Source organism: Bubalus kerabau, chromosome 9 (genome assembly GCF_029407905.1).
Source record: "Bubalus kerabau isolate K-KA32 ecotype Philippines breed swamp buffalo chromosome 9, PCC_UOA_SB_1v2, whole genome shotgun sequence".
NCBI lineage: Eukaryota > Metazoa > Chordata > Mammalia > Artiodactyla > Bovidae > Bubalus > Bubalus kerabau.
Genome location: NC_073632.1, coordinates 33,236,696 through 33,525,053, shown reverse-complemented (window position 1 = coordinate 33,525,053; position 288,358 = coordinate 33,236,696). Strand labels below are relative to the sequence as shown.

Sequence of the window (288,358 nt, the reverse complement as noted above, 5' to 3'; positions counted from 1 at the left end):
GGTATTGCAAGTTGTTAACAGATAATCAGTGTACCATTCTTTCAACTCTTCTGTGCATTTGAAATATTTCAAAGTAATATACATTGTTTGTTTTTTTTTTTTTTGCTAAGTCACTTCAGTCGTGTCTGACTGTGTGTGACCCCATAGACGGCAGCCCACCAGGCTTCCCCATCCCTGGGATTCTCCAGGCAAGAACACTGGAGTGGGTTGCCATTTCCTTCTCCAATGCATGAAAGTGAAAAGTGAAAGTGAAGTCGCTCAGTCATGTTCGACCCTCAGTGACCCCATGGACTGCAGCCTTCCAGGCTCCTCCATCTATGGGATTTTCCAGGCAATAGTACTGGAGTGGGGTGCCATTATTTACCTTTATATATAAATATATAAAAACATATCTCTATCCCATCATAATTGGAGAAGGAAATTGCAACCCACTCCAGTATTCTTGCCTGGAGAATCCCAGGGATGGGGGAGCCTGTTGGGCTGCCGTCTATGGGATCGCACAGAGTCAGACAGGACTGAAGTGACTTAACAGCAACAGCAACAGCATCCCATCATATTTAATGACCAAATGTGATTCTGTTATGTGGATTCACAATAATCTAACAAATTCTTGATTGTCAATACTTCATTTATTTTCATTTTTAGCTAAAGAGAAGTTTCAAAGAATCCTTGTAGTAAATTGTTTGCACATATTTTTAACCATTTAGGATAAATTCCTAGAAACAATTGCTCAACCAAGTCCAAGGACATTTTTAAGTTTTTGGCACTGCAACCTACAACACAATTATTTGACTCAGTCCTGAATATTTTCGGTGGCCCTCAATTCCCAGGACCTAATAATTCTCCTTAAAATGGTTAAATTTGTCAAATGGTAAGACTTCTAATGCTGAAATCCTATTTTCTGGGTTATTTAGTAAAATCAGAGCTCTCAGTTCTTGACAACACCTAGTAACTTATGTGCATAACCATGGACATTTCAATTGCTACCAAAAACTGCTTTGTTGTAACCTCAAGTCTCCCTGTAGAACTTAGGAATTGTCAGTCACCTTTCTTGTACTGTCCATCTGTTCTAAAAAATGTCTGTCTTAATTATTGGCAGCAACGTATCTTTGGACACTATCCCAACAAAGGTGGCACTACCCTGATCCTACGGAAGATTAGACCAAGCAGTGTGCCAGAGCCACTGGCACTCTATGAGACATCTCTGAAGACAGAGTCTGAATCCTGTCGCAGCCTCAACCACTGCTTCCAAGGATACGTCTCCCAACACTCACTATGTGATCCACACATCATGAAAATAACACTTACTCGGCAGCCCGAATCAAACCTTAGCCAGTCTCAGCGCTGTTCCTAACAGGTTTGGTCTATTGAACAAGCCATGCTTACTGTTATAATTCATTCAGATGCAGCGAATTCATTTGAGTGTGCACTCTGTCTCTCTCACAAACACATGCACACACACATTTTCCCCACACTTGAGCATGTGGGAAATATTTTCCAAGACCTCACTTTGGCTAAGTGACCAAAAAGGAAAGTTTGAAAAAAATAGACACAATCCTTTTAAGTAGTATATTTCTGCCACTAGAAGTGAAATTGTTGACCCAAGAATCCAGGCAAATTCTGTTTTAGCTGGATCCCTTTCAAATAACAGTAGTCAAGAAGCCTTCAAATAACTAGAATCAAAGTCGCCATTTATGGAAGCACTGAGATAAACCCATGCCTGCTTCATGCTTCTCACAAGCTGTAGGATCAATATTTTTTTGTTACTGGTTCTAATGTGGTACCCAAGCCCAGGTCACATTGACTAATAATGAAGTTTATCCAAAGAAAACAGATAACATGTTCTATTGAAACTCTTAATGCCTTTCCAAAGCAACTATTTTTCCTAAGAACTCATGGTAGATCCAAGTTCCAGTGCCTCTTTGCAGTGGTTTGGCTGCACGTCTTGCATTGAAAGTACATTGGCCCTGGTTCTTTCATTGACTTATATGGTACAACATATAACTTCCTAGATACTAAGGAGCCATGGTGGAACGTTCCTTAGGGTTAGGCAACGTATAAGGAGCACACAGGATATTCATATCCCAGAAAGGGATACGTGAGGCCTGGATCACCTGCACGAACTATGTAACCTCAGGTAAATCTCATGACTTCTCAAAACCATAGATTCCACATTTATGTTCTGGCCACCATTTACTCATACCCACAAAGTTACTGTGTGGAGAGGGTGGAAAACTCTCAACTACAATAGTTCAATGTTTATTGTGTTTATTATTCATTATGATTATACAGTGGAAGTGAGAAATAGATTTAAGGGACTAGATCTCATAGACAGAGTGCCTGATGAACTATAGACAGAGGTTTGTGACATTGTACAGGAGACAGGGATCAAGACCATCCCCAAGAAAAAGAAATGCAAAAAAGCAAAATGGCTGTCTGAGGAGGCCTTACAAATAGCTGTGAAAAGAAGAGAAACGAAAAGCAAGGGAGAAAAGGAAGGATATAAGCATCTGAATGAAGAGTTCCAAAGAATAGCAAGGAGAGATAAGAAACCCTTCCTCAAAGATCAATGCAATGAAATAGAGGAAAACAATAGAATGGGAAAGACTAGAGATCTCTTCAAGAAAATTAAAGATACCAAGGGAACATTTCATGCAAAGATAGGCTCAATAAAGGACAGAAATGGTAGGGACCTAACAGAAGCAGAAGATATTAAGAAGAGGTGGCAAGAATACACAGAAGAACTGTACAAAAAAGATCTTCATGACCCAGATGATCACAGTGGTGTGATCACTCACCTAGAGCCAGACATCTTGGAATGTGAAGCCAAGTGGCCCTTAGGAAGCATCACTACGAACAAGCTAGTGGAGGTGATGGAATTCCAGTTGAGCTATTTCAAATCCTAAAAGATGATGCTGTGAAAGTGCTGCACTCAATATACCAGCAAATTTGGAAGACTCAGCAGTGGCCACAGGACTGGAAAAGGTCAGTTTTTATTCCAATCCCAAAGAAAGGCAATGCCAAAGAATGCTCAAACTACCACACAATTGCACTCATCTCACACGCTAGTGAAGTAATGCTCAAAATTCTCCAAGCCAGGCTTCAGCAATACATGAACCATGAACTTCCAGATGTTCAAGCTGGTTTTAGAAAAGGCAGAGAAACCAGAGACCAAATTGCCAACATCTGCTGGATCATGGAAAAAGCAAGAGAATTCCAGAAAAACATCTATTTCTGCTTTATTGACTATGCCAAAACCTTTGACTGTGTGGGTCACAATAAACTGTGGACAATTCTGAAAGAGATGGAAATACCAGACCACCTGACCTGCCTCTTGAGAAACCTATATGCAGGTCAGGAAGCAACAGTTAGAACTGGACATGGAACAACAGACTGGTTCCAAATAAGAAAAAGAGTACGTCAAGGCTGTATATTGTCACCCTGCTTATGTAACTTCTATGCAGAGTACATCATGAGAAACGCTGGGCTGGAGGAAGCACAAGCTGGAATCAAGATTGCCAGGAGAAATACCAATAACCTCAGATATGCAGATGACACCACCCTTATGGCAGAAAGTGAAGAAGAACTAAAGAGCCTCTTGATGGGAGTGAAAGTGGAGAGTGAAAAAGTTGGCTTAAATCTCAACATTCAGAAAACTAAGGTCATGGCATCTGGTCCCATCACTTCATGGGAAATAAATGGGGAAACAGTGGAAACAGTGGCTGACTTCATTTCTGGGGCTCCAAAATCACTGCGGATAGTGACTGCAGCCATGAGATTAAAAGACACTTACTCCTTGGAAGGAAAGTTATGACCAACCTAGACTAACTAGCATATTAAAAAGCACAGAGATTGCTTTGTCAACAAAGGTCCGTCTAATGAAGGCTATGGTTTTTCCAGTAGTCATGTATGGATGTGAAAGTTGGACTATAAAGAAAGCTGAGTGCCAAAGAATTGATGCTTTTGAACTGTGGTGTTGGAGAAGACTCTTAAGAGTCCCTTGGACTCCAAGGAGATCCAACCAGTCCATCCTAAAGGAGATCAGTCCTGAGTGTTCATTAGAAGGACTGATGTTGAAGCTGAAACTCCAGTACTTTGGCTACCTGATGAGAAGAGCTGACTCATTTGACAAGACCCTGATGCTGGCAAAGATTGAGGGCAGGAGGAGAAGGGGATGACAGAGGATAAGATGGTTGGATGGCATCACCGACTCAACAGACATGAGTTTGGGTAAACTCTGGGAGTTGGTGATGGACAGGGAGGCCTGGCATGCTGCGATTCATGGGGTCTCAAAGAGTCAGACATGACTGAGTGACTGAACTGAACTGAACTAATGAAATACCTTAATTCAAGTGAGAGTATTTAGTGTAAACATTGAGACGATTTTCTGATCTATTTTTAAGAGAAGACCAACTGACATAAGACCTAAAAGAAGAGTCTTATGTGAAGTTACTTTTAAACCATAAGTTATAAAGGAAAACTTCAGTGGCAAAGAAGTTGTTTTGAAAATTTTATCAATGAAAGATGATTTTTAATAAAGTATGTGCTATTACCTATATTATACAAAAAAAATGCATATCAGATAACTTTAAAGAAAATCAGAGGCACATTTATTTTACTTCTTTTTTTAATATAAACTTATTTATTTTAATTGAAGGCTAATTACTTTACAATATTGTATTGGTTTTGCTATACATCAACATGAATCCACCATGGGTGTACACGTGTTCCCCATCCTAACCCCCCTCCCACCTCCCTCCCCATACCATCCCTCTGGGTCATCCCAGTGCGCCAGCCCCAAGCATCCTGTATCCTGCATCGAACCTGGACTGGCGATTCGTTTTATATATGATATTATACATGTTTCAATGCCATTCTCCCAAATCATCCCACCCTTGCCCTCTCCCACAGAGTCCAAAAGACTGTTCTATACATCTGTGTTTCTTTTGCTGTCTCGCATACAGGGTTATCGTTACCATCTTTCTAAATTCCATATATATGAGTTAGTATACTGTATTGGTGTTTTTCTTTCTGGCTTACTTCACTCTGTATAATAGGCTCCAGTTTCATCCACCTCATTAGAACTGATTCAAATGTACTCTTTTTAAAGGCTGACTAATACTCCATTGTGTATATGTACCACAGCTTGCTTACCTTCGTCTGCTGATGGACATCTAGGTTGCTTCCATGTTCTGGCTATTGTAAACAGTGCTGTGATGAACATTGGGGTACACGTGTCTCTTTCAATTCTGGTTTCCTCGGTATGTATGCCCAGCAGGGGGATTGCTGGGTCATATGGCAGTTCTATTTAGAATTTTTTAAGGAATCTCCACACTGTTCTCCATAGTGGCTGTACTAGTTTGCATTCCCACCAACAGTGTAAGAGGGTTCCCTTTTCTCCACACCCTCTCCAGCATTTATTGCTTGTAGACTTTTGGATAGCAGCCATTCTGACTGGAGTGAAATGGTACCTCATAGTGGTTTTGATTTGCATTTCTCTGATAATGAGTGATGTTGAGCATCTTTTCATGTGTTTGTTAGCCATCTGTATGTCTTAGGTTGGGCCAATGGGAGACCTTATTCCATCCTCTTCCACCAGGGTTGATTGTATTATCTGGCTGTGACCATGGGTCTAGAGTTCAGTGGCAGCAGGACCAGACCCCAGCTATTCCACTTAGAAATTGTGTAACTTTTGGCACTTACTTTAACACTCTGAATCTCTTTACCTGCATAATAGGGATAAAAAATCCTTTGTGCATCCTGCGACTGATTTTTATTCAGAACTGACATCCAGGCCCCCATTTGGAATAACTCTCAAGTATTACTCCAGCTGTAGAACTCCCAGTAGGAGGAGCCGAGGCCTTTATTGCAAAAGCATTGTAATTCAGCTTCTTCTCTGCCTAAGCCTGCTTTCCTCACCTCTCAAAGGCATTGTTGCCAAGAGCACTTCCCAACACATTTACTGTTTATAAATCTCAGAACTTGTATTAGGAGAACCCAAACTATGACACATCTCTTCCATAAACATGGAGGAAACATCTGTGTCATAGGGATTTGTGATGCTAAGTATACCTACCAGAATACATCGAAACCAGAATAAACAACAAGAAAACCTTGGTGATCTGGTTTCTAGCTTCTTCAGCAACTTCTGCTATAGGATCTTAACAAACAACAACTTAACGAGATATGAGAGCATCTGCTATCAACTGGAAGTCCCCACTCCCAGAAGCAATTTCAGTGTTACTTGTTTCTCTAGATTTGCTTCCTTTTCCCATATCATTTATTCTTGCTTTATCTTCCAAATATACAGACTATGTCTGTGGTGGGATTTTGGTATAGCCTCAAAATCGACTCACTGTCCATCTTCTACAATCACACACTTGGTTCTGGCAACACTTGTTCTGGTTTTTTTTCTCCCTCAAAGCTCTGTATGCTACATTTAATCCAATCTCATCACTGTCTGTATCCTCAACCAAAGATCAGAACCTAACACAGAGGATGGGAAGACTTCAAGGCTGATTTCAACTGGCTTAGGGAACAAGTGCCTCAGAACACTGAGAACGCCAAAAAACTCCCAAGTGGCATATAAAACCCTCTGTTTAGAAATAGAGCCTTTAGGACTATATTTAGCCCAGGACATTATCTCCTCCCATTTTACTGTTAGTTTTCTTCTGTTCTCTCTGGAATCTGGTTCTATCAGCTATCCAAGAAAATGATGGAACTGTCTCAAAGCTTTTGCTGATATCCACCTTCCCCAGTGTTTCCACATTCCTCAAGTTCCAAGTGCTTCAGTCAATTAGGTGACAACAGACAGTGACCATCCAGACACCTTCTGCCCCAGCTGCTGAGCCATCCGTGCTTTTCCAGATGAAAAGTGTAAAGTTGAAGAGTGCCCCCTTGACTGCACTCACCTTGGCAGAAAAAGGCCTTTTAGAAGCCCAGGTGTTGCCTGGCTCTCAAATTGTGGGGTCCAATAACAGTCCAGACAAACCACTAGTAGATTCAACATGTTTTTAAAAGGGTTTAGAACATATAAACTTTTAAATAAATGCCTCTGTGGTATGATCTTCATTTTTGAAGTGCCTTTGTGAACACTGGCTTCTTTTCCCTTCTGTTCTGGCCACACCAAAAGGGAGGTGTCCTGTGAACTCACTTCAGGACTGAGTCAGATCCATCCCTGAAGCAAAGTTTTGAACAATGTAGTGGTGGTTATAAATGTCTTATTGTGTATTTTTGCTCACAACTTTAAACAAAGAAATTCACATGTTTCTAGCTTGTTTTTCTTTTTTAAAATTTAAATTAGTGTCTCTCTCAACAAAATTTCTAGGAGGTCAAGGTTTTTCATTATCTCCAGTAAGTAGCAAAAAAAAAAAAAAAGAAAGAAAGAAAAACCCAACAATCTTTAGGTGAATGCAATATTAATTTTTCATGAGATATTAATATTTCATGCAATATTAATTTTCCATGAGAAACACTGGGCTGGACAAAGCACAAGCTGGAATCAAGATTGCCAGGAGAAATATCAATAACCTCAGATATGCAGATGACACCATCTTTATGGCAGAAAGTGAAAAAGAACTAAAGAGCCTCTTGATGAAAGTGAAAGAGGAGAGTGAAAATGTTGGCTTAAAGCTCAACACTCAGAAAACGAAGATCATGGCATCTGGTCCCATCACTTCATGGCAAATAGATGGGGAAACAGTGGCTGGCTCTATTTTTGGGGGCTCCAAAATCACTGCAGATGGTGACCGCAGCCATGAGATTCAAAGACACTTACTCCTTGGAAGGAAAGTTATGACCAACCTAGACAGCATATTCAAAAGCAGAGACATTACTTTGCCAACAAAGGTCCATCTAGTCAAGACTATGGTTTTTCCAGTGGTCATGTATGGATGTGAGAGTTGGACAATAAAGAAAGCTGAGTGCCAAAGAATTGATGCTTTTGAACTGTGGTGTTGGAGAAGACTCTTGAGAGTCTCTTAGACTGCAAGGAGATCCAACCAGTCCATCCTAAAGGAAATCAGTCCTGAATATTCATTGGAAGGACTCATGCTGAAGCTGAAACTCCAATATTTTGGCCACCTGATGCAAAGATCTGACTCATTTGAAAAGGCCCTGATGCTGAGAAAGATTGAAGGTGGGAAGAGAAGGGGACGACAGAGGATGAGATGGTTGGATGGCATCACTGACTCAATGGACATGAGTTTGAGTAAACTCTGGGAATTATGGACAGGGAGGCCTGGTGTGCTACAGACCATGGGGTCACAAAGAGTAGGACACAACTGAGTGACTGAACTGAACTGAACATTAATTTTTATGATGCGTACAGGTCATGACACCTCTTCAGTTAAATACTTTCTGCATCTTCATATGGATTATTTTTCTAATTTGCCAGTAATATTAAGTCATTAAGCAGAAACAGTTGCTTGAATGTAGCTTGACTAGGACTAAGGAGGCATTACTACCTGTGTTTAAAATCACCTCATGACTAAAAATCAAAACTGGCATAAGATTCATTGAGCTGAAAGAGGTTTAGCAAGATGAATTTTTATCAGGGATGATCCCTGATAAAACTGTAAACTATATCTGGCATGTAAACTATATCTGGCTCTTCTAAATGTAGATGGAACTTAACTGAAAAATTAACATTTCTGAATGTCACAAAACATTTTGCTTCCATTTTGGCCAGAAAGAAGTCTAAAACATTTCCCTGCCTCTTTTCCAAATCCTCTGTATGTAATTTATAAAGTATTAAAAATTAAATAAATAGTGTATAGTCCTGGCTCTGATAAATGTGAATTGATTGCATTTACAAGATTTACATTTCCTAATCCTGCTAATATCTTTTGATGTTACATCGATATTTTTCAATAATAAACATTGCATCATTGAATGGGACTTTGTGCCCTTAAGAAGAAATGAGAGGGAAAAAAGTTTGAGATTATCCTCCCAACCACTCCTATAATTGCATGTTTATAATTATAGGAAAATATTCTTAGAAACCAACTTGGGTAAATCTTGGGGAGTTCTATAAACCTTTCACAACTTTTTGAAATGGAAACAATAATTAATTTACAGTAAATGTTTATTTCTTCATGCTTGTATTTAAAGTATTTCTCTGAGGGTAGAGCTATAGAAAAAAAGAAATGGGTTAAGAAAGTTTAAAATCACTCATAGAGGTAATTTTAAAACCTTTTAAAAATATTACTTGTAGCTAGAATTCAGTGTCATTTAATTCTTCATTTAGGGTGTAAGTTACAATAGTTGTGCTTAAGAGATGCAGTGAGTTATATCACAAAAAAACAATAGAACAGGAGTCAGTAATATGTGGGCAGGACAAGGGACCTTACCATGAGCAAGTTATGAAAGCCAGCTAAGTCCCCGGGGTCTTGATTTCCCATCATCACCAAGGTCTCCTCCTGCTCCAACATTCTGCAGTTCCTTATCCACTCGACAAGCCTGGCGTGCGTGTGTGCATGCTCAGTATACTCAAGACCCAGAGGACTTAGCTGGCTTTCATAACTTGTTCATGGCACTTGTCATGCCCCCATTTCCTGACTCCTGTTCTATTGCTTTTTCTGATATAACTCATTGCATCTCTTGGGCACCAAGAGTTTATTAAATGCCAATTTGCTTTGAAAAGATAATTTGTTACATTGCCCTTGTTTAATATAGAGCCAGTACACTACTGGTAATGAGCCTGCCTGCCAAAGCAGGAAATGTCAGAGACTCAGGTTCAATCCCTCGGATGGAAAGACTCCCTCCGGTGGGAAATGGCAACTCACTCCAGTATTCTTGCCTGGAGAATCCCATGGAAGAGGGGCCTGACAGGCTACAGTCGATGGGGTCCCAACGAGTCAGACACGACTGAGCACTCATGCATAATGCCAAATATTACATCCTATATAACACTTCATTTTTCACCTCATCTCCTTAGAACCCTATTCAGATAGATCAAGCATCACCAAGCCCATTTTTGGATGAGTAAATCTGAGCCACACAACAACTAAGTGACTCGTCCAGCACCAGTACACCTGGCAACAGAATTAGTTCAAGAATTCAGGTCTCCAGAGTCCAATAAAATAACCTCTCTATTTGAGCACTCTTCGCACAAATTAAAGAGTGTACCTGGCCATATTACTGCTCCTTTGTTTCTTTCCCACAAGGATATCTTGCATCAGCATTTTAGGAAGGAAATGGCAACCCACTCCAATATTCTTGCCTGGAGAATCCCAGGGAGGGGGGAGCCTTGTGGGCTGCCGTCTATGGGGTTGCACAGAGTTGGACACGACTGAAGTGACTTAGCAGCAGCAGCAGCAGCAGACGTATTTATACAGAATTTGAGATCAGGGCTGTGGCTTGGTCCCAACCTCTCCTCCAACATCCTGGATGACCTTGGACTAGTGATCCACCCATGGAATAAAGATCTACACCCATGAGGATACTCTTGGCGTTAGGTTATGTTACTGCCTGGGTATGCTGTGGGAGCAAATGTCCATGGAGTCCTTGAATAAAAGCAATAAACTTTATAAATAGACTTCTATCAAAGTTTCTTTCAATAGAAAAACTGAGGTTTCCAATCGTTGCTTTCTCAAAGCCATTTTTGACTCACATCTCTTGGTTACCAAGGACACAATAAGGTCATGAAGACTGTTATCATGGTTAGTTCCATGCTCCATTCCCCAAAAGGCAGAGCTGGTGCCAGATTCCTGGAGATGTGGGGAGGGGAAGAACAGGAGACTCACAAATGCTTATGGAGGCACTAAAATATTTTGTGTGCTTTTCATATGTTGAAAAGTTCAAAACAAATCACACTTTTTCTGTAGCAAAAGATTTCAACAGAGAAATTCTCTAGACTCTACATTCAAGCTAAGATTTATTCCCCATAACTTGGCTCATACTTTCAAGCCTATTTTGAGCATATTCTTTTTTGTGCCCCCTTCTTCAGCCCCGAGTGGGGAAACTGATCAAACACATTCTGTACATACCTCTGAGCCCACAGACTCAGCCTCCCAGCTGCAGCATTAACCTCACAACTTCAGAGACCATCTCCCATTTTCAAAAGTGCAGTGGCGTTCTTGACTTGAGAAACATCCCCCAGACACACCCACTACTCTCAGCTTGCCTGACTTTGGCATCTCTGCCTCATTATCACTGACACCATGTTCCTGTCCAATCAGGCCATTGGATAAAAAGTGGATTTCTCTTTAATATTAATAGAACTTTCCTTTAATACTCTTGACCTCTCTCCCCACGTCACAATTTCATCTTCATATTCAATCCTTACAACGGTTGCCTTATTTCCCTGTCAAGGTCCTGACAGTGATGAGGTGTCAGGACATCATCATGTTTTAAGTTGGAAAAAAAAAAATTGGCTTTATGTAGTCTGTATGTGAAGAGTTTGGCAGATGAAAATTCAGAAAAGCTGCCAATGGGGCAAATGTTTAATCTTGGAGAAAGCCCTTCACACGAATGCAGCTGACATAGAGGAAGGGAAACCACAAAAACAACAGGGTAATAATATTGAAGACTGGTTTCCATACACCAAAAGAAAAGGAGTCTCAGAGCTGACTTCCATATCCCGTCTTATAATTCATCACAGCAGGATGAAATATGCAGATGACGTTTCCTCTATGAAACTGGAAAAAGAGCACAAATTTCAAAATCAGATGAGCAAAATGTAGCAAAATGTCAAAATGGCAAAATGTCTGGCTATTCTTTGCACTTTCATGGTTACCATCCACTTAAGGTTCTCATAACACTTTGTAATAATGAGTCTACACATATTATAGCTGAGAAAAGTGAGATCCAGGCCAGTAAAGTCATTCCTTCAAACATACAGAAAAGCAAAGCCACAAATTGAGTTGCACCTCCTTTTCTCACACCTGCTATAAAAGTAACCCTTGGTAGAATGCTTTTCTCCAAAAGAAACTGGCTTTCACTCAAAAGCATTTAAAACCATTCTATCAGTCAAACAAATATACTATAAGATCATTGTAACAAGGACTCTGAATATATGTTTTAAACCAAATTTTAATTCATTTGTAATAATTTGAAAATTATTGATAGGTCTTCCCAAACTCATCTTCTAGTTTCAATGATTCAATAAATTTTCATGGCATAATCATGTCTAATTATTCTGAGAAAAAAGTTTTTATACTTCTTAATACTGAGACATAAAAATCATAAAACATAGGCCTAAATCCCTAAAACAGGGAAACAAATATTTCAGGTAAAATGTATATCAACTTAAACAAGGTTTTGTGTATATATATCAGTTCAGTTCAGTTCAGTCGCTCGGTGGTGTCCGACTTTTTGCGACCCCATGAATCACAGCACGCCAGGCCTCCCTGTCCATCACCAACTCCCGGAGTTCACTCAAACTCACGTCCATCGAGTCAGTGATACCATCCAGCCATTTCATCCTCTGTCGTCCCCTTCTCCTCCTGCCCCCAATCCCTCCCAGCATCAGAGTCTTTTCCAATGAGTCAACTCTTCGCATGAGGTGGCCAAAGTACTGGAGTTTCAGCCTCAGCATCATTCCTTCCAAAGAAATCCCAGGGCTGATCTCCTTCAGAATGGACTGGTTGGATCTCCTTGCAGTCCAAGGGACTCTCAGGAGTCTTCTCCAACACCACAGTTCAAAAGCATCAATTCTTCGGCGCTCAGCCTTCTTCACAGTCGAACTCTCACATCCATACATGACCACAGGAAAAACCATAGCCTTGACTAGAAAAACCTTTGTTGGCAAAGTAATGTCTCTGCTTTTGAATATGCTATCTAGGTTGGTCATAACTTTCCTTTCAAAGAGTAAGCGTCTTTTAATTTCATGGCTGAAGTCACCATCTGCAATGATTTTGAAGCCCCAAAGAATAAAGTCTGACACTGTTTCCACTGTTTCCCCATCTATTTCCCATGAAGTGATGGGACCGGATGCCATGATCTTTGTTTTCTGAATGTTGAGCTTTAAGCCAACTTTTTCACTCTCCTCTTTCACTTTCATCAAGAGGCTTTTGAGTTCCTCTTCACTTTCTGCCATAAGGGTGGTGTCATCTGCATATCTGAGGTTATTGATATTTCTCCCGGCAATCTTGATTCCAGCTTGTGTTTCTTCCTGTCCGGCGTTTCTCATGATGTACTCTGCATATAAGTTAAATAAGCAGGGTGACAATATACAGCCTTGACATACTCCTTTCTCGATTTGGAACCAGTCTGTTGTTCCATGTCTAGTTCTAACTGTTGCTTCCTGACCTGCATACAGATTTCTCAAGAGGCAGGTCAGGTGGTCTGGTATTCCCATCTCTTTCAGAATTGTCCACAGTTTATTGTGATCCACACAGTCAAAGGCTTTGGCATAGTCAATAAAGCAGAAATAGATGTTTTTCTGGAACTCTCTTGATTTTTTGATGATCCAGCGGATGTTGGCAATTTGATCTCTGGTTCCTCTGTCGTTTCTAAAACCAGCTTGAACATCAGGAAGTTCACGGTTCACGTACTGCTGAAATATATATATATATATATATATATATATATATATATATATATATGTTGGGAGTTTCATTTGGTTTGTTCTATGTTTAAATTTTTACCTTGATAAATTGTGAGAGAACTTCTCCAATACACTCCAAGTTCCTCTCTGTTCCTTTTTTAATTAAATGTGTCATCAACCAGAATCTGAATGTTTTGAACCAACTTACCAAGTCAGCACCAAAGAATTGATGCTTTTGAACTGTGGTGTTGGATAAGACTCTTGAGAGTCCCTTGGACTGCAAGAAGATCCAACCAGTTCATCCTAAAGGAGATCAGTCCTGAATGTTCATTGGAAGGACTGATGCTGAAGCTAAAACTCCAATCTTTTGGCCATCTGATTCGAAGAACTGACTCATTTGAAAAGACCTTGATGCTGGGAAAGATTGAAGGAGGGAGGAGAAGGGGATGATAGAGGATGCGATGGGTGGATGGCATCACCACCTCAAAGGACATGAGTTTAAGTAAACGCTGGGAGTTGGTAATGGACAGGGGCCCTGGCGTGCTGCCGTCTATGGGGTCGCAAAGGGTCAGATATGACTGAACTGAACTGAACCAAAAAATCATTCCCATAAAAATTGTTCTGAGGTCAGAGCTTCCATGATCCAAGTCTAACTTGGAGAGATTTCTCCAGAGTGGCTAGATGCAGCAGATCTGGAAGAGAATTTGGGTGACTGTCAAGCAGGGAGCCAAGAGTGTAGCCAAGAAATTGTGCCAAGCCTGTTCTGAAGAAGCAGAGCAAGATTACTGAAGAAGAGAATGTGAAGTGAGGTCAAAAGTTAACAGGGAGAGAAGGACATGAAAGTCTAGAAGATCAGTAGGTAGACCCTCTATATGGAACAGGGAAAGTCAGTGAAGAAGAGAGAATGAGGGTAGAAATGATGAAAAGTTGCTGAAGTCCCCATTTCAGGAGAGCCAGGTGGCTGAATGTGGCACAAAAGAGCCAGTCATGTAGGGCCAAATAGGTCCAAATAAATAACGCTGAAAAAAAGAAAGCCGGGTGAAGGTCAATAAATGTTCACATGAAACACTGCTGATTTTCAATGCAGAATAAAGATAAAGACATTTTTAAAATAGGAAGAACTCCAAAAGAACTCACCACTAGCAGACATGCATCAAAGGAATTCCAAAGGCTGTTCTTCAGACAAAAGGAAAATGGTCCCAGATGGAAAAATAAAGATATAAGAAGGAATAAAGAGCATCCAAAAAATGGTATGTTGGTTAACCTAAATGATAATGAAAGAATATAACAATGGTAGAGTTAAGCTCAAAGCTCACAAAACATAGGATGCAGGGAACAGGATAAAATTGAAGGGATTCCAAGAAGGTGAGTGAAGGGATATCCCAGGATGATAAGCTATACTGGAAGGAGAGGGCAATTAGCTAACACTGGAACAATGTGACTCAAGATCTTTTCTTCACGAGCTGAGAATGTCTGAGTGATTCCAACAAAATGATTATCTGTACTTGGCTTCCTCTGACTACATGCTGAGTAAGTTACTGCTGTCCACCCGATGCCTTGCAGCCTATATGAGCTGAAGACACTCAGTTCATTCCAGGGAAGTGTTCTGCTTTGACCTGCTCTCAAGCTGCTGCTGCTGCTAAGTCGCTTCAGTCGTGTCCGACTCTGTGCGACCCCATAGACGGCAGCCCACCAGGCTCCCCCGTCCCTGGGATTCTCCAGGCAAGAACACTGGAGTGGGTTGCCATTTCCTTCTCCAATGCATGAAAGTGAAAAGTGAAAGTGAAGTCACTCCGTCGTGTCTGACTCTTCGCAACCCCTGGACTGCAGCCTACCAGGCTCCTCTGTCCATGGGATTTTCCAGGCAAGAGTATTGGATTGGGGTGCTATTGCCTTCTCCGCTGCTCTCAAGAGCTGGAGGTAAACTTAGAAACTGAGCAGCAGTGATTAGCTGAGAAGCAAAAAAATAAAAAGCAACTCCCTTTACTATGATTTTCCTGCTAGACATCTAGAACCCAGCCCCCAACACAGTTCTGGTTGCTGCTGGCCCAACTCCAGTAGGCCAGCCCAGTGTTTCCCAGTAGTCAGGCAAGACCTTCAGGCTGGGAGTTCTTACCATATGCAGCCAAGGCCTGAAATGACCTGGTTGTTACCTCTCTGCTTTCACCTGCTGGTTTACCTCTTCTATCTCTAGCTACATGGGGCACCTTGTTACTCCTTGAATTTACCCAGCAAACTCCTACCCCAAAGGCTTGCTTTTTCATCTCAAGATAGTCATATAGCTCACTTTTCACTTTATTCTGATTTCAAATCAATGACTTCTAATCAGAAAGGCCTTCCCTAAATAAACATTCTGTTTAAATATTATTCCCCTGACCTGCTTTATTTTTCTTTTTAGAACTTATTAACACCAGACACATATATTTATTTGCTTATTTCTTTACTTGTATTACCTTTTTCCCATAACTAGAATGTAAGTTCCATAAGGCCAGGAACTTGGTCAATTTTGTGAACTGTTGAGCAGTGCCTGGCAACATAGTAGGAGTTCTTTTAATGTCTGTTAAACAAATGAAGGGTAACCCTTTTTTACACACCTTCAATCTTAGCCAAATTTCCCCCGAAGTCCTAAGCTTACTGGACTTTCATGTTGTATACTCAGGTTCTTATAAACGATAACTGGAGTGGGAGTTTGATGTATGATGCAGGGAACGCAAAGCAGGTGCTCTGTGACGACCCGGAGGCATGAGGTGGGGAGGGAGGGGTCACATTGTATGCCTATGACTGATTCATGTTGATGTATGGCAGAGGCCATCACAATGTTGTAATTATCCTCCAATTAAAATTAATTAATTAATTTTAAAAAATGATATCTGGAAGAATGATAGTATGTCAAATAAGTCACGTGGGGGGAAAAATGATAGTTCACAAAAGCATAGGAATATAAAGATATTGGTGAACTCTGAAAAACTCAAAACTCAAATATTAGCATGAAAATGAATAAAATATAAAACTGAAAAATCTGAATTATGTGTTTAAGACTAAAAAAAAAAAGAGTATAAAATATAATTAAAGAAAATAAAAACAACTATAAGCCATGCATGAAATGTGTGACTGACTTTAGTTTAAGTCTACATCTCTAGGAAAAGAGGCTGTTTGGCTTACAGAATAGAAAAAGACACAACTTCAGCTATGCCAGGCCAATAACTATACTTAAGTGACTATGAAAATAAACAGTGAAAAGATATTTGAGATTTAAATCACTCTAGATTTTAATGTATTTAATTGAAATCATAGACTACTAAAAAAATAAAGTTAACTTTAAGAGAAAGATTCATAGACATCTTGGGAACACAAACACACACAAAAAAACAACATACCAAAATGCATGAGATGCGATGAAAGCATTGCCAGAGTAAAATGTATAAGAGAAACTAGAAAAGAGCAAATTGAACCCAGGGTGAGAAAAATGAAAGAAACATTAGCATGAAAATGAATACAATAGAGAATTGAAAAATAGAGGAAATCAACAGAACCAAAAGTTATTTGAAAAGATCAACAAGATCGACAAACCTTGAGGTAAAGTGACGAGAAAAAAGAGAAAAGACTCAAATTACTGAATCAGGAATAAAAATGGGGGTATTATTTAGTCTTACAGAAAAAAAAAAAAACTAAAAGGAAATACCATGAACAATTACATGCTAAAGATTAATAACTAGATGAAATGGACAAAGTCCTAAGAAGACACAATCTAACTAAACTGAATCAAGCAGAAATACAAAATGTAAACAGGCCTATAATAAATTAAGAAATTGAATTAATAGCTAAAAACTTCCCACAAAGAAAAGCCCAGAAACAAATGGCTTCACTGGTGAATTCTACCAAATTTTAAAGAAGAGAATTAACATGAATCCTTCACAAAGTCCTCCAAAAAATACAAGGAAGAGAACACTTTCTAAATTACTCTAAATTTAGGCAAAGACATCACAAGAAAGAAAACTATAAACTAATATCTCATTCACAAATACAGAGACTGGGAATTCTAACCAGGGCAATCAGACAAGAAAAAGAAATATGATGCCTTGAGATTGAAAAGGAAGAAATAAAATTGTGTGTATTTGTAGATTACATGCTCCTGTATATAGAAAATCCTAAGAAATCCACACACAACCTTGAGTTCAGCAAGGTTTCAAGGTATAAAATCAATACACAAAAAGCAACTGTATTTCTATACACTTTAAATAAGCAATCTAAAAATAAAATTAAAAAAACAATTTTATTTATAATGGTGTCAAAGAATAAAATACTTAAGGAATTATCTTAACAAAAAAAAGTGTAAGAGGTACACACTGAAAAAATATAAAATATCACTGAAAAAAATTAAAGAATACCTAAATAAATAAAAAGATATTGCATGTTCATGAATTGGAAGACTTGATATTGTTAAGATAGCAATACTTCCCAAATTAATTCAATACTATCCTTATCAAAATCTCAGCTATCTTTTTAAAAATTTTATTTATTTTCATTGGAGAATAATTACTTTACAATATCTTGACATGAATCGGCCATAGGTGTACATGTTGCCCTCCATCTTGAATCCCACCTCCCTCCTCCCTTCCCACTCTGTCCTTCCAGGTTGTCACAGAACACCTCAGCTAGCTTTCTTGCAGAAGCCAACAAGCTGAACCCCAAATCTGTATGGAAATACTCATAACAGCTAAAACATTTTGAAAAAGTGTAACAAAGTTGGAGGACTCATACTTTCCAATTTCAAAGCTACAGTGCTTACCACAAAGCTATAGCAATGAAGACTGCATGTTACTGGTATAAGGATAAACAGATCAAAGAAATAGAATAAAGAACCCAGAAATAAACCTAAACAATCATGAATAGTTGATTTTGACAAGAGTGCCAATCATTCATGGGGGAGAGGGGGCGGAGGGAGAAAATAAGCTTTTCAACAAACTGTGCTGAAACAGTTGGATATACGCATTCAAAAGAATGGAGTTGGACCCCTATCTCATACTATATGCAAAAATTAATTTCAAATGAGTCAAAGATCTAAATGTAAGAGCTAAACTATCAAATGCCTAGAAGAAAATATGAGACTAAACTTCATGATCTTGAAGTAACAGTTTCCTAGATGTGACACCAGAAGTACAAGCAACTAAAGAAAAAAATAGGTAAATTGGAATTCATAAAAATTAAAATATTTTTTCATCAAAGGACATTATCAAGAAATGAAAAGGCAAACCACAAGATGGGAGAAAATATTTACAAACTATATATCTGCAAAGGATCTAGTTTCCAAAATACATAAAGAACTCTTACAATAGACAATAAAAGACAATCTAATTAATAAATGAACAAAGAATTTGAATAGACATTTCTTCAAAAAACATATGCAAATGACCAATAAGTTCATGAAACAATGCTCAATATCTTTAGTCGTTATAGAGATACAAATCAAAACCACAAGATACCACTTCATAATCATTCAGTTCAGTTCACTCACTCAGTCGTGTCCAACTCTTTGCAACCCCATGAATCGCAGCATGCCAGGCCTCCCTGTCCATCACTAACTCCCGGAGTTCACTCAGACTCGCGTCCATTGAGTCGGTGATGCCATCCAGCCATCTCATCCTCTGTCGTCCCCTTCTCCTCCTGCCCTCAATCCCTCCCAGCATCAGAGTCTTTTCCAATGAGTTAACTCTTCGCATGAGGTGGCCAAAATATTGGAGTTTCAGCTTCAGCATCAGTCCCTCCAATGAACACCCAGGACTGATCTCCTTTAGGATGGACTGGTTGGATCTCCTTGCAGTCCAAGGGACTCTCAAGAGTCTTCTCCAACACCACAGTTCAAAGCATCAATTCTTCAGCACTCAGCTTTCTTCACAGTCCAACTCTCACCTCCATACATGACCACTGGAAAAAACATAGCCTTGACTAGAGGAACCTTTGTTGGCAAAGTAATGTCTCTGCTTTTGAATATGCTATCTAGGTTGGTCATAACTTTCCTTCCAAGGAGTAAGCATCTTATAATTTCATGGCTGCAATCACCATCTGCAGTGATTTTGGAGCCCCCCAAAATAAAATCTGACACTGTTTCCACTGTTTCCCCGTCTATCTGCCATGAAGTGATGGGACCAGATGCCATGATCTTCGTTTTCTGAATGTTGAGCTTTAAGCCAACTCTTTCACTCTCCTCTTTCACTCTCATCAAGAGGCTTTTTAGTTCCTCTTCATTTTCTGCCATAAGGGTGGTGTCATCTGCCTGTCTGAGGTTATTGATATTTCTCCTGGCAATCTTGATTCCAGCTTGTGCTTCTTCCAGCCCAGCGTTTCTCATGATTTACCCTGCATAGAAGTTAAATAAGCAGGGTGACAATATACAGCCTTGATGTACTCTTTTTCCTATTTGGAACCAGTCTGTTGTTCCATGTCCAGTTCTAACTGTTGCTGCCTGACCTGCATATAGGTTTCTCAAGAGGCAGGTCAGGTGGTCTGGTGTTCCCATCTCTTTCAGAATTGTCCACAGTTTATTGTGGTCCACACAATCAAAGGCTTTGGCATAGTCACTGAAGCAGAAATATATGGTTTTCATAATCACTAGATGGTTATAATTAAAAAGACACACAATAACAAGTGTTGCTGAGGATGTGGAAAAATTGGAACATTCATACTTTGCTGCTGGGAGTATAAATGGTACAGCCACTCTAGAAAATAATTCAGCAGTTCCTCAAAAAGTTAAACATAGAGTCACCATATGACCCTGCAATTCCACCCCTAGGCATATATACCCAAGAGAACTGAAAATATATGTTTGCACAAAAACCTGTATGTAAACGTTCAGAACAGAATTATTTATAACAACCAAAAAGTAGAAACAACACAGATGTCCACCAACTGATGAAAGGTTAAACAAAGTGTGATCTATAATAGATTATTATTCAATCATAAAAAGGAATGAAGTACTGATACATTTATACAACATAAATGAAACTTGAAAGTCAGTCACCAAAGGTCACAGATTGTATTCCATTTATATGAAATGTCCAGAACAGGCAAATCCAAAGTGAAAAAGGTCAATTAGTGGTTGCTTAGAGGAGGAGAAGTGGTTGCTTGGAGAAGGATATGGCAACCCACTCCAGCGTTCTTGCCTGGAGAATCCCAGGGACGGGGGATCCTGGTGGGCTACCATCTATGGGGTCGCACAGAGTCGGGCATGACTGAAGTGACTTAGCAGCAGCAGAAGAGAGGAGATCAGAAGTAACTGCTAGAACGGTAGGGGGTTTCTTTTGGGGATAATGAAAAAATTCTGGAATTAGCAATGATGGTTGGATAACCTTCTGAATATATCAGAAGACAATCAATTGTATTGGTTAAATACAATTTAAAAAACGAATTTCATGATATGTGATATGTGAATTAAACCTCAAGTTAAAAAAAATCTGAATCTAGCGTGTAGCAATTTGTATCCAATGGACTGTATATTCTGGAGTATATCTGCTGTATTACATGCACATAGTGAGGATAAGGTGGAAGAAGACAGATAGAAGTTTCTTACTTTAAAAATGAACAAAATTAATAATTTCCACCCCCCCACCTCAGGCAGAAAATTTCTTAGGCACCCATGACAAAAAGGTTAGTGACTATTTCCAGACCTGACGTAGACGTTTTGAAAAATGAAATTACCAGTGCTTAGATAGGCCACTGGTGGTTTTAAGACTAAAACTGCAAGGTGATTTGATACCTAGATCACACTTTTTTATTAAGCAAGCAAAAGTCAGGGCACAGTTATGTTTAATTTTAAATCTGTACCCCTCCCCGGTCAGGCCCTTTAGCCAAAGAGGTGCTGTGACGTTTTCCATTGCCCTAGTTAGCATGGTCTTCAGAGCTGAGAGAAAAAAATCATGTCACCAAAAAAAAAAAAAAAAGAGAGAGAGAGAAAGTTAAAAAAAGACTTTGTATTTAAAAAGTCTCTACTTTTATTAAAAAAAATTTTTTTTAATAGTTTTGTGCTTTGACTATAGAGAAAATAGATACCATTTAAGGATAGCAGTTACGTCCAGAGAGGAAGAGAAGGAAAAACAATGGGACCAGAGAAGTAGATGGTGGAGGCTTCTAATTTTAACATTATGTTTTTATAAGGATATAGAGAAAGCAGCAGCATCTCTATTTAGTGACTGATATACATGCATCTGTTATTTTAATTTCTGAATTTTTCAATTCTTGAAATGTTTCAAAATTTAAAAAGTATTTTTACGTGATTTGATATTAAAACATGACATATGTATCACTGTAATATTTTCTCAACCTGAACACATTTTATACTTAATTTTATTTTTAAAAAAATTTCTGGTTGTAGTTAATAATAGCTAAGTTCTGCTATCAGCTAGCAGAAAGTCCTTAGAAATACATTCAGTCAGTCATGAAATATTTATTCAGGACCCACATGGCACCAGGCGCCAAGTGCTATAAAAGTTGCTCACAAGACAAAGTTAATAAGACACAGTCTCTGTTCTCAAAAAGCTCTCATCCTAGTGGATAATTCAGATAGATGAATGCATCATTCCAATACAATTTAGAAAGCGCTACGAGAGATATATGCGTGGGAGGCATGGATTCAGAGAAGGAAGTGGAAAAGCAAAATCCATCATATACACTCCCAATTCTCCCCAGTGAGTTAAGCACCAGATACATCAACCCTGGGTGAGGGAGAGGGTGTAGGGAGACAACAAAAAACTGTTTATTCTACCTAACATAATTACACAGGTGGAGCAAGCTGCAAAGAATCTGCCTGCCAGTGCAGGAGATGCAAGAGGCGTGGACTCAATCCCTCAGTTGGGAAGATTCCCCTGGAGAAGAAAGTGGCAACCCACTCAAGTATTTCTTGCCTGGAAAATTCTGTGGGCAGTGGAGCTTGGAGGGCTATAGTCCATGGGGTCACAAAGAGTCAGACACGATTGAGCACACATATGCTACACTACCAACAAAAACACAGCATAATGACACAACCCACTGAATGTGGGCTACAACTATAATTTTCCCCCCTGTAATTTTTTAAAGCTTTAATTTTATATGTTTACTTTAATCAAATGCTATTTAGCCAGCTGTAAAATTTCTGCATACTTATACCAAGGAAATGTTTGCAGCTAACATGTATTTTTCACTACATAGAAAGCATTGTAAATGGATTATTTCATTAAATCATCATAACATATCTGGGAGACAGGTGCTATCAATATGCCCATTTTACAGATGAGAAGACTGAGCCTCAGAGAAACTAGAAAACATGTCCAAGTTTGCAGTTCCACTTATACAGAGCCCTGAACCATCTGTCCATGCTATATCAATGTTATTTACATAAGGGAGAAATCAAAGATCTATGGACCCCACTATTGCATAGAGAATATTTTCATCATGATGCTTGGATTTCCATCCAAATTTTAAAATGGAAAAAAAAAAAAACCCTTGAAATTTTTTGTCTTCTTATATCTTAGAAATAGAGTGCTTATATATTTAATCTTTAGCTCTGTAAGTGTGCAAAGGGAAACCAACCTAAAAGCATTCATTTTTTGTCATCATTAACTGGATTCGGTTCTGGTCAATTAGAATGATCTGCCCAGGGGAATTCCCTGGTGGTCCATTGGTCAAGACTTGGGCTTTCACTGCTGTGGACTCAGGTTCCACCCTGGTCAGGGAACTAAGGTCACATAAGCCATGCAGTGCAGCCAAACACACACACACACATACACACATCAGGGGTGAGTTGTTGTGATTCAGTCATGTCCAACTCTTTGAGACACCATGAACTGCAGCACTCCAGGTTTTCCTGTCCTTCACTATCTCTCTAGTTTGCTCAAACTCATGTCCACTGAGTCAGTGATGCCATCCAACTATCTCATCCTCTGCTACCCGCTTCTCCTCTTGCCCTCAATCCGGGGGGAGGGATGGGATGAATTGGAAAACTGGGATTGACATAGATACACTATTGATACTATGTATAGAGTACTAATAAGAACCTACTGTATAGCTCAGGGAATCCCTACTCAGTGTTCTCTGGTGACCTAAATATGAAGGAAATCCAAAAAAAAGAAGGGATATATGTATATGTATAGCTTACTCACTGTAAAAGTCCCTTATGCTGGAAAACATTGAGGGCAGAAGAAAAAGAGGGCATCAGAGGACAAGATGGCTGGATGGCATCACTGATGCAGTAGACATGAACTTGGGCAAAACTTGGGAGATGGTGAAGGATAGGGAGACCTGGCGTGGCTGCAGTCCATGGGGTTCGCAAAGAGTCAGACACGACTGGGCGACTGAACAACAACAACATAGCTGATTCACCTTGCTGTCCTGCAGAAACTAACACAAGCTTCTAAAGAAACTATCCTTCAATAAGAATTAAATTTTTAAAAATTGATCTGTACAGGCTTCTCAGCAGGCTGGTAGTTGATGTTAAGAAAGAGTCCTTACTGAGACCTACAGACTGCTTTCTAAAGAAAACTCACAAGGACATCATTCCTCAGTGGTGTTTGGACTAGGGGGACACAGTGACATTGACAACCAGCAGGGTGCTAGAAACAAACAAAAAGAAAAGCCTGCTGCTGCTGCTAAGTCGCTTCAGTCGTGTCCGACTCTGTGCGACCCCATAGACGGCAGCCCACCAGGCTCCCCTGTCCCTGGGATTCTCCAGGCAAGAACACTGGAGGGGGTTGTCATTTCCTTCTCCAATGCGTGAAAGTGAAAAGTGAAAGTGAAGTCACTCAGTCATGTCTAACTCTTGGCAACCCCATGGACTGCAGGCTACCAGGCTACTCATTCCATGGGATTTTCCAGGTAAGAGTACTGGAGTGGGCTGCCATTGCCTTCTCCGAAAAGAAAGGCATGTGTAGTTTAATAGAGATCTTTCTAATGAAGACTCTTATCAGAACCTCTATGTTCCCAAGGCTGGGAGGATTTTCAGCAGACTCACCAAACAATAAGAACACAAGCACATCAAACAGAAGAAAAACACACCAGAAGCCACCCAGGAGGCCAGGGAGGTAACCACCTCCGAGTTGGAATGCAGAAGATGATGGTCCCAACTGCTCTCGAACTTTGGGGGATGCCAGACTCCTGGGACCACAGGGACTGAAGCCTTGGGGCTGGCAAGAAATGCAGCAGTGTAGACATTTAGATGAAGCCTGAAAGGAAGAGCCAAGCTGCTATATTTTTTAATTATTGTAATGGGTTTTAGTTCATGTCTGGGCCAAGTGGGCTTCTATGTTTATTGGTGACCCAGCCACCTTCAGGCTACACACCCACAAGATCCCTTCCTATCTCGCCAAGTGTGGGAACAAATTCGGTTGATTCTCCTCCAGAGAGATCTTGGTGATCACACAACAGGTGGTGCCTCTCACACAAAGGCACTTCCTTGTATTCCAGTGAACTTTGCTTCTACCCTTTGCTTCCCACCTCTGCATGCCTCATGGAAAAAGCAAGAGAGTTCCAGAAAAGCATCTATTTCTGCTTTATTGAGTATGCCAAAGCCTTTGACTGTGTGGATCACAATAAACCATGGAAAATTCTGAAAGAGATAGGAATACCAGACCACCTGATCTGCCTCTTGAGAAATTTGTATGCAGGTCAGGAAGCAACAGTTAGAACTGGACATGGAACAACAGACTGGTTCCAAATAGGAAAAGGAGTTCGTCATTTTATTTAACTTATATGCAGAGGACATCATGAGAAACGCTGGATTGGAAGAAACACAAGCTGGAATCAAGATTGCCAGGAGAAATATCAATAACCTCAGATAGGCAGATGACACCACCCTTATGGCAGAAAGTGAAGAGGAACTCAAAAGCCTCTTGATGAAAGTGAAAGTGGAGAGTGAAAAAGTTGGCTTAAAGCTCAACATTCAGAAAACGAAGATCATGGCATCTGGTCCCATTACTTCTTGGCAGATAGATGGGGAAACAGTGGAAACAGTGTCAGACTTTGTTTTTCTGGGCTCCAAAATCAGTGGATGGTGACTGCAGCCATGAAATTAAAAGACGCTTACTCCTTGGAAGGAAAGTTATGACCAACCTAGATAGCATATTCAAAAGCAGAGACATTACTTTGCCAACAAAGGTCCATCTAGTCAAGGCTATGGTTTTTCCTGTGGTCATGTATGGATGTGAGAGTTCGACTGTGAAGAAGGCTGAGTGCTGAAGAATTGATGCTTTTGAACTGTGGTGTTGGAGAAGACTCTTGAGAGTCCCTTGGACTGCAAGGAGATCCAACCAGTCCATTCTGAAGGAGATCAGCCCTGGGATTTCTTTGGAAGGAATGATGCTGAGGCTGAAACTCCAGTACTTTGGCCACTTCATGTGAAGAGTTGACTCATTGGAAAAGACTCTGATGCTGGGAGGGATTGGGGGCAAGAGGAGAAGGGGACAACAGAGGATGAGATGGCTGGATGGCATCAACGACTCGATGGACGTGAGTCTGGGTGAACTCCAGGAGTTGGTGATGGACAGGGAGGCCTGGCGTGCTGTGATTCATGGGGTCGCAAAGAGTCGGACACGACTGAATGACTGATCTCATCTGATCTGATCTGCCTGCCTCCCTCAGACACTCAGCTACATATAACATTGCTTTGTGGGCTCTCGCGACTTCTCCCATTCTCTAATAAAGAAGCTTTGACTGAGGCTGTGGGTCACAATGATGACAGAGACTGTCCTTAAGGAGGCCAGGCCAAAGATGAGGGGGCATCCAACTTCTTGACAATTCATTTCATTGGAAATGATGCATAAAGCAGGAATTCTAAGGGGGTGTCCTGAATTTGAAAACTTTGCTTTCCTCCCTTCCCTTTATTAAAAAAAGATCAAAAAAAGGCTAAATTTTTCTAAAGTTTCAGAAAGCAACACTTCAAAGGTGAATTACCTAAGCAAAGTGACATGTTTATTCACAGGGACAACTATGGAACTACAAAAAGGAAATCCAAAACAAACAAACAAACAAAAAAGGGATATATGTATACGTATAGCTTACTCACTGGAAAAGTCCCTGATGCTGGGAAAGATTGAGGGCAGAAGGAGAGGAGGGCATCAGAGGTTGAAATGACTAGATGGCATAAAAGCACTCTGTGTGAAAATGCATATAGCACTGGAAATTAAGAATGGAACTAAATATTTAGTTTACATTCACTATTTAAAATGCTGAAACCTACCAGGGATAACTAAGATCAGAGTCTAATCATAGTTTGTTTGTCCGATAAGAATGCAATTCAGAAAATGATACTGTGTGTGTTGAACAATCTCAGAGAAAATAGGGCTCCCGGTTTGGAGTTTCTTAGAGAGAGAGCTCTTCTATAATGGCTTAGGAGTCCCCGTGGTTGTGATATTTCCAGAATGAAGGACTAAGTCAATCCTGATGAAACTTTGAAAGATGCCACCAAGTCTAAATATTTCAAAGCCAACACTTGAACTGCTAAATCATTCCCTCTGTTTTAAAGGAGTGATTATTTGATTGACAATGGGGATGGAGAGAAATCCTTCAACAGTAATGCATATGGGCACATCATCTCCCTGATTACATATGAAAGAGGATGGGATGTGGGGGAAACCTCCTGATTCATTCAGACACACAAATCATCCAGAGGAGGGGCGTACCCCATTTTCTCTTGAACTCTAGTAGGAAATTTCCCATGCCATAATTGTATTTGTTATACTGCAGTGATCAAAGTCCATAAATTCCTCCATCTATCCTCATTCAGAGAAACCATATGGCATTACTAGGAGAGTCACATGTAAGGCTGGTTTGTTGTATACATGATTAAATATCCATGTGGGAAAGGAACACTGGGGAGAGCAAAAACATTTAAAAGAAGAGGCTAAAAGCAGGAACTCTAAGAGATACGTGGATATATATTCTACTCCTGTAGGATCTAAAGTGTTAGGGGTATACAGAAAACATAACAGCAGTATGATCATGAAGGGGAAGGAGGAGGGATTTCTGAAAACAAGTGGTTTCTCTCAGCAGCTGTGCACATAAAGCATGTGTGGCTTAGTTGCTCAGCCATGTCTGACTCTTTGCCACTCCATAGACTGTAGACCACCAGGCTCTTCTGTCCATGGGATTCTTCATGCAAGAATACTGGAGTGGGTTGCCATTTCCTCCTCCAGGGGATCTTCCTGACCCAGGGATTGAACCTGCGTCTTCAGTGTCTCCGGCATTGGCAGGTGGGTTCTTTACTACTGAGCCACTGCAGAAGCCTCACATAGGTCTTCATCAAAAACTCTAGAAGGCAAATATGGTCATTCAGAAGTCTATGGATTATCAGACAGTCCTATGATCTTGTGCTCTGTTTGGTAGCAAGGAAAACGATAACTATTTAGTGAAAAGCAAGGAGGTAGATTTCTTTTTTCTATCAGATTAGTGAAGATAAAAAAGTTTGATAATGCCCAAAATCTGTGTGGATACAAAGAAATAGATACTTTTGGAGTAAGTAATTTTTTGAAAATGCTATTCAACCATATCGTGAACCGTGAACTTCCAGATGTTCAAGCTGGTTTTAGAAAAGGCAGAGGAGCCAGAGATCAAATTGCCAATATCTGCTGGATCATCGGGGAGAAGGCAATGGCACCCCACTCCAGTACTCTTGCCTGGAAAATCCCATGGATGGAGGAGCCTGGTAGGCTGCAGTCCATGGGGTCGCTAAGAGTCGAACACGACTGAGCAACTTCACTTTCACTTTTCACTTTCATGCATTGGAGGAAGAAATGGCAACCCACTGCAGTGTTCTTGCCTGGAGAATCCCAGGGACGGCGGAGCCTGGTGGGCTGCCGTCTATGGGGTCGCACAGAGTCGAACACGACTGAAGAGACTTAGCAGCAGCAGCAGCAGCTGGATCATCGAAAAAGCAAGAGAGTTCCAGAAAAACATCTATTTCTGCTTTATTGACTATGCCAAAGCCTTTGACTGTGTGGATCACAATAAACTATGGACAATTCTGAAAGAGATGGGAATACCAGACCACCTGACCTACCTCTTGAGAAACCTATATGCTGGCTAGGAAGCAACAGTTAGAACTGGACATGGAACAACAGACTGGTTCCAAATAGGAAAAGGAGTACGTCAAGGCAGTATATTGTCACCCTGCTTATTTAACTTCTATGCAGAGTACATCATGAGAAACGCTGGGCTGGAAGAAACACAAGCTGGAATCAAGATTGCTGGGAGAAATATCAATAACCTCAGATATGCAGATGACACCACCCTTATGGCAGAAAGTGAAGAAGAACTAAAGAGCCTCTTGATGAGAGTGAAAGAGGAGAGTGAAAAAGTTGGCTTAAAGCTCAACATTCAGAAAACGAGGATCATGGCATCTGGTCCCATCACTTCATGGCAGATAGATGGGGAAACAGTGGAAACAGTATCAGACTTTATTTTTGGGGGCTCCAAAATCACTGCAAATGGTGACCACAACCATAAAATTAAAAAACTCTTACTCCTTGGAAGAAAAGTTATGACCAACCTAGATAGCATATTGAAAAGCAGAGATATTACTTTGCCAACAAAGGTCCATCTAGTCAAGGCTATGGTTTTTCCAGTGGTCATGTATGGATGTGAGAGTTGGACTGTGAAGAAAGCTGAGTGCTGAAGGACTGATATTTTTGAACTGTGGTATTGGAGAAGGCTCGAGAGTCCCTTGGACTGTAAGGAGATCCAACCAGTCCATCCTAAAGGAGATCAGCCCTGGGATTTCTTTGGAAGGAATGATGCTAAAGCTGAAACTCCAGTATTTTGGCCACCTCACTCAAAGAGTTGACTCATTGGAAAAGACTCTGATGCTGGGAGGGATTGGGGACAGGAAGAGAAGGGGACGACAGAGGATGAGATGGCCAGATGGCATCACCGAGTTGATGGACATGAGTTTGAGTGAACTCCGGGAGTTAGTGGTGGACAGGGAGGCCTGGAGTGTTGCAATTCATGGGGTCACTAAGAGTCGGACACGACTGAGCGACTGAACTAAACTGAACTGATTCAACCATATTCATGAAATTTTAAAATTTGCATAAACAATGGCCCCCCCCATGGTTAGGCACAAGATATAAGAATATATATACACCTATGAGCAGTCATTGTAGCATTTTTTATTCTAGCAAAACATGGAGTAAATCTGAATATGTAATAGAGGAATGACTAAATGTATTAGAATAATCCATTCAATAGAAGTATATGCAGCAAGTAAGAAAAAGGTAAATCTACCTAACTCTGTGTCCAAAAATTTTTGAAGTCATAAAATAAGAGTCATCTTGTGAAAGTGAGGAAGGTGGGAAGGAAGAAGTTAAGAGAGGGAAAGTAGGAGGGGAAAAGAAAGAAAAAATTTAAAGCATAGAGCACCTCTGATAAATGTTTGTTTATAACAAACAATAGAAATAATGTAAAAAATTTCTGAAAATTTTCTTAAATTGTTTTTAGCAAAATGCCCAAGAAGTGGTATTTGAAGAGAAAAAGATTTTTGCTTTACATTTTATACCCTTCTATTCCATTTTTCTTTTAAATAAACATGTAAACATATAATTTTTAAAAGCTAACTTATAAAAAATCATCTATAGCCTAAATTTTTCTTTCTCCTATGAAATATTTATTGAAGTACAACTTATATACAATAACATTCATTGTTTCTAGATGAAAAATTCAATGATTTATGACAAATGTATACAGTCATAGAACCACCATCATAACAATGATGTAGAATAACTCCATCACCTTTAAATTTTGCTCTTACCCCTTTGCTACCAATCCCATAACTGGATCCCTTTCTCTCAGGGATTACTGTCCTGAGCTGCCTTTGACTGTTGTCCAAAAACTATTGCTTCATATGTTTTCTCTGGTTCTCTAGTTGTTTAAGGTGGACTGTATATCCAGCCCTTTACTCTATAATGACCTATACAAAGATTTATAATTTTTAAATAAGAGGAATACAGATAACACCAAAACTATCTGAGTAAATTACTTTTCATGAGACCTCAAAATCTTAGATAGCCTTCTGGTTATATTTCTAACAACCAGTTATCATGCATTGTAATTCCACAGGATCATATTGAATATATATAAAACTCTGAAAGTGAAAGTTGCTTAGTCATGTCCAACTCCTTGCGACTGCATGGACAATCCATGGAATTCTCCAGGCCAGAATACTGGAGTGGGTTGTATTTCCCTTCTCCAAGGGATTCTCCCAACCCAGGGATTGAACCCAGGTCTCCTGCATTGCAAGAAGATTCTTTAGCAGCTGAGTCACAAGCAAAGCCCAAGAATACTGGAGTAGGTAGCCTATCTGTTCTCCAGCGGACCTGCCCAACCCACAAATCAAACCGGGTCTCCTCTGGGAGAGACTATTACATGCTTCTCCACCATCTCACTGTCATCCCAGGTGAAGCCAATATCTACAGACAGTTGCTGAAACTCTGTTTTCACAACACTTTAAAGTGTTGTTTATTTTCTGAGTACCTATCAGATCCACCTTCTGAGCTTCTCTGCTTTCTGCCTCCTGTACAGATTTAACCAACAGGAGGCCTTGGCAGGATATCCAAGAGTAGAAGAAGACAGTGATCCCATCCTCACACATTCTTTTCTAACCAAGATTTTGCCAATAGTTGCATTCATCTGGTTATGGCCAGAGTTCTTAGGAACAGTACCTCTCCCATGGCTGTACCACCAGCCAAACATCACTCCTCCTTGATTTTTCAGGCCTAGGGATGAAAATGGCTTGGTTTTCTGTCTCTTTTGTGTGTGTGTCAGTTGCTTAATCGTGTCTGACTCTTTGTGACTCCATGGACAATAGCCCGCCAGTCTCCTCTGTCCATGGAATTCTCCAGGCAAGAGTACTGGAGTGGGCAGCCATTCCCTTCTCCAAGACATCTTCCTGACCCGGCAATTGAACCTGGCTCTGCTCATTGCTAAATACATCACCATCCTTTGTTGCTTGTTTTTTGTTTGTTTGTTTGTTTTACCAGCTCACACCTCTGCAAACACTCCTTTTATTAAACTGTCTCTGGTTAATCCTTAGTGGTTTATTCCCTGCTGCAGCTTCCACAACCCCAGGCCATACTATTTATGCTTCACCTTTGTCATCATAGTTTCACTGAGTTAGAAAAAGCTGTGGTCCATGTGATCAGATTGGTTAGTTTTCTGTGATTGTGGTTTTCAGTCTGTCTGCCCTCTGATGGAGAAGGATAAGAGGCTTATGGAAGCTTCCTGATGACAGAGACTGACTGAGGGGGAAACTGGGTCTTGTTCTGATAGGTGGGGCCATGGTCAGTAAATCTTTAATCCAATTTTCTGCTGAAGGGCAGGGCTGTGTTCCCTCTCTGTTATTTGACCTGAAGCCAAACTATGGTGGAGGTAGTGAAGATAATGGCGATCTCCTTCAAAAGGTCCCATGCCTGTACTGCTACACTCAGTGCCCCCAACCCTGCAGCAGGCCACCGCCGACTCACGCCTCCACCAGACTCCTGGACACTCCCAGGCAAGTCTGGGTCAGTCTCTTGTGGGGTCAGTGCTCCTTTCTCCTGGATCCTGGTGCACACAAGGTTCTGTTTGTGCCCGCCAAGAGTCTGTTTCCCTAGTCCTGTGTAAGTTCTGAAGGCTCTATGGTGGGGTTAATGGTGACCTCCTAGGCTTTTGCCATACCCAGGTCTGCTGCCCCCAGAGCCCCTGCCCCCGTGGCAGTCCACTGCCGACCCGTACCTCCACAGGAGACATTCAAAAACAGTTCTGTCTCAGTCTCTGTGGGGTCTCTGGGTTGTGGTGCACACAAGGTTTGTTTGAGCCCTCTGAGCATCTCTGGCAGGAATGGGGTTTGATTGTAAATGTGAATTCTCCCCTCTAACTGTCTTGCTGGGGCTTTTCCTTTGCCCTTGGATGTAGGGTATCTCCTCATAGCTGCTCCAGAACCGTGCAGCTGCTGCTCCGGGCAAAGGCTAATAGAGTTTTGTCAAGAGAACATACTGGTCATAGGAAACACCCTCTTCCAAGAGAAGACTCTACATATGGACATCACCAGATGGTCAACACTGAAATCAGATTAATTATATTCTTTGTAGCCAAAGATAGAGAAGCTCAATACAGTCAGCAAAAACAAGACCAGGAGCTGACTATGGCTCAGATCATGACTCCTTATTGCCAAATTCAGATTAAAATTGAAGAAAGCAGGGAAAGCCACTAGACCATTCAGGTATGACCTAAATCAAATCCCTTACAATTATACAGTGGAAGTGAGAAATAGATTCAAGGGGTTAAATATGATAGACAGAGTGCCTGAAGAACTATGGATGAAGGTTCATGACATTGTACAGGAGACAGGGATCAAGACCAGCCCCAAGAAAAAGAAATGCAAAAAAGCAAAATGGCTGTCTGAGGAAGCCTTACAGATAGCTATGAAAAGAAGAGAACAAAAAGCAAGGGAGAAAAGGAAAGAAGTACCCATTTGAATGCAGAGTTTCAATGAATAGCAAGGAGAGATAAGAAATCTTTCCTCAGTGATCAGTGCAAAGAAATATAGGAAAACAATAGAATGGGAAAGACTAGAGATCTCTTCAAGAAAATTAGAGATACCAAGGGAACATTTCACTCAAAACTGGGCACAATAAAGGACAGAAATGGTATGGATTTAACAGAAGCAGAAGATATTAAGAAGAGGTGGCAAGAATACACAGAAGAAGTATAAAAAAGATCTTCACCACCAAGATAATCACAATGGTATGATCACTCACCTAGAGCCAGACATCCTGGAATGTGAAGTCAAGTGGGCCTTAAGCTAGTGGAGGTGGTGGAATTCCAGTTGAGCTATTTCAAATCCTAAAAGATGATGCTGTGAAAGTGCTGCACTCAATATGCCAACAAATTTGGAAAACTCAGCAGTGGCCACAGGACTGGAAAAGGTGTTTTCATTCTGGTCCTAAAGAAAGACAATGCCAAATAATGTTCAAACTACTGCACAATTGCACTCATCTCACATGCTAGCAAAGTAGTGCTCAAAATTCTCCAAGCCAGGCTTCAACAGTACGTGAACCGTGAACTTCCTGATGTTCAAGCTGGTTTTCGAAAAGGCAGAGGAGCCAGAGATCAAATTGCCAACATCCGCTGGATCATCAAAAAAGCAAGAGAGTTCCAGAAAAACATCTATTTCTGCTTTATTGATTATGCCAAAGCCTTTGACTGTGTGGATCACAACAAACTGTGTAAGAGATAGGAATACCAGACCACCTGACCTGCCTCTTGAGAAATCGGTAAGCAGGTCAGGAAGCAACTGTTAGAACTGGTCATGGAACAATAGACTGGTTCCAAATCGGGAAAGGAGTACATCAAGGCTGTATATTGTCACCCTGCTTATTTAACTTATATGCAGAGTACATCATAAGAAATGCTGGGCTGGATTAATCACACACTGGAATCAAGATTGCCAGGAGAAATATCAATAACCTCAGAGATGCAGATGACACCACCCTTATGGCAGAAAGTGAAGAAGAACTAAAGAGCCTCTTGATGAAAGTGAAAGAGAAGAGTGAAAAAGTTGGCTTAAAACTCAACATTTAGAAAACTAAGATCATGGCATCTGGTCCCATTGCTTCATGCCAAATAGATGGGGAAACAATGGAAACAGTGAGAGACTTTATTTTTTTGGACTCCAAAATCATTGCAGATGGTGACTGCAGCCATGAAATGAAAAGATGCTTGCTCCTTGGAAGAAAAGTTATGACAAATATGGAGAGGATATTAAAAAGCAGAGACTTTCCTTTGCAGACAAAGGTCCATCTAGTCAAAGCTATGGTTTTTCCAGTAGTCATTTATGAATGTGAGATTTGGACTATAAAGAAAGCTGAGTGCAGAAGAATTGATGCTTTTGAACTGTGGTGTTGGAGAAGACTCTTGAGAGTCCCTTGGACTCCAAGGAGATCAAACCAGTCCATCTTAAAGGAGATCAGTCCTGAATATTCATTGAAAGGACTGATGTTGTAGCTGAAACTCCAATACTTTGGCCATTTGATGCGAAGAACTGACTCATTTGTAAAGACCCTGATGCTGGGAAAGATTGAAAGCAGGAGGAGAAGGGGACAACAGAGGATGAGATGATTGGATGGCCATCACGGGCTCAATGAACATGAGTTTGAGCAAACTCTGGGAGTTGGCGATGGACAGGGAGGCCTGACCTGTTCCCGTCCATAGGGTCACAGAGTCGAACACAACTGAGCGACTGAACTGAACTGACCTGACCTGATATTTGCCATCAGAAACTCACTATCTCCGTCTTTGCCCACAACTTCCTGTCCTTTCGGTTCTCTGTTTCCGTGACTGTCTGTCTTTTCTTTCTTCATTCCTGCTCCCGATCCCTCCCTCTCCTGCTTTTGCCCATCTTTCAGCCTCTTTCTGGATTTACTTTCTTCCCAATTCAGCCTAGACTCAATAGTCCTTCATTTCACTCACCCTTATGTTCCCCCTCGTATAATGCCGCTGCTGCTGCTAAGTCGCTTCAGTTGTGTCCGACTCTGTGCAACCCCATAGACGGCAGCCCACCAGGCTCCCCCATCCCTGGGATTCTCCAGGCAAGAACACTAGTGGGTTGCCATTTCTTTCTCCAATGCATGAAAGTGAAAAGTGAAAGTGAAATCGCTCAGTTGTGTCCGACTCTTAGCAACCCCATGGACTGCAGCCTACCAGGCTCCTCCATCCATGGGATTTTCAGAAAAGAGTACTGGAGTGGGTTGCCATTACCAATAGTGAAAAAAAAAAGTGAAGTCGCTCAGTTGTGTCCAACTCTTAGCGACCCCATGGACTGCAGTCTACCAGGCTCTTCCGTCCATGGGATTTTCCAGGCAAGAGTACTGGAGTGGGGTGCCATTGCCTTCTCCAGGTTTAGTTCTTAGGGAAATCGGTCAACTTCCTACAGGAATTCCTTACCTAATCCTACCCTGCTACTGTTGTAAAGTACACAGGTTACTCATAGGACTCAGAACTCCTCTTTTTCAATAAGTCTCTGGGAATTCCCTGGCAATTCAGCAGTATGACTCCTCCTTTACACTGCCTAGGGCCTGGGTTTGACCCCTGGACGGGGATCCAAGATCCCACAGGCCTCAGGGAGAGGCCAAATAAAAAAATGTCTATAATGCTAGAATACTTTAAAAGTACATTCAATATTATGGGGGGGGGGGGAGTCTCATCACTATGAATAGAATTTTAGTTTCTTACCAAAAAAATATTAAAATATATGCCTATTGAAGGGAGTCAAGTATCATCCTTACACACAAACTCTCAGTTATTTATTTCCATGATTATGTTTTGTTTTGGCCAAGACACAGTTTTGTTTCCTGTGTTAGTTGTTCAACTATATATCAAGATTAGTAATTTAAATTTAGAACTGAAACATAAATAAGACAGATTCCTCACACAAAAAGCATTTCGTTCAAACACTGGCTGTTTATATTAAGAATGGCTTAATTACCAATGGCAACCCTCATATAATAGTTCTCTTCATTTCCAAGACTGCTGACTCCTCAGCTTAATGTTCAAGTTTCTTAAATACCATGGGTCTTTCTTTATCTACAAATCAAGAGTTGGATAACATAATCCATAATAAGTAGGATAATCTAAGTAGGGCTTCCCTGGTGGTTCAGATGGTAAAGAATCCACCTGCAATGCAGGAGTCCCAGGTTTGAGCCCTGGGTCGAGAAGATCCCCTGGAGAAGGGAATGGCTACCCACTCCAATATTCTTGCCTGGAGAATGCCATGGACAGAGGAGCCTGCAGGCTACAGTCCATGGAGTTACAAAGAATCAGACATGATTGAGCAAATAACAAATAGGATAATCTCTGCCCCCATCAAGGTTGCTTTTGAGGATGAAAAGGGGGAGTTATTCATTATTGCATCAGGACACAGCTGAGCACATGACCATCTACCACTATAGCCTCTTTCTGCTCCAGAATATATGATTATATTACATACATTAAAACCAGAATATAGATCTCCATTTCTTCTGAAGTCATGAGCTTGACGTTTAGAATATGTTCTGTTTAGTGAATACCACAAAACATTTGGAAAAAATAAAGATAAGAAAAAGAAATCAAAGGCCGAGAGGTAAGTGTTGTGAAGTGTGAAGACAGTGCAAGAAGAAAAGACCCACAAAAACATGTCTCCTTTCAGATCTCAGGCTCACCAGACAGTTAGCCTCAAGGAAAAGCCCTGCTTTTTCGAATAAGCAAGTGGAAGTGAGTGCACAGAATAACCTACACATTTGGGTGGAAATCGGATGCCTTCTTGCCTACTTGTCTCTTCTCTTCCATTTTCAGTTTTCTGTTTCAAACCACACAGAAGCTGATGCTCTGCCCTGTGGGCTGCCTCCCATCCCACAACACAAAGGCTCTTCCAACTGAATAGCCATGGTCGTCATGGCAGCTGGGGGTCATAAACTCCTGAGCTGTGGGTCTTGGCACAGTTCCATGCATTATCTGCATCCTGGTGCAGATTAGTCTCTTTATCTAATTAGTAGCCTTACAAATAGCCACCTGCCCCAGAGCTTAACCATTAAAGATGCAATGTTGCTGAATAGCTGCAGACAAGGAGTGAGGATAAGAGAAAACTGAAAGCTGATCTTAGAGAAGTCCTTCTCTCCTGGCTACAGACACCTGAAGCCCTGGCCCACCCACATAGCAGAAGTTCAAACACAGGCAGAGAACAAATCACTCCTGTGTTCTTTTCACTGCTCACCTTGAGTGTCTCTTGATCCACCAGCCTCCCAGAAACTGCCTATAGCACATGCTTGACCATTCCTGCTCAGAGGCCCAGCCATCCCCTGCCTCAGAGCGTTCTACCTGAAGCATCCAGGCTGGTCTCTATTTCTAGAACTTGAGCAATTGCCCTGGCCTGATGTATCCAAACCCTGGTCTGGATACTTCAGAACTATCTCCCGATTCATCTGAAAGGCTGTATCCTTTCTCATTTGTTTAAGTGCTAAAACGTCCTTGTGCTAATGAAACATACTCCAGACGCATATTATCCAGGTGTTTGTCAGGTTCATCTTTTTCCCACCCAGTAAAAACAAAATTCTTTTTTTGTTATTTACTATATAGAAGTAAATATCTACAAAATAATAAATATAGAAGCAAACTTATTTGCTTCTATATTTACTATTAGAAGCAAATATCTTCCTACATTCATTCTATAAATAATAATAAATCTAAACTGCTATAAAAAAAATTGAGACCAATGCATTCTGAAAGTGTATAATGCAGTCAATCTAACATTTGCATCCTGGGCTGAATTTCAGAAATGCTATCAAGTCCTTGGGATGGACAGGGGTAGAGAGAAGACAAAGGAGTCCAGCTACCAGTTTATAGTTGATGCCGTGGTGTCACATTTGAGTGTTTCTATCTATGACAAAGGAAAAGAGAATTCTAATCAGTATACCCACCATGAGCTTCTGGAATTAAAACAGACTTAAAGCTCACCCAATAGTTTCTTTTATTCTGGGGAATATTTATTCCAGATGTGCAGAGCAAGAACATGCCTCACTGTACTTTTATTGTCATGTAATGATTTCAAACTTTCTTGCTTTTTATTACTGTGCTATGTGTTTATGAGAATATATATCCCATAAAAACCTATTAAACTAGGAAATGATTATTATGCGAGCAATGGTCAATCAAATATGAAAACTATAGCAGAAAACTTACAGTAGAAAATCTTTACCAAGTCTTTTTATCTATTCTTTTGTTGATATAAGCTATCGTTTCTTTTGTTTTACTATCAGATAAGTCACTCCAGTTTGAAATGATATCAAGCAACAGGGTTTCTTATACTTCCTGAGACATGCTATTCCAGAGCCTAGCAGATCTGACTGATATCTTGACATTCAGGCACAGGCTCCTTTCTTGCAGTTTCCATTGTTGCTATTTATTAATTTATATTTCTAAATAAAATACCTTCAGGGTCTCTGAAAAGAAGTCAGTGTTTTGAATCTGTGCAAGCAAAAATGAAGTCAGGCCCACACTCCTTCCGTGCCCACTATGACCACCCCCTAGGCCATTCCAGGAACAACCAATTTAAATAGCTATGCCCCGAACCAAAGCCAAAAGGCCATTATTTAGGTTTCTTCTGAGAAAGGGAGAAACTACACGCTTAAAAATAAAGCTATCTTTGTAAAAGCTTTTCACTTCTCCAATCTTCTTAAGTAAGGGTTGCCAAGCAATCACCACTGTACTCAATACAGATTGAAATATTCTTATGTGCATTTATCTCTTTGGCCACTTCTAATCACTATCTTATTAAAGAACAGCATTCAGTACTTATGGAGGTGATGTCTTCCTGGTACATAAATGCCTATTCAAGGTCTGATTTCTCTCCAGACTTTAAACTCCATGGGGGCAGAAACAGTTCATTCCTTAGTCACCATTCCATCCCTGTGAAAAGATGTTTATAACAAGAGGAAAGTGTGCCATGCTGCTAAGTCACTTCAGTCGTGTCTGACTTTGTGCGACCCCATAGACGGCAGCCCACCAGGCTCCCCCGTCCCTGGGATTCTCCAGGCAAGAACACTGGAGTGGGTTGCCATTTCCTTCTCCAATGCGTGAAAGTGAAAAGTGAAAGTGAAATCGCTCAGTCGTGTCCGACTCTTAGCGACCCCATGGACTGCAGCCTATCAGGCTCCTCCGCCCAGGGGATTTTCCAGGCAAGAGGACTGGAGTGGGGTGCCATTGCCTTCTCCAAGTGTGCCATGATCTCTTTATTATATTTAGGAACTATGAAGAAGAGTGAGCTAAAATTCTTTGGCTTTTGAGAATTACAAAGTATCATTCATATTCTTAGTAACTTGTTAATAATATAAACCAATTTATCATCAATTAATGACCAAAAGCAATGTCTGGGTTTCAAACAATGGAAAAGATATGTTTGCAGAACCTATGACTTCAAAAATTAAAAAAAAAAAAAAAATCCCGAACAACCATTGTGTTGAAAGGATTCCCCATTTAAAATCTGTTGAGTTACCTGCTCAATGTTATGTGGCAGCCTAGGGGAGTTTGTGGGGAGAATGGATACAGCAAAGGGGTGAGTCCCTTTGCTGTCCACCTGAAACCATCACAACATTGTTAATCTGTTATATTCCAATTTAAAATACAAAGATTAAAAAAAATAAAATCTGTTGAGTTATTCAAAGAAAGCTATGTAAGCCTAAACTACATCTTTCAGAAACACCTGAGATAATCTGTAATTTCTCACATACATGGTTTCTGGGATCTAACTTTTGACTTATACTTCCCAACTTGACAAATTTATAATTATAATTAATGAATACCAAATCTTTTTTTTTTTTTCTCCAGACCATCTTGTCCTCCTCTACAAAGCCCACAGAGGAAATAGTAGAGAGGGCAGGAATGCAAAGAGGCCTGTGGTTTGGAACTGGCCCAAGCCAAACTGAATTTTTCCTAATATACATTAAACTGTCAGTAAAGAGCACCACGACTCAGAACTTGAACCAAGGGAAAACCCCACAGCCCTCTGAAGTCACTAGTTCTGTGAGTTGTTTTAGAGAGAGGGCACACAACGAGGGATTATTCACGTATTTTAAATGTGTCCTTCCAAGTGCCAACGGAACCTCCTCAGGAGAACACTGAAATGAGTTCCCTTTACCTAACCCAGGTTAAGTGGGCATTCCTCTGAGCAGCACATCTTTGAGAGCACTTGCTGGGTCTGTGGCTTCCCAGGTGGCACTAGTGGTAAAGAATCCGCCTGTCAATGAAGGAAGACGTAAGAGATGCGGGTTTGATCCCTAGGTCGGGAAGATCCTCTAGAGGAGGAAATGGCAGTCCACTCCAGTATTCTTGCCTGGGAAGTCCCACAGATAGGTGAGCCTGGTGGACTACAGTTCATGGGGTTGCAAGGAGCTGGACATGACTGAAGCGACTTAGCACACACACAGGCATGCTGGGTCTGTAGATTCTCATATCTGCTCTGAGACTTGCAGGATAGGGCCCCACCTTCACTTTAAAAGAAGGTCTCAGGAAATTGATATCTGAGATCTGGAATTGCAGGATGGCACTCCACTCCAGTACTCTTGCCTGGAAAATCCCATGGATGGAGGAGCCTGATAGGCTGCAGTCCATGGGGTCGCTAAGAGTTGGACACGACTGAGCGACTTGACTTTCACTTTTCCCCTTCGTGCATTGGAAAAGGAAATGGCAACCCACTCCACTGTTCTTGCCTGGAGAATCCCAGGGACGGGGGAGCCTGGTGGGCTGCCGTCTATGGGGTCACACAGAGTCGGACACGACTGAAGCAACTTAGCTGTAGCAGCAGCAGAACCTGAAGGTAAACAAAGGACCCCAAGTTTTCCTGAAACATCCCCTCTCAGAGACAGCCTAGCTAGTTGTGGAGGTCCCTGGCAGAGGTGTACAGAGATGAGAGAAAGGAGAATGGAGACAAAAACAGCTTCCAGCTCAAGACTGGCCCATCTCCCCTCATTCTGGGATGACTAATTGGGAAAACAAAGGGCAAGTGAGAACCATCTCCACTCATGTGTTTGTTAAACTCTTAAAGAGTAATTCTCTGTTGACTACATTGGTTTATTTACTTATATCTTATGAATGCAAACTTAAGATGGCATCATTGACACAGATAATAAGGAACAGACAGAAACACAGAGTTAACTTTAATCATCAGAATTCTTGTTTTGCTTAAGTCGCTGTGTGAATATGAGCAACTTAACTTCCCTAGGAACCATTTCTCCGTCTTCTGAATAAGACAGACGAAGCCAAAAGTTTCTGAGATTACTTTCTGCTTTGCCCTGGTAATAAATTTTTATGAATGTTGCCTGTAATCCAAGTAGAAAACATATGCAGTAAGTAATAGTTGGTAACAGTGCAAGGGGGAATCATGTGGGAGGTGTGTCAGTGAGATTTGCTGCTCTTTTCTCGTCATCCCAGGGAAATCTATGGAAAAAAACAATGTTCTAATGCATAAGAATGTCTGCTGAACTGAATGAAGTGTACAAGCTTCACAGACATGAGTTGTAGCCAAGGGGATAAAACTTAAGGATGGAGTAGAAGTGTTAAGGAATTTTCTTCTAGAAAACAGCAAGGGTAGGGGAAATAGACATTAGTAAACTCACAAGAATCAGAGAACTAAGGTGCTTTGAAATAGGATATGAAGGCCCAGACATATTTGAGAAGATATGTTATAATCAAAATGAAGGAAGGGAAAGGTGACTTGAGTTCATCATGATGGATTTATAGAGAAGGCTTATGGTGGTGGCCATTAATCCAATGATGATGAGGAAGGTAGTAATAATAGCTACCATTTATTGAATACTTAATAAGTATTAGAACTTTTTGCTAGGAAATTTATAAAGACCTTGTCTAATTTCTAGAACTCTAAAAGGTATTGTGATATTCAACATGTAGATAAATAAATGAAGGCTCAGGAAAAGTGACTTCTCCAAGAGTAAACTCTGGTTTATCCATGCTATTTTCAATACATCATTACTTTTTGCCCATGAATAGGAAAGCCCTTCATCCAGGGCTTTGGGAAATTAAGAATTATTAAGAAAAAAGTTAACCATTGATGGATCAATTGATGGAACTGTTTCTTCTTGAGCAAAGGGACTGTGTCTTCCTCACCCACTTGTTTCCTCCACTTTGCCCAGAGTCTGGCCCAGAGATGCCCTTTCAGTGACAGACTTACTGCCCAGCTGCTGGGACTGGGGTCTCCTTCCAGCTGTCACCTCCATCCAGAATATTTCTTTAAGATGAAATGAAAATGGCATGTCCACTTTCATATACATTGATTTGCAATCTCAACCTCTCTTTGGTCAACTGAAGGAAAATATCTTCTACAACTGAATAGCTAAATGACGTTAAGTTACTTCAAGATACTTTCCATCATTTCTTATAAAGACCTTGATCTATAGAAGATTGTCAACGTTTCTCCTCTAAGGACAGCCTTAAAATCTGAAATAGTTTTGTAAAATACAATGAATTTGTTTCTATTCAGAAAATGTTACAGGTTTTACCTTAGTTTGTTTTATCCAAAGTAGTTTTTTAAAAATATATGTATACACAAAGTAGTTGGAATTGGAAGAAGGCAAAATCACTCTAAGGACTTTGTGCACCCTCATATCTGCTTTGTTCTCCCTGTTGAAGCAGTGGCTGGTGATGCTTTTACCATTTTTTCTTTCTTTCAGCATGTGGGATCTTAGTTCTCTGGCCAGGGATCAAACCTGCATTGGAAACACAGAATTTTAACCACTGGACTGCCCGGGAAGTTCTGATGCTTTTGTCATCTTATTCATCCTTAAAATTCTGTCCAACTCTCCCTACCACAACCACACTATCACCCCCTGCCATGCTCTATCTGTTCAATATTCCTTTTCACCAATGGGCGTTTTGCTCCTGTCTCTGATACCAGGCTTTGAAAGAAGAAAAAAATTATTTATTTCTTTAACTCTCTATTCTCATTTAAAATCTCTCCCCTCTTCCTCTTGTTCTCACCCACTCACCACATCTCCAGCTCACCTCTGACCCCTACACCTCCCCAAGCCATTTCATCACTAACTTGGCCTGAGTCAGAGGAATGATTCATGGAATCATAAAACTTAGGGTGGAAGAGACCTTAAAGGTCAGCTAATTCAACCACCCAAGTAAGTGGAAAAACCAGCTCTTATTTTCATTCTTTTTCTCCTGACTTCCCAAACTCAATTGCAAACATCAGAACAATGTCTCTAGTTGTTATGGAACTTCTGCTTTGGATATCCTTTTAATGAAGGATTCCCCTCTCTCTGAGAAAGCTTAGGTAGAGGCTTGTCAATGGTACACAATGGATTACAGAGGTGGAAACCTACAATCCTCTGAATATAGAGTTCGTCACTCTCTCAAAAAAGTGTTCAAAAATGAGCATGTTTATTTCACTTACTTCATTTACTCCATGGGACAACTGAATATTGGCCCCAGAAAATATAAATAGATTACTTGATGAAAGGAGATATACAAATGGCCCATGAAAATATTAAAATATGATCAACCCATTTCATGGTAAAATAAATAAATGTCAATTAAAATTACAATGAGATTTTATTTCTCATCTATCATATGCAAAGATATAAAGCAGGCACACTCATATATTGCTAATGGGTATGTACAAAAGCTGCCTGGACAGAGATTTGCAATATCTAACAAAACTATATGTGTATCTACCTTATGACCCTGCAATACCACTTCTAGGAATTTACCCTGAAAATACACCTCCAAAAATATAAAAATATATTTGTAAAATATTATTCAGATTATTCATTGAAGTATTGTTTATAATGTTTAAATATTGGAAACAGCTTAAATGCCCATTTATAGGAAAGCAGTTGAATAAACAATGGAGCATCCACACAATGAAGAAGTAGGCAGCTATAAGAAAGAATGGGAGAAGGCAATGGCACCCCACTCCAGTACTGTTGCCTGGAAAAATCCCATGGATGGAGAAGCCTGGTGGGCTGCAGTCCATGGGGTCGCATAGAGTCGGACATGACTGAAGCGACTTAGCAGCATAAGGAAGAATGAATAAGATCCTTATGGAAACAATACGGAGTGCCCTCCACGATACACTGTTAAGTGAAAAAAGAAAAGCATGTCTATAGTAAATTATTTTTCTGTAAGAAAGAAGAGAAATTTAGAAAATATACATATATCTGGTCTATATGGGAAAAGAGCCTAAAAAGAGTGGATATGTATATATGTATTAAAGATTCACTCTGCTGTGTATCTACTGACACATCATTGTAAATCAACTATACCTCAATAAACTCTTTAGAAAAAGAAAAGATGTATATATATATAGGCTCTTCACAGCTAAGTCACTATGCATACTCAGACATATAAGGAAATAAATAGATCAAATGTAAAAAAAGACAGAGAGAGCTCCTATATTATTTTCATCTTCTCCAACAATGCTTATGAACCACAATTTTAAAATGGTAAACATAAACAGGTAAATATATATGAATTCAGAAAAGAAAAAAAAAAGAAAATATACATATATCTACTCATCTGTATGTAAACACAGGATAAACTAGAAATCAATGATACTGGTGGAAATAATAAAAGGAATGGTAGGAAATTACACCACTTTTTATATAATCCCAGAGAAGGCAATGGCACCCCACTCCAGTACTCTTGCCTGGAAAATCCCATGGATGGAGGAGCCTGGTAGGCTGCAGTCCATGGGGTCGCTAAGAGTCAGACACGACTGAGCGACTTCACTTTCACTTTTCCCTTTCATGTATTGGAGAAGGAAATGGCAACCCACTCCAGTGTTCTTGCCTGGAGAATCCCAGGGACGGGGAGCCCGGTGGGCTGCTGTCTATGGGATCACACAGAGTCAAACACGACTGAAGAGACTTAGCATAGCATAGCATTATATAATCCTGACTTTCGGAATCATGTGAATGCTTCACACATTCAAGAAAACAAGATGAAGGAAAAACTAAAATGGAATACAAACAGAAACAAACAAATGAACCAAACTGGCGGACAGGGGAGAACAGTAACTTAAGAAGCTTTTAAGTGGAATAGCTGGACTAATACCTTCAGGCCAAAGACAAAAAATGTTAACAATTATTGAAGTCCAATTAGCAGGGGTTTCTTGTTATCACTGAAATATAGGTATGGAACTATTTTCTTTATATATATACATTTTTTTTTAAATATTTAAACATTTGTTTATCTATTTATTTAGCTGCTTTGGGTCTTAGTTGCAGCATATGGGATCTAGTTCCCTTGACCAGGGATCAAACCTTAGCCCGCAGCATTGGGAGCACGAAGTCTTAGCCACTGGACCACCAGGGGAGTCCCTGAAACTATTTTTTGTATATTCTAGGATCTTGCAAAAAAAGTAAATCTATGGTGGTCAGTGGAAGCCTGATTTCTCACTGATAATGAAAAGTTACGTTATGTGGAAAGAAGGAAGGTCTAAATGATCCCTGTGGCTTTCTCCAGCTCTGTCTACTGAGAGGGCCAAAAGGCAATACTTACTCTCCACTTGCAAAACAAAACTAGTCTGGGGCAGGGAAAGTACAACTTGAAACTGGAAGATCTTTTTGTGGCAGAAAATAAGGAAGTGCTCAAAGAATGGTGGGAGTATACCAGAAGGACAAAGAAGTTAGCTTGAAGAACTTCCAAGGAGTCAAACTCTGAAAATCTGAGCATCAAATAATAACAGTAACTTATTATAACCTATTGAATAAAATAAAAATCTGTGAGTCTATACTGTTATTTACACATACGTACATATAAGGAGAAAGATCTTCTCTACAGTAGAAAATCAACTAATAAATTTAGAAGAAATAGTGGACTTGGAAAGTCACTATCAGCAACCATCATTGAAATAATTAATTCAGGCCAGAATCATTAACAGGTGCTAAAGTAGTGTGCGTGAATTTAATGAGTAGCAAGAGTGTTTGAAAGAATGTGAAAGTGTTAGTCGTTCAGTCAGATCCAACTCTTTGAGACCCCATGGACTGTAGCTCACCATGCTCTTCTGTCCATGGAATTCTCCAGGCAAGAAAGTGGAGTGGGTAGCCATTCCCTTCTCCAGGGTATCTTCCCAACCCAGGGATCGAACCCAGGTCTCAAACCCAGGTCTCCTGCATTGCAGGCAGATTCTTCACTATCTGTGCCACCAGGGAAGACCAGTAAGAGTGTTTACATGGTCTTAAGTTTCTCCTGTAAGTTTCTTCATTAACTACAATGAAAAAAGTAGCAACTTTTTGGTAAAAAAAATCTGGCAGACACCACTTAACCAAATGATCAGACATTATCATTTATGGGGCATATCCATATCACATGCCTCCTGGTATGATACCCTGGAAAGGAAACAGCATGACTACTGAGGAATGCCTGTTGAAAGTGCATACCCCAAATCTAATCATGAGAAAACATCAGCAAACTCAAAGTGAGGAACATTCTAAAATGTAACTAGCCACACGTTTCAAAAATGTCAGTGTCGTAAAATAAAAAGCAGTATTGAAGAACTATTCTAGGAAAAAGGAGACTAAACTGTATGCAGTGTGAGATTCAGCAGGGTTTTTTGTTTGTTTGTTCTGCTGCTACTGTGTTTTTGCTAGTTTATTTTCTATAAAGGCAATTACTTGGGCAATTTGAAAAATCTGTCGGTATCTTAAATAAGAGTTATGTATCAATGTTAACTTCCTGATTTTGATCATTACGCTTAGTTATGTAAAAGAATGTCCCTGGGACTTCCCTGGTGGTCAGGAGGCTAAGACTCTGTGCTCCCACGGCAGGAGGTGCAGGTTCGATCTCTTGTCAGGGAACTAATATCCTATAAGCCGCAATTAAGCCTCAGCGCAGCCAAATAAATAAATATTTTAAAAATGTCCTTGATTTTAGGATACACAAATAATTAGAGGTAAGTGACCTCATGTCTGCAAGTTTCAGTTTTTATCTTTTTGAGATTCTAAGTGAAGGATATAAGAGAATCCTTTGAAATCATCTTGCAACTTTTCTGTAAGTTTGAAATTTACGTGAAAATAAAAATATATAAGAAGTAAACAATCATCTTCTTGAGGTTGATCCCCCCATTACTTACAGAGCACTTATCACATGCTCTCTGCTCTACTTTATTTTGTGTTGCATTCTATGGGATCCACCCAGACATCCCAGTAACAAAATTGGGCGGATGGGCAGCCTTTTGATTCTCCTAACTCTCAGATGTAAAAAGCAGACATAGCCCCATTTTTATTTAACATGTACCAAATCCATCCTCCACACACAGTAGTAGTTGTTACGGGTACATATGCTTCTCTCATTATGTCTTCTACCAAAGGTGGCTGCAAGAATATGATGTGAGACATTTGGGCCAATTCCAGTCCTTTTCTATAAATCCATTCTAAAGCAGGAACCCTTAGACACCTATATGGTCGGTCTAAAGACAACTAAGGGAGACTAAAATAGGAACATTTGTACTTTTTTAAAAGTATGTATACACTTGAAGAAGAGCTTGTCCACACTGTATTTAAGGCATTGTGAAAATGTGTATGACTCATTCATTCATTCAGAAGGCCTTCATGGAAAAACTAGTACTCACCAAGTTTTACGGGTAAGTTCTACAGGTTTTAAAGCTAAAGCCAAATGTCTCTTCTGGAACAGTATTTTCTGGAAAGAACAACATGGTAAGTGCTAAAACTGAATTATATACTAAGTATTATGGAAACACAAAGGAGAGCATGATTAACCTCACAACAGTTGATATTAAATCACAGAAGCAAGAGTCAAAGAAACTATAAAAGACGCCTAAGCTACCTACCTTTTCCAGATCAATGTCCTAAATCTTGTCTGTGGTATTCCTGACCCCTGAACATGAAAAGGGATGAAGTATCACGCCCACACCTTGAAAATGACATGGAAAGGGATGAGGTATCACACCTACACCTTGAAACTGACTCAGAGGCAGAGGAAGGGAGAAGATGGTGCACTGGTAGAGAGCTGACCAGAGTAGACCATCTCCTAGCCTTCTAGCTCCATCCATGCAGAGGGCCTCCATCTCATAGCTTTAAGATATACACTTGCCACTAAATAATATTTCACTTGATAAAATGATTTTAAAACTTGATCTAAACATGAATTTTAGCACATGATTTCTCACACAGATATGAATGTGTGTTTGTATGTACACTGCCAGATGGAATGTGTGTGCATGCTTCCAGCTCTCAATATCTGGCATCTAGGTACACAAAAAAATTGGAAGAGGCTGTGCTATTAATAACAATAGTTAGTTTATGTTAAAGGATAAATATTGATGCAATGTTTATAAGAATTAAATGCTGATACCACAACTTAAACATCCAGCAAATGGTTAGATAAATGCTACACTGAGCCATATTTTGAAGGGATATTTCTAAGAAGCTTGACTCATATGTGTTCGTCAAAAAGATTATTTCGAGTATGTTGTGAAATATACATACAATGTTATTATCATTACAATGCTAAAGAAGTATGAATTTCGATTTACAAATTGAGATATGCAGGAAGTGTCATTTTTTAAAAAATAATGAACTTATTTTCTGTTTTAGCCTTATTTTTATATGGTCATATAAAATTAATTCCTGATATTTCAGTGTGCTCCAGAAAGGCTTATTTAGGGTCAAAATATGGGTGAAGAGACATCTTGTCCTTGATTTTGTCCTCTATCAAGTACTGGTATCTTGGGGACTTCCCTATAGCTCAGATGGTGAAGAATCTGCCTACAATGCAGGAGACCTGGGTTCAATCCCTGGGTCAGGAAGATCTCCTGAGAGGGAAATGGCAACCCACTGCAGTATTCTTGCCTGGAGAATCCCAGGGACAGAGGAGCCTGAAGGGTTACAGTCCATGGGGTCACAAAGAGTCAGACACGACTAAGTGATAACACACACACACTGGTATCCAGGGATCCATTCTTACCCTGTCCAGTCACCCATGATAGGATCGTGCCAGTCACTTCTGCCTCCTCCCCTTCCCGAGTCTGGCTTTCCCAGCTACTTCCATGCCTTTCCCAAGGATCATTCCATTCATACTACACTGTAGGAAATTCTGAGAGAACGTCTGAAGTCCAGTGGGTCTAGACATATTCCACCGGCATTTCCTGGGGCCTTGACACCAGCCCTGCCTGAGGGACTACCAGGACAGCAGGCACGGCCTCTCCACCTTCAGATCTGCTAAACCTGCTTGAGCCCTGCCTCTCCACCACCAACTTCATCTGCCTTGAGAAGTCAGGGCAGAGGACCTTCTTTCCCAGGAACCCTTAAGAAAAGATGCTGCAATACAGTTGTGTGAGATGAACACCACACAAAAGCACTTGCTTGAGTACGAGTAGGGATGAAATCTACAAAGTCAATGGCATGGGGCCAAGTTTGCTGGAAGAAGGAGGGGCTTGTGTCTTTATATGAAGGTGTTGTCAGCCACCTAAGCCACTGCCCCTGGGAAGGATCTGCTCAACAAGGTACCTTATTATAATTCATTCACCAAAATGTGGTCTTTTTCTAATTTTCAGAATGAAGCTGTATAAGCTGCTAGGGATCCTTTTTTCCTCTCTAAATCACTCTCTTCTTCCAAGAATTGATAGCTTTTTTATCTAGTCTTGAAAGCTCTAAGGCTTCTTTGGACTTATTACATATTCTCCCAAATCTCTTTTTATTCCGTTTCTTTTTCTATTCCTACAAGGGCTCAAAATGTTGAGATTCAAAAGTTGTTGACTTCCTTTTTAAAATGCATTCAGTTGGGTCATCTTTTCCCTGAAGCAGTGAATACAAAATGTTCTAGTTTATGGAGTAGATGAAAGGCCAGGACCACCAGGAAATACAGTGGGGAAAAAAATCCTCAGTTAATATCTAAAAATGTCATCTTACCATTGCATACACCAGTTCTGGAAGGCTGCACTTGTCTAAACTATGAGCAGTAATTCTCCTCAGGAGTGAAATTTGGGGATGAGAGCTTTTTTTTTGCTATATAAAATTCTGCATTTGAATTGTTTTTATAAGAAGTTTGTATGAATTTTGCAGATTTTTTCCAAAGGCCAACTTTTTTAAAACTGGGGGAAAAAAAATTCCAGTGTGCTTTTAGTGACAGTATGCAGAATGATAGCCTGCTTGTTCTCCCTTTTCATAAGTTCTTTGTGCTATATACCTACTTCTCTATAGTTAAGTTAAACTATTTTCAAGTTCTGGATCTTTGCATAAATGGTGACATCAGTGTAAGTTACAGAAATGGCGCTGTTAACTGATAGAAACCATTCAGATTAAAATGTACATAACTGACATAATTTAATATGATATACCTTCCAGGTAGGGCCACAAAGGGTTGCATGACTGGAATTCTGATTTTGCACTTCCTTTTGCATATGAGAAAGGGCCAACACTTAACAGATAACAAGAGTAATTCCCAAAAGATGGCCCATAGGTACAGAGTTGGGAGAGCCGGGACAAAGCTCCTGGCTCACTTTGGGCTACTTCTTTTCTTTAGTGAATATAGAGAGACTGGTGAGTAGAAGTGAATAACGTTCAAGCTTCAAATACCTAATTTGCATGGGCCCTTTCTAAGGCCCTGAGAGGGCCAAAGCATTGAGTTCACATGAGTACATGACTTTTTAAAATGTTCAAAGTAATATGTATATATTTTTTAACAGCAAGAGGTTCAGGCCACTGTCTCTTTCCACTCCAACTTTCCCTCCTATTAGGTAACACTGGATGGCCATGTGCCTTTGGAGGATATGATTAAGGGATGGTTGATTCAGTTAGGGATACATACAGTTTCAGTACATTATCATATGCACATGGTTCACAGATACTTCTACGAAAGTCACCAGCGCCGTACAGGTATAGATTCTAAGAATCCTCTTACAACCCATTGTGTCACCTCTCCTGGCCTCCTGACATAGAGATACAGGACCAGAGGTGGATTCCTTCATAGCTCAGGTCTGATGGCATGTGATGGTGGATGATGAGGTTGAAATGTATGGAGCCAGAAGCTAATCTGTAGAAATTTCTTCAAATATCAAGTGTCTAATATTTTAACAGAGGATTTGGTTCTCATTAAAATCTAATCAAAAAGATGTTTTCTCTTATCAGGAATACATTTTAAGAAGCATTTAAATACAATTATTTTATTTTCCTGGGCTTCAAATTCACTGTGGATGGTGACTGCAGCCATGAACTTAAATGATGCTTGCTCCTTGGAAGAAAAGCTATGACTAACCTAGACCACATAGAAAAAGCAGAGACACCACTCTGCTGACAAAGGTCCATATAGTCAAAGCTATGGTTTTTCCAGTAGTCACGAACAGATGTGAAAGTCGGACCATAAAGAAAGCTGAGCACCAAAGAATTGATGATTTTGAACTGTGGTGCTGGAGAAGACTCTTCAGAGTTCCTTGGATTGCAAGGAGATCCAACCAGTCAAACCTAAAGGGAGGCAAACCTGAATATTCATTCAAAGGACTGGGGCTAAAACTGAAGCTCCAATACTTTGGCCACCTGATGTGAAAAGCTGACTCATTGGAAAAGACCCTGATGCTGGGAAAGATTGAAGGCAGGAGGAGAAGGGGGCAACAAAGGATAAGGTGACTGGATGGCATCACTGAGTCAATGGACATAAGTCTGAGCAAACGCTGGGAGATACTGAAGGACAGGAAAGTTTGGTGTGCTGAAGTTCATGGGATCACAAAGAGTAAGACACGACTTAGAGACTGAAAAACAACACACAATTATAAAAGGTCCATATTTCTCACAGTTTATGATAACAATGTGAGATAGAATTTATCAGAATTCTAGCTTTAAACAAATCCTTAACTATATTAAAAATAGAGAGCGGGGTTGTCACAGTTCAACAGTATGACAAAACGTTTTCCCAGTTTGATGACAGTTGTAAAAAATTATGACATTACTAACAATGATGGTGCTAAAATTTAAACTAAGCAATAATTTTTTAAACTATTCAATCAAGACTAAAATATCTTTATTATCTCCCTACAGAACATAAAATTGATACTTAATCAAGAAGCAAAGAGCATGGAGAAGGAAATGGCAACCCACTCCAGTACTCTTGCCTGGGAAATCCCATGGACAGAGGAGCCTGGTGGGCAAAGAGTCAGACACGACTGAGGGAGGGGCAGGCGCTCCCTGGAGGCCCCAGAGCTTTTGATGGCAGAGCCAGCTCTGTGGCTGAGGACTCCCGGCTCCCAGGCCTCTCTCACCAGATAGGAGCCTGGAAAACTAGTCTAAAATACGCCTGAGGGCTTTCCTGGTGGCTCAGTGGTAAAGAATCGCCCCCTGCCAAAGCAGGGGATGCGAGTTCCACCCCTGGTCTGGGAAGACCACACGCGGCAGAGCAGCTGAGCCCATGCATCAGAGCTGCTGGGCCAGGGCTCTCGAGCCTGGGAGCCACAGAACTGAGGTCTGTGGGCACCAGAGCCCATGCTCCACAACAAGAGGAGCCACCACGGTGAGAAGCCCACACGCAGCCACCGCCCGCCCCCCGACTACTGGAGAGCAGCCCCTGCTCGCCGCAGCCAGAGAAAAGCCCACGCAGCATGAAGAGCCTGCACAGCCATAAATAAAATCATTAAAAAAAAAAAAGCAAAGAGCATAGAGACAAAACAGTATTTTTTTAAAAAGTAGTATAGAGGAGTGCATACAGTTAATTTAAAACTTGCCCTTTCTATAGCTAAGGAAGCAGTTACAACAGTTCCACATCAAGATGATGGCTATGGGAGGTTTCCAGCCCATCCTGACTTAAAACAAGGTCCTTAAAACAAGGACCAATTATATCCTGCCCCTGGGGTCCCTAGATCAGGCATTCAGAGATTTTTACTCCCTGACAGGCAGGGTCAACATCCCTACTTGGCCTTGAAGCAATTACAGAAGATGGACCATCACCTCTCTGCATCCCATAAGAATATGGGAGTAAAACTTCTGAGGGGGGAATGAAACAGGAGGGAACGGGGCAGGGCAAAACCTTTGAAAGAATGAGATAAACTGAGGACACAACATGAACTCATCAGAACCAAATAAGTCTAAGATGGCAAGGAGTTGACTTCCACTAGACCTTGAACCTCAGTATAACACATCAGAGAGCTACATGGCACACCCACAGGCACCATGACAGTTCCAAGGCTACCATCAAAGACTGAAAAAGGGGCAGTAACCCAATTCCTGGAACTCTCCACCCATTCCCCAGAATAGTTGGAATAATCCTTCCACTCATTAGCCTATGAAATTACTTGACATTTCAAGGCCTTCTGAGATGGCCTGTGGAGTGTGTTTCTCTCTACATACATCCACTTATTACTTACAAAAAAAAAAAAACAAATTTGCTGTTTCTAGATTCTTTTTCTTTCCTTTTTGGTATTGGTGGCTTCATAGGCTTTAATAAGTTTGGAATTTGCGTGTGTTTTTAGAGATATTGGGTTGTTTATGCTTTGGAAAGCCATTAAACCCAGCTTCACCCTGACAGGGAACACAATTTTAGATTTACTTTTGATGCTTGCCTCTAAAATTTGTTAATTCCTGCCTTTTCCTGATTTCCCATCCCACTTCCCCCTACTTCTTCAATCCCTCATTCCTCATTCTTGAAGGTAGCAGGCACAGAAGTCTTCCCTAGATACCTAATCAACATTAATGGTTCTTTTCTGCAGTTTTCACAGCAGCCAATACTTGCCTCTTCCATCATACTTATCAGAATCTGCCCCAGAATATTTTATATGTCACATATATATTGAGGACCAATTGTATACTGAGTTCTGTGCTGGGGCTTAGTACCTCCCTTGGCCTAGGTCTTGCCCAGGGCCCTGAATCCTAGAAGGCCCTCCAGCCACAACCCTCCACGTGGGCTGGAGTCTGTGGGCCCAGCTGGGCATGTTCACCACAGCCCCAGTTTACTTTCCTAAACCACATACGTGGGACTCCAGAATTCTTCACTTAAATCTACACTGAATCTGCTTTTGCATGGGCCTCTTACCCATGCAAAAGCATATTCTCTGGTTCTTCCTCCAAAGAGTTAATCTGCCTTTGGTATGCTCACTCCCAACAGCTCCTCTGTTGTAATGGGAAAAGACAGGAAGAAGCTAAGAGCTTCATTTCTATCAAACCTCAGACCCTACAAATGTCAGTTATGGGCCTGCTAAGACTGCAGTTGGATGTCTATGTCTTATTTTTATCCAGGAGGTTCCTCGACTTTTCTGCCTCTGTAATCTTTTAGTGTCTTTATAATTTTTTTCATGGCATAACTGGGGCAAAAGAAACGTCTAATGGTTCTATTCACTTGAGTAGGAACTTCTTTGGAAAAGATAGTGTTTCATTCATTATGGCAAATTTTATTTTCCAAAAATGACCACAATCCAGTTCCACATACCTTTTTAGAAACTTAGCACTCTCAGTGAGATACGAAGTCTAATATCCTTCTCCTTGAATTTGAAGGGACTGATGACACTCTTGCAATCAATGAAATGCAGCAGCAATGATACTGCATGACTTTGAAGGCTAATCATGAAAGGTGATACAGTGTCTATCTTGTTACCTTAAACTCTTGCTCTGAGCTGTCATGCAAGCAATCCAACTGCCTTGATGTGTCCATGCTGTAAGGAAGTCCAACCTATCCCACTCAAAGAGACCACACTGACAGGCCCTAAAGCCCTTTGAAGGAAAACAGAGGCCTTAACTCCTCTAGCTCTCTTTCTCTTCCCACTCCAACCACTATCTGAGTGCAGCCATATGAGACACCCAATGCTGAAACAACCCATCTAAGCCCCTTCCTGAATTCCTGCCCAAAGAACCTGTGGTCATAAAAAAATGACTTCTGTTATTTTAAGCCATAAGTTTTGGAGTGATTTCTTAAATGACAGTGGTGACTGGAAAACTCTTTTGTTTTTAATCACCTTGACAGCATAGTAGTTTGAATATTTTGGAAAGTTAATAAATGTTCATCAAATTGCATGGAAAAATGGAAAATCTCAAAGTACTAGTGATTAATCCAAATGTCAATAATGATGGATAAGGACAAAATTACACATATATATGCTGAAAATATAGAACTTAGGTTATATGTATTCTGATTTCATAGCAAATATAAGACACTAGGATTTGATTTTTTTAGACTTTTAATAAATCGCTTAAATGAGTTAATTTCCTTGCCTTTTGTTTTCATGTCCTCACAACAAAGAGTAGGGAAATAATTCTAGATACTCATTAGCAAGTTCACTATATCTTGAGGTCACTGTAGGGGTCATGTATACTGAATTATCAATTCCAGTTAATTGAGGATTTTAATTAGTCAATTCAGATTAAGCAAGGTACTACCATAATTGGTGGGTTCCACAGGCAGCCATCTGTTCCCTTTGTATTAATATTATGTCCTATAGAGTCCATCAAGGAGAAGAATTTGTCAAGTAGAAATCTTCTTAACATGAGCAAAAGGCGAATGCTTAGGAAATGAAAGGGAAGAACTGGAGAGAAAATAGACTCAAGACAAGACACGAAAGAAAAGAAAAAGCTTAGGAAGAAAGGAAACAGTCCAATTATTTTCTATGTGAAGAGAATCAAACTGAATTTAACCTTAGACATCTGTTTCTGCCTGATATTTCCACCCCCCCCCCCACTGGAGTGGAGGGAGGTAATTAACATGCCATGTAGCTGCTTGCCTTGTATGCATTTCTCAGCATAATTCAGACTCTTATGAATCTGCCCTCTCAAAGAAATAGTTGATTATAGAAACAGAACAAAACCTCTTTGATCCCTCTTGTGATACAACTAGGTCATAAGAAGCAGAATTCCAAATGTATTCTGTTTTGGATGATTCCTCATGAAAAGTCTGGCTTGGGGAAATTTTGAAATGAACAGTGATGGAAACCAAGGCAGAATATAAAGCAAAAGACTTGTTGACATGAAAAAAAACACCAACTCTGCAAAGGTTACCTAAATGGACTTACTGTTGACATGCCTTTTCTTTTTCTAGCCTCCTTCATAATAGGGTTTTTAACCCCTAACAGACAATGCCTAAAAGGTGCAGTGTAAATATCAGGTGCATGTAATGATAGATGAATTGTGCCATGCGAAAATCCCATAATATCTCGGGTACTTGTTGGGGGAAAAGGACAACATTTAGGAGTTTCTCATAAACTTCAGCCTGTTTTTCTAGCGGTTTTGTTACCTAAAATACACAAAAGTATCTTTGTCTTCTAGTCAGAGGAAAATTATTGTGCCTCTATAAAAGCACAAAGTTAAACTATTTTGCAGAGAAACTAGTATTCTTTAACATTTCCCTGTAAAATAATATAATTAAGATAAGGCTATATATATCAATTAAGGTGGTTTTTCTCCCTTACAAAGAACAGACAACCTCTAATAAACTAGTTTAAAAACCAAAAGGGACTCACATAACAGTAAAGGTCAGAGTTAGGGCTGGCTTCAGGTGTAGCTCTGTCAGGAACATGATTCTTGTTTTTCTACAGTTTTCTTGGTTTTGCCCTTCTCCATAATGTCAAGTTCAGCCTTCCCCCATGACTCCAAAACAAGTCTCCCAGAAAGGTTGTTTCACATGCTCTCACTCACATCTCTCAATCAGCTTGAGACTGAGTTTCTGGTGCACGGATAACAGTGACCTGGGGACTGCTGCACATGCATATATAAGCCGACAGCAAGCAACAGTCAGGGGGGTTCTGATTGGTCTATACCAATTCAGGTCCAACCCCTGTACTGCAGGCAATTCAATCCCATCCAACTAAGGGCTACTACACAATGAGGAGGGGTGGCTCTTCCTAGGAAAACCTGAGTACTGCAAGGAAGGAGAGAAAGGGGGTGGATAACTGATGTTCACTCACTGCAGGTAGTTCGTATGAACCGTCACAGCAGCTCTTACACTTTCTGGGCAAACATAATTATGGTAAAGTATAAGATTTTCACCAGAAAAAAAAAATGATCCTTCTATTCTAAATTATGTTTTTTTAAATATGCAGAACCAGTGGGCTTATCAGAAATCAAAGAATCAAATTAGCAAGGATTTCAACTATGGAAAATGATTAATGTCAGTAGCTCTGATTCATTTAGCAAATATTAAGTATTCAGGTACTGTGCTAGGTTCTAGACACCAAGGATATCTTGATAATTTTTCTACACTGATTCCACACTGCAAAAAAAATTACCTATCAAATAAACTACAAAAGCATTAACTTGCTTTCTCATTTCAAAGATGAACCAGACACATCAGTTATAAGAAATCCTAAAAGGTGAAAAAAAAAAAAAAAAGAAAATGATACAATTTTAGATTTAGAGAATGAAGTTATGTTTCCCAGCAAGGAAGGGTGGGGAGTAGGGATAGATTGGGAGTTTATGACTGATACATACAAACTGCTATATTTAAAACAGATAACCAACAAGGATCTGCTGCTGCTGCTGCTAAGTCGCTTCAGTCGTGTCCAGTCGTGTCCGACTCTGTGCGACCCCATAGACAGCAGCCCACCAGGCTCCCCCGTCCCTGGGATTCTCCAGGCAAGAACACTGGAGTGGGTTGCCATTTCCTTCTCCAATGCATGAAAGTGAAAAAAAGAAAGTGAAGTCGCTCAGTCATGTCCAACTGTTCGCAACCCCGTGAACTGCAGCCTACCAGGCTCCCCCATCCATGGGATTTTCCAGGCAAGAGTACTGGAGTAGGGTGCCATTGCCTTCTCCGAACAAGGACCTAGTGTAAAAAAAATTTGTTTAAGTCCTAAATGGTAAACAATGACCAGTGCTGAAACACTGAAGACAGTTGATATTTTTATCAGTCTATTCTGTATTATTGTGATACAATAGATAATATAATTTCTGTTACCCTAAAAAGCATTATTAAAGTTTAAATAAATAACATATAGGATTTCTCTTAGGCTTTTAGAAATAGTTTCTCCACCTCCCCCAAAAATATTCATGATTAGGGGCAATAATCAAAATAAAACAATCAAAAAGGGTAGATACTAATAAATATGCATAAACCATATACATCCTATAGTTGCCATGGTTTAGTTGCTAAGTTGTGTCTAACTCTTGCGACCCCGTGGACTGTAGCCCACCAAACTCCTCTGTCCATGGGATTTTCCAGGCAAGAATACTGGAGTGGATTGCCATTTTCTTCCCCAGAGGATCTTCCTGATCCAGGGATCAAACCGGCATCTCGAACTCACAGCCCCTGCATTGCAAGCAGATTCTTTACCATTGAGCCACCAGGGAAGCCCATAAATCCTATACACTCTTGGTATTAACTTTTAAAGTTCAACCCTCCACTAAATCATTCTCTAGCAGGAAGTTATACTCTGACAAAGGGCTTCCAAATTTCTTATCTACCATTTACTTCCCTACAGGAGTCAGAATGAGCCACCTGGACTCAATCTGAGTTCAACCTGGAGTTGTTTCTTCATGCTATGACATGGGACAACTCAACCCCAGACCTCAGGGTGCCATTGAGTACACAGTATGCAGAATTAACCCTAAGAATTAATATCTTTAATATGTAAGTAGCTCGTGTGCTGTGCTTAGTCACTTTAGTCGTGTCTGACTCTTTGCAACCCCATGGACTGTTGTCTGCCAGGCTCCTCTGTTCATGGGGATTCTCCAGGCAAGAATACTGGAGTGAGTAGCCTATCCCTTCTCCAGGGGATCTTCCCAACCCAGGAATCGAACTGGGGTCTCCTGCATTGCAGGCAGATTCTTTACCAGCTGAGCTACCAGGGAAGACCTAAGTAGCTCATACCACTCACAAATTTCTCTCTCACAAAGAATAGCCTGAATTTTATGTATTACTCAAAATCCTAGCAGAAGTGTTCACAGCATCAGCCTAGCAGGCAGCTGACTTTGTATTAGCAATGAATGCTCTCTGAGCACTCACATCCCACTTTCCAAATTTCTGTCCCGCCCCCACACAGCCATCCTCTGTTCATATGATCATTTTTACTAAACACTTCACCTCCCACAAAGCAATAGTGTATAAGATTTACATAATTAATGTTTGTAAGGGACTGCTAGAGCCTGGTCTGAAAGATGCCTTTGAAGAGGAAAAGATTGTTGATGCTATGATGTCCTGGGTTTTTTATCTTTATCAAGACTGCTTCTATGAGGAAAAGCTACAGAAATGATAGATGGGACCATTTTTATTTAGCACAGTTACAGGTGGCAAAACAGTACTGTAGGACTCGGGCAGGAATATGTCCCTAGGCGACAGCAACTGTATAAACATGTATCCTGTCAATCACTAAGAACGCAGGTCCGATACTTTATAGACCAGGGATAATGTTAATTCCATCCTGCTTACAGTATTCTTTGTACTGGAAAAGCTCAAGGCGCTTTGCAAGCACCATAATTTAGTGAAGCATAAAATGAAAGCTACACATAGGAAAGTTGAGGCATTTTGAAAAATTAAGACATTATCTTTATTCAGCCATTAGCCAAGAAGAGTTGAATTTTCAGTACTACAAATGGTTCCCATATACAGACTATTTTTGCATGCGAAGAGTTGACTCATTGGAAAAGACTCTGATGCTGGGAGGGGTTGGGGGCAGGAGGAAAAGGGGACGACAGAGGATGAGATGGCAGGATGGGATCACCGACTCAATGGACGTGAGTTTGAGTGAACTCCAGGAGTTGGTGATGGACAGGGAGGCCTGGTGTGCTGCGATTCATGGGGTCACAAAGAGTCAGACATGACTGAGCGACTGTACTGAACTGACTTAGGAAAGGAAGGGAGAAGGAAATGGCAACCCACTCCAGTATTCTTGCCTGGAAAACTCCATGGACAGAGGAACCTGGTGGGCTACAGTTCATGGGGTCTCAAAGAGTTGGCCATGACTGAGACATCATCACAGGGAAGGAAGGAAAAGGAGACGGATCTTCACTGAGTGTTTACAATGGACTACATGTTGCTAGGAGGTCTCACACTATTTATCTTGTTTGAGCTTTAAAACAGCTGAGTGAAGTATATTTTATAGTTGAGGAAACTAAGGCTTAAAGGAAACATTAATTTGACTGAGATAACATAGGCTACCAAGTGACAGAACCAAGAACTTAAGCCATTTATACACAATTCCAAAGCCACTGATCTTTCCACTACACATGCAACAGTGGACTAATAAACATCATCAGTCTAATAGGTTCTTTCTCCTAGAAGTTTGTCCTTACCTTTGCAAAGACCAGAAGAAACGTATCTTTTTCAAATAAACTCTTCTTGAAATACCCATGAAGCTGTCCCATACCATGCTGCTGCTAAGTCACTTCAGTCGTGTCCGACTCTGTGTGACCCCATAGACGTCAGTCCACCAGGCTCTCCTGCCCCTGGGATTCTCCAGGCAAGAACACTGGAGTGGGTTGCCATTTCCTTCCCCAATGCATGAAAGTGAAAAAGTGAAAGAGAAGTCACTCAGTCGTGTCCGACTCTTAGTGACCCCATGGACTGCAGCCCACCAGGCTCCTCCGTCCATGGGATTTTCCAGGCAAGAGTACTAGAGTGGGGTGCCATTGCCTTCTCCAGTCCCATACCATGCCAGCCCTCATTTCTCTTTTCCTTCCCTGAACTACATGCCAGAATACACAGTTTAGTGTTAGATTGTTAACAAGATATCTCTGTTTTAAAATAGTACCTGATTTATATCGACTCACTGCCAATCAGACACACAAACTACATCCAACACATCTACTGTCACTGGAGTCAATAATGGTCCTTACTATAGGAGGAAGTCCAACAGAAAATTGAGTTCATATTTCACACAGAAAACAGCTGACAAAACTGGGATGCCTTAACATACTGTGGATGGGCAGGCAGACTTAAGGAGCTGTCATCTCAGAAATAAGCTACCCTCCTGTAGACTAAAATTTTAAAAGATATTTTGCTATGTTATTAGAATTTTTTTTTTAAAAAAAGCAAATCATTTAAATTCACAAATACCCTTTCCCTAAAATACACATTCCACCAAGAGGCATCTAATTTTCACAGCTAAGGGATAACTCAGATTCTTTTCCCAATACCTCTATGAGATTAATTGCAAATAAGAAATTGTCCATGTTTATTGGAGAATGAAGATGTAACTAGTTAACTGTGAAGCATGAGGCAGCTTGAGGGAACTTCAAGGATCAAGGTAGAGTGCTGGCTTGGGCCAGTATGAAGGCATTCTGTACTAGTAAACTGGGAAGACAGGCTTAATAGAACAAAAGGTAGATAGAAAGGGATATTAAAGAATGTTAAGAAGACATTAGAGGAGTTTGGGAGAGGAGTTTGACAAAATGATTCCAAAGCTCTTCCAGAAGTTTAATACAAGGGACACCACCACTGAATGGATATATGCAAAGTGTTATATTACCTACACTGGAATATTGTCTAGCTATAGAAAGAAATCAGAGAAGGCAATGGCAACCCACTCCAGTACTCTTGCCTGGAAAATCCCATGGACGGAGGAGCCTGGAAGGTTGCAGTCCATGAGGTCACTAAGAGTTGGACACAACTGAGCGACTTCACTTTCACTTTTCACTTTCATGCATTGGAGAAGGAAATGGCAGCCCACTCCAGTGTTCTTGCCTGGAGAATCCCAGGGACGGGGGAGCCTGGTGGGCTGTTGTCTATGGGGTCACACAGAGTCGGACATGACTGAAGCGACTTAGCAGCAGCACAGAAAGAAATCAGGCTCTGATATGTGCTACAACACGAATGAACCTTAAAAACATGCTAAGTGAAATAAGCCAGACATAAAAGGACAAATATTTTTATTTCACTTATATAAAACCCCTGGAGAAGGGAACGGTAACCCACTCCAGTATTCTTGCCTGGAGAATTCCATGGATAGAGGAACATGGTGGGCTGCAGTTATGGGGTCGCAAAGAGCTGGACACAAATGAGCAACTAACACTTTCACTTCACTTTCATATAAAATATCTAGAATGGCAAATTTATTGAAAAAGAAAGTAGATTAGCAGATGATACCACTCTTATGGCAGAAATGAAGAAGAACTAAAGAGCCTCTTGATGAAAGTGAAAGAGGAGAGAGAAAAAGTTGGCTTAAAGGTCAACATTCAGAAAACAAAGGTCATGGCATCCGGTCCCATCACTTCTTGGCAAATACATGGGGAAACAGTGGAAACAGTGGCTGACTTTATTTTTGGGGGCTCCAAAATCACTGCAGATGATGACTGCAGCCATGAAATTAAAAGACACATACTCCTTGGAAGGAAAGTTATGACCAACCTAGACAGCATATTAAAAACCAGAGACATTACTTTGCCAACAGAGGTCCATCTAGTCAAGGCTATGGTTTTTCCAGTGGTCATGTATGGATGTGAGAGTTGGACTATAAAGAAAGCTGAGCGCTGAAGAATTGATGCTTTTGAACTGTGGTGTTGGAGAAGACTCTTGAGAGTCCCTTGGACTGCAAGGAGATCCAACCAGTCCATCCTAAAGGAGATCGGTCCTGGGTGTTCATTGGAGGGACTGATGTTGAAGCTGAAACTCCAATACTTTGGCCACCTGATGCGAAAAGCAGACTCATTTGAAAAGACCCTGATGCTGGGAAAGATTGAGGGCAGGAGAAGAAGGGGATGACAGAGGATGGGATGGTTGGATGGCATCACCAACTCAATGCACATGAGTTTGGGTAAACTCCGGGAGCTGGTGATGGACAGGGAGGTCTAGCATGCTGTGGTCCATGGGGTCGCAAAGAGTCAGACACAGCTAAGCAGCTGAACTGAACTGAACTGAGAGTCTGGGGAAAGGGGATTATAGGAAGTCATTGCTTAATGGACACAAAATTTCTGTTTGAGGTGATGAAAAGTTTTAGAAATAGATAGTGGTGGTGATATCACAATACAGTGAATATAATTAATGTCATTAAATCATACACTTCAAAATTGTTAAAATGGAAGATTTTATGTTATATATGTTGTGACACAAGAAAAAAATTTAAAAAATGAATAGAAGAGACAAGTCAAGAAAAAATTTAAAGAACAAAGCAAGAGGAATGAAATTAGTTCTTGCCTTGCTATTTACTAAAATGCATTGTTTTAAGATTATGATCATTAAAACAGTGAGATACTGGCACAGAAACAAAGAAACAAATAAACGGTATCAAATAGAGAGTCTACAGGCAGACCTGACTATACATATGTGTTTGGTGTGTAATGAAGGAGGAATTTAAGTCAGTGAGAGGAAAGTAATGTACAAACATAACTCATGAGCCACTTGAAGGAGGAGCTCCTCCTGTGGGCAGGAATTCTGCCTGCCTTATACACCAATTGCTGCCCAAGCAAAATCATACCTGGTACACTGTAGGCATGTATTATTAGTTAATGTTTGTTGAATGAATTAAAATCATTTTTCTATAATAAAATATACTAAAATAAATTCTCGATTGAATACAATTTTAATGGGAAAATTTAAATGAAATTTTAATTTCATTTTAAAGACATCAAATTTCATGAAAAAACATCAAATAGTGATAAACTTGAAAAAGTAAAAACCTCTACACATACATATCAAAAGGTGCATAAATAAGATTGAAGAGAAAATGAGAAATTTAAATAACTATTTATGTACACTTGTGATATATGAGACAAACATTGTACCTTGATTTATAATTAGCACTTTTAACTCAATAATGAAAGGACAACTATCTCAAGAGAAAAAGAAAGTGTATCAAGTCATAAAAACTACTAATAGCCAAAAAGACTATGAAAAAAATCTTACATCATTGATAACCAAAGAAACTAAAATTAAAATGATAGATACTGTTTCACCTATCAGGTTGGCGACTATCATACTATCTAGTGTTGGTGATGATTCAAAGAAATGAATATTCTCACACATTGCTGGAAAGGATATAAATCGATACAACAGTTATGTAAAGTGATTTATCAGGAAATACCAAAAGTGTTTAAAATGTGAATACCATTTGGTCACCTGATTCTATTTCTAATGATTTAAGCTAAAAATAATTTAAAACAAATATACATTTTTTACCTACAAGGCTGTTTATTTCAGCATTGTTCATAATAGAAAAAAAGGTTGTAAACATTTAAATGTCCAGAGATAATGAATGGTTAAGTGAAGTTATGCTACATCCATAACAAAGAATTCTATACTATCAGGAAAAAAATGTTATAGACTAATGGAATGAGGGAAATTCTCATTATATTTTTAAGTTTAAAAGCAGATTATTAAATATTATGAGGCAAAATGATTCCATGTTTTGTGAAAAGGAAAAAATACCAAAACTGAAAGAATAATTATCTAAATATCAATGGTGATTGTCTCTGATTGTCAGTTTAAATGGCAATTTAAATGTAATTATTACTAATAAAATCTACTAATTTTTCTGCAATGAATATATACTGCTACTATAACATAAAAGCAATGAAAGATGTCCTTAATTTTAATAAAGAAATAAAATAACGAAGTTGGTCCCCTGTTCTCAGAACCCATGCTGAGTGAGTGAGTGAAGTCGCTCAGTCATGTCCGACTCTTTGCGACCCCATGGACAGTAGCCTACCAGGCTCCGCGATCTATGGGATTTTCCAGGCAAGAATACTGGAGTGGGCTGCCATTTCCTTCTCCACAGAACCCTGCTAATCTGCTTTAAAACCTGTCTCTTTCTCTGTGTCAAGCACATTACTAAGCACTTGGCACTCTTATTTTATTTGATCCTACTCTTTTATTAGGTATCATTAACCCCGTGAATGAGGTCCTGGGTTTAGAAAAAGGAGTGTGTTCAAGGCCATGCAACCAGCGGCAGAGGCCGGAATTCCCCCCTGTTGTCTGATGCCAAGGCTTATGTTCTTACCCACAAACTTTCCTGGGTCTGTTAGGAAGTAGTTAGGCTTTTTGAGAGTAGACTCAAAAAACTAACCACTGGATATCATAGTTTCCGTAAAAAAGAAAAAAAGTTTGGCATTCTAAACAACACACTTACAAACTGCCTTTGGGAAACAATTTTTTTTGTTTGTTTTATTTTATTTTTTAAATTTCATTGGAGTATAGTTGCTTAACAAATTGTGTCAGTTAACAATTTTTTCTTCAAGTGTGCATCACTTCTACTGAGTTGCACAATCTGTGTCTGTGTCATGTAAATTCTTCTCAGAGGTAATGTCCGGTAACGGGTAAGAACACTGGCCTAGAATAGGCTTTCCTGGGTTAAACCTGGCTTGACCGGTCCCTTAATATCCATAAAATCTTGGGCAGTTATTTAACATCACTGGGTCTGATTTCTCACCAATAAGATAAAGACAATGAAACATCTAGTTACAGGATAAGTACTAGGGATGTGATATATGACATGGTAAATATAACTAATACTGCTGTATATTATACATGAAAGTTGTTAAGAGAATAATTTCTAACAATCTCCATCACAAGGAAACAGATCTTCTCCTATTTCTTTAATTTTGTATCTATATGAGATAATAGAAATTCACTTAACTTATTGTGGCAATAATTCCAAAGTATATGTAAATTGAACCATTATGCTATGTACCTTAAACTTTTACAGTGCTCTATGTCACTTATATCTCAATAAAACTGGAAGAAAAAGTATAAATAGATAAATCTAAACTCACAAGCATGCAGGCAAACATACATACATAAAATGATAGTCTTACCTCAAGGAGTTTTGATGAGGATTAAATAATCTAATCCACATAGGACTTTGATAGCTAAATATCTGAAATAAAGCAAGCATTTGATAAACGGCAGTTATTCACATCATTAATGTATTCTCTAGCTAGTAAACTCTCCAAGGGAAAAAAATCACATGTTAAATTGCTTTTGAATTTCCTAATGAGTACACTAGATGTTTGTTCAGTGGACTGAAGCTGAATGTGAAGTATTATCTGAAGAGAAGTCTCTGCACTTCAAGTTCTCTGCTCTGATTCAATTTCAAAGAGAATCCTACCTTGCTAACCTTTGTCCACTAATAGGAACTTTGTTTTATTCTCATCTGTAATGCAGCGACTAAAAGAAAATCACAACCTTAAGACTCTCTTGCATTTCTTAAACAAAAATTATTGCTGTTTACTGATAACATATCCAATATTTAAATACAAGTTACTTTCATTTCAACAAGGCTTCTCAGGGAAGGATGGAATTTTACTAGTCTAAAAAATTGTTAATCAAAACTCAAGTTGTAACATCCTTGAATATTTGTTTCTGACATCCTCTAGAAATGTAACTACAACCTATTTCTCTCCTTCAGCAAGAAAGTAACAGGAAAGAATCTGGCTCAATCTTTCCCTGAAAGTATTCAATCTGTATAAATCTAAAATAGCTAGCAACTTTCATGTGATCTGTTGCTTTGAAGTCAATGAAGCTGAAACCTCACTTTAGAAAGTTCTCTTAATCCTTGAGAGTATAACAGTGTGCTATTTTAATTATGACATGACAGACTGTAAAACAAATGTATAAATATTGATGTGCAAGTCCTGGCATAATTCTGTGAATACTCCGCAAAACAGGTAGTGAACATGTTCTTTCATCTAAATCAGGACATATTAAATAAACCCAAAGAACCCAATTAAAAGCACTGAGTTTCCCAAGGACTGAGTTAACAGTCCTACCTGACATTGCTCTTTGGTGGCTAAATGACTTGCACTGAGAAACAAAGAGGAAGAATTCCATTTATGAGGACAAACCACCCTGGAGTTTTTCTTCTATTATAATGTTTTCAATTCAAATTAGTGACAACTAAACCAAGGAACAGACTTCACTGGATCAACCTAATGAATTATATAGCTCTAAACATGTCGCTTCTCTTAAAATCCTCCGGTGCCTCTCAAATGACTTCAGGACACCCATTTGGCATGCAAGCTGCACCATGATTTGGCTACAGCCTAATTCATTTCCCCAAACAACTCTTTCCCTTCCACCCACTTTCCTCCTTATTTCTCACGTCAGCAGAGAATCATGTATATTCCCCTAAGACTCTAATCGCTTGCATTCTTCAGGTGTCTTGGCGATTCTGATCCCTCTCCTTGAGACTGTATTTGAGACTGTAGCTAATGCGCACACCCCTCAAGGCTCTTTTCATTTTCTCACTTAATCTCATGATTGCACCAAAGGATAGATGAGAGCTTAGAAACCTCTGCTTCTCATAATGTTTAACAGCTATGCAAAAACATCTCAATAAATACAATATGTAACTAAGAAGAGTGTGATGGTCACATAAATGGAAATTGAACACCAAAGTCCTTGGGCCACTTCCACGCTTCCAATGGGGTTGCTGCCTTTAATCTTATAAAAAAATTTGGCACTGCCACTGATTCGATCTCCCTTTAAAAAGGAATCTTCTTTCACTTTGTGCCCATAGCATGCGGTTTTCCTTTTCCTTTGGCCTTGACTGCATCCCATCTTGGTAAGAGTTGTTTGTGTTTAGACGCCTGCGTTATTTCCCTTGCTCTTCCCTGAGAACAGGACTGGAGGCTTATTCACCAGGTATCACCCACACTGCTTAACAGAGAGCATCACTCGAAGTGGGTGTTCAACATTTAGTGGCCTGGAAATGAGAACAAATTATGAGACCAATTATGAGAGGCACAGTCTGAAAAATCAGGCCATGATTAATGAGTTAGCCTTATTAGTTTCAAGTACACACACTCATAGTCCCGTCAGCGATCTCTGTCTGTAATCTCTTTGGCTTTACTTTCAGATTATTTCCTCCCACACTTCTGTTTATTTAGTCCCCACTGTGATGTTCCTAATGTACTGGTTCTCAGACTAGAGTTTCTTTGTTAAAATTAAAGTATGGATAAGCTTTTCTCAATTCACATAGACACACACAAATAAGTTTATGGTTAGTATGTTTCCATTTTAAATCTTGCTCAAATCTTTAATCTCTTAACTAGAAGCTATGCATGCAAATATAGTTATTTATCAATATTTCATGGGTTCATGTAAAGAGAACATGGTTCTTCAGTTGTTCACCTGAACACCAGAAAGAATCACTCTCCCAACCGTTTAACATAACAAAACCCTTTAACATAACCTTGCACCAAGAGGCTCAACAACCAGTCTACTTTTCTAAGGATCTACATTTTTTAAATTACATAATGAAGGGCTTCACTGGTGGCTCAGTAGTAAAGAATCTGCCTGCTAATGCAGGAAACACGAGTTTGATCCTTGGCCCAGACTTCCCTGGTGGCTCAGAAGGTAAAGCATCCACCTGCAATGTTGGAGACCTGGGTTCAATCCCTGGGTTGGGGAGATGCCCTGGAGGAGGGCATGGCAACCCACTCCAGTATTCTTGCCTGGAGAATCCCCATGGACAGAGGAGCCTGGTGGGCTGCAGTCCCTGGGGTCACAAAGAGTCGGACACGACTGAGCAACTAAGCACACATGCCGGGAAGACCCCATGTGCCACAGAGCAACTAAACGTGTGTGCCACAACTATTGAGAGTGCTCGAGAGCCTGGGAACCACAGCTACTGAGGCCCTCTCATCCTGGAGCCTCTGCTCTGCAACAAGAAAAACCACTGCAGTGAGAAGCCCACGCACTGAGACTGGAGAGCGACTCCTGCTCACAACTAAAGAAAAGCCTGTACAGCGATGACGATCCACCCCAGCCAAAAGTAAATAAATTATAAATTACATAAGGAAACACTTGAAATGTAGACAATAAAAAAATTCAATATCTAAAATATCAACTGGAATACAGCGAATGTAATTTTTTAAAGTGCAGAAAATACACACAAAAATACATAGTTTGTAAATTTCATGTTACAAATCGTGGTTTAATTACAACATGCAACATTTTCCTGTGATGTGAGCTACTGGTCATTGCCGGATTATTACCCTAGACATTTATACATTAACAATGAAATCATGTCAATTAAAAAAAAAGTTTATTTTGTGCCTTTTATATCTATATATAGAGAGAGACAATATTTACTGGAGTATAATTGGTCTACAATGTTGTGTTCATTTCTGCTGTACAATGAAATGAATCAGTTGTAAGTATACACATATCCCCTCCCTCTTGAAACTCCCTCCTACCCTACCCCTCATCCCACCCCTCTAGATCACTGCAAAGCACTAAACTGAGCTCCCTGTTTTATACCACAGTCTCACCAGCTATCTATTTTACAAATAGAAGACCAAGTTATGGATAGAAAACAGAAAATCAATATAAACAAAGTATGTAGGAGTATATGTATCTGTCTATTTATATACAAATGGGTAGATAGAAGAATCTCTGCATAATATAGAGATACTTAGAAGAATGTGTAATACAGAGATACTTAGAAGAATGTGTAATTCAGAGATACTTAGAAGAATCTCTGTATAATATAGAGATACTTCTATCTATCCATTTGTATGTAGATAGATAGATAGATATACTCCCACATACATCCTTTGCGTTGGTTTTCTGTTTTCTATCCATAACTATTTTCAGACTCTATGTATGTTCCTATTGAGACTCTTATTCTAGTGAAATCCTGATAGCCGGCCTTGACAAGTGTTGCAGTGCTGTAAGTTTAGATTCATGATTCAATAAAGCCCTAGGATTCTCAGATTAAAAGTGCTATGGAAATGTACATTCTGTGCACTTGTCTTACATATTCAAGGCAGGGTACACAGTCCTTCTTCACGCTGCAGTTGAGCAAGGTTGCTCTCTACTAAGCACCATGGCTTTTACTTCCAAACAGATTGCATTGCCCTAATGAATACTGCAGTTGCTCACAGAACTGTTATTTTCTTTATTCATTTCCTGGGAATAGAATGAGCTATTACTTAAAACCAAAATCTACTTCTAAAAAATTTTAGTCATATGTTACCAATACATTATAGCATTATTAAATTATTTTAAAGGCTAAAGTCAGAAACGGAGAAAGCAATGGCACCTGCCTCCAGTACTCTTGCCTGGAAAATCCCATAGATGGAGGAGCCTGGTGGGCTGCAGTCCATGGGGTCACTAAGAATCGAACACAACTGAGCGACTTCACTTTCACTTTTCACTTTCATGCACTGGAGAAGGAAATGGCAACCCACTCCAGTGTTCTTGCCTGGAGAATCCCAGGGACGGGGGAGCCTGGTGGGCTGCCGTCTGTGGGGTTGCACAGAGTCGGACACGACTGATGTGACTTAGCAAAGTCAGAAAAAGAAGAAAAAACTTTGGTGTTGTCCCCTCAACCAAAAGACGCCAAAACTTGCTATTTTCTATGTTTCTTGTAAAGTACTACTTCAATAGGCTTACAAAGCATGAAGGTCCAAAAATAGCCTGTATTTTTCCATAATAAATCTAAAATTAGCAACTTCTTATTTCAATCTATGAGGGTTTTCCCCCATAAATTCTCTATCAATTTAAAAATAAACAGATAAGGGCCTAAATGTGTGCACATCTAATTAAAGTATTCTAATAAAAGTGTGAAGAAAAATATACGTGGTCTGCATTCTAGTGGGAAATGCTTTTAGTCCTAAAGTTTTCCATAGGGCTTGCTATTTCAGAAATCTGTAGAATCTCTTTCACTTTTATCAAGTAATGCCAACCAACCAGATCCAGGAATCTTTGATTTAATTTTTTCTAAAACTGAAAGAAATTTTCCTATGGAGAATCCACATTTTCTTAACTTTGTGAGGCACTTGTCCTATTAATGTGACTTTATTAACCTTGAGAGCATAGAAAATGACTTATTCAGCTAGTAGGAGATAAATTATTATCTTCATTTATACATCATATGAATGTTCATGTAATAATTAATGTAGATACTGGGGGAAGAATTTTAGATAAAGAAACTAATTGTTCTCAACAAAATTAAATCTTAAAACCTGAGAACAAGGCAATCATGTAGTTGTTTTAGAATTTAGCAGTTGGATATAGTTTTCTTAGACACATAATATGCTTTCTCTTCTCTGATTATAAGAATTAGAAAACTCACTACGTTTCCCTTTCTGACTTGGCTGCCAGGAAGCTCAGGGGTGAACTAATGGCCCATCATAATAAATGTTTTCCTGCTCATATTTAAATATATTCTCATCATTTTTTTTCATGATTTTTCACTTCACAGTTGTTTATTTCCATTTTATTATTCTGATATATCTAATAGACTATATATATATATATATATATATAAGCAAAGAATTCATTCATTTCAATTAGAAATTCATTCCAAACCATTTATTGTATATCCATTAGGTGTCAGGCACTGTTCTAGTCTAGAGGATGGAGATGCAGTTGGTTAAAAAATGATGTCCATGAGAGGAGTGAATATTTTTACTGTATTCATAAGAGAGAGGAAAAATTTATCAGTCAAACCAACTTCAATAAAATGAAAATTTTAAAGAATTTTCTTACAAGAAAAGCCTGCCAACCTCAAGTTAGCCCTCACAAAGAGGAAGTTAATATAGTCAGTATCATTATCTTTTGATTGTTGCTTTCAGGGATATGGAAAACTGATTACTTAATTATACAACCCTCTTTTCAAGGGTCCTGGAATAAAACCAGCCTTTATACTTGGACATGTGCTAAGTACTAATAATATCACTCATGAAATAAAAGTTTTTAAATAAATTGCCCCTTAATAACAGATCAACTTAAACATTCTAACTCCCAAGAAAGGGGGTTTTGGGTCTTAAGACTCCCTACCTTAAAGCTTCTGATGTAACAAATAAGCAGTACCTACTGGGTCACACCAAGGAATACAATGCACTTTGTGTGGCTAACCAGGCAAGTACCATTGTTAACTGGTAAAGCAGTTCCCTTTCAGAGATGACTTCAAGGTTGGTGGGCCTAAATTTGCCCTTGCTTCCAGCTTTGTTTTGCGCTACCGGCTTGCAAATACATAACAGTCGCACACTGACCCTAGGGTGGCCTGCCTGCTGCTGGCCTGATGTTGGAAAAGCTATTGAAATTTACAAGGATCTTGCCCTTGGCCTTCACTCTCAGGGTGCAGCATTCTCACACACTATAAAGTGTTGCCAATTCACAATAACCTTGTAGTCAGAGAAGCCAGCCCAGCAAGGCTGCCTGGAGATGTGGGTCACCTGCTCCAACAATTGCAAATACACTAGCAGGCACATCTAGATGACCTGCTTGTCTTCCATTTGCAAGAGAAAGCTGTGTAAATAACTATATTTCCAAAAAGGCAAAATACTAGATTTCTCAATTTGAACTATGTACACTTAGCCTTCTCAGACTAACACAAGGGTCTTTAAATGACAGAGTTGCTTGTATTTCACTAAGAAGTTAAACTAAAACATTTTTTAAAGTGTGTCATGCCTTAGTGACTTTCTAGTGAACCCAAACACTGGAGTGGCTGACACTTTTTAAGTAACTGTAAGCAGCATCTCAAAGGATTCAGAGAAGCAATAAATAAGGAAGTATGATCACTGATCTTGAAAAATCTGAGGGCTCTAAAGAGGAAAAAAGCAGACCAAGAATAAAAAAAGATCCCAGATCCCTTCCAAAAAATGCTGCAAGAAGAATTTAGAATGCTGCAAAGTAATCACTTCATTAATTTATGCAACGACTCAAATTTTGTGGGACAAGAAATAACAGGGTCAAGGTGGCCAGGCGTATATAGGTGCAAAAACTGCAACTTTATATTAAATGGTTGAGGGAAGACTTGGGGAGGATGGGTACCACTGAGTCTGATGTTTCCAGATGTCGGCATTGGACATCTCACTCATGTCATTAAGTGAGCTAAATCACAGAAAGACAAAAAGAGACGAGAGGACCAATTTCGAGAAGGCAGCTGTCTCCCCTCCTCCGTTTCGTTCAGATTTGTCTTTCTGGCCTTTCTTTCCTAATGGCATTTCTTTTGTAGGGAAGTTCCTCACATCTTTCGGTCTAATTATCTCATTGTACAAATCTTTGAAAGGGAACGAACTGCGGTTTGCTCTGCGCGCGGACATCTTTTCTTCTGCCGGGGTTCTTAACTAAAAGCCTTCAACCAACTTTCGCTGAAAAGGATGTCGCTGAGGAGCGATGAGGCTTGAAATCCCGCGGTTTTCTCATTCTTTTTTCTTTCTCTCGGAAGACGCCACCCCTACACCTCGGCCCGCTCCCCACCACCTCCCGACTCGCAACAATTCACCAGCGTTTTTAAGTGTTTTAAGGCATCTCCTCTGTCTCTTCCCCTGACCCGAGAAGCTCTTTCAGTGTTAGGGCGCCTAACCAGGGGATAGGCAAATAGGATACTTAAGGGGAATAAAAGACCTAATTGAAAAATCTCGTGCTGCCTAATTACGATTAAGTATGTTGCAGATAAGTGAGCATATTATTAATTTGATCATGTGCAAAACGCCGAGGTCTTTTGCCTTAAGCATTCATGTTTATTTAACAGACGTATACAGCGCGTACCATATACCAGACACTGTTCCAAATGCTTTTAAAACACGACTCTCTTTGGTTTTAAAAGTATTTCTAAGTGACATTAAATCCGCGTGTACATTTCGAACGTCCTTGCCATAGTTTTCTTTATAACATGGGTAAAGTGGTTAAGTCTTCAAAGACAAATACGGGAAAACTTTAACCAGTTGCAACTTTATTGCAAGCCAGTCATTTCCCTCTTTGCAATTTTTCGCAATTATTATAATTAAATGCAGCCGTATAGTGAGAAAGAACTTTTTTTTTTCAATGACGATTTTGCACCCCGGGCGTTTGGAAGCGCCCGCTAATTTGATCGCGTGGCCAAGGTTAATGGCACCTGTAGGCATTCACTTTCAGAAAAATGCGCAGCCTTCGCTGAAGGTTGTGAAGGCTGAGATCGCAGGTCAGAGGCGATGTGTCCCCCGGTGGCCTGTACAGACTGGACTCGGGCACACCCGCCGGGGAGGAGCGATTGGCCACCTGCGCACACCCGCTCATCCTAGAGGGGCTTAGAGGATCGGGAGCCGAGTGGCGTCGGGGGAGGTCCGAGCCGCAGGTACGCGAGTCCGCTCGGCTCCCTGCAGCGGGCTCGGGCAGCCTAGCTCCAGCTCGGCCGAGAGACCCGCACAGAACAGAAGCCTACAGCCAAGCTGGGGGGTCACCGTCCTCCGCGGCCCCGAGCTGACCCGGTCCAGCCCCATCAGGCCCCGCCCGGCCTGCTCCCCCCGCGCAACCGCCCCGAGACTGTGCTTTGCCGGGTGTTAAGTTTCAGAAGTCAGGATGGAACGTTTCGGGTTTCTGTTCACACGGTTATTGCAGGCGCCGCGGTGGAGACCGCACAAAAGAGACGAGGGCTTGTGGGGAAGGGGTTTTGTGGTTTAACGCGGGCTTAACCTGCGGACTGCAGGTCCTTCTCGCTCCCCGCCTGCCCAGCTCCCGCCAGGGCTCGGCCTTCTCAAGTCGCGTCCCTTCCTTTTCTCCTCCCCGCCCCGCGCCGGTCTTGTGTGAAGAGAAAGAATGCAGTGTGAGAGGGACACCCTAAGCAGATCCCCAGAAAAATAAGAATCCGTCCGTGGCGCAGGCTTCTGGCGATTGATTGACGCCTCTTTCTCAGAGGCTTTTCCGCACTTAGCACAGAGCTGCCGGGACGCGATGACTGCAGTCTCGGCTTGACCCGGACCGACCCGGCGCCCGCCTCCCGGTACCGCGGCCCCCAGGCGGGCAAACCGACTCCAGCTGCCCTCGCAGACACATCCGCGTAGCCGCCGGTTCCAAAGATACTACTTCAGATCATGGAGAGAAAGAGCAGCTTGAAAACGTGTTTTGAGGGCACATTTTAAATGGTATACACCCACGCTGTCCAATGCACAAAAAACTGGACACGAATTTCGTCTTTTAGAAAACAAGTTTCCAAGCCCGATTTTTGTTCTTTTCTTTCACGTAGGGATTCTAATTAGCTCTACCGCTGTGACTACCCAAACCAGAGACTGTGGAGAATTGCAATTATCTGGATCATCCAAGCCCGAAAAACTCGAACTTGAAAAAACTACTAAACTTGTGTCCTAAAATACCCGCACCATTGATTTGTCCTTCCTGTCACTAGAGTAGACACAACTCCGACCCAAGGTCTACTCAGCGGGATCTATTATCTACAGCCTACAGCCCGGGTGGCCAAATGGAAAGAACTGATTCAGAGCAAATCGAAAATCGTTTGGTGGCCTGTCTCTCAGACCCTCCGACCGCCAGCGGTTTTAAGTACCTGGTCGGGGAAACTCGCGTCCTTATCTGTTCTCGGCCCAGAGGCCGCGGAAGCAGCCGTGCGAGTTGCCAGGGAGAAAAGCAACTTTGATTTAGGGTTTCCAAAAACCCCAGAGGGCAAATATGACCGCCAGGGTCAATCAGTCAGCAGTTTTGGTCCAGACAAGGGACAGTCGAGTGGGGCGGTTCGGTTAAGCCACGGCGCCTCCCGACGTCACACACGTTCGCTCACACTCAGCCACGCGCTTGGGGTTATTCTTTAAACACAGGGCTGAAACTTCACGGGCAGACGGCGGGGTGCGGAGGAGCGCCAAAACCCGAGGTCCAGAGCCCGCCCCTCTCCGGCCCGCCCCCGCCGCGCCCGCGCCGGCGCCCGTGCCCACGTCCGCGCGCCTCCCTATCTAGGGTTAGCAACTTCGCGCTCCCGCTCACCGCGGCGCCTCCCCACCCGCGCTCAGCTCCAGGGCCGCCGAGGCGCGGCCGCGTTCCCACGCCTCAAGCCCGAGCTCCGCGGCCCGCATTGGCCAGCGCGGCCCCGCCCCCCCGCCTCAGCCAATCCCAGGCCACGCTAGCCCCCGGGGAGGCGGTGCCCGGCGGAGCGGGCGGGGGCCTGCGCGCGGGTGGCGGGCGAGGGGGCCCCGCCCGCGCGGGGAGGGAGGCGTGGCCGGCGCCGGCTCTTGCGGCCGAGCTGGGCTGCGGCGTGGGAAAGAGCCGCGAGGAGTTGACCGCGCCGCCGCCGGAGCCGCGCCTGCCGGGGCCCAGGGAGGGCGGGCGGGAGGAGGAAGGCAGGGAGGGCGCTGCGTCCCGCTCGGCGTCCGTGGCTCCGGCCCGGCTGCGCCCCGCGCGGTCTTCTCCGCGATGAAGCGCCCTTGCGAGGAGACGACCTCTGAGAGCGACATGGACGAGACCATCGACGTGGGGAGCGAGAACAATTACTCGGGGTGAGCGCGGGCTCGGCGGGAGCTGTCCGGAGCCCGAGGCATCGGGGAGCTTTGTGTACCAACGGCTCGTTGGACATCCCGAGGTTCTTCGCCGCCGCCTTCTAACCGAGCGGGGGAAAGTTTTGCCTGGAATACATTTGAGTGGTGGGCGCTCGCGGAGCGCGTGTTGGGGTGGGGCGAGGCGTGTGGGTTTGCACTCGAGGGGTGGGGCGAGAAGACGGGGGACGCGGCTGAAAGTGTGCAGGGGCTGGCGAAGGAGGGTCCCCTGGCTGTCAGCGTTGGACACGCGGACTGGCACGTCCGGGCGACCCCGCGACGCACCCGCCACCGAAATTGTGTTGGGGAGCACTTTCAAAATGGGCCAGGCGAAGGCGGGGGGGAGATTGTTTTAATTTTTAAAGATGCTAAAAGATGACTTGCTTTTTGGAGAAATTAAAGCAGTTTGCGATGACAAGGCTAAGTAGTTTGAGATTTCCAGGTTGGTCGAGTGTAATTTGGTTGACGGAGGTGTGAGTGACAAGTCTTTCTGGCGTCCTCTCTCTTACTGCTTGTTCCTAAGTCTGGAAAAGATCAGGGTCGTGATCACAGAAGCCAGCCCTCCACTCTGCAGTGACAGAGGGAGGTTATGGAGGCGTTTTAGTGCCAAGGCGGGTCAAATGATAATTGCTTCTAATTGGCATCCCCAGAAGCACCTTAATTATTTATCTGCAGCTGTCACTCAAGAGTAAAATTCTTTCTGCCTTTGGAAAACTGGTTTTCTTTCAATATTAGTCTAATATGTACAGACCTTAGCTAGCCTGGAATCAGCAGAAGCAACGATATTTACTTGAAATATTGTTTCCAAAGTATCTTATAATTATTAAAGTGTTGTGTCATCTTTAAAAAAATGAGATCTGAAAAACAAAAGATGTGTGAAAGGTGAAACCAGTTGAGAAGGGGTGGGAATGAGGGGAACAGTTAATTCAGAAATAAGATCCAGAAGTGAGAAGGTGAGGTAATAAGAACCTGGTGTGCACAACATTTCTAAAATGAAAGAACAAATAACAGGAACCTGGAGAATTTGAGAACATGAAAAAGAGTATCCATGAATTATGAAGAGAAACAGATACCAACTAGAATGTATCATAAAAAATTATGTGACAGTGCAGTGATTTGATTGAACTTTTGATACAAAATATTTTTTTATTAGCAAACTCAAGATGGGTTACAACTCAGAGTTTTAAGCTTAGATTGAAGGCTGAGAGATAGTCACCTAGAGTTTTATTTTCAAAGTAAAATATTTACCTAATAGTTGATCTAATTTTAATTTTTCTGTTAGTGGCATATTTAATTTGGGGTCATTCTTTTGGAAAATTGACACAGAAAGCATTGAATTTGTCTTTTTTTTCTTTCTGTATGACTAATTGGAGTTTTGAAATAGATAACTTGTGTTTATCTTAAAGACTGCATCTAGGGACGGCAGTTTGACATACAGTGACTGTATATCTGTTTGATAATACTGCTAAACATGGCCTTTATTTTACAATAGCATTGCTTTGTTTAGTGGGTCTGTCCTCAGGGAGAAGGAGGGATGCTATTAGAGATTAGCTGACTTTTAAGAAACATTTATGAGTGGAACTAGGAAGTACTAATATCTAACTTCTCACCCTTACTGCCCATAAGTATTTCATTGGGAGACCAATAAAAGTTTAGAGATGTTTTCTGCCAGTAGATTTGGCATCTGGATTACTCATTAAAAGAAAAAAATGGCATGATTCTTTCCTGAAAAGATATGAAAGGGCTGAAAGCAAAGTTTGTTAAGAATAAGAATTAAGAATAAAATAACACTGATCTAAACTATGCTCTTTCTCTGAATTATTTCGTGGGTGCCTTCAAGCACCCAGAAGAAACAACTGTTATGTTCATACAGCACCTGACAAACTCTTCTTATCTCATAGGCAAAGTACTAGCTCTGTGATTAGGTCGAATTCGCCAACAACAACATCTCAGATTATGGCAAGAAAAAAAAGGAGAGGGGTATGTGATTCTTTTTTTCTTTTTGTTTCCTGTAATCCTGCCTAACGTGTAGCGGTTGTATTTTTCCATTATGAATCATTTTATCATCTGTGTATTCATACATTTTTGTTGTTCTTTTGCTTTTTTGGGGATAGATAATAGAGAAAAGGCGTCGAGATCGGATAAATAACAGTTTATCTGAGTTGAGACGACTGGTGCCAACCGCTTTTGAAAAACAAGTAAGCTGCCCCCACCCCTGACCATCCCACCAAAGAGCTCAAAAAATCTAATTCTCTCATCTGGGAATGTGGGTTCTTGTTAAAGCTCATTAAAATAATGGTGTATGTGCCCTGATCTGGCACACAGCAGCTATTTCAATAAAATGCTTTGTTGTGGCAAAACTATTAAAAACATAATCCATCATGAAGTTTAAAAACATTTCCATTCTCTAGCTTATTTTCCCCTTCAGGGTAACATGTTCATGCTTTCTCTGTTCTTTCTATGAATACCAGTAGTGGTTTAAAACTCTGCTGTATGTAGTAGTCTTCTTAAAAAAAAAAAAGATATCTACGTGAAGTTTCATTTTTTGTCTCAAACTATTTTTTTAAGTAAGCTTTTTATTTAAAACAAACAAACAAACAAACAAAAACCAGCCAAAGCCAAGGAAGTAACATCTCTTATTCTATTTCCTAAATAATAGTACTAACAAAATTTATTTACCAAACCACTTGGTTTCATTTTTAATCCCTGGGTTAATAGAATCATGTTTATTTTGAGGCATATTTGTGAAAGTTTGGTAAAAATCAAACTAGCCATAAATTCCCCCTTTCAGAATTCAAGTGTTTGTTTACAAAAAAAAGAAAAAGGAAAAAATATTTTTGCACACTTGATAAAGTAGGAAGCCAAATGTTTAAATCTTCCTCTGTCATTTTGGAAAAGTTGTGGTTTTCCCTCGGCCTCCATGGTTGACGGTCAGAGTTCTAACAGCATCTTTCAAACAGCATGGCATCATACCCTTGTTGAAGATGTTATATTTTCAATTAACTTCAAACAGGATATAAGACATCCATTGTTTGTTTATTCCACTTTGTTGTTTCTTGAACCACAAACATTATAAAGCAAGCCCCACAAAGTCCTTGGAAATTATCCAGAAACTGCAGTTTTGTTATTAGTCACTTTCACTGAAACTCCTGTTCATCTTCATGGAAAAATTGAACATGAACAGAAGTACAAGGTGTCATATGTTATTGATTATACATTTTTATTTTTTTTTTTTTTTTTTTTTTTTTTTTTTTTTTTTTTTTTTTTTTTTCTTTTTTCTTTTTTTTTTTTTTTTTTTACTTTTTAATTCTTTTTTTTTTTTTTTTAATTTTATTTTATTTTTAAACTTTACATAACTGTATTAGATTTGCCAAATATCAAAATGAATCCGCCACAGGTATACATGTGTTCCCCATCCTGAACCCTCCTCCCTCCTCCCTCCCCATTCCATCCCTCTGGGTCGTCCCAGTGCACCAGCCCCAAGCATCCAGTATCGTGCATCGAACCTGGACTGGCAACTCATTTCATACATGATATTTACATGTTTCAATGCCATTCTCCCAAATCTTCCCACCCTCTCCCTCTCCCACAGAGTCCATAAGACTGTTCTATACATCAGTGTCTCTTTTGCTGTCTCGTACACAGGGTTATTGTTACCATCTTTCTAAATTCCATATATATGCGTTAGTATACTGTATTGGTGTTTTTCTTTCTGGCTTACTTCACTCTGTATAATAGGCTCCAGTTTCATCCACCTCATTAGAACTGATTCAAATGTATTCTTTTTAATGGCTGAATAATACTCCATTGTGTATATGTACCACAGCTTTCTTATCCATTCATCTGCTGATGGACATCTAGGTTGCTTCCATGTCCTGGCTATTATAAACAGTGCTGCGATGAACATTGGGGTACTCGTGTCTCTTTCCCTTCTGGTTTTCTCAGTGTGTATGCCCAGCAGTGGGATTGCTGGATCATAAGGCATGTCTATTTCCAGTTTTTTAAGGAATCTCCACACTGTTCTCCATAGTGGCTGCACTAGTTTGCATTCCCACCAACAGTGTAAGAGGGTTCCCTTTTCTCCACACCCTCTCCAGCATTTATTACTTGTAGACTTTTGGATTGCAGCCATTCTGACTGGTGTGAAATGGTACCTCATAGTGGTTTTGATTTGCATTTCTCTGATAATGAGTGATGTTGAGCATCTTTTCATGTGTTTGTTAGCCATCTTTATGTCTTCTTTGGAGAAATGTCTATTTAGTTCTTTGGCCCATTTTTTGATTGGGTCATTTATTTTTCTGGAGTTGAGCTGTAGGAGTTGCTTGTATATTCTCGAGATTAGTTGTTTGTCAGTTGCTTCATTTGCTATTATCTTCTCCCATTCTGAAGGCTGTCTTTTCACCTTGCTAATAGTTTCCTTTGATGTGCAGAAGCTTTTAAGGTTAATTAGGTCCCATTTGTTTATTTTTGCTTTTATTTCCAATATTCTGGGAGGTGGGTCATAGAGGATCCTGCTGTGATGTATGTCAGAGAGTGTTTTGCCTATGTTCTCCTCTAGGAGTTTTATAGTTTCTGGTCTTACGTTTAGATCTTTAATCCATTTTGAGTTTATTTTTGTGTATGGTGTTAGAAAGTGTTCTAGTTTCATTCTTTTACAAGTGGTTGACCAGAGTTCCCAGCACCACTTGTTAAAGAGATTGTCTTTAATCCATTGTATATTCTTGCCTCCTTTGTCAAAGATAAGGTGTCCATATGTGCGTGGATTTATCTCTGGGCTTTCTATTTTGTTCCATTGATCTATATTTCTGTCTTTGTGCCAGTACCATACTGTCTTGATGACTGTGGCTTTGTAGTAGAGCCTGAAGTCAGGTAGGTTGATTCCTCCAGTTCCATTCTTCTTTCTCAAGATCGCTTTGGCTATTCGAGGTTTTTTGTTTTTCCATACAAATTGTGAAATTATTTGTTCTAGCTCTGTGAAGAATGCTGTTGGTAGCTTGATAGGGATTGCATTGAATCTATAGATTGCTTTGGGTAGTATACTCATTTTCACTACATTGATTCTTCCAATCCATGAACATGGTATATTTCTCCATCTGTTAGTGTCCTCTTTGATTTCTTTCACCAGTGTTTTATAGTTTTCTATATATAGGTCTTTAGATTCTTTAGGTAGATATATTCCTAAGTATTTTATTCTTTCCGTTGCAATGGTGAATGGAATTGTTTCCTTAATTTCTCTTTCTGTTTTCTCATTATTAGTGTATAGGAATGCAAGGGATTTCTGTGTGTTGATTTTATATCCTGCAACTTTACTATAGTCATTGATTAGTTCTAGTAATTTTCTGGTGGAGTCTTTAGGGTTTTCTATGTAGAGGATCATGTCATCTGCAAACAGTGAGAGCTTTACTTCTTCTTTTCCAATTTGGATTCCTTTTATTTCTTTTTCTGCTCTGATTGCTGTGGCCAAAACTTCCAAAACTATGTTGAATAGTAATGGTGAAAGTGGGCACCCTTGTCTTGTTCCTGACTTTAGAGGAAATGCTTTCAATTTTTCACCATTGAGGATAATGTTTGCTGTGGGTTTGTCATATATAGCTTTGATTATGTTGAGGTAGGTTCCTTCTATTCCTGCTTTCTGGAGAGTTTTGATCATAAATGGATGTTGAATTTTGTCAAAGGCTTTCTCTGCATCTATTGAGATAATCATATGGTTTTTATTTTTCAATTTGTTAATGTGGTGTATTACATTGATTGATTTGCGGATATTGAAGAATCCTTGCATCCCTGGGATAAAGCCCACTTGGTCATGGTGTATGATCTTTTTAATGTGTTGTTGGATTCTGATTGCTAGAATTTTGTTAAGGATTTTTGCATCTATGTTCATCAGTGATATTGGCCTGTAGTTTTCTTTTTTTGTGGGATCTTTGTCAGGTTTTGGTATTAGGGTGATGGTGGCCTCATAGAATGAGTTTGGAAGTTTACCATCCTCTGCAATTTTCTGGAAGAGTTTGAGCAGGATAGGTGTTAGCTCTTCTCTAAATTTTTGGTAGAATTCAGCTGTGAAGCCGTCTGGACCTGGGCTTTTGTTTGCTGGAAGATTTTTGATTACAGTTTCAATTTCCGTGCTTGTGATGGGTCTGTTAAGATTTTCTATTTCTTCCTGATCGAGTTTTGGAAAGTTGTACTTTTCTAAGAATTTGTCCATTTCTTCCACGTTGTCCATTTTATTGGCATATAATTGTTGATAGTAGTCTCTTATGATCCTTTGTATTTCTGTGTTGTCTGTTGTGATCTCTCCATTTTCATTTCTAATTTTATTGATTTGATTTTTCTCCCTTTGTTTCTTGATGAGTCTGGCTAATGGTTTGTCAATTTTATTTATCCTTTCAAAGAACCAGCTTTTGGTTTTGTTGATTTTTGCTATGGTCTCTTTTGTTTCTTTTGCATTTATTTCTGCTCTAATTTTTAAGATTTCTTTCCTTCTACTAACCCTGGGGTTCTTCATTTCTTCCTTTTCTAGTTGCTTTAGGTGTAGAGTTAGGTTATTTATTTGACTTTTTTCTTGTTTCTTGAGGTGTGCCTGTATTGCTATGAACTTTCCCCTTAGGACTGCTTTTACCGTGTCCCACAGGTTTTGGGTTGTTGTGTTTTCATTTTCATTCGTTTCTATGCAAATTTTGATTTCTTTTTTGATTTCTTCTGTGATTTGTTGGTTATTCAGCAGCGTGTTGTTCAGCCTCCATATGTTGGATTTTTTAATAGTTTTTCTCCTGTAATTGAGATCTAATCTTACTGCATTGTGGTCAGAAAAGATGCTTGGAATGATTTCTATTTTTTTGAATTTACCAAGGCTAGCTTTATGGCCCAGGATGTGATCTATCCTGGAGAAGGTTCCATGTGCGCTTGAGAAGAAGGTGAAATTCATTGTTTTGGGATGAAATGTCCTATAGATATCAATTAGGTCTAACTGGTCTATTGTATCGTTTAAAGTTTGTGTTTCCTTGTTAATTTTCTGTTTAGTTGATCTATCCATAGGTGTGAGTGGGGTATTAAAGTCTCCCACTATTATTGTGTTATTGTTAATTTCTTCTTTCATACTTGTTAGCATTTGTCTTACATACTGCGGTGCTCCCGTGTTGGGTGCATATATATTTATAATTGTTATATCTTCTTCTTGGATTGATCCTTTGATCATTATGTAGTGACCATCTTTGTCTCTTTTCACAGTCTTTGTTTTAAAGTCTATGTTATCTGATATGAGTATTGCTACTCCTGCTTTCTTTTGGTCCCTATTCGCATGGAAAATCTTTTTCCAGCCCTTCACTTTCAGTCTGTATGTGTCCCCTGTTTTGAGGTGGGTCTCTTGTAGACAACATATGCAGGGGTCTTGTTTTTGTATCCATTCAGCCAGTCTTTGTCTTTTGGTTGGGGCATTCAACCCATTTACGTTTAAGGTAATTACTGATAAGTATGACCCCGTTGCCATTTACTTTATTGTTTTGGGTTCGAATTTATACACAATTTTTGTGTTTCCTGTCTAGAGAATATCCTTTAGTATTTGTTGGAGAGCTGGTTTGGTGGTGCAGAATTCTCTCAGCTTTTGCTTGTCTGAAAAGCTTTTGATTTCTCCTTCATACTTGAATGAGATCCTTGCTGGGTACAATAATCTGGGCTGTAGATTATTTTCTTTCATCATTTTAAGTATGTCTTGCCATTCCCTCCTGGCTTGAAGAGTTTCTATTGAAAGATCAGCTGTTATCCTTATGGGAATTCCCTTGTGTGTTATTTGTTGTTTTTCCCTTGCTGCTTTTAATATTTGTTCTTTGTGTTTGATCTTTGTTAATTTGATTACTATGTGTCTTGGGGTGTTTCGCCTTGGGTTTATCCTATTTGGGACTCTCTGGGTTTCTTGGACTTGGGTGATTATTTCCTTCCCCATTTTAGGGAAGTTTTCAACTATTATCTCCTCAAGTATTTTCTCATGGTCTTTCTTTTTGTCTTCTTCTTCTGGGACCCCTATGATTCGAATGTTGTAGCGTTTAATATTGTCCTGGAGGTCTCTGAGATTGTCCTCATTTCTTTTAATTCGTTTTTCTTTTATCCTCTCTGATTCATTTATTTCTACCATTCTATCTTCTAATTCACTAATCCTATCTTCTGCCTCTGTTATTCTACTATTTGTTGCCTCCAGAGTGTTTTTAATTTCACTTATTGCATTATTCATTATATATTGACTCTTTTTTATTTCTTCTAAGTCCTTGTTAAACCTTTCTTGCATCTTCTCAATCCTTGCCTCCAGGCTATTTATCTGTGATTCCATTTTAATTTCAAGATTTTGGATCAATTTCACTATCATTATTCGGAATTCTTTATCAGGTAGATTCCCTATCTCTTCCTCTTTGGTTTGGTTTGGTGGGCATTTATCCTGTTCCTTTATCTGCTGGGTATTCCTCTGTCTCTTCATCTTGTTTAAATTGCTGAGTTTGGGGTGTCCTTTCTGTATTCTGGCAGTTTGTGGAGTTCTCTTTATTGTGGCGTTTCCTCGCTGTGTGTGGGTTTGTACAGGTGGCTTGTCAAGGTTTCCTGGTTAGGGAAGCTTGTGTCGATGTTCTGGTGGATGGAGCTGTATTTCTTCTCTCTGGAGTGTAATGAAATGTCCAGTAATGAGTTATGAGATGTCTATGGTTTTGGGGTGACTTTGGGCAGCCTGTATCTTGAAGCTCAGGGCTGTGTTCCTTTGTTGCTGGAGAATTTGCTTGTTATGTCTTTCCCTGGAACTTGTTGGCCCTTGTGTGGTGCTTGGTTTCAGTGTCGGTATGGAGGCGTTTGATGAGCTCCTGTCAATTAATGTTCCTTGGAGTCAGGAGTTCCCTGGAGTCAGGGATTGGACTTAAGCCTCCTACTTCCAGTTATCGGTCTTAATTTTACAGTAGTTTCAAAACTTCTCCTTCTATCCAGCACCACTGATAAAACATCTACGTTAAAGATGAAAAGTTTCTCTACTGTGAGGGTCACTCAGAGAGGTTCACAGCGTTACATGGAGAAGAGAAGAGGGAGGAGGGAGTTAGAGGTGACCCAAATGAGATGAGGTGGAATCAATAGTGGAGAGAGTGGGCTAGCCAGTAGTCACTTCCTTATGTGCACTCCACAACTGGACCACTCAGAGATGTTCACGGAGTTATACAGGGAAGAGAAGAAGGAGGCAGGAGACAGAGGTGGCCAGAAGGATAAAAGGGGGAAATGAAAAGGCGGGAGACAGATCCAGCCAGTAATCAGTTCCTTAAGTGTTCTCCACCGTCTGGAACACACAGAAATTCACAGAGTTGGGTAGAGTAGAGAGGGGTTAGGGAGGAGATACAGGTGACCTGGTGGAGAAAATGGAGAGTCCAAAGGGAGAGAGAGCAGTCAAGCCAGTAATCTCGTACACTAGTGAAAAATGGGTCCTGAAGATTGGGTTCTTAAAGGTACAAAATTGGTAACAAATACATAAAAACAAAAATTAGAAATTAGAGTAGAGTTTGGAATTTCAAAAATGCGATGTTAATGAAAAGGAGAAGGAAAAGAAAGAGAGAAAAAACGAACAAAGAAAAACAAACAAGGTCGTGAAAGTAATAAAGAAACTACAGGTACAAAATTGATAACTAATACCAAACAGCAAAAATTAAAAATCCAGAGTAGAGTTTGGAATTTCAAAAATACAACGTTAAAAAAAAAAAAAAAAAAAAAAGAAGAAGAAGAAAAATAAAGAGAGAAAACAAACAAACCAACAAAAACAATGTCGCAAAAATTATAAAGAAAATACAGGTACAAAATTGATATCAAATACCAAAAAGCATAAATTAAAAATCTTGAGTAGAGTTTGGAATTGCAGATATACGATGTTATATAAAAGAAGAAGAGAAAGAAACAGAGGAAAAAAAAAAAAGTCACAGCAATTATGAAAAAAACTATAGGTACAAAATTGATAACATATATCAAAAGGCTAAAATTAAAAATCTAGAGTAGAGTTTGGAATTTCAAAAATGCAATGTTAAAGAAAAGAAGAAAAAGAAAAAAGAAAAAAAAAAAAAAAACCACGGTCAAAAAATTATAAAATATATATATGAAGTTTGCTGAAGAAGAAAAAAAAAAAAAATAGGGTCTTTTTTTTTTTTTTGCAAAGTAATAGTTATAAAAGTGAAAATTAAAGGACAATAGAGGACTTAAAAAAATTTTTTTTTAATTAAAAAAAAAAAGAAAGAAAGAAAGATTGATCGTAAAAATAGTAAAAATATATCTAGGTCTTTCTCTGGTTTTGTTGTGAGTATTGTGGGTTCAGTTCATTTTTGGCAGTTCCTTAGTCCGACTTATATTTCTCAAGATCTATAGGCCCCTTCCTATGTAATCCGTAGTAACCACAGGGTTTTAATCTATGGCCTGTAGCTTCCAAGGCGTTTCCCTCTGTTAGAGCTTCTTCTGTTTGCTGGTCTCTTCAGTGTCTGGTTCCCGCCCTGACACAAAGGGGACGGTGGAGGACCCTATTTTTTTTTTTTTTTTTTTTTTTTAATTTAGGCTCACTTGTTCAGCCACGCTGTGGGGAGGGAGGGAGGGATGCTGCAAACAGATAACACTGGCGTGCGCTCGAAGTGCCTCGGCCACACTGGGTCTGCCCCCGCTCACGGCGCGTGTAACCTCCCTGCCCACACTGCTTGGGCTCTAGGTTGTTCCGCCGGGAACAATCAGAGGCCGGCCCTGGACTGAGCTCCCAGGTCCAAGCCGCTCAGGTTCAGGCACTCGGGTAGTCCTCAGAGGCGCAGACTCGGTTGGGCCTGCGTTTTGTGTTCTTCCCAGGTCGAGCAGCTCAGGCGATGAGGTGCTTGGCGGGCGCCAATGCTGCGACTTATCGCCTCCCCGCCACTTGGTTATCTGGGTGTAAAACCGGCGCACCTTCTCAGGCAGATGTTGACCGTCCAGACCCCCAAGAAGTTTTAGTTAGCAAAGAAGCCTGCTTACAGTTTTATAGATAGAGTCTCTCTGGGGCTGCGATTGCCCCCTTCCGGCTCTGGTTGCCTGTCACCGGAGGGGGAGGTCTGCAGCCGGCTATCTCTGTTCAGTCCTTTGTTCTGTGCGCGGGCCTGGCGGTGTCTTAGGTTAGGGCTGGCTTTTCGCGTGGTAGATATCCCACAGTCTGGTTTGCTAGCCCAAATTATTTCGCTCAGATAGCGCTTAGGACATTCGGCCCGATTCTTACTCTAAGGGACACAGCCCGTGCCGCACTTCCCTGCCCAGCCCCCGCTTGCTAATGCCGTGTGCAGGCGTCTGCGCTGCTTCTCCGCTGGGGGAGTTCCCGTAGGGCTCACAATCCGCGATTTTTAATTGTTTATTTTTTTTTTTCCCCTCCCTTTTATGTTGCCCTCTGTGCTTCCAAAGCTCAGCACAGATTCGGCAGTGAGAGGGTTTCCTGGTGTTTGGAAACTTCTCTCTTTTTAAGACTCCCTTCCCGGGACGGAACTCCGTCCCTCCCTCTTTTGTCTCTTTTTTTGTCTTTTATATTTTTTCCTACCTCCTTTCGAAGAGTTGGGCTGCTTTTCTGGGTGCCTGATGTCCTCTGCCGGCATTCGGAAGTTGTTTTGTGGAATTTACTCGATGTTTAAATGCTCTTTTGATGAATTTGTGGGGGAGAAAGTGTTCTCCCCGTCCTACTCCTCCGCCATCTTGGCTCCTCCTCCTGATTATACATTTTTAAAAGAAAAAAGACACCCACTCTGTATGCTAAAACTGATAAGCTAAATATAATGGGCAAGTTGTAGTTTTGATTAGTAGCATTTCCCACAACATGCTGAAATATCAGTAATCAATGACATTTTTTACTTTCAATACTGAAATGTCTACAGTTATGAGGAACAGTTCGGTGATTTTTGGGGAAGGAGGGAGGGTTGTTAGATTTTTTTTTTTTCCCCTTAACTGTCGACTTAAAACAAACCTTAAAAGCAGACCTCAGTAGTTTGGCAGTTAGTTACCGTAAACACAGGCTTTCCCATTTGCTGAGCTTGGCGACCAACCCTGGTGAGCTGGCTGTGGCACAATATGATTAGAAGAGTGTTCTTTTGAGCAGTTTAAATAACTCTGGCACTCTCACCATGTACTGGGTGCTGACAATTTTCACAAAACAAGTAAAGCATAGGAACCTGAAATAAACTTCAGTTTCCTTTTCAAGAAAACATACTGATTTAATTATTTCGCTCTTCCAAGAAATTAGAAGCCACCCACGGCCCTCTGAGACAGCTTGAAGTGGCATATTCCAGTTGGTTTCCAGAGGTGCCTGAAAATGGGGGACTGGGCATAAAGTATATTTCCAAGACAGTTTTATTAAGAGCCATGTTAAAGCGTTCAGATATCCTTAAGCATTTTTGATGCTTACTAGATAAAGAGGTAGATTATGCCTTCTTGTTTATGATCTTGGAATTTACAGTGACACCTGCTGGTAGTTATTGGGGAAAAAAACTTTGAAAGTCTCCCTTTTGCACTTTTGGTACTTCTTACAGAAGTAGTGTAGTAAGAATTACCTTAAAGGCATCTTAGAATTCTAGTTTTGAAAAATATGCTTTTGACAATAATTTGCTGAGATCCTATCTCCTTTTCCTCCAGAGTTGGATTCAACTGATCCAGACTTTTAAGTGTCAGTTGCCCTATAGTGTTAGTTGCTCAGTCGTGTCCAACTCTGTGACCCCATCAACTGTAGCTCGCCAGGCTCCTCTGTCCATGGAATTCTCCAGGCAAAAATACTGGAGTGGGTCCCATGCCCTCCTCCAGGGGATCTTCCCCACCCAGGAATCGAACCCGGGTCTCCCACATTGCAGGTGGATTCTTTACCGTCTGAGCCACCAGGGAAGACTATTATATATCGTCTAATAAAGTGTATTATTAACCAGGGCAGAGATTGATGCAAAGTTTGAGAATTTTGCAGTTGGAATAGTTTGGGTGGAGTGATCTTAGTGTAATTGTTTTTATGATTAAAAATTACTTATCATGCCTTATATTCTTTAAGAGTTAAAATGGCAAATATCTGTCACTAGGTGTGACATAATTAGTGTCTTCATGTGAAATTTGGAAGGAGTTCAGATTTTTTTTTTCTGTGAAAAAATTAAACTGAGAATTTCTTAGTGGGAGGGAAAATGAACATTCAGGATAAATTGTTCCAAATTTGTTTCCATAGGATTTATGAGACTTCATTATTTGTTTATTCAGGGATCTGCAAAGTTAGAAAAAGCTGAAATACTTCAAATGACAGTAGATCACTTAAAGATGCTGCAGGCAACTGGGGGTAAAGGTAAGTCGGTGACTTCATTCCTCCCCTCCTTTCTGCCTTTCTCTTTTCATTTTTTTCTCCTTAAGATTGTAAGGAAGTCATAGTTGAACAGCTCTTTAACAAGCTGAGATAGGAGGTCCCAGATTAAAGCCGTGGAAATCAATGCTAATGGCAGGATTGAACTCGTGGGAAAGAACTTCTGGAACAAAAGCAGCACTTGACCCTGGGCTTGTGTTTGCTTTCATAGTACTGTGGGAGTAAGGCTTCATTCACAGCAGCCTGGTCAGAGATTTGTTTGGGACTTTCAGAAGTGCATGCTGGAATTTGTACCAAAGACAAAACAAACACACAAACATCCAAACATAAACAGGAGGTTAGAGGCAATCTTTTTTATCTTCTTCTTTCCCTCCCCCACTGCCCTCCCCTCCACCCATTAAATCAAGGTTAGGACTCAGTATCATGCAGCTATTCCAAAAGAAGTGAATTTTCATTGTTGTTTTCAGAGTCTGATTGGTCTTGGATTTAGACCACACAGAGCATTTGAAGTGCAGGTAGTGAATCTCTGTCCTGGAAACCACTGATGGAACAGTCATTCCCTCAGAGAGCAAACAGGAGCAGGTGCCCTGGCCCAGTGCCATGGAGAGATGTGTTCTGTACCAGATAGTGATTTAGGGAAGAATAGTCCAGGGGTCTCGGGGACAGACCCTCACTTCATGGTATAAATGGACTTGAGATCCTGAACGCTGATTCATTCAGATTTCATTATCGTACTTCTCACATATCACTCAGACTTCATTTTGCCCATTGTATCTTCTTAACCTTCAAGAAGGCCTTCGGTATTCGTCTTACCCAAGGGTGCTAGTCCATATATTTGATAACTGGCTGAGGAGAGGGTACCATAAAGACGAAGCCCTGCAGCTACACCCTAGAGGCTTCTCTCTGTTCAGCATTAGCCTTTTAGTGCAGAGCACCAGAGTTTTCCCTAGATCAGGGCAGAAGCAGGGCACTGGAGAGAAATAGCTGTTTACCAATTGGTGTCCAAGTATTTCAATATTTAACTCCAGCTGAGAACCTGTAGAACATCAGCTCTGAGCATCACCATCTTTCTACCTGTGTCAGGTGGAGGGTGATCATGGTAAAGGGATGCCCTCAGCCTAGTGTGACTTACCCTCCGTTGTCCCTGGTCAAGGAACCGTCCTGCATGAATAAACATACTGAATGGGTATGGAATTATGATTTCTTCTCATTAAAATGTAACCCTCTGCAAAGCATGCAAATATTCTTACATAATAGAGAACTGGATAAAATTGTAGATGCCAGTGATCCTGCCCAGCTTAGCCACTGCCCCTACCTTTAAACCGAGACAGAGGTGCTGAGCTACATGGGGAGGCCTGTACCAGCAGCACTGAATTCTCAAGGGTCCCCGCAGCCCCATGATTCTGTCTCTACATGAGCTACCTCAAGATATTAGGAGATTGACAGAGTTAGAGATGCTGCAGGGGAAAGCTGTTTGATTGCTTTACCTCTCTTGGCACTGTTAGCTGTAAAGCTAAGGATTTTGATCAGTGTTTCAAATAGTTGGCATGGCTATACTTCTAAAGAGTAATATTGTTCTTATGCCTTAGTATAAAAACGAAGTTCCATCTTGGTTGCTATTCTCGGCTACCTGAACAGTCCTAAAATCCGTCCCAAAATAGTCTGTGAACAGACATTTGCGAGCAAGTTCCACACAAGTCGCCTGACTGCCCGGTCATTAGAGAGGTCACCTCACCAGAGAATGTGTGGGCCTTGGGGGGAGGAGGGGCTGGTGGTGTGGGCGCAAGTTGTTAGACTCACAGCAACTATGGGGCCTCAGAATGTACTGGCGAAGGGCAGAGACTCTGCGGTTAGATTGCCTGGTTTCAAATCCTGGCTCTGCTATTTTTTTTTTCTTTTTTTTTAAGCTCTGTGACCCTGGATAAGTTACTAACCTTCTCTGAAGCCCAGTTTCTTCATCTATAAAATGAGGACAGAGAGAGTGTTTACTTCACAATGTTGTTGTGAGTTTAGTCACTTAAAGCCCTTAGAGCAGTGATGGAAAGTGGCGTGGACCCCTCTGCTATTATTATTGGCCCAAGATCCAGTCACAGGAAACAGCTGCTCATCGTGGTTTCCCTCTGCATTCAGCGGTAGAATAGGAATTATATAATTTATATGCCTTAAGATACAACAGAGAACTCAGCCATGTTGAACAATATATAGCCAGCAAATCACCAATTTCAATTACTTTGTGCCTAGTCATGAAAATTCTTGGAAGCTCTTGGGGTTCAATTCTTTTGATCTATTCTTTAGTCTGTTTTGCTAAGGCAGTAATTTCTAGAGAAGATTTAGAGTAACCTAAATTTCTAGATCCCTCTGGGTTTCTGGGCTCTGTCTACTCTGATGATAACCTCCATTCTCTCATGGAAGTCAGAAGTCTGCAAAGCCTTACAGAGAACCCTAAGGACACTTAATGTGAAATCTTTCTTTGGAGGCATCTTCTTCAGAAAGAACTTTACCTCCTAAATGTCAAGGGCTTTATTGCTAACTGTGCTGAAGGCCTGGGATGATAACGATTTTTGTTGCTTATCTTCCACATTTCATGATATTCTCTTATGTCAGCTTTGTGCTGTTACTATCTTAATGTATATATTTTCCCCCAAATTTCTTTTTTGGGACGTCCAAGTTTCTCTTGGAATTCTAGCTCTTGAACTTTGAATACTGTGACAACTATTTTTCCAAAGTCAAACTATAGAATAAGTTTAAATGTTAATAGATGATAAATGAAACAGGTAATACTTTGATCTACAAAAACAAAAAAGATAATACAGTAAATGCCTTAGATGAAAATAACCTTGTTTGAATGTGATATTTGTCATTTATATATACACACATCCCCAAAGTGAGTAGTCTAAATTTTAATTTGAAAATTGTTTTTAAAAAAACTTGCAGATGAGAAAAAAAATCGGAGAAGGATGTGTTTGTACATACTAGAGGTCACTAATTCCAAGTGGTGACATTTCCCCAAATCTCTGATTATTATCAGTACCCTAAATTGGCACTGATACTAGTCAGATATTATTATTTTCTATTCTAATGTATTATCTTTGGATAAAAAGAGATTCTCATAAATGTGATGGACTTGAGCCATTTTTATGATAATAACCTTATGTGTAGGAGTACATGCATACACAAGGACATAATTAACATACATTTATTTTCTTGAATAAATGCCAGAAAAAACTTAAACTAAGACAACCAATGAAATAAATTTATATTTGAACTTCAGGAAAGCTAAGAGTTATAGTAACCTCATGGCAGCCAAAGAGCCTCATATTACCTGATAGAAAAATCCGATCTTCAAATTAGTAACCACATTTTTAAAAATCATTTTTCTTTCTTTAAATTTTTTTCATACAAAGAATGGCGTTTTCATTTTGTCAATTAAAAAAAAAACCACCACGAGTCACGAAGCATGTATGACTTTATTAAGCAGTTCTAGCACATTTCTAACAAAGTCCTCAATCTGGTTGTATGCTTTTCACATCTCTGCTACAAATGCCAAGGGAGTGAGGATGTTTCCGATAAACCCTTTAATCTCTAACTCATGTGACAGAGACAGAGAGACTGGTCCTCTGTAATACCCGTGCAAAAGTTTACTAGAGAATTTCACTGTCCCACCATACAAAAGAGACACCATTTTTTTTTTTTTTTCTGGAAGTGTTTGAAACACAGATGTTCTTAATTTTTTCCCCCCACTGTAATATTTGGTTGCAAGAACAGCTGTAGTGTATAGCACTACCAGAATTGTCACACATGTGAATTGTAAAGTATACTTTCTTAACGTCTGCAAAAATTACGGCCATAAATAGCTGGCAGCATCTTCAGAAAGGATCGCTAGTTGTACTTAAATTAAATCTCTGAAGGAGAGGGTGGAACGTAGTCGGTGGTTACTTTTCATAACGGTTATCATTCTCTCTCCCTCGCTGTCTCTTTTGGCCCGCACTGTGCTCGAACCCCCTTTTAGGCTACTTTGATGCACATGCCCTTGCCATGGACTTCATGAGCATTGGATTCCGGGAGTGCTTAACAGAAGTGGCGAGGTACCTGAGCTCCGTGGAAGGCCTGGACTCCTCCGACCCGCTGCGCGTGCGCCTGGTCTCGCATCTCAGCTCGTGCGCCTCGCAGCGGGAGGCGGCGGCCATGACCTCCTCCCTGGCCCACCACCATCACCCCCTGCATCCGCACCACTGGGCGGCAGCCTTCCACCACCTCCCGGCAGCCCTGCTCCAACCCAACGGACTCCACGCCTCGGAGTCCACGCCCTGTCGCCTTTCCACCACTTCGGAAGTGCCTCCTGCCCACGGCTCCGCCCTCCTCACCGCCACGTTTGCCCACGCGGATTCCGCCCTGCGGATGCCCTCGACGGGCAGCGTCGCCCCCTGTGTGCCGCCTCTCTCCACCTCTCTGCTGTCCCTCTCTGCCACTGTCCACGCGGCCGCGGCAGCGGCCACCGCAGCTGCACACAGCTTCCCTCTGTCCTTTGCTGGGGCATTCCCCATGCTCCCCCCAAACGCAGCTGCCGCCGTGGCAGCTGCAACAGCCATCAGCCCGCCCTTGTCGGTATCAGCCACGTCCAGCCCTCAGCAGACAGGCAGTGGAACAAACAGTAAACCTTATCGACCCTGGGGCACAGAAGTAGGAGCTTTTTAAGTTTTCACGGAACTCCTCGCAGTAGCAACTGAATGTCCTTCATTTCCGAGTCAGCTTAAAACCTCTGCAACCCTGGAAGTAGCCATAGAGATGTCTGCAGACCCCCAAAGGAACAGTAAAGCTGTTTGAGACACAAATCTCACAAGTGGAAATGTGGTATTATCTTTTTTTTTCTCTGTTTTGGTTTAAAGCGATTTGTAACTTGACATCAGCAACTTTTGAAAACTTCACACTTGTTTCCATTTAGAAGTTTCCTGGAAAATATATGGACCATACCATCCAGCAGTGCATCAGGATGTCTGAATTGGGGAAGAAAAATGACCTGACTCAATTCTCTTGAAACTAGATGGAAAAAAATATTTGTGTTTCATAAGTGCCTGAGCTAGTAAAGTTTTCTTTTGAACATACAACATTGCACAAATAAAGAAGAGTGTAGAGGTTGGGTTAAGAAAGGATAAGGGACAGAAGTCCTGCATTAGGCTGCAGATACTTTAGTACAATACAAGAGAAGAGCACTCTGTTGAAACCAGCAGGTTTTTATTGGCCAAAAGGATTGCTGAAAATAATTTTCAAGTTGAAAGTCCTAGTTTTATCTTAGTTTGCTTTCTTTGTACAGACTTGCCAAGTGGTGACATTTAGCAATGCATTTGTGTAAGCAATTATTACATCAGTGCTCAGATTAACAAGCATTTCTGCCCTGCCTGCAAACCCCCAGGCATTTTCTTTCATGGCTCAAAACGTGGTGCTTCTTTATATAAACCATGCATTTATAGAGTGCACCTAGAAGCAGTTGCTTACTATGTGCCCACCAGAGGCTATCTGACTCATGCCAACTTGAAAACTCTCCAGTTGTAAAAGTTTAATTTATTCTGTATCATTTGGACAATTTTTACATATTTATCTTCTTGATTTCATCCCAATAACATGTAAAATCTATTGTCACCTTTTGGAGAGAAGTTGCATTTCTGGAAGTGATGAGGCAGGGAGAGAACAATGGTAAGAGAAAAGCCACAATTTTTAAATGTCCTTTGTCAAGCTTGTGATTGCATTTGATCCCAAATCAAGATGAATGTATTCAATGGGATGTACATAAATTATTTTTGTCCATGCCTAGACTAGTGCTACATAATGTGTTTTTGTTTTGTTTTTGTTTTGTTTAACGACAAAATAATCTCTTAATACTTTGAAATTGAGCACATGAGATTTTATGTTTGAAAGACAAAGACACAGCATGTATTATTATGCACTTCATTTCTCTGCTGTGTGGAGAAAGCAATAAACATTATGAGAATGTTAAACATTATGCAAAATTATACTTTTAAATATTTGTTTTAAAAATTACTGTACCTAGTCTTCTATGCATTACTTTGTAACCTTTTTCTATGCAAAAGTCTACATATCACTAATTAAATGAAGTCCTTTTTGACCATTTTAATGTGGATGAGTTGCTTTGCAGAATGAAAGTTTACAGGAATTTCAAGAAAGGCCTTGTTTCACTAACAAATTAAGCCTTGGCTTTTCTTTTTCGAAGTCATTTGGTATAATTCACAGCCTTGAAAATACCAGGTATTTGAGTTTGTAAATCAATCAAGTATAGGTGAGTATGACACCATTTGGAGGCAAGAAGTGATTGGTTTCCTCTGCCTTTTATTTTTAGCATAGTTCTTGGAAAAGAGCAAATAGCAGAATGTCAAATAATAGTATACTGAACGTAGGGTAATGAGTTTGTGTCATATGTTTTGTAACTCAAATATTTATAGAGTGTTTTTAAAACATCACATGCTCTGTACCTACCTCAAGATTCTTTTGATGCTGTAGAAACTATGCAGGGATCCCTTCTTCAGTGAAGCCTAAAATAGATTCTCTCAGAGTTTCTGAAACTATTGGGCCAAACATAGGAGAAGATTTTTTTAATGTTCTTATTATGCTTATCAATTATGCTTAGAGTTAAAGGAAAACGTGGGAGACCTCTTAAATAATTTTAATTTTGAAAAATCAAGCATATAGTTTATTTTTTCTTTCTGTAAGTGGGTGAAAAAAATGAGCCAAAACAGATCATCTTTGTTCCTTGTCTGTAAGCTCTGTGGTTATTTTATGTCAGTTAACTCTGATGGGATTAGGTAACAAATAACAAAATGGGTTTAGTGGTATTTGGAGTTTGTTTCTTAGTCATGATTTGTGGATAACAGGCATAGAAATAATTTTGATTTAGGATCTAATAGTTGATTCTGTGCCTGTTGTAATGACAGCATTCAAATAACTTTTTGTAGATTGTAAACTTTTAGTGATCAGGATTTTTTTTAATTTGAATTAAATATTGAAAGTAAATCCCCTCTTCCTTCTTTCTTTCATCTTTTTCTTTTCCTGTTTCAGTTAGATATTGGTTATTATTTTTCAATTTAGTTGATTAAAATATTTGCCAGCCAACATGTTACATAATTGCTAAGGATTGTCAGTATTCCTAAAGATAATCGTCAGTAATTTCAATCGTTTAAATTTCATTGGTTCTTGATCAATGTTTTACATCTTCAATTTTTAACATCGTATTTCATTCTATTAACTTTATCATTGAGTTTTCCCTCTCTGATTCAATGTTCTGTGAAAGCAGTGTTCTGCATTTAAGGGTGGGAATTTTCAGCATTCACTACCAAAATAGTTTAAAAAAAAATTGTAGTTTAAGGGAAAAAGAACTTTTAGGGTTTGATTTATTGGTGGCTTTTAGTTGGGTAAAAGTTGGTCCCAAAGTTAACTCCAAGGATTGTTGATGCCGGGGGGGTGGGGACGGAGAACAATTTTAGAAATTTAGTTTTCCCCAGATGATGAAAGCTATACGTGTGATTAATTAGAACCCAGTTTTGTATTTCACATCAGTAAACCAGAAAGTATTTATTGAATAGCTCCCGTGTGCCCAGCATTGTGCTGTGTACACTCACTTTCCAATGCTGTGTGATCTTGCAGCCTGACAGTGTTGGGTACGACTGCCACCCTAGCTATTCACAGGGACCCTCAAAATAAACAGGTGCCCTGAAAATGAGGAAAGGGGTTTCTAGAAACTAGCTAGGGAGGCTCTTTCTGTCCTTGGGATCTTTTGCAATTACAAATACGACATTTCCTATCATATTTGGAGAAATCTAAGGGACTTTTAAAGTAATGGTTAAACATAGAGTCCAAATTTAACCAGACTGTTTGCTTATAATCCACATGTACAAATGTATCCTCAGTCTTAAAGATGCCTTTTAAATTATCTTTCTTATTATATATTTAACTTGTCCCTTTTACCAATAATTAATGCAAGGTAAGAGTAATCACAAAGCAAGATGATTTTAGAATTTCATATCTCTGTAAGTCTAAGACTCGATCAATTACAAAGTACACTAAGTTTTTAAGGAAAAGTACCACCACAACATAATTTTACATATCCCAATTTCCAAAGTGTGAAACTTTTTTAAAAATTGCATCTTGCATTTGAGGTGATACAATAATAATATATTCAAATGTGATTTTAAAAATCCATGGCTAGAAATGTACATAGATTAAAACGTGGGGGACTTAGCTTTCTTTAAAAATATCAGCAAGAGTCTTAGTCAAATCAAAGAATCTGGATTGACCTTGTAATGGTTTAATGATCTAAAGATAGATGTATTTTTTTAAGCTTTTCATGTTTTTATTGCCCAATGGGACTATTCCTAGTTCTGCATTTTACTGAAGAAAGGAGTTTGACTTCCCCTTGTAATTCTTTTAAGATCTAAGCAATAACGGAGGTTGTGAATATTTTAGCAACAAAAACAAAGCATTACAGCACATACGACATCATAAACTGTGACTATAGCTTGTGTTCTTTGGAGTGAAGGATAAGTCTTTGAACTTGAATGAGATATCTTTAAAAGAAAAGTCCCTTAGCTTCCATAGACAGTCTTGTACAAGAGGCCAGAGGCAGATGGGAAATGGCTTTTCAGGTACCAGGTGGCACTTTCTCCCCCTCTTCTAACTTTAGAACAGACTGGAATGGGGTTGGTTGGTCAGGGAGTCAGGTCCTCTTTTAAGACTGACAGAATCAACAACACACTGTAAGTCACGAGTCTAGAAACAAATATGTCATAATACTATTAACACTGTTCATTTTCTGTGCTAAGCTCCATGTCAAGTGCTTGACATCTGTTACCTCACTGAAGCCTGGTTAAGTGTCCTATAGAGGAGATAGTCTTATTATCGTTACATGTTAGGAATGGAGAAGAGGTTGATTTCCAAGGTCAAACCTAGCAATTTGAGCTATGAGTCAGCCCAGGCCTCTCTGATTCTTAAGCCCATACCTTTGACCTCTAGGCAGTAGCTTCTGGCAGAACTTTTGGACTCACTCATTCAGACTAACCAAAAGTTTCAACCTGCCTGAGATCGCTTTGAGCTAAAGACAAGAATAAATTAGCATAAAAATCACTATCATCTCTCCCATTTAGTATATGAAAGGATAAAAAATAATAACGACACTTTATAATAATGCAACATAAAAGGAAATTATTTTGACAGTTCCCTGGTTTTAACTTTCAACTGTCAAGCAGTTGAGAGTTAAAGTTTTAAACTGCTTATCTTAATCAGTGAAGTTACCCTCTGTAAAAGCTATCAAAAAATATTCTATGATCTCAGTCAAGGTAGCTGACAAAAGTGAGGCAAAATAGTGGCTAGATAGCTGAGAGAATTGAATTTGAGAAAAATTCCTGTCTTCCATTAGATATAAAAGTTAAGGGATTTTTTTTTAGGGGTAAATGATGGATTATTCTGAATGTTTATACATTCCAGGTCCATCATGTCATAAAACAACACTCTTCGTTTGGCCTATGAAGACCTGCTCAGTACTCCACTCACTTTAACAAGTCTTGTTATCAGGAAGGGCTCTTTAACTAACCTAAAATTTTCCACCTGCTGTTAAGCATGCTTTCTGTAACAGTTAACAGTTTATGTGTGTATAATTTTTCAAAAATCTTATATCCAGAGACATTTTTATATGCCTCTAAATTCTCAGTCTTCTGAGAACTGAATATTCTGTATCCTTGACCTCTGTTGTCGTTCTATTAGTCTGTGGGAATGAAGAGATTTATGCATATGAAATGAAATATGCATGTAACAGAATGCCTCATAAGCTTTTTTTTTTAAGGGACCCAAAGAGGCAAGTTAACTCTAAAGTTTCTTGCTTAAGCTTGCATTGCAGTCATTTTGTGTTTTCATTGCAGTGAAAACAAAGTCAAATTTTCTCATGTGGAAGAAAAGCTATTTTGCAAAGAATGGCTATTATTCATAATGTTTTACTGGTGTAAGTGGGATGATAAATTTTATATTTCTCACAAATTCCTAAAACAACTGAGTATTTTGAGTTAATCCCGCCTGTTCTGATTATAAGTTGTTGAGCTGAATATTATTTACATTATAAAACTAAAACTCTGCCTGCTTTCTACGTCTTTCATTGCTTTTTTTTTTTTTTTTTTGCCTTTTCCCTTAAGTGCAGAGAACCAAAGACTTGTTTTTTTTCCCCCAGCAAAACAACATGACCAGAGCTTTATGTAGCTGCTTGTGTAGACTTTCTCCTGGGCCAGCAAAGTCTGTCGTCTTCCCATATCCTAGCCAGTCTGTCCCAGCACAGCTGCTTTAAATAGGCTTCCCGTGAGACGTGGCCACAGTCAGGAGGGCAAAACACAGAGGTACAGAAACCATACATCACCATCGTCATAACACATTTCTCAGTCGCAGTCAACAGCCACCTTCCAAACAGGAACTAAGCCAGTCGCTTTTCTGTCTCACAGGCAGCCACTGTCAAATTTATTTTGTTATTTTGACATATTTCTGACAGCCGAAAGATAAGCATAGCATAGTGCAAATGGTGGAGTGTGGTAACGTCAAAACCCACATACAGCCTGGTGACCTCGGATAAGGGTACTATCATCTCCTGAGGATACTATCAAGCTCATCGGGCAGGCATTGTCTCTGGTGACAACATCCTTTATCGCTACAATAAAGAGGCTTGATGGGACACTGCATTCCCTTTCAAGGTACAGAAAACCCCCCAAAAGATGTCCGTGAGTCCACAATTGCTGAGGCATTAAGCAGGCTTAAGGCATATGTGTTACACCAAGAGAGCATACCTAAACACCAAGTACTACCTGACCATGACTATAGGAGAACAGGCCTCAGCAATAAACCCATGAATTATCTGGCTCATGCTGACCAGGTCTCACAACACAGTCTACCGACTTTGATGTGACCATCAAACCCCAAGTGTGCCCAGCAGCGGGAGCTGCAGACAGAACAACACAGGAGCAATAACTGTGTTTTAAGTGCCTTTAGTCAGTTCCCAAGACACTGACGTCTGGCAGCCAGCCTTCTTGCTTTGGGTATCAGGAGCTTAAGACAGAAGGATAAACAAAATTCAGTACTGTTTATTTTGAAGATATGACAAGCCAGAGAAGTATAAAAGTTACTCATTTAATGTTCCCTTTAAATGTATGCCTGCTGCCTGCTATGTTGTTTCAGTTGTGCCCAACTCTGTGTGATCCTACAGACTGCAGCCCGCCAGGCTCCTCTGTCCCTGGGATTCTCCAGGCAAGAATACTGGAGTGGGTTGCCATGCCCTCCTCCAGGAGATCTTCCTGACCCAGGGATTGAACCTGTGTCTCTTACATCTACCTGCATTGGCAGGTGGCTTCTTTACCACAGGGCCACCTGGGAAGTTTAAATGTATAGCATAGGGGTTTAGTTCTGTAGGCATATCCCCTATTGATACAGGAAAGATAAATTAACATATATGCTAAGTGACAGTGCCACTCCACAACACTATCCAGTTTACCATATGTTTAACTAGTTAAATCAAGCCAGGTAAGCAGTTTTAAGATGTGGTGGCTTATTAAAAATGTTGGTACTTAACTCAGATCACTTATACATAACTTAAAATCCATATTTATAAGTCTAGTCAGTTTCTCTCTATTCTACTGGACATTGGTAAGTCATTGATAAAATCTCACCTCTTCAGTGAGTAGAATACATAGTGTAGTGACTAAAAGGACAAGTTCGGAAGTCAGATCTTGAGATGTATTGCCGGTGTGACTTTGGACAAATGAGCGTATCTGTGTCAGCTTTTTCTCATCAGTAAAATAAGATTTAAAAAGCAGCACCTGGGGCTTCCCTGGCAGTCCAGTGGTTAAAACTTGGTAATTCCACTCCAGGGAGTGGGTTCAGTCCCTGGTGGGGAAGCTAAGATCCTGTATGCTGTGTGCAAAGCCCCCCCACCAAGAAAGAAACACCTCTCTCTCAAGGATTTTCTGAGGATTAAATGAGATAATGTTCAAAAGACCTGGCACATGGTATGCTATCAATAAACAGTAGTGTTGCTCGTTCAAATTTAGTTTGTTGAAAGTGTCTTAAGATCCAGAGTAAGTCTCAGTTGGTCCCATTCACACAACTTTATTCAAATATGTGCCCAGGTAGGCCAGCAAGACCTATTCTTTTTACATTAAATTAGTGGCATGTACATATTTCTTTTTGAATGTATTTACAGGTAGACAGAATCTCAGACTTAGAAGAACATAATTTAGACCAGTGCTTCATTTACCAGGTGAAAAATACAGAGACTCAGCCAAGTTAGAGAATTTTTCCCACAGTCACGTAACCCAGGTCTCCTGATTTCTAACACATGATCATAAACTAAACCTTTTCTTTCATACCTTTTATATTTTAGGTGCCAAAGGTTTTTATTCTGTTGTGGATGTGCAAAATAGGCCTATTTATTTGTTAAGAAGTACACCTTACATTTCCTGTCTTCAAAAGCAATGGTTTCTAGTTTGATTCAAAACAAATATGATGGAGTCATGTTTCTTTAAAAGAAAAATCTGAAATCTAACACAGCTGAGACTGAAATCGTATTACTGTTTTTTAATGAGGGGACTTCCCTGGCAGTTCAGTGGTTAAGACTCCATGCGCCCAATGCAGGGGGCACAGGTTCGATCCCTGGTTGGGTAACTAAGATCTCACATGCTGCATGGCCTAAAAGTAAATAAATAACATCCTTCATTATAGAAAAACTAATCACGCGTAGGTGACAGAGTCGTGCTGCCATCTAGCACTTAAGGCAGACTCTGTCAGACACACTGATGAAGCTGTCTCACTAGTAACTGGGCAGGGGCTTTGAGGGGCTCGCACCCTCTTTTCTGTGCCTCCCTGTTGCTCTTAGAATGAAGACAAAATCCTTAATCTCAGGCCGGGAGGCCATGTAAGATCCGACCCCAGCCTACTTTTTAAACCTCTCCTTACCTCTCTCTGGAGCAGGGCATGGCAACCCACTCCAGTATTCTTGCCTGGAGAATCCCATGGGCAGAGGAGCCTGGCGAGTTACGGTCCATAGGGTCGAAAAGAGTTGGACGTGACTGGCACAACTTAGCAAACACACACACACCCTATCTCTGCTACTTCTGACTCACCAACCACCCAGCCATCTGCCTTTTTTCCAGCCCTTTTCTCATTGCTCTCCCCTGCTACAAGGTCTTGTACATATTCCTTCTACTCTGAATGTTCTTTTCTCTCCTTCTTACCAAAGTAACTTATCTTACTTTTCAAACCTTGAGAGATGGATCACTCCTCTAACATCTCCAATTGGTTCAAAACTATATTGTGGAATGGCTTGAACCACATACTTTTCCTTCACTGAATGTATGAGTTGCAATTTAAATTTGTTACTATATGATTACTCTATCTCTACCACTACACGGAAAGCAAACAGTAGTGACTATGTTCCCAGGTAGCACAGTAAAGAATCCACCTGCCAATGCAGAAGATACAAGAGATGCTGGTTCGATCCCTGGATCAGGAAGATCCCCTGGAGAAGGGAATGGTAACCCACCCCACTATTCTTGCATGGTAAGTCCCATGGAGAGAGGAGCCTGGTGGGCTACATACATGGGGTCAAAAAGAGTCGGACATGACTAAACAACTGAGCACAAACATGTTTTGTTCACCATTAAGTTTCCAGGGCCTCTTTGTCCTGTGTCTAGTGCAGAAGAGAAGCTCAAAAAATACGTGTAACAGTGGATGAATGACTGAATACACAAATGCGTGACTGACGGAATGAAGAATAAGTGAATAAATGTCATACTCTAGACCTCCATTCTTGTTGCATTGAGTTTATCTGAATTGCTTTCCCCAAACTTTAATCTGATAGCGCAATATATATGCAGGTAAAATCACACATACTTGACGAAATGAGATTAAAGACGCTAAAAGAAAAAGAACTTTCTATTGCTCCTTATGAATACAATAAACTCTAAATTTTGACCAGGTCCAGCATTCTCAACTGGTTCCAAATAGGGAAAGGAGTACGTCAAGGGTATATTTTGTTACCCTGCTTATTTAATTTATATGCAGAGTACATCATGAGAAATGCTGGACTGGAGGAAGCACAGGCTGGAATCAAGATTGCCGGGAGAAATATCAATAACCTCAGATATGCAGATAACACCACCCTTAAGGCAGAAAGCGAAGAGGAACTAAAGATCCTCTTGATGAAAGTGAAAGTGGAGAGTGGAAAAGTTGGCTTAAAGCTCAACATTCAGAAAACAAAGATCATGGCATCTGGTCCCATCACTTCGTGGCAAATAGATGGGGAAACAGTGGAAACAGTGACAGACTTTATCTTCTTGGGCTCCAAAATCACTGCAGATGGTGACTGCAGCCATGAAATTAAAAGACGCTTACTCCTTGGAAGGAAAGTTATGACGAACCTAGACAGCATATTAAAAAACAGAGACATTACTTTGCCAACAAAGGTCTGTCTAGTCAAGGCTATGGTTTTTCCAGTAGTCATGTATGGATGTGAGAGTTGGACTATAAAGAAAGCTGAGCGCCAAAGAATTGATGCTTTTGAACTGTGGTGTTGGAGAAGACTCTTGAGAGTCCCTTGGACTGCAAGGAGATCCAACCAGTCCATCCTAAAGGAAATCAGTCCTGGGTGTTCATTGGAAGGACTGATGTTGAAGCTGAAACTCCAATACTTTGGCCAGCTGATGTGAAGAGCTGACTCGTTTGAAAAGACCCTGATGCTGGGAAAGATTGAAGGTGGAAGAAGAAGGGGACAACAGAGGATAAGATGGTTGGATGGCATCACCGACTCAATGGACATGAGTTTGACTGAACTCTGGGAGTTGGTGATGGACAGGGATGCCTGGTGTGCTGCAGTCCATGGGGTCGCAAAGAGTCGGACACAACCGAGCGACTGAACTGAACATTCTCAAGGTAACTATGGGGTGTGTGTGTGTGTGTGCTAGCTGCTCAGTCATGTCCGACTTTTGTGTCTGACTCTTTTGCGACCTCATGGACTATAGCTACCAGGCTCCTCCCACAATGCAGGCAGATTCTTTACCACCTGAGCCAAGTATGGGTTCAGTCTAGTTCAGTTCAGTTCAGTCACTTGGTCGTGTCCGACTCTTTGCGACCCCATGAACCACAGCACGCCAGGCCTCCCTGTCCATCGCCCCGGACTTCACTCAAACTCATGTCCGTCAACTCAGTGATGCCATCCAGCCATCTCATCCTCTGTCATCCCCTTCTCCTCCTGCCCCCAATCCCTCCCAGCATCAGAGTCTTTTCCAATGAGTCAACTCTTCGCATCAGGTGGCCCAAGTATTGGAGTTTCAGCTTCAACGTCAGTTACATGGAGTAAATGTGTCTGAATGAAACACATGAGGCTAGGGCGCCACCTTGTGGTTTATTTTCACATTTATAATTTTCAATCTTGGCCAGAACTTTTCTGTTAATACTTGACCAAAAAAACCCATTAAAACTACAGCAGCAGAGAGGAGTGGAATTTTTGGTCAAATAAATATTGCTTGCATATCATTATCCCAAAGACTTTATTCTAATATTATCATCCATTCATTTTTATTTTAATTAAATATTGAACTGATAGAAAAAAGTATAACATATGTATGTTATAAATAATCAAATGAGAATTAATACTTGTGTACTCATCACCCAGATCAGCACTGCCAGTACTTAGAAAGACTCCTGTGTGCCTGTGTGCCTCTCACTTAATCCCTTCTCTGTTTTCTCCATTAACCAGGCATACCCACTACCTTGTTTTTATGTATAGTTTACCGTCCATGTACCTATCAATAGGGCTTCCCTGGTGGCCCAGATGGTAAAGAGTCTGCTGCAAGGCAGGAGACCTGGGTTTGAACCCTGGGTGGGGAAGATCTCCAGGAAAAGGAAATGGCGCCCACTATAGTATTTTTGCCTGGAAAATCCCATGGACAGAGGAGCCTGCTGGGCTACAGTCCATGGGGTCAGGAAGAGTCGGACTCAACTGGATGACTAAGCACACATGTATATACATATCATTAAGCAATAGTTTGCATTTAGCATTTAAAACTTCATATGAAATGATATCATTCTGTATTGGATTTGGGTTTGGAATTATACAGTATTTTTCTGCAATTCATCATGTTGATAAGAGAGGCTGTGACTCATTTGTTTTCACTATTCTATAGTATTTTGTTGAATGACTATGCCACAATATATCCAGATGTTGTACTCTTTTTTTTATTATTTTATTTTCTACTGGAGTATAGCAACTAACAATATTGTTACAGTTTCTGTTGGAGCATAGCCGATTAACAATGTTGTGATAGTTTCAGGTATGTATGCCAAAGGAATTCAGCCATACATATACATGTATCCATTCTCCCCCAAACTCCTCTCTCATCCATGCTGCTGCATAACTAGTTCTTCTACTCTTGATGGATATTTAACTTGCTTCCAGTTTGGGTCTATTATGATGGTGCTACTGTGAACATTCTAGTATGTGTCCTCTGGTGCTCACATGAAGATTTCTCCCAGGGGTTTCAATTGCTAGGTATAAGAACATCCGACTTTACTAGATAATAAATTATTTTTCACTCCTTTTATTGCACCAATTTATACTCCTACCACTAGTGTATACACATTTCAGTTCAACATCTTTAAAAGCACTTAATATTATTAGGCTTTTCTCCAGTTTTTATACTTTATGGGTATAAACTGAATCTCTTTTGTTTTAATTTTCATTTCTTGATGACACAAGAAGTCCATCCTCTTTTCAAATGTTTATTGATGACCCATGTTTCTTCTGAAAAGTGCCAGTTCTGATTTTTTGCCTCATTCTTTAATTTATCCACTCAAGAATCATTTTAATTGCTGCTGTGTGCCAAGTACTGTCACTGTTTAGAGGACACAAAGATGACTATGATAATCCAAGTCTATGCCCCAACCAGTAATGCTGAAGAAGCTGAAGTTGAACAGTTCTGTGAAGACCTACAAAACCTTCTAGAACTAATACCCAAAAAAGATGTCCTCTTCGTTGTAGGGAACTGGAATGCGAAAGTAGGAAGTCAAGAGATACCTCGAATAACAGGCAAATTTGGCCTCGGAGTACAAAACGAAGCAGGGCAAAGGCTAATAGAGTTTTGCTAAGAGAATGCACTGGTCATAGCAAACACCCTCTTCCAACAACAGAGGAGAAGACTCTACACATGGACTCTACACATATACCAGATGGTCAATACCGAAATCAGATTGATTATATTCTTTGCAACCAAAGATGGACAATCTCAATACAGTCAGCAAAAACAATACCAGGAGCTGACTGTGGCTCAGATCATGAAATCCTTATTGCCAAATTCAGACTTAAGTTGAATAAAGCACGGAAAACCACTAGACCATTCAGATATGACCTAAATCAAATCCCTTAACAATTATACAGTGGAAATGACAAATAGATTCAAGGCATTAGATCTGATAGAGTGCCTGAAGAACTATGGATGAAGGTTCGTGACATTGTACAAGAGGCAGTGATCAGACCATCCCCAAGAAAAAGAAATGCAAAAAGGCAAAATGGCTGTCTGAGGAGGCCTTACAAATACCTGAGAAAAGAAGAGAAGCTAAAGGCAAAGGAGAAAAGGAAAGATATAAGCATCTGAATGCAGAGTTCCAAAGAATAGCAAGGAGAGATAAGAAAGCCTTCTTCAGTGATCAGTGCAAAAAAATAGAGGAAAACAACAGAATGGGAAAGACTAGAGATCTCTTCAAGAAAATTAGAGATACCAAGGGAACGTTTCATGCAAAGATGGGCTAGATAAAGGACAGATATGGTATGGACCTAACAGAAGCAGAAGATATTAAGAAGAGGTGGCAAGAATACACAGAAGAACTATATAAAAAAGATCTTCACAACCCAGATAACCATGATGGTGTGATCACTCATCTAGAGCCAGACATCCTTGAATGCAAAGTCAAATGGGCCTTAGGAAGCATCACTATGAACAAAGCTAGTGGAGGTGATGGAATTCCAGTTGAGCTATTTCAAATCCTAAAAGATGATGCTGTGAAAGTGTTGCACTCAATATGCCAGCAAATTTGGAAAACTCAGCAGTGGCCACAGGACTGGAAAAGATCAGTTTTCATTCTGATCCCCAAAAAAGGTAATACCAAAGAATGTTCAAACCACCGCACAATTGCACTCACCTCACATGCTAGCAAAGTAGTGCTCAAAATTCTCCAAGCCAGGCTTCAACAGTACGTGAACCATGAACTTCCAGATATTCAAGCTGGATTTAGAAAAGGCAGAGGAGCCAGAGATCAAATTGCCAACATTTGCTGGATCATGGAAAAAGCAAGAGAGTTCCAGAAAAGCATATATTTCTGCTTTATTGACTATGCCAAAGCCTTTGTGTGGATCACAACAAATGGTGGAAAATTCTGAAAGAGATGGGAATACCAGACCACCTGACCTGCCTCTTGAGAAATTTGTATGCAGGTCAGGAAGCAACAGTTAGAACTGGTCATGGAACAACAGACTGGTTCCAAATAGGAAAAGGAGTACGTCAAGGCTGTATATTGTCACCCTGCTTATTTAACTTCTATGCAGAGTACATCATGAGAAACGCTGGGCTGGAAGAAGCACAAGCTGGAATCAAGATTGCTGGGAGAAATAGTAACCTCAGAGATGCAGATGACACCACCCTTATGGCAGAAGGCGAAGAAGAACTGAAGAGCCTCTTGATGAAAGTGAAAGAGGAGAGTGAAAAAATTGGCTTTACACTCAAAATTCAGAAAACTAAGATCATGGCATCTGGTCCCATCACTTCATGGCAAATAAATGGGGAAACAATGGAAACAGTGACAGACTTTATTTTGGGGGGCTCCAAAATGACTGCAGATGGTGAGTGAAGCCTTAAAATTAAAAGACACTTGCTCCTTGGAAGAAAAACTATGACCAACCTAGAGAGCATATTATGAAGCAGAGACATTACTTTGTCAACAAAGGTCCATCTAGTCAAAGCTATGGTTTTTCCAGTAGTCATGTATGGATATGAGAGTTGGACTATAAAGAAAGCTGAGTGCCGAAGTTCAAAAAGTTCAAAAAGCTGATGCTTTTGAACTGTAGTGTTGCTGATGACTCTTGAGAGTCCCTTGGACAGCAAGAGATCCAATCAGTCAGTTTTAAAGGAAATCAGTCCTGAATATACATTGGAAGGACTGATGCTGAAGCTGAAACTCCAGTACTTCGGCCACCTGAGGCGAAGAAGCGATTCATTGGAAAAGACCCTGATGCTGGTTAAGGTGAAAGGCAGGAGGAAAAGTGGATGACAGAGGATGAGATGGTTGGATTGCATTACCTACTCAATGGACGTGAGTTTGAGTAGGCTCTGGGGGTTGTTGATGGACAGGGAAGCCTTGCGTGCTGCAGTTCATGGGGTCGCAAAGAGTCGGACACGACTGAGCAACTGAACTGAACTGATGACATAGAGCCTGTCCTCATGAAGCGCCTGACTTTCTATCACTTCATTGCCTTCAGGGATCTAACTAATTATCAAGACCAAGAAAACAACAATAATTTGAAGCACAATTCTGTGATTATCACTTTAGTAGACAGAAGAAGTATGTTTTATGAACTCTGATTTCAAGGAATTTACAAAGTCATAACTTACACAGAACAAAAGCAAATTATTGGAAGTACTATATATTATTGTTATATATTATAAAAATTGAGAGAATGTAATGAGCAGAAAAAATAATTGATCAAGTGTGTCCATAGTTGAAACAAATTGCTTTCATTTTATGTAACTAATGTAAAAACATTTTTTTCTATAGCCTACTCATTAAAGGAGGAAAATGAAAAAAAAAGAACCATTTTTATTTAAGTCAATAATAGTGATCTTCATGGAGATGTGGCAAAGATTAGTTTTAATTAAATAAAAATTAAACTGAAGAAAAAAGCACTTTCACAAATCAACATGTTTATTCAAAAACTCAAGTATGCTGTGTTTTCTATTAAACTTATTTCTTGATAAGATTTCCCCAAGTTTTTAGGGAATTTGGTAGCTTCCAGTAAGCAGCTGCTGGGGTTGACTCTAACTAAAGTTGTAATATGTAGAGTTCAATTATACATTTGAAAGAGAACCTTAAATGTCAAACACTTTCTTTTTCTTTCTATGGAACACCCCCCATGAACCACCCGATTTGTAAAGACTGCTCTAAAGAACACTCCATAGTATGACCAGAAAATCGGTTGTCACTAGAGAATCTTAAAGAATACATGACTTAGGCTGGGCAAATCCAGGTTGGAATCCTGGTTGCCTGACATAATTGTGGATTTTAAGTTACAAACTTTCTAAATTTCCTAAACTACAAACCAAGGATAATTATAAGAATTGATTCTAATGTTGTGGATAAAGTGCTTAGTTCAGCGTTCAAAACCATAACTTACACAAAATAATAGCAAATTATTAAATGCACTATTGTGTTAAATATGTCATATAAATTCATAGAAATAATTTAGAAATCATCTGAAAGAACCCAGTAGCGATAGCCATTATTCAGGACAACTCAGTTGAATTCTTTTTCTACTTTCTGCTCTCAGTGGAAATATAAAGGTGTGATTGATAAAAAAAAAAACCGTATTATAAGGGGTTAGGTTTTAAGTGAAGACCCTGCAACCTACTTCTTGGCTCAACTGATTAATTAATTCATTTACCACCAACCATATGTCAGGCACTGTACTAGATGCTGTTGGAAGTCCCCCAGCCCTGCCCCGCACCCTTGGTTACTTTCAGACATCCTTATAATTTTAGAATTTGTCAGCCCGAGCCAAAGTCCATCTTTGGGTGAATGATGATTATTTAAAGAAAGCAATTTGACAGAAATACATCGTTTGGTATACAGCAAATAACCCTTGCTATAGTTTGTGCACATTAACTAATTTATATTCCTTTACCCTTAAGAAACCTCTTCATATGTGGAGTATTTCTGCAGACAGTCCTTCAGCTTTTCCCCACTCTTCAAAAAGCAAGAAATGGAGTAAACCATCTCTGCAAAGCAGCAATGTTGTGCTCTGTGTAGATTGTGTGTTTTTTATTTTTTAATTGGTGGAAAATTGCTTTACAATGTTGTGTTGATTTCTGGCATATTACAGTGTGAATCAGTCATAATTATATATGTATCCCCTTCCTCCTGAGCCTCCCTTCCCTCCCTACATCCCATCCCTCAAGTTCATCACAGAGCACCAAGCATGCTCCTTGTATTAATACGGCAACTTTCCACTATTTTACACCTGGCAGTATATATATGTCGATACTACTTTCTCAATTCTCGCCACCCTCACCTTCCCCTGCTGTGTCCACAAGTCTTTTCTCTACTAGGTTCATCAGTATCATTTTTCCAGATCCATATATATGTGTTAATATCTGATACTTGTTTTACTCTTTCTGACTTACTTCACTCTGTATACGAGGCTTCAGGTTCATCCACCTCACTACAACTGACTGAAATTTTTTTCCTTTTTATGGCTGAGTAATACTCCATTGTATATAAGTACCATATCTTCTTTATCCATTCATCTGTAAGTGAACATCTAGGCTGCTTCCATATCCTGGCAATTGCAAATATGTGATATTTTTGTGTATAAATCACAATATCATGTATAAAAACTGACAAAAATAGCAATAAAATAGATAAAATGCAATTAAAATGATTCTAACCATAATCAAAGAAAATAAAATTCCATTAAAAAATAAACCAAGCAAGAGAAATGTGCTGTTGCTATCAGTGACTACCCTACAATCTCCAGGGTCTTTCTTCTTTGACTTCCTTGATCCTAACTTATCCTGACTCTGCTCCTTCAGACTTTCCTCCTTTATTCTCCCCTAGCTAGTCCTGCGAACCTCAGCTCTTCTTTTTTGCTGCATTCAGTCTCTTGGTGTGCATCTCCATTCTTGAGTGTTCCGTTCTCACTTCAAAGCTGAGTCTCCTCTGAATCTATCATTAGTCAAAAAAATGTCAACCTACGTTCAGGACAGCTTCACTTGAAGACTTCTCTTTAGTCCAAACCCAAAGGCAACTTGAGTTCCTGCTGTGCCTCGATCGGAATTAGCACCCTTTCATAGGCCATATCAAAACCTTAGTCACTTTCTCCTTTGATTCCTACTCAACTGTGTTAGACAGTCTTATTGCCCTTTCTTATCTGTGCCTAGATCAGTGACTGACACGGAATGAAAATTCTATAAGTGCCTGCTAAACCAGTGAATGAATGGATGACAACAACTCTGTGAAGCATGCATGGGAGCTAGTAGCAACTCCGTTGTGCAGGTCAAGATCCAGAGGCTCAGAGAAGCTGAGTCACTCTCCCAAGGTAGAGTGAGTGAGTGAGTGAGTGAAGTCGCTCAGTCGTGTCCAACTCTTTGCAACCCCATGGGCTGTAGCCCACCAGGTTCCTCCGTCCATGGAATTTTCCAGACAAGAATACTGGAGTGGGTTGCCATTTCCTTCTCCAGGGGATCATCCGGACCCAGATATCGAACCTGGGTCTCCTGCATTGCAGGGATGCTTTACCATCTGAGCCACCAGGGAATAATCAAGATAACTCAGCTGCTATTGACAGACAAGATTAATTCAGTCTCTGGCTCCTGAACAAGAGTGTTTTCTGTGCTTTCCTAAGACGTCCCTGTCTTCTCGGTATTTGCTCTTCTGATAGGTTTGCTGTCTCTTTCTAACACTAGTTCAGACCTTCAGCATGTAGTGCATGTGTGTGCTAGTCGCTTCAGTCGTGTCCGACTCTTTGCGACCCTATGGACTGTAGCCCACCAGCTTCCTCTGTCCATGGGATTCTCCAGACAAGAATAACGGAGTGGATTGCCCCGCCCTTCTCCAAAGGATCTTCCCAACCCAGGGATCGAATTTGTGTCTCTTAGTTTCCACATTGCCAGGCAGGTTCTTTACGACTCGTGTCACCTGGAAAGCCCCATTTAAAGCTATGGCCTCCTAGATAGACTTACTTCCTGTGGTCTGGCTTCCATTGGTCTATGCAGCACCCAAAAGCCATGTCTCACCACCCGTCTTTGCTTAATTTCCTTGATAATTCTCCTTGATGTTTCCAACCTTTCTGCAATATCCTATTCTCTTCATTGCTACTTCCTTCTTAAATTTCTCTGATCTGCTTATAAACTCTTACTGCCCCTTTGGTGTTTCCTTCATAGTTATTCTACTTCTTCCCATTCTCCTATAATATATTTTCACTTGGTTCATTCCTTGGTCTTCTGTCCTTTTTATAGATTCTCTTTTTGAAAGAGAGCCCACATCTTCTCTAACTTCTAAGCTGCTGCTGCTGCTAAGTCGCTTCAGTCGTGTCCGACTCTGTGCGACCCCATAGACGGCAGCCCACCAGGCTTCCCCATCCCTGGGATTCTCCACGCAAGAACACTGGAGTGGGTTGCCATTTCCTTCTCCAATGCATGAAAGTGAAAAGTGAAAGTGAAGTCGCTCAGTCGTGTCCAACTCTAGCGACCCCATGGACTGCAGCCTACCAGGCTCCTCCGTCCATGGGATTTTCTAGGCAAAGGTACTGGAGTGGGGTGCCATTGCCTTCTCCAAACTTCTAAGCTAATAGCTCCAAAATCCCTTACCTTCCTAAGTGCCATCCTGTTTTTCCAACCACCATTTAGCTGTGCTGCCTCTATTGGGATCAAACTGGACTTCTCTCCTGAGTCTGTTTCCCCACCTCAACCTCCTAATCACATTTCAGGCCACTCCAACTTTATTAACCACACAGAACACAACTTCCAGAGCCATTACTGCTTCTTCCCTATTATTCTTAAGCTTTTCTGTCCTATCAAATACCTAGGCTTGTTGCATTTCCTTTGTGACTCTGTAGTTTGTCTTCAGGTCCTCCATAATGTGGTTACACTAACCTGCCTGACCTGGACCTGTACTGTTCCCTGGCACAGGTGCCCTGCGATGGCCAGCCTGGTGCAGCCACCCTTGGTGTAGATGCCAGGCTTTGGAGCTCCTAAGGTTAAACGCTCCCTTTCTCAGGCTTTCCAGATCCTCTAGGTTATTTGGTTAACCAGTGTTCAGTTCTGTTTTCATTGTCGTATCCACTTCCTTCTCCTTTTCCTCACCACGTACTTCAATTATTTGAAGTACCTTTGTTGTTGTTTAGTCACTAAGTCCTGTCCCACTCTTTTGCGACCCCATGAACTATAGTCCGCCAGGCTCCTCTATCCATGAGATTTCCCAGGCAAGAATACTGGAGTGTGTTGCCATTTCCTTGTCCAGGCAATCTTCCCTGCCCGGGGGGTGGAACCTGTGTCTTCTGCATTGGAAGCTGGGTTCTTCACCACTGAGCCACACCACATAGCAAACTGTTGAGAAACAGTGCCTTTTTTGTTGTTGTTGTTAATGGCAACAATAATAACAAATATATTTGTGTCTTAAATCCTTCATGAAACACTCCTTAAAGCCGCCTGCTTTTTCCAACCCCTGGGCCAAACATTTTCGTCTTCCAAACCAGTCTCAGCACAGATTAAAGGTAAGTAAGACAAAGCTATGAAACTCCAGTACTTTGGCCATCTCATGCGAAGAGTTGACTCATTGGAAAAGACTCTGATGCTGGGAGGGATTGGGGGCAGGAGGAGAAGGGGACGACAGAGGATGAGATGGCTGGATGGCATCCCTGACTCGATGGACGTGAGTTTGGGTAATCTCCGAGAGTTGGTGATGGACAGGGAGGCCTGGTGTGCTGCGATTCATGGGGTCGCAAAGAGTCAGACACGACTGAGCGACTGAACTGAACTGGACTGAAGACAAAGCCATAGGAGCTGTAATCAAGCTCTTAGTTTATGTCTATGCTACTGTGAAATTTCAGGCTTAACATGAAATGGTTAAAAAAACACAGTAGCTTAAAAAATAGCAAAGGTTAGAATGATTTTGAAATTTCTAGATTAAAAAAATGTAATGTCTATATATTAATAGCACCATTTTATCTTCTTTTTGATGCCAATGTTTCCATATTTTCTTTTGAGGAGCCCCAAGAGTCTTTCTTTGCCTATATGAGAAATCTATAGGGAACTGACACACTGGAGGCAAGAAATTTGTCATATTTGTGTGAATGTCTTTGAGAAAAGTTAAAATAAAACAGGTAAAATAATTAACCATAATGGTTAGGTAGAAGAGTGGTAAGAGGAAATATAAAACAATTACTTGGTAATTAACCAACAACATCCCTCAAAAAAGATCTTAAAGGAGAACAGGATAAGAACAGTTCAACTATATGCAATCTACAAAACACATAATCCAAATATATGAAACGTGACTCTTAGTATGATGTATAACAGAGAGAATCCCTCCTAAAATTATTTTCCTCCTCTTCTTAGTCAAAGGAAACTCCAAATGAACAAGGCTCAATAAATTAGTGTTTTGTATACACATCCAAATTATCTTCCAAAGCTGGAAAATGCAATTTTATAAGTGGCTTAAGTTGTCTTTAGAGTATTTTAGAATCAGAGATCACTTTGTTGTTTGATTGCGATTATCTGCTAAAAGGTATGGTGTATTTTAAGTCTTAGGCTTAGTAATATTAAAAAAGAAACGGATTCAATTTTTATAGTGGAAAAAAAATCGGTAACAACTATAGTGGGAGAGAAATCAGTAACTCGAAACAGCAATAACGGGGGGAAAAAAAAAATTCAGTAACTCGACTGCAAATAAGAAAACGCGTATTTCCCTGACCGGGAATCGAACCCGGGCCGCGGCGGTGAGAGCGCCGAATCCTAACCACTAGACCACCAGGGAACCTGAGTTGGTTTTCACTCTGGGCGTATTTGGTTCTTTAAAAGTCTCTACGTAAACTGGACCAATGGCGGGAAAGATTGTTGATTTTAAACCCTGCCTACTTCTTTCTCGTTTCGGATTTCAGATTCTGAAACTCCGGCAAACTCTCAGCGCTCTTAGGCTAGCTCCGCGACGGCTCCCAAGGCTGGAGACTCCAAATCGAATCCTCTTCGGACTGCCACGCTGCAAAAGACGTCCTGTCCTGGGATTGTATTCCAATTACGTGACGTGTAAATATCTATACCTGGACAATGTTAAAAGAACTGTCCAGAACCTTGTATTTGCTTTATTATTTTCGAAGTCATTTAGCTCCTCCTTCTAAATCTAATCTCTTTTGGTATATGTCTTTCTGTCTCCTTCTCACGCAGTTGTTAAAATCCCACTACATTTTTTACGAAATGGAACGTTTGATTGCCGCGGGCGGAGAGCGTTTGCCGGTATAGAGCTCGGTGCGACCCTGCACACGACCTTGGCACAGAGCACATGCGGGGTAAACGTGGACGATGAAGGGCTTCGTGGCCTTTTAGGACGCGACTGTGTTATTTATTGGGGAGTCAGATTAACGAAGCTAGGGCGGCTGCGGTTGTCTTGCTTAGTGAAGAACCCGGGCCTGTACACTCGGGTCCAAGTAAACCGTTTTGCACTGTGCTTCCATTGCCTCCTATTTTTCAAACTGTTATTATCTGGGCAGTTGCTTCACTTCTTGTTATGTCGAGAAAAGGCCAGGGAATGATGCAATTACCAAAAGAATCAAGAAACCTTCCAGCCCAGCCTCAGTTCAGAATCCCTCATGAAATAGGAGCAGAAGGCCAATCGCATGTAACTCAGCTTTGAAAGTGCCAACCGTTCAGTTGGACTGATGTAACCCTAGAGACCCCGCTCCGCTGCAAGATGGAAGGAGGCTTAAGTAAAACAGATATAAATTTGTAATGAACTTGCTCGCAACATCCGGCGCCGCTGTGAATTACAGCCTTCGTCCATCACCGTAGACTTCAGGATTTGTTCTTGTTTTCAGCAATTCAGAAATGGAGTTTACATTCTTGATAAAATTTGTCAAAAATTATTTAATAATACGCAAACAGGAAGATTAAAATGACTTAATAAATAAAGATGGAAGCATCACCAGAAGAAATTTCTAAACGTAATCACTATATTTTAGATGGGACCCACACTCCTTTCCTGTATCAAGGAATTTTTCAGAAATCGGGCGCTGTAGGTGGAGCCCTTAGTCTCAATTGGGGATTTTCAGAGCTTACAATGTTAAGTATCTGGTTTTGGATAAAAAGATAAAGCAGATATTACTTTTAGAATAATTTTAAGTTGTAATAGGTTTGGTGACAATATTGTACAAAGCAGTAGAAAGAGTACAAGAAACATCATCCCTCTTTCATCTTGTAATCACTCCACGTTTTCTGTCCAGAGCTGACCATTGTTAACAGTTTCTTCTGTATCCTCCTGGAAATCGTCTGTGCTATTTTAAATTGTTTTTATTTTCGATTTCCTAGAAATATCTATTTCTTTTTCCTCAAACTTTTTATCTTGAAACATTCCAAACTTACAGAAAATTGCAAGTATAGAACAATGAACACACATATATCCCTTCATCCATCTTGTGCTAATTTAGTGGTACCAGCATCCACTGTGTGACTTGTGCACTGAAATGTGACCAGTAAGAGTTGAGGTGTTCTATAGTTGTTGAATGAATACTGGATTTTTAAGCCTTTGTATGGAAAAAAATGTAAACACTCATTAATAGTTGAGTACATTTTAAATGCTAATTGAATATATGAATTAAAATATTATTAAAACTTAAATTATTAATATTAATTTCTCTTTATTTTTTGTTTTTAATGTAGCTGATGGAATATTTAAAATTATACTTATAGCTTGCATTATATTCTAATTTATAGTACTAATCTAGATTCAACAGTTGTCAACATTTTGCCCAAGAAAGCAATGGCACCCCACTCCAGGACTCTTGCCTGGAAAATCCCATGGACGGAGGAGCCTGGTGGGCTGCAGTCCATGGGGTCGCTCAGAGTCAGGCATGACTGAGTGACTTCACTTTCCCTTTTCCCTTTCATGCATTGGAGAAAGAAATGGCAACCCACTCCAGTGTTCTTGCCTGGAGAATCCCAGGGACGGGGAAGCCTGGTGGGCTGCTGTCTATGGGGTCGCACAGAGTCAGACACGACTGAAGCGACTTAGCAGCAGCAGCAATATTTTGTCATGTTTACTTTCTGTTGATCTTTTTTCTGAACCATTTGAGGGTAGTTGCAGACACCGTGATACTTTACTTTGAAATACTATACCTAAGAACAAGCAATACACTTATCACACTTGGGGAATTTGAATTTTATACAATACTATTTATTATACAGTTCATAGTGAAATCTTCCAATTATCTGACACCTTTTATATTTTTTTGTTTTTATCCAGGATCCACTCAAGGACTATACTTTGTATTTGTCTTGTTTCTGTAGTCTTCTTCCTTTAATCTGAAACAATTTCCCAATTTTTTTTTTTTTACAGCACTGAATGCTGCTACTAAGTCACTTCAGTCGTGTCCGACTCCGTTCAACCCCATAGACGGCAGCCCACCAGGCTCCCCCGTCCCTGGGATTCTCCAGGCAAGAACACTGGAGTGGGTTGCCATTTCCTTCTCCAATGCATGAAAGTGAAAAGTGAAAGTGAAGTCTCTCAGTCATGTCCAACTGTTAGCGACCCCATGGACTGCAGCCTACCAGGCTCCTCTGTCCATGGGATTTGCCAGGCAAGAGTACTGGAGTGGGGTGCCATCGACAGCACTGAATAGTGGAGGACAATTGCTTCAGAAAGTCCTTCAGTTTAGACAAGTATTTCTTTTGTCAGGCAACTACCTTAAGTGATGTGTTATTCTCAGTACGTTACATCATAATTCAAATAATGCTGATGTGTTATCTCTAATGGTAATTGTGGTAGGCAGGATAATGAACCCCACGGAGATGTCCCTGTCCTAAGCTCCAGAACACATGGATATTACTTCATGTAACAGTAGGAATTTTGCAGGTGTGATTAAATTAAGGAATTTGGGAGAGAGGAGATTATTCTGGATTTTACCTGGGTGGGCCCAGAGTCATGACAGGGGTCCTTTTAAATCCAGAAGGACTTTTAAATTCCAGGGATGTGATCCCAAGAAGACTCAACCAGACTTTTCTGGCTTTGAAAGTGGAGGAAGAGGTCCATGAGCTAAGGAATGCAAGGGGCCTCTAGAAGCTGAAGAAGGCAAGGGAAAGGTTCTCCCCCAGAGCTTCCGGAAAGAAAACAGCTTTGCCAACAAACACCTGGATTTTAGCCTAGTGAGACCCATGTCAGAATTCCAGACTCCAGAACCGTAAGATAATAAATTTGTGGTGTTGTAAGCCAGGAAGTTTGTGGTGATTTTTTTCATAGCACCAGTAGGAAACAAACACAGTAGTAAGCTGGATCATTTGGTGAAAGTATGTGCTGTATTTCTCCATTGTAAAGTTACCCTTTACACTTGTAAAAAAAAAAAAAAAAAGCAAACATCACCCATGGGAGTAATACTTTGAAAATGTATGAATTTTCTCTTCCCCTGCAAAATCTCACCCAATGGCTTTAGCATCCACTGATGATCCTTGCATGAATCAGTTACTACCGTGGTGACTGCAAAACGGTGTTATTTTATCATTCTTATGTAAAGAACTTCGCTTTCTGTCCTCCGTTATTTATAAAATAAGTTTGGACTCACATTCTTTTTTTTATTTTTGTGTTTTTAGTCAATGTGTTATAATCTACTGCTGTCGTTATGCACTTAATAATTAAATTGTCCCAAATATGGCCACAATGAGTCCCTTTAAGCTTTCTCCTGTATTCTTTCAACATGTTCCTGTAAATTTCTTAGCATTTATTTGCTTTCTGATGTAAGGTAGTCCAGGCACACCCAATACTTTGTAAATAATTTGGAATATTAACATCTTTAATGCTTATATCTTTTTAAATTTCCTTGTTTAAATTGTTACATAAGAATGGGCATCCTCCACATACTTTTCTGTAACCTTTTTATTAATTTCTTTTGAAAGGTGTCCATTCTTTACATAGTTTTTTGATTATTTTATTAACTGAATTGTATTCCATTGTATAGATATTTTATCAAAGCAGTTTTATATCATTGGCCATTTAGATTATTTTCAATTTTTGCTGTTAAAGTACTACGGCAAATAACCTTGGCCTGACATAATTTGGCATTTATTTTTTATTGATTAATTGACCCACAAATGACTTACCTTATAGAGTGCCAATTTCTAGCTGGAAAATGTTATATATTGGAAAAAAAATCATGGTATCCAGCTCAAATTCAGTTCTAGTTATAATTTATGGATAACTCAGTTTTTCCCTTTGATTTCAAACTGATTCAGCTATTCTTTTTCTGTTCATTAATTTGTTGATTTGCTGAACAAATATTTACTGATGGTCTAATATATGTTAGTCACTGTGTTAGGCACAGGATGCCTGATCTTGAAGTTTAGTCTGTCAGGGTTCAAGTAAACAAGCAATTACAGTTAGTAGAGTAGTGGGTAATATTGATAAAAGAAGCATTTGACTGTACTTCAATTTAATAAGTTCATTTAATAGATCATCAATGTACCATTTATCACACATATTTTGCTGATAGGAATGTAAAATGGTACAACCACTTTGGAAAATAGCTTGGCAGTTTCTTGTAAAACTAAGTATGCACATAATATAATGACCCAGTCAGTTGTACCCTTAGGCACTTACACCAGAAAAGTGAAACCTTATGTTCACATAAAATCTGCACACAAGTGTTTATAGCAGCTTTGTTCATAATAACCTAAAACTGGAAGCAACTGAAACATCCTTCAGTGGATGAATGGTTAAACTGTGGTACACCCACACAGTGAAATATTTATTTAAAAAAAGAAAAACTATTGATACCTGTAACAACTTGGATAGATCTCAAGGGAATTATGCTGAATGGTGGAAAAAAAAAAAGAATATAAAAGGTTATATACTATAGATTCCATTTATATATCATTTTTTTGAAAGTATATAGATGGGAACAGATTAGTGATTTACAGGAATTAGATGTGGTGGGAAGATGGAGGTGATGGTAAAGGGCAGGTGTGGTACCTTTGTGGGAATGATAGACTGGTCCTATATCTTATTGTGTGGTAGAAGGATCTGTACCGATGATAAAATTGTATAGAAATCACACACACATACATAAACACACAGAGGCAATGAGCTCTAAAGATTAAACCAGCACCATTTTCTGGTTTTCATAGAGTACTGTAGTTACACAAGATGTTATCTTTGGGGGATAAATAGGGGAAAACCCGGGCCTTCCCTGTACATTTTTTGCAACTTTTTATGAATCTCTAATTATTTCCTTTGAAAAACTCCCTTTTCAGCTTGAAAAAAGTGAAAGTGTTAGTTGCTTAGTCGTGGCTGACTCTTTATGACCCCATGGACTAGAGCCTGCCAGGCTCCTCTTTGTCCAAGGAATTCTCCAGGCAAGAATACTAGGGTGGGTGGCCATTCCATTCTCCAGGGTATCTTCCCAATGCAGGGATGGAACCCGGGTCTCCTGCATTGCAGGAAGATTCTTTAGCATCTGAGCCACCAGGGAAGTCCCCTTTTTAGCTTACCGCACTGTAAATTTCTTTGACTCAAATAATTTCAAACAACAATCACCACTTAACATCACTTTGAGTTTAGGGATTCATTTCAGAATTTTAAATTATATCTTAAATAATTATCTTAGCATTATGTTATTTAAATTAGTTTTTCAGAAATTAAACTGAAAAATGAATTCTTATATTTGGGTTTATTCTAAATAATCAGCCATACGTTCTGCTCGCTAACAGGCACCCAGACAGCAATTCATTGCTATATATGTCAGTATTTCTTTCTCAGTGTGCTCTGGCAGGCTCTTCCTCTTTTAAAATGACAAGAAAATTTCCCCCTCCTCTTTAGACACGATTTCTACCTCCTCTTTATAACAGGCTGCGAAAAGCCCTGAACCTAGGTGGACCCACAAAAGAAGCTGTTTGCATTCTCCTCAAAACTCAAGATAGTTATCTATAATATTCTGGACCAATGACCCCAGTTGTGAAAAAGACCCTCTGCCTTCAACACTGTTAAACAGTGAACTCTAATCTGCATCTTTAGGCGCAAGTTAACTTTCCAACAGACCTCCCAGAGGTAGTATTTCCCTCCTATGGAACTCCTGTGTCTCAACCAGCCTAAGGCAGATGTGTGAAAGCAGATATGTTTTTCTCTTTGTGCTAGAAAAAGCAGGATTGGTTTTACCACTAGAGAATGAACTGTCTTAGTGCTGGTAGATTAAATTTACTACCCAGTAAAAAAATCCCCTCAACTCCTTTCCAGAGAATACTCCCAAAGAAGTTTCAGGTCTTTGTGTGGTTGTGAGCTCATTCCTTACCAGGGGGGTTTTCATTTTGACAAAGGCTGCAGCAGTATTTGCCTCTGTTTCTGGAATTCCCGTTTCATGAGAGGTTACTAGTATTGTGGTTAGAAGCAGATGCACTGGTCATACTTCATTACAAAACTATTCTTGGATAGCTATGTAAGAAAAATACAGAACACATTTGCAGTAATGGTTGCTATTATTTGCTGATGTTCCCTTAGCTGTGGAATTCCTACTCACTCCTCTGAAAAGTCCCTTGGGAGAACACCTGATGCCTGAACTCCGGGATAGGGGTCCCACTATCCCATTCCTACCCTGAGGGGTAAAAAAGAGGCTGGCAAGCAACTCTTTTCTTCCTTTAAGGGCTGAAAAAAATCTCTGCTTCTATTTGCTCCAAAGTCTCATCATACAGGGTTCTTTACCCCAGGAAAAACGACATGACAGTTCTACCTAAATTGTTCTAGAATGGCCTCTACCCTGCAATAGAGATGGGAAAGTCTGTTTTCATATTTAATCGAGGCCCTCAAAGACATAAAATCAGTGTTGCCTTATAATTTCTCATCATCTCAGTGTTTACCAAGCACTTTCTATTACCCAAGTACAGTGAGGAGTGCTAAGGGTATAATTTAAAAAAAAACAAACAACAAAAACTTCTTATAATAATGTATATTGCTGTAAAAATACCTTTCTTGGAAGTCATGTTCCAGAATTTAGTCTAAACATCATTCATGGATTATCTCATGTAATTCCTATTGTTTTTGCTGTTGTTTAGTTGCTAAATTGTGTCCGACTCTGGACTGTGAGGAGATCCAACCAGTCAATCTTAAAGGAAATCAGTCCTGAATATTCATTGGAAGGATTGATGCTGAAGCTGAAACTCCAATACTTTGGCCACCTGATTCGAAGAACTGACTCATTGGGAAAGACCCTGATGCTGGGAAAGATTGAAGGTGGGAGGAGAAGGGGTGACAGAGGATGGTTGGATGGTATCACTGACACAATGGACATGAGTTTGAGTAAGCTCCGGGAGTTGGTGATGGACAGGGAGGCCTGGCGTGCCGCCGTCCATGGGATCTTAAAGAGTCAGACACAACTGAGTGACTGAACTTGTGACTCAGTGGACTGTAGCCTGTCAGGTTCTTTTGTCCATGAGATTTGCCAGGCAAGAATACTGGAGTGGGTTGCCATTTCCTTCTGCAGGGTGTTTTTCTGACCCAGGGACTGAACCTGCTTCTCCTGCACTGATAGGCGGATTCTTTACCACTGAGCAACCTGGGAAGCCCTTAATCCCTGTGTGTGCTGTGCTGTGCTTAGAAGCTCAGTTGTTTCCCACTCTTTGTGACTCCATGGACTGTAGCTCGCCAGGGTCCTCTGTCCAAAGGGATTCTCCAGGCAAGAACACTGGAGTGGGTTGCCATGCCCTCCTCCAGCAGATCTTCCCAACCCAGGGATCAAACCCAAGTTTCCCACATTGCAGGTGGATTCTTTACCATCTGAGCCACCAGGGAAGCCCTATATCAATCCTGATATTTGTTACTATTATCATCTGCCTTTTACAGATAACAGCAACAGAGGTTAAATTATTTACCCAAGTTCAGCATGTGATGGAGCTGAAGTCTGAAGCCAGAGCCTGAACTCTTAGAGATTACCCTGTTAAGAAGTACACATTCTACTGAGGTTTGATTTGTACTGTACTAAGATTTCCCAAAGAAGTTTATATACTATATCTTTTATCTCAATTAAAATTTCACTTTCTATTTAGAGCAGTGCTGTCCAAAAGGATTTCTTGAAATAACGGAAATTTCTATTCTCTGCTGTCCAATGAGTCTTCTCTAGCCGTGCGTAGCTCTTTAGCACTTGAAATGTGGCTAGTGGAATGAAAAACTACATTTTAAATTTAGTTTAAATTTAAATAGGCACATGTGGCTAGTGGGAACTGTATGAGACAGCACAGACCTACAGCGTAAGGAAATGGTTTATTTCTTTGGATTTCTCTGTAAAGACAAGGCTTAGGCAAATCAGTAAACGTTGAGTAAATGAAAAAACAATAGTTAAGGGGGAATTTTCTTCCTCTTTAAACTGAAGGGCAGAAGTCTTTATTCTACTGAAACTTTCACTGTAATGAAATGTTATAATAAACAGGTGATATAGCCTGTAGTTCTAGAGCAGTTCATGAAGATAGTAAAGAGGATCCTTAAATTAGAAGCAATGTTTTTGAAAGGCAGAGAAACATTTTATAATTGATGGTTAGTACTTCTAAAATATGTTTGTCTAATAAAAAAAGATTGCTGTTTTTTTCTTGACAAAATCTGGGGTCCATAGAGAGAAAAACAAAAGGGGACTCTTGGTGGAAGGTTGGAAACAGTCCAGAATTGCAACTCAAGGGACATTTCCTGCACAAACTACAATCTAAAGCAGACCTCTTAACAAATGTTGTTAAGAGTAAGCAACTGCCAAACCTCACTGGGTGACTTCATTCTTTCACTTATTCATCACATATATACATATGTTAAGTCAAGTTGTTCTGAATATGGGGCAAAATATCATGAATAATAATAGGTACTTTTGAAAATAAAATGGGGCTCTCGATCAAATCAGTCTCTGGATGTAACCGAGGCTTGTGGCCTGTGTTTCCTGACTCATACACAACGCAGGTCCTACCCCGCTGGATGTCTACGTACTTAGAAGAATTCATCTCAAAAGTTTTATCACGATTTTACCACAGCTTGTACTGCTATGGAACGTGTCTTTGCCAGTTTTTACATTAATCTTAGATTTCAAAAACATCAAAGAAGTGTGAGAGCCTCTCAGTTTCTCTGGAGGTCCCAAACCTCTTCCGATTCAATGAAATCAGCTCTTTAAATTGCAGGAGCCTTATTTTCCCTTGGAAATCATTTACAAATAACATAATGCCTAAAGAAAGAAAAAAAGAGGAACATTTCCAATTCCTCACATCCAAAGCAAAAAGATGTAAACCCGAGGTCCAGTTTTATACATGCTCAGTGCAGAATTGGGTAATTATTCCATATTTTGCAAGACAGTATAATGTGACCAGTTGCACTGAAATTCCAAAGCCATCTCTGTGAAATGCTTCGCTTGTCTTTCATGAGAGGCTGTTACAGCATAAGCAGCAACAACAAGCCAGCGGAGGCTGCTATCTCTTGGGCCTGTGTGTTTGGCTTCTGACACACCAGTGTTATCGCACCAGCTGCAGGCTCCACCATTAAGTCTTTTCCTTACGTAAGGGTCAATTTCACGGCCAAATCCTCCTAGTCATCTTGCAGTGCTGGTCATGGGACCTTAGAAGGAACAGGTCCCCAATGGGGATGGGAAGCTCACAGGCACTGGCCCGCAGCTGATGCCAAGCTTCCCAACCCAGGCTCCCTCGGGTCTTTGCCAAGAGTCAGCCTGGAGGGCTCAACTGCTCGGTCCCCACTGCTGCAATGACAGCAATTTGGCAGCACCCCGGATGCTGTGCGGAGGATGGGAGCGGGAGGGGGGAGGACATGGGGGCCCCTCTGCGAAACACAACGCCGGAAAGGACAGAAGGATGAATTTACTGTGACCCGCGGTCCCCGAGCTACAAGGAACCTCAAGGTTTTTATGCTCGAGAGACACGAACTCGAGCTCTGCTCTCAAAGCCGTATTCATACTGAGTGTAGTGGCCAGCAGTAGGGGATTACCCGCCCGGGTTGAGGTAAGAAGACCTTCTTAGGTTCCGCCGCCGGCCGGCCAGCCGCGGGAAGCGCCACGAGCTCGCTCCCGGGAGGCGTCACAAAGGGCCGCGGCCTACGGAGGCCGCGCGCGCAGCTCTCCGGGGCGGAGCCGCCGAGCCGGGGCAGGGGCTGCGCCCGGGCCGCCGAGGCTGCCAGCCGTCGCGGGTGCCCCCAGCCTCCCAGCCCGGAGATCGCCGGGGCGAGGAGGATGCAGCAGCTGCAGCCCAAGCGACCGAGCCAAACCGCCGAGCTCCCCGGCCCCCGTCGCGGCGGAGGGGCGCCGAGCGTGGCGCGGACCGGGCGGAGCTAGAGGCGGGCGTCTGCACCGCGTCGTTCCACCCGCAGCTCCCCGCCTCCGGCCGGGCCCGGCAGCCTGTCGCGGCAGATGTCCTGACTCGCGGGCGTACCCGCAGGGTTGGCTAGGCGCCGCGCGAAGGGGAGAGGCCTGAGGAGTCCCGGCGGCACTGGCCGCCGCGTCCACTAGCACAGGACGCTGGTCCCGCGGGGCGCGCGCCTGGGCGCTCCTCCCCTCTGCCCCAGCTTCGCGTCACCTCGCGGTCCTCCCCCGACCCCTCCTCCCACCCACTCCGGAGGATGCGCTCCCCCGCGCCCAGCGGCAGAGGCCACCGCTCCCAGAAATGCGAGCTCCCGACGCCCTTCTCCGGGACCCGAGGAGCCGGCGCCCCCGCCCTGTAGTAGGTAGGTGGCGAGGCGGGGACCAGCCCTGGCCGCCACCCGCGGCTGATGCTGCCGCTGCGGAGGGGCGGGGGGCCGGGGCCGGGACCCGCGAAACTTGCCTCCCGCCGGAGCTCGGTGCGGCGCTCGGAGGTGTTCTAATGGCGCTGGGCGCAGCAGCCCCACCGTTAACCTGACAGCCTCCTCTTGAGCTCGGGAGGCCGAGCGGTGGCGAAGGAGAGCGTGACCCTTCCCCGTCCAGCCCCTGGGCCCGGAGGGGCCCGCGCTGCTTGCAGGGGCGGGGAGGATGGATTGGTGTGAGGATTAGTGGGGGATGGAGAGAGGGAGCACCGCCGAATTTTCAGCAACTCAGGTGGATAAATGTCACCGTATTTTTTCGGCCTGATGAACAGATGCCTTCCTGTTTTCTCCCAATGTGCAGCCACGCAGAGTTATTCTAGCGGCAGGTAGAAATCACTCAGGATTTTGATGTATTTCGGAGCTAGCTGATTGATACGTGAAATTGACGTCTCAGATTCTTAGTCATTTAGGGCCAGTTGGAGAAGGCCCCTTTAGAAATCAGATATTCAGGAGCTAGATGAGGCTGGGGAATTCTCGTGCTGCCTACTTGGGAGCGAGCCTTCAGCTTTCATGAAGAGATGTGTTTGGGAGCATGGCAAGTTTGATACAGGTGTAGGGAGTTTAGAATCTGCTGGAAAGATGCTCGGAGTCGGCCAGCAGAGGCAGCCTTGGGCGCAGCCTAGCTTCCAGCTAGATGTTAATAAGGTTTGTACTTTTGAGAAACTGGCTATAAATTGTTTCTTCTCTCCCAAGTGTAAATTTCGTACATCAGAACGAACGATAACCTTTTGGCAAGATTATCTCTCCAAAGGCTATCATTTTTAAATTTCGTATTAAGCAGTAAAGTTTAGAGTCTGGGAAAGTGGATCATTGTACGCTCCGATTTTATTAACGTATTAAGGTTGAGAGCTCCAGGAGGACAGAGACTTCCTCTTGTTCAGTGTCCTAATCCCCTGGTCTGATGCATAATAGGTGCTCATGGGTTATTTGTTGAAATGAGCTGTGTTTCAGGCTTCATCTAAAGACAGTTTAGTTTTAAAACATATTTGTTTACCCTATGGTGGTTGAAGCTTAACTGTATTTTTAAAATTAATTCTTTGCATAAATAGTCAAAATCAGTTATCTCAACATTTAAGTTGAATTTTGACACTGGGACTTCCCCAGTGGCTCAGATGGTAAAGCGTCTGCCTACAACGCGGGAGACCTGGGTTCCATCCCTGGGTTGGGAAAATCTCCTGGAGAAGGAAATGGCAACCCACTCCAGTATTCTTGCCTGGAAAATCCCATGGATGGAGGAACCTGGTAGGCTACAGTCCATGGGGTCGCAAAGAGTCGGACATGACTGAGCAACATTTACTTTTACTTTGACATTTTTAGGACCATATGTTTTCCTTCTTTAATGTGTTGTTAAATAAGGTAATTCTCCCCAAGTGCTAATATAAGTTAATTTTATTTTTAAGCTTGCACATTTTTCTAATGGGTAATCAGACCTATTTTAATTAAACTCTAAAACACAATTAAAAAGTGCAACTTGTGTAAAGGAAATTTCAGGTTACTCCAGGAATAACAGTGATTTGGTTAATAAGTGACATATTAACTTATTTTAGGGTTGAGTTGTTGTGGTTGACCTAATTATAATGTATTTATTACAGGTAAAGGTGAAAATAAAACATTTAGAAGAGTCTGTGATTCCTGAATGATTCAAAATACATGATATAGATACACATTTTCAACAGTATGGGTTTCCCTCAGTATATAAACATATCAGTTTTCAAGTTTGAGAACTAAAGTGGTTGTGAAATCGAGGGTTTGGAAGGTTTGTTTCCTTTCTCCTTTTTAATTTTATGTTATCTTGAAATCATCAAGGATAACTGCATTACATTTCATTTGCTTTATTTTTGCACTATGGTATTTCCAGTTTTGTTTTTGTTTTTCCATTATGTAAGTTTTATGAGTCAGTATTAACCTTTTTTCACTTTGTTTAACAAAAGTATCTGGGAATGATCCAGTCACTTATTATCTTTCCTTTTTCTTCTTTTCCTTTTTTATCATTTTAATACTCTTCACCATCCTTATTACATCAGATCAGATCAGATCAGATCAGTCGCTCAGTCGTGTCCGACTCTTTGCGACCCCATGAATCGCAGCCTTATTTCCACCAAAGTATGGTAAGCCCTAGTTTATTACTATTGCTCCTCCAGCCTACTTGGGCTCTTGTTAGATGGTGAGGAAATAACACTTTTATGTAAAAGGTGGCGAGACTGGGCGAACCAACAGTAGGAGGGAGCTTATGAAAAATACGTTGTGATTTATTTGAACAGAGCAAAAATTCTCTCATGACATAAAGATAGCTACATTTTATGCATGTTAAATTTGTAGTCAAGGATATTGAGCAGTTAATTTATATCATTCTTCTTTGCTCATTCTAAACTTCTTAAAAGAACCCTCCCCTGCAGTTACATTAAACTCTCTTTGTTGCAGATAGCTTGATTGTGCTGGCACTCTTGGCCTTGGAAACAGTTCCTAATGTCAGAATGAAAGAGGCATTTTTCTCTCTCAGACCTGCATCCCAGTGCACAGCGCCTCTGCAATTGAATGACTCACTACCTGGGTCCTGACCACTGAGCCCCCAGCACCTTGCCTCCACATGCACCACTGGAATTCAATCCTAAGACCTGGATTTATTCTATCTTATTTTTCTATATCTTTCCTAAGGTTTTATTACCAAAACCCCTGTCCCTTCCTTGCTAAATGTCGCTTGTGTGCGTGCATCCTAAGTAGCTTCAGTTGTGTCCAACTCTTTGCGACCCCATGGCCTGTAGCCATCCAGGCTCCTCTGTCCATGGGATTCTCCAGGCGAGAATACTGGAGTGGGTTGCTATGCCCTCCTTCAGATCTTCACAACCCAGAGATGGAACCCACATCTCCTTTGCCACCTGCATTGGCAAATGGGTTCTTTACCCGTAGGGACTGCTGGGAAGCCTGCTAAATGTCCTTACTGTCCTTTTTTTAAAATCCCAATCCATAATTTTGTTATTGTTTACATCCGGTAACATCCACTCAATTCACCTATGTTAGAACGAGCATTGTTATGGTGGCAGAAAAAGCAGAGAAAAGAAAATTTATATAATCTTGAGTTTCAAATATGGGGAACTAGTGGATGAAGAATAATTGTTGTATACTAATCTCCCTTTAATAGTGATATAGAGTTCTGGGGACTATGACTTGTCTGCTCATAAATTTGATCAGAAGCTTATATGAGAGAAATGTATATATAGAGAGCTGGCTGAACAAAGGCTGTGATGTCCACCCATTCCCCTCCAGTCCTAGGTGTTAGGCCAGGTGTGTAGCCAGATCTTCAGAAACTGTGTACTCTGTTTACTTTGTTTTGCATTCTTTGCACCCCTCCCCCCAAATTGTGCTCACAAGGAAGCGTTCTGTTAATAAAGACAGTCACAAGAAACCTACTGTTAAGTTACTTAAGAGATGGGGTTATTAAGATCATAGTTCATTTTACAGCTCCTATTTGAAGACTCATGCAAGAAATTCCATTCAACTCTAAATGCCAAAGAAAAGCTTTACCTCCGCTGAATAATTATTGAGTGTCCTTTTTTCTCTTCATCATGCAGAACTAGAATTAGGTAATCGATTAAGTTTCCCTTTCTGCTTTGCAACTAGGAAACGCAGAGTCAAATTTGCAACTTAATTTTAATAACCCTGTAAAAACCTATGAGCTAATATTGATGATCTAACTCTCCCTTTGGTCTTGAGTTTCTGTTCTACCTTTTTTTCTTATTCTGATTTTTTTACCTAATAGAGTTTCCCATTTTATTGAATTTATTATTTTAAGCTGACTCACAGCATCTTTTGTAGAACAAGTCAAAATATAAAACATAAAAGCAATGAATGGAAACATTTGCAGAATTGATCTTTGGACACAGTATGTTTTGATTAATAAGTTTAATAGGTACCATTAACTATGCTTTGAACAAGTATTGCAAGTTTAGTATATTTGAGCTTTACGGCCAAATGGGAAACAAATGGGAAATAAAAACTTATTTAGTTTTGCAAAGCTGAGATCCACTTATTTTTTAACTATTAAATTTATGTCTGCTATTGGCTAATTTAAAATTGGTCAAACCATTCACTTTAAGTCAGTTATTTCTGGAGTACCTGCTTTATATGCTGTTATCAGGCTGAATAGGAGATTCATTCTATTTAAAAAAAAAAAAAGCTAATATAGGCTAAAGGGTTAGCCTATATTAGTTTAACACCACACTGGACCTCACATCTGATCTCTCTCACATCAGTAATTTATTTGATTCATCTTTGTTTTTAGTAAATCATAGAGATTCTTATTTGAGCTCTTATCTTAAAATTGAGAAGATTGAGCTCCCTGAGTTAATTGATCAGAGTTTCTTCATTCTGGTATTTTGACAACTACTTGTTAAGTTGGTTGAATGTAACCAGGGAAATAGTTGTTTATTTACATCTGTATGGTGTCCACTTCAGTTTCATACATTTATCACCCCGGTCAACAGAGAGACTGGCCCTTCTCAAGGGACAATCATGGGTGCAGTCCAGGAGCCTTTGAGGTAAAAATAATCTGAATTCAGAAGCGCAACTTGAAACACTGAGAGGGGGTTTGGAGAGAAAAAATCAAATTTTTAAATAGAGGCATCCCATTACGATAAGCGCCATGTCTTTTTAAAAAACGTTTTATTTTTATAGTAGGCATTACCTTCGTGTGATTCAAAAGGTACAAATGGGTAAACAGTGGGAAGGATGCCCTCTCATTCTCTTTCTTGGTTTCCCGCCTCCCTTGTCCACTGGCAACCAGTGTTATCAGTTAATTGAGAATCCTACCGGAGACACTCTGTGCATACTTTGATACAAGCAAACGTGAATATTCAGCCTGCTTGTTTTGTCTCCTAATCATTTCTCTGATTCCCTTCTCTCCATTCCCACTGCTCTTGTTTGGCTCCTGAGATGCTTTGGACTGTTGCCTGCACTTCACTTTCGCCTTCGTTTCAGCCTTGTACACATCCATTTTCATTCTACTAAAGGATCCCAGTCTGCACAGAAAGGAGTCCAGCATGACTCAGCCTGGTCTTGTGGCCCCTGAGGAATTCATCTCTTGTCCCCTCCCTGTCATGCATTTGGCACACAGTTTTTCTTAACTCATCTCCCCATCCCCAATCAGGGATACTTAAAAAAAAATCTGATGAAAGCTCGTGGTCTCATCAGACACTGAACACACTGCTTTGCCTCTGTGTCCTTGTTTACAGACCCCGAGTTCAGAATCTCTATTTTGGTAACACAGAACTTTCTGTCACTTCCTGTGCATGCATTGCGTATGATTTTTCTTCTCCAGGCCATTTCCTCTGCGTGGAACCCTTGTCCTACTATTTTCATTAGCAGGCCACACTCAGTTCTGGTGTCATCTCTACGGACCATTCTTGGTATGGACCATTCTTGGTTGAGATTCCAGAAACTCATGGAGCCTTCTATATGTAGTGTAGCAAGTAGGCGTCCATACTGGGAACAGGCATTTCTCATCAATAGCACAACTGCCTTGCTAGTAGAAAAATAATTGTGATTTTGGATAACATGCTCTCATGGGTCCAAAAAAAAAAAAAAATTGAACGTTGAAGCTTTATTTAACTGGTCATCTCTCCTCTACTACTCATTGCCCAACGCTCAGTAAAATACATGTCCATATGATTTATTTTCTTTAGCATCCCTACTTACTTTACTAATTTTCAAACTTTGTGTTAACACTCATTTAAAAAAAAACCTCCATATTTATTATGTCCCTGAGAGAGAGAGTGTGTGTGTGCGTGTGTGTGTGTGTGTATTGCCTCTGCCTCTGTAGCTGGAACATAAAGGAGTGAAACTCTCCATGTATGGGGTTACCCTTAAAAAATTGAAAGTGTTAACCATCAGTCCTGATAGATGACATGAACCGTCTGGAGACAGTAGCTCATCCTAAGAAGTGACTCCTAAGTATGCAAATGTGGTATTTTTCTTTCCAAGCCAGGTAATCAGCGAGTGTCCTAGGTGCTCAGTTTTATTGCAGAGTGCCTGTCATGAGGTAAATTGTTAACTGATTAACAGAGGGTTTAGCGGGTAAGAATTTAATAGCTTTGGTTCCCCACTGTTGCAGTAGAATCCTCTGACTAGTGGATGATTCTGATCACCAACCGTGCTAGCCATGTAGAAGATAGGATAAATTTGTGAGACTGCTCCGTAGGTGTGAGATCCCTGTAGAGCTTTCATTTTCCTTCTGTAATTCTGACCTCACTAAGCAAACATCCCTGGTGGCTCAGATGGTAAAGAATCTGCCCGCAGCGCAGGGGACCCAAGTTCGATCCCTAGGTCAGGAATGATCCCCTGGAGAGGAGAATGGCATCCCACTCCAGTATTCTTGCCTGGAGAATTCAATGGACAGAGAAGCCTGGCGGGTACAGTCCATGGGGCTGCAAAGAATCAGACACGACTGAGCAACTTACACACACACATAAGCAAACATCAGGTTTACTGATTTGTGTTCCCAGATATGTTGATACGAGAAATTGAGTGTCTCGAGTACCATTAATGACTGTGCCAGCCTTCGGATAAGTACAGCCCCTGCTGTGTGGAATAAAGCACAGTTTCAGGCTGTTAGTGTGTTGGGAGAGCCTGCTCAGTCCTTATGGCCCCAGGTGTTTACAGCTGAGCCTTCAGCCCTGGGTCCCGGTGATTCCCCTGAGGTACTTGCCTATCTATAGGCTCCCACTGAAACAGCTAGTTAGCAACCCTCTGGTATCTTTTAAAATAGTTTCAATTGAACACACTTTACTAAGCATTCTAGGAAGGAATCATTTGAGTCCATTTGGGCTGCTATAACAAAATTTAAGCAGCAGAAATTTATTACTCAGTTCTGGAGGCTGGAAGTTGGAGATCAGGGTGCCAACATGATCAGGTTCTAGTGAGAGCCCTCTTGGAGTTGTAGACTCAGGGCCTTCTTGTTTGTGTCCTAACATGGTGGAAGGGGATCCCTCATGATCTAATCACCTCCTCAGTGCCCTCCCTCATACCATCACCTAGAGCATTAGGTTTTCAGTGTATGAATTTGGGGGTGGGGATGGGGGACATAAACCATCTACATAGTGGGAATAGAAAGCTCACAAAACAGGAACTACAAATGGCCAAAACATGAAAAAATATTCACCTTCATTGCATCAAAGAAATGCAGATTATAATTAGATTGTAGAAGTCCATAACAATGATGAGGTTGGGTCATTTCCCTTTCCACAGGTAAGAGGTTAGATGGGGGTATTATGCCTTTGATGGAGAGCAGTTCAGCTTATAGACTCCCTTGGTCCCTGTGATTCTGTTCTGTTGCTGTTACTCGCTAAGTCGTGTCCGACTCTGCGCCCCTATGGACCTTAGCCCACCAGGCTCCTCTGTTCATGGGATTTTCCAGGCAAGAATACTGGAATGGATTGCCATGATTCTGTTCTGAGTGCATCCTTAAAAAAATGAGAGATGAAGCTTAGTTTCAGTGAGAAGCACATTGTCTCTGGGAGGTACGTGGTATGGTAGATGGGTTAAGAGTGAGGATGCTGGAGCCAGTTTCCTGGCTTAAAGTTCTTTTTCACCGTTTATCAGGTAGGTGAACTTAGGCAAGTTAATTTCTCTTTGATTTTCTCATCTGTGAAATGAAGATAATAATAGCATCCACCTCTCACATTGTATTGAGAATTAGCTAATAAGTTAATATATATAAAGTACTTGAAATTCTGTCACAGAATAAGCAACTATATAAGTCTTAGTTCATTAGCAAGGTTGATATTGTAAAAATTGGAATTTTTTTAAGAGATAGTATACCAAACTGTCGGAGAAGGCAGTGGCACCCCATTCCAGTACTCTTGCCTGGAGAATCCCAGGGATGGGGGAGCCTGGTGGGCTGCCGTCTGTGGGGTCGCACAGAGTCGGACACGACTGAAGTGACTTAGCATAGCATACCAAACTGTATATACAAAAAGACCCTAATTTGCTTCATAAATGCAGTTGCATAGCAGAAAAGACGGAAGTGACAAAACATTCAGACTTTTGTGCCCAGTAATGGTATATAGCAATTTCCATTTACACATTTTATTTGTGAAATATTTCACATTTATTTATCATAAGTATTATAATGATATTGCTAGAAATAATTGAAATTAATATATCATAGGACTTATATTCTTGAGTTTTCTTTATAAAATGCATATTCATTTTGACATATTTTACTTTCTCTTCCTCTTTTCAAAGCTGCTAATATTTCACTTCCTCCACATGTTCACCCACACGCCATCTGCTTGATATTTTCTTGCATTTAGCTTGCTTGCTTGTTTTATGTATAGATCAGCCTCAAGGCTAGTTCTTCAAGAATAAGTAGACCAAGTGAAATGATTTATGAGATAGATATTCACGGTGGTGGCTTTCTCATGGAAACTTAAGCCAGAGAATGCTTAGGCAATGATGGCATTGTATCCTGGCATTATATCATCTCCACATTTTGGGCACCCAGCCTTATCTCCCTAGCCCCACCTGCATACATTCAGCAAGTTAGTAGGATTAGAAGGCTTCTCAGTAACCCTGACAACCATGTGGTAATTCCTGCCTTCAGGCTTTTGACTGCCTGCTGTATCTGAATTTCCTCATACATTTCTTTCTTGAAAGCCAGTATTCTGTACCAGGTTGATACTTAATTCCATCAACACTTTCTAGGACATCTACTCTACCCCTAATTTCATTTTCTTTCTGCGCTTAATGATTTGTACTACAAATTAAATACAGATTTGCTTTATAGCTTATAGCTCACCCCAGTGACTTAGCAGTAAAGAACCTGCTTGCAATGCAGGAGACCTAGGTTTGATTCCTGGCTCTGGAAGATCCCCTGGAGAAGAGAATTGCTTCCCATTCCAGTATTCTTTGCAAAAGGCGATGGCACCCCACTCCAGTACTCTTGCCTGGAAATCCCATGGATGGAGGAACCTGGTAGGCTGCAGTCCATGGGGTCGCTAGAAGTTGGGCATGACTGAGCGACTTCACTTTCACTTTTCACTTTCAGGCATTGGAGAAGGAAATGGCAACCCACTCCAGTGTTCTTGCCTGGAGAATCCCAGGGACGGGGGAGCCTGGTGGGCTGCTGTCTATGGGGTCACACAGAGTCGGACACGACTGAAGTGACTTAGCAGCAGCAGCAGCCAGTATTCTTGCCTGGAGAATTCCATGGACAGAGGAGCCTGGTAGGCTACAGCCCATGGGGTCGCAAAGAGTCGGACATGACTGAGCGGTTAATACTTCCACATTTATCAGCTTACCGTAGAACTAAGCTATAAAGCAAAGTGAAAGTGCTAGAGGAACTTGGTGGGCTACTTTCCATGGGATCACAAAGAGTTGAACACGACTGAGCAACTAACACTTTCAGATTCTTTACTGTCTGAACCACAAGGAAAGCCCTAAGGGCTACAAGGAAACCCCTAAGCTGATAAGGGGTTGTGTTTTATAATACTCCATGCCCTTCAGGTTTCTAGCACATGCACACAGATGGAACACAAGAAGACCGGTTTTTGTTGTGTTGATAACATTCTTAGGCAATGACTTAATGAGTTTTCTGTTCCATCTTCATTTTGCCCATCTTTCTAGTTCTTGCTCATGTGTGTAAAATACCACACGCTCCCTACCTTTTGAGAGCTTACGGTCTGACTGAAAATGTAGGCAAGAGGTGCCATTCATTAGAAAATGGTACAGGATAGCATAAGTGTGTGTAAGAAAGCTAGCAGCATGAGTTTGTTAGACTAAAATCGCTGAAGTACGGTAAAAGCGCCATAATACATGGTGATGCTACATTCTCCGAAGATTGCTACATTCTCCAAAGATTTCAAAGCTCCTTTTTTGTTAAGGATTTTCCTTGATAATTAGGTGAGTTCTTAGTCCACTACTCAATAAAGTGTACTTGAATTACCTCCTGGGTACAAATGTTAACTGTGTGAGCTTTCTCCTCTAATATTCAAAATAAAATTTACCAATGCTCTCAATTGCATGTGCAGACTTCCTTTAAAGTATAAGAGAAAGTAGCAGAATAGACATGATGGGGAAGTCATATTTTTGATGCAGTATCCTTTTGGAATAGTTATAGTATGTAAGATTTAAGACAAGTGAATTGGTTTCCTAGGGCTGCTCTGCTGCTGCTGCTGCTAAGTCACTTCAGTCGTGTCCGACTCTGCGCGACCCCATAGACGGCAGCCCACCAGGCTCCCCCGTCCCTGGGATTCTCCAGGCAAGAACACTGGAGTGGGTAGCCATTTCCTTCTCCAATGCATGAAAGTGAAAAGAGAAAGTGAAGTCGCTCAGTCGTGTCCGACTCTTATTGACCCATGGACTGACGCCTACCAGGCTCCTCCGTCCATGGGATTTTCCAGGCAAGAGTACTGGAGTGGGTTGCCATTGCCTTCTCCAGGGCTGCTCTAACAAGTACCAAAAACTGGGTAGCCTAAAACAACAGGAATTCATTGTTTCACAATTCTGGAAGGTAGAACTCTAAAATCAGGGTGTTGTCAGGGCCACGATCTCTCTGAAACCTGTAAAGGGATCCTTTCTTGCTGCTTCTGGCTTCTGGTGATTTGCTGGCTGCCTTTAGCATTCCTTGGCTTATCGCTGCCTAACTCTAACCTCTGCTCTGTTTTCATGTGGTGGTCTCCCTGTGTGTCTTGATCTTCATATGGCTATCTTCTTATACAGATGCCAGTCATTAGAGGCCCAGAGTACTCCAATAAGAGCTCATCTCAACTGAAAGTATCTGCAATGACCTCTTTCCAAATAAGGTCATATCCTGGAATACAGTGGATACAACTTCACTGTATTTGGGGGGATTGTGGGGTGTGCAGTGATGCAGTTCAACCCCTAATGATAAATAATATCAAATTCCATGGACAGAGGAGCCTGAGGGGGGAGAGGCTGTAGTCCCTGGGGTCACAAAGAGTCAGACATGATATGCTCACTTTTGGACTTCCCTGGTAGCTCAGATGGTAAAGAATCTGCCTGCAGTGTGGGAGACCCTGGTTCGACCCCTGAGTTGGGAAGATCCCCTGGAGAAGAAAATGGCTACCCACTCCAGTGTTCTTGCCTGGAGAATCCCATGGACAGAGGAGCCTGGGCGGCTACAGTCCATGGGGTTGCAAAGAGTTGGACGTGACTGAGCGACTAACACACACAGACAGATGAATGTACCAAGATGTACATAAGTCTTGCTTGGTGTTAAGTGATGTCTTCTTATAGTTAAACTTGCATAGCCATGCACATTGGTTATGGGATAAATGAGAACTGGAAGGAAGGGATGCTTTCTTGGCTGTTTTTGTTAATTGACTGCTTTTGTCTCGGCTTTGGTATTCCTGACCTTGGTAGAATTATGCGTATGGATAGTAATACGTACTATGTGGCTTTGATCTTCTTGGTAAAAATCCACAAAGTAATTTGTGGATCAGGATACTTCTAAAGGTGTGTTGATTTTGTTTTTGTTGTTGTGATACTATACTGCATGTGAAAGTGTTAGTCACTCAGTCGTGTCCTACTCTTTGTGACCCCATGGACTGTAGCCCATCAGGCTCCTCTGTCCATGGGATTCTCCAGGCAAGAATACTGGAGTGGGTAGCCATTCCCTTCTCCAGGGGATCCTCCTGACCCAGGGACTGAACCCAGGTCTCCTGCATTGCAGGCAGATTGTTTACCATCTGAGCCACCAAGGAAGCCGGATAACTACTACCTAACACCATCCAACAGAGAGGGCAGTGGCACCCAACTCCAGTACTCTTGCCTGGAAAATCCCATGGATGGAGGAGCCTGGTAGGCTGCAGTCCATGGGGTGGCTAAGAGTCGGACACAACTGAGCGACTTCACTTTCACTTTTCACTTTCATGCATTGGAGAAGGAAATGGCAACCCACTCCAGTGTTCTTGCCTGGAGAGTCCCAGGGACGGGGGAGCCTGGTGGGCTGCAGTCTATGGGGTCGCACAGAGTTGGACATGACTGAAGTGACTTAGCAGCAGCAACACCATCCAAAGCTTATTGTCTTAGAACCACAAATGTTTATTTCACATTCGTGAGTCCGCAGGTTGGCAACCGTTGACTGGGTCCAGAAGGGCTGGTCTGGGCTCCACAGCTGAGGCAGGAGTTCAGGTCTGTTCCATAGGTCTTCATCCTGGGACCCGTGTGGAAGAAGGAAAAGCCACTACCCGGGATGTACTTTTCTGATAGAGAGCAGAAACTTGCAGGCCTCTTAGAGCCTTATGTTGAAATGGGTACACTGTTTGTCCTCAGTCTGTTGATTAAGCCAAGCCACATGGCCAACTGGCTTAGAGCAGCATGCTCTGTATGCTGCTGCAGAGCACCACTCAGTGGCATCTCGGAGGGTGTGCGTGTGTAATTCTGTTACAAGGAAGGAGTACATACTTGAGGACAACAATCCAGTCTGGCCAAATGGCCGAAGAGCCCTTTTTCTTTGGAATTCTTCAAGAATTTTTATATCAAACAACTGAATAAACCTTTAAAGGAAAGCATACTTAAACTGTAGACTTGGTTTCTTAACCAGATCTCTTGGAAAATTAGTATTGACTACTATATTCCCTAGTGGCTCAGAGGTTAAAGGGTCTGCCTGCAATGTGGGAGACCTGGGTTCAATCCCTGGGTCGGGAAGATCCCCTGGAGAAGGAAATGGCAACCCACTCCAGTATTCTTGCCTGGAGAATCCCATGGATGGAGGAGCCTGGTAGGCTACAGTCCATGGGGTCACAAAGAGTTGGACACGACTGAGCGACTTCACTTCATTATATGCATAAATCTTTTCTTGAAGAAGAGGTCACAGTACCTCCCAATGGTGGTCTGACTTTGGGTTGAGCAGATTTCCTGCCCTGAAGACACTTTTCATCCTGCCTTCTTCCTGAAGGGATGTTTGTGTTTTTACCACATTTTGTACTATGCTAACCAAAGCAGTACAGGCTTCTCTCCATCTGTGTTCCATATATCTGAGAGGAAGGTGGAATTTCGGTCTTCTTGAGCATGCTCTGATAGAGCACTTTTTCATTAAGGATACAGCTCTTTCTGGATTACAAACATGACTGTCCATTATGTAGCACTGTTGAACTACCACCATGAATGGTTATTTTGGTCATGTCTCACTTTACACACCTCCCTGGGAACACTGGCCCATGTGACCTGGCCCTTTTCTTTTGGTTGCTACTTCTCTGTGTGAAACAAGTTTTATTTGGCACGGCTTTTTAATCATACCCCTTTTTTTCTGATTATTTTATTTATGTCAGTTTTATTTCCTTGTTAAAAATGTTAAAGTTTTCTTAGTGTATTGAGTCCTCTTTATATGCATAGGTTTCAGATATATAGTCCAGTGGTAGGCATAAAACAGGTTCTTTATAAATGCTTACTCATTGAAGAGATGGCTTGTCAGTATGTGACAAGGTACAATTCTGGAGTAAGTGTAAATTGTTTATTGCGACTTGTACATTTATGTTGTATGTTTCAGTTCAGTTCAGTCGCTCAGTCATGTCCAACTCTTTGAGACCCCATGAATCACAGCACGCCAGGCCTCCCTGTCCATCACCAACTCCCGGAGTTCAGTCAGACTCACGTCCATCAAGTCAGTGATGCCATCCAGCCATCTCATCCTCTGTCGTCCCCTTCTCCTCCTGCCCCCAATCCCTCCCAGCATCAGTCTTTGCTTACTTGTATGTAAATATACTGAAAGCATATTAAAAAGTGATAAATCAATTATTTTTTCTTTGGCATTTTCACATGTATGAGTGCATGCCAGTGTATTTTGAAGATGGCATTCAATTGCCAATACCGTCCACATGAAAACAAAGAGGCATGTGGCTTTTCCTTAGTGGAATGGCAATTAACCTGGTAAAGTGAGCATTATGTCTCTTGATTGTTTCAAAAGACACTCGGATTTAATTCTTGAAAACGTGCTTACAGCCTATATGTTCTTTGTAAAGGCATTCCATTTATTACATCTTCCATCTGTCAAATTTTATTGGTTTTGTTTGCATCAGTTAATCCTGATTCAGATTCATCTAACAGATAGCTCCCACCTGATAATAGTAATAATAATAAGAAGAAGAGGAGATAGAAGTAGTAACCACTGCCCATGCTTATTCCTGTGCTAAAATTCAAGGAGTTGGGGCATGATGCAAGACCAGGACCCCTGCGGTAGCGATGGCATTTGCTGCGAGCAGACGTAGTGATGCAGTGAATGATACTGGTGCCTACTCTTTGGGGAGTAGGCTTGAGTTCTATACTAGTAGATAGAGACTCCAGAAGACTCTGGAAACTTTTTTTTTCTTTTCTTTTTTAAAAATTCCTTTTAGGCCAGGACTAGAAAGATAACTACAAAAAAAAAAAAAAAAGCAAATAGGCCAGAGGTCCTAGGATTTTAGTAGTGGGTCTGTCTAATATTAAAATGAATGCCAGAAGTAATTGAAGACAAATTTTTCTTCCTGTGTCATTTAAAAAAAAATAATATTTATTTATTTATTTGGCTGTGTCGGGCCTTAGTTGGATTCACGGGATCCTTGGTTGCAGAGCACGGACTCTCTAATGGTGGCACCCAGGCTGAGTTGACTCTCTAGTTGGGGCACGCAGGCTGAGTCGCTCCACAGTGTGTGGGATCCCACTTCTCTGACTAGGGATGGAACCCACATCCTCTGCGTTGCAAGGCAGATTCTTGACCACCAGGGAAGTTCCTCACCTATGTGTTTGTTGCTGCCGTTTGGAGCCTGCCACCTTTGGACTCACCTTAGAGATAATCTGAAGTGATCTTCCAGTGCTGGAGCAATAATAGGGGGTGTCCCTAGAAATCACCTGGTGACATTGCAGGCATCATATTTTTTTTGTCAACTTTTGTGGGTTTTGGACACTCATATGCCTGGAGCAGACACCCAATAAATAGTGACTGATGGTGAGAAAGAGGAAGTTTTCTCTTTTCTCTTTTTTCATGGTTGAGACATAAAACCAGCAGAGCAGACTCTGTTCTGTTTTCATTGTCTCCAATAACTTTTTACATGACTTTCTGCATATTTTTCCCATTTAATTTGTGTTTGTGTACAGATAGAAAACTGTTTAAGACTAAATAGTTATATCTTTTTAAGTATTAATGAGAAAATGTATGCAATATATTAAAGACCTCTGGTAGCAGTTTTATAAAATCATAACTTTCAGTTCTAAAAAGAATCATCAGTCTTAGTCCCTAGGGGAAGAAAAAAAGGGACTTTTGTAACTTAAAATCCATAAGGAAATTTTTTTAAAAGATCAAAATTCCATTTTTAAATTCTGATGCTGTGTGTTTACTAATTTCAGTGGAGAAATAATTGGATTGGCAGACAATTACTTTTCATAACAACAGAAACAAAAAATATGCCAACTGCTAAAGGATATATTTCTGGCATAGTCAGTTATATCATTACTTCAGTCCTTAAATAAGGGAATGTGCATTCCAGTTAGCTTTTTAAAAGCAGTAAGTGTTTATTAAGTGGGTAAACGTGTTTAGTGCAGTGCTTTATTAATGAATAGCAATGCCTAACTTGAATGTGGTTCAGAATCAATGTCCTAAAGGACGAAGGACAAGAACGCTGGTGTTCACCCTCTTCTTCTTTTTAATGGTGGGTAGAACCAACTGCGAGGAAGAACCAGGCAACTGATGTGAAAATTCCGTGTAGTGTTACAGCTTCGCGTTAGCGATCCATTATGAATGGTTCTGAGTTTAGTGTCAGACAAAGCTGATCGTTCTGGCTCCAACTCTTATGGCTGTTTGACCTTGAATAAACATTTTAACCTTTCTGAACTTCAGATTCTTTATCTAAAAAGGATTGAGAAAATGAACTCTCATAGAGCCATAAAGATGAACTGTGTCTATGATAGCATTGAACAAAAAAATCTGGTGCATATGGTTAATGTTTGGTAAATGTTTTGACTGTTGCTGCTTGCTCTCATCTCTACATTCTCCTAGGCTGCCTGGCTTGAGTTAATTCATGATCTAACATGTCTGTTTAGGGGCAAATTTGAATCTAACTCTGCAGGCGCTGATGAAGATAGGTGTAATTTTCATGAACACAGGAACATTTGGGCTGTTGAAATCTCAGTTGGAGGGAATTTTCTGTTCCATGGGATGCTAGACTCGATAAACACCTCTTGGACATGTTTCATCTCTAGACCAACCCTTTCACAGATAAGGAAACTGGAAGCTAGAGAAATCGAGTAACTTGCTCAAGGCCCTATACCTTGGAAATGCTGGAGTCTGGATTCCAATGGGGTCTGTCCAGCTTCAAAGGTGCCTGCCTGCTAAGCTGCTTTAGTTGGGTCTGACTCTTTGCTGACCTTATGGTCAGTAACCTGTCACACTCCTCTTTCATGAGATTTTCTAAGCAAGAATGCTAGAGTGGGTTGCCATGCCCGCCTCCAGGGATCTTCCTGACCTAGAGATCCAACCTGCATCTCTTAGGTCTCCTCTATCAACAGAGGGTTCTCTACCACTCGTGCCACCTGGGAAGCCCCTTTAAAGGTGCTGTCCTGCCTTAACATGAGTCAGAGGGCTTAGTCAGGTAAAGCACAGAGAACCTTGAAAACAGAACTACTCAGGTGTGTGAAGTTTGTAAAATCTCGGCTTTGAAGGAATTTTTGACATGAAAAATTTTTGATAAAAAAGTAATTAAAAATATTAGTCTATCCATGTGTTGGCTTCTGCCATACATCAGCATGAATCAGCCATAGATAGACATATGCCCCCTCCCTCTATGAAATTATTTCTGATCTCATTTCACCTATAGCTAAACTTGTGTTGGTATAAGCATCTGAGCATTTGTTGTGTCTTCTAATGAACTTCTGCTTGAGAATTTACTTAATGATTATAAATTATTCACTTATGACTTACCTGTTATAAGTTACTTGTCCTTTGGCATTATATTGATTTTTAAAACCTGGGAATTTAGATATTGAACTGCCTGTGATCAGTTGCTTTCCTTTAAGGCATTACATCACCTTCATAAAATTGTGTTAAATGGGTTATATTGCTTATCAACTTCATCTCAGCATTATAAAAGGGGCATGTTATAAAATACTTATATACAATTGACCATTGGAAACTGTGAGAGTAGGGGTGCTGACCCTCCAGGTAGTTTAAAAAAAATGTGTGTAACTTTCAGTGGGCCCTTTGTACATGCCATTCTTTCGTATTTGCAGATCATGTGATACTATAGTATATTTACTGAAAAAATCTGAAGGTAGGTGGACTCACGAAGTTCAAACCCCTGTTGTTCAAAGGTCAGCTGTATTTATTAGGTGAGGGGTGTTGAAGTTTGGTAGAATTGAAATGTACCAGTCCACAGCCACCCCCAAAGTGGTCCAGCTCGTGCTGTCATCTGAGATTAGGAAGCTGCTCTCTCTGGAGGCAGCTCTTTGCATCAAGCCCTTATGTTGAGCCAAGACACCTCTCTCTCAATACCCAGTGCCTGGTTCTAGGTAGACCCTTGAGGGTCTGTTGGTACAAGCCTAAATCCTCTACTAGATAAGATCCTTGAGATATTTGAAAGTAACTGTCCTTTTCTCTAGGGCTTCCCAGGTGGCTCAGTGGTAAAGAACCCACCTGCCAATGCAGGAGATGCAGGAGACTCTGGTTCAATTTCTGGGTCGGGAAGATCCCCAGAAGAGGAAATGGCAACTTGCTCCAATATTCTTGCCTGGAAAATTCCTTTCCTGATATCTTCTCTTTCACATCCTTTCCTCTCAACTCTTTCCATGCTAAACCTGACCAGCTCCTTTGACTAGTATTCTTAAAATTTGGTGGCTCAGATGGTCAAGAATCTGCCTGCAATGAGGGAAACCTGGGTTCAATCCCTGGGTTGGGAAAATCCCCTGGAGAAGGGCATGGCAACCCACTCCAGTATGGACAGAGGAGCCTGGTGGGCTACAGTCCATGGGTCACAAAGAGTCAGACATAACTGAGGGACTAAGCCCATAGCACAGCTTAAAGTTTAGTTTTAGGTTATTTAATCATTCTATTTGTTCCCGTTTCCTTCTATTTCTCCTGTATGAGATCCAGAGCTAAATGCAAGAGTCATGATATATTATAACCTTCAAAAAGGGTAGGACAGACCATCATAGTCTTTTTCATTCTGGGTTGACTGCATTGGTGTTTTATTTTTATTTTTTGGCCTAGGTGGGTGGGGGGAGGTGTTGTGAAGCACTGGAACCACACCACTGGGTATGTGAATCTTACTGTCACCCCAAACATGATATATGCCTGACCTATTCATTTGTGCTAACGCTAGGTTCTACCTCTCCCAGATGTAGAACCCTGAGTTGATCTACAGACAGCTGACATCTCTCTGAATTGAAATGCTGTTATCCAAGATGTTATTTATCTCTTCAAAAGTCTATTAAGCACATATTTTCATTCACATCATTGGTAAATGTATTAATGAGGACAAGGCTTAAGAAAGAACACTGCATTAAGCTGTTAACATTCTCCCTTTAGGTTGAAGTTGGAAGTCTGCTCCCAGCTCCAGATAGAGGCCTCAGTTGGTGAGCACATACCGCTTGGTATAGTGACTGAGTGCTTTCTGTAAGCAGTCCAGTCCTGGGGGCATTCATTCACATCTAGGCCACATAATCAATCTTATTCATAGGCAGATCAAGAGAAACTTACCAAGTGCCTTATAAGTACAGTTACAGTATGTTTGCCTCGTTTCCTTGTTGCACTAGAATAGTAACTGTGTACAAGAGGGAAGTTAGGTCGGTACAGTTTGGCTATGCCCCATTCTTGAACTTCCTTCTCTCTACCAGCCCTACATGCCCACCGTACCAGACCACCAGGCCTCCTTGAGTACCACGCATTCCCTGCCAATGGCTTGTACATCCTCATTCTGCCTAATGAGACCAACCGCTTCTGCATTCATCATCAAACTCTTTGTTCCTCCCTCACAGTCTGGCTCTGGCATCATCTGTGGAATTTCCCAGACTCCCCTTCCCTCCCTGGCAGAGTAGTTGCTTCCCCTCTGTGCTGTGTGGTTCCTTGTACCACCAATATCTGACTGCTTGCCACTTGCCTTACCACCTGATGGATGTCAGTTGCCTGTTTCACCTGAGCTGGCTGGCCTGTGAATGCTGTCTTCTTCGTATCTCCAGGGGTCTTGGTCCCTGGGAGATGCTTCAGAAAGGGATCTGCTTGTTTGTTGTTGTTGTTCTGCTGAATGGTTGATTTTCTGTGAACATCATGGATCTCAGGGTTCACTGCCTCCTCTTCTAAGTCCTTCCCAAGCTGCCTTTAATTATCACGTCTAAAGTTTTGCTGGGGACTCATATGATGTTCTCCAGAGTGTAATTTGCATACTCCCTTTTCTAACTTTTGTTGAAAATTAAAATCTATTTGCATCTTGTTAAGCTTTTGGCCTTTTCCACATATTTAGCAATTCCTGACCCTGCTAGTGATGCTTTAGAAATCTTATTTGCACATTCTCTTCCTAGAGGGAATTTAAAAAGTGACTGTCAAGCCCAGAGGCGGATCTTTCTTTAGAGTATCAAGGAGATTTGATGAAATCTCTGTACTCATTTTGGGTAAGAGAGCACTGATAACCACACTTGTTTAATTCTTTTCAGGTCTAATTTCAGTTCCCTTGACAAAAAACAATGGAATAGGAGTTGATGAGGTCTCCATTTTGTCATCCATTGGCTTTGTCCCATTCAAGTGGCAGACCTCTAGCCTGTCCTTGATCATCACCTTGATTCAAGTATAACTCTGTAGTTCTTTGTTGCTATTAAGTTCTGTTTTGTTTCTATGATACACATTTGTTTATCTGGGAACGTCATCTCCTAGATGTTTCCCTTCCATGTTTGCAGCATGCTTTTGTTCTACTTCTATGTCTTTCTTCCCAGATTTCTTTTTCGAGTATTCAAGTTTCTGACCTTTGTTTAACACCTATATTTCTGAATACCCTTTCTGTGTTTAGATGACAGTAGAGCTTTGAGAAAGACTGAATTCCTGTCATATTTCAGCATAAGTGTAAGTATTTTCTAGGAGGAAATGTTTGTAGAAAGGTACATTTTGGCCTGTTCCTTATGTGGCCCAGGCTTACAGCGTGTTGTTGTCATTATTTCATTTGTATAATAGGAAACATGTTGTTGGGAAAACAGCCGATGGACATTATGTGTGCTCTGGTGTTTTCCTAGTCTCCACTGGTCATACCTGAATGAGCAAGGAGCTGCAGTGTGTTCGATGGAAAGCCAAAAAGCCACCCTGGGCTGTGTGGGTCCACACTGGTTCAATGGAGTTAGGGAGTCTGATAGCTCTGTCCTTAAGTTCCTTCTAAGTGGCATCACGGGGAGCATCAAACATTTGTTGGTGATACAGAAAATACTTTGTCTTTAACACAGCTCTTACGGGGTAAGGGTTTTGTATACACCATTTTAAAAAAATAATGAACTAAATGTAAATTGACTATACTGATTTAAGATCACAAAAAAGAAATATTTAGGTGGAAGATGCATCTTGTACTCCCTCATAGCATTCTTCTTGGTCTGTAATGCACCCTGAATGCAGGAGACTCCTGTAATTCAGTGTTTGGGTGAGTCTAGGGTTTATTGATGTGAGGAGAAAGTCAACATTAAATGGAAGAAGGGCTTTTAAGAAGCCCATTATAGGCACTTACAATGGAGAATGTAGTTCCCATTAAAGATTGATTTAAGGAGCTCTGGTCCTTCAGTGAAGCATGCAGGCTGCCGGGTGGTGCTCTGTGCAAATCATTTTTATAGCATCCTTTGCTGATCTCTTCCTGGTTAATCTGTTGGTGTGTCCAGACCTGAAAGGGCTGCATCCATCTGGTTTAAGAAATATATCAGTTCCCAGAAATTTAAAAGAAACCAAAGATTTGGATATTTTTTTTTTTATCTGTTGAATAGAAAATGGAAAAAGAACTCCACTAGTTCTAAACAGACACAGCAGCACCAGATGTCAGTTCTTGGATCATTTAATCTTTTTTTTCCTTGTGTTTATTTTTGTCAATATTTTTCCACTAGAACCAAATATTAGTTTCTGGCTGAGCTTGCAATATAAAAATTTTCCAATTAGGTGGTTATGACTTCATCTTTATTCATGAGGGGAAATCTAATAAATAGAGATCATCACATATGATGGCATGCAGAAGCGAAACTTTAAAATAAACCACCTGACCTAGGGCAGGGCAGAGAGCCAGGGTTCTAATTCTTTCTGGAGTGTCCCCATTTCCAAATAATAATTACATATATATATATATATATATATTTGCCAAACCAAGCAGGGATTGAACCCATGCCCGCTGCAGTGGAGGCACAGAATCTTAGCCACTGGACCACCAGGGAAGTCCCCAAATAACTGTTACTTTGGGAGGAATCCTTGGATTGATATCTGTCTACCATGTCATTAATCTTATCCCCAGGACTGGATTAATTCCTTGCTTAGCTTTTATGTGGTTTTTCTGCCTAGTTCTGTATTCAGTATTTAGGGAAGTGTAAGCAGAGTATCAACCCACTCCAGTGTTCTTGCCTGGAGAATCCCGGGACGGGGGAGCCTGGTGGGCTGCCGTCTATGGGGTCACACAGAGTCGGACACGACTGAAGTGACTTAGCAGCAGCAGCAGCAGCAAGCAGAGTATGAAACATGATGGTTTTCGACTCGAGGGAACCTAGGTTGTTTGGGGCTGAGGAGGCTAAGTGAAGTGGCATTGTCATGTGGTGTAGGATCAAGTGCCTCGCAGTAAGTGATAAGTGACACGTGAAGTACACTTATAAGGCAGAGAGAGTAGGGCATACAAGTGGTCAGGGAGGCATGGCTGAATCTTGTGTTGGATCCGGTCAGAGGAAGACCAAGTGTAGCAAGACTACCTCAAGGTTGGAGAACAGTAAGGATGAAGGTACAGAGCTGGTGAGGAGCCCCGCAGGCTCAGGCCACGTGGAAATGGAGGTGATGAGAGTTGGACACTTGTCTACTGTCTTTTTCCTCTTTGTTTTCCTCCTCAAATTTTCTAATGAGTACTGTCCTAGTTCATGAAGGCATGGCTTCCACCCCCACCGCTCCCCTTTGTTGTTGCTCAGTCTCTTCAGTCGTGTCTGACTCTTTGTGATCCCGTGGACTGCAGCGTGCCAGGCTTCCCTGTCCATCACCATCTCCTGGAGTTTGCTCAAACTCACATCCATCGAGTTGGTGATGCCATCCAACCTTCTCATTCTCTGTTGCCCTCTTCCTCCTGTCATCAATCTCTCCCAGCATCAGGGTTTTTTCCACTGAGGCCGTCCTGTTGGGGGTCTCACTGACCTGCTGCCCCTCTGCTGTGTCAGGTACGTTGGTCTTAACCTGAAGGAGCGTACGCCAAGGCATTAGATGCTGCTGATTCCAGACCACTTTTCCTAACTCATCTCCAAAGCTTTCTGGCCTCACAGGTTATCAAAAGGCATGGAAGGTACACCAAACTGGATCTAAATCTCTGCTCCACCAAGGCTGGGAGGGTTGAACTAGGGAAATTAGCATCTCTCAGCCTCAGTTTAATGGAAGTAAGGATGCCTAACTCATAATGTGGTGTAGGGATGAAAAGAGAGAACATGTGGAAAAGGTTGAAGTGGTGACTTATGGAAAGGAAACGTGGTTTTCTTTCCCTGCCCTGGCCACTCTGCCGTTTCATGTCCAGACTTCACGCTCGGCGGTTCTCTCATTCTGAAATCCTTTATCTTTTTCCTTTTTACCTGTTGAAATCCTCTGCCTCCTGAAAGGGGTACTTTGTTACCTCAGAGTTGAACTTTGTGTCTTTTGGATTCTTGGTGTTCTTTTGGACAGCTCTAAGTTACTAACTGTCCATTTTAGTCATGGGCACACATTTATTTCTTACTGGTTGGCAAATCCCTTGAGGGCAGCCCTGCGTCAGGGATTCAGAGATAAACTAGTCAGAGTGGAGCCCGTGTCCTTCATTGTTGCCATACAGGACCTTGTGCATAGTTGTCATATGTGCAGGGTGTTATCATCATATTGTTTTTTCTTTTCCTCAAGTGCAACCATATGCTGTTAATTTCTCAATCTTTTTTCTCTAGCCCTCTCTGCACTCCTGTGCTTTATGAAATCTAACATCTGGTGAATGTCTCCAGCTAACAGTCCCGTGGGTACTCAAAGGCAGTGTGCCCGAAACTGATCTTTCATCTGTTTCTGCTTCTGCACCCCGCCAAGTGCCTGCCCTTTTCCTGCAGATCGTATCTTATCTGTGGTATCACAGTCTATCCAGCCCCTGAGGCAGAAACTTGGAAGGCATTCATCATTCCTTCCTGTCCCATGTTGTCTTCACAGAGTACGTCACCAAATTTGGACTCATTGCCTCCTTAATATGTCTTGAACTCATGCCTCCTCTTTCTGTGTAAATACTGTTGGCCTAAGTGTGGGCCCTCTCTCAACTAGTTAGACTGTGATATCTTCTTTAAAAAAATCATGTATTATTATCATCTTTAGAATTTATTTATGGCTGTGCTGGGTCTTCATTGCTGTGTGTGGGCTTTCTCTAGTTGCAGCAAGTAGGGGCTACTCTTCATGGCTGCGTGCGGGCTTCTTACTGCGGTGGCTACTCTTGTTGCAAAGCATAGGTTCTAGGGTGCTCAGGCTTCAACAGTCGTGACGCACGGGCTTAGTTGCCCTATAGCAAGTGGAATCTTCCCAGACCAGGGATCAATCCTGTGTCCCCTGCATTGGCAGGCAGATTCTTAACCACTGGACCACTAGGGAAGTCCACTGTGATATCTTCGAGCAGAGTCTGTTCACCCTCTTGTCAGCCCTCTGAAGTCCATCCTCTGTAACTTGTGGGTATTACACGCCCTCCCTCCCTGCGGTGATGTCTGTCAGGAGGGTGGCTGTGGGGTCAGCCTGAGCCCTTGGTGACATGGTGCTGGCAGAGGTGCCGGGAAGGGGAGGCAGCACATAGTGGGCAGCGAGGATAAAGTTCCAGCTCTTTGCATGACATGAAAGGTCTTCACGACCCTAATCCTGTCCATGTCTTTATCCTCAGCTCCCACCGCTCTCCTGCTTCACATCTGATCCTGGAGCACCAGAGAGAGACTGTGTCTCCATGTCACTTTTGTTCAGCCAGACCTGTTTGCCGTGCCCTTTAACTAGGAACCCATGCTCATCCTTCAGATCTTGGTGTGTGTGGGGCCTGCAGTAGGGTGGGCCTGTGGAAGGCTCAGTGTTCTTCCTCTAGGCTCTGTGCTTTCTCCACAGCTGTGTGTATCCCACAGAGCTGAAATCCTAAGTGTCTCCCTTGCAAGACAGTGAACACCTTTAGGGCAAGTCTCATGTCTTACGCGGCTTCCCTGGTGGCTCAGACGGTGAAGAATCTGCCTGCAGTGCAGGAGACCTGGGTTTGATTCCTGGGTCAAGAAGACCCCTGGAGAAGGAAATGGCAACCCACTCCAGTATTCTTGTCTGAAGAATCCCATGGATGGAGGAACCTGGTGGGCTACAGTCCATGGGGTCGCAAAGAATTGGACACAACTGAGCGAGTTTCACTCATTCATTTCACTCGTTTATCACAGTACCTTCCCTGTAATAGGGATTGTGAAATAAATTATTTATGGAGTTGATATAAATTAGTAAATAATTTTGATTGATGAATTTTTTTTTTTTTTTACTTTGAGTCTCATTCAGGGTGAAAAGGCAAGATTTTAGGAAAGGCGAATGCTATACAGAAAATTTAGGTTAGTGTACCAGGCAGTAAGTAGACTTTAGGAATTTTTCAGCAGGGGGATGGCATGATGAGAGTGGTATTTAAGGAAGACTGATCTGGAGACAACCTCTTATTATAGGTTTAAACCAGGTTACTCCTGGGAAGCAGAGGTGAGAGTTGCATGGGTGAGACAGTGAGGTAGAGGCAACCATATAAAACCTTTCTGAGGGATAGCTTCCCGAGGCTTTGTGCTTTCATTTCCACATTCGCTCGAGTGAGATGTATTGATACTTGCTGGCATGTTTCCAAAATAGAACACTGATGTTATTTTTATTTTTAAAGGAAGAACATTCTTGTAAAACACTCAAGTGATCCATTTTTTTTTCATCATTGTGGATGAGACATATCCATCATTAATGGCTTGAAAATAGTGATTATGAATTCAAAGATTTTTAAAAAAAATTAGCTTCTGCATAGCCAGCCTAAAATCTTCCAAAGTCAGCAATTTTTGCTTTAGCACACTTTGAAATAATTGTTAATTATGAGAAAAATACTTCAATTTATTTTTCAGCTACTTTTCATTTTGTTTTAACACCTCCATTCTAATTATAGTGTCCTGCCCCCACTTCCTGCAGGGGCACTTGTATTTCGTATATGACTCATGTGACTGTACTCACTGGTTAAAGTTTAGCTTCCATTTGTTGGGGCCATGTAGCTCTATTTTGCTTCTTTCTTCATATTGGCCATTAATGAACTTCTTAATTTACAGTCACTCTGTTTTGTTTGTTTTTTTTTTTAACCAGGGTTATGACTCATTGATTAAAAAGGAATTTTCCAAATATTTTGCACTTTTGATCGCATATTATGGATACCAAGGAAGAGAAGAAGGAACGGAAGCAAAGTTATTTTGCTCGGTAAGCATTTGTTTGGCAAATTTATACCAGTATTGAAAAATGTTTGAGGGGACTTTGTCCTTAAGTATTAAGGACATTTGGCTTTTTTTTTTTTAATGACTGTTTCTAAAGAGAGCACGTAACCAGGAGCAATTAGATGGACTTTGTTTCATCTTTTTCTTATTTTTACTAGAGAAATAACATTTGGTTCTTCTCTTGCTATCTTTGACAATTCTCTCAGGCCAGTGCTGCTCAGAGAGTCTAGCCGTCTGTATGCATCGCGTTGCAGACTGCTCAGAATCCTGTGTTTAGCAAGCTGCATTGAATTTTAAATCTTAAGTACTTAGTTCCTATTGCTCTTTAGCTTCATTGGTTGAGCTATAACTAAAAACCTATGACATATTTAAAGTTTATTACCTTGTGGGTGTTTACTACTAAAAAGTATGTTTGTAGGTAAATGGAATGGATGAAATTATATCATTGTAGTCCCTGTCATTTTTAAAGCTTGAACTCATCCAGCGTATACACATATGTTGGTATCTGAATGGAAACAATCTGCTGTATGATTGGTCACTATTGATAGATTGAGACATCTGTATGGCAGCCAGTCACTATTCATAATAACATGAAGGGTACACTAGAACGTTCATAAACCATTCTGATGATTGGACTGTTTTCAAGCTCAGAATGAGAACATGGCTTTAAAATGATGATTATAATCTCCTAAACTGAAATATTTCTTAAGAACCAATTCAGCTTCATCACATCCCCAACTCGAGCATGCTTGTTGAAGATGCATTTCCTGTTTTCCAAACAAACGTCTTGGAAACTGAAAACCAAACTTTTTGTTGATATTTTTATGTCTGGATAGATTGTTAATGGGAAAATGAAGGGAATGAGCATTTACAGAACTACTCTGTGCCAAGTACTTTACTTACTGTTTTATGTAGCTTCACAATAGAAGTATGAAATAGGTTTTACCCCCATTTATTAATGAGGTAACTCAGAAAATAAGCATTTTGTCCATTTCATGTAGTGTTAGAGTCAGTATTCAAATATAGGTTTATATTCAAGGGACATATTTCAGTTAGTAATACTAAACCATGAATAAGAATTTTTGGAAAGCAAGAATTAACCTACCAATTTGAGTGAATTGTTTTCCACTGTTAGGACCCCAGAGAGTATCAAGGTTATTTAGGGAAGGAAGAACCATAGAAAGACAGGACACTTAGAATAAACACAACAATATAGTGATTTTTTTTAAATGTTTGAGATAATTTTAGATTCACATGTAGCTCTAAACAATAATAGAATGATATCTTATACACTTCATTCAGTTTCCCACCTTACATGACTATTGTATGATAAATGTCACAACTAGGAAATTGACATTGATATAATCTTCTAACCTTTTTCAGATTTCACAAAGGTTTACAAGCATTCATTTGTGTATGGGTGCATGTGCATGTTTTAGTCCTGTTCAGTTTTATTACATGTAGATTTGTGCGGCCACCATCACAATCAAGATACAGAACAGTTCCATCAAGAAGATTTCGTGTGCTACCCTTTGGAAGCCATATTCACCTTCTTCCTTCTGCCCATCACTCCTGACAACCACTGCTGTTCTCCGTCTCTATAATTTGTCATTTCAAAAATATTATATGAATGGACTCATACAGTAGCTAACCTTCTGAGATTGTTTTCTTTTCACGCAGTTCAATCCCCTTGCTATCTTAGTCTGTTTGTACTGCTGTAACAAAATACCACAGACTGAATGGCTTACAAACAGCAAAAATTGTTTCTCACAGTTCGGGAGGCTGAAAGTCCAAGATCAGGGAGCCATCATGTCTGTCTTCTCACTGTGATTTCCATGTGGTAAGAGGCAAGGAGCTTTCTCAGGCTTCTTGTATAAGGGCACCAATTCATGAGAGTTCTGCCCTCATGACCTGGTCACATCCAGAAGGCCTTTATCCCCTAATAAATACCATCACATTGGGCATTAGGTTTCAACATATGAATTTTGGGGATACACAAACATTCAGATCACAGCACTTGAGATCTGCCCAAGATGTTGCTTGTATTATGTAATAATTGTATTATGTAAAAATTATGTAATAATTTTTCCTTTTTATTGCTGAGTAGTATTGGGGTTGTTTATAGTTTGGAACTATTACAAATAAAGCTAGGATCATTTGTGTAAAAAAAATTATTTTTGTGAGTATCAGTTTTAATGTATTTGAAATGAATGCTCAGTGGAGTGGCTGAGTCAAATGATAAGTACATTTAATTTTATAAGAAATTACCATACTCTTTTTTCAGAGTGGCTATACCATTTTCTATTCCTTCCTATGTGCAGTGTATAAATGATCCAGTTTCTTGGCATTCTCGTCAGCATTTGGTATTCTCACTCTTTTTTTATTTGAACTATTCTGAGAGGTATGTAGTGATAGCTCATTGTGGTTTTAATTTGTGTTTCTTTAATGACTAATGAGATACAATGTCTTTTCATGTGTTTTTTTGCTGTCTGTCCATCTTCTTCAGCACAATGTCTTTTCCTCTCTTTTGTCTATATTCTAACTGGATTGTTTTCTTATTGTTTAGTGCTGTGAGTTCTTTATACTTTCTAGATACTAGTCCTTTGATAAATAGTTTGCCAGTATTTTCTTTCAGTGTGTGCCTTTTCCTTTCAGCTTCTTAACAGAGCCTTTTGCAAAGCAAAAGTTGTCAATTTTAACTTTAATGATTCAATTGACTAGGTTTTCCTTTTATGGATTGTGCTTTTGGCATTAAGTCTAACAACTCTTTGCTCAGTCCTGGGTCCTGAAGATTTTCTTTCATTTTTTTCCCAAACATTTTATAGTATTAGGTTTCATACTTACGTTGGCTCTCCATCTTGAGTTAATTTTTATGTAAGATGTGACTTTAGGTCAAGATTCTTTTTTTCCTTTTGCCTAGGGATGCTGTAAATAGTGACCCCACAAGCTGTAGCGCCTTCTCAGGCTGCATCCAAACTGATACCAACAGTAAGGGTGGCTGTGGTTCATGAACAACCTGCTCAGGGTTAGCAGTGTTTTGTTCCTGAGATGCAGGGGGAGGGGAGCCCCTTAAACTGAGAATTTCTGGAAGAACAGCCTAGTATTTTTCAACTCAGAAATGCAAAAGTTAATTGTCACGCTTGTCTTGGAGAGTATTCTAACAGTGGAAAGGAAAAACATTCAAAAATGGGGTGTGATCCTAGCGGCATAGAAATAACAGAACAAGGCCAACAGTCAGCGATACTATTAAATAGTAAATCACTGTGATGAGTTATTAGGAAATGAAAGAGGGAACAGTTTAAACTGTTTCAACCTGCATTTTAGCTATTATGATGCTGTTGTAGCCCTAAATGGCCAAGCTTTAAAAGCAAACAGCAAATAAACAAGCAGAAACCTGAAAACTTTATTATCAGAAAAGAGGCAGCCAGAATCAGAAATCTTTTCAACTGCCTCTGACAAACCATAGAATTCCGCAAAGTGGAATTACCAATAGGATCTGCTTGAAAGCAAGTTTCTGACCACCTAAGGCAGTTCACTCCAGCGTATGTATTTACAGGTGCGCCCAGCAAGATCTCTAGGGACGATCAGAAAGTCAGGCCAAGGGTACAGCCGCAGCAATGTGGCCACACCACCTTACACAAACATCTACTAGTGAAACTGAAGTCGCTCAGTCATGTCCGACTCTTTGCAACCCCATGGACTGTAGCCTATCAGGTTCCTCCACCCTTGGGGTTTTCCAGGCAAAGAGTACTGGAGTGGGTTGCCTGGAGTGCCTTCTCCACTGCTAGTGTGCAGAGGAGAGCAAAAGCAAGATCTGCCCTGATTTCTGCCTGCTTCCACAATATGTATCAGAAATCCTAAAACTTGCTTTTAAACTCTAGTCCCCATTCCCTTTACCCTTCTGAGTAGTTAAATAGTCTCTGTTTTTTGGTACACTATTTTACCTTGTGATTTCATAAACATTGTTTGATTGTATTTAGTCAGTAATCCTTTACCCACCCCCTTTGTTTATGGTTCTCTTTCTTTCTGAAATTAACATCAAAGCAAAGTTAAATTTAAAAGACCCCATTTTAATAGTTTAGGGTTGAAACTAGTTACTTGAGGATTACCCAATCCTTCCTTTTCTTTATCTTGAAATATGCTGCGTAGCTCTAAATGGAGGAGAAAGCAATGGCAACCCACTCCAGTACTCTTGCCTGGAAATTCCCATGGATGGAGGAGCCTGGTAGGCTGCAGTCCATGGGGTCACTAAGAGTTGGGCACGACTGGGTGACTTCACTTTCACTTTTCACTTTTATGCATTGGAGAAGGAAATGGCAACCCACTCCAGTATTCTTGCCTGGAGAATCCCAGTGACAGAGGAGCCTGGTGGGCTGCTGTCTATGAGGTCTCACAGAGTTGGACACGACTGAAGTGACTTAGCAGCAGCAGCAGCTCTAAATGGAAGCATGAATCAGCATCACTACTCGATAAATCTGTTCTGGATGAGCCCTAAGGAGCTTTCAGGATCTCTTGGCTCTGACGCACCTGGTTTCTCAGCATCTTCAGTATTTTGTTCTAATTTTTTATTCATGATCACATGATTCATGAGACATTTTCCCACACTTTTGCAAATAATTTGTATATACACAAGTCATATATTATATATGTGGGTATTCTGTGATGCTCGATAAGTCTTGAAATCAAACGAAAAACTGCATTATTAAAGGAAATTATACTTTCTGTACTATCTCCAGGGTGATCATTATTCCTTGTGGACTCTGCTCCCTCTTTCTTCCTCTCATGGTTAGAAGGCAGGTATTTTGTATTTTTTTTTCCCCAATCATGCCACAGGGCTCCCTTCTTTCACACTCATTTTGACATTATTTGGCCCTTGCAGAATTTAGTGTCCTTTCAATGACTTTTGTGTAGGCTCCTTTTGTGCTCTTTGTGTATGTGGTTCATCCCAGATATGATTTGACTGCTGTGGAAATTTAGACTCAAAGGGTTTGAATAGCTTCCATGAGATTACATAGCAGGCAGGTGAGGCAGCGTTTGAGCCTGATTTTGTCCTTAACAGGGCTGCCCAGGGCTGTGTGGCAGCTTGGTGGCAGAATGGCACCCATAGAACACAGGTACCTGACCTGCTGCCACTCACATTATGGGCTGAGTAGATTTCTGTGGGCAGTCCTGGCAGCTTAACATTAATTTATGCCACTGTAAATTAATATGCAGAAATACATCATGAATTCTAAAGATCTGCATTATAAGTGAACTTTTTGAAAAACAACTTGTTTATAACTTGAAGACATCCCATAATCCATGTCTTATTTATTTTGTGCTGTGTGCTCAGTCACTCAGTCAAGTCCAACTCTGGCGACCCCATGAACTGTAGCCCACCAGGCTCCTCTGTCCATGGGATTAATCCAGGGAAGAATACTGGAGTGGGTTGCCATGCCCTCCTCTAGGGGATCTTCCAAACCCAGGGATTGAACCTGTGTCTCTTGTGTATCCTGCCTTGTCAGGTGGGATCCAGCACCACCTGGGATCTACTTTATCCATCCGTATAATACAGTTAATGTCAGAGTATTAACCAACCAAGGCAATATGAAACATACAGTCTGTGTACCCAACCTGTGAAAGTCAGGTGTGTGCATTACAGTGATCCATTTTATACCCTAGAACTGCACCGTGTCTAAAAAAAGTAGTTGCGCATAATAGGAATGAATGCAGAGCTACATTTGGACAGACAATCTCAGCTTGCCTTCTTGGTCAAGTTCAAAGTCTAAGATTCAGTGGAAAGCGTCACCTGGATGGGTCTGGCTGGTTGATCTGCAGCATTGCTGATGACTCGGGGAGTGCTCCCTGCTCCAGCCCCACAGAAGCACTCTTTGAACCTTAGGAAAGAGCCGTCTCTTTGTGGTACAGCTGGACTAAGAAGGCATATACCACATGGGTGGAGTGGTGTGATGTGAACTCTTGCCCTTCCTTTAATTAACAGTCTCTAGGTTGTTTTTTCCTGCTGGCCAAGGGCATTAGAGAAGAACCTTAGTATGTCCCAGATTTGAGGGACAACCTTATTATTAGCAGGTGTTGGATTCAGATATTATCATATTGCAGGCTTTACTTGAGCTAGTGTATGAAAAGCAAACAGATCCATTTTAAGTGCTTGGTATGTGTTAACTCTAAACCTTCTGAATATTTGGTTACTATCTTTTCAGTTTTACTATGCCTACTGATTCTAATAAGTTAATACTAAGAGCATTGTGGTGCTTTATACAGTGCTTTCAGGTGCGTTCCCTCACTTCAATCTTACCATGATTGTATGAGTAGATAGAAATGCAGATGATGAAGCAATCGTTTGAAGGGTAAATAACTTGCCTCCAATCACTGAGCCGTTAAATGGATGGTTTGGACCCTGTATCCCAGTCTGCTTCATTTGTATCTCTGATTGTTTTTCTTCATTCTGTGTTGTTTCAGTTTAAATTGCATTAAGTGTTCATTTTTACATTGTCTGAGAGGGGATTAGAACATATTAGAACATACTGTGATAAGTAGGGAAAGTTGTATATAGATTTGGAAGTAGGATATCCTCTTTGACTTCACTGGAAACTGTATCTGATTTCAGCTTCTAAGAACCATCTTAGAGGGCTGTTGGGGACACATGGCTGTAGTGATCCATAGCCCTACGCAAGAACACTCCCGTGTGTGATGTTCTTAGCTCCTATTTGTGTTTTTGTGTTTACAGTCTTTCTCCCCCTAGATGGACCATCTGGAGGGAAGGGAGTCAGCAGTAGTTCATTCTTCCTTCCTTATGCCTTCTTAAATATTGGTTGACATATGTTGTTCAGTTGCTCAGTTGTGTCCAACTCTGCAACCCCATGGACTGCAGCACGCCAGGTTGCCCTGTCCTTTGCCATGTCCCGGAGCTTGCTCAAACTCACGTCCATTGAGTCAGTGACATGTTAAGTATTTTTTGACCCATCAACAGACTGAGAATATTCATTTAAAACAGCGTCTTTAATGTAGGATATAAATGGTTTGTGAGTCTTAATTTTTTATCACCTTACATTTTTCAGTATTCAGAATTTTACTAACCTTAAAACATTAAGAATCCTTCCAAATCATTTCCTGTGAAAAAGCTGCATATGCCTTATTTGAAAATATTCCTAATTACCAGTTAAATTCTTGTGTGAGCTGTACTGTTGTTTAAGGCTCATGTTTCCTACTTTCTTGATTTGAATTCAGAGCAAGTGGCTCTTAAGGGAATATTTACATATTGCTTGTCATTCATTACTGGGAAAAACAGCCATGGTTGAGTTTGATCTGCTAATGCTTTCAGGAAATCATTAACTTTTTTTTTAAAAGATTAAAAAAAAGGCATATAAACATTTAGCTAGTAGCAGACTCGAGCTATTGCTTCATTTTTAAAGAACAGGCAGAATGACTTGATTTAATTGAAGAATACTGCTTTTCAAGCTGTAGGTTACCAACCTGTTGGGCATCATGAAATCAGTTTAGTGGATAGGAACCAGCATTGTTTTAATGGAATGGAATAGAAAAGATCAGTCAGGACTGAGCTAGACTGAATAGAAAATAATCAGTGTGTGTTGTATGTAGTTAGAATAAATATTATTTCATGAAAATCTTGTTTTAAATATTTATAAGGATGTTTATATTGAATCTCAATTTAAAGATTTTTTTTTTTATTGTGTACCTTATTGAACAATGACTCATTGATTTAGAAAATTCTTCAGTGGTTGGTATACTGGCAGTGAAGTTATTTTTCCTCCCTGAAAAACAAATTTCTTTGATCTAACACACATTAAGCAATTGTTCAAAGACAGCTGTACATAAAATGCTTGTGGTGATATAAATGTGCTTTCCCACTGCAGTGTAATGGTTCTAACCAATTTGGGCTTCCCTGGTGGCTCAGCTGGTAAAGAATCTGCCTGCAATGCGGGAGACCTGGGTTCTATCCCTGGGTTGGAAGGATCTCCTGGAGAAGGGAACGGCTACCCACTCCAGTATACTGGCCTGGAGAACTCCATAGACTATTCCATGAGGTCGCAAAGAGTCGCGACTAAGCGACTTTCCCTTTCACTGTCACTTTCAAAGAGAGCTGTACATAAAATGCTTGTGATGATATAAATGTGCTTTCCTGCAGTGCAGTGTAATGGGTCTAACCAATTTTAAGGATAAGTGACAAGCTTGTCCCTATTTAACCTGAAATTCCCTTGCTGATCTGGACTGTCCCAGATTCTGGAGTGAGACCCAAGGAAACTGTAATTTAGCAAAACTACCTGATGAAACTAAGCTTATGCAGCTTCTGCTCTGGGGCCTCCTGTGGGTTATTTCCTCTCTGTAAGACTACTAGCTGTGGGGTTGTATAGTTTTCTTTTCTCTTAAATGAGAATAATAATAGTAGTTATCTATTTTTTAAGATTGTTGAGAGGATTGACTGAATTAAAATACATGAAGTCTTTGGAATAAGCTCTATTGAAAAATAAGCACGAATGAATTTTAATATAAATCTATACTGCCTAAGTAAGGAATACATGAATAAATGAAAGATTGAGAAAGAGAAAGAATAAATATAATATATAGGCATGAATTTTGTGTACATTTCAGGGAGTTTATCTATCCCTTGAAACTTGTCCAGGCTCTAGTCATGGGTCTCAGTGAAAGACCCAAGACAGGACTCCAAGATACAGAAAGACCAAAGCACATGATAAGTAAATGATTTAAGCCGCCCGCCTCCTTGCCTGTTGTTGCTGACAGTCAAGAAAGACTTCAGCTGAACTGACTCCTGAATTTGGACTTAAACTTGTCACTACTGGCTCCAGAGACTTTTGTCACATGCATTTGAAACCTTTTCTTGCTGTTGGTCTGGGAATTGGTGAAGGACAGGAAAGCCTGGAGGGCTGCAGTCCACGGGGTCGCAAAGAGTCGGACATGACTGAGTGACTGAACAACAAGTTGCTGTTGGTACAACAACTCTTGCACAAGAGAAAATTGAGTCCTGAGCTAGAAAATGCTTTGTGCTCACAGCTCAGGAAGTTCACCACTTAGGCTTGTAATCCAGCTGTCACTGATTTTGGTAGAAGTTTTCCTTTCTTTCCCCGCTCAAATTCCTGTCTGCAAATTTCTACAGTCTTCACCCCCTCTAACTCATAAGTCAGATGCTGATTGCATACCCTCCCACACACCCTCCCAGGTTAGTCTCTCTGAGGCCCACTTCAGATATGTCACTTCCCAATCCCCAGTCTTCTCTTGAATTTGAGGTTCTGAACAAAATGGCTCATTCCTATCTTTCTGTCTGAATCTCTTATTTTGATTTTCTGTACATTTCTTACTCTTTGCCTCCTCAGGCCTCTGCTTTCGTTGTGCAAAGAACTGCTCTTTACGATCCACTTTTTATTTACAGTGACGTCAAACCCGTCACTCTGGCAACCCCATCTTTAATTATCTCCTTGAGGCCTTTCCTGTTTCATCTAATCCTTCACCACCACCCACACATATAACTAGATGTGCCCTCCCTTGCCCCTTGACCCAAGGCATTGCTAGGCTTCCTAATCCCTTCTCTTGGGGCCCTGAACACCATTCGTCTTTGGATACACCCAGTAGTACTCTCATCTTCTTTGCCTTATTTGCTTGTGTTATTTATTGTCAGTTCTTTTTCATTTTTATATTCCTCACAGGGTGTAGGTTCATGTCCTACTCCTAACAGTCATTCACTGTGAATGATGACCAACATGTACTATAGAACAGAGACTGATTTGTGTACTCATCTAGTCTCATAATTGCTCTGTTAGTATCGTAATTACAGTCAAAGACGCTGAACTGTATCACAGATGTTATGTAATTGACCCAGGGTCACCTAATGATGAGATAGCAGATCTGGGACACAGCCCTGGTATGCCTGACCTCACAGACTATGTTCTTAATTATTACATTGCATTCTTCATTAAACTACATTGAATTGAATTTTATAGAACCTTATCAGTTACCCATATAAAGATAAGTAGGACTCACTGATCTAAATGATACAATAATTAATTAAAACTCATGTTTTCTGCTTTCCACTGTAAAGGAATTACTAGGAACTTTGGAATGAGCTAGGAAATCTCTGTGCTTTCAAGGAAACTTTGCAAGTCCCTACATACCAATGAAAAAGTCAGCAATCTCCTGAACTTCCTCTATATTTGGGGCGTATAGCAAGGATTCCCCTATGACTTCTCTTGATTCAGAGTTGGCAGCCCTCACAGGTGAAAGTCTCCCAGCTTGGTTACTTTTGTTGTAGAGGCAGTGACGTGGTGCTTGTGCCACAGGACATGTATGTGTTCATACATTTTTTTCAAAAACTTTTAAAATTAATTACTTTATTTCTCTTTTGGCTGTGCTGGGTCTCCGTTGCTGGGCGGGCTTTCTCTAGTTGTAGTGAGCAGAGGCTTCTCTCCAGTTGCAGTGGCTTCCCTTGTTGCAGACCTTGGGCTCTAGGGCACATGAGCTTAACAGTTGGGGCTCCTGGGCTCCAGAGCACAGGCTCAGTAGTTGTGGCACATGGCCATAGTTGCTTTGCAGCATGTGGGATCTTCCTGGACCAGGGATCATCAACCCTTGTCTCCTGCATTAGCAGGCAGATTCTTTACCACTGAGCCAGCAGGAATGCCCCTGTTCATGCATTTTTACTTCCCTCTCCCTTCATGTACCATTTTAAATAAAGTTTGCATAAGCAAAATGGTTAATGTCCCATTTTTTTTCTGTACCCGTTTTGTGTTATACCAGCGAACATGCACTGGGCCTGCCTACTTGTTTTAGCTTTTTGCCTCTCACATGTAAATGAAAACAGTATTGAAAAGGATAATGGGCCAGATTTAAAGAGACTGAGCAAGATGTAGGGTGGCCTATGGTTTGCAAATGTGACTCAGCACCAAAAAAAGCAGACAGATGAGTCAGCACCACGGAGCCTGAATCAGAGTGTCCCAGGGATGAGAAAGGAAGATGCTAGTTGAATTGGGGAACCTCCTGGATCTCTTCCCAAAGCAAGACATGGTCTAGCACCTGCTGAGGCAGAAGGTGGTGGCAAGCATGAAGGAGGGCTTTTCTTAATGGTTCTGTTACCAGAACCGTGCAGTTGATTTCACTTGAACCGTGTAAAGGTGACTTTGAGGGGGGTATATCATGTACTAAAATGAGAAATGTAGCTTTCTAGTTTTGAGACAGGGTTTCTTTAGATATGAACTGAGAGTGTGACGTGCATACAGAGGAACCAGAAAATGAGGCTATGGATTGCATCAACATTTAAAAGTAGTATTTATCAATATACTTATGGAATACTTGACAAACTAGATAGCCAAAATATGAACCTAGGAACGTAGGAAACAGTTAATTAGAGGCCAGTTATTCATGCTTAAAATATTCTTTGCTATACTTAGGGAAAAAACAACCATGAACCCTAATTCTATTTCTAAATCACTCTACGGCATTTAAATACAGTTTATACACACATGTCCAAGAGCACATCTGTTGTATAAAGAGGACTAGTTTCAAAATGGATTGATCCCGCTTTTGAATAGGTGGCATGATTTGAATCCAATTTCTGTCGTGGATGCTTTAAATTGTTAATCTTTCCATTAATTTTTCCTGTGCATGTGAGAATGTTACTGTTGATTATGACAGGCTTGGTGCGTGTTCTTCACCATTTGAAGAGCTTTTGGTTTAGAAGTTGTGTAATGTATAATTTAAAGCAGGTGAATTTTGATATTTCAGGTTAATTTTGTTAGCACAGCGGAAAGCTGAACAGTAATTTGGTTATTTCATTTTCAGAAGGTAATTGAAGCAGATGCTGGTGAGGTCATTGGGGAATGAGCCATCTCCATTTCAATGGCTCCATCATTTTTTTTAAGTGGGAGGTATTTCCTTTTACTTTGCTAAATCAACTGCTTTCACTAGATAATGAGAGAAATTTAATTTCTTTTAACCATAACTCTGAGCTTCTATAATCAGGATTTCAAGATATTTTTCTTTTATAAGAGTAGATGTGTTTTAAATGGAAAAGTGTGCAATATGTACACATTAGGTATATGAAAACATAATTTTTCTGAGAGTATATGGATTTTTAAAATAAAAGAATTAGTTATAAACATACGTACTTACCTTTAAGTGCAATTTGCACTGTCTTAACAGGTCATTGAAAACTTAAAATTATAAAGCTGGTTGAGTTATAAACCTAATCTATGTAATCTTTACCTTCTTCCTGTTTAACACATAGGAAAATCTTTGTCTACTTTGAATTTGGTTTCCATATTATCTGACTAGTTCTTTCACCTAATCAAAAGTAGACTTTATTTGTTGTTGCTGTTGTTCTGTCGCTCAGTCATGTTCAACTCTTTGCAACCCCACAGACTGCAGCACGCCAGGCTTTCCTGTCCTTCACTGTCTCCCGGAGTTTGCTCAAACTCATGTCCATTGAGTCGGTGATGCCATCCAACCATCTCCTCCTCTGTTGCTCCCTTTTCTTCCTGCCCTCAATCTTTCCCAGCATCAGGGTCTTTTCCAGTGAGTCAGCTCTTTGCATCAGGTGGCCAATGTATTGGAGCTTCAGCTTTAGCATGAGTCCTTCCAATGAATATTCAGGGTTGATTTTGTGTAGGATTGACTGGTTTGATCTCTTTGCTGTCCAAGGGATTCTCAAGAGTCTTCTCCAGCACCACAGTTCAAAAGCATCAATTTCTTGGTGCTCAGCCTTCCTTACAATCCAACTCTTAACATTCATACATGACTACTGGAAAAACCATAGCTTTGACTAAATGGATCTTTGTTGGCAATGTAATGTCTCTGATTTTTAATATACTATCTAGATTTGTCATAGTTTTTCTTCCAAGGAGCAAATGTCTTTTAAATTCGTGGCCATCCATAGAGATTTTGGAGTCCAAGAAAATAAAATTTGTCATTGTTTCCATTTTTCCCCATCTATTTGTCATGAAGTGATGGGAACTGATGCCATGATCTTAGTTTTTTGAATGTTAAGTTTTAAGCCAGGTTTTTCACTCTCCTCTTTTACCCTCATCAAGAGGCTCTTTAGTTCCTCTTCACCTTCTGCCATAAGGGTGGTGTCATCTGCATATCTGAGGTTATTGATATTTCTCCCCTCAATCTGAACTCTAGCTTGTGCTTCAACCAGCCTGGCATTTCTCATGATGTGCTCTGCATATAAATTAGATAATCAGGGTGATAGTATACAGCCTTGACATGCTCCTTTCCCAGTTTTGAACCAAGTTGTTGTTCCATGTCCAGTTCTAACTGTTGCTTCTTATCCTGCATATAGGCTTCTCAGGAAGCAGGTAAAGTGGTCTGATATTCTCATCTCTTTAAGAATTTTCCATTGTTTGTTATGATCCACACAGTCAAAGGCTTTAGCATAGTCCACGAAGCAGGAGCAGATTGTTTCTGGAATTCCCTTGCTTTTTATGTAATCCCTCAGATGTTGGCAATTTAATCTCTGATTCCTCTGCCTTTTCTAAACCCAGCTTGTACAGCTGGAAGTTCTTGGTTCATGTACTGCTGAGGCCTAGCTTGAAGGATTTTGAACATAATCTTGCTAACATGTGAAATGAGTGCAGTGAGTTCAAACAGTAGTTTGAATATTATTTGGCATTGCCTTTCTTTGAGATTGGAATGAAACTGACCTTTTCCAATCCTGTGGCCACTGCTGAGTTTTCCAAATTTGCTGGCATATTGAGTGCAGCACTTTAACAGCATCATCTTTTAGGATTTGAAATAGGTCAGCTGGATTTCCATCATGTCCACTAGCTTTGTTGTTAGAAACATGTCTCGCCACTGCTGCTTAATCTCTTCTGCTTCTGTCAGATTCAGGGCATTAGTTCTGGCAGACAAGTGCCTGAAGAACTGTGGATGGAAGTTCATAACATTGTACACAAGGTGGTGACCAAAATTATCCCCTAGAAAAGGAAATGCAAGAAGGCGAAGTGGTTGTCTGAGGCAGACTTACAAATAGGTGAAAAAAAGAAGAGAAGCAAAAGGCAAAAGAGAAAGGAAAAGATATACCCAACTGAATGCAGAGTTCCAGAGAACAGGAAGGAGAGATAAGAAAGTCTTCTTACGTGAACAATGCAAAGAAATAGAGGAAAACAACAGAATGAGAAAGACTAGAGGTCTCTTTAAGAAAATTAGAGATACCAAGAGAACATCGCCTGCAAAGATGGGCACAACTTGGATAATAGCTGGTAAATTTATTTTTCCTGCATTCAGAAATCTAATGAGTGTCTCCATGGCTTTCTTTTTTTTAAAAATAATTTTATTCATTTATTTATTTAGTTTCATTCTTCCTCGGTACACAGCTTTTCTCTAGTTTCCATGCACAGGCTTTTAATTGCAGTGGCTTCTCCTGCTGCGGAGCCTGGGGCTCTAGGCAAGCAGGCTTCAATAGTTGGGGTACGGTGGACTCAGGAGCTGTGGCTCCCAGGGCCTAGAGCACAGGCTCAACAGTTTTGGCCCAGAGGCTTAACTCCTTCAAGCATGTGGGATCCTCCTGGACCAGGAATAGAACCCATGCCTCCTGCATTGCCAGGCAGATTCTTTACCACTGAACCACCAGGGAAGCCCCTCCATGACTTTCTTTTAGTGCACAGTTTCATAACAACTGAATTTTATAGGCATATCATATAAGAATCTTCAGTCCCTCTCTGAGTAGGTTTGAGATGTAGAAGCACCAGGTTATATAGTAACTTGGTAATGTTCTGGAGACTTGAAAGAAGTGATTGAGAGCTATCTTGATATCTCGTTTTCTTCCTCCATTCCCCCTCTTAACACAGGCACCATAACTAACTTCAAAAACATAAAATCTTTTAGTTGAAATACAGAGGTCATCTGGGCTACCACACCATGGCTAGAAACTCCACTCCACCCAACAAATTGGCCTTTTCCAACCTGGATTTCAGCTTTCCCAGTCACAGGCATGTCCCAGGGACTCCTAAGGATGTTTCTTGTTTAAAAAGCTCTTGTTGGTCAACAGTTGCTTTTAAGTTTTTAGTTAAAATGTATTTCCTTTCAGATCGTAGAGGAAACACTTTCAGTTTTTCACCACTGAGATGAATATTTTCTGTGGGTTTGTCATGTGTGTGTGTGCATGTGCTCGGTTGCGTCCGACTCTTCGCGACCCCACAGACCATAGCCCGCGGGAATTTCCTAGGCAAGAATACTGGAGTGGGTTGCCATTTTCCTCCTCCAGGGCATCTTTCTGACCCAGGGATCAAACCCACGTCTCCAGCACTGGTAGGTGGATTCTACCACTGAGCCACCTGGGAAGGCCAGGTAAGACTGAGTGCTCACTCAGTTGCTCAGTTGTGTCCGACTCTTTGTGGCCCCATGGACTGTAGCCCACCAGGCTCCTCTGTCCATGGGATTTCCCAGGCAAGATTACTGGAGGGAGTTACCATTTCCTTCTCCAGGGGGTCTTCCTGACCTGGGTTGTCATATATGGCCTTTATTATGTTGAGGTAGGTTCCTTCTATGCCTACTTTCTGGAGACTTTTTATCATAAATTGGTGTTGAATTTTGTTGAAATCTTCCTCTGCATCTGTTAAGGTGATCATATGATTTTTGTCTTTCAGTTTGTTAATATGGTATATCACTAAATGTGATTTGCATATATTGAAGAATCCTTGCTTCCCTGGGATAAAGCCCACTTGATCATGGTGTATGATCCTTTTAATGTGTTGTTGGGTGCTGTTTACTAGAATTTTGTTGAGGATTTTTGCATCTATGTCCATCAGTGACATTGGCCTGTAATTTTCTTTTTTTGGTGGCATCTTTGTCTGGTTTTGATGTCAGGGTGATGGTGGCCTCATAGAATGAGTTCAAGGGTTTTCTTTTGTCTGCAATTTTCTGGAAGAGTTTGAGCAGGATAGGTGGTAACTCTTCTCTGAATTTTTGTTAGAATTCACCTGTGAGGTCATCTAGCCCTGGGCTTTTGTTTGTTGAAATATTTTTTTTTTTTATCACAGCTTCAATTTCTGTGCCTGTGATTAGTCTGTTCATATCTTCTATCTTTTCCTGGTTCCATTTTGGAAGGATATAGTTTTCTAAGAATTTGTCCATTTCTTCGAGGTTGTCCATTTTATGGCATATAGTTGCTCACAGTAGTTTCTTATGATCCTTTGTATTTCTGCATTGTCTGTTGTAACTTCTTTTTCATTTCTCATTTTATTGATTTTAGTCCTTCTTCTCTTTTTTTTTTTTGATGAGTATGGCTAAGGGCTTGTCAATTTTGTTTATTTTCTCAAAGAACCAGCTTTTATTTTATTGTCCTTTGCTATTGTCTCCTTCATTTCTTTTTCATTTATTTCTGCTCTGATTTTTATAATTTCTTTCCTCCTGCTAACTTTAATTTATTTTACTCTTTGCCAGTTACTTAGGATCCACACAAAATAAATCAAATCCCTCTTTCACATATTATCATTGTATGTATTTGAAGATAACGTCGTATTCTCTCTGAACCCTCTCTTTTTCAGGCTGACTATCCTAAATTTCTAAGTATCCTCACTTAAAATAGTTTTCAGATTCTTCACTATCTTGGTATGGTTTTGATTAATGTATTTGGAGAAACATTACTTGTTATACTTTTGTTAATACAGTGGTATACTTCATTAGTTTATTGACAGTCATTCACACTAAGGGAAAAGAGTGTTTTCCTCGTGAATTAGAATTTTAATTTTATCTTGTTTTCCATCCATTATTCCAATTTTACAGAAAGTTTGAAGCCTGATTTTTAACATCAAACATATTTGCTGTCCATTCTAGCTTGGGCCAAATTATACAGGCTGAACAACAGGCTTGCTATGTCCTTATCCACCTAGTTGATAAAAATGCTGAATTGGAGAGCTGTATGCATTATGGCATGTTTGTACTATTAGTGGTTGAATAATTATCTTTAAGTCTTTCAACTTGCTGTGACTCAATTTTCTCTCAGTTCACTTAACCAAAATCTCTAGCTCAGCTCTTTCCATCCTACTTTCATTAATAAGAAGCTAGCCACAGACATTTTCAAGAGCCTAAGTGAAAACTTGTTATATAGCCTCCTGTGACATGAGCATCAATATGCCAAATCTAGCAGCCTATTAAAGAGAGAATTATTTTAGTTCGTATTCATTCATTTTAGCATACCCATGGTGTCTCCCAGTAGCCAATAATTCATCTTTAAGTAATCCCAAATGATTTGTCTAATATCTGTCAGTTTATTTTTCTGGGAGTTGGTATCAAGCTGCTTTTAGTGTGTCATTTCTAGAATCTGTTTTGTTCCTTTTTTTAAAGCAGGATCTTTTTTTTTTTCCTAATGTTTCTCCATGATTCTTCGGTGATTACTAGTAATAGTTTTACCACTCAAGGGTTACTGCTTATAGGGCTAGAGACTTCATCCTGGGTTTCGTTTTTTCCTTAGCCATGGGTGCTCTATGCTTTTTAGTTTTATACTTAGTCTGTTTGATAGAGCTGCACATTAGGATTGAACTAGATCTACTTTCTCTCTCTTACAACTTCATTCAGGGTGCCATAGGCAGTGGGCTTATTACTTCTTGTCTCTTCATTCTCTCAACATCCCTGAAATTTTCCTGTTACTTTTTCCTTTGCATTGTTTACAGACTTCTGTTAACTCTGATCTTCGGCTGTCTATCGTTGTTCTTATGGGTTTCTGTCATTTGCTTTTGGCTTTTGTTTGAGTTTCATTATGTGCCTTTCTGCATCCTTTATTTATGTCCATTGAAAGCATGGGTTCATCAGGGAGCATTTGTTTCTGGAGATGCTTTTTGCTTTGCTTCTTCAACAGGTTCATCCGTGGTAGAGTTGGCAGAATATGTTTTGAAAGAGCATATGCCTCTTGAGCCATTTCCCTTTTAGACTCTGGCCTTGAAGTCACACTCATCTGTCCTTTCCCTCAGCAGACATTTGTAGGAATGCACAATCTAGTGTAATAACAGGATACTTGTAAAGTAGTAACAATGGAATAATACTGGAAGCAATGTGACTGTCAGGTGCTCTGAGCGTGAGGTAGAAGAAGTGACTGCTCAAAAGAGCCAGGGTATCATCATCAGAGAGGTGACGTGGGGCTGTCCTCAGATACCAGAAGGAGAGAGTGAGGGTGGAAACCCTGTGCAGATGCATGGTCACGTGACTGTGCCTGGGATTGCATGTGCCTGGGACACTGGGAGAGATTTCCTTAGGTTAGTTGCATCAGTATCTAACTGTATACTTCAATATCTTCCTTTTGAGTTACAGGCACAGTCTTCAGCTGAAAGGTAAGGAGAAAACATTGCTGAAGATCCAAATTCACAAGATTCCTCCCCAGAACTTCCAAGTCATTCGAGAATTGTTTCAGGATTTTTCCCATTGTAGATGAGTCCCTTGACCCTGTGTCTGGACAAGTTCCTCCTGACTGATGGTTTTAGTAAGTGTTAGCAGGATCTCTGCCACTTTGTCCTAACTAACCCAGCCTGGTCAATTTTTGGTTGCTTCCAAGTGCTTTACTCTTTGTTTTTTAACTATTATAGCAATCAGTAAAGCAAGCACTGAATTAATTTATAACTTGCTGGATAAGAAATCATTCACTAATTCATTGGTAATGCTAATGAAGGATTGAAGTTTGCCTTCTGAAGAAGAAGAATAAGCCCACAAGCCATTGGTTTTAACAAGTCCCCTTTGTCATTGGTCAGTTAAGAGGCTTCATTTATGGTCCGTGAGGGTCTAGTGTGCCAAAGCTGCTCACAAGTTGAGTTTTTAATTTTTTTAATATTTAAAATTTTATTGGCACATAGTTGGTTTACAGTGTGGTGCTAGTTTCTGCTGTACAGCCAAGTGACTCAGCCATACATGTATATATTCTTTTTCATAAGTTTTTCCCATTATGGTTTATTACACAATATTGAATATAGCTCCCTGGGCTATACAGTAGGACCTTGTTGCTTATCCCTTCTGTGTATACTGGTTTGCATCTGCTGATTCCAGACTCCCAGTCCTTCCTCCTACCCCGTACCCTCTGGGCAACAGCAAGTCTGCTCTCTGTGTCTGTGAATCTGTTTCTGTTCCTTAGATATGTTCATTTGTGTCATATTTTAGATTCCACACGTAAGTGGTACTATGGTATGGTATTTGTTACTCTTTGTGACTAGAAGTTGAGTTTTTAAAATCAGCTGTGGCTGATGGACTGCTCAAAATTCACAACCAGTTATAGTGAAACAATGCACAAAGTTTATCTTCTGGGAAAGTGCTGCTACGAGTGGGAAGTTCTTTGGCAGGACTCCTGAAGGACAGCGAGGATCTCAGCAGCTTCTCTTGTTTTCCCATGGTCAGGCTGGTCCGGCTCTCGCACCATTGTGACGTCATCACCCTGTGTCTCCCACGTGGCACAGTCTCTGAGCCTGCTCCCTAACTCCCTGCCCCGCTGCATGTTCTGCCCACCAAAATTCTCTTACTAGTTTTGCTTCTGTCTGGAGCCACTGAATAACTTTCTTTCTCACATTTCATATAAATGATTTTCCAACTTCTAGAAATTAATGAAGCAAATTAATTTTTTCAAGATAAAATGTTGCTCCCATCTTTGTTACTATAGAGTGAATTGGTTGGTCCTAGAAATTCAGTGACTTGTTAATAATCTGAGGTCTTAAATTTAAGTGAGTCTCATAGTTTGACCTCATTGTGGAGAAAGTGCTAGATTAAGCAAAATGCAGAAACCAGGAAAGACAAGTGTGATCACATGCAGACACATAAAAAATTTTGTTGTGTAGGCAGACAGCTAAAACGTTTGAAAGGAATAAGGGGGAGCAGGTCTTTTGTGTGAGGATGGAGGCAGGAGCTTCTGGGGGGGCTTCAGTACCCTCCCCCATATTGCTGCCATCAGCACACCCCCATGCCACCCGAATAAACCTGCAGTCCTGATAGAAGGAGTCTGCCTGCTTAGCAGGTGCAACTTTAAGGCAGCTCCACTTTTGTGCAACTTTTCACCAAAGTGAAAAGTGGAAGTGTTAGTTGCTCTGTTGTGTCTGACTCTTTCCGACCTCCTGGGCTGTAGCCTGCCAGGCTCCTCTGTCCATGAGATTCTCCAGGTAAGAATACTGGAGTGGGTTGCCATTCCCTTCTCCAGGGAATCTTCCCTACCCAGGGATTGAACCTGGGTCTCCTGCATTTCAGGCAGATTCTTTACCATCTGAGCCATCAGAGAAGCCCAAGACAACTCCCCAAGTCTTCCTTAACTCCTCCAAAATTGAGTTCTGCTCCTCAGTCCTTCTTGTAGAGAAATTATAAAGTTATTGCTAGCTACAGTAAGGCCTCTTTCCTTCTCTTTCTTCCTTCCTTTTTGGTGATTCCACAAAGTTGCTTCCTCTGAGAAATAACAATGGCCCTTTAAAAAAAAAACTGGCAAGTTAAGCTGTGACGTTTTCATTGTTTTTTAAAAATCATAATGCATACAAATATATTTGGTAAGCAGATTATCGAGAAACCATAGAGAATCTTTAAAAATAAGATATACTTTGATACATAGTAAGAGAGTATTAAAAGGAACATGTGGGTGGTTTATTTTTGGTCTTTAATAAGCAAAAACTATTTGGCTTTAACTGTGGAAAGCAAGCACTCAGAAAACACATAGCTCCGTGTCTGAAACCACTAGATGCAACTAAAGTGACTTAAAAATACAAAAAATACTTATGAAATATGTGTGGACATAGGACAGTCCTCTGCAGCTGTAAGAAAATTCCAAGAAACTTCAAAAAATATACAATGAAGATTTTTTGGTTTTCTGAGTAATCAATCTCCATGTGATTTTTAAAAATTTTTATTCATTTATTTATTTAGGCTGTACTAGGTCTTCATTGCTGTGCATGGGCTTTTCTCGTGTTGCGGTGAGCAGGGGCTACTTGTGGTTTGCAGGCTTCTCAGGAGTTGGTGATGGACAGGGAGGCCTGGCGTGCTGCGATTCATGGGGTTGCAAAGAGTTGGACACAACTGAGCGACTGAACTGATCTGATCTGATCTCTTGTTGTGGAGCATGGGCTGTAGGCACGCGGGCTTCAGTAATGTGGCACACAGGCTTAGTTGTTTTGCAACGTGTGGAATCTTTTTGGACCAGGGATCGAACCCATGTCCCCTGCATTAGCAGGTAGATTCTTAACCACTGGACCACCAAGGAAGTCCCTCAATATGATTTCAATTTGTTATTTACTTTGTTTTGTTTTTAATTTTTATAGGCATTTAAGGCTAAAAAAAACCCTCAGAAACTACTTAAGCTAATTTCTTGGTAGAGATGAGCTCCTGAGTCTTGAGAGGTTGTTATTTAACCAGAGTCAGTTAGTGACTAGTTAGGGAATTTCCATTCATTCATTCCACAAATGTATGTTTTGATTCTGTTGTGTATCCTGGATACTGTGCAAAGAAAGCACTGAGTCTACAGTGGTCGTTAAGACAGGCATTGTCCCTCATCTCACATTCTTTTGGAGGAGTCAGCTATTAAACAACTAATTGCAGTAAGCATTACTGAGTTACACTATTGCTAAGTTCTGCAAAGTAAAAGTAGATGGCAACATAGAGTCTGTGGTAGGGAGACCTAACCAAATCTGAGCATTAGGGAAGGCTTTCTTGAGGAAGTGACGTTTGGTCTCTTGAGGGATGATAGAGATGGGGTAGCGAAAGAGTGATGGGATTCATTCTTGATGGAGGGAGAGCTTGTATAAAGATGGAAGGTACAATGAGTAGGAAATAGCAATAGTGGAATGTGGAGATTGAAATGGAGCAGGATCCAGGGTATCCAGTTTTCCATGTCAACAACTTAGTGAATAGTGGTACCTCCAGTAAGATAGGAAACACCTCCAGGAAACCAGGATCTGGGGAGACAAGCTGTCAGGTTCAGTTTTGCTCGTCTTGAGTTTGCTGTACTATAAGAAGAGTGCATAGAGTTACGGAGTAGGTGATGGGATCCACAGAGAAGAAGCTCAGAGCAGAATTCTGAGCTGGAGGTTTAAAGCCGAGAGTTAGCATTTGGGGGATAAAAATGGAAGCCATGGGCAGTGGGTCTTCTGAGAAGAGTGTGAGGAGGCAAGTCCCTAAGCTGATCTATTCTTGATCTTCTCCATCACAGACTAAGTAAGACCACCCATTAGTTTAAGCCCAAAATCTGGGAGTCCATTTTAACCTTCTTTCTGTGCTCAAATGGTAAAGAATCTGTCTGCAATGCAGGAGGCCTGGGTTCAATCCCTGGGTCGGGAAGATCCCCTGGAGAAGGGAATGGCTACCCACTCTAGTGTTCTTGCCTGAAGAATCCCCATAGACAGAGGAGCCTGGTGGGCTACAGTCCATGGGGTCACAAAGAGTCAGACATGACTGATCAACTAACACTTTCACTGTCTTTCAGCAAAACTGGTGGACTTCACCTCTAGAACATAATCTGAATCTGTCCGCTTCATCTCCTAATTCCCACTACCTGCCTTCTGGATTGCTGCTGTAGCCTTTGACTAGCCTCCTAACTTCCACTCTTGCCCTGGACAACCCATTCTTTACATAGGAGCCAGAAAAACCCTTTTAAAACACACATCAGGTCATCTCATTCTCTGTGTTAAATCTTCTGGTGGCTTTTCATAGCCCTTGACATAAACTAAAACTCTAAACTCCTTACTCTGGTACCAAGCCTGCATGTCTCAGCCTCTGACCTCTCTGATCTCATTTATCAGTGTTCATCTGGGCACCTGCTCTCTGTTGCCTGCGACCTTCTTCCTGAATACACACACAGGGGGATAGAGATGAAGAGGCCCCTCCAGACCAGGAGGGGAGGTGTCAAGAAGGCTGGAAAACATCTGGTTAGTAGTGTTGGTTATAGCTGAAGGGTCAAACGAGGCCAGAATTAGAAATTGCCTACTGAGGCCTCACAAACCCTGGCCCCTGCTGGTTGCATCATCAGTGCTGGGCCCTGTGCAGGGCATTTCCTGAAGCCAGCTGCTCTGTGACTGCACTGTCCCTCGGAAGAGTGTGTAATCCCGTGCCACTAAGAAACTTGGTGTCCTAACTGGTCAAGGTCACTGAACACTGAAGCATTATTCTTGGTGGAACAAAGGAATAAGTAAGAAAGACCTCTGTTTTTACCAATTGCAGAGGCTCACCCTTTTTTCATGATTCAAAACAACAGTGATACCAATAAGAAATTCGAATGGGATAAAAGAGTGTAGCACACATGATTTTTGAAGTCCTCTGACCTTCTTTTTTCTCCTTCTCCTCTGCAATTTATTCCCCAAAGGTAACTTGGAGAACAGAATTATACCTATCTTTTCAGAAATATCCATGCATATATAATCATGTTTTCTCTTAATACTATGTATAGACATCTTTCCATGATGCCTCCATTTTTTTGTACTTAATACTTTTTTAAAATTAATACTATGTATAGACATCTTTCTATGATGTCTCCTTTTTTTTTTTTTGCTATTACAATGTTGCATTGAATTGCATTGTATACATATCTCTGTGTTTTTGTGCAACTATTTCTGTAGAAGCAACTCCTAGCAGTGATCAAAGCCTATACACAGTTAAAATTTTGATAATGACTCCAAATTGCCCTCCAGAAAGTTTGTCTGAGTTTGCACTCCCATAAGCAGTATTTTTCATAGGATATTACCATTCTTCTATAAAACACGTGCTTTTTAAAAGTGGTTACTTGAAAAAAAAAAAAAAAGTGGTTACTTGGAAATGTCTTGGTCTGTTACGTTTCTCCCTCTTCCTTCCTGTCTTTTTTTCTTTCTTCTTTCTCTCCTTCCTTTCTTTTTCCCCTGCCTCCTTTTCCATCCATCCAGTCATCACTATGTGCTAAGAGGCTCTTCCACAGCGGATAGTGCGCTGTGACAGCCCTAAATGGCCTAGCGTCTCCTTGAGGAGATGAAAACAGATTCCATGCCTGCCTGCCCAGGCCCCAGAGGAGATTCTGCAGGTACTCAGCTGTGTTTGTTTGAGAGCAATGAGCATAATAGAAACCCATGAATATCTTGTGTGAAGAGAAATGGAAGGGACTGGAGGTATTTAGCTAGAAGAAGAAAAAAAAACTTGGTGTGAGACTGGATGTCTTCTCTGTCTCATATTTTGAAAGGCCTGCCACAAGGAGCGGGAATCTGAGTTCTCTGTGGTACAAAAAGAAGTCAAACCAAGGCAGGGGAACTTCAGAGGCAGGTTCTGATGCTCAGTCTCATGAAGAACTTTGTAAATGCCTTTGATTTACTTGCAAGACCTTCTTGTTCAGTTAGTGTTCTTTTTCACACAAGTGGGAAAAAAAATCTCCAAGAGTAGACAGGACACAAAGAATGGAGGACTTCTGGATTCAGCCGCCACCTCTCTCAACTGTTCCCTCTTCACTCTCAGACCCCACAGGGAGCTGCCGGGGCAGCTGTAGACACTCATTATGTGGTGACGAGCAGACTGCCTCAGCTCCAGCCTCACGTCTTCCTGGGTGGGAAAGAGCTCATCTAGTGGTTCAACTCAAGAGTTGCCCTGACTGGACTGCAGTGAAAACTCCCTTCTGGAAAAAAATCAAAGATAAAAACCAAACAACTCGAGTTTGGGAAAGGCGGCTGGGAAGGAGCGCACGGTAGCCAGTGGTCTGCTGTCCTTGGCCCGTCTTGCTGGACAGGAAGAGCAGGTTCTGCTGCTCTGGGAGCGGGTCAGTTCCCTGCACAGCCTGAGGGCAGCCCCAGTTCTGTCCAGAGCCACTTGTCCAATGGGCGGGGGGGAAAGGTCTTCTGGGAATCGGACTTCTCTAGCAGCCGTCTTCTGATGGCAGAGATTCAGGGACCAAGCACTTCCTTTGGGAGTTGAGCAATTACAAGTCCATTTTGTTTGACAAATCAAAGATTTTTTCTTTTTTTCCTGGCAATACAATTCCATTAAACCATTTAGCAGGCTTTCATTATGTTTTCATTGGCCAAGTACCAAGGCTGAAAACCAGAACCATAGACTTGGTGGAGCCATGGTCTTTGGATGAAGATAGAATTTGGCTTGGGAATTTTGGGTTTCTCAGGGGCTTCCCTTGTGGCTCAGCTGGTACAGAATACGCCTGCAGTGTGGGAGACCTGGGTTCGATCCCTGGGTTGGGAAGGTGCCCTGGAGAAGGGAAAGGCTACCCAATCCAGTATTCTGGCCTGGAGAATTCCATGGACCGTATAGTCCATGGGGTCGCAAAGAGTCGGACATGACTGAATGACTTTCACTTCACAGCTGTGAGCTGGTCCTCAGCCCATTTCCTTACCCTTGAGGACGGCAGAGGATGAGATGGTTAGATGGCGTCGCTGACTCAATGGACATGAATCTGAGCAAACTCCAGGAGATAGTGGAGGACAAGGAGGCCTGATGTGTTGCAGTCCATGGGGTCGCAAAGAGTCGGACACGACTGAGCAACTGAACAACAACAGCGACAACTGAGTCTCTGCTTCAGGGCAGTGAAGATCAGTGACCTGAGTTGGAGAGGCACTGTTGATTTCCTTCTTAGGAGCCCTGGACTGTATTTCTGCTGCATCTGTACAATGGGGCCAGCATCATGTGTATCTAGCAGAGGGAATAAGTTGGAGGTATTTGGGAAGGACTTCTCACAAATACTCATCTGAGAACAGCCGAGTCCCCTGTTTTCCTTGTAGCAACTTTAGATTGGGGCAGATACTTTGGCTTTCCCACCTTTGCAAGACTCCAGGTCACCTACTCTTAGTGGCTTTCCAGGTGGCAGTAGTGGTGCTAAAGAACCACCTGCCAGTGCAGGAGGCTAAGAGACACGCGTTCAGTCCCTGAGTCAGAAAGATCCCTTGGAGAAGGGCATGACCACCCACTCCAGTATTCTTGCCTGGGGAATCCCATGGACAGAGAACCCTGACAGGCTATGGTCCATAGGGTCGCAAAGAGTCAGACACGACTGAAGTGACTTAGCACACATATACTCTTAGTGACTGAAATCACAAACAAAGATTTTCTCTTAATGGAACTGTATTTTTTTATCTAGCTCTAATTGTAGCAGATCAGTTACAGCCTAAACTTGTTTCTTTTTGTAAGGCTAAATAAGTGGACAGGTTAGTCCAGAATCCTGAAAATTCTCTCAAGTCCCTTAATAAAGCAGTCCTTATAGACACATGATCTAGTTTTAGGATATAGCGGGCATCCGTTTTATTGTCACATGGCACAGATGGCCAACTTCTCAGCTGCTGTCCAACATCAGCTCAGCCAGTCCATGTTTTGGGGTCATTCATGTGTATTCACATAATAGTCTGAATTCTCTTTTGGGGGTGGTGATGTCAAATAAACATAAAACCAGCTTAGGGGCAAAAAAGTAAGGCTTCCTTGGTGGCTCAGATGGTAAAGAATCTGCCCGCAATGCAGGAGACCCAGGTTCGATCCCTGGGTCGGGAAGATCACCTGGAGAAGGGAATGGCAACTCACTCCATTACTCTTGCCTGGAGAATCCCATGGACAGAGGAGACTTGTGGGCTACAGCCCATGGGTTCTCAAAGAGTTGGACACAACTGAGTGACTAACACGTCCACTTTCATTTTTATAAGTTAAAAAGTCCTGGGATAGATTTTAGATTTGACTTAAAGAATACCTTGATTTGGGACCCAAATAATGTTATCCTGACTCAGTTTCTGTGTAGATAAGCTCTTTCATTCTTTTGACTTCCTTCCCAGGTTTTACTTGATAAACCCTGAGAGCACAGGATCTCCTCTGTATAACAGTAGGCAGGGTGAGTGTGTTACCAGTGAGTCCTGGGATTCACTCTGATTGGAGCAGCTTAGGTCATGTGCTCTTTCTTGGCTGCTGTGTAGATGGCGCCTCAGTAGTCTGATTGGCCTGGGTGGGATTCAGCTGACCCTTTACCAACGTAGGAGTTACGGGCGCCAACCTTCCGTGTAGTCAAAAACTCTATATAACTTAGAGTTGGCTCTCCACATTTGCAGTTCCTCTGTATTCATGGTTCTGCATCCATGGATTCACCCCCTCTCACATCATGTAGGACTCAGTACTATCTGTTGAAGAAGCCTCCATATAAGTTGACCTGTACAGTCCAAATTTAAATTGTTCAATTGTATTGAACTGTATTTTTTGTCCTTGGAGCTGGGGTGGAACCTTCCCCAGATATAGTATTAAAAGTAGGGGGAGGGTATATTTATTAAAATTGGTCCTTGATGGCAAAACAAGGAGGAAAAGATTATACAGGAGGTCAACAAAAGTCTACTATAATTATCTGTAGTGTGTCAGATACTGAACTAGGTGCTGGAGTTGAAGTTTTAAAACGAAGAATAATACATGTTGAATCTTGGTGAATTTCTAGGCACTGGAGTGTATTGAAGGAGTCTGTAAATATAATAATTAATCCCATCATTGGATAATTCAATGAGCTTTCCTACCTGAAGTGCTGATTTGTGCTTCTTGGAAAACAAAATAGAAAAGATAATTTTTTTATTGACTTAGATAATTCTTTTATCATTTTAAATTATTATTCTTACCATTTTAGAATTTTTAATATTGTGACAGCTTTCTGTAGAATTCTGAAACTCAGTTTAGTGCTTTCTTTAGTATCACAAGTCCCCTAAAACAATATCTGAATATAGAGGAATAATATATATTGATGAAAACACCTTATTTTTTTATGTGTATAATAGTTTTACTAAGGATATAACAATTGATAAATACTGAATTTTAGTTTTTGCCCATGTTCTTGTAAAATTTAATCTGTAGTACATGGTTTAAATATTGGGCCTTGCTTTTTGCTGTTTGGGGCGTCTTTGTTGTAATCCATGTAAATAGCAGTGAAACCTTGACTTACATTTGAACTGTAGCTGGTATACCCCCTGCTGAGAGTCTCAGTGAGAGTTAAAAAACATATTTATCTTCCATCATCTTATGAAATATTGTTAAAATGATATTTTGATTTTGTTCAGAAGCCTTCTTTCAATCTCAGCCAAAATAAAGTCCAGTTGAGTTTTCTTATGGCTTTACTCAGGAATGTGCAAATCTACAGGAAATTTGATTGATTATTATTCCAATATTATAAACATGTAAAAGAGTTCTATAATATGTAAGAAAATTAAGAAGAATTTCTCAGATCAGAATATTTAAAACTACATAAAGGCAAATATATATGTGAAATTACTTTGCCTTTTATCAACTACTATTAAAAAATCAAAAAGAAAATGTAATAAAAGCAAAGTGAAAGTTTCTTGGTAAAGACTGCCCTTGGAGAGAGGATAGTTTGATTACTCAGTTAATGGCATATAATGAATTTTGTTTCTCCTCCCTGTACCAAGTGACATATTAGGTATGAAGAAGAGTTAATGTTGATAAAGTCCACTTGTCTTTCTCTGGGGAAATGGGCAAAGTGTTCAAGTGATGAGGGGGTTGTTAGGTCTCAGTGTAGTTGTCCCCCACTAAGCACCTTACAGTCTTTCAAATTAGTACCTTGATGCTGAGTGGAGTTTAATTTCTGTCGTATGAATATCAAGCAACTTCACTTGTGGTATTAGTCCCTTTTAGTGTACGTGACATGATGGGACTCAAGGATTTTAACAATTTGTGGAATTTGACATAGGTAACTTATAATCAACCTGCTTTATTGCAGCCCTTAATTCTTATCTATTCATTCATTCATTCACACCCCACCTTGTTCCACAAAAATTTCAGATACCTTATAAAAACTGCATTTATGAATCCCATCTATATGGGCAGACTTGTTTTGGTCCAGTCCCAGCATTAAGTCACATTCAAAGAAATAAGTATGACAGTGAAAATAATTAAAAATAATTCAAGTATTTACTTCACCTCTCAGAAAACATCCAAGAGGGAAGTAAATGCATTGTATATAATAGAACTTTTAAAAAATCCTCTTTCCCCATCTCTCTGCACATAGCTGTCAGTTATCCTCCCAAAGTTTCTCTGACTTCTTGAAACACAATGCTTAGTCATCCAGTGATACCTGACTCTTTGCCACCCCACAGACTGCAGCATGCCAAGTCTCCTTGTCTCTCACTATCTCCCAGAGTTTGCCCAAGTTCATGTCCATTGCATCGATGATGCCCTCCAGCCATCTCATCCTCTGATACCCTCTTCTCCTTCTGCCCTCAATCTTTGCTGGCATTAGGGCCTTTTCCAATGAGTCAGTTCTTTGCATCAGGTGGCCAAAGGATTGGAGCAGCTTCAGCATCAGTCCTTCCAAAGAGTATTCAGGGTTGATTTCCCTTAAGATGGACTGGTTTGATCTCCTTGCTGCCCAAGGGACTCTCAGGAGTCTTTTCCAGCACCACAGTTCAAAGGCATCAGTTCTTTGACACTCAGCCTTCTTCACAAACCAATTCTCAAAACTATATGTGATCAGTGGGAAGACCATAGCCTTGACTGTACGAACCTTTGTTGGCAGAGTGATGTCTCTGCTTTTGAAGACACTGTCTAGGTTTGTCATAGCTTTCCTGCCAAGAAACAATCGTCTTCTGAATTCATGGCTGCAGTCACCACGGGCCTCTGCAAATCCAGGCAGTCCTATCGTTCCCCTTGTTTCTTAGGTGTCTTTTCTTCTGTTTCTTCTCTCTGTATGTTCGTCTGTACAGACGAGCTGTATGTTCATCTCCATTTCTCTCCTTCCTCTAATTTATTTCTCACATTTGTGTCAATAAACCCAGAACCAAAGAAAGGGGACGGGGGGAACTGAGACTCAAACCCAGAGTTCCCTTTAGGAGGTACCACAGGAGTGAGGTTGCAGTTATCCACATATTAGTATATTTTTTCTTTGTCACCCTTATAAAAAAAATTGCAAAATACTAATTAAAAACTAAAAGTCCAGGGCAGGGAACATATAAATTGAGAAGAAAAATAGAATACTAAGCAGCACGATATTAGTTGTGTAGTTGACTGGGAACTACAGTTGACCTTTGAGCAAACATCCATTTTAATTGCTCTGTCCCCTTATATGCAGATTTTTAAAAACTAAATGTACCATCAGCTCTCTGAATCTGCAGATTCTGCTCCCCTGGATTCACTCAATTGTGGATCTAAAAGTTAATACAGGATCCCAGGTTGGTTGAATCCACAGATGCGGAACTAGCCAATATGGAGGGCCAAATGTGGGATTTGCACATCCATGAATTTTGGTATCTGGCTGCAAATCCTAAACCACTCCCCTGAGGATACTGATGGAGGAGTACTTGATGGTTGGTGATATAAAGGGATTCCTTTCCATGTTGTTGTTTAATCACTAAGTCGTGTCTGACTCTTTGTGACCTCATGGACAGTAACATGCCTGGCTTCCTTGTCCCTCACTATCTCCCAGAGTTTGCCAAGTTTGTGTCCATTGACTCTGTGAGGCCATCCAACCATCTCATCCTCCCTTCCATAGTTCTCCCTAATCATCAGTGGAGCACATACCAGTTCCCCAGATGACAAAGCCCTTAGTTCTAAAATTATATACGATTTACAACCTAAATAAAAGGAAGACTGAAAAAAAAAAAAAAGTAGGGGTAGTGCCTTTAATGTCCATAATAGCAGTTTATTCCAGTGACTATGAGTGAAAATAGAGGATTTGATGCCAAAACATGACTCAAAGACTCTGTAGTAGGCTGACACAATGTAGCCTGAGACTGCAGCTTCCTGATGATCTGAATTGACCTAAGAATAAAACCTTATGCTCTCTGTAGCAAAACATGCAAACAGTGACTTTAGGGACCAAAGTGGTGGTATAAATGAGTGGGTGCCAAGTGGTAGCTGCCAGCCTTGGGCCTGGGGTCACTGTACAGATGGACGGGACTGGTGACCACACAGCATGGCCGCTCTCACAGAGGATAGCTGCTCATTCTCTATGCCATCCTGTTTTGTCATTTGGGGCTCTGGTCCAGTGCCACTGTGTCATCTAATGTGTCAAGGTGAACCTGAAATCCAGTTTACTTTTTGACCTCAGCTTGTGGGATCTTAGTTCCCCAACCAGAAATCGAACCCACCTCTTCTTCATTGGAGGCACAGAGTGTTAACTGCTGGACTGCCAGGGAAGTCCCCTGAATTCTGGATTTTAATGTGAAATATCCCCATTTTAAATGCTCAGTCATTAAGTCATTTGGGCTTTCCTGGTGGCTCAGTTGGTAAAGAATCTGCCTACAATGCAGGAGACCCAGGTTTGATCCCTGAGTGGGGAAGATCCCCCAGAGAAGGAAATGACAATCCACTCCAGGATTCTTGCCTGGAAAATTCCATGTACAGAGGAGCCTGAAGAACTACAGTCCATGGAGTCTCAGAGGCGGACATGACTTAACAAGTAAACCACCACCTGGGCTAAGCAGAACTTGCCAGCATGCCTTCAGTCATCCAACTCTCATCATAGCAAAGTGTAGCCTTCCTGTTTTTCGTGCAGATCTTTATCAGTCTCAGCACCATCGTCTCTGCTGTGCTCAAAGTTGGTTCTCTGGCAAAGTCTAGAATCTGATATTCTCAGATTCTCCAATACCAGCTGGGTGTCCAGCCATTCAGTTCAGTTCAGTTCTGGTCCTAACACCTCTCTGAGTCAGTGTCAGACTCCACAAGTTTAAGGGCTCAGTTTCTCATGACTGCCCTCACTCCAGATGCTACTTGTTAAGTTCCACATCCCTAGTCAACCCATATATAAAACCAACTTGGCTATGCTTTTGGTTCCCATGATCCTCTGCTCAGGTCTGAATTCACCAGGATGACTAACAGGACTCAGGGGAACACTTTACTTGTATTTGCCAGTTTATTATAAAGGATGCAACTTAGAAACAGCCCAATGGAAGAGAAGTGTCAGGCAGAGTATGCAGGTGGGGGTAAATAGAGCATCTATGTGCTCTCTGGGTTCTGTTCTCTCCCAGAACATTGATGTGTTCACCAACCCAGAAGCTCTCTGAACTCCCTCATCTAAGGGCTTTTTATGGAGATTTCACTGGGTAGGCTGCCCTGATGGCTGAGATGGTACAAATCTGCCTGCAATGTGGCAGACCCGGGTTCAGTCCCTGAGTTGCGGAGATCCCCAGGAGAAGGACATGGCAACCCACTCGTGTATTCTTGCCTGGAGAAATCCACGGACAGAGGAGCCTGATGGGCTACAGTCCACGGGGTCACAAAGAGTCAAACACAACTGAGGGATGAACATACACACACAGGCATGATTAATTGAATTATTGGCCATTGGTGATTGAACTTTCATCTCCTGCCCCTCTCCTCTTTCTCTCTTTTCTCAAGGTCTGGGGGTGGGGCTGAAAGTTCCAAGCTTGTAATCACGTTGTGGTGTTTCTGGTGACCAGACCCTATCTTGAAGGTATCTGGCCTGCTCCACACACAACAGGAGCATACAAAGATACTCGCATCACTCAGGAGACTGCCAAATGTTCCGGGAATTCTGAGCCAGATAGGAAAAAAGATCAAATATTATGTTTTTATTAAACCACAGGTGTTCTTTTTGGTTGGTTAAGAGCAGTATACAGTATACTGTACTAGTATACAGTAAGACCCCTGTACGTGAACCTTCAGGTTGCAAACTCTCAAAGATGTGAATCAAGTCAAGCATAAGTGAAATTGCAGCTTGCCCTCCATGTCTTACTGTTGATGATCCTTCAGCTCTACCGTCTCCCACTGCCTCTCGCTCCTCCCGTCAGTAACTCTTCTTTCCTGTTCACTGGATGCCAGCCCCCGTATGCCAGCTGTTGTACTGTGCTCCTGTACTTTTCAAGGTACTGTACTGTAAGATTAAAAAAGTTTTCTTAGTTTTTTGTGTTTGTTTTTTGGTGTTATTTGTGTGAAAAGTATTATAAGCCTATTATAGTACAGTACTATATAGCTGATTGTGTTGGTTCAGTACCTAGGCTAACTAACATCGTTGGACATACAAATGCACTCTAGGAACATAACTCATTCATGTGTAGGGGACTTATTATACTTGAGAGATGACCACTGGTAAGGTTTTTCTTTCTTTTTTTTTTTTTGAATACCCAGACGGAGACGGCCATGTGGTTGGAAGATCATCACCCTAGAGGAGGGCCCTCAGATAAATAAAAGCACGGCCAGGATGTTTCTTGAAAAATCTGTGTTTGGTTCACCCTGACACACAAATGAATTACCCCAGAGTTCTACACTAATTTTAGAAGGGAAATATTTCAAAGTAGATATTACTAGTCTCCCACTCCCGAAATCCTAGTTTTGAGCAATGTCACTTCCCAAGGACACAGACAGTATATATTCATTGGAAAAAATACATCTATATACTGGATGGTAAAACAACTAAATTGTGGGTATCTGTGAAACTAATTTTTTTTAATGTATGCCTGATATAAGGTTATTCTTTCTGAAAGAATCCAAATCCATAATGGTAGGAGGAGTTGTGATGCCATGTCTAATTTATGACATTGAAATAACATTATCAGAACAGGATATGTGTGTGTCTAAAGTTGCTTAAAAGCAGTTAAAGGTTATTAGAATATATTTTAAAAGTTGGAAGGAAGAGAGAAGTTGAGTTGGAGCATATTATAATTTCATGCCACTCATAATTGTTTTCTTTCAGCGGACCATTTCTGCTGATCATAAATGTTGTGTTTCACTCACTAGGCCTTTAGGAAAACATTACTGTATATACTGAACTTGATTTTTTTCAGGATTATATTTTTTCAGCCTTATTTTTCCTCCATTTTTCTCTAGAGACTTAGATCTGAGAATAAGATCCCTGGCATCTTTATATTTCTGCTTGAAAATTTTCAAAGTAGCTATGCTTTAGTTGTTTGTTTTGCTTAAATGGCTTTAATAAATAATCAAAATTTTCAATTTCTTCAGAAGAACTATATCTCTGATATATTTTGTTGTTATGCTGAAATATGTACATCGTTGAAATATATATCCCAGTGCTTTTTTCTGCAAATGTCACTGTAGAGTCTGAGCATATGATTCATTTTGAGTAAAAGATATTTAAAAAAAATATTTAACCGACTGAAAAAAGATTTCTGAGTATGCTACAGGGCTCTCGTAAAAGAAAAAAATATTTGGAGAATTTTGTGGCTTTGGTCATAAACAGTGACTGATTTCAGTGACAATTAAAGAAATCAGATACGAAAATGAGATGAACTCTTTAGAAATCCCTCCTGTTAAAATTTTTCCTTACAATACCTACACCTCCAATAAGCTATTTTGAAGTCACTGAACATAAAATGAGAGCTTATGTCTGTAGTATTTTCATTGCTCCTTTAGATTTCAGGATAGTTCTGAGTAAAATTTTGAGGTGTTTTCTTGAGAAATACATGCTGTCAGTCACCGCCAGGAGTGAACTTTAACATAGACAATACAGTGCGTGGACGCAGCAACGATTTAGATATGGGAAATTAAGACACCGCAGTGATATGCTGCTCATTTTACAATTATTTATGACACAAAAGCTAATTTATCCAGTGTGGCAGACTAAATAATGACCCCCCAAAGACTGTTATTGTTCAGTTGCTGAGTCGTGTCCAACTCTTTGCAACCCCATGGACTGCAGCACACAAGGCCTCCATGTCCTTCACTGTCTCCTGGAATTTGCTGTCATATCCGTCAAGCCGATGATGCCATCCTACCGTTGCTTCCTCTGTTGCCCTCTTCTCCTCCTGCCTTCAATCTTTCCCAGCATCAGGGTATTTTCCAATGAGTTGGCTCTTTGCATCAGGTGGCCAAAGTATTGGCGCTTCAGCATCAGTCCTTCCAATTAATATTCAGGGTTGATTTCCTCTGGGGCTTCCCTGGTGCTCAGGCTGGTTTGATCTTCTTGTTGTTCAAAGATGTGTGTTAGTTATTCAGTCATGTCCAGCTCTTTGCAATTCCAAGGGCTGTAGCCTTTCAGGCTCCTCTGTCCATAAGATTTTCCAGGCCATAATACCAGAGTGGGTTTCCTTCTCCAGGGGATCTTCCCAACTCAGGGATCAAACCCATGTCTCCTGTGTTTCCTGCATTGCAGGCAGATTCTTTACCCACTGAGCCATTGGGAAAGCCTGTTCAGAGATACCTAGGTTCTAATCCCTGGACCTGGGAATGTTAACCTTCTCGGGTTTAAAGACCTCGAAGATAAGATTAAGACTGGAGATGGGAAGATTATCCTGGATTATCTGGGTGGGCTTCTGAATGCAGTCACAGTGTTCCCATAAGGAGGAGGAGAGTTGACTGCAGAGGGAGATTTGACTGCAGAGAAGAATGTGGTGTGACAGTGAAACCATATGCCGCACTGTTGGCTTTGAAGATGAAAGAAAGCAGCTCTTGCCGCTGGAAAAGGCAAGGGAAGAGAGTCTGCAGGGAGTGTGTGACTGATTTTGGACTTCTGACCTCCGGAACTGTAAGAGAATGTGTTTGTGTTGTTTTAAGCTACCAAGTTTGTAGTCATTTGTGACAGCAGCCATAGGAAGCTAATACGGCTAATTAGTTGATGGTATTAAGTTAAATAAACTATCAATACATACATAATACCACTGTAAACCAAAAGGGAGTTTACAAGCTACTAAGTAATTAGTCATTTCTTAGCATTTGTATTTGCAGATTTTGGTTAACTTCTGCATTGCTATATTTATCAGCTTATTCTTAATTGACAAGCAGTAAAAATTCCTAACACTTAAATTTTATATTTATAGAACTTGGCTGATTACTCTTAGCAGAATGCAGTTCACTTATCTCCCAGAGCAAGTTCCCGTTTCTGCTTCCCTTTCTTCAGTTTATAGCTGAGGTGTATATGACTATTGTCGGTGCTATTGATTCCCCTGGAACTTTTTCAGGCTGTGACTCAGCATCCTGATTTTTTGAAAAGGGAACCAGACTCCCACATGGGCAATCTATAGATGCAACAAAAGCCTGTCTTGTTTTACAAATACAAGGCACACATTCTACACACTAGGCATCCATTTTGTGGCAGTACCATTATCATCCTGGTACTGGGGGGAAGCATGGAAGGTTCTCTGAAACATCCATTATGAACCCACCCCAAGGCTTCTCTGAAAGTGTGACAGTTTTTTACATCCACTCCTGGCACCTGCACTTTGATTACCAGAGTCCCCTCAGATCTGCTGATTCCACACTGTTATAGAACAAAGAAATCCTACAAAAGGGAAAATGTTGTGATGTGTCCCTTATTGGCATTCTGTTTAGCAGTCTTTATTGGAATGCACTTGTTTCTTGAGGCCAAGGGAAATTCTGTTGTGGTGTTCACCTGTGTGGGCATATTGCTGGTTATTAAACCCAAAGCCAAAGGATTTCTTTTTCTAACTGTAGGTTCTTTGGAGCTAGAGTATTTCCATTTGAACTTGATGAATTCTCTTGGGGGAGAGGGAGATTTCAAGATCAAAATTAAACTAAATGAATAAATGAATGCACATTTCAAAGGTGGCACTTCAGTCAGATGCCCATAGATTTTTCCCCCCAGGGATTACTGGAACTTTTTGGTTTTATTTGATCATAATTCCAAGACAGGATTTTCATTAGGTGTTTGTTTTGTTTTTCAATGATTCCCACCCATCCCCCCCTACACACACACTTTAAGTTTGATTTTATTTGGCATTTATCCCAGTTGGCAATTTGCAGTGGAAACAGGAAGCTGACCTTCCATTTGTGAAATCACAAAGTGAAATGGAATACCAGAAATGATGTTCTCCTAGAAATAATAGCTTTCTAGCTTTGTGCTGTTGTCTAAATTCATAGCACAGTATTAACTAAAATTAATATTTACGCATAGTGAGAAGAATAATGTCTAGACCTAGGTACCTTCTTGGTTGTATTATATTACTTTATATGTTACCTCATTTTCTTGGATTCTTAGAAATCCTCAAGTAGAGAGAACAGCAGTGGCATAACCAAGTACTGGGTTGGCCAAAAAGTTCATTTGGGTTTTTCCAAATTTGGTCAATTTGGGTTTTACATCTGGGAAAAACCCAGATGAACTTTTTGGCCAACCAAATAGTAACATCTGGTCATTGAGCTCTTACTGGGAACCAGATACAGGTTGTGTTTAATAATACAAGTAAGCTTTCCTTGAACTACTTAGTTTAACCATCAAAAAAAACCCTATCTGAGGCCATTATTTCCCTTGCACAGACAAGGAACCTGAGGTTGAGATTTAGAGGAGCCTGGCAGACTGCAGTTCACAGGGTTGCAAAGAGTTGGACACGACTGAGGGACTAAACAACAATAACAACTGAGGATGCATACCTAATAAAGGATAATGAGTATTCAAACACATGTTTCTAGCCCACAGACAGAGCTTATTCCATGGCAACAGCCCATTCCTTGAGTCTGGAGATGGCAAGAGTCACGTTTAGGCAGCCAGGGAAAAAACATCCAAGACTCTGAAGGTCAGAACAGTACAAGAACAAAGGTTCAGTGGAACAGCCAAGAACAAGAACTAAGAGAAGATTCCCTGAGGGCCACAGAGCAGCTCTGCCTTGATGAAGAAGGGGATTGGGGCTGCAGTGCAGCAATTCACTGTGATAGCTGGACTCAGAAGGAATGAACCTCTGAACAAGATGTAGTGAAATTTTGTCATAGTTGCAGATGTTTCATTTTTTTTAATTAAAAAGTTGGCTCATAATTACAAAGTAATATATCCTTCCTGCAAACACACACACACAAAATCAGCACCAAATTATGTAAGTGTGAAGGGACATGAGTTTGAGCAAACTCCGGGAGGTAGTGAGGGACAGGGAAGCCTGGCATGCTGCTGTCCATGAGGTCGCAAAGAGTCGGACACAACTGAGTGACTGAACAACTAATGTCAGAGTTGTCCCTCTTTTTCCTTCCTCATTGACCCACCATTTTCCCATATCTATATATCTAAATCTCATATATATATATATATATATATATATATATATATAGCTAAATGGAATAGTTGTTGGTCTTAGAGGGTTTTCTTCTATTTTTTTTTGTTTTATTTCACAAAAATAAGGTCATACTATCACTTTGCCAACAAAGGTCCATCTAGTCAAGGCTATGGTTTTTCCAGTGGTCATGTATGGATGTGAGAGTTGGACTGTGAAGAAAGCTGAGCGCTGAAGAATTGATGCTTTTGAACTGTGGTGTTGGAAAAGACTCTTGAGAGTCCCTTGGACTGCAAGGAGATCCAACCAGTCCATCCTAAAGGAGATCAGTCCTGGGTGTTCATTGGAAGGACTGATGTTGAAGCTGAAACTCCAATACTTTGGCCACCTGATATGAAGAACTGACTCAGTGGAAAAGACCCTGTTGCTGGGAGATATTGAAGGTGGTAGGAGAAGGGGACCACAGAGGATGAGATGGTTGGATGGCATCACCGACTCAATGGACATGAGTTTGAGTAAACTCCGGGAGTTCATGATGGACAGGGAGGCCTGGTGTACTGCAGTCCGTGGGGTCGCAAAGAGTCAGACACGACTGTGTGACTGAACTGAACTGATCATACTGTTCTATGACTTTTTAAAGGCAATAATAACATATCTACATCTTTTATGTTAATACTCTTAGTTCCCTATGGAAGCAATTTTGAGGAGAAATACTTGTATTAAAGAAGACTATTGGGGGATGGGTGAAATGGGTGAAGGTTGTCAAAAAGGTACAAACTTCCAGTTATAAAGTGAGTTCTGTGGATATAATGTATAGCCTGATAACTATAGTTAATAGTACTCTATTGTAAAATGCAAGTTACTAAGAGAGTAGATCTTAAAAGTTCTTATTACACTAAAAAATTTGTAGCTATGCACGCTGATAGATGTTAACTAGACATTATAGTTGCCATTTCCCTATATGTATCTACTGAGTCATTATGTTGTACACCTGAAACTTATATGTCAGTTATATCCCAATTAAAAAAATACACAGGGTTATTCCATGTGGTTTGGGAGGTCACAACTTGGACCTGTCCTGCTTGAATACTTCCAGTGACAGGGAGTTCCCTTCTTTGTGATGCAGCCGGTTCCATTATTAGGTTGCCCTGTTAGACCTTTACCCTGACTGAATGTTTATTTCTCTGTGACTTCCTATAGCTCATTAATATGTTCTCTGGAGTTCCACAGACCAAATCTTATCCCCTCTTCACCTGTAACTAGATGAAATGAGACACCAAAGGGTTTGCTTAAGAAAATTTAAAAAATGAAAGAAAAAGTAAAAAAAAAAAAAGTAAAAGAAAAAAGTAAAAAAAGTAAAAGAAAAAAAATTATATTGCTTCTGTGGCCAATCAATTTTCTCATTTTCTACTTTTCTTCATGGAGCTATTAGCTCCAAACTGTAGAACAGAACCTCTTTGCCTTTAAAATTTTTTTAGTTTTATTTTTGTTATTGTTTTTAAACATCCTTTGTATACAAAAGGTGTTCTTTCTTGACCTCTGGATTTTTCCAGGGCTGAAGGCGCTGTTGTGGAAGGAAGATGTCATCGGACATGAGGGAGCACGAGGAAGTGCAGACTCTTAGGAAGGTTTAGTTTGGATTTAAGAGAAGATTTTTTTTTTAACCTCAAAAATAGTGTTAGCACAATTTCCTAAATCTCAGCCAACTGTTAGAGCCAGACAGACCTTGAAAATCATGTCAACCTCTTGCTTTTGTTTACCTTAGAAGTCCTAGAGCGTTTATCTTATTTCCAAAGAGGGTCATGACTGATTATGAGATAGCCAAGCCCAGAACCTAACTCTTTCCTTCCCGTGAGCATGTTTCTCCATTGTAGCCTACTAGATTGCCAGACCATTCTTCCCCAGGTAGTTCCGAGAATTTCCAAAGTCCAGTGGATTTTAAAGTCTTAGTATATATACATTTGCCATAGAATACTTTCAGGAGAGATCTTGGAGGTTCTATGGCCTTGTGAATTCCTGTTCCACAACTTAACGAAGCCCTGTGACCTTGCAAAATGGCCCTAATTTTTCTCATCTGTCCTTTTCTTATCTGTAACATGGAGATAAGACTGCCTTCCTCGCTGGACTTTTATGAGGATGGGATGATATTTGGAAAGTTTGTAGCACAGTGCCTGATTCATTAGTCAACTCAATAGTGGTTGCTGTTAGGAAAAAAGTTCTTTCAAACTTTTCATGATAATCTTTTTTAAAAAGTAAATTCAGTTTTTAAAATCTGATAATATATATGAGTTAAATTATTGTAGGAAGGAGACTTCAAAGACTAAATATTAAAAATTTTATTGACTAGCTATTGTACATAAAATATAAAAAAGAGAAGTTAATTTTTTTTTTTTTTTACTTTCTTTCCCCACAACTTTTACCTTTCTTTTGCTAGAAAGTCACCAAATTTTTTGTTGTACCCTTAGACGACAGAGGATGAGATGGTTGGATGGCATCACCAACTCAATGGACATGGGTTTGGGTGGACTGCGGGAGTTGGTGATGGACAGGGAAGCCTTGCGTGCTGCAGTCCATTGGGTCACAGAGTTGGACACGACTGAGGAACTGAACTGAACTGTAGATCTTGTATTGTATGCATATACTCAATCAGCTTTAAATATGAAAACATTTCTATCTTCACTCTTTGTCTCTTGCTAATAGGGTTTTTTTTTTTTTTTCCGTACCTATGGCTTGCAAGAGCATAGTTCCTTGACCAGGGATTAAACCTGCAGTGATAGGGCAGAGTCCTAACCACTGGACCGCCAGGGAATTCCCATGTTCAGGTTTTAAAATATGGCTCTTATAACTCAAGAACTGAATTTAAATTTTTTTATTTAAAATTTTACTATATTTTGTCTATGACGCTTTTTATAGAAACACGTGGACCTCAAATTGTGGAATTAAGTAAGAGTCATAGAGAACCACTAATTTAAAATTAATGAAAGAAGTCTATTTAATATATTTTTAATTATATATGGCTAATATATTTTCTTTTTAAGTATCTAGATAAAGAGAGGGGGCTTTCCTGGTAGCTCACAGTAAAGAATGTGCTTGCAATGCGGGCGATCTGGGTTCGATTCCTGGGTTGAGACTATCCCCTGTAGAAGGGAGTGGCAACCAACTCCAGTATTCTTGCCTGGAGAATTCCATGGACAGAGGAGCCTAGTGGGCTACAGTCCATGGGGTCACAAACAATTGGACATGATTGAAGCAATTTAGGATAACATAATATCAAATAAACATTTTTGTATTAGATTTAATAAAAAATATTTTAAATATCACTGCTGTATGTACAATAGCCCTCAACTTTTGGAAATAGTAATTTTGTGATAAAAGGCTCTTTGATGATTTTTCACATTTATTTCTCATATTCCTCTAAGTTGGGCTATATTACAGAGGAAGAAACTGAAGAATTGAGCAAGTTAGTAATTTACCAATAGATCAAGAGATGAGAGTTTATTTTTGGTAACACATTGCTAATCAAAGCTGTGAAATGGCATATTTGTAGGACAGCAACTCTCAAACAAATCAAAACATGACCTCATTTATCCACTTATTGATTCAATAAGTATTTATTGACGAGCTAATGTTTAATGCATAGACCCTTGGAATATGGCATTTAATAAAACCTGGACAAACCCCTGCCCTCATGAAGCTTTCACTCTATTGCAAATGAAAGCCTTCTCTCTCCATTTGGTGCCTTTTTGTGTTGCATTCCCCTGGAAGTCAGCAAACAACTGAGGAGACCTCTTGCAGAGACAATGAAAGGAACTTGCTCTAGGTCCTTGACTTTGATGGCTGCCAGTGCTCTGAACATATTTCCTTTAGTAAAGGAAAAAAACCTCTGAGGGAACAGTTTTTACTGAGCTACTAAAAATGCTTTCTTTCACAGTATCACTTTATTTCTTTAGCTCTGGGTTAGGATATGAGTAGGGAAAAAATAAGGTATGTATTTGTCTTACAAATGCACATAATTTTAATGTAAAAAGAGCCAAAAGACTCCAAAAAAGCCCTTCAATATTCCTTTTTCAAAAAGATTGTAGTTAATTTACAATGTTGTGTTAGTTTCAGGTGTACAACAAAATGATTCAGTTATAGTAGTTAGTTCAGTCTCGGTTGTGTCCAACTCTTTGTCACCCCATGAATCGCAGCACGCCAGGCCTCCCTGTCCATCACCAACTCCTGGAGTTCTCTCAAACTCACGTCCATCAAGTCAGTGATGCCATCCAGCCATGTCCTCCTCTGTCGTCCCCGTCTCCTCCTGCCCCCAATCCCTCCCAGCATCAGGGTCTTTTCCAATGACTCAACTCTTCGCATGAGGTGGCCAAAGTATTGGAGTTTCAGCTTCAACATCAGTCCTTCCAATGAACACCCAAGGCTGATCTCCTTTAGGATGGACTGGTTGGATCCTCTTGCACTCCAAGGGACTCTCAAGAGTCTTCTCCAACACCACAGTTCAAAAGCATCAATTCTTCGGCACTCAGCTTTCTTCACAGTCCAACTCTCACATCCATACATGACCACTGGAAAAACCATAGCCTTGACTAGACGGACCTTTGTTGGCAAAGTAATGTCTCTGCTTTTTAATATGCTATCTAGGTTTGTCATAACTTTCCTTCCAAGGAGTAAGCGTCTTTTAATCTCATGGCTGCAGTCACCATCTGCAGTGATTTTGGAGCCCCCAAAAATAAAGTCTGACACTGTTTCCACTGTTTCCCCATTTATTTGCCATGAAATGATGGGACCAGATGCCATGATCTTCATTTTCTGAATGTTGAACTTTAAGCCAACTTTTTTACTCTCCTCTTTCACTTTCATCAAGAGGCTTTTTAGTTCCTCTTTGAGGTTATTGATATTTCTCCCAGCAATCTAGATTCCAGCATGTGCTTCTTCCAGCCCAGCGTTTCTCATGATGTACTCTGCATATAAGTTAAATAAGCAGGGTGACATTATACAGCCTTGATGTACTCCTTTTCCTATTTGAAGCCAGTCTGTTGTTCCATGTCCAGTTCTAACTGTTGCTTCCTGACCTGCATATAGGTTTCTCAAGAGGCAGGTCAGGTGGTCTGGTATTCCCATCTCTTTCAGAATTTTCCACAGTTGATTGTGATCCACACAGTCAAAGGCTTTGGCATAGTCAATAAAGCAGAAGTAGATGTTTTTCTGGAACTCTCTTGCTTTTTCCATGATCAGGCGGATGTCGGCAATTTGATCTCTGGTTCCTCTGCCTTTTCTAAAACCAGCTTGAACATGTGGAAGTTCCCGGTTCACGTATTGCTGAAGCCTGGCTTGGAGAATTTTGAGCATTATTTTACTAGTGTGTAGGATGAGTGCAATTATGCAGTATTTTGAGCATTCTTTGGCATTGCCTTTCTTTGGGATTGGAATGAAAACTGACCTTTTCCGGTCCTGTGGCCACTGCTGAGTTTTCCAAATTTGCTGGCATATTGAGTGCAGCACTTTCACAGCATCATCTTTCAGGATTTGAAAGAGCTCAACTGGAATTCCGTCACCCCCACTAGCTTTGTTTGTAATGATGCTTTCTAAGGCCCACTTGACTTCACATTCCAGGATGTCTGGCTCTAGGTGAGTGATCACACCATCGTGATTATCTGGGTCATGAAGATCTTTTTTGTACAGTTCTTCTGTGTATTCTTGCCACCTCTTCTTAATATCTTCTGCTTCTGTTATGTCCATACCATTTCTGTCCTCTATTGTGCCCATCTTTGCATGAAATGTTCCCTTGGTATCTCTAATTTTCTTGAAGAGATCTCTAGTCTTTCCCATTCTATTGTTTTCCTCTATTTCTTTGCATTGATCGTTGAGGAAGGCTTTCTTATCTCTCCTTGTTATTGTTTGGAACTCTGCATTCAAATGGGAATATCTTTCCTTTTCTCCTTTGCTTTTCGCTTCTCTTCTTTTCATAGCTATTTGTAAGGCTTCCTCAGACAGCCATTTTGCTTTTTTGCATTTCTTTTCCATGGGGATGGTCTTGATCCCTGTCTCCTGTATAATCTCACAAACCTCTGTCCATAGTTCATCAGGCACTCTATCCATCAGATCTAGGCCCTTAAATCTATTTCTCACTTCCACTGTATAATCATAAGGGATTTGATTTAGGTCATACCTGAATGGTCTAGTGGTTTTCCCTATTTTCTTCAATTTAAGTCTGAATTTGGCAATAAGGAGTTCATGATCTGAGCCACAGTCAGCTCCCAGTCTTGTTTTTGCTGAGTGTATAGAGCTTCTCCATCTTTGGCTGCAAAGAATATAATCAGTCTGATTTCAGTGTTGACCATCTGGTGATGTCCATGTGTAGAATCTTCTCCTGTGTTGTTGGAAGAGGGTGTTTGCTATGACCAGTGCATTCTCTTGGCAAAACTCTATTAGCCTTTGCCCTGCTTCACTCCATACTCCAAGGCCAAATTTGCCTGTTACTCCAGGTGTTTCTTGACTTCCTACTTTTGCATTCCAGTCCCCTATAATGAAAAGGACATCTTTTTTGGGTGTTAGTTCTAAAAGGTCTTGTAGGTCTTCATAGAACCGTTCAACTTCAGCTTCTTCAGCGTTACTGGTCGGGGCATAGACTTGGATTACCGTAATATTGAATGGTTTGCCTTCGAAACAAACAGAGATCATTCTGTCATTTTTGAGATTGCATCCAAGTACTGCATTACGGACTCTTTTGTTGACCATGATGGCTACTCCATTTCTTCTGAGGGATTCCTGCCCACAGTAGTAGATACAATGGTCATCTGAGTTAAATTCACCCATTCCAGTCCATTTTAGTTTGGTGATTCCTAGAATGTTGACATTCACTCTTGCCATCTCCTGTTTGACCACTTCCAATTGCCTTGATTCATGGACCTGACATTCCAGGTTCCTATGCAATATTGCTCTTTACAGCATCAGACCTTGCTTCTATCACCAGTCACATCCACAGCTGGGTATTGTTTTTGCTTTGGCTCCTTCCCTTCATTCTTCCTGGAGTTATTTCTCCACTGATCTCCAGTAGCATACTGGGCACCTACCAACCTGGGGAGTTCCTCTTTCAGTATCCTATCATTTTGCCTTTTCATACTGTTCATGGGGTTCTCAAGGTAAGAATACTGAAGTGGTTTGCCATTCCCTTCTCCAGTGGAGAAGGGAATGGATTTAGCTATATATACAAATAAATAATTTTTCAGATTCTTTTCCACTTTAGATTATTATAAGATATTGAATATAGTTCCCTGTGCTATACAGTAGGCCCTTGTTTGTCTATTTTCTATACAGTCCTTTAATACTCCTTTTTAGAAAGGTACCTATAAGAAGCTCAGAACCCTGACGGTAAGCCACAGCGCCTCACTCCTCTGCCCTTGGGCAAAGTCTGACTTAGTGTAATTGCCCCTAGTTTCCTTTTCTCTCCCAAGCAATGATTGCTTCTCAGTGTTAGCATTTCATCTTAGAGTTCTTTCTTTTTACTTTGCTGCATTTTAAAAATTTACTAGTATGAAATGCATTATTTTCATAGTAACACAGAGAATAAATTATATTGTAAAAAAACAGTCAGAGAGATAATGCAAGCCTAAAATCATTCCGTGGGAGCCGAGACCAAGAGGAGGAGGTGAACTGGAGAAGGAGAGATTCAGGAAACAGAATTGACCAGGCTGGGTTACAGCAGTGACAGGAGATGTAGGAATAAACACTCGTTTTATGTCATTGTGGCCTTTTATTTATTAATTATTTTTTAAGACAAATAGAGCATTACAAGAGGTTTTTTGGTTTTTAGGGTTTTTTTCCCACATTCACAGCCATTAGATGTTAACCATGTTTCATTATTTTCAATCTGCTATCTGTTTAAGATAATTTGCCAGGTAATTTTTTTAGTCCACCATGTACATGTTTACATTTGGGGTCATTGAAAAAGCCTTGGTGAAATAAAGGGAGTTTATTTTCTTGTAGAACTTTTTGTTTCCAGTTTACCTTAATTTAGTGAGAACAGAACCCTTCTGTGGGCATGTCTTGCAGTGACATTGATTTGAAGAACAAAAGGAAAGGCCTCAAAGATAATAAGTCCTAAAAAGGAATGTTTGAAGAGCATTAACTATACCACATTTATCAGATTGGCAATTATTCCCCCTTCAGTTCAGTTCAGTTCAGTGCCTCAGTCGTGTCTGACTCTTTGTGACCCCATAGACTGCAGCTCACCAGGCCTCCCTGTCTGTCACCAACTCCCGGAGGAGAGTCACAAGCTCTCCATGTCACAAACTCATGTCCGTTGAGTCAGTGATGCCATCCAACCATCTCATCCTCTGTCGTCCCCTTCTCCAGCCTTCAGTCTTTCCAAGCATCAGGGTCCTTTCCAATGAGTCAGTTCTTCGCATGAGGTGGCCAAAGTATTGGAGTTTCAGCTTCAGCATCAGTCTTTCCAATGAACATCGAGCGCTGATCTCCTTCAGAATGGATTGGTTGGATCTCCTTGCTGTCCAAGGGACTCTCAAGAGTCTTCTCCAACACCACAGTTCAAAAGCATCAATTCTTCAGTGCTCAGCTTTCTTTATAGTCCAACTCTCACATCCATACATGACCACTGGAAAAAACATAGCCTTAACTAGACTGACCTTTGTTGGCAAAGTAATGTCTCTGCTTTTTAATATGCTGTCTAGGTTGGTCATAACTTTCCTTCCAAGGAGTAAGCGTCTTTTAATTTCATGGCTGCAGTCACCATCTGCAGTGATTTTGGAGCCCCCAAAAATAAAGTCTTGACACTGTTTCCACTGTTTCCCCATTTATTTGCCATGAAGTGATGGGACTGGATGCCATGATCTCAGTTTTCTGAACGTTGACTGTTAAGCCAACTTTTTCACTCTTCTTTTTCACTTTCATCAAGAGGCTCTTTAGTTCTTTTTCACTTTCTACCATAAGTGTGGTGTCATCTGCATATCTGAGGTGATTGATATTTCTCCCAGCAATCTTGATTCCAGCTTGTGCTTCGTCCAGCCCAGCGTTTCTCATGATGTACTCTGCATATAAGTTAAATAAGCAGGGTGACAACATACAGCCTTGATGTACTCCTTTCCCGATTTGGAACCAGTCTGTTGTTCCATGTCCAGTTCTAACTGTTGCTTCCTCACCTTTATACAGATTTCTCAAGAGGCAGGTCAGGTGGTCTGGTACTCTCATCTCTTTAAGAATTTTCCACAGTTTGTGGTGATCCACACAGTCAAAGGCTTTGGCATACTCAATAAAGCAGAAGTAGATGTTTTTCTGGAACACTATTGCTTTTTTGATGATCCAGCGAATGTGAGCAATTTGATCTCTGGTTCCTCTTCCTTTTCTAAATCCAGCTTGAATATCTAGAATTTCACAGTTCATGTATTCTTGAAGCCTGGCTTGGAGAATTTTGAGCACTACTTTACTAGCATGTGAGGTGAGTGCAATTGTGAGCATTCTTTGGCATTGCCTTTCTTTGGGATTGGAGTGAAAACTGACCTTTTCCAGTCCTGTGGCCACTGCTGAGTTTTCCAAATTTGCTGGCATATTGAGTGCAGCACTTTCACAGCATCATCTTTTAAGATTTGAAAGAGCTCAACTGGAATTCCATCGCCTCCACTAGCTTTGTTTGTAGTAATGCTTTCTAAGGCCCACTTGACTTCACATTCCAGGATATCTGGCTCTAAATGAGTGATCACACCATCGTGATTATCTGGATTGTGAAGATCTTTTTTGTATAGTTCTTCTGTGTATTCTTGCCACCTCTTCTTAATATCTTCTGCTTCTGTTATGTCCATACCATTTCTGTCCTCTATTGTGCCCATCTTTGCATGAAATGTTCCCTTGGTATCTCTAATTTTCTTGAAGAGATCTCTAGTCTTTCCCATTCTATTGTTTTCCTCTATTTCTTTGCATTGATCCGTGAGGAAGGCTTTCTTATCTCTCCTTGCTATTGTTTGGAATTCTGCATTCAAATGGGAATATCTTTCCTTTTCCCCTTTGCCTTTTGCTTCTCTTCTTGTCATAGCTATTTGTAAGGCCTTCTCAGACAACGATTTTGCCTTTCTTTTTATTCCCCCTTAGGTAAATGTTAAAAATGTATTTCCATGCTTTGAAGAAGGATTTTACAGTGGGCTTCCAGAGCTCATAGTATGATTTCCAGTTACAAGGTCAGAATGCTCCAGTCATATTTATAACCTCCAGATAAGCAAATTCCTCTAGTTCTCTAGTTAGAACAAAAGATGTAACTGATTGTAAAATCACTGAAGTGTTAAATTGTACTCTGTCTTCTGTTATGCAGGTTTGGTATTGCTATTATTTAGCTTTTTTTTTTTTTTTTTTGAAATATCAATATGTTTGTCTCTATGGCTTGACAGTAAAGGTCTGTGTGGAAAAGGGGGAAAGTGAATGAAACAATGTATCCCATTTTGTTATTTCCACCTGTGAAAAGCAGTCTCTAATGAGATGTCCCCAAACAGTGCTGCTGTTCATCAAAACATGTGCCCTAGATCTGAGTGAGTTTAATTATAATGGGAACAGTGAAATGAGGACATTTAGATCAACTTACAGTGGCAAAATTCAGAAGATTAAGCAGCAGCAACTATCTCAGGCTGCAAAGAACTAATTTTGGAAATCTCTTTTCTCTCCTCCCCGGAAGGAATCATTTTAGGAAGTGGTCAGTAACATTCATCTCAGGCATGTTTTTGTTAAACCAATATATCAGAAGAAGATTAGCATGTCCTTCTGGATACAGAGATCAGCTGCTTACATAGACCTCCCTAAGCAAAGAACTGATCTCTGTGTGATACCTAGGTTGTGCATGCATGCTCAGTCATGTCCAGTCTTTGTGACCCCTTGGACTGTAACCCACCAGGCTCCTCTGTCCATGGAGTCTCCAGGCAAAAATACTGGAGTGAACTGCCATTTCCTTCTCCAGGGGATCTTCCCCACCCAGGGACTGAACCTTCGTCTCCTGCATTGGCAGGTGGATTCTGTTACCACTGACCCATCAGGGAAGCCACCATTGCATAGTAATTTCAACCTCATACAGAAATCTTGATCAAGAAATTGTTTTATTAGGAGCATTATCTGACTTACCTTTGCAAAGAGCTACATACAGTTTTACCTGAAAAAAAGCAGTTTAAGATGTGAGGGTACAAAATAAAAATATGTTTATTGGGTATAATTCCCTTTTTATGAGTTTCCAATTTTGTTTAGATTGTATTCTTGTTTGTTTGTTTTTTAACAAGTAAACCTAAAGAGATAGCTAAACTCAGAGATGGGGAGTCTAACCATCTATGATTTTTTTTTTCTAGCTGTGCTTTCTCTTATACCATATACTTATTTATTAGCCAGTGAAAATCTAAGAACTTGCCTGCTCAGTGTTCAATGAATGACAGCCTAGTTGAAATATTTGTTAGAACATGAGACTGTTATCTCAAAAGCTAAGTGTGTTGTATACCATGCCATATTTAGTTCTCATGTCATCATATGATTGTATTTGGGTATATTCTACTGTGTGTGTGTGTGTGTGTGTGTGTGTGTGTGTGTGTGTGTGTGTGTGTTCTGTTGTTGACACATATTATTTCAATTGATCCTGATAAAATATTGCATTAGATAGCCAAGCCTCAGTGACTTTAACTGTCAAATTGATTTGGCCAACAGTACAGAGCAAAGCAGCATAAAATCAAACTTTGTCCCTTTCTGATCCTAGTTATCACCTTTTCTTCCCAAAACACTTCCTCATCCATTGCCCAACATCAACTTGTGTAGATGCGCAAGGGAGTAAAGGAAGTAGACATGTGTGTGAAAAAGCTGACTGCGCCTCGACAGAAGAGGGGAAAAGGATCCTAATTTTAAAAATGTTTATATGTGACCAGCCTGTCTCACACAGTGGAGGCCAAGGCCCTTACTCTTTACATTCTGGGAGGTAAAAACATTCTTAAGAAGGACTAGTGAGTACAGAATGGCATGTCAGTAAATCAGAATGCTACGTCAACTGGAAAATATTTTGAGACTGGATTTCAGTGAATTATGGTAAACCTTTTACGCGTCTTTGAGGAGTGAAAAGTTGAAAATGTCAAATAAGTTAATGCTATTGGTCAGTTTTTATATTAGTAATTATACTAAGTTGATATTGTCATTATGGTGTTGTCTATCCCAAGAAGTTCAGCTCTTTCTTACTACTATCATAGGTATAAAGGAAAAGAATTACTCAAATCTGAACCAGCTCACACCTTGACGAACCTTTATATTCAGTGTGTGAGTCAATTATAAAGGATTTGTTTTTTATAAATATGCTTGCTCATCAGGCTAAAGGTACCCTTGAGACCAGAAACAGTTAAAAAAGCAACACACTAAAATGGCATGATAGTAAAGTAGCTGTACATTTTGATAAAAAAACATACCCAATGTCTTATAGCCTGTAGAAGAATCTAGTATTTCCTCAGGTCTAAAGCATTTCTGAGTGATGTTTTTGAGATATAAATATTGAGGACATAAAACAGAGGAAAGGCCACAGATCTCCATAAAAGAATTTTTAAGTGATTAAAAAAGACAAAATAACAGGAAAGTATAATTAACAATAATATATAAAAATAAACAAAAATGGAAAAAAACCAATAATATAAAGTGTTTTCAGTATCAGTTAATTAGTTTCTCAAAGCCCAGTAGCATGAAATTAATATAATTTCTCTTAGCAAATTATTTTTCTAATGTTTTTCCTATTTTTTCCTTCTCACCCTTAGATTGAAAAAGAAAAAGCAAGCCAAACAAAATGCAGAGACAGCCTCAGCTATGGCTGCAAGGACTCATTCTGGAAAAGAAGATTCTAGTAAAGTCATTTTAGAGCAAGACAAGTGCAACATTGCTGTGCAAGAGGAGTACATTACTGATGAGAAAAAGAAGAGAAAAAGTAATCAGTTAAAGGAGATCAGGCGTACAGAACTAAAGAGATATTATAGTATTGGTGAGTATTGGTGGCAACTCTGCAGTATTTTCATATTAAAACTGTAGTAATTTTTTAAAAGATGATAATTTGTTACTGGTAATAGTATATCATATGATAGTAGTGTAGTGTTAGTTGTTCAGTTGTGTCTGAGTCTTTGTGACCCCATGGATTGTAGCCCGCCAGGCTCCTCTGTCCATGGCATTCTCCAGGCAAGAATACTGGAGTGGGTTGCTGTTCCCTTCTCCAGGGTGTCTTCCCAACCCAGGGATCAAACCTGGGTCTCCTGCATTGCAGGCAGTTTCTTTACCATCTGAGCTACCAGGGAAGCCCATATAATATTATAATATGCTATATAATAATAATGAGAGTGAGAGGTGGAACTTGAGGACTTTAATATTTGTTACTCTTGCATATGCGCGCTGTCATGTCTGACTCTTTGTAACCCATGGACTGCAGCCCACCAAGCTTCTCTGTCCATGGGATTTCCCAGGCAAATATACTGGCGTGAGTTGCCATTTCTTTCACTAAGGGATCTTCCCGACTCAGGGATCTCACCTACATCTTCTGAGGCTCCTGCATTGAGCCAGGTGGGAAGCCTGATACAATAGTAACAGTTTATTGAGCAGCTTCTATGTGCTGCCAGGCCTTGTTTTATTGATAAAATCTTATATAAAGAGAAGTACAGTTAAATAAGATTGATGTGTCTTATTTAATCTTATCTTCCAGCATCTAACACAGTGCCTAGCACATAGTGTCTGCTCATAAATATTTATTAAATAATGGTCACGTACCCTGTATGAGAAGTATTTTTCTTAATGTTTATAGACATATCCATAGAAGTCTTGGTAGAAATGCCTGCACAGTTTGGTATCAGCTAGGCAATAGGAAATGGAGGAGACATGGCCTGGCATCCTTAGATTAAAAAAAACAAAAGACCATGACGATGATGACTTGGAAGATGTAGTTAAGAGGCCTCTTAAGATGCATCCAGTGTCATACAGCGTCTGAAGATGATCGTTGCATCTGTAGTCATGTTAGCACCAGTGACTTGTCTAGTGTGATGGAGGTCATACTCCTGTTTTGCTTTACCACTCTTCTCATGCCTCCTGATCCTGTCACAGGCAGGATCTGAAGTATGTTCAGAGGTCTCTTGCATTGCAGGCAGATTCTTTGCCATCTAAGCCATCAGGGAAACCCCCTAAAGAAAGAGAACCAGGAAATGAAACTTGATGTGACACAGATTACGGTGTACTGAAGATTGCAAGGCTCAGAAGACTAAGGAGGTCTCTAAGAATGAACTGCAGTTCAGTATATGAAACCTGGGCTGGTAGCAGGCACTTGGTCCACAGGGCCCCAGACTTGGTCCCAGTTAATGCCAGTTACCGGGGGACAGATCTGGTCTGTGTGTTTAATATAACTTTCTACTAGTTCTCATCAAAGATACAGGTGGGCTGCCATTGGGATGGTTATAAGTGAGGTTTTGCTGACATTGCTCCTACAAAGGCACAAGCTTCCTACTACAGGTACCTGCCTGCTTTTAATCTGAAGCCATCCAGCATTTTATAAAAAGCTGTAACTGTAAACGTGTGATTAATAAACTCCCTCTTAAAATTTTCAGTGTTGAGTATTATCTCAAAAAGAGAAACAGGGGTAAGCAAAATGGCTGCTCACGTCTTTTACAGTGTACACATTGGACATTTGAAAATGTGTGGTTTTTACAGTCACACAGTTTAAAACACTCTCTTCTCATCCTACTTTAAATGCTGGTGCTTACAAAGTATTTTAAAATTGAGACATTTTGCTCCGTAGAGTTTCCCTGAAGGAAGCTGACAGAGTCCTTTCCATCGCGATTTCTCTTTTCATGATGCTCTACTAACTTCAGCTGATGTATGGCTAGCTTTTTAACATGCTGCACTCTGTTGTGTGTGTCGCACTTTGAAACAATACCGTTCACTCTGTTGTTGTTGTTCAGTTGTTAAGTTATGTCCAACTCTTTGTTATGCCATGAACTGCAGCACACCAGGCTTCCCTGGCCATCACCAACTCCCGGAGTTTACTCAAACTCTTGTCCATTGAGTCAGTGATGCCATCCAACCATCATATCCTCTGTTGCCCCCTTCTCCTCCTGCTCTCAATTTTTCCCAGCTTCAGGGTCTTTTCCAGTGAGTTGGCTCTTCGCATCAGGTGGCCAAAGAATTGCAGCTTCAGCTTCAGCATCAGTCCTTCCATTGAATATACAGGGTTGATTTCCTTTAGGATTGACTGGTTTGATATCCTTGCAGTCAAAGGGCCTCTCAAGAGTCTTCTCCAACACCACAGATCGAAAGCATCAATTCTTTGGTACTCAGCCGTTTTTATATAAGTCCCACTCTCACATCCATACATGACCACTCGAAAAACCATAGCTTTGACTAGATGGACCTTTGTCAGCAAAGTGATGTCTCTGCTTTTTAATACTGTCTAGATTTGTCATAGCTTTTCTTCCAAGAAGCAAGCATCTTTAAATTTCGGGGCTGCAGTCACTGTCTGCAGTGATTTTGGAGCCCAAGAAAAGAAAGTCTGTCACTGTTTCCTTATTTATTTGCCATGAAGTGATGGGACCAGATGCCATCATCTTAGTTTTTTGAATATTGTGTTTTAAGCCAGCTTTTTCACTTTGACCTTCATTACGAGACTCTTTAGTACCGTTCACTCTACTCTTTACTTAATTTTTTAAAATTTTATTTATATTTTAATTGAAGGTTAATTGCTTTACAGAATTTTGTTGTCTTCTGTCAAACATAAACATGAATCAGCTATAGGGCCACATATTTAATTCTTATTAGACTTCACCAGCTGCCACAGTCATCATTTCTTCCAGGAACCCCACTCTTTCCCTGGACAGGTTAAATTTCCCTTCTGTATTATCATCATGGGTTTACTTACCTTCTTTCCTGTTTGTAGACTGGTGTGAATTAGACCCTGTATTAGCTTTGTTAGTATCTGCTTCACATGTGCTCTTTAAATGTGCATTGAGTGGATAAATTATACACAAATTAATGAATACTGTGATTGTTTGGACTTTCATGAAAATTCTGGAAGGATATAGGCAACAAAAAAATAGTTGACTCAGAATTATCCTGTGATTTTATTTGGTGACAATAACTAAAGAGATGCCATTATAACTTTTCATCTTCTTTCGAGAATGGCACTAATAACTGGTTTGGAGGTTTCAGGCATTTCCTTAGGAGAACCCAGTGCTTACAGAACACTAGGTTGCCCACTGAGTCCCAGGGTTCCTTGTCTTTTCCACATCTTACTCTGCCTGTGTTGGCAGGTTTGCTTGATGTCACGGGGTGGACCTGGCATATTCCCTGGATTTCCACCCAGAAATGTTGTCTTGTACCACCAGGTGGAGCTTAGACTCAAGTCAAAAGTAATTTCGGTTTAAGTTCTTTTGATGGCACCAGTCCGGGGAGGAGCGATGCTAAAATGGGAGGATCTTGTAAGCCAGATTTGTTGTTGTTGTTTAGGTGCTAAGTCGTGTCCACCTCTTTGCGACCCCATGGACTGTGACCCGCCAACCTCCTCTGTCCATGGGATTTCCCAGGCAAAGAATACTGCATGGGGTTGCCATTTCCTTCTCCAGGGGATCTTCCCAACCCGGAGATGGAATCTGCATCTCCTGCAGTGGAAGGCAGATTCTTTACCGCTGAACCACCATGAAAGCCCTAGCCACATTAAGGATTTGGATTTTATCCTGTATCTGTGGAAGCCGTTGAGGGAACTCTGTAACTCTCTGTTCTAAGAGGATAAATCTAAGGACAGTGGGTGGAAGTGAGCCTGAAGGCAGGTTGGAGACCGGGGCAGAGGAGAAACAGAACCCTATGAAAGGTTGTTGTTGAATCACGTGAAGACACCGGGATTCTTGGCCCCCGGAGGAGAAGAATTCAATCCGGGGCCAGAGACGAGGCTTGATCGCTCAGAGCTTTTGTGTAATAAAGTTTTATTAAAGTATAAAGGAGATAGAGAAAGCTTCTGACATAGGCATCAGAAGCAGGCAGAAAGAGTACCCGCTTGCTAGTGTTAACAATGAAGTTATATACTCTCCAATGAATCCAAAAAATGTCTGGAGGTTGTAAAGACCTCCCATAATTTACATTTTAAAATAACAGAATTAGCCAGAAGGTTTAATCCAGAGACTGTCCTCAGGCAGGATACATTATTGTTATATAATCCTAAGGAATGTAGAGAAGGAAAAAAAAGTTTGTCCCTTCTTCCTCCTTGAGAATTCCAGACCCCTCTCTCCTTGAGGACCCCTAGACTCCTTATCAACCTGCCTAGGAACTGACTCTCTCACCTAGGGAGAGAAGTTGCTCCTAGAAACAGCATTATTTGGTATGGTGTGTGAAGGAGAAAAGGGACAGAGTCAAGAATTGGCAAACTTGAAAACTCAAGAAGGAAAACAGTGAAAATGTGTTTGGAGATATTTTAGAGGTACCAAGTAGGTTTGTCTAGAGGGGCCTGAATTTCAGGCGAAAGGCCTGGAAATTGCTACTTCAAGGTGTAAGGTGACTACATATAAAAGACGCAATCCAGGGAAAACAGAAAGTCGAAACAAAAAGTTAATGGATGACAAATGACAATGAGTTTATAGAAAAACAGACTAGGAGGATCTGTAAAGGTAGGCTGATTTTTGTTTTCTCTGGGTACAGAAATTACAAAAGAGTTTTGTTTTCTTCATTTTTTTCTACATCACACAGTTTAAAGTTATTTTTAATACCAATCAGAAAATTATAGCGAACTGAATAATATAACAGAGCAAACCCAAGGGCTTTAGAAAAAGAAGATTAGACAAATGTAAAGTTCTATCATCAATATAAAATAATTACTTCCTGTTGGCATCGGTTTCCACATCTATAATATTACCTACTTGATTTAAGGAAGCATATTTTGACAAAATAATATTTTTAGCTCTTTAGATTTATCTGTGCCTCATGTAAGCCTTGGATAGCAATTCCTTACTCCTACCACTTAGAAGAACACAAGAGCTAAGATGCTGATAGAAGATGTTATGGAAAGACTGAATCACGAGAATTGCCTGTAACAAAATGATAACCACCCCCAAAAATGCTTTGTTTTTGAGGAGGGGAAATAGGAGTAATTTCCTTGAGGCAGATGGCATCAGATAAATCGAGATCTAGCACCTACTGTGGCACTGGGCACATGGTAAGCATCCCACCAAAAGCTTCTGACATAAGTGAACTCAATTCTTCTGTGCCTGCCCTGGTATTTACTGATAGAGCTCCTTATTCAGTTATTCTATGTATTTATATAAACCCTTAAGGAATTGTTTGATCACAGTATATTTTCTACAGTTTTATATTTTAATAATATGTTAGCATATTTTTCAAAATTTGCTGTTATAGTTAAATTTGGCACAAGTAGTAGTAATGTTTACATATGTTTCAAAAGATGTTTGGTCCATATCACAGTATCAAAATATATTGAGTGGCATGAATTAAATACATCTCAAAATTCTCTTATATTAAAGGAATACATTATTCCTTCACATTAGAAGAGTATACATCTTTGCTTCTATGGAAGTGAAGATAGGAATGGGAATTTTATAAATGTGTCTCAGTGGGAAGTTCTTCAAACTGAAACATAGATATACAGATGTAAGACCTAAAAGAGAAAAGTTTTATAAATATGGGAGGCAAGACTAAATTGGAATAAAATAAATCACTGTGTTTTTGTAGTATGTTTATGTAAAAGATTAGTAAGAATCCTGAATGGTAAAGTAGATATTTTAAGAGAATTAGGAGGTGATTTTGACAAACAGAAAGCACTTAGGTATGAGTCTGGTTAGTTTTGTGCTTATAGCAATAAAGATTTATTTAGAGAAAACCTCTGCAGTATAAAGAATGAATTTAGCTTTTCAACAATAAATCTGTAAAGTCTAAAGCATTTCAAATTGTAACTTTCCCTCCTGAGTTCAAAAGAAACTTAACAAGAGTAAAAGAAATGAAATTCTCCACTTTTCCTTTGTTAAACATTTTTGGGGTTTGCCACACAATACAAGTAAGCAACTACTGAATTATTTCTCACGATGGCAACCCTAAGACTTTTCCTCATACAGATTATTTTTCCTTGGGGTATTTTTTAACCATACATGTGAAGATTTCCCATCTGTCATTTATTATTGTTTTACTTTGAAAGTTCAGAAAGCCAAAGCTGTGCTATTTTGATAAGTTAATTCCTACACATAAAACTAGGTCAAACCACAGACATACAGTAGCATTACTCTTCTGTTCAAAAATAATGTTCATTCTAGTACTTCAGAGTTCAAATTAAAGGGTTAAAATGGACTTTGATGTGAAAGGAGGCTATCAAGACCCTAATTCATAATTTTTAAAAATCAAGCAGGATACTTGAGGGACTTAGGGTATAACATAAATTGAAATGATTAAGGTGGAAATAACTGGGCCTGTGCTTCTTGGGGCCATTAAGGAAATCGAACTAATGTTTAAAGTGAAGTCTTCTCATGAAAGCCTAGGTGGTGAACAGGTCCAATCTGACGAGTGCCCCGGAAGAGTGCTTTCATGAGCGGAAACTTACAGTTTAGTTCAGTTCAGTCACTCAGTCGTGTCCAACTCTTTGTGACCCCATGAACCAAAGCACGCCAGGCCTCCCTGTCCAACTCCCGGAGTTTACCCAAACTTATGACTATCGAGTCAGTGATGCCATCCAGCCACCTCATCCTCTGTCATCCCCTTCTCCTCCTGCCTTCAATCTTTCCCAACATCAGGGTCTTTTCAAATGAGTCAGCTCTTTGCATCAGGTGGCCAAAGTATTGGAGTTTCAGCTTCAACATCAGTCCTTCCAATGAACACCCAGGGCTGATATCCTTTAGGATTGACTGGTTGGATCTCCTTGCAGTCCAAGGGACTCTTGAGTCAAGAGTCTTCTCCTACACCACAGTTCAAAAGCATCAATTCTTCAGCGCTCAGCTTTCTTCACAGTCCAACTCTCACATCATACGTGACCACTGGAAAAACCATAGCCTTGACTAAACGGACCTTTGTTAGCAAAATAATGTCTCTGCTTTTTAATATGCTGTCTACGTTGGTCATAACTTTCCTTCCAAGGAGTAAGCATCTTTTAATTTCATGGCGGCAGTCACCATCTGCAGTGATTTTAGAGCCCCCCAAAATAAAGTCAGCCACTATTTCCTCATCTATTTGCCATGAAGTGATGGGACCAGATGCCATGATCTTCGTTTTCTGAATATTGAGCTTTAAGCCAACTTTTTCACTCTCCTCTTTCACTTTCATCAAGAGGCTCTTTAATTCTTCTTCACTTTCTGCCATAAGGGTGAAAGTGACCTGCATATCTGAGGTTATTGATATTTCTCCCGGCAGTCTTGATTCCAGCTTGTGCTTCATCCAGTCCAGCGTTTCTCATGATGTACTCTGCATAGAACTTAAATAAGCAGGGTGACAATATACAGCCTTGACGTATTCCTTTCCCGATTTGGAACCAGTCTGTTGTTCCATGTCTAGTTCTAACTGTTGTTTCCTGACCTGCATACAGATTTCTCAAGAGGCAGGTCAAGTGGTCTGGTATCCCCATCTCTTTCAGAATTTTCCACAGTTTATTGTGATCCACACAGTCCAAGGCTTTGGCACACTCAATAAAGCAAAAGTAGATGTTTTTCTGGAACTCTCTTGCTTTTTCCATGATCCAGTGGATGTTGGCAATTTGATCTCTGGTTCCTCTGCCTTTTCTAAAATCAGCTTGAACATCTGGAAGTTTACGGTTCACGTATTGCTGAAGCCTGGCTTGGAGAGTTTTGAGCATTACTTTACTAGCGTGTGAGTTGAGTGCAATTGTGCGGTAGTTTGAACATTCTTTGGCATTGCCTTTCTTTGGGATTGGAATGAAAACACCTTTTCCAGTTGTGTGGCCACTGCTGAGTTTTCCAAATATGTTGACATATTGAGTGCAGCACTTTCACAGCATCCTCTTTTAGGATTTGAAATAGCTCAACTGGAATTCCATCACCTCCACTAGCTTTGTTTGTAATGATACTTCGTAAGGCCCACTTGACTTCACATTCCAAGATGTCTGGCTCTAGGTGAGTGATCCCACGATCGTGATTATCTGGGTCGTGAAGATCTTTTTTGTATAGTTCTTCTGTGTATTCTTGCCACCTCTTCATAATATCTTCTGCTTCTGTTAGGTCCATACAATTTCTGTCCGTATTGTGCCCGTCTTTGCATGAAATGTTCCCTTGGTATCTCTAATTTTATTGAAGAGATCTCTAGTGTTTCCTATTCTATTGTTTTCCTCTATTTCTTTGCAGAAGAGCTTGTTATATTTAAGCAGAAATACTGGGAAAACTGCACTTAAACTGTTGCCAATGTTTGCAGGTTATGGATTAATGGTATAAATAAATAGGCGAAAAAATAAAAACCTTAACAAAATGTTCCCTTCAAAGGAGCAAAGAGGAGAGGCACAGACTTCTCCACAGCAACAAACAGCAGAGGAATTAAACTTCTTCAGAATTGTGAAGTGAAAGTTGTTTTCCAGGTTCAAAGATAACAACATCCTCAGACATACTAAGGTCTCAGGAAACAGACCTTTTGTGTCATACCTTTCTTAAAATAAAGTTACTGTGCGGGAATGATGTTCTTTTCTGAGACGCATGTCGAAATGTAGTCCTCAAGAATGAAAAAGTCATTGTATAAAAGGATTGTTGGTGGTCAGTATTGTAACTAATTAAACATAAAATTTAAAAATACATAATAATCATTGTAAATGTGGCTTTAAATATGACTATAAAAAAGCATCACCATTCTTTTTTCTAGCTTTATTGAGATATAATTGACATAAAATTGTGTAGGTTAATGTATACAGTATGTTGATATATGGATATATTGCAAAATGATTACCACCCTGGCATTAGCTAATGCCTTCATTTGGTTCCATAATTACCATCTCTTTTGTGTGGTGGGAACATCTAAGATCCACTCTCTTAGCAACTTTTAAGTATAACGTACAGTATTATTAACTGTGATCAGCACGCTGTTCACTAGATCCTCAGAACCTATTTGTCCTATCATATCCCTGGAAGTTTGTACCATGATCAGCGTCTCCCTGTTTTCCCCCGCCCTACCAGTTCCTGGTAATCTGGCTGAGTTTTGCTCAAGGGAAACTCCTTCCTTTTCCTCTCGCAACTCCAGCCCTCCCACTAAAACAGTGTATTATAACCCGTTCTAGTCACTGAGCAAACCAGCTGTGTCTGACAGAACCTGCTGTACTCTGAGTTCAAGTTGAGATTCTAGTCCTTTTATGATCATGATGCTCTGCATCATGCAAATCTTGTTTCCTGCTCAGTCATTGAGTGATATCCACTTTGTATTATGAGAAATCTCATTGTTGGTCAAACACTCAAATGTGGTTTGGGCTGAGAGAAGGACAGCAGTTCAGACTCAACAGGGTTAGTGATTTTTCAGTCGGAGTGATTTTGAAAAATCAAATTAGAACTGACCTGGGGAGTTTGCAAGGGGAAAAATACTGACAGGAGGAATGTGATTGGGTCTTTTTTGGAAGGCAGTCTGGTCACTTTTATGAGGAGTTTTACTTTGGCACACTCTTTGACCCAACAATTCTTTTTACACAAGCTTACCCTAAGGAAATGATCGTGTGCGTCGATAGATTTGACCACAGAGACTATCACTGCATTTTTTAAAATAGTGGGAAAATTAAGATAACATCAATGACTTAACATGGAATACTATGTGTCATTTTTTAATGATGAAGAAAAACAGTTGAAGACGTGGGAAATTTTCACAAAATACTGTTACAGTGGAAAGGCAGGTTGGCAATAGGGTATAGATTATGATACCATTTTTGTTTAAAAGAAGGAGAGCTGCTGAAAGTACATTTACCAGAAATCAGATGTTTCTGTCTGAACCAGGGTAAAATGGGTAATTGGTTATTTTCTTTTGTTCCACTGTATTTTCAAATGACCACAGATAGTTTTGATTCATATAGAATTGTTTTTCACATTTCCTAAAATTTCTCCTAAGGCTGAAATTTACTCAATTAAGGCCTTGATCTATTTATACAAAAGGAAAAAAGGACATTTTGAGAAATTTTTTTTCAGAGGGTGGGAAAGAAGGTGGGAAGGTGAGGAGAAGCAGCATCAGACATGAGGAAGAGCAGAAAGAATGTTTTGGGTGAGTGTCTCCTGTGGGCTAGATGCTTTTTTTCATTATTTAATTTTCTAATCATCATGATCTACTGCAGGCAGTAGTAGCCTGTTTTGTAAATGAGAAAATCTAGAAGCTGAAAAACTTTCAGAAGGTCCCACTGCGCCTCTGCATGAAGCCAGGTTCAAGCCCAGCTCTGTGGTACCGAAGCCCGAATGAAGCCTCCCTCATCTTTCTTGCTTTCCCCCCAATCTACTGTGAGAGAAAAATAAGGCAAGATTTAAATAATATTTTCATGTCTTCTCCCCTGCCCTAAGAACATTGTTCTATCTTAGGGAGGAATAAAAAGGTGACTATGCCTGGAATTTCCTTTTTCCCTGAGCTGTAATGAATGTGATGATAAGGTTGCAAGTTCTCACTTAATTACCTGACCCAGTCACACACGTAGTTACATTCAGAACACTCACTGACTTTACAACTAAATCAAATGCGGAGAGAAATAACTGGTTCCTCCGAGTCAGAGTGAGACTCGTTCGTTTATTCCACAGCATCGTGTCGGTGGTGTCGTGGTGAATCTTCATTCATTCTGCATACGGGTGAGGGCGTGATCAGAGCGGAGGGTGGTACTGGGCTCTGAAGTAGAGGGTTCTGTGAGAGACAGCTCCTCCTCTGTGCTTCTTCCAGCCTAGGTTTTACTTCAGCGTGACTCATTTTAATCAAGGACTGTAGTGCTTCTGATACGCTTGAAGGAAGGTAAATAACACCTACTGAAGACATTTCCCTTTGTGTCAGAGGATGAAACATGGTGTTCACACCGAGTACAGAGTTCCTCCTCACGTTCCCACCCTCTCCAGGCTCTTTATGGCATGGCTATCTAAAACTTTATTAATGGTTTATGATCAGGTATTCCAGAAATTACCCTTAGAATGCTAAACAACAATACTGAATATTTTAATTGCACTCTTGACTGAGGCAGGCTAGTGATACAGAAAGTGTGTATCATCAATAGAGAAAATATGATATCTTTAAGCAAAGACAAGTCCTATGTTTTCTTCAAGAATATTTATGACTTGACATTTTACTGTTAAATCTTTGATCCATCATCTGCTTTGACCTCAGAGCGATATGGTTTTATCTCCAAACATTAGCTAGTGCTCACCATTATCATTTAATAGTCGTCTGTAAGGTTTCCTGAGCCCTTTCTTTGCACTTTGTGGAGTGCTTTACCAGATTGAATTGCCTTATCTAATCCTTACGGTAACTCTCTGGGAGAGTCCATTTGGCATTCCCATTTTACACCCTGAGAAACCGCCGTAAGTCCCATGTCCAAGGTCACGCAGTGAGGCAGGGACAGACAAGAATTCATTCTGTGTGCCTGGCGCCGGAGCTTCCACTATAACACGAAGGTAGACATTTATGTGAAAACTGAGCCTTTTCTTACTGGTTTTAAAGGTACCTTTATTTTACATGAAATTCTTTCAATACCAGGCTTCCCTGGTAGCTCAGATGGTAAAGAATGTGCCTGCAGTGCAGGAGACCCAGGTTCAATCCTTGGGTTGGGAAGATCCTCTGGAGAAGGAAATGGCACCCCAGTCCAGTATTCTTGCCTGGGAAATCCCATGGACCGAGGAGCCTGGCGGGCTGAGGTCCATGGGGTCTCAAAGAGTCGGACACGACTAAGCGACTTAACACTCACACTTTCAATACAGCTCTGACATTTGGTTGTTTCACTACAATGTTTTAATTGCTGTGGCTTTATAATCATGTGTTTTAACATGATACGGTATTGTTGTTTAGTCTCTCAGTTGTGTCAGACTCTTCTTGACCCCATGGACTGCAGCACACCAGGCTTCCCTGTCCTTCACTATCTCCTGGAGTTTCCTCAAACTCATGTCCACTGAGTCGATGAAGCCATCCAACCATCTAATCCTCTGTTACTCCCTTCTCCTCCTGCCTTCAATTCCCAGCATCAGGGTCTTTTCCAGTGAGTCAGCTCTTCGCATCAGGTGGTCAAAGTATTGGAGCTTCAGCTTCAGCATCAGTCTTTACAATGAATATTCAGGGCTGATTTCCTTTAGGATGATATAGTATACCTACCCTCATTTCTCTTTCAAAAATAATTTTGGATAATCTTCTGTATTATGCTTCTAGTCTTATATATTTATGCCTAGTTGTCAATATTTCCCTTCTAAGAAATTTTGTTTTAAATTTTTACCTAAATTGCATATAATTTAAAAGTTAATTTGAAGAGAAAGATATTTATAAGAATGATATTTCCTATTAGGAACATTATATGTACTGCCCTTTATTCAAGCTTCTGTTTATATACTTCAGAGAACCTTTAAAACTTTCTTTATATGTCTCTTGTCATTGTCTGGCTATATTTATTCCTAGATATTTTCTAGTTTGATACCATTATGTCTGGGACTTTTCCAAATAGTTTCTATTACAAGTGTAAAAGACTGTTACATCTGGTCACCTTACTGAACAATTTTACAATTTCTGAATTTTTAAAAATTTATTTAGGCCGTGCCGGGTCTTAGTTGCCACGTGGGCTTTTCTCTAGTTACAGCGAGTGGGAGCCACTCTCAGTTGCGGTGAGTGGGCTTCTCATTGCAGTGACTTCTCGTTGCAGAGCGAGGGCTCAGTAGTTGTGGTTCCCAGGCTCTAGAGCACAGTGGTTGTGGTTCCCAGGCTCTAGGAGAAGGCGATGGCACCCACTCCAGTACTCTTGCCTGGAAAATCCCATGGACGGAGGAGCCTGGTGGGCTGCAGTCCATGGGGTCGCTAGGAGTCGGACATGACTGAGCGACTTCACTCTCACTTTTCACTTTCATGCATTGGAGAAGGAAGTGGCAACCCACTCCAGTGTTCTTGCCTGGAGAATCCCAGGGACGGGGGAGCCTGGTGGGCTGCCGTCTCTGGGGTTGCATAGAGTCGGACACGACTGAAGGGACTTAGCAGCAGCAGCAGAGAGCAGTGGTTGTGGTTCCCGGGCTCTAGAGCGCAGAAGTTGTGGCGCAGGGGCCTAGTTGCTCTGCAGCATGTGGGATCTTCCTGGATCAGGGATCGATCCCAGGTCCTCTGCATTGGCAGGTGGATTCTTTACCACTGAGCCACCAGTGGATGTTTTTATGATGTTGGCTCTATAGGTAGATAACTTATCTGCTAATAATCAAATTTTCACTTCTTTCTTTTCAGTGTTTAAAACTTTTTTATGTGTTGCTTTGAATGGGGATTCTAGGAAAAAAAAAAGTTGAGTATAAACCGATAGTAGGAGTTCCTGTATGTATTTTGGTTAGTGCTTTACTTTTTATATTTGCTTTCGATTTCTGCTACAAGAATGCTTCTCAGTTTACTCAGGTATGACTCAGAAGGGTTTAGAATAGGGCTTCTGGTGCTTAATTTCTAGAGACCATTGGGGAACCAGCGGGTGCCTGGTGTTCATTCTGCACAGGTGTTGCCTTTCAGGGTTCTGAAAGAGGACCTCCAGTAAAGGGCAGGGATTCCCTCTTCTCGGATTTCCAGGCTGTCTCCTTATATTTGAAGTGTTTCTGTTTTCATCTCCACTACAAAGTTTATTCTATGCCTGTTGATACTTGTGGTTTAGCCTTGCATCACATTATGTTAGCCTCTTTGTTGTAATTTAGTGGGCTGGAAGATACTCTGCTCAGAAGCATAAAAGCTATGCTGGAAGTGCTCTCAGGCACTTATCTTCACAGAACAACAGGAAAAAGAAGAGTGGATGGGGTTTGTACAGTGCCAGTGGGTGTCTCTCCCACTGCAGGCCCTGGAGTCCTCTGTAAGGCTGGGGTGGGGGCCTCACCAGGGTGTTAGTTCAGGCTGCATTTAGGTAATTAACAAGCCACTGCAGTCCTGAATGATCTCATGAAATCATTCCCTTTTCATTCTTATGGGGAAATTGCTTGGTGTATATAACCTTTAGGGTTTCATTGCTTTTTCAGAAGCCTATTTCTAATGAATGTCACAGAGTAAACATTCTTCATCATGTTAAGGGAGTTCGCTCCTATTCTTAATTTTCTAACAGTTGGATTTTTTAAAATGTTATATTTAAAAAAAAATATAATAATGGCTATTTAATTTCATCAGATGGTTTTTTTGGTCATGTACTGAAGTGATCAGATAAGGCTTTTCTCCTTTAAACAATTTATAATCATCTATCGCATTAATGCTATATCATTCTCATATTTCTGTATTCAAACTTTAACGTTATTAATGTTCCTGTTGTTGTTCAGTCACCAAGTCGTGTCTGACTCTTCAAGACCCCGTGGACTGCAGCACACCAGGCTTCCCTGTCCTGCACTATCTGCCAGAGTTTGCCTAAGTTCATGCCCATTGAGTCAGTGATGCCATCCAACCATCTCATCCTCTGTTGCCCTCTTCTCCTTCTGTCTTCAGTTTTTCCCAGCATCAGGGTCTTTTCCAGTGAGTCAGCTCTTTGCATCAGGTGGCCAAAGTATGGGAGCTTCAGCTTCAGTGTCAGTTCTTCCAGTGAGTATTCAGGGTTGATTTCCTCTAAGATTGACTGGTTTAGTCTCCTTGCTGTCCAAGGTAGCATTTGTTAAACACTATGCCAGGCTCTGAGGTAAACTGTGCCCATTATCTCATTTAATCTTTTGAGCAACATTGTGAGACATCCATTTTACAGATAAGGAAATGGAGGTACAAAGATTTTAAGTGACTTGTTCAACATTGCACAGCTATGAGGGTTGATTGGTGAAGCCAGCTCGTTTTGACTCCAAAACCAAATTGTAATCAGAAAAAATGTTCTGCGATTCATGGGGTCGCAAAGAGTTGGACATGACTGAGCGACTGAACTGAACATAAGGGAAATGGTACATGACCTGACTGATTAGTATCAAATTGTGCCATCTCTTTCCAGTCTGGGGCTGTGTCTGTCATTGGAAACAGCTTTTCCTGTTTACGTATCAGGATGCCCTTTTCTTAGAAAGCTCTAGAGAGACACTGGAGAAGGAAATGGCAACCCACTCCAGTATTGTTGGCCTGGAGAATCTCATGGACAGAGGAACCTGGCAGGCTACAGTCCATGGGGTTGCAAGAGTCAGACACAACTGAGTGGCTAAACTACCATGAGACAGGCATCAACAATTACCGATGCGCTGATCCCTCTCTTTTGGATGTCATGGAAACCATCCTTCCTCTTTGGACAAGTGTGTAGTGAGTCCTGTGCCGTCAGCCTCATGTCCCCCATTCAGATGGTCTTGTGATAAGGATGCAAGGAAGGAAGAGAACTGATCAAGAGGAGTACGGGAAGAAGGGACACAGAGTAAGTGGAAGGCCAGAGCAAATTTGATCCTGATAAAATTTGAAAACCTGGTAATTTTCAACATTCTATTTGTGCTTGTTCAGACACAATTGAAGCCACTTAGCAGCAGCAGCAGCAGATAGTTAATAAGAGGAAAAACAAAGCTACATACTGTCTTTTCTGTCCTTCTATCTATGTAGAGCTTATGGAACCAAGAGCCAGGGAATTCACCAATGTCTTTTGTTTCGGTTTTCAAGGACAGTAATGGATAATGTTCACTGTCCTGACTTCACTTAGTCTCCAGTGGTCTGTGCCTGGAGCCACATGCCCACGTTTCAAGGTCATGAATAGTATCTCATTTTTGCTGGATTTTTTTCAAAACCAAAACACATAACCAGAGCTGCATTCCTTAAGTCCCTCTACCCTTTCTCCCTCCCCCAACCCCAGCACACTCACGTACCTGGGTTACTACTTGAATCATCAAAAATTCCCTTTTGGGATCTGAACTTCTTTTGTCTTTTCCCGTAAGCCTGTTCTCCATCTCTGGTAGGCAGAATAATGTCCCTCACCCCTTCACAGAAGGTGTCTGTGTCCTAATTCCTGAAACCTGTTAGGTTACATGCAGAGGTGAATTCAAGTTGTGGATGGAATTAAGGTTGCTAATCAGCTGACCTGAAGGAGAGCATCCTGGATTATCTAGGTGGGCCCAGTGTGGACACCAGAGTGCTGAAGAGTGAGAGGAGGCTGGCAGGAGAAACTGGAGAAACGGCAGTGTGAGAGCACTCGGCTTGATGTTGCTGGCTCTGCCGACTGAGGGAGGGACCTTGAAGCCAGGAAGGCGGGCTTGTTCCGAGATGAACAAGCAAGGAAGCCAGTCTTCCCCTCAAGCCTCTAGAAAAGAGCTGCCCGCCGACACCCTGAATTTTGCCCAGCGAGACCCCATGTCAGACTTGAAATGTATAGAGCTATAAGATCGTAAGTTGGTGTCTGTTTAAAATTCGGAACCACTCGACTTGTGGTAATGTCTTACAGTAGCAGCAGATACATCGTGTCATTCTCCTAACATGGGTGGCCCTGATGGAGGGGGTTTGTTTATTCCTTCCATGGTCTGTCACCTTGGTGTTGAGACCCAGCCCTCAGGGAAACCCTTACTGTTTCTTCCTGTTGCTTCTTTTAGTATTTATATCTTTGAAACCTCATCTTGGCCGCAATAGCTCTTCCAAATTTCACAGCCCCTTAAGCCCCCAGTCCTGTCTTCAAACTCCTTACGTTTCAGCAGCTGACCTTTTCCCTACTTTTCTGAAAGGGTCAGCACATCTGTCCTGAGACCCCTTCCCTATTCACCGCAGGACCTCTGTGACCTCCCAGTTACTCGTTTCCAGGTTTCCATCTCCATCCTCAGGGTAACATTTGACAGTGTCAGTACAACCCTCCTTTAATTTGGTTTCTGTGCTTTTGTGACATAATGCTCATTTTCCCTTCTTCTCAACCTTTCCCACCCCCTCAATCAGCCACATTTCTTTTTACCTCCCCCGCCCCCTCTTCCAAATCTCAGGCTTCTGTAGGTTCTGTTCTCAAGCCTCAGGTTTTTCCTTAAAATGTATCCCCTTGGCCATGATAAGTTTCCTTTACATCCAGCCTTCCTGCCTTTCCAGGCCCTGGACTTTCTCTTGAACATCAACTTCTGTTAGCCCCAACGCATGGAGAGAGAAAGGAGTCTTTCAACAAACATTATCTAGGATGTCCTCAGATGCCGGAGCCAGTAGCTGTGTGTTCCAGACACCCCTGGCCCTCCTGTGGGCAGGGAAGGGATGAGGAGGCAGGACCTGTGGCCAGGGCATCAGGTCAACGCTGATTCCCCCATTGCCCATTTCAACCCTTCTACGATTTATGAGGAAACAAGACCATTTAGGCAAAAGGGCCTGTGTTTCCTTCTTCCAGGGTTTTGTTCAGTACACTTATTGGACTGGGAAAAACCGTCTCTGAAAACTTTTCAGAGGTGGGGCAAACAGGAGGTACCGTTGCTTTCCTCTGAATGGCTTCTGAGGACCACTTGGCCAGTGTTCTCCTCTGGCAGTAGATACTTCTAAATCATTTGCTTTTGTAAGCAGGGGGAGGATTTGAATTTGGGCAGGTATAACAGATCTGAGGCAGAAGGAGAAGGGAGCGGCAGAGGATGTGATGCTTGGATGGCATCACCGACTCAATGGACATGGATCTGAGCAAACTCTGGGAGAGGGTGAAGGATAGGGTAGCCTGGCGTGCTGCAGGCCACAGGGTTGCAAAAAGTCAGACATGAGTTAGCGACTGAACAACAGAAAGGTCTAAGGAGGCCTGAAGCTCGAAACAGGGATGTCAGGTATCATTGGGAGATGACTGCATCCTTGCGGATGGCCCTGAGTCCTCATCTGAAATGCTGGCAGCAGAGCCCCTCCTGAGACCTGGCAGAGAAGTTCTCTGCCCAGGCAGTCCAGGGCTCTGCCCCACTCTCCCCAGTGCTCCGTGGACCATGTGCTGCAGAACTTGTGGAGGCAATGTATCCAAGACTTCACTTACTGAGAGGAACAGCTAGCCATCTTGAAAACTTACTGCAAAAAAATATTTAAGAAGCAGTATGACTATGTGGATCACAACAAACTGTGGAAAATTCTTAAAGAGATGGGAGTACCAGACCACCTGACCTGCCTCTTGAGAAATCTGTATGGAGGTCAGGAGGCAAAAGTTAGGATTGGACATGGAACAACAGACTGGTTCCAAATCGGGAAAGGAGTACATCATGGCTGTATATCGTCACCCTGCTTATTTAACTTATATGCAGAGTACATCATGAGAAACGCTGGGCTGGAGGAAGCACAAGCTGGAATCAAGATTGCTAGGAGAAATATCAGTAACCTCAGATATGCAGATGACACCATGCTTATGGAAGAAAGCAAAGAAGAACTGAAGAGCCTCTTAATGAAAGTGAAATAGGAGAGTGAAAAAGGTGGCTTAAAGCTCAACATTCAGAAAACTAAGACCTTGGCATCTGGTCCCATCACTTCATGGCAAATAGGGAAACAGTGGAAACAGTGGCTGACTTTATTTATTTATTTATTTTTTGGTTCCAAAATCACTGCAGATGGTGACTGCAGCCATGAAATTAAAAGACGTTTGTTCCTTAGAAGAAAAGTTATGACCAACCTAGACAGCATATTAAAAAGCAGAGCCATTATTTTGCCAACAAAGGTCTGTGTATTCAAGACTATGGTTTTTCCAGTGGTCATGTACGGATGTGAGAGTTGGACTATAAAGAAAGCTGAGCGCCAAAGAATTAATGCTTTTGAACTGTGGTGCTGGAGAAGGCTCTTTAGAGTCCCTTGAACTGCAAAGAGATACAAGCAGTCCATCCTAAAGGAAATCAGTCCTGGGTGTTCACTGGAAGGACTGATGCTGAAGCTGAAACTCCAATACTTTGGCCACCTGATGCGAAGAGCTGACTCATTTGAAAAGACCCTGATGCTGGGAGGGATTGGGGGCAGGAGGAGAAGGGGACGACAGAGGATGAGATGGCTGGATGGCATCACCGACTCAATGGAGATGAGTTTGAGTAAACTCCTGGAGTTGGTGATGGACAGGGAGGCCTGGCGTACTGCAGTCCATGAGATCGCAAAGAATTGGACATGAATGAGGAACTGAACTGAACTGAGGAATCCTTACCTTGGGCTATAATCATATGAAGACAGATTGGGTCCTTAGAACATGTCAGTTACTTCTCAGCTTTCTGTATTCAGTCAACTGTAAAACCTAATGTTTGGTTTGTGGCTTTGGTTCCGATGATGTTCCTGGTATGATGTTCTATCGGTGAAAACATTGCCCATATTCAAACTCATCAGGCCCATTGATTTATATTGGTAAATTTCATGCAAGCATGTGTAATGGGTATCACACTAGGGCACACGACATTCAAAGATGGATACATCATGGTCCTCGCCTCGAATATTTAAAAATCTTAGACTCTGGAGGAAAGGTTGTTTTTTTTTTTTTCTTCTAAGTATATTATTACTGTGTTTGCTGTTTTTCTTGCCTATCCACCTGTGTGGAAGAAAAGTAATTTTTGTACTAAATCAGTAATACATAGTCAAGTTTATCTTGAAAAGTTCAGCCAGCACCTGGTTTTCTTTGGCAGCTGAATAATATGAAACCTCTCATGATTTTCTGGCATACAATGGGACCCCCACTGGGACCAGAGATGACTATGTACAGCCTGTGGAAGGGCATGAGCTGAAGCTGCCACAGATGGAAAGAAGCAGCAGATTAGGCTCTAGAAATAGGAAGCACCTACAGAAGGATATGAAGAGACTGTGCTGAAAGCAGGAGGACCTAAAGAGACAGCTGTTTATGGTGGCAAAGAAAAGGGCAGGAATGTGGGGCAGAGAGTGGAACTAAGATATTAAAAGGAATGAATACCATGCAGATGATGAGAGTTTTAAAATACTCTCTTTGATTTTTCAGTAGACTGTATGGAACCTCCAGATATTCCTCCTACAGAATCTGGAGATCTGAAGTCAATAGAGTCTCATCTTACTGAAATAATTTAGATGTGATCGATCACCTAAAGGAAGAGAAATTTTTTTTTTTTTTAATAATCTAGAAGATTTTTGGGCTTCCCTGGTGGCTCAGACAGTAAAGAATATACCTGCAGTGCGGGAGACCTGCGTTTGATACCTGGGTTGGGAAGATCCCCTGGAGGAGGGCATGGCAAGCCACTGCCATATTCTTGCCTGGAGAATTCCATGGACAGAGGAGCCTAGCAGGCTGTAGTCCATGGGGTCACAAAGAGTCGGACACAACTGAGTGAATAAGCTTATAATAGATTTTCAGAGTGTCTCTGGTTCTACAAAGGACTAGAAAAGGACTCTAATAGCAATCTATTTTCTTTCTCTTGGTTCTTAATTTTAAATAATATAAAGGAATTTCTTAAAAGGCAGAGAAATCCCATGTATGTTAACTATCTTTACATTCCTGTGTTCCCTTCCATCCTCATCCAGCTCATCCGTGTTTGTTAGGTAGTTGAAATGATACTGTTGGTCTGCACGTGGGTGTGGGGGGCTGTAGGGTCTCAGATGGAGAGGTCCTCTTCTCCCCCTCCTGTTTCTCTCCCCCTCCACTCCATTCTACTGTGTTCAGTCTGTGTGGGCTTTTGTTTGTGTGCAGCCTCAAAAACTGCATCTAGCTGTCAGAAGGCTCTTTGAAGAGATCAGAGCTGTAATTCATGGATTCCCTCAGCCATCCCAGCAGAAGTCAGAAATAGAGATGGAATTTCTTGGAAAGATCTGTAAATGAGCCTTTTGGCTAATAGACAGGAGACCCTCCAAGTTCTTGAATGTTATACCAGCAGGAACATTGCCACCTTGGACTGAGGGGAATGGAAAGAAGATAAAATGAAATAAGACTGATTGACTCCTCAAATTCTATAAACAGAACTGAAAGAAGATGAAGTAAGACTGATCAACTCCCCAAATTCTATAGGCAAGGAACAGGTTGATAAAACTGTTCAACCACAGGGACTTCCCTGGTGGTCCAGTGGCTAAGACTCCACGCTCCCAATGCTGGGGACCCAGGTCAGGGAACTAGATCCCGCATGTCACAACTAAGACCAGGTACAGCCAAATAAATAAATAAAAGTATATTTTTAAAAAATGTGTATAGTTTTGTGTGCAGCTGTTTTTAGTATACATAATGGTACCACTCTGTACATACCATTCTGTTTCTCTCTAAACATGTTTTGGTGTATGCTTCTGGTGTGTTATGCCCTGGGATTCTAGGCAGTACTTAGATATGTTTTGCTTACCCTCCTGCTCCCCACTGCCACAGATAACTCTGTTCTATGCACCCTCCAGCAGGTCACTCACTTTCTGATATCTCCTGGGAGAGGATATGTATTTGTGGGTCAATTTGCTGAGTCGTACTGGTGGCTCAGTGGTAATGAATCCACCTGCCAATGCAGGAGATGTGGGTTTGAAACCTGAGTCAGGAAGATCCCCTGGAGAAGGAAATGGCAACCCACTCCAGTATTCTCACCTGGAAAATCCCATGGACAGAGGAACCCGGCGGGCTCCAGTCTGCGGGGTAACAAAGAGTCAGACACGACTTAATGACTAAACAACAGCATCAGGCTGTATATAATTTGCTGGAATGGCTGTACCAGTTTACAATCCTTGTAGCAGCTTGCATCTTTCCCAACCCTAGAATTATCCAGCTTTCTGATTTTTGCCATGCTAATAGCTTTCAAATGATAGCTCATCTTAATTTGCATTTTTCTGATCTCATGCAAGTTAGAGCATCTTTTTATAGTTAGTTCAATCTTGTACTTTTTGTCACTTAAATGTATATCCACTGATACATGTCTCTCTGGTTTTCAGTGTCCAGGTTGTTTATATTAAGAGGTATTTTGTCATAGCAACTAGGTTGAATCATTTGTAGCTGCCAAACTCCTAGGTTGACTGGTTTTGACCTCTGAAAGCAGGTTGATCTGTGGTCCAGATTAATGTGTTGTTGAACACAGAGGTCTTTCCAAGTTTTCACTATTATAAATGATACTGCAGTAACCATATGCTGTTCCTAGCATTTTCCTTGTTTTGAATTTTTCCTTAGGATAAGTAAGGGAAAAATTACTGAGTTATGGACATTTTTATGGCTGTTGTTACATATTGACAAATCACTTTCTAAAAGGGCTGTACTGATTTACATTGTATATCACTTATATCACCATACTAGTTAACTTCATCATTATACAGTGTCACGTAAACAAATACTTGGTTAACTATAAGGCACAACCTCATTGTTATTTGTACTATTTAATTGCAGTTAGCATTAATCATTTATTCAAGTATACATTGATGACCAATATGTTTTTATGAGTTTGGTCTATTTGTGCCTTCAGCCCATTTTTCTTTTAGTATCTTTTTATTTTTTCAAAGTCATTTTGAGAATGGGTTTTAATATACTGTAAATAACCCTATCCTCAATTCCTGAAAATGAAATCATTCACTTATATCATTTTATTCCTTAGATGACAATCCAAACAAAACACATGATAAAAAAGAGAAGAAGATGGTGGTTCAGAAGCCCCATGGTACTATGGAATACACTGTAAGTATAAACAGGTAGTACCAACGTTTGTTAATACCGCTAGATTTACATAATGTTTCTCCCTGACACATCCCGCCCCTTAGCTGCCTTCCTCTTCTGTAGCCATTAAATAGCAAAGCTTCTTAAGACCTCAGTCATTTCTCCTTTCTGTAATTTTTCCCTGAATAAACCTATTACTTGAATTACCTTTGATATGCCTGCTGCTGCTGCTAAGTCACTTCAGTAGTGTCCAACTCTGTGTGACCCCATAGACAGCAGCCCACCAGGCTCCCCCTTCCCTGGGATTCTCCAGGCAAGAACACTGGAGTGGGTTGCCATTTCCTGCTCCAGTGCATGAAAGTGAAAAGTGAAAGTGAAGTCACTCAGTCGTGTCCGACCCTTAGCATGGACTGCAGCCTACCAGGCTCCTCTGTCCATGGGATTTTCCAGGCAAGAGTACTGGAGTGGGGTGCCATTGCCTTCTCCTTTGATATGCCAATGATGAGTAATTTTAGGTCTCCTTCTTAGACATGCTTTCTGACTTCCCAAACCATACGTTCAGTTGTCTACTCAACAGAGTCACTTAGACCTTCAGGCTTGGCCTTTTTTCAAGAAGCAGTGACTCCATCATCCATACATTTCTACAAACCAGACCCTCAGCCTGGACATCATCTTCCTATCACTCTCCACGTTCATTCTTCCTTTCTGTGACCATCCTGCAACTCGAGGGCAGATCCCTTCATTTGACCGTCTCATAGAATTGTGTTCTTTTGCATAATTTTATCAGTTTAACAGTGTTGATCCACTAGTGTAATTGTTATCTTTCAATGTCTGTCTTGTGCCTTAATTCATATACCCATGGAGACAGACCAGATTCCATTTTGGTTGCCATTCTAATTCTGGTGCTTGCAGGGTATTAGACCTCCATATGGTTGAATCAGCAGATGAATGATGCAGTGCATGTGTCCATGACTGCACCTCCCCATTATGTACTCATCTCTCCCATCACACCATGAGTTTCTGGAGGCCAGCAGCTGTGCATGCTTATCCCAGGCCTGGCGCGAAGTGGGCACTGTTATAGATCTGTTTTTATTACTTTGAACTGGCATTGCTGAGGAGTGATCTCTGATTTCTAGAAAGAAATTAACTGCTGTTGCCCCTGCCCCTGTGTTTTCCTCGTGTGTATTTATTTTCTACTCATTATTTGTGTGCAATGCCTGGCTCTCTATATAAGGCAAGGAGCAAGGCCTGTCCCTCCCTGGCATTTCTTCTAGAATGATGAATCTTCTCCAAGCTTCTGTAGCATCACATTTGACAGGTTGTTGCTGAACCATGGAAAGATGCTGGGATTCTTGGCCTCCGGAGAAGAAGAATTCAATCCGGGGCCAGAGACAAGGTTTAATAAAACTTTAAGTTTTACTAAAGTATAAAGGAGATAGAGAAAGCTTCTGACATAGACATCAGAAGGAGGCAGAAAGAATACCCCCCTGCTAGTCTTTAGCTGGATGTTATATAGCTACTGCTGCTGTTGCTGCTGCTAAGTCGCTTCAGTCGTGTCTGACTCTATGCGACCCCATAGACGGCAGCCCATAGCTACTAGCAGTCTGCTAATTAAAGGAAGGAAATGTCTCAAAACTCAGAGAGTGGCACCAGGCCCCTCACCCACAAGATGCATTTTGAGATAATCTTGGCACCAGGTGAGTCATCCCGGGCCATAAAATGATTGACATGAATCTTGAAGAAAGGCAGATTCCCATACAAATATAGAATTTCAATAACATAGATTAAGAGAACAATGTATGAGTATAACACACTGGTTTGTCAAGTCGGTTCTGAGCCTTTAGGTGAACTGACTTGAAGACAGTCTGGGGTAAATGCATAGTACATTAACACAGCTTAAGACAAATATTTTGATAAGAAGAATGCATTGGTTAACTCAAGGTTTGAGAAAAGTTAAGTTCAGGTGGAACCAGGTGTCATTATGGCAACACAGTATTTTAAGAGTAACCTCTTTTTAAATTTGTATAGAGAAGGGAAAAGAAATATATCACTAGTTTGTTTCCTCCTGCTGCTTAAGAGAGAGAGAAAAAATGTCTGACACTTGCAGCCTATTTCCTCCATCTGGAGACCCCTAGCCTTCCTGCCTGTTACCCTCCCACACTGAAGGCCCTGGCACTGGCATTTCACGCTCAGTGCTCTGTGAACAGCTTTCTAGGCATCTTTCTATGGTTTATAGGCCTGGGCCTTTCCAGGAAGGATTTGGGGGTGACTATATATGTCCCATTACCACTGGCTACAATATGTTGTTGATCCCCATAACACCTAGCACCGTGCCTTTACCTCCTGCAGGATCTTGGGAAAGTGTTGGATTGTATATCACTAATAACATCATTGATTCTAAAGCCTTGTGTGTATCCTACAGTGTGACTCACAAGCACCTCCAAGGAAATGAGGAGTAGCCTTTGCTAGGAGATGCTTCACACAGGGTGTACTGAATGATGCAGTGAGCGTAAGATATCAACCCCAAATTAATTCATATAAACAGGCGATCAACTTAGTAATGCAGATCTGTCTACCTGATTGATTTATGTTATGGAGATTAGCTGGCCAGTTATTTTGTGTACTTCTCATTATTAAAAACTTTGTGTTTAGAGAACCATGACCAGAGCCGCTTACACAATTGCTTGCATTGTTCCAGTGCTGTGGATGTCAAGCGTTATGTTTAGTTTCAAACATTTAATGATATAAGTATCCCTCCCAGGTTCTGTAAGTTGGCTCTGTATGTATGTTTTATCCTTGTGCAATACCTGCAGATTGCTAAAATTTTCCTCCTTCCTGGAAGCCCCTATACATAGTATCCTCAAGTTTTTGTGTAAAAGTGTGAAGCCAGTTTATTGATCACTTGTCATATGTATCTCCATTTGGATGAAGAAACCGAGGAACAGAGAAGTTAAGCAAGTGACTCAAGGTGACACAGCTGGCAAGTGGCAGATTTGGAATTCGGGTCCAAGAGTTTGACTCAGTCTGTCTACACTATCAATCTGTGTCTTCTACTGACTCTAAACCTTGAAAAACCAGGGGTTTGAATATATTATGTAAATATGTACTACTTGAAAAAATATTTTAAAACTTTTTTGTTAACCTTTAGTACTGATGATTTTGCTCAGGGTAAGGTAGGGGCATCTGTTAAGTTTTCAGTAACTTAAAAAAAAAATGTATGTATTTCTATCTTGTTCTAGAAGTGTTTGAGGTAGTTTTCGTGTAATCTGTAACTATGAACTTGGTTATAGTTCTGGGACAGGTATAGAACTGGGACAAGTGCATCTAGTCGGTGGGCTTTTGATAGGAGGGCAGTGAGTGGTAAGTGGAACTCTACATCTGTCTCATTTCACCTGCTTACAAACTCCTTCAGCCCCCTCAAATCTCCGCCTGTCATTCAAGGCCCGCCTGGCGGAGCCGTCGTGCTCACAGAGGTAGCCCCCAGTGTTGACCAGGGCTGTAGTTGGGAGCATCTCAGTGACAGTTGTCAGAGGGACGTTCTGCTAACAAGTTCCATCCGGTGACCCTGGACGGGGAGGCTGTCCTCGGATACTGACCTGACCAGAGGCGGCAGACTTCTTTTTGGGTGGAGCTTTTCCGCTGAGCTTTCACACCTTTTCTTTTAAATAATTTTATTTATTTTTGGCTGTGCTGGGTCTTCATTGACATGGGGGCTTTCTCTAGTTGTGGCAGGTGGAGGGCTACTCTCTAGTTGGCGGTGCGGCGGCTTCTCACCGCAGTGGCTTCTCACCGCAGTGGCTCCTCTTGTTGTGAAACACAGGCTCCGGGGCGCATGGCTTTCAGTAATTGCAGCGCGTGGGTTCCGTAGTTACGACTCCCAAACTCTAGGTCACAGGCTCCATTGTGGCACGAGGGCTTAGTTGCTCCATAGAATGTGGGGTCTTCCCAGACCAGGGATCAAACCTGTGTCTCCTCCATTGGCAGGTAGGTTCTTTACCATAGAGCCACCAGGAGAGTCCAGTTTCACATCTTCTTACAGCCCTTTTTATTCCTATTCTCCCTCTATTAGAGGACAGAGATATGAACAGCTGAGACATATCACAAATTTTATAGATTTAAAGAATAGCACTAATTTGGCTGACTGTGGGAAATTGTCATGTTAATGTCAGTGAACAATTTTCGGTAACTAATCTGAGTCCTTTTAGACTTCCATGCCTTTCACTGTATTCACTCATCAAATATTTAAATGCTTTCTATGTGTCCGGCACTGTGGGGAAAATGGTCTTTAACAGGTCACAATCCAGGAGCCTAAAGTACAGTAAAGAGACAGGCAAATAGACAGAAAAATGCAAAGAGAGAAACTAGTTCCATTTCCCCTATGAGTAGTATTATGTGTAATATTGCTTTTCTTCTTAGCTTTATATTATACCTCATAGACCCTCTACTCCACACACCTAAGTGGTGCCAGAGTAAGTTTAGAAATCTATTAGTGGACAGTGAAATTTGCAAATAAGGGAGCCCAGAAATGAATAATATTTAAGACTTTTTTGTTAAGAATTGAGAATGTATTTGCTTTTTTCATAATACATTTGGATGTCTGTGTTACTTTTTTATGGACTCATATCAAAAATAGATTAATGTGACTATCAGGAGAAAGATTTTGTCTGTCTTTTGCTTTGTGTATTGAATCTTGTTTGTTTGATTATTCTAGGCTGGAAGCCAGGACACCCTAAACTCCATAGCACTGAAATTTAACATCACTCCCAATAAATTAGTGGAACTGAATAAGCTTTTCACGCATACTATTGTTCCAGGCCAGGTAATGATTTTCTTATTGAATTTTCCTTTAGAAACGTTTTACTTTTAGAAATTTATTTTCGCCGCCAGTTTTAATGACTTGCTCTTAATGTCTCAGGACTGTCGTCATTGTTATTGTGTCTTGGTTCAGTGTCTTAGATCCGAGACTTCTGAAAGCATCCTGATGCTTATGAACTGTTCAGAGATAAATGCTTTGCAAATGATTAACACGGTTGATTTAACTATCCTTTGTGTTAATAGATGTTTCCATCAAGAAAAGTTAAGTTAGTGTAACTTTTTTCCCTGTAGAATTTCATACAGATATTCTTCAAATGTTTAATTTAGAATTGCAAGTTTCAGTTTAGTCCACTCATGGGGTATATAATAGCCATCGTTTTATTTTAAATTAGGCAAAATTTTTGTCATTTTGTCCTTCATGTGATACCATGACAAACGTAATCAATCTGGCCAAAGGTGGAGACATTCAGCAGGATTAAGAAAAGGCCACAGACACATGAAAAGACTCTCATCATTGCTAATTGTTAAAGAAATGCAAATAAAACTACAATGATGTATTACTTCACACTGGTCAAAATGGTAGCCATCAAAAAATTTACAAATAAATAAATTTTAGTGACATTGAGTTCTTTCACGGTGGATGCTGCTACATCTAAGAATAACTTCACTCAGGCAATGGTAGTATTCTTTGCATTTATTTCAAGGGTAGCAAACGAAGTCACCAGGCTATAAATTGGCCAGTTTGTACTATCATGCTTTTGGTATTTATGTCCTTGTCATAAATGAGAGAAATTAGTATACTGCCAGTACCAGGTAATTGAGGGCAAATATGAATTAAAAATTTTCAAAAATTAATACATTTTTATATCTGCAAAATTAATAGATTTGAGTCATTTTTATTGGGTTTCTTATAGTCTGGGATATTGCTGAATAATCTGTTAACTGACCCATAGCAGAGAACCTACGCATATCTTTACTAATTCAAGCTGTAGCCACTGGAACTTACTAAGATAATTGAGGGTGATTCTTTATTCTTTTACTAAGTCCATGAACATAATAGTTTATTGGTACTGGACTAAGGTCCAGTACTAATAGGAGATATAGGAACTGTCTTAATATGCCCTGTTGTCGTCATTCAGTTGCTCAATCGTGTCCAACTCTGTGACCCCATGGACTGTAGCACACCAGGCTCCTCTGTCCTCCGCTATCTCCTGGAGTTTGCTCAAATTCATGTCCATTGAGTTGGTGATGCTATCTAACCATCTCATCTAACCATTTTAATATGCCTCCTTAAGGATAATAATACAAAAATAGGTGCCCCAAAGCTTCATTTCCTTTGACCCTTTAATAGCTATTAAACTTGGGCAAGTCACTTCCTTTTTGACCTTGGTTTCATCTCTGAAATGAGGGCTTGGGCTACATTTACTCAGATGGTCCTTCTTGCCTTTACTATGCTGTGTAGCCCTCATATAGCTAAACATTTATGTGCTGTTGGTTGTCCCAAGATCTGGCTGTGCTCGTGATTTTTCTGGCAAAGATGAGGAATTAAGAAGAATGATCCAGACTCACTTCCACGTTGAAGGAGGACGTATAGTGACTGGGCTTCTCCAAGTTAACACTGTCACTTCTATCTACAGTACAATGGGCTATTTAAGCATAGGAATGATCTCTTTGATTTGACAGTTAGAATGTCAGGCAATAGAATCTCAACCTATGTTGCCTAACACTTGTCAAGAGCTCAGGTGCAAAAAGAAAATATTAATGGAGAAGTGACATCTGTTTGGAAGAAATCTGTTTCTGTCCTAGCCCAGAAACATACAATAAATAAGAGCTGTATACTAAGACCATGTAATTTTAGCCTTCTGTATATTACTTTCACGAAACTCTAACCTTTTGACATTTGCCACCGACCCATTTTGACGTTGTTACAAAGAACAGTCCTTCAAAACTGGTGATTGCATTTACTGTCAATGTGTCGTTAGGACAAAGAGTTCACTGTGAGACACTTTTTTTTTTTTTTTTTTTAATGAGGCTTCGTGGGGACTACTTGTACTAGTAAGAAACTGATTTGTTTTTATTTTATGGACAGTGAATTCTGTTGATTCATGATGTCTATATCTTTCCATTGGTTGTTTGGAAACTTAGACCAAATCTAATGGCCCACTTCTTAATGAATGTTTGGTAATTTGGGAGCTCATATTTTCAGTATTATCAGTCCTCATCTTATTTCTCTTTGACGATGATTTTTCCACCTTATCTTAAGGTGTGTTTTGTTCTTGGCTCACTTTTTTTCTGGACTGAAGAGAGATTTAAAAGAACTAAAGTTAAAATTTGTCTATGACAAACCTAGACAGTGTGTTGAAAAGCAGAGACATTACTCTGCCAACAAAGATTCATATAGTCAAAGCTATGGTCTTCCCTGTGGTCACATATGATTGTGAGAGCTGGACCATAAAGAAGGCAGAAGCCAAATTGATGCCTTTAAATTGTGGTGCTGTTGAAGACTCCTGAGAGTCCCTTGGGCAGCAAAGAGATCAAACCAGTAAACCTTAAGGGAAATCAACCCTGAATACTTGTTGGAAGGACTGATGCTGAAGCTCCAGTCTGATGTGAACAGCCAACTCATTGGAAAAGTCTCTGATGCTGGAAAAGATTGAGGGCAGAAGAAGAAGAGGGCGTCAGAGGTGAGATGGCTGGATGGCATCACTGATGGAGTGGACATGAACTTGGGCAAGCTTCAGGAGATGGTGAGGGACAGGGAGTTCTGACATGCTGCAGTCCACGGGGTTGCAAAGAGTTGGACATGACTGGGCTACTGAACAACAATGTTAAAATAGAGATATGCAAAAGAATGATTTGAGTGAGCCCAGACTCTTGCATCTTCCCATACAAGAAAAGTGCTAAATTCCTTAACTTGGGATATCTGGTTTTCTTTAGCAATAATCTATTGATGTTCAAACTACCTGCCCTTTTTTGTAAAACTCCTGTATAACCTGGCTCCTCCCCTTGCTTCCTCAGAGCAGTTCTCTCAGGGTTACTTGAGATGCTGTCTCCTGGGCTGAAGTCCTAAAAATTCCTACTGAATAAAACATAACTCTAAAAAATAAATAAGTAAATAAAATAGAGATATGACTAGAATATGGGGCAGAGTGTTCAGTAACAATATTGAGCAGTTGTTACATGATTAGCTGTGAATTATGGTAGCTCAGATGGTAAAGAATCTGCCTGCAATGCAGGAGACCCTGGTTCAGTCCCTGGGTTAGGAAGATCCCCTGGAGAAGGGAATGGCAACCCACTCCAGTATTCTCACTTGGAGAATCCCATGGACACACCATGGGGTCAAAAGGAGCTGGACATGACTGAATGACTAACACTTTCACTTTCACAGGTTTTATAACATTAGAGGTCATTTAAAAATAGTATTTGATATAATGCAAGAATGTAGCATGTGTTGTTAAAAGAGTGTTGAATAACAGAATCATAATAGCATTTCGGGGACCAGAATATCTTGCAGAAGAAAGCAGTTTAGTGCAGTATGGGCTCAGTGGCTCAGTTGTGTCTGATTCTTTGTGGCTCCATCGACTGTGGCCCGCCAGGCTCCTCTGTCCATGGAATTCTCCAGGCAAGAATACTGGAGTGGGATGCCATTTCCTCCTCCAGGGGATCTTCCTGACTCAAGGATTGAACCTGCATCTTTTGTGTCTCCTGCATTGACAGGTGGATTCTTTACCACCAGCAGCACCAAGTTAGGGGATTTTTAGATATCCCAAACAGTGATGGAAGAGAAGGTACTGAGATTATTGATGCTGCTGTGTATAGATTTTTCTATAAGGACTTAATGCATTCGCACTCAGGGCCTGCTTGGAGTCAGGAAGCCTGGATGCGTCCTGTTTCTTCCTGACACAGGTGCTACATTTAGAAGTATGCCATGCTACTCTCGCCTCTATTCCCTTGTACTATCGTACCCTGCCCTGGAAGGCTCTTCCCTCCCTGTCCAAATCCTGCTGTCCACGGCTTCATTTGGACCCACCTGCTTCACATAGCCTATGCAGAATATTCCCCCACCTTTCTCTCTTCTGTGAGTACCTGCAGTATGTTCAACACCCTTTGCACTGCACACATTCCTCTTTCTGAATATTATTGCATAGATTAGTCTGGGAGACCCCAAGTAAGTCAGAAGTTCAGTGCAAGCCAATGAGGTCTTCGTCCCACACCCAGCGTGATACTGTGTGGAGAGAAACTGCTCTGAGTGCTGCCCTGGTTCTTGGGACTCACCTAGCCTTTCTTTCCCATTCTCAGGTTCTCTTTGTGCCAGATGCCAACTTTCCCTCGAGTACCTTAAGGTTATCATCATCCAGCCCTGGTGCTACTGTCTCTCCTTCATCATCAGATGCAGAATACGATAAACTGCCTGTATGTATTTCACTCTTGCACTGAAGCGCATATGTATCAGCACTGGTTTTTGAATAATTATAGAGAATAACTCACGTTATTTTTCTCAAGAGTTCATCTGAAATTCCCCTCCCTCACTGAAGAGGTGGGGTTAAAATAATTTGTCATTAGTTGAGAGAAGAAACCGGTTCACATTTAAGGTCTCAAAGGCAGAAATGCATGTCTTGTTTATGTAGAAGTTAAACTCTCAGTGAGGCCAGTAGTTTATTTGTACCACTTTTACTCCTTTTTCTACAGAATTTGAATGAGTTCAATATGAATTCTTTCATTAAAGATATTTTCTAAAGACGTGATGGGGCATTTTTATAGGTTCATATATATATGCTTTAAAAATCTTAGTTTGACTTGGGTGATTATTTTTGAAGGATGGAAGACATTTACCTTTTATAAATACTCAAGTTTAATAAAAACAAGTTGCTTATAGGAAACTTAAATAACTGAATTCATATAAATAAATAATATTTTTTTTAAGTGTTTCTATTTGTGGAAATTTTTGCTTTCTAAAGGATGCTGACTTAGCAAGAAAGGCCTTAAAACCCATCGAGAGAGTGTTATCATCCACTTCGGAAGAGGATGAGCCAGGAGTGGTAAAATTTTTGAAAATGAATTGCCGGTACTTCACTGATGGAAAGGTATATGGCTATGCAGTTTGGTTTGTTTTTTTTTTTCCCTTAGAATCTGTGGAAAACGAAACCAGTTCCAAATTACCAAAGGTAGACTACTTAAAAATATCTTACCCGAAGTTTCAGCTGCAAGATTTCACAACTGTGCATTTGTTTTTTCCACTTGGATGCCTGGCATTTTACTTATTAAGAAATAGTAACCATTGAGTGGACATGTGATTCTTTGTAATCTTGGGTTTATCACTTATATTTCAGTTCTTAGCCCATAAAGTTTCAGGGAGACAGTATAGAATGTGTTTTAACAGCAAATGCTAGAGTCAGAGTCACTGAACTTAAATTACAGCTCTTTGCCACTAGCTCTGAGACCATGGGCAAAATATTTACATTTCCTAAGCTTCCATTTTCCTCGTATGAAGTAAGAATAAAGTCGTGTCTGACTCTGTGCGACCCCATAGACGGCAGCCCACCAGGCTCCCCCGTCCCTGGGATTCTCCAGGCAAGAACACTGGAGTGGGTTGCCATTTCCTTCTCCAATGCATGAAAGTGAAAAGTGAAAGTGAAGTCGCTCAGTCGTGTCTGACTCTTAGCGACCCCATGGACTGCAGCCTACCAGGCTCCTCCATCCATGGGATTTTCCAGGCAAGAGTACTGGAGTGGGGTGCCATTGCCTTCTCCAACTAAAAGATAATTCATGATAACCAACAGGGACGTACTGTGTAGCACATGAAACTCTAGAGCTCAGTGTTATGTGGCAGCCTGGATGGGAGGTTTGGGGGAGAATGAATACATGCATGTGTGTGGCTGAGTCCCTTTGCTCTTCACCTGAAACTATCACAACATTGTTTGTTGATTGGTTATACCCCAGTGCAAAATAAAACATTTTAAAAAATAATTAAAAACAAAAAAAGATGATTCATTTAAGGAGCTTAGCACTTGACCTGGAAAATGCTAAGTTATCAACTTGTTTGGCACTAGAGATGCTGGTATGAAAATGTCTGTTATATAATTTTTTTAGTTTTTTGCTTGTTGGTGTTTTGTATAAAAAACAAACCTACTTTTAGTGAGCCTCTGAAGAAGGGGTAATGTTGATATAAAGCGAATTCCTGTGCTCATAGGAATGCTAGGTTCCAATGGTAGGAAAAACTTTTGCAACCAAGAATAAGTAATGTCTGAAAGGCAAAACTTTTCGCTAAGGCGATCACTAAACTCATTAAGAGTATCAAAATAAATAATTTACCTAAAGGGAGTCGTTTGTATCCTACTGTGCCTGGTAGACAATATCCCCATGTTGTCAACATTGTCTACCATGTAAACCGACAAAGTTTCAGACAAGTTCCCACCATGCTACTGTTTTTTTGCTTTCTTTTTTTTTCTTTTAGGCCACACCACATGGCTTGAGGGATCTTAGTTCCCCAAGCACGAATTGAACCCAGGCCCTTAGCAGCTAAAGTACTAGGTCCTAACCACTGGAACGCCAGGGAATTTCCAACTGTTCTTTGCTTTCAGTTTCCATAGTTTGAATATATTCACTTCTGTTTGTAAAAATTTCATATTCATATTTGCTGAATGTGGGCTTTCTGAGCATCTTAGATCAAAATGTTAGGGGTGTTCTTTGACACTGAGACTGAGATAGCTACCCCCAGAGCACAGCACCATGCACTTGCTGCAGACGTGAATACATGCTGAGTGAATTGTAAAGTCCACAGTTCTCAATCAGGAAACCACCTGGGACAGCCCTTCTCATTTTACCAACAGGGAACTGGGGGATCTAGACATACATGTGAAACCCAAGATCCCTGTACTATTGAGCAGCCATGCTCCTACCAGGCTCAGCTGACGGCCACAGCAGGGCGTGTCTGTATCTCTGACTCAGCACTCCGCACCCAACGATGCAATTTCTTCAGCCTGTTTTTCCAGTAGAAGGGTTGCAATTGTCCTGTAAGATACCGGGGTTCACGAAGTCAGTGGGATGGCAACATGCATTCACTAAAGCTGCTATGCTGGCTGCATCTCGCCCGTAGCGACTCTGTTCTGTCTTTTTCCTCAGGGTGTGGTCGGAGGCGTCATGATTGTCACTCCTAACAACATCATGTTCGACCCTCACAAGTCCGATCCCCTGGTCATTGAAAATGGGTGTGAGGAATACGGCCTCATCTGCCCCATGGAAGAGGTCGTTTCCATCGCCCTCTACAATGATATCTCCCACATGAAGATCAAAGATGCCTTGCCATCGTAAGACACCTTTCTTTGTTTACCAGCCAAGGGAGTATTGGGAGAATTAAATGCAGTTAAAAAGTGAGGGCATTGGTGGGAGTGAGAGACTGTGTAGAGGTGAGTTTGAAGGTAGAATATTTGTGTACTAAATTTTTAAAATAGAGAAAATGGAAATGATAAAGTCAATAATAAGGAAGAATAGAACATTCACAGATGAGAAAATAAAAAAAAAAACCAGCATGTAGAAATGCTGTTTCTTTGGCTTATTTTCCTGAATGCATGTTCTTAATTTATGAAAGAATAAGTGAAGTTTCTCTGAAAGAATTTGTCTGATTATCAAGAGTTAATCAGGATTTTCTATTCGGTTTAATTGGTAAGCAGAGTTATATTCTTCTTCCGCTTGTGTCTTTCCTTAATCCTTTGTGGAGAAAGATTTGAGTGGACGGTGCAGAGACAGTGCCCTGTAGCCAGACTGCCTTAAGTGCTGTGAAAGAGAATAATAGTAGTTTATTTTGTCTCTGAAGTGTAGGTGGATATTGCTTTAGTTCTGATTACTTTTGTCTTCTAAAACTGAGTTTTTTGATTGAAAAAAAAGAAGCTCCCCATGAAGAAACAGCTTAAGAAGACTCAGAGAATCGATTCACTTGTAGAGCTAATGTGATTCCTTGTCATTGTGTCAGTGTGCCTAATTCTGTATACTGTGTATGTGCTAGCAGTATAAACATCTTTAGAAGCTCTCAGTGATAGGAAGCAAGAGACAGAGCATGGGTCCAACAGCAGAAAGGGAAACCAGCCCCTTGGACTCATAAAAAGAATGAAAGGAAACTAGGGAACTAACCCAGAAACAGAGTCCCTAGGGGTCTATGCCAGCAGGCTCCCCTGGGCTTCTGCAGTCCTTAGCATCTGATCCGCTAGGCCCTGCAGTGGCCTGGCCACTGAAGGAACCGTGGAAGCATGGCCACTGGGGTCTCTCTGAGTCCTGGTGGAAGTGTCTAAGTGGGAGGTTTTAGGAGGCAATACAGCAGGCCAGGCAGTTGTGCATGACAGTGCCTGGGTTTTCTGCCACTCTGTGGCTCCACGACCTTCCTGGGTAACTCAGTCTTGAGCCTCAGTTTTCTCATCTGTAAAATAGAATTAATAGTATTTTTTAGCCTACAGAGCTGTTACAAGAACTAAAAGGGTTGATATACCAAAACTCTTAGAAAACAGCCTGGTGCCTATTATGTATAGGTTGTTTATTTGAACCTTCCGTGCATCTCTGAAACTCTTCATTATTCTGTGGGAATCTTCTATTCGTGCAGATTGAAGGTTCTAATACATCTTAGTGTACGCCTCTTGTGTGGCTGGGATATGTTGACGAGTGGGTCACAGCCACTGTCTCGCTGTCTGCTGGGTACAACAGGCAGACAAGAGTGGTACCTGAGCAGCACTGTAGACACAGATGTGAGCACAGCATTCCATGAGAACCATGTGAGGGAGTGTCCAGCCATCGTGGAATCTTTAGATGAGGAAGAGGCAAGGGAGTGAAAGAGTTAGTTTTGAAAAGAAAGAATGAACATGGTGATGAGAGGAAAGAAGACAAGAACAGGTAAAGAAACAGTTAAGTTTGGAAGTGGATGGCCAAGCAGTTAGGGGCATTTCCTGCCCAGGGATGGCTTCTAATGGAGCAGTTCTATTGCACATCTTCAGGGTAGGATGTTAAGTGTTCCTTTAGTAATAGGGAAGATACACCCTTACAGAAAGATTTCTCTCAATGTGAGATTGTGTTTCATGGTCGAAGGCTAATGCTGAAGCTGGGGAGAGAGGGAGGAGTTGAGAATTGGCTCCTAGTGTGCTGAAATTATTTCAGAGTTGTACAGTGATTATTACTGTGGATGCAGGGATCTAAAGATGTTTTTAGTGTAATGAAGAGTATGTGCACCAATGAGCAAAATAGAATGAGGTAGTAGAATCAGTGTCAAATGAATTTGGTACTGACCTCAGAATTCCATCAACTGTTGAAAAGTTTAAAGTAGTTTAAATTCCATTATTTAAAGTTGTATGTTAAAACAAGAAGTGCAAATTATCTGGTTGCCATGTGCAAATAGTTGTTATTTATTTTTATTATTACAAATTTTTTTATTGGAAGATAATAAAAGTGTGTAAAACCTCTCGATCTTCACCTTCAGGCCTTATATACTTTGTTCAAGACATTTTGTAGCTCCAGCTGCCATGGAGACTAGGAAGGGAACAACTGAAGGGATTATTGGTCATCATTAGGCCCCTGGTTGAGTCTAGAAAACATTAATTAACAGCAGAGCCAGTTGACAGCACTGTGTACGTTGCTTCAGAAGAGCTTGGCAGCTGCGATACAAAAAAAAAAAAAAAAAGCAAAACAAACAAAACAGATGGCTAAATTAATCCTGGCTTGGATTAGGTAGAACAAGAAGGGAGGGGTAGATGAGAAGGTAATAGAGAAGGCTGATTAGAGTGCAGTCATATGCTTTCTTTGTGGGGGTCAAGCTAGCCAGGGAAGTAAGAGATGAGGAAGGGACTTAGGTGTTCATTGGAAGATGATTTTGCTTATCAATTTGCTCATTAAGTATGTGAAAAGCTGGGCTACTTTGTCATAGGACTGACTTTGGTCTTTCATATGCCAAATTAAATTTGGGGCCTGAAAATGGAAATTATGCTACATTATACTTGAGTCTAGGATTGAAGCATCTGTAACATCTCTTGAGATGCTCATGGTGAGCAGAACATTTTTGTGTCTGCAGGCTTCTTCTAAACAGAGATACTATCACAATTGTCTTTTAGCATATATGGTGTGTAGGGGCTCAGTAAATGATTATTGAATTGAAATGAATTATGAATTAGAGGCCTCTTAAAGCATTTATCAGAGCCTAACAGTTACATAGGCTTTTATTTTATATTGGAAAAAACCTGGATGCTCCATGCAAGTGATTTATTCAGTAACTTTGGGGAGACAGTCTTGTAACTTGAACTTCCTAGGACTTTGCTGAGTATTGTCGTAATTATTTCAAAGCCAGGATAATAACGTATTACCTGAATATGATCTAGCCTTTTTAGAAAATTTATTTCTGAAATCCAAACATGTTATTTTAAAAAAGGGTTTTATATCTGTGTTTAAATCCATATCGACAGTAAGGTAAGTAAACTATAGAGAACTTTGGAGAACATGTTTAATCAATATTTTTTGTACAATTTAAATCTGGGTAATAAAGCATCTGTCACTAAGGAAAAATACTTGACCATGTCCCAGGAAACTATGTTTCAGCTGATAAAACAGCTGCTTATTGCCATAAAGTAAAATGATAGTGTAATAAAATGAAAGAGATAAGAAATGTAAACCAATTGTTGTAAGAGCTCATTTGACTTATTTTCATAAATTTTTAAACTGTAAAATGGAGCTGGTGCTATATACCTGCAGTAATAGGGGAAATAATCGTCTTGTATCTCCTTTAGGAGTAGAAGGATGTCTCTTTTTGAAAGCGTTGGATCTTAAACCAGGAAACCAAAATTATGGTTCCATGTCAATTACTTTACGAAGCAGTTAAATGAGTAGCTACTTGGTCAATGAGCCATTCAGAAGTAATGTAGTTGGTTTATGTACTATTTTATGAAAAAAGGAAAAGCCTTGAATATCTAAGGAATTTTAGACATAGTACTAAAACATTCACTCTCCTTTGTCTTTCATGAAAATCAGAAACTTTATTTCATCATTAAAAATCTGGTGGGTGACATCTCCATGTTCATAAATGACCTCAAATACCATTCATTTGCTTCTAATAGGATATGCAAGCAACTCTCATGGTTCTTTATTTTGCCACTTTTTATGGTTGATTTTATTTTTCATTTTGAAGTCAATCTCTTGATTTTATTTCCTTGCTTTAAAGTCCTTTAAACATAAATTTAAGTTGTGGTATATTTATGTTTTGGTTTTTTGGTTGGATTTTGTTTTAGTTTTTTTTTTGCCTTTCATCCTTTTGCTTTGGGTTTTGTTTTTAACATTCCATGTGCACCCACCATTTTTCCCCCTGCAGTGACCTACCTCAGGATCTTTGTCCTCTGTACAGGCCTGGAGAATGGGAAGACCTGGCTTCAGAAAAGGATATCAACCCATTCAGTAAGTTCAAATCTCTCAATAAAGAAAAACGGCAGCAAATTGGAGAGAGAACCATCACTTCAGATTCCACATCGACAGGACCTTCAGAGAAGTCGACAGAATACATAGAAACGAAGCCCTCAGACAGCTCTGTGTCCGACAGGGTAAAGAAACTGGAATCCTCTGCAGAGGCAACCCAGCAATCTACCCCAGTAGCTAACGTCAGCAAGGAGCCTTCTGACACGCGGGCTGCGTTTGAATCTGTAGCCAAAGAAAATTCTCTTTTAGGGGAAGATGATGACTTTGTTGACTTGGAAGAACTTTCTTCTCAAACTAAAGGTGGAACGGACAAAAGAGACACCTCAAAGGAGTGCCTTTCTCTTGACCCAGAGGAACTAAGGAAGACTAAATCACGAGTAATCAGTTCTACTACGGAAATTCAGTCAGCCCTGAACTTTTCGGGAACAGAGTGTGATGCTGAACTGAAGGGAGCCCTGGACTTAGAAACCTGTGAGAAACAAGATATAATGCCAGAGGTGGACAAGCAGTCTGGGTCCCCAGAAAGCCAGGTGGAAAACACGCTGAACATACATGAAGATCTAGATAAAGTCAAACTCATTGAATATTACCTTAATAAGAACAAAGAAGGGTCACAGTTACCTGATAATGTGGAGAAGGCAGAGCTAAGCGATGGCAAAAGTACTGAGCCAGTGGGCATAGACATCACCCTTAGTAGTTCTCTTCCCCAGACAGGTGATCCCCCAATTGAGGGCAAGGAAGAGCTGGATAAAACCTGGGCAAAAGAGAGAGCATCCCTTCCGTTGCAACTGAGCTCCTCTACAGAAGAAAGTATGAATAAAGAGTATCCAGACTCCTCTTTGGAATCTACTCTGGACAACAGCTGCCAAGGTGCACAAATGGATAATAAATCTGAAATTCAGTTATGGCTATTAAAGAGAATTCAGGTACCCATTGAAGGTAAGCCATTTTTAATTTCTTTCTATTCTGTTCTATAGGCATATCTTGTTTTATTGTGCCTCACAGAAACTGCATTTTTTTTTACAAATTGAAGACCTGTGGCAACCCTGCATCAAACAAGACCATTGGCGCCCTGTTTCCAACCGTATTTGTCTACTTTATGTCTCTGTTTCACATTTTGGTCATTCTTGCAATATTTCAGACTTTTTCATTATTATATTTGTGGTGATCTGTGATCAGTGATCTTAGATATTACCCCTGAAGGTTCAGAAGGTGGTTAACAGTTTTTTAGCAATAAAGGATTCTCTAATTACATTGTACTCTTTTTTTTAGATATAATGTTATTGCACACTTAATAGACTACAATATAATATAAACAACTTTTATAGGCACTGGGAAACCAAAAAAAAAATTGTGTTACTCACTTGATTGTGATATTTGCTTTATCTTCATAGTCTGGGACCAAACCCACAATATCTCCAAGGTATGCCTGTATAGTTGCCTTACTAAAATTTGCACATGCAATAGCAAAAGTAGTACAGTTATTTGAGAACAATGCTTCCTCAATGGAGCATATCTTTATTGGTACACAGAAGGGTTTGAACTGCACAGGTCCACTTGTATACAGATTTTTTCCCCAATAAATTTGAAATACAATATTGCACCATCAATAGTTGGTTGAATCTGTGGAGGAGGGATATGGAGAGACAGCTCTAAAGTTATACATGTGTTTTTAACTGCAGAAGTGTCAGCATCTCTAAACCCTGTGTTAATCAAGGGTCAATAGTAATTGGGAAGAATCAGCAGTATATGGTATCTATTTTGAACATTGAACTATGACACAGAATTCTAGTGTGAAGTAGTGTGCTTTTTTTTTTTTTAATCTTTCGAGGGACTTTTCCATTTTCACTTTGGTTTTTGAAGGTATTTCAGTTTTAAACTGAATGGCATTGTTGTATGATGTGGTCCTCAGTACCATTCATTGATATGTATTCTTGTGGGTTGTCACAAATCTCTACTCTTTGCTGTGGTGTTGGTTTTTATCCTTATTCCTAGTTTGTAGCATCTCATGTGTGTAGACCAACGTGAAACATCCAGAACTTTCACCTTTTGTGCTTAAGAAGGTCTGAAAGATTTAGTTAGTCCTAATCTAACCTGATCATGTTATATGATATTTATGCCATATGTTTTGACTTTCCACCACTAAGAGGGGACTGGAAATTCTTTGTAAGTTGAAATATTTCAGTACCACCAATATTATTAATAATGGAGATTTTTTTTTTCCTTGTGTGATTCAGATATACTTCCTTCAAAAGAAGAGAAAAGCAAAACTCCACCCATGTTTCTGTGCATTAAAGTGGGAAAACCAATGAGGAAATCCTTTGCCACTCACACGACAGCCATGGTCCAGCAGTATGGCAAACGAAGAAAGCAACCGGAGTACTGGTTTGCTGTTCCTCGGGAGAGGTGAGTGTGGGCTAGAATAGGAAATCTGTTGGTCAAGTAGACTCTAATTGCATCTCAATTTTTAATTTAGTCTTGAAATTCTTGATTTTATTCTTGAATAAGAGATTTCTCTTCATGGTACATCTTAGAATTTCTAAAAGGATTTTATTTCAGTAGCTTTCAGCTAAAGGGTGCTTTCAATATAGCAAATTTGAAGTCATCTTTGGTCCTATATGCAGAACCACTTTCAAAACTTTCTACCCAGCTGAATTTTAAATGAAGGAAGATTGAGGTATTTTCAGGTGCCAGTAAGTAGAAGTGCTATTCTGTTGGGAATAAAGGAATATGATGGAGCAGAGCTAAACCCCAAGTGCTGCAGAAAGGCATGATTTTAATTTTAAAGTGCCTGTTATTCTTGGTGGGGGGGGTGGATTAAAGATTGCTTTCCCCTTATGAAATGTAACTGAAACCATCTGGGTGCGCTTGGGGAGCTACATAGACCTCTAAAGATATTTGTATTTTTTAATTGCCGAAGAAGTTTTATTGGTGATGTGACAGTCTAGGACAGCAGGGACAGTGGCATGGCATTCTTCAGCAGTGCGTCACTGAGCAGTACATCTTTATAATAGAAATATTTAGGAAATGTTATGTTTTAGAAAAGAAATTTTCTTTTGTATGTGACTGAATAAAAATTTCTTCTCAGAGGCCTTGAAACTAGTCTTCAAAATTGTTAAAAACACACGTTTTTCCTTTTTCTAACTAGTCATCAAGGCATGCTTTTTGGTTAACATACCTGCCAAGAATAAATACTCAGTGAGCTTCCTTAGGCATGAATGTTTATTTATTTAAATGAACTTTTGCCCAGATATCTCAATATTGAAGGAGTAATTTCATTTTACTTTATTTTTTGGGCCATGCCACTCAGCTTGTGGAAACTTAGTTCCCGACCAGGGATTGAACCCAGTCCACGGCTGTGGAGGAGCCAAGTCTTAACCACTGGGCCTCCAGGGAATTCCCAAGTGTGATTTCTTAATAAAGCAAAATTAAAATCCAAACACAAGTACAACTTCTGGCTGATTAGTGCCCAGAATGGTAATTCTCCTGAAGAGTTGCCTGATCTTAATAAATCATAGTTTAATGTGAAGCTAATTAATAGAATTTTAATCAAGGAATTTGCTAATATTTTTTCTGTTTGGGATACAAACTCATGTTAACATAGATGTTAAACATAATTTGTTTTATGTTTACAAGGTGTACTTACTCCTCTCCCTGTGCTTACAACCCCAGCACTGACTCCTTCAAAGTTTACAGATACTGAGGAGATACAAAGAAAATGTGTGTCTTTTGCATTTCTTCTTCTTGAAATATTTACAAATAATTTCTGACGCCCTGTGGAAAATCGGACTTCTAGAATCATATGTCATAGATGTATAATATCTTAGAGGTTTAGGCCAATTCCTGATTTTATTGGTGGAGATAACAAAGCACTGACTCTTTCAGCTATATTTAAGTTATGTGGATTCCTGGTCTATTGGGAAACCTACCTATATCATTTTCTCTCTGGAAAAATGTATTGTTTATAATATAATGAATTTAGGTTTTTTCAGTTTTATTATCTTTGAGATGTATGTGTACCAACGAATCTTACAGAGTGATTTATTTGCAGTCTCACACATCTAGTTATTTTACTGTCATTCTTTAAGCCAGAATAAGTCTGTAATGCTGAAATAGCACTTCTCTTTGACCTCGCACACAAGTAGCTATTGTGAGCTTTTTTAAAGTAGGTCACTTGTTGAATTCCATTACATTGTATTTTTTAGTGTCCCTGTATTTTTTTTTTTTTTTTGTCTTTGGCTAGCAAATAACGTGACATACTTATCTTTCTTAAACTAATCATTAATTGACCAAATATTTTTCTGGGAAATATTATATCTCACTATATTAATGATGTTTTTTGTGTAGATGTTGGGAAGTTTTTTTCAGTTCTTTACGTATTTCCGTCTCTACTTACCCTAAGGGAAGCCACATTTTAGTTTAAGATTGGGAAATGGAATAGAATGGAGAGCCCCAAAATAAACCCACGCTTTTATGGTCAGTTAATCTACAACAAAGGAGGCAAGAATATAGGGCAAAGACAGTTTCTTCAGTAAATGGTGATGGGAAAGCTGAATCACTTTCTTACACCACATAGAAAAGTAAAATAGGTTAAAGGTGTAAATGCAAGACTTGAAACTCCTTCAAGAAAACATAGGCAGTAAGCTCTTTGACATCAGTCTCAGCAATATTTTTTTGGGTACGTCTTCTTAGGTGAGAGCAACAGGAGCAAAAATAAACAAAGAGGACTTCATCAAGCTTAAAAGGTGTTTGCACAGTGAAGGAAGCCATAGAGAAATGAAACAGCAGCCTACTGAAAGGGAGAAGATATTTGCAGATTATATGCCTGAGAAGGAGTTAATGTCCAAAATACGTAAAGAATTCAAATATGTAAAGAACTCATACAACTTAGTATCAAAAAAATTCCATTAAAAAGCAGGTGGAGGATCTGAGTAGACATCTTTCCAAAGAAGACATACAGATGGCCAACAGGCATGTGAAAAGATGCTCAAATCACTGATCATCAGGGAAATGCAAATCAAAATCTTGATACCTCACACCTGTCAGAATGGTTGTCCTCAAAAAGACAAGAGTTGGCGAGGATGTAGAAAAAGGGAGACCTCATGCACTATTGGTGGGAGTGCAAATTGGTGCAACCACTGTGGTAAACAGTGTGGAGGTTCAGCAAAACATTTAAAAAGGAACTACCACACAGTCTAGCAATTTCACCTCTGGGTATTTATTTGAAGAAAACAAAAGTCAAAAAGAAAGATGCACTCCCATGTTGTTGTGTTGCTGTTCAGTCGCTCAGTCATGTCCAACTCTTTGTGACCTCATGGATTACAGCACACCAGGCTTCCCTGGCCATCACCAGCTCCCAGAACTTGCTCAAACTCATGTCCATTGAGTTGGTAATGCCATCCAACCATCTCATCCTCTGTCGTCCCCTGCTCTTCCTGCCTTCTGTATTTCCCAGCATCAAGGTCTTTTCCCACGAGTAGGCTCTTCACATCAGATGGCCAAAGCGTTGGAGCTTCAGCCTCAGCATCAGTCCTTCCAATGAATATTCAGGGTTGATTTCCTATAGGATGGACTGGTTTGATCTCCTTGCAGTCCAAGGGACTCTCAAGAGTCTTCTTCAACAACACAGTTCAGAGGCATCAATTCTTTAGCGCTCAGCCTTCCTTATGGTCCAGCTCTTACATCCATACATGACTACTGGAAAAACCATAGCTTTGAGTAGACAGACATTTGTTGGCAAGGTAATATCTCTGCTTTTTAATACGCTGTCTAGATTTGTCATAGCTTTTCTTCCAAGGAGCAAGTGTCTTTTAATTTCATGGCTGAAGTCACCATCCATAGTAATTTTGGAGCCCAAGAAAATAAAGTCTGTCACCGTTTCCTGAATGGGGAGAGAGTAGCCATTCCTGATTCTCATGGACCCAGCAGATGGAGAGTAGTCTGGAGCACTGACTGGCATGCTAAGACCACCCAGCCCATTCCAGTGCTGCTATCATCTGGGGCAAAGGTGCCAATGCTGGGAATAGGGAGAGCATACATTCAGAGGAACTGAGCCAGCTCATACCTGCTCCAGTACCTTGTGACCTGACACTGCACCCAGTGAGACAGCATCAGCCACTAGGCACAGGGGAGACCCCAGCTCACACCTGGTTCTGGCTGTGTCTCCTCCATCACCAGCTCCACCTCCCACCAAAGTGAGAGCTGCCTGGACACCTGGCACAGGCAGACTGTATCAGAATGCTCCTACACAAGGGCAGCCCTTCAAGACCTGGATAGCTAACCATTAAACCCTAATTTCATAGAAAGTGAAAGTGAAGTCGCTCAGTTGTGTCCAACTCTTTGTGACCCCATGGACCGTAGCCTACCAGGTTTCTCTGTCCGTGGGATTTTTCAGGCAAGAGTACTGGAGTGGGTTGCCATTGCCTTCTCCAGGAGATCTTCCTGACCCAGGGATTGAACGTGGGTCTCCCACATTGTAGGCAGACGCTTTACCATCTGAGCCACCAGAGAAGCTCAGAGACAATTGTTTCAAACAAAAGAACAAGAAAACTCCCTCAAAAAAAAACCTTAATAAAACAAAGATAAATAATTTACCAGATAAAGAGTTCAAAACATTAATAATAAGAATGCTAACTGAACTAGGGAAGAGAATAGATGAACAGAATGAGAATTTTAATAAGGAACTTGAAAACAAAAGCCAGTCAGAACTGAAGATAGTAACTGAAATAGAAAACACACTAGAAGGAATTAACGGCACACACGGTGATAGAGAACACATGAGCAATCTGGAAGATTAGAATAATGAAAATCACCCAATCAGAACAGTAAAAAGAAAAAAATGAACAATTTAAGGGACCTTTGGGACGACATCAGGCATACTAACATCCTCTTTATATGGGTCCCAGAAGGAGAAGACAGAGGAAAGGGTTAAAACTGTATTTGATAAAATTATGACTGAAAACTTTCCAGACCTGAAGGAGAGAAACATATATCCATATACCAGGTACAGGAAGCAGAAGAGTCTCAAAGGAGTCTCAAATAAACCCATAGAAATCCACCCCAACACACCATAATTAAAATGGCAAAACTTAGAGAATTCTAAAGGCAACAAGAAGAAAAGTCATGTACAAGGGAATCCCCATAAGGCTATCAAATGAATTCTCTGCAGAAACTTTGCAAGCCAGAAGAGAGTAGCATGTTAAATTTGAAGTGCTAGAAGAGAAAAACCTATTCAACCAAGAGTGTTCTACCTGACAAGACTGTCATTCAGAATAGGAGAGATAAAGAACTTCTCAGAGAAGCAAAAACTAAGAGAGTTCATAAACACTATACCAACTCGTTAAAAGCAATGTCGAAGGGTCTTCTCTAAGTGGAAAAGAGTAGGCTCCAAACTCCAATAAGAATTTATAGGAAAGGAAAAAGCCCACTAGTAAAGGCAAGTATATAGTAAAGGCTGTGGATCAACCACTTACATGAGCCAGTATGAAGATTAAAGGAGAAAAAAATTTAAAAATCTTAACTGTAACTATAGCTAACAGTTAAGGGAAAAACAAGAGAAGATGTAAGATGTCAAATATGACATCAAAACACAAAATGCCAGGGAGGTGGTGGTAAAGATGCAGATCTTTTAGCATGTGTTGAAACTTAATGACTATCTAGAGCCTTAATATAGATTGTATTCCAAACATTTGGATACTCTTCTATAGAAAAAATACATTTGTCTTTTTTCTTCTACTGAGATTATTTCCTTTCTTAGAAAGAACCAATAATTCCTATTCAAATTAAAAATGTTATCTTTTTTTTTCAATTATTTATGGCCTCTTAACCTCTGAAATATTTCATAATAATTGATTTCATATTATTTAGCTTTAGCAGGAATTATGTAGAATTGGCCAAATCATGTATAAATGTTTAATTCATCAATCCAGGAGGAAGTAACTGGTAAGTGTGATTTGTGTAATAAGTAGGCTAATAAGAAAGGGAAAAGGAGAAAGGGAGAGCCCATGAGTATTTTTCAGTCAGTTCAGTCACTCAGTCATGTTCGACTCTTTGTGACCCTGTGGACCTCAGCACGCCAGGCTTCTCTGTCCATCACCAACTCCCAGAGCTTACTCAAACTCATGTCCATTGAGTTGGTGATGCCATTCAACCATCTCATCCTCTGTCATCCCCTTCTCCTCCCGCCTTCAATCTTTCCCAGCATCAGAGTCTTTTCAGATGAGTCAGTTCTTCACATCAGGTGGCCAAGGTATTGGACCTTCAGCATCAGTCCACTATACTTATTTTATCTACACTACCACTGTGTACAATTGAGTGTGCAACCTTCTTTGTTTTCCCTGTCTCCATGACAGGAGACGGCAGGAGACTCGTGTTCGATCCCTGAGTTGGGAAGGTTGCCTGAAGGAGGGCATGACAGCCCACTCCAGTGTTATTGCTGGAAAAATTCCGTGGACAGAGGAGCCTAGTGGGCTATGGTTCATGGGATCACAAAGAGTTGGACATGACTGAAGCGACCAAGCACACGTGCATACTTTATGTAGTATTTAGAAGAATATAAAAAAGCAAAAGGAAAAAAAAAGCTCATAATTTTGTTACACAAAGCTAACTACAGTTTATCTTCGTTTTTGTAGCCTTTCAACCTTTTTTCTATGCGTGCATTAATGTAGCAAGTCTATATGTACACAAATACACAGTATACACTTACACACTATTTAGTAAACTGCTTTTACTTCTCTGCCGTTAAATATCCTATCTGCATTTAGTAAGCATGCATTACTTTTGTTAATGAGATATAAAATTTTAAAAATTGATTCTTCTATTAAATTCACTTTACAGTGGGAAGATAATCCAAGTCCTAAGGACCCTCATGAAGACTAAGAAAAATGCTCTTAACATTTTCCTTAGAGAAAACAGAGTGAATTAAAGAAATCACAGACTGACCTAGTTTTACACCATGAAATCTTGAACCATAGTTAATGCTGCATTTTCTGATCAAAAGTCATCTTTTGCTTGCTTTTAAGGGTATCAGAGCTAAACTGAAATCTTTAATAATGGTCAGTTCCCAAAAGACCATAGTTCTCAATAGTCTTTACTATACTTTTTGGAGGAGGAAATGGCAACCCACTCTGGTGTTCTTGCCTGGAGAATCCCATGGACAGAGGAGCCTGGTGGGCTGCCGTCTATGGGGTTGCACAGAGTCGGACACGACTTAAGCGACTTAGCAGCAGCAGCAGCAGAACAATCTAGGCTCTACTTAGCCAAACCAGGTATATTTCAGAATACAAACCTGGTGATTTTTATGTCATATTGTAGTCTTATAATAATGTTTTAAGATAAGCATATCACTAATTAAGAAAAAATTCAAAAAGAGCTCCAAAATAATTCCTAAAGGAATTATCTTTCTCTCTTTGTATTAACACAAGTTCTAACTTTGGGGAACCTACTGAAAAAAAGTAAGCTATAGGATAATTAGGTTGCTTATGTAAACATTCTCACTTTATTTTTTTAATACTTCCAAATGTTTTGAAGTGGTCTTGCTTCCTCTCTTTCTATTCCTGGTCATTTTACTTTTTGTTTCACCCACTTCAAGTTCTAGCAATTCATCATCGTTTTCCAGAAGCACCTTGGTAGGCAGCCACCCTTCAGTAACTTCACTAACCAGCTTTGGCAAGTGCCTTAAGTTAATCAGCGACTCTACAGTCGAGCCTAAGCATGTGGAAAAAGAATGCCCCTTTTAAAGTGAGTGCTCTCCTCCGGTGGCTGTGTTTTCTGGTGGAAGAGAGAGCCAGCACTTTGGAGAGTAGTTTGTTGCCTGTTTCCACTGCAGGATAATTAGTCCCGGCCAATGGGTGCCACACGTAGTGTTTGGGAGTAAGTATGCAGAAACAGTAATTACTGCACCTACATATTTTCAGGGGCCAGATGGAGGGATGGGGGAGGGACGCTCAGGGGCCCATGTTAATTATCTGCTCTGTGAATCAGCTGCTGAGTAACTTGGTCCCTCCAACCCAATGCTGCTATGTGGGAATGTGAGCCTGGTGTTGCTAAATTTTCTCATCTCTTTCAGAAGAAATTGAATTATGGATGATATGTGGCAAATCCCCCCAATTTTGCAGCATTAGCCACTGTTTATGGGGAGTATAAAGTAGTGAGCAGTGCAAAAAGCACTTCCCTACTGCTGAGTCCAAGTGACAGGCTGCCGACTAAAGGCCTCCAGCATTGATATTAATATAAACCTTCAGTTTTTACTTATTTGTGAGTGATCTGTATTGTAACTATTTTGTTTTGATGAATGAGTCTCAAAAGGACGTTCCTATTATTTTTGGTGAACTAGAACAAAGAAGCTTGTTTAGTTGGTGCTTTGTAAATAAAGTTTTCTTTTGTAGATACACAAAGACCCTTTAAGAACGGACATTACATCAGGGCATTACTAACCATTGATTTCATTTGAAGTTGTAGAATGTTGAATCCAGAAGGGACCTTACCAGCAAGTAAAATGACCCCTTTCGTATAAGAGGCAGGAAGGCCAGGGGTCTCCAAATGGAGGAAATAGGCTGCAAGTGTCTCTTAAAATTCTGTGTTGCCATGACAACACCTGGTTCCCCCTGAACTTAACTTTTCTCAAACTTTGAGCTAGCCAATGCGTTTTTCTTACGGAAATGTTTTTCTTAAGCTATGTTAATGAAACTATGTATTTGCTTTGGAATTTGCCTTTCTTCAAAATGGTTCCACCTAAGACTAACTTTTTTTCCTTTTCTCAAACTTTGGGCTGATAATAGCTCAACAGACCAGTATTCATATCAATTGTTTTATGACTGGGAGATGACACACTTCATGCCATCAGATCTCAAAAATGCGTATTATGGGAGAGGGGCCGAGTGAAACTCCTCAGCCTTGAGGTGTCTCTCTTATCTGATTAATAGCTTCCTAACAGACATAAAACATCTGGCTAAGACTAGCAGAGGGGCACTCTCCGTCCCCCTTCTGATGTCTATGTCAGAAGCTTTCTCTTTTTCATACTTTTATTAAACTGCTACACAAAAGCTCTTGAGTGATCAAGCCTGGTTCCTGGTCCCAAAGCAAAATCTTCTTTGGAGATCAAGAATCTGACACTGTTCACCCTAAGCTATCAGGACCTTAGGTCAGGCCATTGAGGATGAGTTTTAAAATTAAGTGATAGTTTTCTAGTAATAACTTCTGTGGTCAAGAGTGCTTTGCCTTAGCAACTGGTTTAATAAATATTTGTTAATCAGCAAAAAAAAAAAAAAAGAGTGCTTTGCCTTAAAAACAAATGAAAGCATTCTATTTTTTAATGACCAGTCTACTGTAGAGCTCACACAGCTATTCTATTAATAAATAGCAAAAAAAAAAAAAATTGTGATTGTATTTAAATCAGGAAAAGTTAAACATTTCTTTAATGATTTAAATGAAATGCTTGTGTAAGAAGAGAGCAAGATATTAAAAACAAACAAACAGGAAAAGAGTGCTTTGCCTTATTGGGTTTCTGTGGCTATATTCAGAGTGGAAAAGCCTGGGAAGGTTTTAGGCTGAAGTGTATAGACTATCTTTAATTTACCATGAATACAGCTGAACAGTGGGACTACCTATGTACTCCTTACTCTCTGAGTAACATTCTTCCTTCTTCCCTTTCTTGTAGTATTATTTCCTATTCTCTGTACCCTAATGTACTCTAAAGTATATCTTTAATGTAATAACCATTAAATTGTTTAATGGTTCCTGCATAGTTTTTGGAGAAGGCAATGGCACCCCACTCCAGTACTCTTGCCTGGAAAATCCCATGGATGGAGGAGCCTGGTAGGCTGCAGTCCATGGGGTCGCGAAGAGTTGGACACGACTGAGTGACTTCCCTTTCACTTTTCACTTTCATGCATTGGAGAAGGAAATGGCAACCCACTCCAGTGTTCTTGCCTGCAGAATCCCAGGGATGGGGGAGCCTGATGGGCTGCCATCTATGGGGTTGCGCAGAGTCGGACACGACTGAAGTGACTTAGCAGTAGCAGCAGCAGCTGAGTTTTTAAATTAAGTGCATGGTTTGCGGGTTGTATCTTGCTGTGTGTTGCCCCAGTTTCTTTTCATACCAGTCAAGTGACCTTTGATAAGACGAGAGTGCCTAACTGCTACTGGGTCGTTTTGGTCAGGTTTGTTGGTCTATGTGGTAGCACGATTTTAGAGAATCACGTATAGGGGACTTTCTAAAAGATCTGTTTAAGAGTAGAATGAACTTATGCATTTAACACTCCATACACCGGAATGAGGAGCTAGGTTTTCTTACCTTCATTTTAAGAGCTCAGAGAGGGATTTCCCTGATGGTCCGGTGGCTAAAAACTGCTCACTCCCAATGCAGGGGGCCCAGGTTCGATCCCTACTCATGGAACTAGATCCTGTTGTGCTGCCACTAAGACCCAGTGCAGCCAAATAAATAAATAGATTAATAATAATAAAATGAAAGTACAGAGAGATTAAGGAACTTTCCCAAAGCCTCCAGCTGATAACAAGTGGAACTAACTTGGGAGGTCAGGTCTTTAACTTAGAAATGATGCTTTTATCCTTTACCTCACAATTATGTTTAAAAAAAAAAAAAGCAACAGTAAATAAAATCCCACCATAACTAGTAGTCTTGTTTGATAGCATAAATGATAATCATACCTAAAACCTTTACACCTAAACTATGAATAGTTGGAATAATGTTTTGCTCCAAGCATCATCTCTGATTTGTCCTCACGTTTTGTATCCCTCAACCCTACAGCTTGGTCAGTGGTGGGCTTTTATGAAATAGCAAAACCAGAACAGCAAGACTGACATAAAGGAAACAGTGCGACATGTGGGTTGAGACCATGAACTGACCTGAGGTTAATGCCAGGTCCGCCCCTGACATACCGCTGTGGGCAAGTTGGTTGACCTGTGTAAGCGTCTGTTTCTTCCAGAACTAATGAGGCACGCTAATTACAGTGGCTACCCACTGAAGTTATCATGAGAAATAACTGCGCATGTCTGTCCTCTAAATGAAAGTCAGTTGTTGCTGCTCTGCAGCTTCCTCTCCTATAGTTGGCTGTACTTTGTTGCCTCTAAGGTAAGCCTGCTGCCTTCTAAGAACCTTTATCATTCCCCTTCTTTGAATTTCTTTCTCAGAGATGACAACTCTATCTGCTAAATGCAGATTTGTAACTTGAATATGGTGTCGTCTTTGGGGTGAATCTCTAAAGGAGCCTTGAGGCTTATGACGAAATCTCAGTTCAGTTCAGTCGCTCGGTCGTGTCCAACTCTTTGTGACCCCATGGACCGCAGCACGCCAGGCCTCCCTGTCCATTACCAACTCCCGAAGTTTACTCAAACTCATGTCCATTGAGTTGGTGATGCCATTCAACCATCTCATCCTCTGTCGTCCCCTTCTCCTGCCTTCAATCCTTCCCAGCATCAGGGTCTTTTCAAATGAGTCAGTTCTTCACATCAGGTGGCTAAAGTATTAGAGTTTCAGCCTCAGCATCAGTCCTTCCAATGAATATTCAGGACTGATTTCCTTTAGGATGGACTGACTGGATTTCCTAGCTGTCCAAGGGACTCTAGAGTCTTCTCCAGCACCACAGTTCAAAAGCATCAATTCTATGGCACTCAGCTTTCTTTAGAGTCCAAAGCTCACATCCATACATGACTACTGGAAAAACCATAGCCTCGACTAGATGGACCTTTGTTGGCAAAGTAATGTCTCTGTTTTTTAATACGCTGTCTAGGTTGGTCATAACTTTTCTCCCAAGGAGTAAGCGTCTTTTCATTTCATGGCTGCAGTCACCATCTGCATCCAAAATCACTGCAGATGACAAAATATGATTAAGCCCAAATTTGGAGTTAGACAGGAAACCTGAACAAATCTCGAGTGCCGGGTTTTGGTATCACCAGTGGCTGGATGGGTGGGAACTATTCTTGTGCCTGGAGGAGTGTGAATGGTAAGCTTCCCACTACATCCACCACTTCGCCTGGACTCTGGCTTTGATCGCCTCTTGGCTGGATTGCCATTGCCGCCTTCTCCACAAAGTCTTTGTTTCTAGTCAGTCGTATCTCTTCCTGACCTTCCCTCCTTGGCTCCACAGCACTCTGTCTAAACTGCAGATCTGGCTGGGCCACTTCCCTGCCGGAGCCCTGAGTATTGCCTAGTGATGCTTCTCAAACTTTGGTCATTCACTTCCTTTCCAAATACCCCCATATCTGCAAACCATCTGTACTACTATTTCCTTAAGAGTTGTCTTCAAAGGATTTAGATCAACTCTTTTTTTTTTTTTTTTTAAACTTAGGCTTTTCCTGAGCAGTAATATCTGTGAAATTTAGGAGCTAATAATATGCTAATTGTGTTGACTCCCAATACACTTGAAATAAATACATAACTATGGAAATAGGTTCCTCTGGGCATCCTCTGAAGTCACTGGAGCTGCCCCTGATACACTTTGGAGAACGGTAGCCCCGGAATAAGGTCAGAGCATATTATCTTGTGCCCAGGATTTGCTGTGACCCAGTGACCCAGCTCCTCTGGCTTTTTCTCCTCCCCTCTCCTGTCAGTCCATTAACAAAGGATAAAACTCTATCTTTTTTCCCACCTGTCAGGAATTCTTCCCCTCCCTGATGAATTCTTATCCTACGTGGACATCCCAGCCCTGATGCCCACTGGCTTCTGCCATTGTATTGTTGGAACTGTGTTAGGCATTTTTGTTGGCTTCTCTCAACCTGATCGCTCGAGGGCAGGGGCTGGATCACCCTGGGCAGGCACTGTGTCTCAGTAGCCTGTCCCGATTACAGAATCTGTGTCAAGAAGCCACAGGGACATGATTGCATTATCTCTCCTTCCCTCTGCCATGTCCAGTGTGACCTCCTTCCAGCATCACCCTGCCCTTACGATGCCAGGTCTTTTTGCATGTCCCCTCCAGTGGAATACTTCTTCCCTTCCTCCTGTAACTGACTGGTCCTTCAAAACTCAGCTGGACCTGGACCCCTCGGAGGCCTTCCCTGACCCCAGCGTGAAACGATTCTCCACCAGGCTTACCTTTGTTGTCACTCTTCTTAAAATAATAATAACAAGAAAGAAAGAGGCTCAACAGATTGAGCGTGGAAGCCAGAGTGGGATGTTGGAGCAGAGAGATACAAGAGCATGTGGCTGCAGCAAAGAGCCCATTAGGGAGACTGACATAAAACAAAGCTCTCCGGCAGCCCTAAGGAGTTTGAAATTCCCCTAAAACCTCCAGGGAGAGCGCAAGGATTGTGCACAGCTGGGTCAAGTACCAGATTTGTACTTGATCACCTCGCTTCTACTTCTCTGCCTCTTCCTCCTGGCTTCGTTCCAGGACTTCTCTTCCTGCTGCTTCCTTACATACCAGGTTTTTCCAGGACCCAGTACCTGTCCTGTGAGTTCCCTGCTCACAGGTGTTACCACCCTTATTGCTTCATGACCGCATGGTAGCCAGCAGGGCGGTAATTACTGGTAATGCAGGAATTGTGTTGGCTTGGCCAGAGGCCGTAGATAGTGTTCTGAGGTAACTGAGGCCGAAGCTTGGTGACTCATGGAGACCACAGGGTGAGTCACTGCGCTTCAAAAATAAAATAAAAGCCATCAGCGGGCTGTCAGTGGTCAAGACAAATGATGCATGAGATACTGTTGAGTTTCTTCACAGCAGGTCAAGTTTGAGGAAGTCAGCTTCACTAAAGTAGTGAGGGAGGGAACAGGATGTAAAAACTCTGCCTCCATCCACACAGTTTCTGAGGCAGGTTTCTTCTGTGCTGTGCTAAGTCGTTTTAGTCGTGTCTGACTCCTTGCCACCCTATGGACTGTAGCCCGCCAGGCTCCTCTGTCCATGGGATTCTCCAGGCAAGAATACTGGAGTGGGTTGCCATGCCCCCCTCCAGGGGATCTTTCTGATCTAGGAATCGAACCCTTGTCTCTTATGTCTCCTTCATTGGCAGGCAGGTTCTTTACCACTAGCACCACCTGGGACAAAGGGCATATACTAGAAGGTTAATAGAATCAGGAATAAAAAGGAGTTGCGAAAAAAATGTTTAACCCAAATGTTAACAATATAACCTGAAGGGAAGATGAGGTATGGGAAGGAAGCCTTAGAAACAAAATCTCGAGGCTTATTTTTTTGTTTGTTTGTTTGACCACAAAGCAATGCATGTGGGATCCGAGTTCCCTGACTAGGGATCGAACTCATACCCTTTGCATTGGGAGCTCGGAGCCTTAACCACTGGACCACCAGGGAGGTCCCAGAGGCTTATATATGTATTTTTAAGAATGGGGAAGTGCAAGTAAATTTGTGGATTAAGATGAAGGAGATAAAACAGTGGAGAAGTGAGATGGGAATAATGGAGGGAGACCGCTCAGCGGTGGGACTGTCTGAATTTCTGAAAGGAGGGTTAAAACAGGAGAGCAGTTACTTCTTCTGAAGAGAAAGCTTACTAAGAGGGGCCAGAGGGGAACACCTTATTAGAATGGTACAACAGAGAGTCCTCTGTTCTGAGAGGCAGGGTGGGTAGAAGAGAGACCGAATCTGGACTGAGGGCTGAATCTGGAATAGCTGCTGACTGGAGGAGCCACAGTGGAGAGGCGCTGGAGGGGAGTAGAGAGCCCCACAAGGGCGGGTTTCCTCTGGCACATGTTGGGTGCCCTTGACTTGTAGTGGACCCATTAAGCTCCAATAAGCAAATTCAGCAACATCCATCGTCTCACTAGAGGAGTTAGAAAGATGATTGTTTCTGTGAATAGGCGTTTGGAAGGGCAGGCGCAACAGGAGGATGAAAGTTGTGTGCCCTTAGGAGGCCCTGGTTGGGGTGACGTGCAAAGACTGGCCTGGAAGTGTGTGAATTCCCAAGGGGCTGATGCTGGGGAAAGGTGAGGGGTGAGGGTCAAGGTGAGAGCAGAACTGACAGGGTCGTGGTCGTGAGGAACACGTGGGCGAGGGGAGGGCAGAGGGACAAGGAGGGGGTTTTCAGAACTTCAGGCCTGTTTCCAGAGGGCAGGATTCGGTTCTGGGAACTAACCACCAGGAAAATCCAGTTAAGCTGGCCAAAAAGAACTGTTCCAGGAATTAGGTTATAGAAACTTAAATAAACTCAGGGCCACTCTAATCTAGAAGGAGAAAAAAGATGAAGTCACATCCTCTTCTCTTTGGTCTCCAAGGACCAAAGAATGAAGCAATCAAACTGGCTCCAAATGAGATTTAATTTTCTCTTGTAGAATGGGCCTTTTTAACTGTTCACCCCTGCTTCCCCTCAGAGGCATAGTGTGAAAACCTCTCCTCGTGAGACAATGAGGAGGTTTTACATGTGGGAGGCTATGGTTGAGGGACGCTGGGGTGTGCCAGGGTCCTGGGCATCTGAGAGAAGAGACTCAAGCACTTCCCAGCAGGTTGCCTGTTGTACAACCTATTTTGGAGGTTTCCTGTATCCCCTGGGGCTTCTCGAGGCTGGGGAGACTGTTGGCTGCAGGCAGAGAGCCTGCCACCTGAGAGAGGCGGGAGGCTGTCCAGGGCTGTTGCACACCCGTTGCAGGCAGCGGAGAACCGTTCCCAGCGGTGTGGCTGAGCAGAGTAGGCTGCCCTGATGTTCCCCAGGCCTGGAGCTGAGTGCTGTGTGCAGTGCGTGGAAGTGTGGAGGAGGAGGTATGGGGGGTGTGCCCCCATGTGACCTAAGGGTCACTCAGGGCATCTCACACCTACTTAAGCTTCGTTCATAAAACCCCAAACCAAGGAAGTAGCCGACCCATTCTATGAGACCCTTGACTGGACAGTTGCAAAAGTGCACCATCCCCCTTGGGGCTCAGCATTCATGAAAGAGAAGGCAGTCAGCTTAGACTGGCTGGAACATTTCCAGTGATGGGGTATTCAGGCACATCATTCAGTCTTTGGAGCCTCAGTTTTCTGATCTTTAAACTGGGCCTAATAACACTTGACTCTTAGAGCTGTTGTGTAATGTGAGGTCCTCAAGGCGGGGAATCCAATCTTTTCCTTTTAGGTAGCTGATATATTTCCTCAGCATTGCTTAAAACATAAGGTTGCTTCTTTGTTTAACAGTAAAATTTTTCTGACACTGACCTTCTTTTCTGTGGTATTTTGAGAATGCCTGTCCTCTCCGTTCTAGATACTTCCTTTTGTGGTAAGTTCAGCAAGCCCAGGGGTTGTCCAGTTTAAAGGGCTGGCCCTGGCTGCTCTTGACTTGGCTACAAAATAGGCCACTCTGTCACCCAACAATCCCAGAGGCTTGATTCACCTCTCAGGAAATCCAGCCATCCCTAGAGAAGAGAATGGAATAAACCTGTCTTCCTTGGTCTCCGCAGATTCTTGCCCCAGGTTGACATAGTTCTTCTAGAGAGAAAAGTGCATGGTGGCAAGAATACTTTGTGCCAGAACTCACCTTTCCCTCCCCAGCCCTTCACTTGTTATAGCTCCTAGGGATCTTATAGTAAAGGAGAGGTAAGCCTGGTTTGCTGCAGTTCATGGGGTTTCACTCAGTGGTGACTGAGTAAACAACAACAAAGAGAACTCACACACACACATATGTATGACATGTGTAGCCATTTCTTTCCATCTTATGCCCACTGTGGCAAGTGGGTTGACCTAAGTTTTTCCATCAGCAACACAACATGCCCAAATTAATCTGCTCCTGAAATAACCATGGCGTGCATATGGATCCCAGGTCATCAGTCTAGATCAGACTGTTCCCCCCACCCCCTTGAAGAGTTTCTCTTCCAGCAGGAAGGGGTAGGAGAGGGGATATTATCCTTTTCTGAGAGCTTACCTCTATTAGGACCAGCTTAATTCAACAGAGATGCTCTGATAATGTTGAACTTTGAAAAAGAAAGTATTGGGCATGAGATTCCTCCTTCTTAGGAAATCATTTGGCCCTCATATGGATCTTCCGTCCCACCCACCTGCCCAGTGGGTTATAGGAATAAGCTGTGGTCATCAAACAGGGACTGTTCAACTCTACCCTCCTCTAAAATAATATGTCCTACTCACCTTGAATCTGTATAATAAAAAGAATTGCTCAAATGGTTTCCCAAGCAATTTATTGTCTTGGTCACCAAAAAGGGAAGTGACTGGCAATTGCTGAGATAGGAACTCACCTTAAAATCTTCACTGACCTGCACTTGTCACAATTTATATTTTCTTATAAGAAAATTTATAATTTATAAAATTATAAATTTTCTTGTAAGAGAAATAAAATTATATTAAATCTTCTTATAATAAAAATAAAATCTTCACTTTGAATCTCTGCCTCATCCCTCATTCCCTTGCAGTCTTACACAGGGACATATGCCAGCATGAGCCTCTAGCATTTCTTAGGAGGCTTCTTCAGTGTTTATACTTGTACAATGCCTTCTCCTTTGAGAGTAACCTGTTAGAGGATAAATAAAGGAGCAGTCCTTCATGGATAGTTAGTTCAAAAAATGATGAAGAAAATGTGTCTTGTGTCATAACCAGGACGTTAACTGGGAACCAATGCAGAAATCAATGTAGGGTACATATGGGGAAAACTTTGCAATGTGATTCAAAGAACCCTGATTGTCACCTCAGGAGATCTGGTCCTGGCTGTGATGCTGATAGTAGACTTCAACGCCCTCATTCCCATTCCATTTAATCCATTCAGCTGGATTAAATGATACCTTATATCTCCAACCCTAATATTCCAGAAGATAGCTCCTCCAGGGCTGGGTCACTGGCGCATAGTGGGTGCACAGGGAGTATTGTTTAAGGAAGCCATGCCCTGCAGCCAGGGACCACCAGGAACACCCCTGAAGTTGAATGAGCTGGCTTGACTTATTGTATTGAAGTAGAATGCATGGGACTTAGGGCCATTTTAGGGCCCTTTCTAGTTAAAGGGTACTAGAAAGGGGTCACAGGATGTATGTTAGGTGATTCGAAGGAGAACTTTAAGTCGGACGTTACACTGGATTAGAAGCGGAAATCCCATATTGAGGGAGGGAAAGCTAGAGAGGCTAATGCCATAATTGGTGAAGTAGCACAATCATTTATATTAGCCAGATTAGAGGGATGTTTGGTCATTTTTGTGGTTGGACACTGTTTGTGTTCAGATATAAGACCTCAGCAGTCTCATCTCTGTCATGATTCATCGTGGTCATAGAGTGTCTTTGCCTGATGTTAATGTCCTGTGGAATTGTTTATGTTCAACGGGAGATTACCAAAGCTGAGCTGGGAGTGCTAGGCCAGCTCCTCTACCACTGGGACCTGGCTGATAGGAGCAGACGAGCTCCCATGTATCAGGAACTACTTTCTTCTTTCTCACAAATAAGCTAACCCACGTATATTTAGGAAGCCATTTTATCTGAGGTGGGTAAGCATGCAATAAATGTGTCCTTTTACAAAAGTTAGAGTGAAGCACATTTGCTTCTCAACTCTTTTTCTAAAATACACTTAAGATGGACTAAATTTTAAGTGTTAGAAAACTCAGAAAGAGTTAGAATTGTATACTTATCAACCTTTCCAGGGTCATGATTTATTGTACTGTTTCTAAGTTAACTTTTAATAGGAAGTGTCATATTATGTGATAAAAATAGTTTGGAGATTCAAAAGAGCAAACATATTGCTGGTGGGAGGGCAAAAAACGATGCCATAAGTGAATTGCTCCTTCGATAACACAGTCTCACTTCTGAGAATACATCCTATGGCTCTATCTGTAACACTTGCAAAAATGACGTTCCAAGTTACTCATAGTTATGAGTAAGCATAGTTACATAGTTACATATGCTAACCAAGTTAGCATAGTTTATGACAGCATTGTCTGGAAAACAAGCCAGGTGACCAGGTTAGAGGGCGGTTACATAAACTAGGGTAAATCCACACAGTAAAGTACTGTGTGATTATAAAGGAAACAATGAGGAAGCCATCTCTACTGCTGTGCAAGGATATCCAGGCTCTACTGTTAAGCAAAAAAAGCTAGAGAATAGTACTGTTTTTCATAGAAACAAAAGAGGAAAAGAATTGATATTCATGTTTATTTCTAGCTATAAAAATAGTTATAAATATCAAACCAGTCAGTCCTAAAGGAAATTAACCCTGAATAGTCGTTGGAAGGATTGATGCTGAAGCTCCAATTCTGTGGCCACCTGATGTGAAGAACTGACTCACTGGAAAAGATCCTGATGCTGGGAAAGATTGAAGGCAGAAAAAGAAGAGGGTGACAGAGGATGAGATGGTTAGATGGCATCACCAGCTCGATGGACATGAGTTTGAGCAAATTCTAGGAGATAGTGAAGGACAGGAAGGTCTGGTGTGCTGCAGTCCATGGGGTCGCAAAGAATCAGACACGACAGCGACTGAACAACGATGAACAACATACAAACACCACCACAACAACACACAAGGAGATAATAAAGTGGTCACCTAAAGCAGGGAAAGGTGGACCCAGAAGGTGATGGACAGGGATATGAGTAAGATGGAAAGTTCTCATTATTTGCTTTTTTTAAATGTAATTTTAATTTTAAAATTATAAAAATGTACTATCAAGTCCAAAAAATTAAGGAAAGATATATATAATGTATCTTTCTTCTACCTCATTCCATTCCCCAGAGATAACCATTAACCTCAGTTTCTTACATGGCTTTTCAGAGTTGTCCACTGTCTTAGTCAAGGATCTCAGGAGAAACAGAACTGAGAGGATGTGTGTGTGTGTGTAGGTGTATATAAATGTCTGTATATTTATGTATATAAATGTATATTTTATGTATATAAATGTCGAATACACACATATACAGAGAAAGATTTCCTTTAAAGAATTGGCTTACATGGCTATGGGGGCTGCCAAGTTCAAAATGTGCAAGGTAGGCTGGCAGGCTAGAGGAACAGGGAGGGGTTGATATTGTAGTCACAAACCTGAAGGGCATCTAGAGACAATTCCTTCTCTCTCTGGGGACTTTAGTCTTTTTCTCTTAAGGCCTTTGACTGATTGGATGAGGCCTACCTACATTATGGAAAGTAATCTGCTTTATTGAAAGGCTGCTTACTTGTTAATCACATCTTTAAAAAGAAATATCTTCACAGCAACATCTAGACTCGTGTTTGACCAAAGACTGGCCATGGCCTAGCCAAGTTGACATATAAAATTAACTATGACAGCCATGTACAGTTATAACATATATCTGTATTTCTTTCTTTTTTTTTTTTTAGAAAAAAATAGAAACGGTTAGCATATCATAGCACACTGATATACACCTTGTCTTGGGTGCCAACTTCCCTTGTTTTGAAGGAGTAGAATTCTCAAAGGAACTATACCTTTAAAATATATGAAAATTAGAATTTTATATTATGAAAGAAAAGACATAATTATTATAAAAGGGAAAAAACAGCTTAGAAAAACAATTGGTAGTGGTTAATGTTTACATTATATAAAGGCTCCCATATATTGAAAAGAAAAACAATGACTCCACAATCACAGAGCCAATTCATAGAAGGCAGCCAGGAAGCAAACATTTGAAAAATGTTCAACCCACTACCACTCAAAGAAATACAGAATCAGTGGGGTAAAACTTAAAATATATATTAAATACATTTAGAAAAAAAAGGATAAGCAAGATTGTTACCTTAGATGCAAACTGCAATGCTCCTGTCAGAGTAGTCAGGCTTTCAAGAGCAGTTTGTTAAGATGGATCACAAGCTATAAAACCATGCCCTTTGGCCTAATAATCCCTCTTTTGGGAACTAATCTTGAGGAGATAATTCAAAAGATGACAAAAGGCATGGATCATGAGGATATTCGTTGCAATGTTATTTGTATAATCAAGGAAAAAGAATTGGAAACAAGCTAAATATCCCAAGGACATAGGGATTTGGGTAATTATGGTTTATTACTTCTGAGAAATGCAGCCATTACAAGTCAGTACAAAGATTAGCAGCAATGGCAAATATGCACTATTTAATGTTACATATAACAATTATGTCTTAGCCCTGATAACAATGGAAAGAAAACCTTGTACATATGATCAAGAACAGGATAGGACTATAGAAACCTAAAGGCAGTTGGATCCACTGGAATGTTAGAATTACGGTGACATTTTTGTTGTGTGTTTTAATCCCATTAATATTTCTCAGTTGTTGTTTAGTTGCTCAGTTGTGTCTGATTCTTTTGTGTGTGACTGTAGCTCACTAAGCTCCTCTATCCATGAGATTCTCCAGGCAAGAATATTGGAGCGGGTTGCAATTTTCTTCTCTAGGGGATCTTTCTGACCCAGGGATCAAACCTGAGTCTCTTGCAGTGGCCAGGGCATTCTTACCACTGAGCCATCAGGGAACCCTTCAGTTTGTTGCTATAACAGAGTATGATAGACTGGGTGGCTTTTAAAGAAGAGGTCTATTCATGGCAGTTCCAGAGTCTCGGAAGTCCACGATCAAAGTGCTGGCAGATTCAGTGTCTGGTGAGGGCTTGCTCTGGTTCCACAGATGGCTGTCTTTGCACTGCGTTCTCACGTGGCACAGGGGGCTGGCCAGCACTGTGGGGTCTTTTAATCCCAGTCATGAAGGCTCTGCCTCATAACCTACTGCTGCTGCTGCTAAGTCGCTTCAGTCGTGTCCGACTTTGTGAGACCCCATAGATGGCAGCCCACCAAGCTCCCCCGTCCCTGGGATTCTCCAGGCAAGAACACTGGAGTGGGTTGCCATTTCCTTCTCCAATGCATGAATGTGAAAAGTGAAAGTGAAGTCGCTCAGTCCTGTCCGACTCTTTGCAACCCCATGGACTGCAGCCTACCAGGCTCCTCCATCCATGGGATTTTCCAGGCAAGAGTACTGGAGTGGGTTGCCATTGCCTTCTCTGCCTCATAACCTAAGCACCTCTGAAAGGTCCTACATCCAAATACCATCACTTTGGGGATTAGATATCAACATATGAATTTTAGGGGAACACAAATATTCAGTCTACAGCAAGAGTGTTACAATATTTTTACAGTTAGAACTTTTCTAAACTTAGCAATGAGTTAGCCCTGTGCCAAACAGGAGACTCAAATTGAAATTATCATTCTGTAATTATTAAAGACTTTAAGAATCATTTGATCCTATCTATTTTTTACACCTCCACTATGATGGCTGCAGGTCAGAGAGCTTTTGACTCTTTCACATGCGTGAGGGGTGGGGGATATTTTGGGTGCTAAGACTGAGAGCTCCCGGTCTTTTCTTGGGAACTAGCCACCTCTCTGCTGATTAAGTCTGGAGAGATGCTTCAGATGTTAAATATGTATAAGAGAACAGAGATATTGAAGGCAAGACTGCATTCCTAGTATTGGTTAATTTAAATCTGTTTCTAATGTTAAAATGATAGCTAGTATTATCCCTGATATTTTCTAGTTATTAAAGATATTTTATTAAAATTATGATATGTTTCAGTCTACATAAAGAGCCATTGGAATATTGCTTTGTTCCCATCTAAAGTTTCAGGTCAATTTTTCCCCTGTGAATAGAAAAATCCAATAAATGAGGATCCAATGAAGAAAAAAAAATTTTGGTGTAAATATTTCACTGTGTTTTGTACCTTTAAGTGTCATTTTTGATCTTTTCCTCAGATTGAAAGACATTTTTCTCAATGTCTGTGGACTTTTGCTTGCATTTATTGACTTATTTTCCAAATTTGGAATGCACAAGTAGAGATTGTCTTCAACATGGGAGATTTCCCAAGTAGCAACATGGACTTGCTAAGCAGGAAAAAGATAGTTGTACGTGCCCAAGTTCCTACTAGTGCCTGCCAGGAAAGTAGATTTGGTGTTAACCCCTATGGCAAACGTGTTTTTCAGGGTGGATCACTTGTATACGTTCTTTGTCCAATGGTCGCCTGACGTCTATGGGAAAGATGCCAAAGAGCAAGGCTTTGTGGTGGTGGAGAAAGAAGAACTGAATATGATCGACAACTTCTTCAGTGACCCAAGCACCAAGAGCTGGGAGGTGAGACTCAAGAGGGTCAGACTGTCGTCCTCAAAGTACAAAGCACGAACAAAATGTTCTTGTGTCCAAAATCCAAGCACTTTTTGGCTGGCAAGAAGTTAAGATTTCCTGTGCACCTTTGAAATCCTATGAGGAAAAACCTTATTCCTCTGTTTGAAACTGGTTTTGTGTATCAGAAAGACACTATCACCACACCTACCAGCCAGTCATTTCACTTCCTTTTTTTGAAACTGATGCAGGGTCCCCATTACGTACATGATGAAAGTCAATCTTCTTAATTTGGCCTGAAAAACCATTCATAATTTATTTTTTGAGCACTTAGCAAGCCCTTCTCATGTTAGGAGCACAATGGATGGGCTAAGTAGAATTTACCATCAAGGAGTATGGATACATCATTACAATAGTGAAGTGAAGTGAAAGTTGCTTAGTCGTGTCCAACTCTTTGCAACCCCATGGACTGTATAGTCCATGGAATTCTCTGGGCCAGAATACTGAAGTGGGTAGCCTATCCCTTCTCCAGCGGATCTTCTCGACCCAGGAATCAAACCAGGGTCTCCTGCATTGCAGGTGGATTCTTTACCAACTGAGCTATGAGGGAAGCCCTGATAGCTCAGTTGGTAAAGAATCATTACAATACAGTGAAGTAATTGCCATTATAGGCGAGATGCCACAGGCTATGGAAGCATGTACCCAGGCACCTGAATGGAGCTAGGGGATCAAAGGAAGTGACCCAGGAGAAATAATCTGAGCTGAGATCAGAAGTGGGGGGACAGGCAGCTGGGGTGGAAGTGGGACACAGAGCATGTTCTGGCCAGAGAGAAAAGTCTGCTGTGCAGAGGAATGACCCAAGGGAGAAATAGAGAGTGTGGGGCTTTTGATGAACTAATAGAGAGTTCAGTGTGGCTGGTTCACAGAGTGCAAAGCTGAGGGAGTGGCAAGAAATGAAGCTGGAGATAATGAAATGGCAGATCACAGAGGACCTATGAACTGCTTGTTAAGAGTTTGGTCATTTTCCTAAGGGCAGTAGAAAGGCACTGAGCTGTTTTGAGCCTGGAGAAGTAAATACAGACATGCATTTTGGAGAGCCTGCTCTTGCCGGCAGATGTTCAGTTGATTGGAATTGGACAACACTTGAAGACACGCTAGGAAGCTCTTGCAGTAGTCACTGTTGAGAGCGAGCAGTTGCTGAAAGAATGACAGTGACGACAGAGGAAACTGAGCGCTTTTGAAAGATAGGAGGAGAAAGAGGATTTTGTGAGCAATTAATTACATGTGGAAAGTAAGAAAGATGTCGAGATTGATCTCTTTAGATTTTTAGGTGTTTAGAATGGAAAGTGGAAGGATCGAGGTATCAGCCCTTCATTGTGATAAGGAGCATAGCAAGAAGATTAGGTTTAGTAAAAAATGCTCTGTGTTCTGATCACAGGAATCAGTCAACAGGAAAGAACTAAGGTTTGTGTTTTGGATCTAAAACCAAAGGTAGTAGTCGGTGACTTCAGCAAAATAGCAGATTCATTAAAGTGGCAGCTTCAAAATGTAGCTTCTAACATTCAGTGAATGTATCCAGGGTGAGTGAATGGAGCTAGTGGATGTGGGCTCAAATTTGGTTTTGGAGAATAAAAATGAGATGGCAAGCTCGGAGAGAATGTGAGGGTGGGAGGTTTTCCTTCTCATGAGAGAGACTTTAACCTTTCGGAAGAGGTCAGCAGGAACAGTGGAGTAGACGGTTCAGCAGATAAAATAAGAGAGGGCATAAGCCAGGGACTAGATCCCTGAGAACTGGCAGGGAATGTAGGGGTGGGGATAGGATTGGTCTTAGGTGTTCAGGCAGCAGAAAAGAATAGGATGTGTGTGAATAGAATGCAGATTCAGTGGAGGTATTGTATAAGTTGTGGTATTGCTCATTTGATGATTTCTTGGTAACCGCAGAAGGGGGCATCTCCTAGACATGAAGAAGGGAGGACTTGGAGAAATATGGAGAAGGTCTGAGTAGGAGCTATAGAAACTAGGAATAATGCCAACTGATGAGCTGCAGGAGGATGGCTGCCTGCTACTGAAGGCCCAGGTGGGGTCTGGCATCAGGCTGCAGTGGGGGGTGGCGGGCGGTGAGTGTTCTCCAGCAACACTCCCTACCTGGATGTAGGTTCATCAAGCGGCTGTCAGATCTTCCAAGACTGGCGCTCTGTGAGACGGGGACGGTGAAGGGTGATGAGGCCGGCCCCTTGGGTCTAACTCCTCTGACATGCCTGGTCCTTCCATGTGTGTGCCTCACTCGTCCCTTTCTCATTTACTCACTCCCAGCCCTCATGTGCACGCACACACAGCTTGCTGCGGCAGGCTCCTGTCTTCCTTCAGAGGTCCAGCTCACTGGTCAGTGCTGCGAGGCTTTCAGTCAATTGCTCCTCCTGTGCTCCCTCAGCCCACTGCTCCTAGCTCTGTCGTCTGTGGCCCCGCACTTGGCTTGTGTGCATGTTTGCCTTCACATTGTTCATTCTTGTTTGAAACCATTGATTAAAAATAGGGCTTCCCAGGTGGCACTAGTGGTAAAGAACCCGCCTGCCAGTGCAGGAGATGTAAGAGACTCAAGTTCGATTCCTTGGTGGGGAAGATGCCCTGGAGGAGGGCATGGCAACCCACCCCAGTATTCTTGCCAGGAGAATCCCAGGGATAGAGGAGTTTGGCGGGCTACAATTCATGTGGTCACAAAGAGTCAGACACGACTGAAGCAACTTTAGCACAGCACAGCACAAGCCTATTAGACTCTACTTTCCTTGGCTTTTCTTATCATTTCTGTTTTGCTTTGTTTTATTTCTATCTCTGGCCAGTCTTTCTGAGTACACTTTTTAAAAAAATATTTATTTATATTTAGCTGCATCAGGTCTTAGCTGTGGCACACGAGCTCAGTAGTTTTGAGCTTAGTAGTTGTGGCTCATGGGCTTAGTTGCCCTGGGGTAAGTGGGGTCCTAGCTCTCCAACCAGAGATCAAACCCATGTCTCCTGCATTGGAAGGCAGATTCTTAACCACTAGGCCACCAGGGAAGTCCCCCAAATATACTTTGCTTGTTCCTTTTCTCATGGTGTTCCCCAAGGGTTTATCTCTGACTCTTTTTTCTTCTCATCTATTACATCTTCCTTGGATGAGCTCATCAGCTTTTGAGATTTATGCTGCGGATTCCCACATGTCTGCTTCACATGCTTCCTTCTTTCCAAGCTGCTGCTCTCAAGCACATAGATGCCCCACAGGCACCCCTGGGTCTCCACGAGGCAGAGATGGTGTGACATGGGCATTCTGGCTAAGGTATCAGGGAATATCAATTCCTGTCCTCCTCACCTAACCATCTGTGCCCAAGAGGCCCCCGTGAGGTATGTGCACAGAGGAAGCAGAGCTAGGAAAGGTGTATTTTCTTGTAGAGGCTATGGTCTTTTGCCCCAGTATAGAGGCCTAGAGAAAGGGTTTCAACTGCTTTGGGAATTCAGTCCTTTCCTGACTAGGTCTGGGAATTCAGTCCTTTCCTTATCTTGAACTGAAACAGCCCTCGTTTAGGCCTATTCTCTTTCCACTAATCCCAACCTTGAATCTCAGCTCCTGACAACTCCAGTGGCAGAAGTGGCCATGCCCACCAGCACACAGAGGAAAAGGCACTAAGGAGGCATGTGGAGAGAGAAAAGTCTGCTTCCCGGGCTAGAGTCGAGTGGGCTTGAGTGAGCCTCTCAGACTGAGCCACTGAGCAGGATAAAAGAGAGAGCACATCCCTCTAGAAGGTGTGCCTCTAGACCTGTGGTGGAAGAGGAAGAAAAGAAGAAGGGACGGAGGAAGAGGAAGAAATGGGGTGGGCTCTTCCAAGACCCTAGTGCTCTTGTTAACACTTGGGGCACATGGAAAGAAGAGATACCTGGAGACAGAGGTGACTGGACTGTTATCCCGGTTTCTTGCCACGTGGACAAGAAAGTCCAAAAGTAAGATGAGGAGAAGAATGCTGTCTAGGCTCCTTCCCGTGCAGGAGCAGACTTGGCTTACTAGCATTACCTTAAAGCCGGGCCCCAGGCATCCCATTGCTTCTCCTCTGTGGGTGGGGAAGAGGAACCTTCACTCCCCTAACAGGTGTCTGATCCTCAGCATGTCCATAAAGTCCCGTCATCTTCCCCCAAATGTGCTTGTCCTCATGCCTTCCCATCTTAATTAGTGGTGCCCCAAGTCAGAAAACTAAATATCATCCCAGATTCTTCTCTTTCATCCTCAGTCATCTCTAGTTAGAATTTGTGGATTCTGATCTTATGGGGGGTGGGGCCCACCGCCCTAGTCAGCTGTCTGCACCCTTTCAAGGGCACCTCCAGCCACCCCAACCACTAGTCCACCCTCCATAACAAGCTCTTTAAATAAGCATTATTTCCTAATTTTATAAAATACCTGCTTATTATATTAAATTTGAAAGCTATAAAAAAGTACAATGCAGAACATATTTAAAATAATATCTAACCACACAACACTTTTGTACATTTTTTAAACTCTTTCTATCATAGAGTGTTTTCTAGGGGTTAAGGGTAGGGAGAGTGAGTCTCTTTATTTTTGCAAAATGAGATCATTTTTATGTATAGTTTGGTATCTGGCTTTTCTTACCTGACATCTTGTGAGAATTGTATCGTATTTAAGGATTTTGAAGCCTCGTTTTAATGGTTACATATTTTAAACCTCAATCAAAATTTCACAATTCCGCCACTTGTAGAAATCGTGTTCATTCAAGTTTTTCACAAGGATGAGATGATGTGTAACTCTGACTCTTTTCCTAATTTCCTGAAAGTGAAATTACTTAGCATAAGGGCATTACTTTTTAAGTCTCTTAATTTTGTATACAATGACAGTTTGCCAGACATGTGAGGAGTACCCTTCTCACTGTGCTTCTGCTAACAGAAAGCCTCATTAACTGTTATTCCTTTCTCAAAACTTCTGCTAATTTGAAAAACAGACAAATGATATATTGTAATTGCTTGTGTCATGCCTTGCAAAGCAGCTGGCACTTGGGGTCAAATAGAAAGCACTCAGCAAACGTTAGCTGTCGCGAAGCGTCAGGCACTGAAGGGCATGACAACTCACTGGCACAGGGTCCAAGTGCTTCTGCGCTAGATTGGGTCCAGACTCTTGCACTGAGAATACGTTCTGGCCAACCTGAGACTGGTCACCAAATATCCTCCACAGCCTCATGCCCCCTGGGATGATCTATGCAGTGGCGCTCAATCCCCCAGGGGTACCAAAAGGCCATTTTTGACCTGGAAAACTCACAGAAAGATCCTTGAAAATTGATCCAATAGCGATCTGCATTTTTCTCCAAGCCCTAGAAATCTCATCTGGGCAGTAGAGGAAGACTCATCATGCTTATTTGTCATTAAGATTAATATTTTGAAAGGTTAAAAGGTAAATTTTACTTTGCCAACTCTTTTGAAAAACTGAATCTAAAGTAACATTTTTCTCAGCTTCATATAAACCAGATGTTCTTCCTTTTTTGACGTCTCTCATACCCAACAAACACGACAGGGTCTTGAAGTGAAACGCCATTGTTCTCAATGTAATGAACCTACCTCCAGTAAAGCCTCCTTTTCATCTTTCCTTTGAGATTCAAACTGATGTCAGGCGTGCACTCAAAGTTTTAAAATGGAGATTTCCCTTCAGAGAGGTGCAGGAAAAAAAAAAAAATCTGAGAAGGCAGGGCTAGAAAAAGCTAGCTCAGGCAGCCAGAGGACAGTTGGGAAGAAAAGTACAAGATGAAGAAGAAGGGGGGAAAAAAATCGCACAACAATGAGGTTTTGTTGTGCTGTTAGGAAACCACCACCATTTCAAAGGTGAAAGTGTCATTTTACAGCCTCACAGCTATGCCTAACAGGAAGTGTGTGTTTGCTCGAAATCCTAATTTGGGTGTGTTCCTGTAGAAATATTGAACGCTCTCCTAAGGGAAACAGAAACTCAGTCATGCAGGAAACTAGATACTGCATAAGGAGTTGTAGCTCCCCGTGGCTGTAACAGTGCTGTGGAGGCAGACAGGCAAAAAACCTGTTCCTCCTCAGAGAGCAAGCAGACGGTTCCCACCCCTTCACCATGCGAGTCCGAAGACTGCCTCCAGACATTCAGATTTTCTATTGTGCCAGACCGGACCAAGAGCCTTTTGTGAAGGTATGTTGGCGTCCTGATAGCTTATCAGGTGGCCTCGGACCCTCTGCGCTCTGCCACTCAGATGTTTTGAAATGCTTTCTAATTAGAAAGGATCAGGCTGCTTTCTCAGCCAGAGCAGATCTTTTATTCACTTTGGAGAGAGACACCAATGTGGTTTGCCCTTTTCCTTTGGAGTCAAAATTCCACACTTTATTTTTTCATTCTGCAGCCCCATTTTGTACTTGTGCTAAATGCAGAGGTCCCCCCAAACATGTGCTTTACCTAACACATTTAAAATGCTGAATTTGTGATTCTTTGACAGTGTGTTCTTTAAGTAAATGCCCCTTAGAAAACGATAAAAATTTAAGGGCCAATAAATCAGGCTCAGGTGACAGCATTCTGGAAACTGAGTAGTCATTATCTGGCAAATTTTCACTAAGGTAACGTAAGTGCTTTTTCTCTATAATGCAAAAATCATTCCATTGTACTCAGGTATTTTAGTATATTAGTTACCTTCTCTCTATACCCTTCAATTTCAAAATACTTTGGTGACTTATCCAGATTTTCAGAGAAGCGAAAAGATTCGAACTTGACAAGTGTATTTAGGATGAAATAAATGGTGTGTGCCAACATCGTGCCTCTGTTCTCAGCTTTGAAGGAAATACTACTTTGATGGCTTCTGAACTGTCCATAAAGAATTGTAACATAATCTAGACTAAAGCTTGATGCCTCTTTGTTTTGTTATTTTCCATAGATGTTTATCATTCACTGTTACTATAATTGCTTGTTGGTTGCTATGTGCCTGGCCTTGAGAGGAAACGTTAGGAGTCTTGATTAAAAAGCTATCCTTAATCTTCCCAATTTCCCTATTTATAGAAGACTTACTCATAGTATGATCTCTAATTACCCCCTTAATAATTCAAATTTAGATGCAGTCTACTGGAGAATCATTCAGGGCATTTCAAGGGTTGAATCATTTGTGAAATTATACATAATTCTTACCTGATGGCCGAGAGTAACAAAACTGGAAAACTTGTGACTTAATTTGTTCATATTAAGTGTTGCAGCCACACTGCGTTAAATTCTGCATTTTCTCTGAAATCGAGATTATTATTAGCCGTTCCCCCCAAGAGTCTTGGCTCAATTTATGTCCTGCTGCTAAACCTACTGGTTACAGGCAATCGTGTACCTGAGGTCCTTTTTGTTAATAGCAGGTGAAGGAAAAGCCAGAATATCATTTTTCTTGGTTTACCTGGCTTCTCTGTTTCAGATCATCACGGTCGAGGAGGCAAAACGCAGGAAGAGCACGTGCAGCTACTACGAAGATGAGGACGAGGCCGCCCTGCCGACCCTGCAGCCCCACAGCGCGCTTCTGGAGAACATGCACATCGAGCAGGTGGGTTCTCCCTGGGGACGATGGTAGGGGCCTTCCAGACCTTGAAACCATTTGCTCTTCTCAGTTGGGGTGGAGAGTGAGTCCAGTTTTAAAGGAAAACCCCAGCAGCCTGACCAAGGCCCCCTGTTTCAGAAAGACAGTGTCCCTGCCACCCTCTTGGGAGAAGGAGGACTTGGCCAGACACCTTACATCCATTTCCCGAGACCTGAGCTAAAAACCATTTCTTGTCTTCAGAATAATGTTTAAAGTGTCCTATTATAGTCCTAACATATTTTAAAAGGATCATTTATCTCAGAGTTCCGATGGTTTTAATTGATCAGGCTCAGTAAACGTCACATAGCAAGTACACTTAACTTGCTTTATGAAAACCATCTATTACTACTAGGAAAAACTTCCCTTTCTCTTAGTTTCGTTTTGTTTTGTTTAGTTTCTATTTCCTGAGCATCTCTTTATTCCATTTTCATGAAATACTATGTGCTTGAGGTTGAACTTTAGGAAGGGTCCTCTTGTGCTTCCCGCATCAATCTTCTTAGAAATTCAGAGACCTTAAAGAATCACCAAGTTCAAGTCCCTCAATTTATAAAAGCATCTGTGATGGCCCATAAAGCTAAGTGACTTGACCAAGCAGTTATAGAGACAGAGTTCATGCTGATTCTAGAACTATGCCAAGCATTCTGAGGACTTCAACATTTTACATAGCCTCCATTGTTTGTATTTTTTAAAAGACATGCATTATTGATATTTATGACAGCTACTGTGCTAAGTCACTTCAGTCGTGTGCGACCCTGTGGACTGTAACCCTCCAGGCTTCTCTGTCCATGGGACTCTCTAGGCGAGAATACTGCAGTGGGTTGCCATGCCCTCCTCTGGGGGATCTTCCCAACCCAGGGATCAAACCTGCATCTCTTACGTCTTCTGCATTGCCAAGTGGGTTCTTTACCACTAGCACCACCTGGGAAGCCCCATGACAGCCAAAATCAAGTTAAATATTAAAGTTAGTGAAAAATACAAGTGCAAGGAGGACAAACTGATTACTGGCATAAAATACCCATGCTTTCTTGTGCTCAGTTTGGTGAGACTCTTCAGTTGTCAGTAACAGCTCTGAGCCTTGGCAAGTTTAGAAAGATCAGCTGGTAAAATACTCAGTGAAAGAAAGGTTGAAGTGTACAGAAGACAGCACGAGTCTAATTCATACCTCTTAATCAAGCTTGGTGCTCTGTCTTCAAATGTACAGTGGCACAGTAACCCTTCAGCATCATCCCTGAGAGGGAATACATGCTCTGGGGGGCATCCCTGCCAAGGTAAACAACGTCAGGCAATGACAGTTTTGCCTTCTCGGTTTATAGTGGCAAGTATTTGCTCGAGTAAAGGGGAACAATGTGGAAAGTCATGTGATTTTTGAGTTTGAGCCACAGGCATCTGTTTGGTGCTACAAGTTCATGCGTGATGATTTTCAGGCAGCCTGTAATATTTACATCTCCATCCTTGGATTCACAGCTGGCCCGACGCCTTCCAGCAAGGGTGCAGGGCTATCCATGGAGACTCGCGTACAGCACGCTAGAGCATGGGACCAGCTTGAAAACTCTCTACCGGAAGTCAGCAGCACTAGACAGTCCTGTACTATTGGTCATCAAAGATATGGATAATCAGGTGAGACTTGTTCCTCTTATAGAGAAACATTTTTTCAATGAAGTTTCTCAAACCTACGTGACAGGAGAGAGACGGATACAATGAACTCGATCAGCCAGACCGTGCAGTTAGCAGGATTTTGCCACAGACACTTGGTTCTTTTCTTTCCTGAAGAATTGAAGTAAATCCCCAATTACTATGTTGTTTTACCCCTACTTACTTCAGAGTGCATCTCTAAAAAAGAAAATGGAGCATGTCTCCAAGTACAGTCACATCATTTTTCCCTGTTCTCATCATAGAGTAGGAAGCTACAGGGATATCCTGCAAGCTGAAACTGGAGAAGGTGGAAGAATTCAAGTCGAGATTTGGAGATAGCTGCGGAAAGAAGTTTCAGTGCTATCCCAGAACTCTTTTCAGGTGGCTGAGGTCGTGCCCACCAACCTTGTATGCGTAGTTCCTGAGATGGAGAGCTGCTTAGGCACATGATGTGTTGTACCTTACGGGCCCAGTTGTTACGAAACAGGAGAAAATGCTCTGGGCCATTTCTTATTACACTTTCATCTCTCTCACTTTCATCTCTGTTTCATCCCTCTTGGTCTTGGAGGCCCTGATGAAATCTATTAATAGATATTACTCCCATCTACCCTACACTTGGCTCAGTCAGCTGGGAGTTTGGGTGGAATCTGTCCCAACCAGGCCGACTTCTGCATTACGAAAGGAAGAAATCTTTCAAGTCTGCTTTTTCATCTTTCAAGACCATTTCAATTTGGTCTGTATTATAGCAAGAAGAAATTTCTTTGCTCTTTTAAGATGTAGATATCATTATTCTCTATTTCTGGCATTTGGAAGCTGAGTTTACTTGTCAACCATTTATTTATGCATCCATTCAGAAAATGCATGAGTGTCTGTTAGGTGTGGGGCACTATTAAACATTGAGGAGCTTGCTGAGAAGCCATATAATTAGGATCAGTTTAGGGGAAATAGATTTTTGCTGCCATAATCTGTCTTGGGAAAAATGAGTGATGGTGGTGCTAAAGGCACTGTCTGTCTCGACTGTGATCTTTCCTGTGAGTAGGTTACAGTATAATTATAGATTAAGAGTTGTGGGGAATGGTTTAGCTATTATCACTGTTCTACTGTTATTTACAGATTGAGAACATTTTATTTAATCATAGTCCAAGCTGAATAGTAGAGAGAGGCAAGGTAAAAAAAATTGAATAACAACAAAGATTTAAAATGGAATTTACTTGGAGATTTAGTGAAATGTTTTCAAAGTTAGGTGCTACGTTTTAGATGAGATAGGGCTAGATGGTGTTAGACCATACACAAACCTGCACTGTACGTATAGATTAGTTCTCCTGTTAAGTTACTAATAGATAGCAAACTTGTTGGGAAATCTGTTGGCCTCACAGAGCAGGTTTTGATGATGCATGGTTTTACTCAGCTTCCCATCAGAAGGTATGTAAAGGAGGCCTGCCTATTCCTGAAGATTACACTATTTGTCTCTGAGGTGTTATCTTACTGAAGGTATTTGTGTTATTTGAAGGCAGCTGGACACTAACTCTGCTTTCCCCATCCCATCCACCCCCAAGGCAAGGATGCAGCTCCACTGTGTTTGGGAACATGATAGCACAACATCTGTACATTTATCTGGAAATGAACCATATACAATTCTAATATAAAAGCATTATATATGCAGACTGGCAGGCATGAGGAGTTCTACAGAACCAATCCCCAGTGAAACAGCCATTACTGATGGGAATTATAAAAACAATAATCACTTAGTCTCTGGTTATTGTCCTAAGGGCATACGGCAAGTGAAAATTCAGTTAAAAAATATCTGGTAAATCTCGGCAATAACAGTGAGATTCTGTGGCACTTGTTCCCGGCCCCCCGGACCCCCTTCCCCCCGACCCCAGTCCCTGTTCAGACACAGGCTTTGTTCTGGGCATGCTTGGACAAGAAGATGAAGATCCATCAACCCAAGCTCCCAGGCAGGTCCTCAGAATTTCTTATCCTCTACCCACCAGCCATGAAATTAAAAGACGCTTACCCCTTGGAAGGAAAGTTATGACCAACCTAGATAGCATATTCAAAAGCAGAGACATTACTTTGCCAACAAAGGTTCGTCTAGTCAAGGCTATGGTTTTTCCTGTGGTCATGTATGGATGTGAGAGTTGGACTGTGAAGAAGGCTGAGCGCCGAAGAATTGATGCTTTTGAACTGTGGTGTTGGAGAAGACTTTTGAGAGTCCCTTGGACTGCAAGGAGATCCAACTAGTCCGTTCTGAAGGAGATCAGCCCTGGGATTTCTTTGGAAGGAATGATGCTAAAGCTGAAACTCCAGTACTTTGGCCACGTCATGTGAAGAGTTGACTCATTGGAAAAGACTCTGATGCTGGGAGGGATTGGGGGCAGGAGGAGAAGGGGACGACAGAGGATGAGATGGCTGGATGGCATCACTGACTCGATGGACATGAGTCTTGGTGAACTCCGGGAGTTGGTGATGGACAGGGAGGCCTGGCGTGCTGCAATTCATGGGGTCGCAAAGAGTCGGACACGACTGAGCGACTGAACTGAACTGAACCCACCATTCAGCTTCAGAGGCTGAATTGCAGTCAAGGGCGGCCTGGAGGTAGGGGGCGCTCTTCCCCTTACCGGCCCCTTCTCAGAGGACGGTTGGTCTACCTTCCGCGCAGCAGGCTGAGAATACAAGGGTCTCTACTGCCCTTGCTTCAGCACAGAGCAGAAGTTACACGTTAAGAGAGGGGAGCCAAGACCAGTCACTACTGCCCCTGCCCAGCACTCTGCTCATAAAACAGGATTGTGCCTTTGAGAAAAGCGAACCACTATCCACCTCCCAGCTCCAAAGCCGAGTCCCTAGATCCCAGCTCCAGGTGAATGGGCAGACCATAAAACATACAGTTCATGTAACTCTGTATAGGAGACAGCAAAAGAGACACTAATGTATAGAACAGTCTTTTGGACTCTGTGGGAGAGGGAGAGGGTGGGATGATTTGGGAGAATGGCATTGAAACATGTATAATATCATATATGAAACGAGTCGCCAGTCCAGGTTCGATGCACGGTACTGGATGCTTGGGGCTGATGCACTGGGACGACCCAGAGGGATGGTACCGGGAGGGAGGAGGGAGGAGAGTTCAGGAGGGAGAACACAAGTATACCTGTGGTGGATTCATGTTGATATATGGCAAAACCAATACAATATTGTAAAGTTAAAAAAGAAAAAAAAAAAACATACAGTTCAGAAGCGTTCCCCAAAAGACCTGACATTATTCAGAAAAACGTGGGGGAAGTTTAAGCTAAAGGGAAGTCTAGAAAACAATAAAAATTTGGTGGTAAACAATTAAGAGGAGGCTAGGAGAAGGCAATGGCACCCCACTCCAGTGCTCTTGCCTGGAAAATCCCATGGACGAAGGAGCCTGGTAGGCTGCAGTCCATGAGGTCGCACAGAGTCGGACATGACTGAGCAACTTCACTTTGACTTTTCACTTTCATGCCTTGGAGAAGGAAATGGCAGCCCACTCCAGTGTTCTTGCCTGGAGAATCCCGGGAATGGGGGAGCCTGGTGGGCTGCCATCTATGGGGTCGCACAGAGTTGGACACGACTGAAGCGACTTAGCAGCAGCAGTAGCAGCTCCATGAAGGAAGCAGACTAAGCTATAGACCTTCCAGAGAGAACCAGGGCGAGAGACAGCTGAGGAGAGCCTTCCTGGAGTCAGGATAAATTACATAGAGTGACCAAGGAAACTACTGTGGCAAAGGGGCCTAAATATAATTGAGTGAGAATTACCATGGAGTAATTTATACCACAAGGCACTATGGAAAATAATGGAGCAATCATCAGGTAACAGAGTCTGATTTATACTAACTTATTCCAGTGAGGTATAGAAATGTTACTCCTATATTGTTCTATTACATCTTTCCACTTTCTATAGTAATTTTATGGTATAACATTGATATATATTACAAAGTCAACAATAAACTGTTATTTATATAGTTGTGTAATTTTTATCTACTAAGAAAGCTGAGAGAAGAAGGAGAGCAACTATGCGTTTATAGGTTTTGTCATATTAACCTTCCTTTTACCACTTCTGGCTATCTTCCTTCCTCTCCCTGGATTCCTTTGTTCTATTATTATCAAATATATTAAATTTTTAGATGCTGTAGACCCAACAATACAATTATGTACATATTATATAACTTATTTCTAAATAAATTAATATAAAAAATAAAATGAATGTTTTCTTACATAACCATAATGCTGTATATCCAAAAAATTAACAGTCATTTCTTAGTATCATCCTATCTCCAGTGCTTAAACAAATTTCTATGATTGCTAAGAAAATTTGTTACTGATTTTTCTTTGTTCTTAGCAGCTCTAGGGAGAGATTTTGGTATGAGGAACAGGGGTTAGAAAGAGTTTTGAGGCTTCTACTCTGCCTAATTTTTAGTATTTCAAGGAGCTAGGAACTGAAGCAGAGATTCCATGATGATAATAATCAGATTTAAATTATTTTGAAAAATTATAAGATATTTTCCAGATAGACTCCATTTGAAGCTTTGTTTCTCAAGTGGAATTTGGAGAAGATATATCAGAATCACCTAGGGACATTTCCAGAATATGTATGCTCATTTTTACTAGTCTTCACCCCTCCAAGTACTGGTTGGGACCAGAGGAGGATAAGAGGCTGAAGCAATGGGATGGTCATTCTGAAAACACTGCTCCTTCCAACCCCAACAAGAAAAAATAGACAAAATCATTGATTCGGATACATCTAAACCACCTTGAAAGCCCATAGTATTATGGAATTGTTACTTTTTTCTTAAAAATCATTTTGAACTGAGTATTGGATCAGTCACATCAAGGATGCAGTTGTATTAAGCATATTGAAAACTCATTTTTATGAATTAAGGGAGAGGAAAATTTATTTTCTCTGGGGAAATATCTGACCATGATTCTACTTATAAAACACGTCAGAGACAGGCCCTCACTCTCTCAACCACTCATTTCTGTGAGCAAGATGTATGTTGTAGTTGTTTAATGTTCCAGTCTGTTACCTGTATTCACTAGAAGACTTTTTTCTCTACAGTGGACTTTGGAAGTCTTTTTAAATTGAAGCAATTGCTGACCTTTGACCGATAAGTTCTCTGAGCCCCTTGGGTACTAATAAGAACCAGGGACATTTTATTTGTTGGTTGGTGGTATTTTTTACTTAGAAACTCTGACTTAGTAATGCTCTTCATAATAATCTTGCTGAAAGAGATATAATGAGACCTCAGAATAGGATTATGCTAAAATATTTCAGAAGGGCTTTCTTTGAGAGGTTTGTGTTCGAAAGCTGCTAACATTTCTGTTTTCTTTTGGCAGATCTTTGGAGCATATGCAACTCATCCTTTCAAGTTCAGTGATCACTATTATGGCACAGGCGAAACTTTTCTCTACACATTTAGCCCCCATTTCAAGGTACCTAGATGGAAGGAATACTGACGGCCTAGTGTCGTGGTGTCAGGAGGGTGGCTGGGGCTAGATGTCGGGGGCTGTGGTTGGAGCCGTAGACGTCCCATCCCATAACCTCACTTGGCCTCATTCTAGCCTGCTCAGCACTTCATGACCACAGCATAGAAACCCACTTGGTTCCCTTCCTGGGCCTTGGGAACTTTTGCATGAACTTCTGAGATCCAGGGTGGAATTGCAGGTCAGAACCAACATGTGTGCCAGAGATCTTTCCTGCCTCGTAACCCCTTTGGAGAGCTCATCCTGGTGTGGGAAAGGTCTCCCTAGAAGTCAGGAGCTTCCTCAGCCTGTGGGTGGTCCCTTCCCTCTTTGCTAATTCTCCAGATTGAAATGTCTGATCTCTCTTTGTCTTGTGTTTCTACCTAAGGTCTTTAAGTGGAGTGGAGAAAACTCATACTTTATCAATGGAGACATAAGTTCTTTGGAACTTGGTGGTGGAGGGTAAGGTTTTTGTTGTTATTAATTTACTACTTAACCAGAGTGGGTCTGTTTTAATCCAGGTAACTGAAACTTTGGTGTCAGCTGATTGTAGTTAGTCCATGTGTAGTTAGTCGATTATTTAGGACAGTGTGGTCTAACACATGACACTAAGAATTGTAGATAAAATGACTTATTTATGTGTCCAAATGAGGGACCACCTGAAAGACAGGTCATTTAAATGAAATAAAGGAAATGTTTTATAAGCAGTTTAGGGCTTTGACTAGAGCATAAAAGAAAGAAGTTGGGACAAGGGAGGACAGAAAGCGTGTACATAAAATTGAGATGTTTTCACCATTTTGCTTTTTTAACCTTTTTAGGGGACGATTTGGCTTATGGTTAGATGCCGACTTATACCATGGACGAAGCAACTCCTGCAGCACTTTTAATAATGATATTCTTTCCAAAAAGGAAGACTTCATAGTTCAAGACCTCGAGGTATGGACATTCGAGTGAAATTTAGACTGCCTTAAAATAGAACATTTAAAAAGACTGGGTTCGGTCAGCCCTGCTAAAGCTAGCTGGAAGACGAAGCCCCAGCTCAGACTGCCTCATCCCATCATAGTGCTTTCTTTCTGCCATCATCTCAGAGCGCAATTACATTGCAGAGAGATTCTGAAAGGTACATGTGGAAGGCAGACGATGAAGAAAGAATTTGAAGTTCAGATTGTTGAAAGACTTGATACTCTCTTCAAACCCATAGAGTGAGGAGTCAGAATATTTATAGATGTGAGTTGAATGCAATTTTTATTTTTGGTAACTGTGAAAAAGAAAATACTGTAGAAGTATATACATTCCTTGTATATTTATCAACATAATTTTCATTACCAAAATGTACAGCATACTATTGTTTGCCATTGAAAAGTTTAGTCTCATTTAGAAAAATTGAAAGTGCACAGCACTTAAAGGGAATATATGATTTTTTTAAACTGTTTTATTTATTATTTCTAGTATATTATTTGAAATGTGTTGGCAATTTTTTTCTTTTAATGCGTCAAATCTTGAAGTAAAGAAATGTATACGTTTTGTGCTGTTTTGGCAACAAATCCATTTGATTTATATAGTTTTATATTAAATTTTTTTTGCCCTGATTGTTTAGGGTGATCTGTATATGTATGTGCTACTTAATGTCCATATATATACACACATATATATATACACACACACAATTCTGAATTTTTAAAAACTCATTATCAATGTTTATTGATTTGACTGTTGTAGGCCATCTTTCCATTTTGTCATTGAAAAGGTACATTTTTAGTTATTTACTCTGAACATAATTGTGTAAAGAAGAATAAGCCATTTCTCGCAGTCATAAATTGATATTTACAGTAATGTATACTTTTATGATCCTGGATTTAGAACCCTGCTGTTGAAAAGAAATGTTTTGCTTCTTATAAAATCTCCTGTGTTAGTAACAGAAATTGTATTTTTATTGGATTTTTTGCATAATTTTCCCCAGGTTTTTACATTAACATGCCTATGTTTTAAATGAGACTGAATATTTTAATTTCTGTATATTTTATATCAACTGAAAAGTGTCCATTATCCCAATTGTCTTGGTTTCTACACTCTTTTATTTGAAAAAAATTAAATGCAAAGAAATGCATTTATACCACAATTGGAATAAAAAGTAAAAAGCAGTTTTTAAATATCAACTCACTTTCATATCATTAAACACTCTTTTATGAAAGTTAATAATAAAACCTTGTTAAAATTTTAACAAATATTATTGATTGTCAAACTTTTACAAAAGCCAAAGACTGCTAATGGAAAAAAATGTCAAGTAATAGCCAAAGCTGAGAAAGTTGTCTGTCATCAATTACATTTCCAGTGATCTTTGAAAGGAAAAATTAATAGAAAGTAGTAGTTTATAGACCTGCATTTTAAACATGTAAACAGTGCTTAGAATGTTGGCTTTAAGCTGGCGGAATACTTCCTCTAGCTTATTCTCTTACTTTAGACTATTTATAAAAGAGAACAAACAAATTGCTATGTGGCCTCCTGTCAGATCAACAATTATTTTACTCCACTCACATCCCATACAAGTTTCTTTGAATGCTATAAAATCTTAAATCTGTAGCCTGGGTGTACTTTCACCCAAGTTCTATTGCGAACTCGTCATTAACAACTTATCGGCAGTTGAACCTTATTAATCTGCTTGTTATATAATGTGCCTGTGTGAGATTCCAGGAATGTCTCAGTATGATCACGTTTACCATTTATGCCATTTGCAACCATATGCTATTAACAAAATGGTCATTTTGCATATAGTTCACTCTTACCTAGTTTAGTCCATGATATTATACTTGTGAGAGTATATTCAGATGCTGTGTTCTCTATTTAAAACAGTATTGTCCAATCAGACATGCGTGGCCCTTCATTTATGAATACTGAGTGTATGTAATGCAGTGCTAGCCCAATATTTTCAATAAAGGAATTCATGCATTCAATGTGATTTTCTTTCCTGAGGATTCATTCAGCAAGTATTTATTGCATGCTAAAGCGCTCACTTGCGTGAGAGGATGGTGAAATAACCAAGACTAAATAAGTAAGGTTGAGTGCTCATGTTTTTATTGCTACCTTGGAAATTCCCTCTTTGTTCCCCGTACCCACACTCCTATTCAGTTCATGAAAACTGCTCCTGATACACTTACTAGAGACAACTCCTGGCTCTGTTGCTAGTTTCTCTGTTCTTAATCCTAGTTGTTCTTTGAATAGTGACTTTCTTTTTAATATCTCTCTCTTGACCTACTTCCTAACTTCCACGAGAGACACCTGACCCTCTGATCAATTTTCTTTAACATCCTGTCTCCTAGCCCCTGAAGATGAAGACTTCAGACAGTGTTCTTTCCTTCCCAGTTCCTCAGTTCATGAGGCTACATCAAAAGACATAGATGGGAGAGGGCAGCCAAATGTCTCACCACTGTTGACAGTGACTTAGATACACCCTCATGTGACAAACCACCAGGGAAATCCTGAACTCGTGTGAGAGGTATTATCAGCCTTCATTTGATTTCCCTTTCCTTAAATCCTTTTAAAGTTTTAGAGGCATATGAAACAGGACTAATAAAAGAAATACTTTCCTTTTGAGGAAGGCATTAAGAATCTCTTAAACCAGAAAAGAAAGCTGAGGTTCACCTTCTTAAGATGCCTAACCTATTTTCAGCATTATAATCAGATGAAGAAAGGTAAGGCGGTCAGAAACCAAAGGAAGTTCCAGAAACTAGCCATACTCACCCTTTGTGCAAGTATCAAAAGTACCTTTGTGCACTGCCTCCTGCCCAGTCCGGTCACACACTCCTCATTCACGGTAAGCCCTAACCTTTTAACATCCTCCTACCTACTTGCCTATGACCCGTGTCCACAGTGATCTGTCAACAGAACGTTATCTTTACTGAAAAAAATTGGGCTTTACAGTTCACACCCAAATCTAAAATCATACTGCCTCCACCCTTCTATCAATCCTTCAGATATCTAGTGGTTCAGAATAAAAACTAGATAGAATCTCCCTGGTGTGGCCAATCAAGCATCCAAATGATATTTTTTGATAGACTATTTTTTGAGACCTATTTATTTTCTAGATCAGTGCTGTTCAACAGAACATTCTACTCCAATCGATTCTACTGTTCTACTGTTCCCTGAATTTCCATTGTCCTTTATGGTAGCCACTAACTACCACACTACTGTTAAACACTTGAAATGTGACTTGGATGACTGAGGAGCTGAATTTTTTTAATTTAATTTTTATTAATTTCATTTCATTAATCTTAAAATATTTAAATCTAGCCACATATGGTTAGTGGCTGCCATGTTGAACAGCACAGCTCGGGATCAAGATTTGGCAAAACCAGATCATATGTTAATCAGCAATGAACTCAACCTGTTACTCCATCACCAGAAGGGAACCTTTAGTTCTAATTACTTTGATCTGTCCCGGCCATTATGGATCTTCACAAAACTGCTGCTGCTGCTGCTAAGTCGCTTCAGTTGTGTCCGACTCTGTGCGACCCCATAGACAGCAGCCAACCAGGTTCCCCCGTCCCTGGGATTCTCCAGGCAAGAACACTGGAGTGGGTTGCCATTTCCTTCTCCAATGCATGAAAGTGAAAAGTGAAAGTGAAGTCGCTCAGTCGTGTCCGACTCTTCACGACCCCATGGACTACAGCCCACCAGGCTCCTCCGGCCATGGGATTTTCCAGGCAAGAGCACCGGAGTGGGGTGCCATTGCCTTCACAAAAAACTAGGTACCACCTAAAGTAATAGTGTGTTTCATTGTTTAGGTGGTCTGCTAATAAAATAATCAGAAGGTTCACTTACCTGAGAGTCTTTTCACACTGAAAACCTAGATCTCTATAGGATAAGTGATGCTCATCTTTGAGGAAAAAATAATTTTAAAAAACTTCTCCCAGTGCCCGGACCTTGTCTTAAGTAAATTTCCTCCTTGGCCATCTGTATGTGTTTTGCTCCTATCCTGGATATTCTGGTGCCCATGGCAGTCCCATAGGATGACATATCCCTCACCAGGCACCCATCCACAATGCACAATGAACCACAGGAAGGAAAAAACATTTATTTCTTACACAAAGTTGCGCATCCAGTTTCAGAATCCTCAAGGAACAATGAATCACCCAAAATGCCTCAAACGGTTCTGCTCAATGACGGGTCTTCCTGATTGAACTTGCCGGCTGGGATGCCCAATGGCTGCACGCACACGCAGAGACCCTGCTGTCTGTGGAGAAAGCTTTCAAAATCAACCTGTTAGAATGAAGGACAATCAAAAAGCATAAGAAAAGGGATGATTAGATCATCTTAGTGTACTATTTACCCATCAACAAGAACCCATCATTTCATCAACCAATCCACTTTTAGGGTTACAAAAAGTAGCCTTGATAGAGCTTAATACAACTCTGAGATTATACGAAAGAAAATGATAAACAAGAAACACCTACAAGTAACATTCACATTCAACAAACTTGGATGATAAGGCAGGCCTTTTCATGTCTCTCCAGCTAAAAAAATCCTCTTTACCTTGACATATGTTGAAAACATTGGAATTCAGCCGATCAATTCAGCCTTTAATCTCCACAGCAGTCCTTCTTGGTTCAACAGTCTCTACCGGCTATGGATCAGCCACATTTTACCTAACAGCTGACTGAGATCAACCCTTTCATCTTTGAAGATGCCAATTAACAGTAAGAATATTTCTACAAAGATATGCTGTGTTGAGGTATTGTGTTGATCTTGAGAGCTGCTAAAAGGTCCTCTTATTACTCCATGCCCAGCAGGGCTTAGTCTTGTTTACAGTGTTTGTTTCCCTCTTAGGTCCTACAAAGGGTCAGAAATGTGGGTAGGTTGCACCTGGGATGTCCCAAGGAGAGCTGGGGGCTATGCATGGCATAAGTTCCTTTCAGCAGATCATACAACCAGATTACCTGGCAAGAACTCAAAGCTTCTAAAGACTTCCAAAGGCAACAAAAGCATGGATTAAGGCATGGCTTCTCTAGAGCCAGACAGTCTGGGTTTGAATCTTAGTTCTAGAGCTTACTAGCACAGTGACCCTGGTTAAATAATTTAACCTCTGTGTGCCTCATCTTCCTGATCCCCACTATGGGGATAATAACAACCACCTCATGATTGTATCATGATGAGAGCACTTAAAATAGGGTCTGACATAAAGCAAGCACAGCTAAGGGTTAGATAAGTAAATGAAGAAATGCTTCCCTCGAATGGAGGAATCAACTAACGGTGTGAGAGTTGCACAGGAAAGTTCATTCTAAGGCAACAACATATTTAGTAATGAAAACTACTTTCAGACATTGCAATGGTTCCCATTTGCTATTTAGAATTTTTAAGCTGAGGTTTTGTTTCTTTCTTTAATTATAAAAGTAAAACATATTCATGGTAAAGTTTTCAAACAGTATAGAGAGAATTCAGTAAAAAGCAAACATTTCCTTCCTATGTCCCCAGAAGTAACCACCACAGAAATTCCTTGTGTTTCCTTCTGGAGCATATCTATGCATATATCTTTTTTTGTATCTTCTTTTTTTTAAACAGAACCATACTATGCACACTGTTCTTTGTCTTTTTAACTTAACAATATACTGTGAACAGCATTTTTTAATCAATATATGTAGACTTACCTCATTATTCATTGCATGGGTCTGTCATTGTTTAAACAGCTATTCACTAATGAACTTTTTTTTGGCTCTTACAAATAATTCTTAGTGAACATCCATACATATAGAACTTTGTGCAATATGAATTTGTATATCTGTAAGATCATTTTTGCTTCTTAGGTGGGTCAGTGGTAAAGGATTCACCTGCCAATGCAGGAGACATGGTTTCAATCCCTGAGTCTGGAAGATCCCCTGGAGAAGAAAATGGCAACCCACTGCAGTATTCTTGCCTGGAAAACCCCATGGACAGAGGCACCTGGTGGGCTACAGTCCATGGGGTCACATATATTGCCCAGATTTGTGTCTTTTTTCCTAAATAAACTAAGTCTTTTATCCAGTTTTCTACTGAGTTACTCACCATCTTATGTATTTGTAAGATTTCTTTAGTATATTCACAACACTAGCCCTTTGTCATATACATAAATGACAAAACATAGCAAATATTTTTGCTCAGTTTATACTTTTGAAATGCATGCATTTTTAATACATAAGAAGTTAATTACAATTTCTTTATAATCATATTCATCATTCATTTCTGATATAATTCTGGACCACAGTTTTTTAGGTTAA

At 40.8% G+C, this 288,358-nt stretch overlaps 2 protein-coding genes, 1 long non-coding RNA gene and 1 other non-coding gene across 9 annotated transcripts; 3 read left to right on the top strand and 1 right to left on the bottom strand.

The window, feature by feature from the left end:
• The first annotated feature begins 75,770 nt into the window (after positions 1-75,770).
• Positions 75,771-96,418, top strand: HEY2 (hes related family bHLH transcription factor with YRPW motif 2). Of its 2 annotated transcripts, none has more exons than XM_055534966.1 (5): positions 75,771-76,038; positions 77,976-78,054; positions 78,189-78,272; positions 89,299-89,380; positions 93,405-96,418. In XM_055534966.1, exons 1-5 carry the CDS (start codon positions 75,956-75,958, stop codon positions 94,088-94,090), a joined length of 1,014 nt encoding a protein of 337 aa, XP_055390941.1. In that variant the 5' UTR covers positions 75,771-75,955; the 3' UTR covers positions 94,091-96,418. The 2 variants fall into 2 exon arrangements, with proteins under 2 accessions (XP_055390941.1, XP_055390942.1); XM_055534967.1 differs by lacking the exon at positions 75,771-76,038 and adding an exon at positions 76,244-76,516.
• A 17,471-nt stretch (positions 96,419-113,889) lies between these two features.
• Positions 113,890-117,023, top strand: LOC129619701 (uncharacterized). Its single transcript, XR_008698044.1, has 3 exons — positions 113,890-113,960; positions 115,347-115,491; positions 115,630-117,023. It is a non-coding gene; the product is annotated as an uncharacterized LOC129619701 (long non-coding RNA).
• TRNAE-CUC (transfer RNA glutamic acid (anticodon CUC)) lies at positions 115,151-115,222 on the bottom strand. The gene has a single exon. It is a non-coding gene; the product is annotated as a tRNA-Glu (tRNA).
• Positions 117,024-125,008: 7,985 nt separating the features above from the next.
• On the top strand, positions 125,009-284,062 carry NCOA7 (nuclear receptor coactivator 7). Of its 5 annotated transcripts, none has more exons than XM_055534963.1 (16): positions 125,009-125,412; positions 151,752-151,862; positions 202,440-202,660; positions 225,180-225,259; positions 229,950-230,057; positions 234,353-234,466; positions 235,012-235,137; positions 237,176-237,360; positions 241,386-242,425; positions 243,724-243,892; positions 266,280-266,427; positions 273,840-273,965; positions 275,463-275,615; positions 280,986-281,081; positions 281,500-281,573; positions 281,930-284,062. In XM_055534963.1, exons 2-16 carry the CDS (start codon positions 151,813-151,815, stop codon positions 282,063-282,065), a joined length of 2,826 nt encoding a protein of 941 aa, XP_055390938.1. In that variant the 5' UTR covers positions 125,009-125,412; positions 151,752-151,812; the 3' UTR covers positions 282,066-284,062. The 5 variants fall into 5 exon arrangements, with proteins under 5 accessions (XP_055390938.1, XP_055390935.1, XP_055390939.1 ...); XM_055534960.1 differs by lacking the exon at positions 125,009-125,412 and adding an exon at positions 125,558-126,130; XM_055534961.1 differs by lacking the exon at positions 125,009-125,412 and adding an exon at positions 126,149-126,892.
• Positions 284,063-288,358: the final 4,296 nt, after the last annotated feature.

What these genes read in the sequence shown, in the direction of transcription:
- HEY2 (XM_055534966.1), top strand. Translation starts at nt 75,956, where the DNA reads ATGAAGCGCCCTTGCGAGGAGACGACCTCTGAGAGCGACATGGACGAG. An exon ending in CAAGAAAAAAAAGGAGAGGG is followed by an intron (nt 78,055 to 78,188) that starts GTATGTGATTCT and finishes TTTTGGGGATAG; the next exon opens with ATAATAGAGAAAAGGCGTCG. An exon ending in CAACCGCTTTTGAAAAACAA is followed by an intron (nt 78,273 to 89,298) that starts GTAAGCTGCCCC and finishes TTGTTTATTCAG; the next exon opens with GGATCTGCAAAGTTAGAAAA.
- NCOA7 (XM_055534963.1), top strand. Translation starts at nt 151,813, where the DNA reads ATGGATACCAAGGAAGAGAAGAAGGAACGGAAGCAAAGTTATTTTGCT. An exon ending in CATTTAGCCCCCATTTCAAG is followed by an intron (nt 281,082 to 281,499) that starts GTACCTAGATGG and finishes TTTCTACCTAAG; the next exon opens with GTCTTTAAGTGGAGTGGAGA. An exon ending in TTGGAACTTGGTGGTGGAGG is followed by an intron (nt 281,574 to 281,929) that starts GTAAGGTTTTTG and finishes TAACCTTTTTAG; the next exon opens with GGGACGATTTGGCTTATGGT.